Genomic DNA, 288358 nt, shown 5'->3' on the forward strand with positions numbered 1-288358 from the left:
CGGCAGGAAGCCATACATTAGCGGCTGCTCAGAGCTGAGAGAAAGAACACCCCACTTTTCTGAGTCATGCATTAACATATTAATTGATTGAACTGTTTGGTTTTTATAGAACATCTCTGTTAACATTGTCCCCTTCTTAAATAATTGTTCACTATATCAACCATAGTATTGTTCAGGCCAGTGTTATGTGTGAAGATCACGCGAAGTTTTACTCTGTCTTTGTGAATGCATACTTCATCCAAAAAACGTTGTTTTGGAATATAGCTTCATAGGAATAGTTACTCTCCACACCCCAGTGTTTGTCATTACTCATCACCACTTGCAACAGTTTGAATATGTGTATGGAAACAAATGTTACTTAACCGCTGCCTGCTTGCTGGTTGCTGTTGCGCTTGCGAGAAATATGCAACAATATTGTTAAGAAGCAAGATAGATGAAAATTTTGATTGGAGTGAGATAGTTGTTTCACTTCAGTTGCCTGTTTAAAATAAAGACAAGTTGCATTCACATCAGTTACAGTTCAACTCAAATTAGGTTCTGTTTAGTCAAAAATTTGCATACGAGTTTAAGTTGAATGACAGTTTGTGGGGACATGATTTTGTTAACACGTAGACTTTTATAGAATGGGGGATAAAGTTGAGCTACATTTCATATAGAAACAAATATAATGAGGAGTTTACAGCCTTTAAAATGTGTCCATGCAGCCTTCCAATCCACCTGATTCTTCTAATTTATTATTTCCATCCCCTGTGCGTAGCGATATAAATTGACAATTAGGTATGTAAATTTTTGCTTTCTTTCTCTTTCCTCCAGCGTAAAGAAAAATAATAAATGATCATGAGAATTAATGGCACGAATTATAACAGAATTTATTGCTAAATGCATCACCTTGAAGTTCATTTTCAGGGAATTTGACTAATCCTTTATTTCCAGTAGTCTCAAAGATTGCATTCATTCTTACTATATGATTGACTTCTTAGGATGATCAGTAGCATTTCCTCTTCATATCTTTTTATTTTGTTCCATATGTAGTAAGGTAAATATTCTTCAACATATCTATCTGTGTAAAATTAAAAGGAGTTATGTCTATCATTTGCTTTGTTTTCAGAGACAATTTCGGGTTATAAAATGGACCTGTTGTGTGAAATGCTGTTTTTTTTTTAACAGACCAAAACGTGTTTCAGCTCCTTCAGTGGGTTATTTTTATAGATCAGTTATTGCAGAATGAGATTTTCACTTTGCAGCAGAGCGTGCGCTGATATGAAACTTCCTGGTAGATTAAAACTGTGTGCCAGACCGAGACTCAAACTCGGGACCTTTGCCTTTTGCAGGCAAGTGCTCTACCAACTGAGCTACCCAAGCATGAGTCACGCCACGTCCTCACAGCATTACTTCTGTCAGTACTAAGTTCAAGTCTCAGTCTGGCACACAGTTTTAATCTGCCAGGAAGTTTCAAATCAGTTAAGGCTTAAAAGATGTTCACAATTTACAGATTTGAATAAAGAAATCCCACTGGAGATGGCACAAAGGTGCTGAAACAAGTTTGGGTCTATATGAAAAAATAGTGTTTTGCATAACAGTGTTTTTACATATTAGTATCATTAGAAGCAAATAGTATATTTTCTTCATAAGATGTTTGGGCTACCATATGACACGTACAAGACAAGAGTGAATGCTTCTAGGAGCAAAAGCAACATTATTTCATTGTTTTTTGTGATCATATTATTGGAAGGGATAAAGGCAAAGACTTTTCAATAAATTTCACACAACTCATATTCATTTTTCATGTTTTTAATATTAAACTGTGTGATAATTTCATACAATTATATACAGGTCTCAGTAATTGTTGTATTACTGTTGAACAGATTATCATATTTGTATGTAAAGCACTTGTAACAAACAGTATTTACACATACAAACATTCTAACATACAATGATTACCTATATGTGACTATTCCTAATGTTCTGGATATTTACACCAAAATATTGACTATGGTCATTCATTAGAGCTCTGACAATGAGGCTCATTGTGACCCAGTAATCAAGGAGGATACAATTTGCTCCTCCCGATCAAATAAATGACTACGGCACACTCATACAACAATTTTAAATACAAGATACCGAGATAATTCTCACCAACTGCCACAACTTTTTTTTTTAAATTTTCTTTCCAGTAAGTCTGCATATATAATAGTATACACATATATTCACAATAGCAGATCATTATATGCTGATTATTTTTGTCATCTTATAATTTAGACACAATCTATCTAACAATAATAAATTCCTTTGCAGCACACAGCCATCAGTACAAATGATGGGTTTGCAAAACATTCATCCTCTAGCAACACTAAACCTAAATGCTTTTCATGAAACAAGCTCTCACATTTAAACATCTTTTGCTCACAGCCTTAATTCTAAAATTATCTGATGCTCTCAGCATTAATTTATTCAACAGTAATAAGATACTCAGCACTTCAGAAGCACATTTTGCATGAAGTGGATTTTCCTGTTAATCAAGGGAAACATTCTCTTTATATTCACAGAGCAATTTGTAATATACTTTGGACCTAGATGTAATATCAGATTATAATACCAGAACGGTACCCTGACACATCTGCTGCCACTTTTCTGTGGCAAATAACAGTTCTCTTTGGATATAATGCCCATGTATTTCACTAATATAATTTACAACATATTTAAACAGTCAGCTTGTCTTTTATTACAGTAGATTTACAGACACATAAATTGTGTTAGTAATATTTTTTTATTGTTACTAAGAAAATTTTCTCTCATAACTATCTTTGGCAACAGGCAGGCATTTTAATCTATAACTAACACGTAATATTATGGTGCATATTCACACAGATGGGTTAACTACTTAACTTAAACAAAGACATAAATAAAGGAACTGCACTGCATATAATCAAACTGTGAGATCATAGTGTGTCCAACCGAATCTCTGATGAAGAATAAAATGCCATACAGATATAATATAGTTACTGGTCCAAGATTTTTGAGCCACTAAAATAGTGGGTGGTTTACAAACATGAACACATAAAAAATAGTTAAAAGTGTGTAAAACTCTCAACGCAAACAATTGATGGCAATTCCTGTAGTGGAATAGTGCTGCAGTGTTTACCACACTGATGCACTGCTAACGTTTCTTGGGGTTGGTCCCATTATCGGTGGGATTTTCCCAATCCAACACATTTAAGAAAGCAATATATTTCAGTCTAGGACTAGAAAATAAACATAAATACAAATAAAAAAGTTGACAGCACATATAAAATTGATTAATAAATTACAGTCTCTCATATGACACCAAGGATACTGAACTCTAGAGTTGAACTGATTGGGAAAGTGTTTGATCAAAAACAATATGATGGAGAAATCTTTGTAATGTATCTCCATATTAAATTACTGGAGTACTGCAGAAAGATACAAGATGAGTATATTTGAAACGAATAATATTCTAATATTCACAGAATAAAAGAAATTTCTGGTTTCCACTCCTGTTCAGTAATTGAAGATGTGGGTGTGTGACTGTGACTGTTGAAGAATCTGCAGAGTAGCTTTTGATAAAAGGAATGGGCACATTGCAACATGTATCTGTTGTTTACAATGAAAACATAAGTTTCAGTTGTTTAGATTTATGTCCATTCTGTGCAGAAACTCTTTCTTTGGTAAATATGTGCAGACTGCACACGTGGCAATATAAGAGTAAACTTCAGAAATATACACTGTACAAATGTCGTTAAGGTCTACTTGACTATCAGTATTCCACCAGCACACAGAGATGATGACAAAATGTCTGTGCACTGTCCACTCTCACCCCCCCCCCCCCTCCTCTACCCAAACACACAAAAACACATGAAGAAGCATACAACAGACTGAATGACTCTCTGGCAATGGCAGACACTATGTGGGATTTCATTCAAAATTATTGGGAACGTCAGTCGACTTCCATTCCAAGTATTCGTCATTTTGTCTTTCAGGACAGCTGTCATCTGAAACCACGTAAAAGGAAACCAGTTTTAGCTTCAAAAGGTACGGCATCTTAGTGGTCAATCAGGGCACCAACACTTGCAGCCTCTCATTCTCCTTCAAGACATCGGTGCTGAGCTCGCTGCTGTGACTCGCGTCGTCTCGGGAAGGCTATAACGGTGAGATACATTAGGATCGGGTTTCGCTAACGACTCCTCCGAGGGTAAGTGTGGGGTATACCGTAGGCGCACATCCATACATGAAGAGAGAGCAGTCACTTGTCGCTTGCTCAGCCCGCCAGTGGCTGTTCGCCAGTGCCCCTCGGGATCACGCAGCAGCAGCGGTCGGTGGTGGCGACTGCGAGTCGCCTCCCGCGTCGTCCTCCAAGGCCAGAGGCACTGCGGTGGCGTCTACGTCTGCGCCTGCGTGGCATCCCTCCCTGGTGCGGACGCGCATCTCGGACCAGGCGACGGCGATCCACTCGTTGCGGCTCGCGTCGAACCACGTGAGGCCGAGGTTGTAGCGGCCGTTGAGGTTGGCGTGCTGGCAGTGCGAGAACCACCAGCCGCCCTCGTAGTTGGCGGCGCAGTGCGTGTTGCTGATGTCGAGGTCGCGGTCGATGGCGGAGAACTGCATGCGCTGCTGGTACTCGAGCGCGTCGCTGGCGTTGCCGCGGTAGTTGGCCACGTGCAGGCGGTAGCCGTCCGATGCCGGCCCCACGTGGAACTCGCCGTACTCGGCGTGCCAGCGCTTGCCGTAGATGTCGCGCAGATCGACGCGCAGGCTGGAGCAGTTGGCCGCCGTCAGCCGGTGCAGCGCCTCGTTGCCCAGCCAGAACTCGCCTGTAACACACACAGCGCACTGTCAGACTCTCTCTCTCTCTCTCTCTCTCTCTCTCTCTCTCTCTCTCTCTCTCTCTCTCACACACACACGCACACGCACACGCACACGCACACGCACACGCACACGCACTCTACACTCGCCAAGTCCCTCCACGCTTCTTTCACTGTAATTCAAACAGCAAAGGAAGCCAATTCGAACTAAGCACATAATAACGACTTTTAAGAGACCGCTACCATTTGCAAAATTTAATGACTTGCACGAAATATTAAATGAAGCAACCTGTTTCGGAAGCGAGGTGTAACAAAGCTAATGTAGTGAGCGCTCAGCTACGATCGACACATCAATAGTTAGACCGAAACAAGTTTTGTGTTTTTGACGACTATCTTGTTTCCACCCTACAGTAGAACTGATGTGATGTCGTGCCTGCAGTGTCCCTTGCAAGTTTATGAAAGTGATAACCAAGATCCAAGAAGCCATAGCAATGGAGGTAACCTTTTAGGAGCAGAATGGCTACAAGACATGTCAAGAGCGTACATAAAAATACAATGGACTGCAGGCACAGCTCTGGCTGACATGTCCAACATAATCATCAGCACAGGTGCTACCTGCTCATTTATCATGCCGCAGGGAATTCACAGTCTCAATAAAGTTCTTGTGCTAAGAGTGAATTCAGTGCGAAATTTACGCCGAACAGTTGTTGCAGAGATGGTTTCATGAAATCTAAACGTAGCGAGCACACTCCGCATCAGAGAAGGTAGCCATTTTAACCGATAGGTTAGTTGTGTTTAAGTAGTTCTTAGTCTTAGGGGGCTGATGACGTCAGATGTTCAGTTCCTTAGTGCTTTGAACCATTTTTTGATATGTAACATACCATTGGAGATCTAATAATGGTATATCCTATAAATTATGACTTGCTTTGAATAAAATGTGGAGTAGTGAACTTACGATGGTTTTGTAGCAACGTGACGTTCCTGCCCCCCCCCCCTTCCCAATTCCATTTTAGTTTCTTGGATTAAGAAATTAAAATGCTAATCATTCTATAAAAAGCAGTTTATTTATCACACTCTCCTTGTTTGTGACATCCACTTAATCTTTGCACTCCTAGTACACGAAAGACATAGCTAATATTATTCACATACTCTGTCTCTACAATTTCTCTCTCGATTGTTCACCTCACTGCCGTACTAAGTGCTGGATGTCATAGACTACACCCCCACTACCGATTCATACTTTGGTGAGCACTTTTCCGTAGACGTAGTACAGTATCGGATGCTTGTAATTTTCTCTGAACTCCTCTTTCACCCCCTCCTTCGTCTCCATTTCACCGACGCAGAATTCTATGTTCCAGACAGTCCATTTCCCCAAGAGTTCATTAAATTCTACGATTGCCTCCACTTAACAAGTGCTTTTGCTCACGTATGACTGCATTTTGCCTGCTGAAATAGAGGTGCCTCGATTCATATTTCCAAAATGTGAATGACAGCTTCCCTAAATAGTAACACATTCACAGACACAGGAAGGTCAGTGCGAGAAACGTAATTTTCGCCGCTTGTGTGTGTAGATGGCGTTGGTTCGCGACTGAAAAGGCGACAAAAACGGCCGCGGACGCTAGGCGCTGGCGCTGTCCACTATCCGCGATTGCAGCCGGCAGCGGCGCAAGCACAGACGAGGGCTGCGGCGCGCGCCATTGAGTGGCCTGAAAGCGGCGGCGGGGCGGCTGCTGCTGCCGCTGGTGTGGAGACACAAAAGAGAGCCGCCGGCGGCAACAGTGGCAGTCCTAATTATGCGAGCGCACACACACCACCCACGCTTGCGGACGTTTCACCTGCCAACTGTTCAGATAAGCGAGCGCACACAGCTGCTGCGCGCATCCGTTTCGTCTTCATTGTGTTGGCCACGAGGCTATAACGCGGACTACTACTTTTTCACTTGTTTTTGGGTGGTCGTACCTGTCTGCACATACATCCTCAGCGCTTTCAGCATTATGTGTATGAACTGAACTCCATCCGAACAGGCTATGGAAGGTCCAACGGTACCGATCGACCCCCATTACATCCTAAGCCGATAGTCGTCACTGGAAGCGGATATGGAAGGGCACGTGGTCAGCACACCGCTCTCCGTGCCGTTGTCAGTTTTCATTGACCAGAGCCACTACTTTTTAAACTATTAGCTCCTCCGGTGGCCTCACAAGGACTGAGTGCACCCCACTTGCCAACAGCCGACCCGGACGGTCACACATCCAGCTGCTATGAAAGTCTGACAGCGATTAACTTCGATGATCTGACGGGGACAGATGTTACTACTGCGGCAAGGCAGTTGGCCCTTACGTACATGTGCCATCAAAACTGTAGGATTCCATAACGCTAACGAAATAATAGGAGAAACATTGCGAAAATATAAAAACCCGCCAGGTTAGCCGAGAGCGCTAAAGCGCTGCTTCCTGGACTCGGGTAGGCGCGCCGCTCCCGGATCGAATCCCCCCGGCGGCTTAACGACGGAGGCCGGTGTGCCGGCCAGCCTGGATGTGGTTCTTAGGCGGTTTTCCACATCCCACTAGGTGAATATCGGACTGGTTCCCACGTCTCGCCTCAGTTACACGGCCCGCAGACATCTGAACACATTCACACTATTCCATGGATTACACGGGACACAGACAGTTCGGGTACACTTATTCGGTCCCGAGGGGTGGGGGGGGTGGGGGGGGGGGGGGTGGGGGGGGGGTACGAGGTGGCGGTAGGAAGGGCATCTGGCTACCCCTTAAATTAACCTTCCCAAATCCGATTAACCATGCCGACCCTGCGTCATTGTGGGAAAAAGCACAAGCAGAAGAAAGAAAGATTGCGAAAATGTAAAAGAAGCTGACGTAGAAGTTGAGTGTGATAATAACGTCGTTGCAGGACAATTACTGTTCTCAATATACACCGTCCGTCCAAAACGTTCATAGAGTGATTTCATTCCTGGCGTATGAGCATCGTCAGCGCAGTATTTACTGTGACACCTTGAACTAACGATTGTAAACAATAGACATGCAGTCATTGTGAGCGGGCGCTGTTAAGTTGTGGACGTGCGGCTATAGTGTGTCGACGTTTCATAAATCGCTGTGCAGCAACATCCCTAAATGAAGTGCTCAAGGCCATATCTATAATGTTTCGAAGAAGGGATAAGTCTGCACAAAGTTTGTTATGAACCCCGAAAGAAGACAAAGACGCGTGGACAGCTGCAGCATCTTGATTGAATTGCAAAACAACGACATTTTTTTCTGGAAAGAAATCATCAGCTGTGACGAGGCTTGGTGATATCAATACGAGCCAATCATAAAACGACATAATGCAGAAATTCTGTGAAGGGTCAGCACTTTGACGAAATACTCCACATTTACGCCAACGTGACGCGTGAGTTGAAGTTCACTCAATTATACTAACTTTCTATGCGTTGAATTCAAGTAAGGAGAGGGGATGGGAGGGGGGGGGGGGTGAAGAGGGCTATATACACCGCCTGAAGCACTCAAACCCCCACCTTAACTTCAGAAAGAAAGTTTCACATATTATCCCACATTAAAACCACTGTGCAAAAAAAGTGGTGCATTCTCAGAACAGACTGTATGTTCCGGGTTTCCCGCACAGTTCGTTATACAGTTATTCGACAGTTTTGTAGCTATGATGTCATGTGTTTACAAAAACAAACACTGTTATGCAAATGACCTTTATATTATGTGGTTGAGCCACGATCGCTATAAACATATAGTACTGTGAACATATAGCAACCATAGATATACTCACGGCCAACTGTATAACAGTTCTTATACTTCGTAAACATATGACATTGCAGCAACAGAATTGTCAAATTACTGTCATAACAAACTAATTAACACCGTAATTCAGCAAATATAGAACGACAGTTAAAATATATTTGCCGACAATGTAATATGAATCTCAGACCATATAGACATTTATACATAAGTAGCAATCCCAGCTCTATGTTCTACTATAACTTAAAAAAGTATAATGAAAATAATTCCTCACACACTGTACTGCAGGTCGTTCGATAATGCCTGTTTAGTCGAAACGTATCTGTAGTGGAAGTGAAAGTAATAAAAATTAAAAACACACAGCAGCAAGTTTCGACACCCCTTGCAAGTCTCGACACCCCTTATACATGCGTCACTTGCTGACTTACACTATGTTGGAGGCCCTATGGAACACTATCTACTGTCAAATTTAACACATAGAAGACGAAAAAGTGGAAAGTAATAGTTATATAAGTAAAAATAAGTTTTCAATTTGGCACGTTTTTAAAAAGTGCCAAAAAGGGCGAAATAATTTCTGCTAGCCCCATATACTAAAAACGTGTGGCACATAGATAGGATGTCAGCTACTTTTGCATGTACGTGTTTTTCGTTATAAATCTTCCAAATGTTGTCAAAGCTACTAAAAATTCACAAGCACAAATTTCCCGGACTGTCTTTGTGGGATGAGGGATCTGCATGGGGCTAACAGAAATTATGGTATACTTTTTAGCCCGATTGAACAACGCGTTATATTAAAAATTTATTTTCATTCTTCTGCTTCACTTCCTATATTTGGCCAATTGCCTGTTATCTTCTAGTGCGCCGCGTGGTCTACAGCGTCTTGTCACCCCCGCCCCCCCCCCCCCCGTCGGATGTTCGAGTCCTCCCTCGGGCATGGGTGTGTGTGTCGTCGTCCTTAGTGTAAGTTGTAAGCCAATTTAAGTTAGATTAAACAGTGTGTAAGCTTAGGGAGGTCCCGTAAGACCTTACCACAAATCTCCAAAATTTCTTCTAGAGCATTTATAATTTAGAGCGTTTATCGGAAATCTTTCACCACCCATCATTTTGTCCTGTTTTCCTTCATGTATTACTAAATGGTGATTTCTGTATCGATCTTCCCTTTACATTCTACCACTCTCCCATAAATCCTCTCAATTAATCAACCTTTCACTCTTGTTAGAAATCTCATTTTTTGTCGCCTTGTTGTTGTCCACCATTCACTTCCATAAGTAAGGCTTGGCACTGTTATTATTTTATAAAACTTCAGCTGCGTTTATTTCCTGGCTTTATTTTCTATCGAATTAATTATTTAGAACTTAAAAGCAGTGTTTATGTCTTGGTATTAAAAAAAAGTTCAAATGTGTGTGAAGTCTTAGGGGACTTAAGTGTTGAGTTCATCAGTCCCTAAGCTTACACACTACTTAACCAAAATTATCCTAAGGACTAACACAGACACCCAAGCCCGATGGAGGGATGTCTTGGTATCGAGGAAGCTAATTTGGGAGAGTGAACGAAGCATCTGCACCAGTGCAGACTCTTAGATCCCACACTTTACGAGCTGCTAGGCTACGTCGTGGCAGAGGGAGTGGACTACTGACCGGCGGGCGAGCCGAAGCCGGCGGCGTACTCGTGCCAGCGTCGGTTGAAGTCCTCGGAGCCGTCGACGCGTCGCTGCACGACGGTCCAGCCGCGGTCGCACCACGCCAGCAGCGGCCGCGACAGCCCGTCCGGGCTCAGCAGCTGCAGGCCCGAGGCGTCTCCCGCCGCCGCTGCCGAGCAGTCTGCCAACACAGAGCGCACCGCGCCGTCAGCGAAACAGACGGACAACCAGCTGTGGCTTGCAAGTACAGCGACACCGACACACACTCTCAATGTAAGCAGTGGCCGAGGTAGTAGGGAGGCGGGGTTGTACACAGGCATCCCCGGCACCCCAGCTCCACGTGTTGTTCAGCCAGCACACAGCGCATGCAGTAAAGGTAATTTTGAAACAAGAGTTAAAGGTCAGAGAGGAAAAATTAAATGCTCTAAGGTTGCCTATGACGAAGAAGAACTTTGAAGATTGTAAGTAGGCGGTTTAGGTGTTTATGTTGGTAACGCCACGTAGCGCTCTATATGAAAATCACTGACTGCGCTGTGTGCAGTCTGTGTCTGGTTCGCATTGTTGGAATTTGCTATTGTAGTGTTGGGCAGTTGGCTGATAACAGCGCGTAGCGTTGCGCAGTTGGAGGTGAGCCGCCAGCAGAGGTGGATGTGGGGAGAGAGATGGCAGAATTTTAAGAGCGGACGATCTGGACGTGTGTGCGCCAGAAAGAGTAAATTTGTAATACTGGATATCATGAACTGATATATACATATATATACAACTTTTGAACACTATTAACGTGAATACTTGTTTATTCTTTATCAAAATCTTTCATTTGCTAACTATGCCTATCAGTAGTTAGAATCTTTTATTCAGCTGGCAGTATTGGCACACACTGTATTGCAGTAGTTGGAGTAACGAAGATTTTTGTGAGGTAAGTCATTCATGATAGGTATAGATTATTGTTAGTAAGGGCCATTCTTTTGTAGGGATTTTTGAAAATCAGATTGCGTTGCGCTAAAAATATTGTGTATCAGTTTAATCAGTCATTTGTAATTTTTCTGACGGGACGTTTCAAGATCAATCGAATGATACGGATAGTGTCTAGAAAGTGAATTATAAGATGATCATCAACGAAAGTAAAGTGAATTATAACATGAGCATGAACGAAAGTAAAAGAGTTAGCAGTAGAATTAAATAAGGGAATTGTACTAAGAAATGAGGCACTTATATAGTATACGAGTTTTGTTATTTGCGTAGCAACGTAACTGACGATGGTTGAAGTAGAGAGGATATAAAATGCCGACTCGTTATAGTACGAAAAGCCTTCCTTTAAAAGAAGAATTTGTTAACAACTGTATATGGGAATGTCCAGACTGACTAACTCATAATCGCCTAGTCCAAACCGCTCGTGATAAAATTTTGGAAATTTCATGAAGGTTTGATCTTATACTGTAGGTGTCGTTTAAGTCCAAATTCCAAGTGTGTGAAATAGGGGATGAAAATTTTCAACAAAATTTCACTTCTCGATTAGACACAAAGAAATACGTATTAGGGGATTAAAGTAGCTACAGAAATATCACCAAAAGAACGTAAAAGACATAAATTTAAAAAAAAAAGTTGACTGCAACTACAAGAATCGCTTTCTGATCAGAATCACATTCGCAAAACACCATGCTTCTATGGTCTTAATTGGCGTGAAAAGTTTGGAAAGAGTTGCAATTTGTAAACAACATAAAAATTCCATTAAAAGAAAACAAAAAAATCTTTGCACGCCATTAAGTCAGGAAGGCCATTTGCAACAATGGCCGAAGAAGTTGACAATTTCATATGACAAGGCGCTTCAAACCCTCAGAATTTTATTGAAAATGATGATATAGTTTTGGTCTTGCTGGGAAACAAGCCGATCCAATTCTTGTGTTGTTGTTGTTGTGTTTGACTCAGCTCTCCGTGTTAGTTTATTGTGCGCTATGTATCATCATCCCTTGACAAACAAACAAGCTGTTCAGTCTCTTATCAAAAACAAATCTGGCCAGGCAAATATCTACGTTTATTGTGTAAGAGCGTAAGGAGGTCAAAGACTTTTACTGTCTCTCCCAGAACACCTCTCCCCCCTCCCCCTAAATGTAACATACCTCACCCACACTCAGCATGATACAGATGCCCATGATTTTAATTATAATATCAATACAAGAAGTAAAATATATTAGTATAATCACAATACTTTTTTACATCAGTGTTTCGTGCCTTCGACCTTGTCATACCTTCTGGATCCACACCTTAACTGAAACATCTTCTTGGAAGGAGAACATTTTTATTCACTGTAATGATAGATGCCACGTCAAGATCGCGAATGAATAAGCTTCTATTTCTAATACACCACAGTGTTTTCCGGAGTTAGCTACCATCATGAACGTTGAGCCTAAAGACCAAACAAACGAAAATATTCAACACAATTTTAAAAGACTTTCTGTTTAAGTACCTATCAAACCTAATGAGTTAAATTAAAGGTTACCAACTACTAATAATAATATATCAATCGATCTCATTATGAGTCTTATGAAAACTGAAAGTGTCTTTTTATTAATGATACCACAGTCCTTCAGTTCAGTGCAATGTTTCCGCAAAGCAAACGCAGGAATTCCGCTTGCAAAGTTCTTGCGCGATGTCTCAGTGGTAACGGCGCACTCAGGTGAATCCCACTCTCAACGCACAGCTACGGGCGGCACGCCGCTCCCATCTTGCGGTAATGTTTGGAGGACGTTATTTACGGCGGCAAGTGCTCGCTCCTCTTAAATCAAATAAACGCCACCGTAACTATGGCAACATTCAGGGGGAGAACTCGCCCGTCTCAGCACCGGCAGCCCATTTACATAGAGAACGGAACTCTGCACTGCAAATAGTATAAAACTCACTCCGGCGTTTTGGAGCGCAATTCAGGGTGGCAGTAACACTGTGATGGAATCCCGTTTGCTTTGGCAGAATCCACGCCGCTTCGAAACGAGTTCCAGGCAACTAACTATTCATGCAGTTTGTTAACAAAAGGAATAGAGCCGAATGGAATTGTGAGTAGTTTTGTCAGTTGTCACATTTACTTTATTACAGCGCGCATTATGAATTTCTGAGTAGGTGTAACATTAAAATTCATCATTTATTTAGGAATTATAATGTTGATGTGAGCGGCAAAATAACATGCAGTTCCCTCTCATAGAGATGAAACTGAGTATCTTCTGACTAATACGCTATTAACTACTATATAAAATTTTCTTAAGTTGGAAAATACATTTCGTTTCCTTCAGTAGTTTTTTGTTATAGTCAACACGCAACTGCGTTTTTTTAAGCGATTCGGAGTAATGACAATGCGTTAAATTTTTTCGGTAAGTATCGATAGAACATCAGTATTATCGAAAGGGAACCTTCTCGGTTGCGAAAGAGGCATGCCTTTGGCTGCCGTGTTTAAAATGTATCTGTCAGCTACGTTTACCTAAGAAACTGTGTGCGCAGTACAGTAATTTCTCAATGTGAAAGCTGTAAGCCACAACTCTAAAAGTAAAAAATGAAAGGCACAATCCAAAACTGGCGCACGTTTCACTTTTCCCTTCACGTGTAAGTACTCATCCGCCTGTCGACCAGATGAACACATTGATGACTACTACAAGTAGTCTGGTATGACGCTAAAGTAACCTGCGTCTAATTAGATAAAACAAAAATAATACTTCACCAAAAACAGAAATAAATTATGATTTGCGGTTTTGCAGACTAAGTTTCAAGTTTATAATACTACTTGGTACAGCTTGCTATTCGGCTAGGCAGACGCTGGCAGGAAATGCTCATAACATCCCTCGAAGTGTTTCCAACGGTAAAGCTACAGCGGTATGATTTGTAGAGTGGACAAGTGAAATCCAACCAGTAATGTAGCATTTTTCCTGTAATCTGTCGTCGGACGCCAAATGCTATAATATTCTATTACAGCCTGTTTTCATTAACAACTTCCGGCGATATATATATATATGTGTGTGTGTGGAGTCAGACAATGTCCGAAACGCTGTAGGGATGTTGCAGGGCAAAAAAATTCTATACGTGACGCCGTTCCCGAGTTATTTAGTGCTGAAAGTAGACAATCTAAAGCCCCGCGCGCTCACATTCAAGCGGCCAGCCAGTGGGGGTGTTGCCCAACGAACATATTACTTCCTCCCACATACATCTCACGCAATGACCAAGACGAGAAAGATCGAGAACGACAAACATTCCTCCCACGCGGCATCCGCGAGTTGAACAGGGAAGAGGAGATCATTTAGTGGTGCCTGAAGTACACCCCGCCACACACCTAGGTGGCATGCGGAACGTGACGTAGATGTAGATGATCTACAGTGGCCCTTACCTGAAATAATTTAGAAAATCCACGGTAAGCCTTAACCACGATGGCCGGAAAGAGCAAATTCTACATTCCCGAATACTTGGTCAATGGCTCCACAACTGCACTGCCCCATTCGGTTGGACCTTATCGTACAATGTTCTTGGATATATACGCAATTTGCTCCAGATACTTACAAACTAAGTTATATTAGGCATATAACGATAGAACGAGAACAGGCGACGGAAGAGATCTTGTGTAACGGGGGAAATTAAATGTCGTGTGACGAGAGCCTCCCGTCGGGTAGACCGTTCGCCTGGTGCAAGTTTCTCGATTTGACGCCACTTCGACGACTTGCCCGTCAATGGGGATGAAATGATGATGATTAGGACAACACAACACCCAGGAATCGAACCCGGCCCCTTAGGATTGATAGTCTGTTACGCTGACCACTCAGCTACCGGGGCGGACCTGTAACGGGGGAAAGACAGTGGGACTAAAAGAACCTACTGGCACACTCCGTAAGGTGTCTTGCAATGATCTGGTCTATATGTAGACCTACAGGTGTGTAGAACGAGAACAGGAGGTGAATGTGATCTCTGTGACAGATTAATATGGATGGCGGTATATCTGGCCAGAGGAGACACGGCAGAGAAGAGACGGCAATATCGTCTGTCGGTGGGTGGTGGGGATCTGTGGGGTAGCAGTGGTGTTTGTGGGGTTGATGCTGGTGTTTGTGAGGGTGGTGTGGGCGGAGGAGCGCCAGAAGGCCGCCTCCGGCTGCCGGCGGGGCCTCCACATCGGGCCGTGTTTTCGGCGACCGCACTTGCGGCAAAATTGTTTGTCTTTCCGGAGCTGGCGGGGAACTCGCTCCGTCGCCACGGCCGAGAAACGCGTTTCCAGAAGTGGGCACGTATGCGTGGCGTCCGCCGTTTGGTGGCGAGATGAGCTTCTGCGAACCTCCCGTCAACACGGCAGCACGCTCACTCTAGAAGGTGGAAAGCCCGAAGTTGGCGACAGGTCAATATGCGTTCATTAGATGCCGAGCACTCGCATCAACAAAGGGAGTGTTTTAACAATGCACCTATCTTGTTCAGTGCCGTTCAGATCACATTTTTACCATCATTAAGGGGGGTAGGACGTCAAACGGGCCGACTTGGAGCAGGAGAGGCACCACACGACATTTCAATTTCCACTGTTTATAATTTTACAAATAAATTTACAAAACTTTGTCAGCATAACCAGGAAGGATTCAGAATTCACACTCTTACCAGTGGAAGTTGTAAAACATAACGAAATAATTTTTTTACGTGTGAAATTTCATCATTTTTTTCACTTACTAATGGTAGCATTCGTTGCTATAGGTACACTTTTCTTCATAAATAAGAGAGATTCTGCGATGAATTTTGCACAGCATACAAACCATACGTAGGGTGTATGAAACTCTAGAATTTTCCAAATCTATTAAAAACTGTGGTGAAAATTGAGGTAAGTAACTACAAAATTTGTGTTTTTTCTAAACATGAAGTTTAAAATACAACAGCTCATTCATTTTTTCATAAATTAAATAAATTCTAGAGTTTCATACACCTGTGAGTATGGTATGTATGATGTGCAAAATTTATCGAAGAATCTCTCTAACTTATGAAGCAAAGTGTACCTATAGCAATAAATGCAGCTATTTGTAAGAGAAAAACTGATGAAATTTCACACGTAAAAAAAAATATTTTGTTATGTTTTCGAACTTCCACTGCAATGAGTGTGAATCCTGAATCCCTTCTGGCGATGCTGACAAAGTTTTATGAATTTTATTGTAACAAATAAGCCCTTGGTCACAAATATTAAGTCAAAAATTGACCTGGTTTCGACGCTACTATGAGCGTAGTCTTCAGAATTAGACTAACTGTACTAAAACATTAGGTATATAGTGCATTAATAAAATTAAAGTTTGTACTATCTCGAAAAGATGCAGTACTTACAAGTCACAGTAGTCTTGTTGCAGCCCTTGTCCACAGTCCGAGCAGCCCTTAGCGGCTCGCCATCTGACAAGTGTTCATGAATTCGCCTTTCCGGCTGAGATCTTTTTTAATATGTGACTTGTAAGTACTGCATCTTTTCGAGTCAGTACAAACTTTAATTTTATTAATGTACCATATACCTAATGTTTTAGTACAGTTAGTCTAATTCTGAAGACGACGCTCATAGTAGCGTCGAAACCAGGTCAATTTTTGACTTAATATTTGTGACCGAGAGCTTATTTGTTACAATATAATTCTGACACGGTCACTGAACCTTAGCAGCTATGTACAAAGTTTTATGAATTTATTTGTAAAAGTAGAGACACTGGAAATTAAAATGTCCTGTGATGCCTCTCCTGCTCCAAGTCGGCCCGTTTGACGTACTACCCCCGTGAAGAAAGAGAGGAAACTCATAAATGATGTTTTCGTAGAGGGAACATCTTTTCCAGTCCTGTTCAAAAGAAACGTGACGAAAAATCTGAAACACTTCGCGGATGTGGCAATATGTCGAAATTGATACTTTTGGTTAACTGCCGGTAACTCTACAGTAACGTAGGCGAGAATTTGGAAATTGTCGCGCAGGTCGGCAAGCCTTAAGGGCGGCTGCAGCTCGTAGCGAGTGTGTGCTGACCTTTGGGCAGGCCGGCCACGATGCGGCGGTAGTCCCTCTGCACAGCCGTCAGCTGCTGCACCAGCTGCACCACGCCGCTGTCGTTGCCGCTTCCGCTGCCGCTGGCTCCCAGCACGTAGTTGGCCGTCGCGTTCTCCACCTGCAACAACATAAAACCCGACACTCAACCTCACTGTCCATACAACTCTATTAACAGCAGATGATTCGTGATAAGATACAGCTTTGTGCCCAACAGAAATTCGAAGCCCTATCTATCTTTCACAAAACCACTGCCCTACCAGCTACACTACCCGGATATGGGTAACGGAGCTACTCAAAGCTTAAATTTGCCTTTGATACCCATTTTGTAGTGACAGACGGAAAGTCATCGAGTAGAACAGAAGTACACTGGCTCCAGGAACACTCTTCTGAGTTTAAACACTTCCGCTGGCCACCAAACTCACTAGACATGAACATTATTGAGGGTATCAGGGATGCTGTTCAGAAGACGTCTCCACCTCCTCGTACTCTTCCGGATTTATGGACAGCCCTGCAGGATTCACGGTGGCAGTTCCCTCCAGCACTGCCGGCCGGTGTGGCCGAGCGGTTCTAGGCGCTTCAGTCTGGAACCGCACGACCGCTAAGGTCGCAGGTTCGAATCCTGCCTCGGGCATGGATGTGTGTGATGTCCTTAGGTTAGTTAGGTTTAAGTAGTTCTAAGTTCTAGGGGACTGATGACCTCAGACGTTAAGTCCCATAGTGCTCACAGCCAGCTCTCCAGCACCATCTCAGACATTATTCGAGTCCATGCCACGTTGTGCTGCGGCACTTTGGGTGCTCGCGGGCGCCCTACACGATATTAGGCCGGTGCACCAGTTTTCTTGGCTATTCGGTGTATATACAGGGTGTTACAAAAAGGTACGGCCAATCTTTCAGGAAACATTCCTCATACACAACAAAAGAAAATATGTGTTCGGAAACGCTTACTTTCCATGTTAGAGCTCATTTTATTACTTCTCTTCAAATCACATTAATCATGGAATGGAAACTTACAGCAACAGAACGTACCAGCGTGACTTCAAACACTTTGTTACAGGAAATGTTCAAAATGTCCACCGTTAGCGAGGATACATGCATCCACCCTCCATCGCTGATGCAGCCCTAGAGAATGGCGTATTGTATGACAGCCGTCCCCATACGAGCACGAAGAGTCTCTACATTTGGTACCGGGGTTGCGTAGACAAGAGCTTTCAAATGCCCCCATAAATGAAAGAGGGATCAGGTCAGGAGAGCGTGGAGGCCATGGAATTGGTCCGCCTCTACCAATCCATCGTCACCGATTCAGTTGTTGAGAAGCGTACGAACACTTCGACGGAAAAGTGCAAGAACTCCATAGTGCATGAACCACATGTTGTGTTGTACTTGCAAAGGCACATGTCCAACTTTACATTCCTACAGTTGGGCCAACTGGCGGTGAATCGAGGAAGTACAGTACATACTGACGAAACTAAAATGAGCTCTGACATGGAAATTAAGCGTTTCCGGACACATGTCCACATAACATCTTTTCTTTATTTGTGTGTGAGGAATGTTTCCTGAAAGTTTGGCCGTAACTTTTTGTAACACCCTTTATATCACAGATGTTTGAAACTTGAAAAGGTCTCTTGGATCCTGTAGTTTCATCTGATTAAAAGCATTAGAAGGATTGAAATGTCTCTGATGGTTCGTTACCCACGTGACAGCCAACGACTACTTCACGTTGGATGTCACTGAGCTGACGTGAACGACCCATTCCACTGTTACTGCTTTACCTACAGCCCCCTGCTTCCCACCTCTTTCTGTACTGGAGGGTCCGCCTCTGGTGAGTGCCGCATTACATAGAGACGTCCGGATACTTTTGATCATATGGTATACATCATATATGTGTAAGATATTGCGCTGTTTCTCTCAGGTCGATCTGAAAAGTGGGATGAAAAGGTTTTAACGCTGCCAATACACCGGCACTTCAATTCCATTTGCGCTGCGCAGATAGCCACTGTCCCAGTGCGATGCTACTCTGGCGGGATCGGCGCAGGTTTGCCTAAGGTAAAGGCGTGGCGCGTCCGTGGTGGATGTGGCTGCGGTGGCAGCGGCGGCGCGCTCCGGAATGCAATCTCGCGCCCAGAATAAGGGAGGCCGCCTTCCGCAGCAGGCGCATTCCTCTGCCGGGCCGCCGAGTAATTCCGCCGGAATATTCGCCGCGAAATCCGCAGCCATACAGTAGCGGCCCACCCGGGGCGGGAATTCGCCGGCGAATCAGGCGTGCGCGCCGCTTCCTGAGAATTGACGCCCGTTTTCCGCGTGGAAGCAATTTCTCTGGCGACGGGACGACGCGAACCGCCCTGTCGGCGGCGCGTTCTCCGCTGGCGCCAGTCGCCGGACTAGCTCGACGCTCCGAGTGGCAGGTGTTTTTCTGGCGACAGTGACGCACGCGGTCGCATTAGGGGCGCGTCGCCGCGACGCTGAGCGATGCCGCCCGCTATTTTATCCGGCAGCCGCTCTTCCCAGAGTCGCTCCCAAAGAAACTCTGCACTGGCGAGACTGATACTCGTAGGTGACTAGCCACGTATATTCTTCACGTCCTTTCACATGAAACGGAGCAATCTGGGATTGGCTATTATGTCGCCCGTAGCATAGTTTACGGCCGCACCCAATAGTTCCTCTTTCTTATGACTGTGGACACAAAAGCCTGTTTTCGGTGTCTTGAGCATGGAGGCTACGTTCATCCTTTTTTTTTTTTTTCTTAGTAAGAGGTGAAGCAGATCTACGCCCACACGGGCATGATGGCCAACTCAACAGGTCTACTGCCACCTCTGCATAAGGGTTAGTATTCACTAAAGTGAGGTGTCGCAGGATGTGGGTACTGCGATGTTTGCGTACGTATGGTTAAGGTTAACCATTAATACGCGCTCATCTGGACATAGATTGGGTCGAAGTCGAACGAAGGGTAGCGCTTTGAAAGGCGGAGGAAAAAAAGTGCTAAGGCAAGAGCCAAGGGAAAAAATCCTCTGTGATAGTTAGGTCGGGTGGTAAGAGTACTAGCGGGTGTCTTACTGCCTGCGATAGGTCGCGCAGGGGTAGGCTTTGTTAGTAGAGGGTATCATGCATGTCGATACCTTTGACGTTGCGCGGTGGTAATGCTCGTCCGTTCATCGTGGACATCGAGGGCCGACCTTCCCGAAATCTTTCTAAATGGGCTTTCAAAAAGAAGTCGATATTCCCGTTGGTAGTCACAAAATTTCGAAATTTAATTGACTTTCTGAATTGTACCGTCTGGCCATACGGAATGTCTTTCCCTAATTGTAGGAGGACTGGAATGCGCCTCAGTTTTTCAGCGACAGATATCACGACTGAGGCCAGACTTTTATCCCGCGCAGACCCTGGTTTCGCGATGTTCGCCTATCCACATGGCTGATATCCACTGTACGCCGTATGAACCTCAACGATGGAAGTTTTCCGATGCACTTTCATCTCACCGGAATTACTTCAGCTCAATTCTGTAACTGCACTAATACTACATAGTTGACATTAGTCGTATGCTGTTTGTATGTGCGAAATGGGAGAGGCACACACAATCGTACTTGCAACAACTGCATATTCTGAATACAGAGCTTCTTACTAGTGCCGCCATTCTAGTTTCTTTAAGTGATCCCGCATACAATTAAAAGCTTTTTAACAGTTTGTAGTAAGAACGCAGCACTGCGAATTATATTAACCGCCGATTCATGTTAGCACAACAGCATATATACAGTTATTTGAAATTATTCATTGAACATATGTATCTATGTTGTTCCTATTGTTTTCTTTCTATTTCTTAAATTTGAGGCGCCAGAATAATTAACTGTGTTACATCGTCCTGTAAAATTCTACACAGATTATCAAATACCTTTGTTAAATATTTACTTCTATTCTTCTATTTGCACCTTCACCATTTTGCGGCGCAATGACTGCACCTTGAAATTTGGTCGTGTGTAAATTCCACTTCTTTAACATTTCGGCCGAATACCGTTCGGACATCTTCAGAGTGAGCCGAGATTTGTCGGGGCATGCTTTATTAAATGGAAGAATTAACTCTGTCAGATGCAACTCAGCAGCTGACTTATACAAGTGAATCGGAGAGTGTGCCAACAAATCTGTGGAGGCGAAAACGGCTGTGCAGTCAACCAGAGAAAAGCTGAGAATCGATTAATTCCACCTGTTTAGGACACTCAATGCGATTCGTATAAAAAGACACTACAGAAACCTTCGTGGAATTTTTCAGTCAGACCATATATATGTGCACGGAATCTGCATTTGTTTGAGGACGACAGTACTGCAGACAATTTTATGACGATAGCCAATCTCTTTGACTGATAAGAACCGCGAGGGGTAGCGGCGCGGTCATGGGCGCCTTGGTCACGGTTCACGCAGCTCCCCCCGTCGGAGGTTCGAGTCCTCCCTCTGGCGTGGGTGTGTATGTTGTCCTTAGAATAAGTTATTTTAAGTTAGATTAAGTAGTATGTAAGTATAGGGACCGATGACCTCAGCAGTTTCCTCCCATAGAACCTTACCACAAATTTCCAAATGATACGTGAACTCTTAATCACGACTGAGAGTTTACTTTGCAGAGCCCCTTAACACATTTACTTTGTAGAGCTCTTTAACACAAAGAATGCATACTTGTGGTCTGCATCGCCCGCCTCGACACAAAACGTTTTATTAAAGCAATATTCGGCTCGCCGACAGTTGCGCACGAAGTTCCCTGAGAGCTACAAGGGTTTCCGAGAGCACCTCACGAGGCGCGTTAGAAGGGCGGAGCGCTGCGAACTTGTTCATTCGTGAAATGTGCCGCCGCCGACAATAACGCGCTGCCATAACCGTTAGGCCCTCACGCAGCCCGTGGGCCTGCCGAGGACCGCGCCCACCGTCTCGGGCACGGCTCCAAAGCGGACGCCGTAGAGCTGTTAGCCGCGTTCGCGCATGGCCGAGCCGCCCAAAGATAGCACCTCCTGCACCCAGCACGGACTCTGGGGGAGGGAGGCCGAAGGGGATACGAAAAGCTCCTAACCATCTACCGCATATACACTGTGCTTTAGAAAGCTCGGTCAGAGGTACTTCTGATCAGTTAACTGCCGTTTTGCTTCGGATAACGTGGGCGTACTTCGATTAATCAGAACAAGTAGATGAACGAATGAAGAGGAAATGATTGCAAAAATCTTCACATCGTCTTTTTTTTTTGCAGAAAATCCGCAATCAACGACTGTACAAAAAATTTCATAGTACGCCTGGACTACATGTATTTCTAAAGTGATCGTCAACTTCGGATTCTCGAACAGCCTTCAGATTTGATTACACCTGCTACAAGAGTAAGCAGACAATTCTGTAAAAAAAACACGCGTTCTGTATCATCGAACAGTATAGAAACATATTTTTTAAAAGTAATTTTCATTCTCTAGGTACAGTGGTTTCTTGGAGTAATGACCGATGCAGAATCAGAGGACAGAGCGAGTCTCAGTTCGATACCAACATTTGCTTTACAACCACGGCAAACCTCCCGAAAACATTAGACAGAAATTATGGATGGGCACTATATTTTATTTGCACACTCTCTGGCCGAAATTATCCGGACATCCATTGGTGGATATTAATATGACGAGCGTCAGCCTTTCACCTTTATGACGGTCCGCCCCCGGTAACTGAGTGGTCAGCGTGACAGACTGTCAATCCTAAGGGGCCGGGTTCGATCCCCGGCTGGGTCGGAGATTTTCTCCACTCAGGGACTGGGTGTTGTGTTGTCCTAATCATCATCATTTCATTCCCATCGACGAGGAAGTCGCCGAAGTGGCGTCAAATCGGAAGACCTGCACCAGGCGAGCGGTCTACCCGACGGGCGGCCCTCGTCACACGCCATTATTACCTTTTTGACAGCTTGAACTCTACTGGGGACACCTTCAGTGATGTGTCTGAGTGTAGCTGGAGGAATGGCCGACTGATCTTCCTGAAGAGTCGAAACTAAGATACACATTGACGTTGGTCGCTGGGGTCTGTCGACGTTCTACCTCATCCCAAAGATGTTCCACGGCGTTCACATCGAGATTCTGCGCAGGCCAACCCATTTCAGTAATGTTACTGTCCACGAACCACTGCCTAACAGAAACTGCTTTATGATAGGCTGCAGTGTCTTACTGTTACAAATAATCATCCTCCCGGACCTGTTTCTCTACTGTGTGCAGCGCACAATCCTATAAAATATGTTCATATCCTTCCGCACTTAGCCGTTTCTACTACACTGGAGACAACATGCAATCTCTTAGATTTGCCGGGTGATTCGTTGTCATCTCGCTGAGATAGGGTGTTCCGCCGGTTGTAGCTTCTTCCCAACACGGCGATAAAATATCCCCGTACTGGACACCGCCTCCTACGTACTTCACTGTTGGCCTTACATACGACAGCAGGTAACGTCCTCTGTGAGTTCGCCACGCACTATACCTTCTATTGTCACACGGTGTTGCCTTTGTCATGGCTGTATAAATCACCCGTTTCTAGTTATCCACTGTCCATTGGTTTCTCTTAGCATTCAGCACAGAAATGTGTGGCTTCAGAGGAGCTGCTCGACCATTATACCTCTTTTTTTTTTTTTTTTTTTTTTTTTTTTTTTTTTTTTTTTTTTACTGTGATAGTAGCTATTGGTAGCTTTTTGGAACTCATGAGTGATTCCTTCTGCTGCTCTGATGCGATCTTTACAACAATCTTCCACAGTTCTCGACTGTCCCTTTCCGTCAGTACGCCAGGTCTGCTTGGACTTGGTTTAGCTGTGCTTGCTCCCTCAAGAGTCTACTTCACAATCCCAACACCAACAGTTGGCTTACGCACCTTTAGAAGGTCGGAATGTCCCTGGCGAATTTGTTACTCCGGTAACATGACGTGACTAGTCCACGTTCATGACCGACGCACAGTTCTGTTACCAGCTCTCTCGTGACATCTACTGGTGAAGTAGTGTATGTGTTTCCGAATACTTTTGATCAGATAGTCAACCACTGGAAGTCTAGTATACGTCAAAGTCTATTTGTTTCTGTGTACAGGGAATAAGGTGAATGAAGTGCTCGGTAAGTGCAGTGCACGTGTGTCGCTACCAATCGGAGATCCATGCGTGCATTCTGTAAGTCTGCAACTTATTACACCGAAGCTCGAGATGAGCGACTGCAAGTGGTCGAGTACAGGGATCTGTTGTAAGCGCGGCAGGCGCCCAGGTGGCGGCCGGCGCCGGGACATAAATCTGAACCCCTCCCACCCCCACCCCCACCCGCTGATCCTCCTCTCCGACCCAGAAGAGCAGCTCTGGCGCGGTGGCGGTGGCGGCGTTTAATCGCAGACGGACAGCGTGTGATTTACGGCCCGCGGCCAATCGATGCGCATCACCCCGGCCACTCTGCGGGCTGCAAATTAATTTACGGCTCCGGGCTGGCTCGCACAGCCTGGCACCCTGCAGCCTAACCCCCTGAGCCCAGGTGCAGCTGCCTACACCACAAGCTGTTTGGGACGGCCCTGGTCTGATCTCACTGGCGACGTCGGCAGCAGGTACACCCCAAGAGACATCATGCTGACAACACGTAACACCGCCCCCAGCCTTCATGGAAGCCTCAGCTCGACGAGGAAAAGTTCATCGATTTTTTCAGACATGGCATATTCAGTTGAAGCCATGTATCGTTGATTAGATCCCGTAGAGCACCCAAATTGCGGCGACATTTATTCCTATACGACGCGTTCAGTAATTAATGCAACACTTTTATTTCGCCGATTTCGATTGAAACAATACGATTTTTGTTTTGGGACTTTCCTGCTTCAGCCCCTACAGTGAGTGTCATGAAGTTCCGACAGGTGGCGCTCTATGAGTAGCCTTCAAAATGGCAGGCAGAGACCTGTCACTGAGTTCCTTTTGGTGGAAAACCAGAGCATCACAGACATTCACAGGCCCTTGCAGTATGTCTGCGGAGACTTGGCAGTGATCAAAAGTACGGTGAGTCGCTGGCTGAGGCGTCAGTCGCCGTCGCAACAAGGTCGCCCAAACGTATTTGTCTCCCGGTACCACCCGACCGCACACATCTGTGACTCATGCAATGTTGGAACGTGCGGACACTCTCACTCGAGGAGATCGACGGATCAAAATCAAATGCCTCGCTGTTCAATTGGAAGTCTCTGTTGGTAGTACTAACTCACTTGTCCATCAGTTGGGATACCCAAAAATGTATGAGCGCTGGGTTCCTCGCAGCCTAAAAGCAGACCATAAAGAGCAACGGAGGACTATCTGTGCAGAATTGCTTGTACGTTACAAGACTGATCGTAATAATCTTTTATCGAATATAGTCACAGGTGATGAGACCCGGGTTCATCCCTTCGCACCGGAGACAGAACTTCATTCCATGGGCCGCGCGTGATTAGCCGAGCGATTTAAGGCGCTGCAGTCATGGACTGTGCGGCTGGTCCCGGCGGAGGTTCGGCTCCTCCATCGGGCATGGGTGTGTGTGTTTGTCGTTAGGATAACTTATGTTAAATAGTGTGTAAACTTAGCAGTTAGGTCCCATAAGATTTCACACACATTTGAACTTTTTTTTTCATTCCATGGAGTGGCGCCACACCACCACTCCTTCGAAAAAAAACTTCAAAGCTGCACATTCAGCCAGTAAACTAATGGCGACGATCTTCTGGCACGCTGAAAGGGTTATTCTTTTTCTGTCCCCCATCTGGTGGGCAGCGTGTTCTGCCACCCTCAGGAAATTGAAGAAACGACTTCAGCGTTTTCGTCACCATAGAAATACAAATGAACTTGCCCTTGTCCATGACAACGCAAGACCTCACACAAGTCTGCGCATCCGAGAGCAGCTCACAAAACTTCAGTGGACTGTTCTTCCTTATCTACCCTACAGCCCTGATACCGCATCTTTCGAATTCCACCTGTTTGACCCAATGAAGAACGCACTCCGCGGGAAGCAGTACTTGGTTGGGGGTGGAGGGGGGAGGAGGTTCTTGATACAGTATTACAATGGCTCCAATGTCGACCAGAAGAGTAGTACAATACGGGCATAAGACCCTCCTGTAGTGAAGCCTGTTCCATTGAGCGTTCAGTAGCCAGAAGTGTCAGCAATAATATGGTGTATCGTAATCCTGAATAAAATCAAACTGCTTGAACGCCCCTCGTTACTTAGACCGTAGATACGCAGGACGGGCACCGTTCGTGACGTGACAAACTTCAATACATGCGTGGGCTTCGTTGACACGAATTATCCGGGAGGCAGCCCGCTACGCAGATCTATTCCTTTGGGTGCCTACCTGCAGGCGCGTACAAGTTGGAAGCGACAGTACGGAGCAGAGGTTGTACAACGAACTTTGAAGGCAACCCAGTCAGAAGTTTGCCTGTAATCTCAAGAATTCTGAAAACCATTAGCAGGCCTTCCTCTGCCTGTGGGACACTGATACATAGCAATAAATACATAGCAATAACATTCAGCAAATTGCCACTGATAACCGATCGTGGGACAAATACGTCCGAATGGTAGTGAAATGATTAACTCAAGCTGTGCTGGACAATAGTCTTTGACTCAAAGAAGTCACTTCTTGCTGAATGCTTTTGATAACGTCCTCCTGTATTACCTGACTGAATTTGTATATTTTAACAAAGCTATGGAACACCTATAAGGGAAAATGTTTTATGAGACACTCTTTGTTCGGTCTCTCTTCGCTGGGGTTGGGCTTAAGAAAGAAACAGAGACTTCTACATAATAGCCTATCTCGTGCACTTAAGGTAAAGATGGAATAAATATAAATACTTAGCGGCCATTTTGACATACATGTTTGATAACCCATTCCAGAGGAGACGCATATTGTTACTGTGTCGTGCAACACGGCTGCTGCTCGCAGCGGACTACGGTACTTCCAAACGTCGCATTATCAGTCTCTATTAAATATCAATCCATTTGCAATTTAAAAAAACTTTATTTAAATTCTCGAGCACGGTTGTCCTAATAAGTTAAAGTGCTGCAGGAGACGCGATGAGAAAGAAACCAAATGGCAGTTCTGTCAAACCAATTTCACACGCTGTTTGCCGGTTGTTAATTTCTAGAACTGTAGCTCCTTTCCAGCGGAGAAACGGGATGGGAGCAGAGGAAATGATGAAGTAGAGACAAAAATGCGGCACCGAAAAAGGAAACCGGGAAAGTAATTGCGGACGGTCTTTACGTGCGGCAGGAATACCGAGCTGTGGGGTGGGGAGGCAGCTGTCGCCAGGATGAGCTGCGGAATTATTCATGGCGCGGGAGGGCGGTCCGCGGCGGCAAATTGGCGGCGGAGGCGGTCTGCGCGCGCCGGGGGCGGAAGCCCATCGGTGCGTCTCGCAGTAGCGGCTTACTTGCCCTTCCGGAGAAACATCGCGCCTCAATTATACCTTTTCTTTCAACAGCGGTTGTACGACAAATTACCGTAAATAATCCGACTACCCACTAGACTGTTCTCCAGTCGCCCCTTACGTCAGTTCAGGTGTGGCTACTTTACGAGGTATCGCGCAGACATTGTGTACACTAGTAAAGTAAACTTGGCCAGGTCGGGTAGAACCCGAACACTGAAGGTTCCGCACATCTGAGATAGTTTACCCAGAATATCCAGTTTATCGAGAATATTTGCGATTTTTGCCAGTTATCGCCATCGACACTTGCGAGATATTCGTCCCAAGGATTCCAAGGCTTTCGAGAATATTTTAATTTCAAGTCTGAAATTAGATATCAAATGGCAAAACAGGTATTTTTTGTGTGGTATAATTATGTATTAACGATTTCGGGTTTTTCCCTTTACTTTCACTGTGAAACCTTGCTTCTTGCCTTATTTCATGATTTGATGTCAACGGGAAGTATCCTATAGTATTTGATGAGCTAGTTTTAGCGTATCGAAATATGTGGCGTAAATGACCGTATTTTTTGTTTGCATTGACTCAGAAGGTTAAAATTTTCGCACCGCCGAGGAATCATCAGCTTTAGTATGTGAAACGAATGTGAACTTGATACGACTACTCGGTTCCTGAGAAAAATGGTTCTTATCAGCCGGATAGACAGACAGATAACAAACCGACGACAGTGGAGTTCTATAAGCGTTGCGTTTACAATTTTCTTCGCATTTTGGAAATGACTTCATTATCCTGGTCCACCACGTGACTCGTATTATCCTTCCAGGAACAGGAATTAAAAATAATACTACGTTAACAGCTGACGAGGCGACAAAAAAAAAACCGCTCCTTCGCGACTGATCTTCACCTCTGGTGTATCATATCCAGCTTCGAACTGCTTTGGCTATTTTCACTTTAAAAAGTATCAATTAAGGGACGCAAACTGCTGGGGCGTTTAGTAGTATTGACCTCTTGTAACGGTGTCTTTCCGTTTAATTCCATCCTAGTCTAAATCTCGCGAGCTGGTGGAAGCTAAGTAATTTACCATGATGTGGCGCTCCCAGAATCACCTTATTTAGTTAACGGAACAGTTTCTTCAACGCAATAGTATATTTATCAAACTCATCCTCGAATTTCATTGAACACCCTTCTTCATTTTAAACTGGAGAATTTGTATATATCTTTTAAAGTAATAATCTGTTTTCTATTTCATTTCATTACCAGTTGAAATGAATTATGACCATCTTTGGATTGTTGTGTTTTAATGACGTGTTTTGAAAAATAGTAACTGTTACGAAAAATTTTAAGGAGGTGTAGAAGAGTCAGAAAACTTCAAACTTGATGAAACTGGAAGAGAAACAATAATACGTGGGCCGTGTGGTGGGCCACGTGAGTTTCGAAAAAAGGATGTGTTTTTATAAGCTGGTGAATATTATCTGGAAAGAAGTATAAAATTTAAAGTCTTATTTGTTGCAAAAACCAAGGTTCAAAATGATTCAAATGGCACTAAGCACTATGGGACTCAACATCTGAGGTCATCAGTCCCCTAGAACTTAGAACTACTTAAACCTAACTAACATAAGGACATCACACACATCCATGCCCGAGGCAGGATTCGAACCTGCGACCGTAGCAGTCACGCGGTTCCGGACAGAAGTGCCCAGAACCGCACGGCCACCGCGGCCGGCGCAAAAACCAAGGAAAAATTTTGCGTTTCATATGACAAATATCTCTATAACACGTGAAAGAATCTGTTCTTAATTTTGGTTAGAGTAAGAGATTTTTTTTTAAACAAGTAAAATTTTAATGCCTGAAAACTGAAAGGCGAAATTCTTTGCACACAGGGAATGGCAACACAGTGGGAATCGATTGTGCCACGTTCCACTTGGTATACTGTTCGAGGGAAAAGCCTAGCCCACTCGCTGTCAAATGTCAACTAGTTTTAGGGCCGATTCACTCTAGAAGTCAATGGAACGTCTGTCGCGTCACCGTCACCTCACCGTGACGTCAGGGTGTATTCATGATGGACGTCACGTCACGTAAGTTCGCTTAAGTCCAGCACCTAACGGTGAAAGTGTGGTTATGGCATACCATCCGTGATACGAAAGGTAGGAGTGCACTACAGGAATTCAGGAACAAATAGCGATGAAGTTTACTGACGGCCGAAGTAAACTTCACAACGAATGTTTTTGATAATTCATGTGTGATAAAATGATTTGAAGTGGAACAAAATTTCAAAACCTTGACATTTATATGCTAGCGAAAATATACAGATGCAAACACATGAAACAATGTCTATAAGGGAATGAACAGAGCCTTTTTATCTTAACCATTAAGATTCCTTACGCAACTTATAACATCATAAACTTCTAGATCTTTCTATCCCATTAGATGGGAGTTTGTTACTTGATGAAAACTGCTTCAGCAACTTGTGTTAATATTCATAAAGCTCTGTTCCATTATGTAAAACCTCAACCATTTTTCTACTTCAAATAGGTGGCCTCGCTTGTGGAGGAATACTTAATGTCACCTCCCGACGTTAGTAGATGACAACACCGTCAAAACATCATTCTCGCGAAATGTAGACGGTGGCGTGACGTAACGTGACTGTCTGTTGACAGCCCGTGTGATTACTGCCATTTGAAATGCATTGTGGAATGTTTGACGTGACGTTACGATACGCGTAAACTGGCTTTACCTCGGACTACGTAAGCCGCATGTGCGCGGCAGTAAGACAGGAGGGCGAGCGGAAGCTTACCTGCAGGCGGGCCTCCACTACGTCGAGGCGCGCGTCCTGCAGATCGTCACGGTCGCTGGCGCATGCGCAGCTGCCGCCGCCGCCGCCGCTGCTGCTGTTGCCGTTGGCGCCGGCAGCCGCCGCGGCCGCTGCCGTGTTGTTGACGAGGGCGGCGACGCTGAGCAGCTGCGCCTGCAGAGAGCCGGCGCGCAGCTCCAGCTTGTCTTGCAGCGCCGCCAAGCCGCCCGCCACCGCCTTCACAGACGCGCGCTGGTTCTCCTGCGAAATGAAGGCAAGCATCCCTTACCAAAAGCTCAGGGGGTACTAGCGTCACAGCAGGTGGGTAATGAGTGAAGAGAAAGGAAGAGAAAAGAGAGAGAGAGAGAGAGAGAGAGAGAGAGAGAGAGAGAGAGAGAGAGAGAGAGAGAGAGAGAGAGAGAGAGAGAGAGAGAGAGGGAGAGAGTGAGCGAGGGAGAGAGGGAGAGAGAGAGGGAGGAAGGGAGAGAGTGAGCGAGGGAGAGAGAGAGGGGGGGAGGGAGAGGGAGAGAGAGGGGGGGAGGGTCGTCGCCAGGTAAAGGAATAACAGCTTCATCCAGCCACTGGAGACCCACTACCTTTTAGTGTCCGAAATACGAAGTACGAGCAAGAAGTATTGGGTTGGCCCATAACTCTTTACTTTTTTTAAGTGCAATTTTGAGTGAAAAATAAAATGTTCTGGCTATGCGTTTTGTGTTATTCGATGTGCTCAACAGAACAGTGTGTTTTGCTTTTTTTATGCTGTCATACTCTCTGGCCTTATGTCATTAAAATGTGGTGACACGAAAGAGCCTTTTCGACCCATTTTGCTTTTTGCGTCTAATCGCAATGCCAAAGCCACTGGAGACATTTGTGAAGTGTGGAGAAGAAACGAAGCCTCTTATGACAGCTCAGAATTTGTTTAAGCGATTCAAAAACGGTAATTTCGACCTCAAAAGCGCGCATGATCCACCACGATCCACTTGATCGGAACCAAACACTGTATGCGGAACTTTACGTCCAACTAAAGTGACACCGAGAGAGGTGGCGCAGTGGTTAGACACTGGACTCGCATTCGGGAGGACGACGGTTCAATCCCGCGTCCGACCATCCTGATTTAGGTTTTCTGTGATTTCCCTAAATCGCTCCAGGCAAATGCCGGGATGGTTCCTTTCAAAGGGCACGGCCGACTTCCTTCCCCCTCCTTCGCTAATCCGATGAGACCGATGACCTCGCTGTCTGGTCTCCTTCCCCAAAACAACCAACCAACTAAAGCGACGACTCGACAACGCCATCCATCAAAACAGACCTTACCGGCGTCATGGCGTTCCGTAGCAGCACAACACTAACCCTCACATCGCGAAGGAAGCAATTCAAACGCTTGGCTAGGATGTGCTGTCCCATACTCTATAATATCCCTCTGTTCCGTTCCTCCTCGAATGCACTGTGTGGCGTTTCCCTGAACAACAGTGTGAAATTGAAGGCTTGGAGTGATTTCTACCGTCGAGATACTGAACGGGTTGTTAACCGTTAAGAAGAATTTTAGAAAAACAACGTTACTGATCTATTTGTTGTCCGTTTCCTGTTTATTTCTGTGAAAACCTAAACTAATATTTGCAATAATGATAATAATAATAATAATAACGCCAGAACTTACAGGTCAACCGAGTATTAATCCCACGGCACATCATTTCACGCTTTGTGTTTGAAGTAAGTATAATTACTTGTTTTATGCTCGAAAGAAACTGGTATGCGCAGTGACCACATGTTTTACCACACGAAAACGTTCAGTCTCTCGAATTTATTATTCCGTTCGTGTGGCAAAATATAAACTCTGTCCTGTAAGTGGCTACGAAACCGATTCTGGTCTCTTTTTTTCCGTCTTACCTGTATTTAACTATCATTGAAACATTTTGCAGCACGAAATCAAGAACGAAAGTAGTTGCAAAACTGTCGGTAATGTACCATAAATCCGATGGTGCGACCGTTTTTGCAGTGCACCTTTTCAGGATGACTGCACTGTATGGTCGTCTGAACATTACGACTGCAAAATCAGTCGAAACACCGACTTCATAGCTATTTTATTTTCATAATTTTCATTATTTTCAATATTAAAAAAAAAGTTACATATTTATAACTAGTCGTCAAGTCGTCCGTAAGTTAAACAGTTCCTACTATTCCTGTGGACAAAACCAGATACCATCACCTAAAAATATTATTTTCCCTATATTCTACATCTACATCTACAGATTCTCTTATTAACTGACTTATTTAGACAGCGAATTATCTTCTCGTGCCCTAGCGCAATGAGTTAACAAATGTATAAACGTTGTAATTGTATGAAGCACGGGAGCACCCTGCTGTTAGGCAGCCTGCCTTTGGAGGGAGCCATGCGGGTTGCCTGCTTTGGATTTTAGGGTGAACTTGAGAACTGAGTTTGATCTTGTGTGTCTCTGTCTTCTTCTCACCATTACCTCGCATCTGTGCTTGCATTCCGCCGAGTAATCACTTACACTATACTGTATTTGAAGATCGGCTTCGAGTTTTCCAAATTTTTGCTTACGATTTACCGGAAGAAGGAACAGCAACTGCAGACAATGCAGAATTTTTATTGTTAAACTTTTTATACAATAACATTGTGTGCGACTTATGCAACTGTTTTACATTTTCTACCTGAGAACGATTACGAGATTTTTTCGTTACAAACATTTTTTTTCTGAATTTAATTGTAGACACACACAACGAAAGACTACGGAAGTAATGGAAACAAGTCGTGCTGAAGTGTCAGCTTCCTCAGGCAGGATAATGTCGTTTGTGTTTGTCCAAGAATTCTCTAGACGACCGAGAGCGTATAGTCATTAGAATTTCACGGCCAACAACACGCATACCTCTTCGAAAAACTACTAAGTCTCATATTCCTAATCTTTCGGTGACAAAAGTAATATCTGTTTTAAATTGAAACATTGAAGTTAGCAACTAGCGTACACATCCGAAACAAAATACGTTTTCACGAAGGAAAATAAACAATATCAAAATTTTTATTAATGCCCCAAAAACTATATTCATATCAATCCATTTAGAAGTCACATTCCTTCAGCTTCGTGTATGTAATATATGAATCGATGTTACGCCGCTCTGCAGGCATACCATCCAAAAATGAGGCAGCATCCATCCATCAGCCACCAACATAATCTCAACAATCTAGTTACGTTGATTTTTATGACAGGATTAAGTTCTCCGTGGGTCTTTAAACGTTTTATCTGTTGCAGCACTGTTACTTGCTCCTCTCACTCGTTAGTTAAGTTTTCTTCGTGATATTAAGAGACAGTTTTAGTACTGCTCGTATCTGTATCCGTAAATGTGGAAGCATTTTAAATGATACATGAATAGTAATGCCTTATTTGTAACACAACTCCTTGAAATTCTGAGAGCTTTCTGCTTGGGAAATCAGAAGTGAGGGCGCGAGCGTTCACAAGGGAATAAGTAGGGCATTTGTGCCTCACTGCTTGCTCGTTTCGCACGCGCCGACCGGAGCCATTGCGGGACATTACACTGCAGGATGGCTGCATCTGCGCGACTGCCGCATGTTCCACAGTAAAGGCGGACTGCCAATTTGCAGTAAAGACGCCTCTAGGACTCTCGGCCGCCGTTCAGAAAATAGCTAATCTGCCGAACTCGCGTCGGGAAAGGCCACACACAGAGGGGCTGGACAACTATCGTGAGCGAAATGTCCTTAACAACACTTCTGGACGAACAGTACCATCCAACGAAAACAACAACAAAACGCGTTTAACATGATAGCCACTTTGTAAAACGGCACGGAGCGTCATCAGCTCGAATCAACATACGAGAAAGACTACATGTCGAGCTAAGGAAATAGCTGCACACTCGTCACGTAAACTACACAAATATTAGGATCAAATAAAAAATTAACGAGGTAGTTGTTGACTAAACGGGTTTAAATTCCGTTAACGTAACAAGAAAAAAGTTGTTGTCAGAAAACAGTTGTACCTGTTTTAGAGCTATTACTCTCAGGGTGTAACGTTGGATTTGCTTTGGCTTGAAAATGAAACGAGTATTAGAAATAAAAGTCAACACAAACTATAAACGTCAAGAATAGAAAACATTTAGCAGAGCAATGCGATCTTCACTATCTTAGCTACCCTGACGATGAATTTTAATACCAGATTGTGTTAAATCTGATTCGTGATAGTTCGATTGGTTGTACATGAACGGAAAGTGTAATTGATGCTAATCTATAGTTGTAATTTAACATTTTAATCCACAGTAACGAGGCTACAATAGTTTCAAAAATAGATAAACATAAAGGTAGTAGAGGCTTTTTTTGTTTTTATTGCATATAGAAAGTTGCCCTTTTTAAGCAGCGTTTCAAACGTCTTCGAATGACAAATACCGTGATATATATCGCTCCCTACACTTGAAGGAAAACTATTCGCAGAAACATCTGGCAAATAATCAGAGTACTACCACATATCAATACCGGAGGCAGAGTACTTTTGCAGAAAATTTCAAGTATTAATAGACGCTATATCACTGTACTCCACTTCCGAAGAACTTGCGAAGATATTGCTCTGTGACGCAGCATGTACCAACAAACAATTCAGAAATCCGGCTGCCGGGAGGTCTCCTTGCCAGTTACAGGCAAGTTTTCCCTTTAGTTATACGTTACGTTCATCTTTCTAACAGCTCTCTGAACACTTCCAGAGGCTTTTACCACAGAAAAATCGCCAAACAGCCGCATGTTTTCAGAAGTTATTTTATTTAGACTACAGTTTCGGCATCTCTTCAGTGCGGTCTTCAGGCCACTGTGCACACCATGATTAGACAAAGAGATGTTTCGATACTTACACAACTGGAGGCATCAGTATCTGGATTCAGTGAATTCTAAAACGTTTCTGAAGCGTTTACCTCGTAGACTTCACAACAACTAAGCACATCTACAGACTTTCTCGGACTGCAGAAGTGCTCAGTTGTTGTCACGTCTTCGAGGTAAACGCTTCGAAAACGTTTTAGAATTCAGGGAGTCCAGATATTGATGGGTCCAGTTATACAAGTATCGATAATCTGTTTGTCTAGACATGGAGTGCGTAGGGGTCTGAAAGTGGCATTAAAGAGACGCCGAGACTGATTTTTTATGGATAAAATAACTTCCCCCCCTCCCCCTCAATGAACCATGGACCTTGCCGTTGGTGGGGAGGCTTGCGTGCCTCAGCGATACAGATAGCCGTACCGTAGGTGCAACCACAACGGAGGGGTATCTGTTGAGAGGCCAGACAAACGTGTGGTTCCTGAAAAGGGGCAGCAGCCTTTTCAGTAGTTGCAGGGGCAACAGTCTGGATGATTGACTGGTCTGGCCTTGTAACATTAACCAAAACTGCCTTGCTGTGCTGCTGGTACTGCGAGCAGCTGAAAGCAAGGGGAAACTACGGCCGTAATTTTTCCCGAGGGCATGCAGCTTTACTCGATAGAGTAGGATGGAGAGCTGCATCAAACCAGTCTTTGGACTGAAGACCACAACAACAGCAACAAAATAACTTCCGAAAACATGAGGATATTTGGCGATTTGTCTTTGGTAAATATTTAACAGGCCGCTATCCCGTGTCCTTGATGGATGCAAAGAGATCCAAAGACTTTTGTCCTTGCTCTCGGCAATGTGACATTCATATCAACATAATCTGAACTGATCTGTACAAGACAGCCCCCTGTACTGATGCCCGCATCACTCACAAGTTTTTTCAAGTTATTGTTGTTGTGGTCCTCAGTCCTGAGACTGGTTTCATGCAGCTCTCCATGCTACTCTATCCTGTGCAAGTTTCTTCATTTCCCAGTACCTACTGCAACCTACATCCTTCTGAATCTGCTTGGTATATTCATCTCTTGGTCTCCCTCTACGATTTTTACCATCCCCCCTACCCACCAGTACTAAATGGGTGATCCCTTGATGGCTCAGAACATGTCCTACCAACCGATCCCTTCTTCTGGTCAAGTTGTACCACAAACTTCTCCTCTCCCCAATTCTATTCAGTACTTCATCATTAGTTCTGTGACCTACGCATCTAATCTTCAGCATTCTTCTGTAGCACCACATATAGAAAGCTTCTATTCTCTTCTTGTCTAAACTATTTATCGTCCATGTTTCACTTCCATACATGGCTACACTCCATACAAATACTTTCAGAAGTGACTTCCTGAGACTTAAATCTATACTCGATGTTAACAAATTTCTTTTCTTCAAAAACGCTTTCCTTGCCATTGCCAAACTACATTTTATATCCTCTCTACTTCGACCATCATCATTTATTTTGTTCCCCAAATAGCAAAACTCCTTTACTACTTTACGTGCCTCAATTCCTAATCTGATTCCCTCCGCATCACCCGACTTAATTCGACTACATTCCATTATCATCGTTTTGCTTTCGTTCATGTTCATCTTATACTCTAATTTCAAGACACTGTCATTCCGTTCAACTGCTCTTCCAAGTCCTTTGCTGTCTCTGACAGAATTACAATGTCATTGGCGAACCTCAAAGTTTTTATTTCTTCTCCATGGATTTTAATACTTACTCCGAGCTTTTCTTTTGTTTCCTTTACTGCTTGCTCAATATACAGATTGAATAACATCGAGGAGAGGCTACAACCCTTTCTCACTCCCTTCCCAACCACTGCTTCCCTTTCATGTCCCTCGACTCTTATAACTGCCATCTGTTTTCTGTATAAATTGTAAACAGCCTTTCGCTCCCTGTAATTTACCCTTTCCACCTTCAGAATTTGAAAGAGAGTATTCCACTGAACATTGTCAAAAGCTTTCTCTAAGTCTAAGCAATATCTACTAAAGTACCATATTTCAAAAAGTGACAGGAGAATCGTAGAAGGCGAGAAGTTGGTCGCCACTGCCGCTGGACCCACCTGGTGCTCCCTGATGAGGGCGACGGAGGAGGCGAGCTGCGCGTGCGCCAGCTCGGCCTTGGAGATCTCGCGCTGGAGATCGGGCAGCGCGTGGTCCACCTTGTCCTGCAGCGCCTCGACCGCCTCCAGCAGCTCCAGCAGCGAGCGCCGCAGCTGGTCGGCGGCGGCCGCGTGCGTCCTGGAGTCGTTGGCGCGGGCGCGCTCCAGGCGACGCTCCAGGCCGGACACGCGCGACTTGAGCGCGCGCTGCGCAGCCTCCAGCGTCGCCACCTGGTGGCGCAGGGCGCGCTGGTGGCGGGTCGCGTGCTCCTCCTTTTCCTTGCCGTAGGTGTGGCCGGCGGGCGGCGCACGAGGCAGCACTTCGTTGTCGCTGCCGTCCTCGTGCTCCACCTGGAAAGGAGGACGGAAGGATATTCGACGTCATATGCCACGAAGACTTTAGAGGAAGAACACCAGCTCGCGTGGAAGAGGGCCATCGTAGAAGAGGTATCGCAGTGCACAGCCCAATCCCGGATTCTCAGACAACAGTCTGAACCTCGCAACTTTTAACTTTTACGCACAAGACGCAATGTGGGAGATAAATGTCTATCTCGACGTGATAAATATTAGTCGAGGACAGAAAACCATCTTGATATGGGTAGCTCAAAAAGTGGCTCTGAGCACTATGGGATTTAACAGCTGAGCACATCATTCCCCAATAATTTAGAGCTACTTAAACCTAACTAACCTAAGGACATCACACACATCAGTGCCCGAGGCAGGATTCGAACCAGCGACCGTAACGGTCATGCGGTTCCAGTCTGAAGCGCCTAGAACCGCTCGGCCACACCGGTCGGCCCATATAAGTAGCTGAAGAGACAATATTATTGACCGAATGTTATCACGGACTGAGTTGGTTCCTTAATGAACTAAATCGTGTTCTAGCTGACCACTGTAATATCCAGAAAGAAAAGAGACGTAAAAGGAAATTTCAAGAAAGACGTAGTTGCAAGCATTGCACTAGGGAAAAGCGAATTCTGTAACAAGAAAAGACTGTTAATAAAAAAAAAACTTTCAGACAGAAAAGAAAAATGAAAAGGAGTGAGGGGAGCATCATTCAGCATGACTGAAAAACATGAACATTGGGCAACATCGAAGTGAAATGATTATAAAGTTTTGCAATCACATGTTACGGCAGACAGTTTAGGGTCAGATGAATTGATCGAATAAGCAATGAAGGCGTCCTAAAAACGTTAACGACAGAAAATTAATGAAACTCTATCATTTACCCCATTGTTTTGTGTTTTAGATTTGATTCACGGATCCAGTTATATGTCTGCTTTTGTGAAAAGCGATTTTACGACTATGACGTGTGGAGCGTGAATATGGCATCAATGTAATGCCGAAACTGGTAGCACATAAGTTTATAAAATAAATTTCTAGAATACATACGACGTTTGTAAATTATTGCATCAAGAAATACACTCCAGCTGTTGTCCCACGGTCCACAATGGATCAACGAAGATTAAAGAAGAAAATTAATGAAGACTGTAACTAAACCAACAGATAGATTTGTTTGCTACATATTACATACGGCATTGCCTTCAACTGTGGTGGAAAGAGTGAATGAAAGAAACAATCACAGAGGCAAGACTAAGTATGAATATCTCATTGACGATGTGGGATGGAGTAATTATTCAGGAATGAAAAGACTAGCTGACGAGACACAGAAACGGATAACTGCACGAAACCAACCTTAGGGTTGATGAAATGACAGATGAGGGTGAGACTTAACCTCATTCGGTCGAATAACAAAAAGGGACCACAAGGCTTATCGTTCCAATACGATACACCCATCTTCGTCCTCAGGCAAGTGTCGACAAAACGGAACAGAAATAGTTCAGATTTAGTCGAGAACAATGGTAGATGGCAAACATTGCGTTCCTCTGTAACGTTACACCATCATTTCTCGCCGATCCCTCCATTCTTATCAGATAACACATTTTGAGTTCTCTCTCTCTTTTCCAAAGCTAATCAACACTCGAGGGTGTAGGCAAGCGAACTGTATCCTTTCTCCCCCTCGTCCAAGTCCCGCTGCAAGGTGACAAAGTCGAAGAGGACGAGGTAGTAGAAGGACAGAATCTAGTGGTGGCCTAAAGTTATAAGTTGGTCTTCGAGGAGTGTCTGTATGGTTTAAATGTAACAATACAGCCCGCAAGTGACATAACGGTCCGCCCCGATAGCTGAGTTGTCAGCGCAAAGGAGTGTCATGCCAAGAGGCCCGGGTTCGATTCTCTACTGCGTCGGAGATTTTCTCCGCTCGGGGACTGGATATTGTGTTGTCCTAATCATCGTCGTCGTCATCATCATCATCATCATCATCCCCATCGACACGTGAGTCGCCGAAGTGGCACCAACTCAAAAAACCTGCACCAGGCGACCTTCCTACCCGACGGAAGGCCCTAGCCACACGACATTTCATTTCATTTCAAGGGCAAAACGCAGTTCTGATTTACAATACAGAGCGCTTCAGCGGTCGTGTGAAAAATGAAATGTTATTACGCAAAAATGACAGTGGAAACAGTTATCAGAATTCAACTAAGAGAATTAATCATAGAACAACATTACGTGATTTCACAATCGAGATAGCAGTAGGAAGAAAAAATGAAAGGCTTCCTGTATGCACAGGAATGTTGTGGACATTTAGTACTGTAAACGTGCTCATCTCGAGAAGCTGATACGGTACAAAAAGAAAACAGACAACACATCAGTCAACTCCGATGCCTTCATAACTCCAAGAAAACCTTTCAGTACCTTTTTCTTGGTCTTACCATAAAATATTTGCTTGGGGTACGGCCAATTACTAAGTTACGAGAAGTCAAAGACAGGTTTGGGTTTCTTAATACCTTATTAGTAAGCCTATATGCTTACTGAGATATTTAAATACCTGAAACTGTACATCATTCTGTTCAAGGCAAATTAAGCAGGGTATATTAAAAAGTAAGTGAATGTACCATGAAATGAATGCTTTGGTTGTAGGAGTAGTTAGTTACCGTATAGTTTGAATAGACTAAGTCGATGAACAACCACTACTACCTCTTGCTTTCATAGTTCGCTACCCCTCAGCTATTACGTTTAAGTTAATGTAGTAGCAGTGCTTTACTCGGGCACTGAAAACCGATGTCATCAACATATAATTCTAAATATGACATTAAAGTGAATTCAGTGCTGTGAAAATACAGTAAATGGCTTTGAAACCATCAGAAGTAACAGATCCAAGTAAAACAAAGGGCTGTGCAAACTTATATGTGTATTTCAGATCAATAATGAATTGCGTTGCGAAGTATTATGACTTTCAGACTGATGGCCTCTCGTATTATACTGGGAACGTATCAGCCCGGCTTGAGTAACAAATTTAATGCAGGGTTATCTCGCGCATCGGAGCTGTAAATAATAAACTGTCAGCTTAAAAAATGCAAACAACACTATTTTTCTTTCACTTATTGTCGCTACAATTGCGGTTGGAGCCATTTCGCTCTCGGAACAGAACGATCAGCAAATTGTCAGCGCTAACCCTCCTCGCTTAGCTCTGTGAAACTAATGCGCCTCTGTGGTCCATAAATTTCGCTACAGCGACATTTATGATGAACTGGGACCTGACTAATGTTATAAATTACTCGCTAAATACAATTACCAAATGAAATTGCTCCGGGGGAAGAATAAATCTTTGGACGGCGGGGAATGCAGATATATCAGGTACAAACCAAATTGGCACTGTTCAGTGTCACAGGCAATCTGCGCGGGCAACTGGTTTACACTTGCGACGTGCGCTGGCTACATGTAACATCCATACTCGTACACGGGAAGAAATAAAACAGTTTTTGGTTTCAAGCGGCAATCGATCGGCCTGTTGGTAGACTCGCTTGATTTACGGGGGCGGATATCATCAGCTAATGCGGCCGTACATCTCAAATGGTCGTGCGGGAGGGGGAGGAGGGGTGTAGTACGAAAGCTGAGTTTACTCACCTTCGTCGTGTGCCTCGATACGTGCGTCTTCTTCAGAGTCTTGATAGTCGCACTCCAGTCCGCTTGCGCCAACAGCAGCTGCAACACACGAAACATCACAGCTATAACACAATTTATTTCATCTCATATAGGTGAACAAAGCGGCGTCAACTTATCAAAACAGAAGGAAAAGAAGATTTGAATATGGGGAGAAAACCAACATTTTTTGATTGGAAATTGTTGTCAGACTTGATCGTAATTTTTTAATAAAAATTAAAAAAAACATATGTCAGTGGTAACCAGCTTCGGTTATATCTAGACCATCATTCCGTGGTGAGCAGAGACGACAAGCAGAGTACTGTCGGAAGGCAACTCCGGCAACTGCCAGCCGTCTCTGCTCACCACCAAATGAGACATGATATGATGGTGATGTAGATACGATCGAAACAGGTTACCACTGACAAGTGCTTTTTAATTTTTAATAAAAGGATCAGCAATCAAGACAAATTACTATTTCAAATTACCTATCAGCTCGCTGCTTAACAATGATCACTGAGCTTAGAAATTTATTGGGACTTTGCGTGACTCTCTCTTCACATGATATTATTTCTGCTACGTTAGTGCCACACTGCATTAACTTGAATTTAGGTGAAATAATTTTAAATAGTGGCCAGCCAGACTTGGTAAGACACTGGACTCGCTTTCGGGAGAGCAACACTTCAAATTTCCTTCCAGACACCCAGATTTAGGACTCCATTTATGTGTGTCAATTCAGGCAAATGCAGTGATGGTTCTTTTGAAAGGGAAACGACCAATGTACTTCCTCGCCCTTCCTTCAACCCAGCTTACACTGAGGTCCTGTACTTCACGGGACGCTAAACACGACTTTTTTATTGGCTTTCGGTCCATGTACATTCGGCCAGCTTAATAGGAATGTCAATTATGATGATATGAAAGTAAGGACAGCATAACACCCACTCTCCGAACGAAGAAAATCTCCGACCCGTCCAGGAAACGAACCCGGACCCCTTCGCTCAGCATTCTGCCGCGCTGGCCGCGCAGCTACAGAGGTCGGTATTAAACCGTAATTCTCCTTCAACATCTACATACGTTTTCCTCACGGCACTTAGAGTGGATGGCAGAGAGTATGTCGTACCAATTTTTGCTTGCTATTTCAAATGGCTCTGAGCACTATAGGACTTAACTTCTGAGGTCATCAGTCCCTTAGAACTTAGAACTAGGTAAACCTAACTAACCCAAGGACATCACACACAATCATGTCCGAGGCAGGATTTGAACCTACGACCGTAGCGGTCGCGCGGTTCCAGACTGTAGCGCCTAGAACCGCCCGAATCCTAGCAGTGCGCGTGTAAATTTATTCGATGTGTATCACCATGTCTCCTCAAAGACGGTTTTTAAGTAACATTATAATTTCACTGATTGCTGTTGTCCCATAAGACATTATGTCTGTTTTTGCAAAGACCAAAGAAGATTTTTTTTAGTCGTCGATATTAGCTTTCGGAGTACGTGGGAGCTAAGGAATACTCAAAACGGATCTGGTTAAAATTAACGAGTACAGAAATACCACTATATCAACTAACTGGTGATGCCAATCTTCAGCTCGTAATCGAGGCCAGAAATGCGCGCTACTCCATCGTGAAATAGATAGTGCGACGGCCGCTGGTAGTAGCTTTTCCCAGTACCCAAACTGTGTGTAACTGAATTTATTGCCCACAAGAAGAGATTTCTCGACGAGGCGCCTGTGGTAGTTAGAGGACAGGCACAGTTCGAGATTTCCGGTCTCTCCTCGTTCGAGCCTGTTCCAGAGCGCTGTTGGCGTTCGCCTTTGGTTACGGACGCACCGGCGCGAGAAGGCGGGCCTGCGTGCGGCGCGCGGCTGGCTGCCGTATGGTGCAGCGCCACAGGCCGCGGTAGGGCGTAATTACGCGCGTATCGCGCCGCGGACGCTGACCGCGCCTAATTAATAACACGGCCTCAGCTCTGCAAGCTGCGTCGGCAGCGGACGCTTTAATTAGGCATGCCGGCAGGGAGGCGGCTGCAGAGGGAGGGCCAGGGGGCGTCAGAGCGTCTGGATCACTGCGGTGCGGGGGTGGCGGGGGCGGGAACTCTGCGGAACAAAAGCTTCCCCACTTACCGCCGCTCACACTTTTCTGTACTAGTCCTCAGTCACCGACGACCACGTACTTCCACGTGAAACCGGGCATTCGTAGCAACATGCACTATCTCATCTGAAGTGTCCGGACACCTATTAGAGCACTGTCATATGGACGTGTAAACTTTGTCTGTCGAATAATGGCCACCAGTTCTTCCTCGGGAGAAGAAACCAGAGAAGCTACGGTTTGGAACGAAGTCGACGTTCTAACTCATCCTAAAGGTGCTCCACTGGTTTGAGGTCGGGACTCTGGACAGGCCAGAGCTTTTCATATCAAGAACGTTAGTATTCACAAACCGTTGCCCACAATAGGGTGCTGTATCACAGGATCCAATGTCACGCTGATACAGACAACCATCGTCTCCGATTATGATGATGAAGATGTTTGGTTTGTGGGGCGTTCAACTGCGCAGCCATCAGAGCCTGTACAAAGTCTCAATTTTTACATAGTCCATTTCTTTCCCAATCCAGTCTAGTCACTGTACAAATGATGATGATGATGGAACGATGAGGACAACACAAACACCCAGTCCCCAGGTAGAGAAAAACCCCCAACCAGGCCGGGAATCTAACCTGGGACCCCGTGATCCAGAGGCAGCAACGCTAGGCACTGGACCACGAGCTGTGGACATCACCGTCTCCGAACTGTTCTGCCTTACGTACTACACGACGCTGTAAAATGTAATCATATGCTTTCGCATTTAGCATTTTTTAAAGCGCAGTAAGAGATAAACACTCCTACCACGAGGATCGTCACTCTCCGTAGTTCACCGTTGGCACCGTACATGATTGCACGTAGCATTCTCCAGACATTCGCTACACCCAAGTTTTCCCACTGGACTGCTACAGGATGTAGAGTGATTAACCACTCCAAACTGGACTTTTCTAGTCATCCACCTTCCAGTAGCATCACTCTTTCCACCAACTCAAGCAATGGGTGGCTCACATAGGGTTGCTCAACCACTGCCCCATTCATTTTAATTACTTACACACAGACATTGTCCTGTTAGAAACTCGGAGGTCACGAGTGATTTTCTCCGCTGAATTGATGTTATTTGTTATAGGCACCCTCCTCAGCTCTCGACGGTCCCTGTTCGTTGATTTGTTTGATCTTGGTTTGCTTGTGGTTGTTCCCTCGAGTTTCCACTTCAGAATCATATTACCAACAGCCGAGTTGTACGATTTTCGATGAGCTGAAATGTCCCTGAAGGATTCGTTACTTAGCTGGTATCCAATAACTAGCACTGACCGACCTATCGTGCCGTTACTGTTCCCCTGCTAAGGAACAATGTTTCCCGCTTCCTTTCATAATGGTGCGCCGGTCTTCAGTGACATCTAGTGGTCAGTCTCGTATTACATAGGCATGTCCTTTTACTTTTGACCGGATAGTGTATTATCCGATTTGTATTTTTAACATTTGGGGCTGATTTGCATTACATCGAGGACGATGTAACGAGACGCAGTGGCGGTGTCGTATTCACTAGTCACTGAGAGCGCAAATGAATGGTGAGCACTACAAGTTTGTGAATCATGGGCACCAAGCGAAGTTGTCTAGCGAGATTTCGCGCACATGAAGCTTCCCTGAAAGCGTGTTGATGTCTTACAAACCGGCATCTCCGCATCTCAACTGCATTACAAAACAGTTTTTTGTAGTACTGGTCGTAAGCGCCATCTGCAACTGAGTGTGGCAGCTAGTGCCTGAGGTAACAGAGCGATGTGACAAAAATGAAAAGGCCTGACCTAGCTCATTCTCCCACAGCCTGTTTCTATGGTACCTGCTTTAAACAACTACCTGTCATTTACTTTGTTGTTCTAATCCGTGTTTAATGCTGTCTTTCGCAACAGTCTAGAGAAAAAAGGAACAGCAATGCTTCTCATCTGTATGGATCTATGTCTTAGAGCAGTTGGACATTCCAGTGACGTGCTTCTTACCATCCCTTTTGATGAGAACTACAACCTCACTGAAACATCTTACTTCTTAAGTATGACAGATTGATGAAAAGTGATATTTAGACACTCCATGCTATTAGAACATAGGTCAAATCGCGTCTGGCTGACCTCCTTCATCTACATCTACATGGATACTCTGCATATCACATTTAGGTGCCTGGCACAGGGTTCATCGAACCACCTTGTTTCGCAAGCTATCGATCTACGCATTATGCTTTCGTAAATTAGCGTCTCCTTGCCCAGTCCTTATCCAAAAGGCTTGTGGTTTTCTTTAATTGTTCGTCGTTGTTATTTGGCCCCGCATGACGTATGTCAGCAGATATAGTATATTGTTCCAGGGTACACAATAATTTGTTACCAATGCTGTTAACGTATTGTCATTCGTTTTGAGGGTGTAAACAGATACAGATCGTGTCACTACAGAAACTTACACTTTTTCCCTCTAAACCGCAGAATGAGTATTAAATGAAATAATTACCTATACGGATTAGCTTTCATAAGAATTCTTGATTCCAGAATCATTTTTGAGGCTTGATTGTGTGTTAGTTGCAACATTTATATTTGTGATGTTTATTATTGGTGTTAAATGCGATCGAGACCTGACCACAACAGATGTTAGCCGAGGCTGGTAATCTTAGGTGAAAAGATGGAAGAGTTAGCACGGCCTCGTTATTCGGCACCAGAGCGTGCTGCACTGGAAACATACAATTACAGGCGAAAGCTGGCGGCACCCTCTAATTGCGAGGTCAGTAATTGGAGATGATAGGTTGTCTAGAGAAGGGACAGCTTAAGCGCTTTCGGGGCGCCTCGCCGGAGGTCCCCTACGGCCGACCGGCTCAAGGGCACGCCGGGTTGCCGTGGCGGCCACGGGCTAGGGTACTTCCCTCGCTCGGTTGGCCGGCGCTGCGGAACTTGGCACCCGACTTCCGGACACGCCGCCACGGCAGGCGGCAGGCGGAAGGCCGTGTCAGCGGCGCAAGTATATACATACATACATACATACGTAAGCGGCCGGAGTGGCTCCCTAGCGTGTCCTGTCGTCGTCTTCCCAGACGTAAGTGGGAGGGGAGAGGAGGGAAGGTGTGAGTTACCATTCTGTGAGCTCATTCACGGAGTCCCATTTGTGCTTGGGTCGTATATCGACCTCTACTAGCCCATTTATCGTTCAAATGCTTCTGGGTTTTACTACGTCACCTATCACAGTCTTCGCCGTGAGGAAGGCTTCTGAAGCACGGCCAGAACCTCGGGTATGGTAGCACTTTACGAGATGACGTGGCAATACGCACGGAAGGATTTTAATGACAATGACACCACCTCCGGAAGCCTACATATTCATAACAAATCGTCCTGTGTCAGAAGACCTGGTTCTGTTTATATTGGCCGATGTGTAAAATCATTGACTGAGTTTCGTCGACGCCCTTGTGGGTTATCCTCAGAGACAGCAGTGTAGGAAGTTGAAGAGGTCCCGAATTTATAGGGGCACCGCGACGCTCCATGTGATGCTGAATGGATGTGACTGCTTCTGACAGCTGATATCATGTCCGTGTTATTACATTTCTTCCTTTGAACACAGCCGCCAGTCACATTGAATTTGAACTTCCTCTCCCGTTCCGTTCAAATTATTGTGTTGTTTACAAACTTCCGTAGAGGCACGGACGACACGTTAGTGATTTGTTCTATGCTTCTACCACGATCTCTCAGCTTGTAAGTTTTTACAGCGGTGAATGTCGACATCAAATTATTACACTGTCTCCAAGTCTTGATTACGCGGGTAGACACGCTATGCACTGCAGTGATGGAAGATCTCATGTGTACACAGAAGCAAAAAACCAAACGCCCGTTGCCACAAACTTGTTTTACCAGAATGCCACACAAATGCCGAACGAACTGAAATGACAAGTCACTCGGAGAAAGCCTAATTACAAATGATCGAGTTTTCTGTTGCGGAGGTTCAAAAATGGCTCTGAGCACTATGGGACTTAACATCTGAGGTCATCAGTCCCCTAGAACTTATAACTACTTAAACCTAACTCACCTAAGGACATCACACACATCCATACCCGAGGCATTCGAACATGCGACCGTTGCAGTCGCGCGGTTCCGGACTGTAGCGCCTAGAACCGCTCGGCCACCAGTGGCCGGCTGTTGCGGAGGAATCTGGTAATATCATTTATTTCTACACTGCAGAACATGGATAGAAGACGATAAAGGTAATCAGGAGTAACACTTACAGGCTTAAGGAGACACATAAGCAGTCGGTATTGCTCCTGGCCACATGTGGTTCGACGAAGGAGACGTCTTATAATGAAAAATGAAATTCCCCATCAACCCGAAGACCGATCTGAACAGTACACCACTCTACTACAGTACGAAACAATGACCGTATGGAATTATTGACCAGGAGACGTGACTGGAGTTATTGGGCTACCTGGTGCAAGTCTGTGTATTTGACACCACTTCGGTGACTTGTGTGACGATGGAGATGAAATGAAATGGTTACAACAACACAAACACCCAATGAAGCATGTCTCCAAGTACGGCCGGGAATCGATTCCGTACCTCGCGATCTTCAAATAGCGATGTTGACAACCAGGCCACGAAGTGCGGACGCTGAAGGGCTGCTGCTTTATTTGAAGAGAGGAGGAATCTGGAAATGTGATAAAATCAGCCGATATAGTTTCGAACACAGAGTCGGCATTATCACCCCTGAGGGAAGCAGCAGAAAATGAATCAATATAGTGCAGACTACTGGCGAAGGTAGTTGTACGGATACCGCCAGGGAAGCGTCCTGTTTCTGTTCGCACTGTAAATGGGCAAGTCATTCAGCGGTGAGAAGAGACGTGTACCGTGTGGCTACTTGTAAGAAAACTGGAATGTTCAGTGTTCCTGTCTCCCCTTCCTTCTACTCGTGTGTACACACGATGGAGATGCCACAGAGGTGGCAACAAGTTCGCTTTGCCGAATAATGTATCTACCACAGTAAACAAATGCGTAGTAACCTTTTCAGAGGCACGACAGAGAAACTGATTGTTGATTCAGCAATACACAGAACACTATTATTCTCTGTAGTTCTATTTTGTAGTAGCCAGCATTTTACGGTATCAGAATAGATGTTTCGCTCTGTAGCGGAGTGTGCAGTTAAGAAGACAGGTGGTGAGGCGATGCAAAGTGGCAAGAAGCAGTGTACCGTGTGAAGATCCAGCCAATAGCGCCACTCTGCGGCGACGGTCTGCAGCATGCCTTTCAGGATGTGTACAGTACATCTAACGTTGATTGTTATGTTAGTTCAGGTACGCTGAACGTACTCAGCCATTGCAGTTTTCATTATAGGTGATGTAAAGAAAACACAAGTATAGCGTTACGAAGCATCAGCGGTTGTTTCCCGAGCACATAAATTGTTCTAATAGCAGAGACAGAGCCCCAACGTGGTGCTTGCCCCAACGGTTGTTAACTGGGTGAGCAACGAATGCAACGTGGAGCGTGGGACTGACGCAGAGAGCAGCAAACTGTTGACGCCGCCAAGTAATCTTCGTACACCTCTGCGACAAACACACGACGCACTCAGCTACTTCCTTGCGCACTGCTGTAGACACGGTCTTTAAGGAGACAGTCAATCCTGGCTGTTTTAAGGTGATCTACATTTTAACTCCTGATCCGATAGAATGTACCGTTATGCCACGCAGCTTGTGACTAGCGGAGTTGATGTGCGCACAGAAACGTGCGACGGTAGGTAGCTTCTCTCTTTGTGGCGCCGAGTGGCTGAGCGGATCGCGCGGCCTGAATAAGAGGCGAGAAGGATAAGGCGCGGCTGGTGGCTGGCAGGGAATTCTTCGCTTTGTGGCGGCGCGGGCCGCGGGCTTTGTGGCTGCGGCTTTGTGCGGCCGTGTGGGAAGCGCGGCCAGGCGCGTTCCCTTGGGCCGCGCCTCGCCTAGCCTGCGGTCCTCCGGGTTCCCACAGCACACACCATACCGCACCACACCACAGCGCGACGGTCGCCAGCCCTCAGGTCGACCAAGGAATGGCGGCCGAGAGCGTTACCTGCTGCCTGCAGCTCCTCAGGTGCAGTCACGTGATCTCACGAGCACACACGAGTCAACGTGAACAGTGATTTCCGGCTGTCCCGGGGAACAGTACTTCGTCGGTGCTCCTCATCGAGAAAAACTTTTGTAAAGGGTGAAAACCCCGACTCGATCAAAATTTTGGAGGTTGTTCTGGGATATTTTCAACACTATGTATGTCCATTTTTGCAGAGATGTTTGCGGGACTCGGCTGTTCGATACAGGATGTAAAATCAAACACCTTTCAGCCTTCTAGTTTCCAAATTTATTTTATTTGGCTACCAGTTTCGCCGATTTACTACGCCATCTTCAGGCCCCTGACTGATGTGTAGGAAGATTCCACCTCAGTTCCTATCAGAACAGGGCCAGCAATACTGGTATGAGTAGATTTCTGCTTGCTGTAGCAAGCCATTGTTTTGAACAGAGTGAGGTGGAATTTTCCTATACGTCAGTCAGGGGCCTGAAGATGGTGTAGTAAATCGCCGAAACTGGTAGCCAAATAAAATAAGTTTGGAGACTAGACGGACGAAAGGTGTTTGATTTGACATTTTCTACACTGTCTAATCAAAAGTATTTCTACATCTATTAGTGGAAATTAATTATGGTACGTCCACCCATCGCCTCTATGATGGCTTAAGGTCTGCTGGAAACACTTTCCTCAAGTGCCTCACTGTCTGGTAACTCATTCGTCCTCAGGAGCCGGCACCAGAGAAGACAGCGACGTTGGACGCTGGGTCTGGAGCGAAATTGACGTTCTAACTCATCCCATAGATGTTCCATTGGGTTCAGGTCGGAACTCTGCGTAGGCTAATCCCTTTCAGGAAAGTTACAGTCCACAAACCATTGCCCCACACTTGTTACTTTATGACAGAGTCCACTGTTATGCTCATACAAACAGTCATCGTCTACGAATTTTCCGTCTACCTTATGCAGCACACAACAGTGTAGAAATATGTTCATATCGTTCCTCATCTAGTGTTTTCTTAATCGCATCATAATGACGAAAAACGCCACCACACCGTAACACCACTTCCTACATACTTCACTATTGACGCTACACATAATGGCTGGTAACGTTCTCGAGGAATTTGCCAACCTAAACTGTTCCATCGGAATGACACAGCATACAGCTACGGTTGCAGGTTCGAATCCTGCCTCGGGCATGGATGTGTGTGATGTTCTTAGGTTAGTTAGGTTTAAGTAGTTCTAAGTTTTAGGGGACTGATGACCTCAGCAGCTAAGTCCCATAGAGCTCAGAGTCATGTGAACCATTTTTGGAATGTATGTGGCTTTCTTGTGCTGAGTATCCTGTTCTCAAAATTCACGAGTAATTTTACTACACTACTTGGCTCCTACAGAATTGTGTTTCCGAAATGTGGGAATGTATGTCTACATCTATGGTATCCAAAGGCTATTTTATAAATAAAAAAGTAAAAAACTACTAAAGATCTCGGGCTTGGCGACAAGTTGCATCGTTGAAATTTTTCAGTACTCCCACAGAATATTTCAGTTCAGCCGTCATCCTGAAGTGATGAGATGGATCTTTGTGGATGAATGTATGAGGAGCCTTCCTCTCTCGTGGCCCAACATGCATGTAGCAACCGCCAACCGAAGCGTTGTGAGGTGGACTTGTGGGTGACACGAAAATAGTAACCGCCAACCGTAGCAGGCTTCTAGTTGTGGAAACAGTGGCGCAACAGTACACATTTTCTTTAGACTTTCATATGAATCAGTAGATTTCTTGACCAGTGCATGTATAGCTTAGTACAAATCGATTGCTCACTCGTGCGCCTGTCGCGTGGTTTGGTCGTAATACTGTGCTGAGCAAGGCCTACTAGCGACGTATGACTCGAGGTGCACCGAAGCAGGGAAATGCGAGCCTGCGCCCGGACGTCCGCGCGCGGCGGATGTGTGCGGAGGCGGCGGCAGGCAATTAAGTAAGAAAACTGCCGCGGGCTGAGCTCGGCGCCCGCATGGAAGCGAGGCGAGCAGGCGCAAACACGGGCAGAGCGCAAAGTGGCGAACCTTGTCACCCGCCGCTCTGTTCCGCCCCGGGATCCCAGTGTCGGCGGCGCTGCGGGGCAGTCAGCGCGTGAAAGACGAGACACCCCACTCTCGCATTATCCCTTCTGCGTTCCTCGGAGGCTTATAAAGCCCTGGACCTGTGCCCTCCTTGTCGCTTATAACGTGGGAACCGGTCTGATGTCTTCTTTAGGTTTGACGTTTGGTCACGTGCTCTTGCTGTAGTCTCTCTCTCCCCTCTCCCCTACAAACTTAGACACACACACAAGCGCTAGCTCACATGCACGAACACACGAACGCGCTTGCCAGATCGGAAAGACATAATTACTACTCTGAGTAGCCGAAAATGCTGCAGAATACTATCCTGAACATCAGTGTGAATAACTCACTTGTAAAGATTTCTTGTATAAATAGAGTAGACGATAGTACATCATATTCAGGTCGTAAACAGGAACTAATGCACGTAGACGTATGGCTAAGGATAAAACAAATAGAAATAAAATAATTTTATTTTCCGTCCCAATCGCCTTCATTAATCTTGTAAATCGTAAGCTAACAAACATCTATGTGCTCAGGTGCATAAACCTGGCGGGCTAGCGCAGTGATTAGCGTAATGGACTCGCATTCGGGAAGACGATGGTTCAAACCCAAGTCCGGCCATCCTGATTTACGTTTCCGTGATTTCCCTAAATCGTTTCAGGCAAATGTATGGATAGTTTCTTCGAAAGAGCACTGCAGCTTTTTTCCTTTTCCATCTTTCCCTAATCGGAGCTTGTGCTCCGTCTCTTAATGAACTCGTTGTCGATCAGAGGTTAAACGCTAGTCCCCTCCTTCTCCTCCTCAGCTGCATTCGATTAGTGAAGCCGACGTCTCCAAAGACATCTGGAGCCACAGTATTATCGGTTCTCTGATGATAATTTAGATGCTGAAACCGGTGATAACTATAAAAAACTACGATTGGAATTGAAAATAAAATTGCTTCCTAATAACTAACAATCTGTGGTGCTCCGGCATCTTATGGGTAATCTAAACAAACAATTCAAAGTCTAAAGTTTACGAAAACACACATGAAATACACACAACATCCAGTAAAATAGTGACTCAGAAAAATACACAGAAAAACGGTTAACTCACTTTTGACGACTTTTTGAGCAAAAGGAATGAACAGCATATAATGTTTTGCTGAAGACATTGTCTTCTCGTCGAAACCTTATAGAGATGACCAAAGTTTGCGAGACAGCAGAAGTACGAGTAGATGGCTGGAGTTACAAATAGCATCTCACAATAAGTTCTCTATTGGGATTGAATAATGACAAGTGGTTGGCGAAGAATAGGGGAAACGGAAGAGAGTAACTATTGACGTGGTTGTTGGAACACACATTCTGATAAGACAAAAAAAGAAATAGGTCTTAAAGGAAGATGAAACTGCCCAGGAATTCGGGATAAACGATTTCGGAGGAACCACAGAGAAGTTAAATTTGGATACATTGCGGGGGTTTAAAGCTCACAGCTCCCAAAATTGCGTCCATTGTATTAAGCTCCAATTCAAATGGCTGCAAGCACTACAAGGACTTAACATCTGAAGTCATCAGTCCCCTACACTTAGAACTACTTAAACCTAACTGACATAAGGTCTGCACAAACAGCCATGCCCGAGGCAGGATTCGAATCTGCGACCGTAGCAGCTGCACGGTTCCGGACTGAAGCGCGTAGAACCGCTCGTCCACAGCTGCCGGCTTGTGTTAAGCACTGCGCCACCTCGTTAGGCTAGAGTTACTGAAACTGTTTCTCGTGAGCTGAACTGTACGGCAGTGAGACGTATCGCACGGAAAGTAGAATAGAAGTACTAGTGGTGCAGTAGAATGTTAAAAATGAACTAGATATCTCAAGTAGGAAGAAATCGGCGGGAAGGATAGTCCAAGAAAAAATCCATTACTAGAAAACTTTCGGACATTAAGGAGTAATATGGGCTCTAAAACATCACTGGATAGGACACCGTGAAGGGGAAGAACAGACTGGATTGTTAGATTATAGAGGACTTTAGGTGTTATAGAGAAGTCCAGCTGAAGCAAATAGCGGAAGATTGGAAGCCACAAAGGCGAACATAACAAAGTCGGTAAGTTGGTGATGCAGATCAGATGGTTCAAATGGCTCTGAGCACTATGGGAGTTAACATCTGAAGTCATCAGTCCCCTATAACTTAGAACTACTTAAACCTAACTAACCTAAGGACATCACACAACACCCAGCCATCAGGAGGCAGAGAAAATCTCTGACCCCACTGGGAATCGAACCCGGGAACCCGGGCGCGGGAAGCGAGAACGCTACCGCACGACCACGAGATGCGGGCCGGTGATGCAGAGAAAAAGAAGGAAAATAAAAGATTTTTCCGATATCACGGCGCTGTGCTTTGCAAGTCTCGTGTAGTAGAATTGTTCCTGTCACGTGGTCAATAATTCTGTGTGCAAAACACTATTCGGCAACACATACTGCGGTTCCTCCGAAATCGTTTATCCAGAATTCCTGGATAGTTTCACCTTCCTTTAAGACCTATTTTTTTTTTTTCTTTTTGTCTTATCGTATCAGAATTTGTGCGCATACGATGCTTTCGACTGGCTGTTGGGTATGTGTCACGCACAGGTCATAGGGACAATAATAAAACACGGGCGAACGGCGCATACGGTGCGTGTTTAGCGACGTGTGGTCGTAGCGCTGCTGGCACTGGAGTGGGTCAGTAAACAGGCCGTGGCTGGGCTAGGCGCGCCTCCGGAAGGCACCGGGCGCCGGGCAGTGCGGCTGACCGCTCCGTCTGGGAGCCGGCAGCTGCCGAGGCAGAAGCGGAGGGCAAGGCCTCCGGGCTTGGGCCGCGCCGTGCGTGGCTCTGCCGCAGCGACCTTCACAACACAACAGCCGGCTGCCGAACCGCGCCTACTCGCCGTTCAGAACACATCCGCCCCGCCCCGCGCAGGTCCAGCCGACTACCGCAACTCACGCCGTGTGGGAGGATGAAACAGGCGCGCCGCGGGGTACAGAAGATGTGCAGACAGAAGAAGGGAGAACCGATAGAGGTACTCAAAGCACCCTCCGCCACACACCGTCAGGTGGATTGCGGAGTATGGATGTAGATGTAGACATGCTTCAGGCGCTTGACATTGCACTACTCACCAGCGATTTCGAAAATGCAAGGGTAATCATTAAGTTGCAATTATAAATTCGAAAAAATAAAAGTTACATAGCGTTTTATATACATGCCTGTAGTCCTGATACACACTGAAATCTCCACACCACAGTACTACTCGACCAAAATATTGTTGCACCTGGAAGTGAGAGCGATTCGGTCCGCTTATCCTGAGTCGGCGTGAAGTACACAACTGACATGAAAGCGGTGAGAGTGCAATACGTTCGCTTCAGTTACCATTGTACTTGTTTATTCGAACGCCACAACGCGTTCCCGGACAAGGAAGAGTGCGATAGTACTATGGTTGAGTTGCATCTTAGCACAATCGCTAAAAGAGCAAAAATAAATTAGTGTACATCTACGTACATCCCATTCGGTGGATGACGGAACGTACCGTCTACTGTTACTTGTCATTTCCCTTCTTGTTCCACTCGTAAATCGAGCGAGGGAAAAGTGATTGTCTATATGTCTCCCTACCAGCCCTAATTTCGTGGCAGCAGTATTATCGCTCTGCAGTGAGCTGCAAATGTCGCTTCTCTAAATTTTCTCAGTAGTTTTTGGAAATTTGTGGTAAGTTCCTATGGAACCAAACTTCTGATGTCATCGGCCCCTAGGCTTACAAACTACTTAATTTAACTTAAATTAACTTTCGCTAAGGACAACACATACACATTCATGCCCGAGGGAGGACTCGAACCTCCGACGTGGGGATCGGCGCGAACCGTGGTAAGGGGCCCTCAGACGGCGCAGCTTTCTCAATAGTGTTTCATGCAAAGTACGTCGTCTTTCCTCCAGGGGTTCGCATTTCACTTCACGAGGACTCTCGGTAATACAATCTTGTTGATCGAATATATCGGTAACAAATCTATCAGCACGCCTTTTAGTTGCTTGGGTGTCTTCCTTCAACCTAGGAATGGGCAAAAATTACAGATGTATACACTCACTCAATGACTACACTGTACCGTACACTGCCTCGCTATTGGCAGCCACCGATTTCTGCAAACTGTATCCATCAGTGTACTGCGTCTCCACTTTATCAATTTTCTTGGCAAAGTAACCAAGTAGCGCGAGCGCTACCACAAGTGCGTCTCTTGTATTTCCCCAACATCAGGTAACACTGCACACATCAGCACCATATGAGTGACCTTCACGGCATGCAGTGATTGAAACGTACATGTCGCTTCCACAACTCTTTATTTTCAAAAGAACTCTGCATGAAGGGTAGGACTCAGTGCTGTTGCCAATATGACGGATGAGAATATAACTAATTTATGAAAAATTGGGGGAACATCGCAGAAACGTTCTACTCTTAACGCACAAAACGCAACTTAACAAATAGGTTGAGACTGGGAAGAAGCTGTGTCGCATTGATCGGTTGGCTTCTTCGCGCCAAGCACAGTGGTGGAACAACTCAGATCCATTGGGTAGAACAAATTTTGGAACAAAAATGACGGACCTTCCCGCACTGGCTGGACAGAGTCTCAATGTCTCTCGTCGTTTGATGTCAGAACAGAAGAGGCAGAAATGTCGTGATCAGTTATTCTCTTGGGGTGGTGGTACGACGCCTTCGCCGGCCAGAATGGCCGAGCGGTTCTAGATACTTCAGTCTGGAACAGCGTGACCGCTACGGTCACAGGCTCGAATCCTGCCTCGAGCAAGAGTGTGTGTTATGTTCTTAGGTTATTTAGGTTTAAGTAGTTCTAAGTTCTAGGGGACCGATGGCCTCAGATGTTAAGTCCTATAGTGCTCAGAGCCATTTGAACGACGCCTTCCTCTCATAGCTATATTCGAGATGGCGTAAGATGATCCCTGACAGCTCGCAGCCCTGCTGCCAGTTTTCGACTGCGAAGCGCTAACGGCTGCAGGCTGATGCGTTCCCATAGGGACGTTCACAAAATCGTGATTTGTGACTGGCTGAGTTAGGGGCTCGTAGCAGCCGCACCTAGCGCACACCTAAGAGGGATCAGCTTACGCTCGACTATAGCATAGGTGACGGCTCTGCCGACAAAAGCACATAACAGGCCGCAGCCTTACTTCCGCGAAAACTGCCCCGCTCCGAAGGGACCTCCGTCCTTCCTAATGAGATTAAGCTGACCGCCTTCTGCCAACAAAGAGACCCAGAGACTTCATAGGGAGAACACCTTCCCAGTGAGAAAAATGCAAAGCTTTCCTCCTAGTGCCACGCGGAGTAGCCGAGCGGTCTAAGGCGCCTTGTCACAACCCGCGCGGCTTACCCCGTCGGAGATCCGAGTCCTTCCTCGGGCATCGGTACACAGACTGTGACAATGCGCCCTAGACCTCTCGGCTACCCCGCGCGGCAGTAGGAGGAAAGCTTTGCATTTTTCTCACTGGGAAGGTGTTCTCCTTATGACGCCTCTGGGTCTCTTTGTTGGCAGAAGGCGGTCAGCTGATCTCATTAGGAAGGACGAACGTCCCTTGGAAGCGCGGTAGTTTCTGCGGAAGTAATGCTGCGGCCTGTTTTGTGCTTTTGTCGGCAGAGCCGGCACCTCTCCTGTAGTTGAGTCGGCTTCAGCTGATCCCTCGGAGCTGTGAGCTAGGCGCGGCTGCTATGAGCGTAAATTAGTTTAAGTTAGATTAAGTAGTGTGTAAGCTTAGGGACTGATGACCTCAACAGTTTGGTACCACAAGGACCTTACCCCAAATTTAAAACTTAATTTTCGTCCTAGCAAACGTGCCCAGTAAGCTCTGAATGAAATCAACCACGAACTGGTGACAAAAATGATTCACTGTAGCGTAGCGATATGTGGCAGTACGTCGCAAGCTTTTTGTAGTGGCCACCGTGGGAGTCTGTGCGTGGAGGGGCTCCGCTTCCTATGAGGTCGGTAACACTCGAGAGCGGGTCACAGGGGCCGCCTTTGCAAGAGCGCTGCGCCTTCCCGGAATCACAAACGAAAGCACGCAGAAAGCCGTTTGCGTTCGCGCCGCGAGTCAGAGGCGGTCGGCCACCCAGCTGTGGAGGCTGCTATTGAGGGCCGGGTCGGGTTTTTGTGGCGCTGGCGCGCTTTGTGGCGGCAGAAGAGGACGAGGAGCAGAGAGCCCGGAGTACGCAGGCAGGCGGGCCCCGTTAATCTCGGCCGGCCGCGGCTATTGACAGAGGATGCGCTGCGCTATCGCCGCCCATCTTCCCACGTAGTGCCGCCTCCGACCGGCCGCCCGGGCCGCGTTTATCCGTCGGCAAACAGTGCCGCGGTATCCGGGCCGCGATGTGCGCACAGCGACGGCAAATACCGGAGATCTATCGACGCGCGGGTCAACAACCCGCTCTCGGCATCCACGGATACACTGGGCGCCCCCCTTGCAACCATCCCCTACTGCGGCGGTAAATTCTCACGATTCCAATCCGATGGCCGAAAGGCGCCGCTAGAGCAAAGGAATTCCCGTCTGTATTAGCTCCAAAATCCTAGAATACTACAGTAAGACTCACATTCCGTGAGTAGTTATTTTGTGTGCCTGAACAAAATAAAAATAACACAATAGATGGTTCAAACGGCTCTGAGCACTATGGGACTATGACTACTGAGGTCATTAGTCCCCTAGAACTTAGAACTACTTAACCTAACTAACCTAAGGACATCACACACATCCATGCCCGTGGCAGGATTCGAACCTGCCACCGTAATGGTCGCGCGGTTCCAGACTGTAGCGCCTAGAACCGCTCGGCCACAAAGGCCGGCTAACAAAATAGAAAACGCTTCTAATTTCGTTAATGTTGTTGTTGTTGTCTTCAGTCCTGAGACTGGTTTGATGCAGCTCTCCATGCTACTCTATCCTGCGCAAGCTGCTTCATCTCCCAGTACCTACTGCAACCTACATCCTTCTGAATCTGCTTAGTGTACTCATCTCTCGGTCTCCCTCTACGATTTTTACCCTCCACGCTGCCCTCCAATGCTAAATTTGTGATCCCTTGATGCCTCAAAACATGTCCTACCAACCGATCCCTTCTTCTAGTCAAGTTGTGCCACAAACTTCTCTTCTCCCCAATCCTATTCAATACCTCCTCATTAGATACGTGATCTATCCACCTTATCTTCAGTATTCTTCTGTAGCACCACATTTCGAAAGCTTCTATTCTCTTCTTGTCCAAACTAGTTATCGTCCATGTTTCACTTCCATACATGGCTACACTCCAAACAAATACTTTCAGAAACGACTTCCTGATACATAAATCTATATTCGATGTTAACAAATTTCTCTTCTTCAGAAACGCTTTCCTTGCCATTGCCAGTCTACATTTTATATCCTCTCTACTTCGACCATCATCAGTTATTTTACTTCCTAAATAGCAAAACTCCTTTACTACTTTAAGTGTCTCATTTCCTAATCTAATTCCCTCAGCATCACCCGATTTAATTTGACTACATTCCATTATCCTCGTTTTGCTTTTGTTAATGTTCATCTTATATCCTCCTTTCAAGACACTGTCCATTCCGTTCAACTGCTCTTCCAAGTCCTTTGCCGTCTCTGACAGAATTACAATGTCATCGGCGAAACTCAAAGTTTTTACTTCGTCTCCATGAATTTTAATACCTACTCCAAATTTTTCTTTTGTTTCCTTTACTGCTTGCTCAATATACAGATTGAATAACATCGGGGAGAGGCTACAACCCTGTCTCACTCCTTTCCCAACCACTGCTTCCCTTTCATGCCCCTCGACTCTTATTACTGCCATCTGGTTTCTGTACAAATTATAAATAGCCTTCCGCTCCCTGTATTTTACCCCTGCCACCTTTAGAATTTGAAAAAGAGTATTCCAGTCAACATTGTCAAAAGCTTTCTCTAAGTCTACAAATGCTAGAAACGTAGGTTTGCCTTTTCTTAATCTTTCTTCTAAGATAAGTTGTAAGGTCAGTATTGCCTCACGTGTTCCAACATTTCGACGGAATCCAAACTGATCCTCCCCGAGGTCTGCATCTACCAGTTTTTCCATTCGTCTGTAAAGAATTCGCGTTAGTATTTTGCAGCCGTGGCTTATTAAACTGATAGTTCGGTAATTTTCACATCTGTCAGCACCTGCTTTCTTTGGGATTGGAATTATTATATTCTTCTTGAAGTCTGAGGGTATTTCGCCTGTCTCATACATCTTGCTCACCAGCTGGTAGAGTTTTGTCATGACTGGCTCTCCCAAGGCCGTCAGTAGTTCTAATGGAATGTTGTCTACTCCGGGGGCCTTGTTTCGACTCAGGTCTTTCAGTGCTCTGTCAAACTCTTCACGCAGTATCGTATCTCCCATTTCGTCTTCATCTACATCCTCTTCTATTTCCATAATATTGTCCTCAAGTACATCGCCCTTGTATAAACCTTCTATATACTCCTTCCACCTTTCTGCCTTCCCTTCTTTGCTTCGAACTGGGCTGCCATCTGAGCTCTTGATATTCATACACGTGGTTCTCTTCTCTCCAAAGGTCTCTTTAATTTTCCTGTAGGCAGTATCTATCTTACCCCTAGTGAGATAAGCTTCTACATCCTTACATTTGTCCTCTAGCCATCCCTGTTTAGCCATTTTGCACTTCCTGTCGATCTCATTTTTGAGACGTTTGTATTCCTTTTTGCCTGTTTCATTTACTGCATTTTTATATTTTCTCCTTTCATCAATTAAATTCAATATTTCTTCTGTTACCCAATTTCGTTAATATGCGTATTTAATTTAACCGTGTGTTAGCTGAATGCCGCAGAAGGGAAGAAAATTTAATATGTCTTCTGTCAACGGCAACAATAGCTTTCCCGAAAAAGCAAAAGTATTTTTTTGGTGTGTAAACTTACGGAAAATAGGGTCCTGTGCGATACAGGACGACGCAACAAAGATTAGGGTTTAACCTACTGACGACAGAGAGGTCGTTAGACATGGGCATGAGCTCGAAAATTTGGAAATATGTAGAAGGGAACCGGCCACGACCGCGCTGCTGCTGCGGTCGCAGTTTCGAACCCTGCCTCGGGCATGGATGTGTGTGATGTCCTTAGGTTAGTTAGGTTTAATCAGTTCTAAGTTCTAGGCGACTGATGACTTCCCATAGTGCTCAGAGCCATTTGAACCGGCCACGTCCTTTTCAAAGAAAGTGTCCTGGCATTTACCCTAAGCGGTCTAGAGAAACCACTAAAAACGTAAATCTTGATGACCGGACGGATGCTTTATCTGCCTTCTTCCATAGTGCGAGCCCAACGTATTATCGCTGTGGCGCCTCGCTTGATGCGACGATAAACAGTAGGGACTGAAGCTTTTGAAATATGGCACTACACAAGACTAGATGGGTGCATCGTATAAGAAATGAACTGCTGAATGGAACTGCAGAGAAAGTGCTCTGCGGCTCAATGCGAGTAAAAAAAAAAAAAAATGTTGGTATGACACATCCTGAGGCATCAAGGAACGGTTGATTTGGTAATGGAGGAAGTGTGGACACGGGAGAAGTAATATGTGGAGAGTGAGACCAACGCTTGGATACACTAGGGAGCTTGAAGTGGATGTAGGGTGCAATAGGTATGCCTAACCTGTACCTCCACCTTTCGCAAGCAGTCCACTGTTAACGCCGTCTCGCATTCTAGGGCCACATACCTTTCGCTGTGGCTTAGTCTGCCACTAAATTTTCTCTAATATCTATGAGTACATCACCTGTCGGTGTATGAAGTCTGATGCACTTCCTTCGCCTATATAGCACCATCGCTATTACACCGTGGTATGTGCCATAGATCACGTATTTGCAATGCAGGTAGCTCAAAGGCCCCTTACACTATAACACGCTAATGAAAGGACTAAGAAAAAAAGAAAACTAGGTTAGTGTCCCGTTGTCGATGACGTCACCACAGGGTTGGTAAAGAATAGGGAGTAAAACGGTCATTCTCTTTTTCAAAAGGAAACATTTCAGCTTCTTTCGTAACCGATTTAGAAAAAAAACGCAAAGAGTCTGACACTGAATGTCCGAACTGGAATTCCAATTGTCGAATTGTCGTCCTCTCGGACGTGAGTCTTAATCACTGTGCTATCTTGCACCCTTTGACGCAATAGGAAACCTTCAAACTGTGCTGTCTGTATGCTATACAGCCAAACACATAAGTTGTAACGGGTGTAAATGCAGATATTTCTATTGGTGACTGAGGACAGTGCACTGAACGACATTTCGTCAATATTTACGTCATTTGTAAACTAATAATTATATCTATTAGGAGTAGAATGCTTTTAGGTTGGTTAACACCGCCAAGTACATGTGGTGAGAGGAAGCCATTAACGCGTTTTTTCTCCTGGCCTGCAGGTCAAGTGTTGAAGCGTGGATGTGTGGACGCAAAACTGTTCGTCTATACTGACGGGTGTAGTCCACATAGTGGTGCAGTTACGACCGTGCAGAAACCATCAGGTAGTAAATTAGGTGACGTGTTTGTGGGAAGACCATTATATGCAGAAAAAAAAACAAGTAACACTCTGATGTGTGTACTTATGGTACGACTTGTAAAAATATCTCCATTTTTACTCATTACATACTTTTGTTTTTAATTTAATTTACTATCTAGGCTGAAGAAGCAGCTACGTTACGCAAGTTGTGAGAGGGAGAAGCGCTTTATGTAAGCGCTATATTTCTTGTCATCCCACGAGCGTAGCGCGGTACCTGACCATTTCATGGAATTTTCGTGAATTCACCGGGGACGACAATGGAAACAGCTTGTAGTAGCTTTGTGCTCATCCATTCGCAGTCCAGGTCCGACAATAGGGTCACAAGCAGATGCATGCCTCTCCTCGTGCACCGGATATGGCAGCGGAGGCTGGGACCCGTGTTCTCCGGGGAGGGCAACGGACGGAGGATGGAGCCTGCGCATACACACACACACACACACACACACACACACACACACACACACGTGCTTTGACGGCAAAGGCCGCCGCTGCTTCTGCCGCTGGTCTGGTGCAGGTAGTCTCTAGTGACCCACGGCCGGAAATTACAGCCATCTGTCTGCTCGCCAGCACACGGACAACAAAATGAGGGGAGAAGAGCACCCGCACTGGATGAAAGTAGCGCGCATGCAGAGGGAGAAACCCACAGTGCCGGCTGTTCAAGGGTAATAACGGGCTTGGGTCAGTGAGAGGACACGAGCGAACTTTCCATATTTTAAGAGTTAGATTTCACCACACAAAGCTCTCTGGTGTATTACTGAGGTAGAAAAGTCCTTTACGCTATGTAAAGCCTCTGAACAGCATGCCGCAGATGTTATTATGTACTTGGCTGTACTTGTTTTTTCGCTGCCGCCTTCTTCTGTACAGCTTTACATGTGTGCAACTCAAAAATTAGGTGCTGTTCTGCGGTGCGCTTTATTTCACTTCGTAAACACTATCTTAACGAAACGTACTTCCCATTGCATCAGTAATAAATAACTGGAAAGCGCAGTATGGTTCAAAGCCCCGAGTCAGAACACTTCATGCACACTGGTTTCTTTACTATTGGTGCGCAGTTTCTATCCCTTACAGATATCTTCTTTGCCGCGGAAGATCTTCTCCGAGTATCTTTGCGCCCATGGCACCATTCAGTTCGCAGCTGAACGTTGCTTAAAATCTGAAGACCTTGATACGGCATTTGAACCCAAGAACTGTTGTTTTCCAACCGACTTTAAGCCACCAAGCAGCTGCAAATCGTCATAGGGCAACTTACTTCGTTTTGATAAACTGGTGGGTAAATAAAACATAAAAAAACTCGAGCCGTGACGGGCTCCGTCGGAAATATAGAACAATAATAAAATTGTACGCTAACGAGAGCGAATGATCCGTATCGTAGGGTCAGTGTCAGCCTCCAGTGCTTGCGTCGTAGGTCTCCCTTCTTCTCATGATGGTATGTCACTGACTTATTTCCTAACTTTTTTTTTGCCTATTCTGAATTTCATGGATTATCTGTCCATGACACTTTAACATCGTTTGGTAGCAGCACATTTCAAACACTTCCAGCTTCTTAGGTATCGACATCAGGTCACTGAATGTATCTTATAAAGCCCTAGTGGAACCCCCTCCACGCCTTTAAAGCACAGAAAAGTCTGTGGCAGATACTGGGAATCGATGACGAGGCTTTGTCAGCTATGGCGTAAAACTGAAACCTGGGACCTTGCCCTTCGTAGACAATGCTCTCACACGCTGAGCTATCTAGGCACGACGCAGGACCTGGGGCCGGGCGGTTTGAGGCGTCATGTCACGGACTGCGCGGCCCCTCCCGCTGGAGATTCGAGTCCTCCTTCGGGCATGAGTGTGTGTGTTGTTCTTAGCATAAGTTAGTTAAATTTAGTTTAAGTAGTGTGTGAGTCTGGGGACCTCAGGAATTCACACACATTAGAATATTTTGAGCAGTAACTCTTTCTTATGTTGAAAACTTTGCAGAACTTCTCCTGCATACGTTGTGGGTTTAGCATTCCCAAAGGTTTGAAATAATGGGACCAAACTAGAAAGCTCTACTAAAGACCGCGTAATTGAAAACAGTGCTTAGTCTCTTAGTCAAGACCCGTAAAAACAGGATATAACTTTACGAAAATATGGGTCATAACGCTCTTTTTTCTTACAGGAGTGTCAGTCCCGTGAGGTATCCAGAAGAAATTGCAAGCGCTCCCAGTGTATTTTACTTCTTGGTTTTCGGCAATAGAACTATTCATTTGACAATCGGATGAGAAGAATGAGACAGCAATTACATCTAGCTATGTAGACGGCTGTCCAATTCTATCGTGTGCCTGAACCGACCTATACATTGCTTCCTATACTTACAAGGATGTATGTTTAACGATATTAATGGCACGATAAAAAGTCACTCAGTTGAAACACAGTTTATCAGTCCTTGAAACAACTAAATGGTCTCTTGCCTCGCACAGTCTGACAACACTTACTCCATCTAGTCACAACGACAGGATTCATCTTGAAATTACACTCAGAAAAAATTAACTCTCTCACTAGCTCACAATATAACTTCCTCCGGTAGCCAAATATGTTGACCGACACATTTATAACACTAAAACTTCCACGTTGCATCAATGACAGGGCAGTCACTCATGTAATATTCCGAGATCCTCTCTTCATTTGTAACTTTCGATACTTATCTAATACTTTGATAAAACTTCTTCCACGTTTATAGATACACTTTCCTTATTCACTACCGGCCGCGGTGGTCTCACGGTTAAAGCGCTCAGTCCGAAACCGCGCGATGCTACGGTCGTAGGTTCGAATCCTGCCTCGGGCAAGGATGTGTGTGATCTCCTTAAGTTAGTTAGGTTTAAGTAGTTCTAAGTTCTAGGGGACTGATGACCACAGATGTTAAGTCCCATAGTCCTCAGAGCCATTTGAACCATTTCTGAACCTTATTCACTGCGAACCTCTAAATCTTGCAAATATTTCTGTGCATGGTCTAAATTTTCTCCAACACAGGGACTGCACCCGACTGACACCGTCGGCTACTCGTTCTACACCGAACTAAATGTCCCACATCGTGTGTGCAAGCGTCCGTAATCAAATAAGGGTGTTTCCTCCCAGCCTGTTGGCGCGAAACTGTTCCTTCTGGAACCTTCCTGAAGGCCAACGAGATATTATTCACCGGAAATACGCGGCTGTGATCGATTATAATTAACTGTAGCGATAACAGCATTTTTAAAAACTTCTGTGACGTTTGGAAAGTGAGAGAGGTAGTGGCGGTAGTAAAGCTGTGAGCGCGGGTAGTTCACTCGTGCCTGGACATCTCAGCCGGGAAGAGCACCGTCCACGAAAAGCGAAGTACCGGGTTCGAGTCTCATTCCAAAAAGCGCACACGCCGCTGCAGACCGAAAGCTTAAGTGTGACAGGGTACTGTGATAGCTACTGTATTACGGAGGTACGGAGAATAGCAATGTGCTACACACTGCTAAAGCAACAATCTGTTTCTCTGTCGTGCCTCTGAAAAGCTTACTATGCCTTTGTTTGATGTGCTAGATTTATCAGAGTAGCCTCGGGTGCCGTGCGGATGAAGCTGTGTACAGGAACCTGTGAAATCACCGTGTGGCCCGGAACGCAGGCACGCCGGTTGGCGGACGGTCCTCTGGCAGCGCGGTGGAGTGGCTGTTGACAGGAGGGCCCGCGTGTGTGGAGAGCGGGCGGGCGTACGGCCGTGTTAACCCGGCCCAAACAGCCAGAGTAATTGCGCGGCCTTTCCCAGCCCGCCACGGCGCACGGATTACCAAACAAACGGGCGGCAGCGCCGAGGCGGCGCGGCGCGTCTTTCCCTCCGGCCGCCTGCAGCTCTGATGAGCCTGTTTAGAGGCAGGACGCTTGCGCCGGCCGTGTTCGAGGGGAATCCCCCTCACCGAGGCAGCGCGAGTGAGTTGTCAGGAACGTGGGCCACCGCCGTGAACATTGCCGCGTTTTCGTGTGGTGCATACTGATTGGAAAGCTTCGAGGGGGATCTGTGGAACACACAAGGAAAGACTGAGCGTTTCGTAAAGGCGCTTAGTAATGAACATCGGCAAGTGTTTCGTTGTACAGTACTGTCCACGTACTACTTCGCTTGGTCCGCAACTCGTGGTCTAGTGGTTAGGCCGTCGGCACACGGACCGTGCTGTCTTACGTTAACGTTGAGCGTGCCAAGGTCAACGTGCTGCTGAACGCTCAGAAACGAAGCGACTTGTGCATATGGTACATGGGCCCCAACGTGGTTTAAGCGATCGCAACGCACTCCAGCGGCAGTTGCGGGATGTTTCTAGTTCGTTGGTTGGTTGGTTGGTTTGGGGAAGGAGACCAGACAGCGAGGTCATCGGTCTCATCGGATTAGGGAAGGACGGGGAAGGAAGACGGCCGTGCCCTTTGAAAGGAACCATCCCGGCATTTGCCTGGAGCGATTTAGGGAAATCACGGGAAACCTAAATCAGGATGGCTGGACGCGGGATTGAACCGTCGTCCTCCCGAATGCGAGTCCAGTGTCTAACCACTGCGCCACCTCGCTCGGTTTCTAGTTCGTAAATCACACTGTTTACTCAATGGACGCGCGTAAAATTCCCACATTAGCTCTATTAAAACGCACAATTCCTCCAGCCTCTACGAAATAGAACACAGGCTTATAAAAGTTCCATAATAAACAGTGTGATAGAAATTTGGAATACTTCTCCGCATAAAATAAGCATTATTTCATCATTCCCACATTTTAGTAAAACCCCAAGGTCAGTCTTACTTTATCGCTGTCCCTACCCAGTAGCAGAATCTTTACAACATGTTAATTACGAAGAGTCAAAGAAAAGGGAGCAAAATATCTTTATACAAGTAGCGCAAGCTGTCCTGTAGATTAAGCCAATCGAACAAAATAAAAATGCTAGTGTTAGGAAAACAAAATGGGAGTGTCAAAGCGCGAACCACCGCCTCAACAAACATCAACTCAATACAGAACAGCGACGCTACTCATTACACTAAACGAAAAATACAGCATTGCTCTCTAAACATAGTATCTTACCCTTGCTAAAAACCTTAATCGTAGATATGTTACTAACTGAAATTTAATTATAACAAATTGTACCAAGAGCAATGCGTTTTGGGTGGATCTGCAGTGTGTTGCTGCCTTCAAATAGCCTACTCTCTTAATACACAAGTTACAATAATTTTTTTGCCTCGAATATGATGTTTCTCATTATTTTATTGGAACGAATGACACAGTTAACAACGGGTTTTCCAGTGATTCTCAATTTGATGGTGCTCAGAAGCGGCATATATACATATAGGCTTGAAATGAATGCCGATATGGCGCCTCACAACACTGTACTGAAGGGAGACGGCGTGCGTGTGACGTAGGTGACGTTGTGCCATCTCACTGGTCAACGCCCAGACGCACGGTCAGAATATCTGACATGCCAGATATTGCTCTGCACGTTCGGAAAGACTTTAGGGTTGCTGCCTCTGGATCACGAGGTCCCAGATTCGATTACATTTTTCAATAGACATTCGTACTGAGCACATGACTTCTTCGTAGTTACACAGTTTGAGCTGCGTATCGAAGATGGACACGTGGATGGAACTATTTTATCACGTCTTTCCACGCAAAACAGTCGACGCTGACGTGCGAAACCGCGTATTCGCCTGGATAGAGTGAGTTATCGACACATATTATTTCCACAACTGTTGAAGATACCGAAACGACCTAGTCGTATAGCGTAACGCACTGTGCACTAGCTTTCGAGACATGGAGATGAGCCAGGCCCCGATCGGATCTGCGCGGCGGTTAGCAGCCGTGGGGTGATACACTGGTCAACCTGACTTGTTTTAAGTTTCTCACGGTCGTTGGGAGCATGAAGAGGAGATGGAGATGTTTAACGTTCTCTGCTTAAACGCGGTAGCTTACCTACAAATTTTCGCTGCCATACGCTAATTACACTCCGTACTGCTCCTTTGAGAGTGCCTGCATTTTAATTGCCACCACCCTGTACCTGGAATCATTTGCCATCCTGAAAAAATCGCACGCCCTTGAGGCATCCTTTTGAATCTCTTCCACAACCCATTTAGAAGGATTAGGGAAACAGCGGCGAAAGAGCTCCAGGATGAAGAGGGCCTCCTTCATCCACAAACAGATAATGTCGTATATAATAGTGGTCACAGAAAGTGCACATAGGTGAGGACCGGACACGGCACAGTACAGCATGAAATCAATACAAATTATATTATACAACCGTTGGAGGCTTTGTGACAGCGTCTGAAACGTTTATAATAGAAAGTACAATGAGACGACTATGTGAGTACGTGGCGAAAGAGTCGCAACATCACTTTTTCGCTTGCTCGCCGCAGCAAAGAACCCGCAGGGCACAAACCCAAGCGCCGGCGAGTTGCTGCCACAGCCAGCAGGTGCTGCCATCTGTTCCGGCTGCTGCAGGCGCTGTTGTTTTGTTTCACCTTGACCCCTCTCCTCATGCTGCGCTTTCTCCCCCAACTCCATTATTAACTAACGGCCATCAAGGAGCCGCCGCATTCTTTATGTTGGATGGGACGGCGACGTGTCCACGTACAGGATTTCCACGACCGTAAGATGCATGAGACATTCTGAGGAAGGGATTTCAGTTCCACTACAGGAGCTATAATTGGAAATGCGTCGATTACGAAACATAGAAATTGTTTATCATCAGCGCCTTTACCGTAGAAAGTAGGCAAGGTAGCGCAGTGCTAAGGCACTGGATTCTGATTCCGAAGGATCGTGGTTCAAATCCAGTACGGCAAATGCTGAAAAGGTTTTTGTACAAAGGACACGGCCAGCTCTATTTCTCGTCCTACTTCTGATCTTGGGTTTATCACTAATTACATCGTCGATGACGTGACGCTAAACTCTGATGTTCTTTTTCTAGGAAAAACGTCATGTAATCAGTTGCAGTCTTTTAGTCATATCTATACTCATAAAACTAATGTAAAGCTTAACAAGGTCTTTGTCACATCAACTTTCAGACCCAGTTCCACCTTCAGCCACTTGCATCATCTGTTCAAACGAAGAATGCTACTTATTTATGCTACTTATTTAAATGGTTGAAATGGCTCTGAGCACTATGGGACTCAACTGCTGAGGTCATTAGCCCCTAGAAATTAGAACTAGTTAAACCTAACTAACCTAAGGACATCACACACATCCATGCCCGCGGCAGGATTCGAACCTGCGACCGTAGCGGTCTCGCGGTTCCAGACTGCAGCGCCTAGAACCGCACGGCCATTTCGGCCGGCGCTACTTATTTATGCTACTTTTTTTATACAAATAGCGACGTTTCGATCCAACAGGTTTATCTTCAGACGGTTGCTTAGCTTTATATTTCAGTTTATGGCGTTCACATTACTTGATGGCTGTTTTTTCCTCCTTGAGGGGAAATCTCCTTGGGGTGATGGTACCATACGGCAAAAAAATGAAATGTTTATTATCTTTGTATTGACGTTGTGTGCCTCAAAAGACGATTGAGCTAGGTTTTTAAGCCACTAGACTCTCATACTCGAGAAGTACTGAGTCCTAAGTCACAGGTATATTCCAAATTCATTCAACGCCAATTCCGACACACATTTTAAGCCAACGCACGAAGCATTTCCTTCTTCTCGTCTCTGTCGATTAGGGCAACCGCCGGCCGGAGTGGCCGAGCAGTTCTAGGCGCTTCAGTCTGGAACCGCGCGACCGCTCTGGTCGCAGGTTCGAATCCTGCCTCGGGCATGGATGTGTGTGATGTCCCTAGGTTAGTTAGGATTAATTAGTTCTAAGTTCTAGGGGCTGGTGACCTCAGATGTAAAGTCCCATAGTGCTCAGAGCCATTTGAACCATTTTGAATTCACCAGGCCACGGTTGTTTGCTATTTGTTTGAAGAACATTCTTGACAACACGAACGAACGATTTAGTCACCAACATTGCCCGACATAAATCCCATCGAACATTTATGTGACATAATCGAGATGTCGGTTCGTGCACAAAACCCTGCACCGGGAACAGTTTCGCAATTGTGGACGCCTATAGAGGAAGCATGGCTGAACATCTCTGCAGGGGACTTCCAACGAATTGCTGAGTCCATGCCACTTCGAGTTGCTGCTCTACGCCGGACAAAAGTAGGTCCGACACGATTCTGGGAGGTATCTGATCTCAATGTATTATCGACAGGGAACAGAGGCACTTGTTCGATTGTGCAACCAGACACAACAAGCTTCCAGCTCTACAACTCGCTGCAGGTGGCACACCATCCGGTCAGTTAAGCGCCAGGTGTCTGGAGGTGTGGACTGGTAAGATGCGGCAGTGTAGTGGCAGCTGCAGGCGCGGCTTTGCGAGTCGGCACACGCGCCCGGCGAGCGCACGCGCCATTTGCCGCGGGTGCTTCTGGGCGGACGTGCCTCGGCGACACCCCATCTGCAGCGCGCTGCAGCGCCACAAGAAAAGCGAGCCGCAGCTGCGTCTGGTCGGGCTGCCGCGCTCCAAAGGGGGATCTCGTCCGAGGGGCAATGCCTTACGGCGCGCGTGCGGCGTCACTGATATCTCCGTAAGGGCTGCCCGAGGTCACTCTGGCACGCTGGCGAGGTGTTTGTCCCAACATTCAGCAGCTGAGGCGTTAATGTCTTTTCATGCCACCCTGCAACTGTTTAAAGGTAATAATACACGCGCCGGCCCCGGATCGAATCCGCCCAACGGATTAACGACGAGGGTCGATGTGCCGGCCAGCCTGGATGTGGTTTTTAGGCGGTTTTCCACATCCCGCTAGGTGAATGCCGGGCTGGTCCCCATGTTCTGCCTCAGTTTCACGTCTTGCAGACATCTGAACACTTTCGCACTATTCCATGGACTATACTCGATGCAGACAGTTGGGATACACTAACTCCGTCCCAGTGGGTACGGAGTGGCGGCAGGAAGGGCATCCAGCCACCCTCTTAACCATTAACATTCCACATCCGATTAACGATGGCTGACCCTGCTTAACTGAGGGACAAGGCTCAAGCGATAAGATAAGGAAGAGGAAATAATTCAGAACCGTGGTACTAGTTTTGTAAACGGACCGTTCATTCAGTATGACAATTATACAGGGAAATTAAGGGGTCTCACTTGGAATTTTTTGGAAGGAAGATACCATTCTTTTCGTGAAAAGTCTGCTGCTCAAGTTTATAAGAAGTGACTAGTGAGACTGTGGAAGCATATTGCTGCCCCCATAGTACATTTAGTATATTTCGAGTTAGGTCCATAACATCGAGATAAGTAAGGGTATGGGGCGTTCAGAGGCCCACTGTTATTTTACCCGTACTCTGCTCACCAGTGGAGCGGGATAAAGGTAGGAAACTCCCTCAGCTGTACATATGATAATGGGGTGGGATGATTGATTACTTAGATACGAGGCCAAACGTGATGCAACTACGGAGTAAACTGGCTTATCCATTCAGAACAAACACTTCCAATGGAACACTGAGGACATATTTGTACTTCATTTAAGCTAAAGCTGTGTCAGACATCAGATGTTGTATCAACCTTTGAGGATGTGCTGTTTATAAAGTATTACCAGAGCACTTTCTCTTCGCATCTCTGTCCGACAGAACCGAATCGACAGCAGCGGAATTTTATCAGAGCGTAGCGTCATTTTCTTTTACGGCTACGGAACTGCGGACCAGGACTGCAAATACAGGGTGACAATTTTTGAACTACAAGAAATAAAATCGTCGTAACTTCTCAACGGTTTGCGTTAGGACGCTCTAACTGCGCGATTGGCCGCAGGGCATGATGGAAATTAGTATGCAATACTTTGATGCAAATATGGTTTGGTTTAGCGAAGCCCACTTTTATTTGGATGGGTTAGTCAATAAGCAAAATTGGCGGATTTGGGGGACCGATAATCCGCATTTCGCGGTCGAGAATTCTCTTCACCCTCAACAGGTGACTGTGTGGTGTGCAAAGTGGTCCCAGAATAATCGATGCGATATTCCTTGATGGCACGGTGACTACCGAAGGGTACGTCAAGCTTTAAGAAGATGGTTCCATCCCCATTATCCAAAGTGACCCTGATTTCGACAAGATGTGGTTCATGCAAGACGGAGCTCGACCCCATCGAAGCAGGAGAGTGTTTGATGTCCTGGAGGAGAACTTTGAGCACCGCATTCTGGCTCTGGGCTATCCAGAGGCCGCTGACATGGGCCTGGGTTGGCCGCCATTTTCTCGGGATCTGAGCACAGGCTACTCCTTTTGGTGGGGCAAACCATTGCTGAGCAGAAAACAGTCACTCAGGAGATCATCGACATCATCGACGTTCCGATATTCAGCGGATCATGCAGCATTTCGACATCGTCTGCGCCAAATCAACGCCAATGATGGCAGGCATATCGAACATGTCATAACCTAAATCCGAATATCTGTAGTGACGTTTATATGTTGAATAAAGTGTGTGCACGTCCCAGTTTGTAACTAATTTACGTTTCTTTCTTATAGCTCAATAATTGTCGCCCTGCATATACCTGCAAACAAACAAACTACCATGTAATTTCATTTTTTTCGAGGTCACAAATTACAGTCTTATGACTGCCCTCGAAACTAGTTCTTCATCTCGAAAAAAAATGTGCACTCTAAAACCTATCGGTGTTATTTGGTAACATAATACCTAATGTGTTTGTTGCAATCGGCCCAGCAAAATACCCTCACCGTATAGAAACTAACATGTACGTGTATCCCGAAGTGCACGCTGCAGAATGATCCAGGAAATTGACACTACTGGCTGGTGAATCACGTGGTACACTGCTCATCGCTGCTACCGATGAAGAGCATAATACGGATATGTCGGGGGGGTGGTGTATTGCCTTAGATCCGAAGCAGAAACACTTCACGCAATGCTTCGGACTCTCCATAAAGCGGAAATATGCAGGTCCTCAGGTCCGTGTATCAGTCAGTGAGTTGACGTCGTATATACTTACAGCGAAAAATAATTTTTGAACGCCACCATATTTTCATTTTTGCACGCTTCCGTAATTCGGACCCCTACGGACTAAACGAGATTAGGAATCAATTACGCAACTGTGGCACAAGTCAGAGGGGCTCAGTGCCGAGGCGGTGATTGGCTGTTCAGTGTAGCGCGAGTCCCCCGGGCAGCAGCGAGGTGTTAGCACACACACACACACACACACACACACACACACACACACACGCATGCATGCATGCACGTGTTCAAGCGGCCGGAAGGCGGATAGCGTATCAGCGCGCACCTCCAGATGGCTGCCACGCCTCGGAAATGGAGTTTACGCAGCGGCAGCGGCAGCGGCAGCGGCTGGGTTATCGCATTACGGCCTCTGCTGCCGGCTGCCCTGGGGGCCTACGGCCGCTGTGCTGTGCCTACGTCTCCGGCGACACCAGCGCCGCACGCTGCCTGCGCGCCCCTACCAAGCACATCCGCCGCTTTTTATTGCATTTTTTCCCCGTTACCGGGCCTGCGAGGGGGCGGAGGTAATCGTGTGCACGTGCTATATTTATCGCATGCGCGTTTACCTCTTTTTTCCGGGCCCTCGATGAAATAGCCATTTTCCAGTCGAGCGGTCCGCGCGTAGTTTGTTGCATCTGGCCTAAAGCGGAAGGCTTGTTACCGTTTTTTATAACAGCGGTACATATTATACTTCGTACTAGTCACTGTTAGTTCCTGCAGCTGGAAACGGCGAAACATTACGATAAGACTGACTCAAAATAATAAATAGATCCGAGAAAAACTACCTGTTGATAAAGTCGGATCAGGTTATCAGACATCAGATCGAGGAAAATCTCGCTTTCGTGGAGTTACGTTCGTTGACGACTAAGATGTGTGATTTTCTGTGCAGCAAGAAGACCTTAGACAGTGCTAGATTCGAGGGCGATGCTCCACATGTCATGTGTAAAACAAATGAAACGTCACTCATATGCCGAAGTAACAGCAACAAAACACAGAAAATATGTCGGAAATAACGGGAAAACATGTAGAAACCATGCTGTGACAAAGTAAATAACGTATTATAGAATTATTCATAAAAATCTATATTTTAAACCAAACAGCACACATGTAATAATCTTTTGCAATGTTTATAACGATACTGGTTTTGCATGTTTTAGAATAAAGAGAAACTGCTGATGGCGATATTGTCCCTGAAACTAGAAAGAAAATAAACAAAAGTGTTTTGCATCAAGACGGACCCATAATCCCATACTGTTGTCACTCTTATGTCATTTTGTCCCGTTGAACGTCACTCAGTACCTTTTACTTGGTAAATCCTGGTGATGAACGAGATTCCTCGTTGCATCTCTCAAATGTAAGTAAACTCACAAAAACTAGTAAAAACAAAGCACAGCTACATATGGACTGAGAGTACGTCTTTAACAGCACTGATTTTGCAGAAACAAACTGTACTCACGCAGTATGAGGATATTTACTACATAGCACAACTATGTTATGCTCAAATGACATCTGGAGAAAAATGATTACGTCACTCATTTGCCAATATTTCTTTTATACTCCATTTCTACTTAAGATGTAAACCTTCTAAGCCCATCTTTATACAGAACGGCGAGTGACCTCGGCTGTTCGCCGGCCGCGGTGGTCTCGCGGTTCTAGGCGCGCAGTCCGGAACCGTGCGACTGCTACGGTCGCAGGTTCGAATCCTGCCTCGGGCATGTATGTGTGTGATGTCCTTAGGTTAGTTAGGTTTAAGTAGTTCTAAGTTCTAGGGGGCTGATGACCACAGCAGTTGAGTCCCATAGTGCTCAGAGCCATTAAAACCTCGGCTGTTCAGTACAAAATTACAACTCAGAAACAAATTCAGCTGCCTGTATTCCCATTTTTATTCTATTTTGCTACGATTTCGGTGTTACATTACGACATCTTCAGGCCCCCAGACGACGTCTAGGAAGAATCACATCTCTTATACAATCGAAATAGCGGCCACCATACAATCACAGGCGACTGTAGACTTCTTTTTAACAAAGCGATCTATTCGATCATTACTTCCACGCTGTATGCTGACCTCTATTTTGACTGTACAAGAGGTGATATTCTTTGTAGAAGTCGGTCAGGGGGTCTGAAGACGGCGTAACGTAACGTCGAAACTGGTAGCAAAATAAAATTGGAAATATAGACGGATGAAGGTCTTCTCGATCTGACGTTTTCAGATGGTAATAGTGTACAAAAATACACGATCACAATCGGCTTCCGAAGCAATCTGTTATGCGTTTCTTGTACGTAACACAAAAAGCAACATTTGTCACCAAAATATTCGGAAGGAAAAATAAGAATACCACGAAAGAACAGAAGGGATAATCTAGCAGGGAAATACAGAGTAGTAAAAAACATTGCAAACGAGAAATAATGAAATGACAACTGGTGTATAGGTGATGAGGCTGAAGTAGCAATAGTGGACTTAAGGAACGAGGGGTTGGGCTAGGGTTGTTTGGGGAAGGAGACCAGACAGCGAGGTCATCGGTCTCATCGGATTAGGGAAGGACGGGGAAGGAAGTCGGCCGTGCACTTTGACAGGAACCATCCTGGCATTTGCCTGGAGCAATTTAGGAAAATCACGGAAAACCTAAATCAGGATGGCTGGACGCGGGATTGAACCGTCGTCCTCCCGAATGCGAGTCCAGTGTCTAACCACTACGCCACCTCGCTCGGTAAGGAACGAGAACGGGAGAGATTATAACAAATGAGTAAGAATTAGCATCCACTGGTGAGGAGGAATAAACTAAAATACTGCTGCAACATGAACAGAAAAACATTCATTTCTTTGAGGCTTGAAGGTTACGGAGAAAGCTAGGCAGGTGGGACCAGCACGGACATGCTGTCCTGTTTGCCTTGGACCACTGCCCATGCTTCATTCCTCCAACGATATTTATAAATCATGTTTACGCCTCAAGTTTTCTCTGGATCGTGTCAGCACCCCAACGTCTTTATTAGATGGTGATATCACAGAATTGTTCCTTGCTTTAACGACAAAACAACTATGCAGTACACACGTTTAGTATAGTACCGAGTAATCATTTCTCATTTCAGTACATAATAGCAATGCAAGCACACATTGATTAATCAGATCGCAAGATGGCTGAACTGGGAAACCACCGTTCACGACAGAACGAGTGTTCGAATCTCGCTCCTCCTAAATAAGACTCCGTACTCGTTGGTAACCTTGTTGTAGAAACTTCGTTTTTGTCTGCACTGATCACAGAAGTGCAAATCACTGTTGTTGTAAAAGTTCTGATTCCCTGTATCATGTGACATTTACTTAACAGAGGGTGCCTCATTCAATTAATTATGGAGGGTAGTGAGAAACAGTCCGAAAAGCTTGTAAGCTTGACGCAGGATAGGTTGCGCTGAGAAATAATTCTTAGGAAAAAAACTGACGCTGCGCAGTTTCCGATTTAATTAGTACTGAAAGTATCAAATCAGGTCCTTACGCGCCCAAGTTCAAACAGCCTGCCAGAGACCGCGTAGCCAAACGTGTTTCGTTTGGTTTCCTCGAACCGAAAAACCTAGTTTTTGCCCACCTAGAGTAAATGTATAACTTCAGGAAAAGGTACGTTTTAACTGCTGATGAGCATTTAAAGATGTAATAACTCACGGATCCAGAGATGTTTGTGTATTGCCCCGCTTTTTAGTGCGTACAAGTGCTTGAATTTGCGCGTACAACGACCTGACTGGCTAACGTCAATGCTACATAACTCAGAAACGGCTAAACGCATGAGATATTTTTCTTAACAGTTATTTCTCAGCAAAACCTACCCTGAAAAATCCTTCTAAGCTTTTCTGACTGTTTTTGACCATCCTGTATATCACATGGCAGCCTTCTCCATAGCAGAAGTCGCTCACTTAATTATGCAATTAACGCAGAGCCGCACTCCTACACAGCCTTTAAGAAGCGTGATTTATTGCCACTGTTCCGAGAAGGAGCTATAAGCACTTGGTTGTTTCGTGTGATGCAGAGCACAAATGTTTCGGATTAAATTTTAGACATTTCTGTACGGTCTCATGAGGTGAAGGCATGCGTTTATCCGTCGGATGGAGATTTTCATACGACTGACCAGTCCTCTATGTTACGTTTCGGGACTGGGTTTCAACCTCTCCCTTCCTTTGTATCCTTTCTTTATCTTTAACATAGCACAACACTACGCACCACAATCATTCAAGACAGCATGCACAATACATTTAACACAAAACGCCGAATAAACTTTTTGCTATGTCACATGAATAACTTTCAAAACGCTTCATTAACATTGGACTGGAACAGACTGGGTATATATATTCCATTATGGGAAATGATGTACACTTCTGGACACTTGATATTCAGTGCACAAAAGGAATCTGTGATGCTGCGGCAGTTAGATGTGCACAAAGTTACAAAGGTACGCTCGTAGAATATAATACCACGAATCAGATACAGTTCTACTCATCTGATCTGCGTGCAACGCTTTTCAGGACTTCTCACGGAGAGAGAACTACAGAAGCACGATGTATGGCGTACTCTGAGCCAATCCTTGCCTCCTCTGCGGAAACGACGAAGTCACAGTGACTCTTCGCATCTCATATCTGCCGCTTGACACCGGACCGAACTTGGTTTCTGCTGGCGTCACAAATTACATTTCCATAACAGGGAAAGTGAAATTGCCTCCAGCAACCGACGAGAAAGGAGCAGGAGGGGAGATGTGACGCAATCAGTGCTGGAAATTTTGTCAACGGACTAACGAAAACTCGGGATGGCCCGCAGGCGCTGTTTGAGGGGGCCACGCCTAATCCGCTACTCCCAGAATCTGGCAGCCCTGCCCAGAGAGGATATTCTGCAACCCTCTCATTTTCCGTAAGTCTACATGTTAAATAGTCCCACACCTAACCGGGCTGCACAATATTGTCTCGACTTTTAATTAGAATTTTTTTCTTCAGCTGTACGCTTCAACATAACTGACGCTGGTTTTTTCCACCTTCCTTGGCGTATCACATCTACATGTGGTGCACTTTTCTCCCTCTCAGATTCATTTCTGTGCTGGAAACCATACAATGTATGCCAGGTTAGATATTCGATCGCTGCTGTTTTTATTTTGCTTTGCAGAAATAGAGATGCAAGGTGAAATTTTTAGTAATGGTTCAAATGCTCTGAGCACTATGGGACTTAACATCTATGGTCATCAGTCCCCTAGAACTTAGAACTACTTAAACCTACCTAACACCCAGCCATCACGAGGCAGAGAAAATCCCTGACCCGGCCGGGAATCGAACCCGGGAACCCGGCGTGGGAAGCGAGAACGCTACCGCACGACCACGAGATGCGGGCTGAAATTTTTACCTTGACATAAATCAAACTCTAAATGGTTAATTAACTGGCAGCGACTACCGCCTGGTACAGAAATTGCGTCCTTCATGCTTCTCGCATGCTGCTACTTAGGCAAGGTTATCTTTCCAGCCAAGCAACTTTTTTGTGTTGGAGTACATGCGATCAGGCTGTCTGCACTTCGTATGTTCAGTTTGGTATACGTACCGGTCTACACATATGCACTTTCACTTCGAAGACCAGATTAGCCCCGGTGTTCAAGACGTTGGGCATATATTTAATATGTGCACCTCCGCAAGCACGGAGCCGGTCTGACAAAAATCGTTTCAGACTGCTATTTCCCGAGTGCTTCCAAGAGACGAACCCTGGTTAAGCTGCCTAAGGATTCAGAAATGACAACGAAAATGAGAGTGACCCTTCATTGCATCTTCGTTGCTTACTTTGTCTCTTCTTATTTGAAGCATAACGGACTGGAGGAAATGCATTTCCAAGGCCTAGAGAGCGATTTTTTTTTCTTTCGTTTCTACAAATAATCTATCGTTTAGCATAAATTGCTGCCGACATAAAAAAATTTAGAACTGTTAGTCAGTTATTTAGTCACATGTTACAAAGATCATTTCAACAATTTTTGTATTGAAATGAAATGAAACGAGTCAGTTTACACGATATATCCAATATTAGTATTAACATTAATGAACATTATTTTTTAGTGCTATTCGTGCATTCACGCAACTACACTTAGAAACTAGGTTCTCTTCATCTTTTCGTCGTATATTAGGATACTGTTCCAATAAATATTTTGATAGGTTTCTCGATTTTTTGCTCAGTATCCAAAATGGTGAAATTACACAAAACAGAAAGTTAAACTGCCACCCTGTTTAGTTATGAGTGCGATATGTAAAATTTTTTCTATAAATTTCAATGGTATTAACATAAAATCTAAAAATATAGCTTCGAAATCCTTCTATGTAAGATCCGTTTATTGGCCATCACTTTTTCTGACATCTCTTCTGCCGTATTTAATAATCTGTCCTTTAGAAGCAGAAAATTTTCATTCCTTGGTATTTAAGACATCGACATTTCGTAACGTTCTTAGCACTGTACCAGTCATATGCTGAATTTCTAGTGCTCCCACGCCTCCATTGACTGATATCTGGTGTAATATTCCAAATACCAGAGCTATTCATAAGATTTCAAAGAGTGGTTATACCGTAAGATAGCAATTTTGATCATATGTGACTATACTGATTTTATCTTTGTGTACCTTTTGCCGTATTTTAAGCTTCGGAGTTGACCTTTTCAGGGTGTGGTAAATTTTATTTCATCATTTAACTCTGTGGCCGGATGACCTTCCTGACTTCATAGTCGTCGAGGTAACGTAAGAGACAGAAGTGATGTGCACCATCAGTCCGTGAACCGCGTATAACTTTGTTCTGTGTGTCGTCTCATTTTATCTATTAGTGCATCATATGTTTGAGGTAGAATTTGGCGACAAGAGCAGCATTTGTCTAAACGAAAGTGGAAAACTGCCTAAAAACGACATTCGGGATGGCAAGTGCACTAACCCACGGTCGTGAGTCCACCACGCGGATTCGAGCTGGGGCCGGTCTACCTCCCCGTTTCGCAAGCTAGCACTCTTCGCGCTACTATACGAGTATTTCACCATACTGATAACATTTTGTGAGATAATATAAGTTGGAAGCCACTATTTAAAACAGTGACTAAGCGATAACATGTTTCCGGCCTGCTTGCCATCAGACGGCTGCAAACACATATTTGGCATTGCGTGTTGGTTCTGCTGTTTCAACGTATTTCGGTTTTCGATGCTGCAGAAGAATGCTTAAGACTGCATGGGTAGATGGAGTAACTAATAAGGAGTCATGGGCAAACTGAAAAATAATAAGGAATTACGTGATACGATAGGTCATAAGGCCTGAAAAAATAGTAGATTTGAAAGGTCCAAGATCGTGCGTAATTGTTGTAGACGGCGACGTGGGTACTAACAAAGCAATCAAGTTCACTTTCATTAGTTAATCAGAAATGACGCTGCTTGCACTGGATAGGTTGCGGTGTACAGGTGCATAAAAGTAGCCTCTGTGGCCGAGCGGTTCTAGGCGCTTCAGTCTGGAACCGCGCTGCTGCTAGGGTCGCAAGTTCGAATGCTGCCTCAGGCATGGATGTGTGTGATTTTCTTAGGTTAGGTAGAGAGAATATAAAATGTTGACTGGCAATGGCAAGGAAAGCTTTTCTGAAGAAGAAAAAATTGTTAACATCGAGTATGGATTGAAATGTCAGGAATGTGTTTCTGAAAGTATTTGTATGGAATGTAGCCATGTTTGGAAGTGAAACATGGTCGATAAATAGTTTGGACAAGAAGAGAATAGAAGCTCTCGAAATGTGGTGCTACAGAAGAATGCTGAAAATTAGATGGGTAGATAACATAACTAATGAGGAGGTATTGAATAGAATTGGGGAGAAGAGGTGCTTGTGGCACAACTTGACTAGAAGAAGGGGATCGGTTGGTAGGACATGTTCTGAGGCATCAAGGGATCACCAATTTAGTACTGGAGGGCAGCGTGGAGGGTAAAAATCGTAGAGGGAGACCAAGAGATGAATACGCTAAGCAGATTCAGAAGGATGTAGGTTGCAATAGGTACTGGGAGATAAAGAAGCTTGCACAGGATAGAGTAGCATCGAGAGCTGCATCAAACCAGTGTCAGGACTCAAGACCACAACAACAACAACAGTTAGGTTTAAGTAGTTCTAAGTACAGGGGACTGATGACCTCAGATGTTAAGTCCCATAGTGCGTAGAGCCATTTGAACTATTTTTTGAACCAAAAGAGAACAACAAAACAACAACAGCTCGAGTATATTATCGCATTGCACGATATATGACACGAAGAATTGCTTGGCCATCAAATATCGCACAACTATTCGTTCCACGTACACTGTTGGCATATTTCAAATGAAACCACTTGCTAATTACTTACTCACAGTTCTGAGGCACATTAGCGTAGGGAGAGTGCTTCACAAGAGGTATAACGATTGTAACAGTCCGTAGAGGGCGAAGCACTGCGTGTGGCGTCAGCTGCAGACGTAGTGGGCAGGAGGCGCTGTGCGCCGCCAGAGAAGCATTAGATGTGAGCGCGGGCGGAGGCGGAGGGACGGGAAACCAGAGCCCGCCCCTGCCTGCAGAGATTGGGAGCGTCTCATTAGTCGCGGGGCCTCCGCCGGCCATGCCGGCGACACGCAGCACGCACGGCGCTGCGGCAGCTGCAGCTGCCGCCGCGAGCGCCGTTGCCACAGCTCGCCTCGCCTCACGTCAGGCTGGTGCTTGCGGGCACGGCAAACGACTAAGCCGTTCCAAAACGCGTGGCCACTGCCGCAGGCACAGAAGGCTGAAGAAGACACCCCAGCACTCATCTTAAGCTGCCCTCACAAGTTCCATAATACCGCCAAACTGTCAGCGTATTGACTGCTGAGGGCGCATATTCGCTCACTGTTGGTTGGTTCTTTCGAGGGAGGGGAGCAAACAGCGAGGCCATCGATCCCATAAGATCAGGGTAGGACGGGAAAGGAAATCGGCCGTGCCCTTTCAGAGGAACCATCCCGGCATTTACCTGAAGCGATTTGGGAAAACCTCAATCAGGATCGCCGGACGCGGGTTTGAACCGTCTTCCTCCAGAATGCGAGTCCAGTGTTTGATGATGATGATGATGATGATGATGTTTGGTTTGTGGGGCACTCCACTGCGCGGTCATCAGCGCCCGTACAAAGTCCCCATTTTCACACAGTCCAATTTTTTCACATTCCAATCTAACCGGCGTCACGAATGATGATGATGATGGTGGTGGTGGTGGTGGTGAGGACAACATAAACACCCGCTTCCCAGGCAGAGAAAATCAGCCATCCGGCCGGAAATCGAACCCGGGACCACGTGATGCAGAGGCAGCAATGCTAGCACTAGAGCACGAGCTGCGGACGGAGTCCAGTGTCCTAATCACTGCGCCACCTATCTCGGTCCACTCACTTTCAAGGCCGATGATATTCACGAGTGGTACTGATGTCTTCTATGTATTGTTAATATGTACTGAATGAGGGAGCGGAGGGTTGGCGGTTTGGCAGTATTCGTTATTGATTTGTGTGTGTGTGTGTGTGTGTGTGTGTGTGTAGTGGGAGAAGTGTTATGAAACAATGTGCGAATAGTGTGCACTGATAGTGAGATATGAGTGAACAGTATGGCATTACATTATTTAATAAGTTATTTGTAAAAAAAAGTAAATCTAATGATTGTCTAGAAGTCTGTAAATATATTCGTATACGAATTAGCTTATTTTAAATTGGTCTAAACTTGTAAATATTTTGGCATCTCCGATACCCTTGTAAAAAGAGATCTACGGATGAAAAAAGATACTACTATTACTACTAGAAAATTATTCACCTGCCACACGGCGTTAGTGTCCTCTGTTTATGTTTTCATTTCGCTTGTTTCTTTTACTAGATGTTCACGGTCCATTTTTCTATGGAAGAAATACCTGAAATTATCGAGCGCTGAAAAGATCGCTTTAGAATCAATCTTTAATAGAACTTATGGAAGAAAACAAAATCTAATTTCGCCACCTGTTTTATCCACGATTGAGGCTTAGACATAGTTCTGATTAATATTTGAACTGTTCAATGAGTTAAAACTTCTGGTCAATGGTGGCCGAGCAACTGCCTCGTCACAATACGCCAGTTACTACTCTTGATGAACTGTGGTATCGTGGTGAAGCTGCGTCGGCAGCTGTACCTGTACACGCCATCCAAGCTCTGTTTGACTGAATGCCCAGGCGTATCAAGGCCGTTATTACTGCCAGAGGTTGTTGTTCTGAGTACTGATTTCTCAGGATCTATGCACCCAAATCAGTTGTAGTGTAATATATTCCTCCAATGAATATCCGTTTATCATCTGCATTTCTTCTTGGAGTAGCAATTTTAATAGCCAGTAGTGTAGTTTCGACGAAGTATTGAAGCAATGTTTGATATATTTTTGTTATGCTTTTATGAATTTTATCTTTTTGTTGCGTTTTCTAGCCCTACAAGGTAAATTTGCATTGTTCTCTTTGTTTACAATATCACTCTGGTTCACTTTAGGAATTAATACTGTTTACTTGTAAGTAACAAGCAGAGGATAACTATGTAGAACAAAAATGTTTCGTAGGTTACCTGGCCCTTTACACATTCACACTCAGTTTCTAGACGGTTCATCGCTTCTGGAATCTTTTAAGACACTGGTCGTTATAAAGTAATATCGGATTCGTATTTAGCACACCCAACGTACAGGTAACGATGGTACGACCTTATGTAACCAAAGCTACTAGTGAAACTACCATACTCTACGCTCATTTACAGTAGTCTTCGATAGTTTTACTACTCTACAGCTCCGTGTATCACTCTATAAGCCACTTAACAACTCGCGTGACTGCGAAATACTAGGTCCTCACATAAGTCGGTTCATCGGTTCACAGCAACAACTGGGGGATAAGCTTAGCGTGACAATGTGCGCCAAGTGCTGGAGGTCTGCGCCGCCTTTTTTGTACGACTGCGGCTGTCCGTCGGGTCTCGATGAAGACGCATTGTCGCGCGGCGTTAAGCTGTCAAGGCCGCCGGGCGACAGGGAAGAAGAGATGCGGCAGCGGCAGCCGACAGGGCACAGCCCGGCGGACAATGGCAGCCCATCCGTCACGGCTCGCCGCTGGAATTCCAGCCGGCGGCTCTGGAGGCGGCAGGCGCCCAGAAACGCTTTCCGTGTCATATCAGCGCCGTCTGGGGAGCCCCGGGCAGAATAAAATGCGGTTCGCTTTGCAACTGACAGTCCTAGGGGGAGGCGACGTCTCCGAGAGCTGGGCAGCAGCAGGGGAACCGGGGTCGCCGCTGCATCGAGAAAACTCTGATACAGCGGCAGACGGGCTTCCTTCTCCAGACGGCCTGCTACTTCCACTTACATATGAGCTGCTCCTGAGAGATTAGTTACGATGAAATGCTACTTCATCCGTTATGGACAGTGTCATGAGGTGACTGTTAAACGGAAAACAATTGGTTGAATACCTCTTGGCCACTTCGGAGCCGGCTGTAACAAATCGCTAGAGCTGTTTACTAACAATAATGTAATTCGAACGTAGCCATGTTGAAGGAGGAGTAGATAAAACGCAGGAACTGTATTAGGAAAGAACTTCCAGATTTAAAGTAATGGAAACGTTTACCTCACGATGCTGCATATCTCTCCCCCTCCGCACCAAATCTGTATCCGGGCAACAAGTGGTTCTAGCACCCTCTATGTTGCCGGCGTTTTAAATTATAAACCTACCCTTCCCTTAGTGTTCGCTTTATACTAACATGGCAGACTTTATTTTTCAGTGTCTACCTACAGGACAGCCCAAATAAAACTGGCCCAGAAAATCACTCATGTGCTTTAAGGTAGGCAACTCCGGTTGCAGATCATGTATACTGGATTGCCTATCTCAAAGTGTAGGAAACATGTCCCATGACAGTTTTAGTTTGTCAATCCGGTACGATGGAACTGAAGTAGCTACATCATACTAAGTTAACTGCGACTCGCCTGTATTATATGATAGATTTCGGTATTACACAATCCTATCTTCAGATGACCATACAATTGTTCTGATTAACCGAAAAATGAAGAAGGAAGGAATATTACGTTTAACGCCCCGTCGGTGATCAATCAAAATCAGCATAGGTCATCCAAAGCAAAACAGCATTTCCACATTTCAAAATAGATCGTGTGTGTGGTCTTCTGCTGTGTTCCAAGCATTAAGCCGAGTTATTCTATCCACTCCGTGTACAATGCACCGACGACCCACTAGGCCATCTGTATCATGGGCTGCGAGTTGTTCTGTTATGCGCACTTGTTGCCTGGACTTCAACCAGTTTGTGATCTATTGTTGGTCTCCCGTCGCTATGCCGAGATCAATTTCGGGCACCGACTACGCCATATGATGACTTCTTGTTATTTCACAGCCCACTCCGTAGAAGGCACGAGTAACAAACTACCGGTGAAAATACCACCAGATAGGTCTGGAAAAGGTGGAGTCTAAAAAACTGCTAATAACTCTAGGGAACATTTGTGACAGCTACGTGTGAATCAAAACTAATATGTGACACAAAGTAAATATATATGTCGTAAATATTTTTATCCTACAAAATTTATCAAATTTATGTGCTGTAATTAAACACCAAATTTCTATATTCCTCTGATTTTGATTATACAGTAATGTAAAAAAAGAATAGCACGTAATAATATACTAACAATTTATAGAATTATGTATTTATGTTTTATGCTATACACTAGATCATGATCTGTCAACCGCCACAATGCCATCTGGTGGATGTATGTGGTGGTCGTTGTGTTTACATCACTTCCCTGTCAGTCGTCAGGCAGTAGTGAACATGAACACTTGTAATCGGCGCAAAACGGTTATGTTTATGTTTGTAAATAATAATTTTACGTTTGACATGCACATCTGTAGTGACACGGGGAAGCGTATACGCAATGTGAAATGACCTGCAACACAGATGTTCAATATGTCGTAATATTTTGAAGCGTAAGGTATATTATAATTCAATGGGTTGTGTTACAGCACAGTTTATCGAGTTCTGATATGAATATAAAATATTTTTCCTATCAATTTTGGTTCCTCCTCTTGCAATTCTGATGATGACAGCATAGCTCTTTCTAAACCAGTCATAAAATAAAATGCTTTTTTTAGTGATCTTGACTGGTGAACTTTTCTTCAATTACCAAAACAGAAATCTTCATCGTAAATCTGCGACCTGCAATAGAATCGTAGTAGTGTTCTCCTGTAATTCTTTAGCTTATCCCGGCGCACATGAAAGAACGGCTACGAATGAACTGTTGGTAATCGTTGACCAACGAGTGCAGTATTTCACTGAAGCACCATCATGTGCGCTGACACAGTGCTGACCCTACAACTGTGGACTGGTTTGACAACTGTTATCCTTGCTTAACCTGTAGAAATAAAAAATAAGTAGAAAAAGTCAAAAAGTAAGTGATAGTACAGTAGTGTCAGTTACGAACCGTATGACGGAGAACGTACTCTGTGCTACGCGCCGGAGGGAGGGTAGGCAGCAGCAGAGAGTGGCTATAGGGCCTACGGAAAACCGCAGACCAAGGAGGCAACGCTCGCAGCGTGTAGGGCTTCGCCGCAGAACTCCGGGACGTCCGAAGCTGCAGAGGTGCGCCATATGGGAGATGCCGGCTGGGCGGTCGTCTGTGACCTCACACCAGTCCCTCGATAGGCCTTATTGTCCCTTGTCTTAATTCCCAGTTAACGTGAGTTATAGCTCTGTTAGCTTTCTTGTGTGTGTGAAAAATGCGCATCTGCATCGCGGTTTCAATTGTAATATGGCCGTATTTAGTAATGTACTGTTGCACTGACACAGCCACGTACATGATAACGTAACTGCAGCTGTGCTGAAATCACTCTGTTACTCTCAGGTAACTCACAGATCTTTGACCGGTTCTGATACGAAACAAAAGACTATGTCACTGTGTCACTAACCATCCTGTTTCTTTACAAAAGGCATCCCACGACATTTCTGTTTGAATTCTTATGAACAGCAAAACCTCAACGAAATCCGACAGCGTGCACGTTAATAGTTTTTGCCCCTTTGCCCTTCCTTGTTGCTGGCAGGAAATACGGAGTATATTTTCTTTAACTTTCATAACGTCAAATCGGTACTTGAGAAAAATACCAAAGATCTTTCTATCGATAACTCCGTGAGAAGCTGAGAGCAGTTTAGTCACGACGGCCAGGAGCAAAAACCTTTTCTGTTCCGTCCATGAACTCTGTGAGGTCGCCGCCCTGCGATCAGGGTCGGAACACCTGTCGCCATCAAGTGAACGGTCTCCAGATTTTAGCCCTGACTTTTTACGCATGTTATAAAACCGTTATTGCCTCCCGGTATTCGTTCAACCACTTCTCTAGATTTTCTTCCTTAAGTACATAATAAAAATTTATGGCGGCTCAGAAAGACCCCTTGGGATATTTGCCGGATGCAGCTGTCGAAATGGTTCGATATTTCAGCATCAGAAGGAGATGCCATCAGCGTCTATTATTTGACGCCGAAACGTGCAGCAGTTTCAACGTTTAACTTCAGGCGAGGTATTTGGTAACTCTTTCCTAACGCTACCCGCGGGGAATAGGAAACAATCTCACCGTTTTGATAATCTATCCGAACGGAATGATAGCTTATCTGCAATGACGTTTTATCGAAAGAAAGATATCTCTGAAAATAGATTGGTACCGCAAAGGTTTGGTTAAAATTACTGTACAAGCCGCGATATTAACTGGTTGCGGAAGGGCGGAACGGTGTTTAAATTTTGGCATAGTTTAGTCCAGCGCCTCGTGCGAAATACTGCGTACTGGACCTAATGTTCACTATAATTCCGTAGCTACTAGACACGGAATTAGTTTTATAAGCTCCTGAAACAGAAACATTGTTCTGTTTCAATATGATCCGAAATACTAGGTGTTTATTGAATATACTGTTAGCATTTCAGATGCATGGCGGTCAGCAGCTTACACACGTTGATAAACATTTGTTTAAAGCTACATATTTAAGTAGCGCACAAAATGGCTCTGAGCACTATGGGACTTAACATCTGTGGTCATCAGTCCCCTAGAACTTAGAACTACTTAAAATGAACTGACCTAAGGACATCACACACAGCCATGCCCGAGGCAGGATTCGAACGTGCGACGGTAGCAATGGCGCGGTTCCGGACTGAGCGCCTAGAACCGCGAGACCACCGCGGCCGGCAAGTTGCGCACAAATTATTTACTTTCGACCCATGTTGACGCTATCAAGTCATCAGGAATTTCATGTAGCTGCTTAAGGGTCTTTTTATCAAGTACAATTTTAGTATCACACCCTATGCTCATGTTTTATATGACTGCATCTTATTACGTGTCATAGGGCACTTGACGCAAGAAGCGGTCTGGGCGTTCAAATGAATTGCAAATGACCGACAAGAGTCACATTTCAGCATCAACTGTTGACGTACCTAGTAGTCAAAGAATAAAACACTATGAGACCTACTTCAGTATTTGGATTTTTTGTTTCACTCGAGATCGTAAGGGGATATGTGTAGGAGAAAAATAATGTTGTGTAAAGATTAAAGCTATAACGTCCGTTCCTCATCCGAGAACATCGACTGCTTGAAGAGTCGCGAAAATTGGAAAGGTGCATTTTCAGTTGACTCAAGAATCATCAAAGATAACCTCGCCTCGCACAGCAGCCTGTTTCTGCCTTCGAGGAAACAGTTCAGTTTATTTTGCTGCGGGCGGAGCTTCGCAGTGGGTGATTCATCTTAACCTTGCTCTTACTGAAGCAGTATCCTCTTCAGCTATAATGGCAGGCACTACGGTATCATAGTGATAGGACCATCGAATAATGGGAACGAATTATCAAGTGATATAAATTTCTCCTCCTGCTACATTATGTCGAGGACCGCGTCATGAAAGGACATACAGCGTCAGAGCGCCAATGAACGAGTTGCTACAAACTTATAAAGGAATACAAACAATCCTGTCGCAGGACCATCGACAACTGAGCATTATACCAGAGGTTGAAAATACCGCCTTTTATTTAGAACACAACCGGTTTCAGGCTCTTATACGTCCATCTTCAGATGTTGTGTGTCTGCAGCTCGTGGCCTAGTGGCTACCGTTGCTACATCTGGATCATGCGGTCCAGACTTCGATTCCCGGCCGGGCTGTGGATTTTCTCTGCCCGGGGACTGGGTGTTTGTGCTGTCATCATCATCATCATCATCATCATCATCATTCGTGACTCGATGGACTGTTTAAACATTGGAGTGTGGAAAAAATTGGGGCTTTATACGGACGCTGATGACCGCGCAGTTGAGCGCCCCACAAACCAAACATCATCATCATCATCATCATCATCATCAGATGTCGTAACTTGGTGCTCTGTCCTCGAGCACCGCGGTGGACGAGTACAAGACGGGATGTGCTACCACAGAGAGCAGGACACGGAATGCTCTGCTCTTTCTGGTAGCACATCGCGTCTTGTAGTCGTCCACCGCGGCGCTCGGGGTCACAGCTCTAAGTTACGACACCTGAAGATAGGCATATAAGAGCCCGAAACCGGTCGTGTTCTAAATAAAAAGACCTTACAACTGTAGTGGTATTTTCAACCTCTGGTATAAGGGAATAAACTCATCAAGCCGAACTCGTGCATGACGTCAGGATGGCAGCGGTGATGAACGGAGGGAGGATAAAATAGCGTAAGTCTGAAAACATTTCTCGTGGAAAAAATCTGTGTTCTACGTAAGATACTTTAAAATTGGTTAAAAACAGACTTGAGCGCAATAAAATATTTATTTTCAGTGATGACTGGTTTCTGTCAGAATGTGGTTATCTTCAGACAATTTGTACCCCGGTGGTAGGCGGTGGCGGTCAATGAACTGCTCGACAGCAGTAGGTGGAGCTACAATACCTGTTCCTTTCACCGCCACCGCCTAGCATCATGGTATAAATGGTCTGAAAATGGTCACATTCTAACCGAAAAAAGTTACCACTGCAAGTAAATATTTTATTGTGGTCAAGAGCGTTTTCAACCCATTTTAAAAGTAGCGTTCTTTCGAGAGGGTTGAGTGTTAGTGGTATTCCGATACAAGGAATTAACGCAGGACATGAAATCGTGGCGCACCGCTTCAAAACCAGTCTAACGAGCGGTGGAAAAAGTCAAATAGGTAAAAAGCTCTACAGACATTTAGGATCGTTTTTAAAGGCATTGCTGTGCAGAAGAAGCGAATGAGACGGTACGCCGAAACGTACAAGTGCTAAATTTGCTGAAAACAGCCTCACCTTAATCCGTCGTGTTGCTGGGGGCGACCATTGAGCGCCTTTCTGTCGACCCTCAGTAGGGAGGTAAGGGGTGTGGCGGTGCGATGCGACGCGCGGCGCCGCCCATCCAATAACAATAGCAACCTGGGCGCGCGCTCTCGCCGCGAAGAAGGGCCTAATTACGGCGATTGCGGCTTGTTAATGAATAATAAAGCTCGTTAGCGCGAGATTGCAATCCGGCGCGCGCCGCCGTCGCCACCTAATAGCGCGCTGCTCGCCTTCCGCTCACAGAGGACGGATGAGAGTCTCCGCTCTCTGCCTCACAGGCGGGCACTACATTGCGCTTTCCGTGAGAGTATATTTCACTCACGGAAACTTCCATTTATGTAGTTTATTTTGAATACAATGAGGCTGAATGCGATTTCCCGCTGAAGTAAAGTGTGCGCCTAACCACGAGATAATATATTCCAAAAAAGCGTGGATTTATTTATTTATTTATTTATTGCAGTGTATGCCGGCCGCGGTGATCTCGCGGTTCTAGGCGTGCAGTCCGGAACCGTGCGACTGCTACGGTCGCAGGTTCGAATCCTGCCTCGGGCATGGATGTGTGTGTTGTCCTTAGGTTAGTTAGGTTTAAGTAGTTCTAAGTTCCAGGGGACTGATTACCTCAGCAGTTAAGTCCCATAGTGCTCAGAGTCATTTTCTTATGGGACTTAACTGCTAAGGTCATTAGTTCCTAAGTTTACACACTACTTAACCTAAATTATCCTAAGGACAAACACACACGCTCATGCCTGAGGGAGGACTCGAACCTCCGCCAGGACCAGCGCACAGTCCGTGACTGCAGCGCCTTATCAGTGGAATACAAATAAAAGAAACGCGCTTTCTGCAAGTGACCACGAGTAAGATGAGGAAAAATAAGAAGCTGAGGAATATGAAACACGCTTCGTATGAATCTTCCAAAATAACTGTGGGATGGAATAGGTTACATAGGTTGGCCTTGTAAAAAGAGTGTCGAAAGAAGGACTACCAAAAGTAGCAGTGGAATGGATAGAATATGGAAGAAGATAAATTAAAGGACTACTAACAAGATGGGAGACTAGGTCAGGGACATTGAACATCAAAGAGAAAGAAATGTTGAAGTTGTAGTTCTAAGTTCTAGGGGCTGATGACCATAGATGTTAAGTCCCATAGTGCTCAGAGCCATTTTTCATTTAGGGAAATCACGGAAAACCTAAATCAGGATGGCCGGGTACCCTTGGGCAATCATGGTCCGTTCTAGCGGAGTTTACTTTAGACTGCGTTATTAAGCGAAACCTTCACTGTACTTATCAACGGGGCTTCTCCGCATGATTGGAGACTGTAGAATCGCCGCAAGAACAGCTTGAAGTAGACACTATCACCCGCAGAACTCGTTTAATTAAGAAAACCAGTTTCTTGAAACTTCATTTTTCCAAGACGTACTTCGGGCTAAACTTATTTACAAAGCAAATTTGGAAAATGTGACGGGTTTTAAAATTTTTTCAAGTAGTTTAATCCACAGCTGCGGTGCTCATACGCTATTTTCGAGGGTCTAATAATCAACAGAATTCACATAAAAGTATCAAACAGCAACCCTATCCGGCCGCTAGTGGCCGAGCAGTTCTAGGCGCCTCAGTCTGGAACCGTGTGACCGCTACGGTCGCAGTTTCGAATCCTGTCTCGGGCATGGATGTGTGTGATGTCCTTAGGTTAGTTAGGTTTATGTAGTTCTAAGTTCTAGGGGACTGATGACCTTAGATGTTAAGTCCCATAGTGCTCAGAGCCATTTGAACCAACCAGCAGCCATAAAATTTTGTTCATACATATAAGGGATAGTGTGAAGGCTGCAGGCTGACATTCTGTCATAGGTGGGTGCGAGACGCAGGTTCTTAAGCTTCTCTCAGGAACAAAAAGGGCAGAAGCGGCAGCGCTGCCTTCCACAGTCCGTAAAATCTGCTGTGATGTGAAGTCGGGAGCTGTGTGTCAGGGTGCAAGCGCCAGTAAGATTTTGCTTCCCACGCACGTATAAGACCCTCACCAGAGAGCAGTAGGAGAAGCAGCGGAAAGATCTGCACGTGTCACCGACTTCAGAAGAGAAGCTGCTCTTTCTCCTGGTAAAGCAAGTCAGACTCTGCGGATGATGGTAATGGGTCTCTAATAACTCGTAGGAGAACTTTATCCCGGCAAGAAGTGAATATTCTTTATACCACATGCAGTGGCTGCCTTCTAATCCCTAGAAGCAAATTGCAGCAGTTGAAAAGCTTTTATTTCGATAAGAACGCTCTGCGACAACCCTCCAGCTATCAGGACGGAAATTTGAAACTCATTTCCTATGTGATCAGATTTATTCTGATGTCGTCCGTGCGTTCTCAGATACCACAGTGCAGCGCAGTATGAATATTTACCGTAGGATGTAAGAGTTTCCTCGCTCGTTTAATAAACTAAAGCATTCAGTTTCACTGACCCGGGGAGAACGCTGCTTTGCGTGCAGTAAATGGGCTATAGCATGTAATAGTTTTTAATAACCGTCGGAGTTTGTTCCAAAGCGGCCGACAAGCACGCCATTCGTGTACAGATCGCATCTAGTTCAGGCTGAGGACATGTCGGCTCAGGAACTCTTTGCGGGGTACAAAAACTTCCGCTAAATATTTGAAGTAACCATGCAAGCATATAACAAAGCAGAACTTGATTTACACCATTCTCGCTGGACATATAGCAAGCAACGCTACTTGGGTTTACTAATTTCTGTTGTAGAATCGAATGTATTCACCAGGGACTTGATCAATCCTGAAACTCGTGATAAGAATGTGAAACTAAAGTCGATTGATCTGCAACTGCGACAAATGACGCAACAGATTACTACTAAATCAGTAATAAGCACAATAAGTGACTTTGAATAACTTTGTGGATGCAGATGCTAAAGAAGAAATTTTAACACAGAGGCTGGATAATACAGCTCATCCTGGTCCTACGGCTTTTCTTTCTGGCATTCAGCACAACTGTCACCCCTGAATACGTGAATAATGGCTGTTAGGACAATGGTTTCCACTGAGCGGCAACTTATGTCGCCGTCTTTTTCCCTTCTTGGGTGGAGCAGATGACAGATAGGAGAAAGACAAGGGTACACTAGCCGCAGTGACAATTCCTTAAAAAGCGCACTGACGTTTTCAACCAAAGAGCTGGTAGAGGCTTTGCCAACGGCCTTGCCGAAGTGATGACACCGGTTCCCGTCAGATCACCGAGGTTAGGCGCTGCCAGGATTGGCTAATGCTTCGATGGGTGACCCTCCGAGTCTGCCGAGCGCTGTTTGGCAAATGTAGTGCATTCAACTTGTGAGGCCAATTGAGGAGTTACTTGATCCAGAAGTAATTGCTCCCGTGACGAAAACACAACGGCCAGGAAAGGGGTGTGCTGACGACATGACCTTCTATATCCGCACACAGTGACGCCTATCGACAGAGGACGACACGGCGGTTGGTCGGTACCGTTTGGCTTTTCGAGGCCTCTTCGGATGAAGTTAGTTAGTGGTAGAGGATTGCAATATTTTTACTTAAATGTATTGAACAGGTTCCATGGGGTCACACACACACACAATGCACTGTTTACTGTTGCAGCAGAACATCACGAGGAGAGGAAAGCTGGAATGAAGGTTAAAGTTTCACGTCCTGTCGACGAAGAGACTATTAGAAAATGATCAAATCCTGGAACGGATAAAGATGGCGAAATAAATCGGCCACGTTCCTTGAAGGGATCTCTGTGTTCACAGCACGTGATTTTCGTAATCTATGAAAAACATAAATCTGGACTGCAAAGCGAGGATTTGGACCCCGAATCTCCCGAATGTGAGTTCAGTGTCTTAACCACGTGGCGCCACATCGATCGTGAAACTTCTGCTGAGAAAGTGAATTCAACTGCGATAGTAGGTCGAGGTTTAACGGCGCTCAAGTCTTCTGCAGCTGAGCCTTCGTCCAGTGTAAGAAGCAAGAACTTCATGAAATAATGCGATAACCAAATATTGCGAGAAGATTTCTATCAGGAGGCTCGTATGTCAGAGGAAACAGACCCGCTCATTATCCACCGAAAGGCATGGAAAGGTAAAGTAAGTAAACTGAAAAAAGTTCGCGTTCGAAGACGAATAAAGCTCAAGAAAGGAGCCACCAGGACGGGAGACTGAGCTATGTTCAAAGTCGAAAGTCACTGAAAACTCGTCGGAAGTCTTTCTGAGAAGAACAGAGCACAGTGGCATCCCATTACTACCACAACTCAAACTATTTAAGACTGAGGTCGAAGCCTTGTAGTTTTTCCGTCCAATCTGTGTGTTTTTTTGCTCACTTCTCGTTAGCTTAGGGCTAGTCTGTAATTCACGTCATGTGCCTCATGTTGTTATCCTTTAAAAATGTTGTCCATTTGTACACAATTTAGGTCCGAATCGAGAAGCGCTATACCTTAAAATTGGCAGGCAATGACTAAATCGACAGTTGGTCAATCAGTTGCTTGAGTAGATAGCCGATAGCCTTCCGTACAGCCAGCCTCCACATACATGTTGATCTTGAATGATCCAATACCGTTCAGAAAAGTTCAATAAGTTGTCACGCAACAGCTGAAATACGGCAGTATAGAGGGAAGTCCACCCACAGAAATCAGCACTTTAGTCATCCTCAAGAGAATCACTGCAAAGACGGTCGAAACGTTGATTGTAATAATGGTTTTAGTTTCGAAATCACGCGGCCTACTGCCCAAAGGGGTTATATTCAATTTTTTTTGACACTGGCCGTGGAAGCTTTCGCACCTGTAGCAGCCTGTAGGTTATCATTTCCCAGTGACGTTCCTGTCGGGCTTGACATAGCATGCCACAACTGTCAGCCTCCTACGCAGGAACAGCGCTATTTACGTGCACGTCTGGACGGCAAGTCTTCCGCGGAAGTCACGTCTGCCCAGCAGACAGGGCAGCCGGCAAACAGGTGGCGGTCGCCCACGCAGAGCGAGGACACGCATCTGTCCGAGCGCGCGCGATACATATTCACGAGGCGTGTAATTAAAACCAACTCAATTACCTCAAAGCTCATAATGAAACCTAATCCCTGCCTTGTTTTGTGAGCGCCCAGGGAGTAATTCGGACGCTTCGTGCTCGCACCTCGGCGTTTGTGTATCCCAGGATGTTAAGCCATTTCTGGTGACGTCAAGCACAAATCTCCCAACGGCCTGTTCCTCTCATTTTATCTTTCCTTACGGATCTACTTTAGTGAGGTAATTAATTACTTGTTAGTGTTACATGTGCGTCAGGGACGAGGATATTAAATATGAAACTCGTTTCTTGCTAATTAAACCTGCCAATACGAGTTTACTAAGGGCTTACGTGCACAACGTCTCTCTACAGTTTTGAGCACTTACTTCTAATACGTTAATTCGCCGCTGAGGATTTCATTCGGGCGTTGCTTTCCGGCAATTGGAATTGCACAAACGCTAACGTAGGAGAAGAGGAGGGGGCGGCTGATGAAAGCACTTCGCGGCCAGCCCACACCACATAAATTGGAAGACAGACGACCATCGGTCATCTGGCGCCAAGCTTGGGCCAATATCAACCATCGAGCACTCCCCACGGAAGTTTCGGCACTGTGGTACCGCGTGGTAAATAATTTAATACCCACTAATCATCGCCCGGCGGCCATCCGCCTGCAGACCTCGGCTGCTTGCGGCCGACGTCGTGACTTAGACACCAGAAAGCATCGTCTCTTATGCCCTCATGTCACAGAGTTGTGGAACCTTGCGTGTGTGCTGTTAGAGCTGATCGGTGGGACTACACCGGACAATGTGTCAATCGACTGGTCCCTCACCCCTGACATTCAGACCAACCCCCAAACACGACGTAGCGCAATGGTGTGGCTCTTGGGCCACACCGTTTTCACGATTTACGACCTTCGCCTAACTACTGCTGTCTCTTTCATGGACTACCTTTGGAAACAGAATCGTCTGTCGGAAACCAACCGGCAATATACCACTCCCTTTGTAAGGTTTCTGAAAGCGGCAATGGTTCACGGCTATCAAAAGGTGTGCCGGGTAGGCTGAGGCACCTCGTACGAGGATTGCCTGAGTGTGGCCCAGGATCTCTGTAACTCGGACTTTCAAATTACACTTGATTTCACTTTACCCTTGATTTGGCATTGCCCTTCTGGGCGTCACTGGAGTATACTGTCTTATGCTACTGATAATATGAAAATTGTGTGAACATTGTGTGAAAAATTGTTGGAAAATTAGAAAACCCGTAATCTATCTTAGAAGCTTATAACTTGGTTCATTCTTATAGGCGATGGGATTATCGTTCCATTTGAGTGAGCTGCCGTCCCTGTTCTTTTTTTTGCCTTCATTTCTGTCTTTATTTACTTTCTTCTTCTTAGTTCCTAAGATCATCACTTGCTTCACGCCTGCAGAGGGAGGTGTGTTTCCGAATAGTCGAATAGTGTGTCGTCGCCCCTTGAGGCAAAGCAGAGTTCGCGTGTTGCGTCGACACTAGAGGATGGCGGCATTTTTTGGAGAGGAAAAGGTAGGGCTATATTATATTAAAAAAAAGGCAATTGTGACAGATTCTTCGATTACGGTGGCAAGGTACGGGTTTCGTGTTCGGTAGGAAGGAGTTTCAAACCTCCCTTCCTGCCATCCAGCTTAAAGCTTTTCGTAAATTCCCGAAATCGCATAAGCTAAATGTTTGGATGCTTCTATGTAAGAGCACTGCCGATTTCCTTCCCCAATGCTGACACGTTCTCCGTTGGTAGCTACGTTATGCACACGCGGTCTGCAGCTGTCAGCTGACACCGGCCGGCGAGACACGGTGAGTCCACCGGGAGGCCGTTGCGGGTCTGCCAGCGAGTTCCATCTGGCGCCTGTCGTGCCTCCCCTGGGAGGGCAGCTGGTGGCGCTGCTCGAGCTGACCCCTCTGGGCGGGGAGCCACCCGTCTGTGCTTTACTCCCACGCCGCTTGGGGACAACCCACTCTGGCACTCTCTGTGCTGCGCCAGAAACCAACATCTGCACAGCTCGTACGCACATGACACGAATGCACACCCTCAAACTTTGGCCTTCTCGTCTTTTAACAACCGCAGACCACACAAAATGCTGTTCCGTATCATGATAACTCTGAAGGTATCAGGAGTAAAGTGCAATGAACGAAAGGCTATTTGCAACTTGCACAGTAAAAAATGGTTCAAATGCCTCTAACCACTATGGAACTTAACTTCTGAAGTCATCAGTCCCCTAGAACTTAGAACTACTTAAACCTAACTAACCAAATGACATCACACACATCCATGCCGGAGGCAGGATTCGAACCTGCGACGACAGCGGTCGCGCGGTTCCAGACTGTAGCCCCTAGAACCACTCGGACACTGCGGCTGGCATTTGCTCTGTAACTGGACGACAATTATAAGAGTCGGGGGGCATGAAAGGGAAGCACTGGTTGAAAAGGGAGTGATACTAGATTGTAGCCTATCACCAGTATTATTCAGCTTGCACCTTGGTGAAGCAGTAAAGGAAAATAAAGAAAAATTTAGTGTAGGGATTAAATTTGATTTCCAGTATTTCATATAATTACTGAGCAAATTTAGAAGTTTAAAATGCTATCGTAACATACCCATTAAGGGGCACAATCTTATAAGTTGAACGTAGTTTTAAGTTGAACGTAGCAAAGTACATGTCTTAAGGAAGCTTAACTCACGCCGAGCGAATACCGTACCTAGATGACGTCCATACAGCATTTAAGAATGAGGGTACGAACTTACATGTAATTTGAACCTTCAAGAAACTTTTTCTCGCTGACACCCCTCAAAAAATGACGAGAGAGAAAAAGATAGTCCGTCATTATCCTTTCTCTGCTCTTGCAGTAAAAGTTCGGCATCAGGCAGAAAGTTTTAATTTATTCCTTCTTTACTACTAACGCTATACACTTTAGCCGCGCGGGATTAGCCGAGCGGTCTATGCGCTGCAATCATGGAGTGTGCGGCTGGTCCGGCGGAGGTTCGAGTCTTCCCTCGGGCATGTGTGTGTGTGTGTTTGTCCTTAGGATAATTTTTAAGTTAAGTAGTGCGCAAGCTTATGGACTGATGACCTTAGCAGTTAACTCCCATTAGATTTGACACACATTTGAACATTTTCTGAATACACTTTGCAGACGGTATCCACATATACCAGCGAATGTACCTGCAAAATTATGTCATTGTACGACACAGAGTTCAAGTGATAAGACGTTATAAACAATGAGATGCGTGGAAAAAACTAGGTTTTGCTTAAAACAAAGTGCAAATTATTCTGAGTATTCTCATGCAGTGTTTGATAATGCGAAACTTCCAACAAACCTTAAACATAATTGGAAACTTTTTTCTTGTTTGCATGTTCAGCGTCAACCATTTAAGATTAAAACCTATTTGTGAAGTAATAGGAGATCTGAAGCTGCTTTATACATGTGAGCTCGATTCTTTAAGGAATCGGAGTTACTGATATACTGTGTTTGGTAACTAAGTGCAAGAAACCAGCTGCGTGCTGAAAAGACCAAACAGTGAAGTTTTTCTTGGCCCTTAGCAGGCCACTGTAATTGCAAGCTCTGTCGCCAACACGACGACAACCTCAGTGGCGCTCCGGAAGAACCGAAACAACAAACGGACGGCGCCGTGTGCTGGGACCGGCCGCCAGCCGGATTCTGGCGAGCGGCGCGGGGGCTGGGGCGGCTTTAAGGGCAGTTTATTGCGGCGCTCCCGACGCCCTGATTGCCGCCATTACCGTAACGCGACGAGATACGCGGCCGACGCGTCGCTCTTCATTCCGCCGGAACGGCGCTCGGTCTCTCAAACTGCGGCGACGTGGCGACGGCTAATAGCTCGCGCCGTGGACCGCGCCCGCCGCGGAGAGAGAGGACGGTTACAACGAGCCCGTGACACGTAAACGGTCGCAGCCCGAAGCTGCTGCGTCGAGGAATTACTCGGGCTCAGCATGAGGGATGCTAACGGATGCGCGATGAGATGTTCCTATCACCGCCATGCGAACCTGATACGGGAAATGTTATGGGACAGTGTGTCTGACTAATGTAGGTGCAATTCAAAGGGGCTAGAAAATAATTCTAACGCTCCGCAGGGGTAGTACTAAGAACCTGTGGCCGGACGACTTGTTTACAACACGTAGCAAGAAGTGAGATAATGCATGACGCTTTCTTTCTTCTTTTGCTTGAGCCTTTTTCCCGCATTGACGCAGGGTCGGTACGGTTAATCGGATTTGGCAAGGTTAATTTAAGTGGAGGCAGGATGCCCTTCCTGCCGCCATTCCGTACTACCCGGGACGGAATTAGTGTACACCTAACTGTTTGCGGTTAGTGTAACCCATGGAATAGTGTGAATGTGTTCAGATGTCTGCGAGCCGTGGAACTGTGGCGGGACGTGGGGACGAGCCCGGTACTAACCTAGTGGGATGTGGAGAACCGCCTAAAAACCACATCCAGGCTGGCCGGCACTCCGGCCTCCGTCGTTAATCTGCCGCGCGGACTCTGTTCGGGGCCGGCGCGCTCACCCGAGTCCGGGAAGCAGCGCGTTAGCGCTCTCGGCTAACCTGGCCGGTAGATAATGCATGACGTTCTCGGTGAGAATTACGTCGCGGCTTGCTTTCGGAAGGAGTTTCCAAAGAGCGACTTAAAGCCTGATGTGATTTGGTGGTTTTTTTCTGGTGACCGTTGACACTGGTCTGATAGTAAAGGATATTGTGTGCAACAGTAGCATTCTTTTTTTCAAATAGTGCAGTTCATGTCGTAAGTTTACGGCTTGTAGAAAATAAGCTAAAGCTCAACCACAGCAAGACTCAGTTTTTATAGTTTATAACGTACAATTCAGTGAGACTGAGCAGTTCAAACTTCTATGTCTTCAGATAGACAGTAAACTGACGTGGAAAGCCCATGTTCAGGATCTTGCTCAAAGACGTGATGCTACTAGTTTTACTATTAGAACATTATCTGAAATAAGTGATAGTTCGACTGTCTCCTTCGCTTATTTTTATTCGGTTATGACCTATAGTATTGCATTTTGGGGTAACAGTTCCCACTATCAAAGCGTATTTTTGGTTCAGAAATAATTCAGGCAATAAGCCGCGCTGTTTGAGGCGTCATGTCACGAACTGCGTGGCCACTCCCGCCGGAGGTTCGAGTCCTCCCTCTGGTGTGTGCTTGTATGTATTGTTCTTAGCACATGTTAGTTTAAGTAGTGTGTAAGTCTAGGGGCCGATAACCTAAGCAGTTTGGTCCCTTCGGAATTTACACACATTTGAACAACTTAACAATGCGAAGTATTAGCAGCTTTCTCTCAATTAATACCTGGCAGAAATGCAGTCTGCATTTGGATCGCACCTCCTTCACTCTTGTGCATGAAGGAGTGCAGTATTCTGCTGCATCCATTTTCAGTAAGCTATCACAAGAACTCAAATTTCTTAGCAGCAATCCACGTGCTTTCAAGTACAAACTGAAGAATTTACTGTCCATTCTGTCGAGTTGCACCTTGAAAAATTAAGCTAATTCCTGTCTCATACAGCTGACTGCGTCTTTATAAACTTATAGCTTATCTTCTTAGTTGTCATAAACACTTTTTTTCATCTATTACTATTTGTCAGTTGCATGACCACGACGTACTGCGTCCGACGGTCAATAAATTTCACTACAGCGAACGTTTCATTGAAGGATGCTGGAAAAAGTTCAGAACGTCGCTAAGTATTGCGGAACTCTCTTGGAGCATAATTTTATGCACTGAAAGATTTCCGTACAAGAAATCAATGTTTACAGAATTTAGACTCAAGGTACAAAAATATGTCTAGGAACCAAAAGGGGAACCAGAGGGCAAACACCATAATACATACTCTTTAATTATCTTTAATTCTCCAGAGACGATAATCGTGTCTGACACCTGCTTATCTTTTGATATAAGCAAAAGCTAGCAGCGACGCATTTGCTTAAGTGTGATAAATGTCTCATGACTCAGTGTAATGATTTCAACAATTTCACTATGGACCAACTACTAAGAGTTTTGTTGGAAAGAACGCCGTTTCGGCATTCACAAATTAAGCTCTCAACTCTTTCCACTGACTCTCACTTTACACTCACGGCCAAAGCTATCGTTGCTAGATGTCCTCTTACTCGGGTCAGCTACATAAATGCGAGTCCGAATTAACTGAGGTCTTTATAAAGTTAAGGTTTGTTTTATCGTTCTGACGGAATGAAAATCATGCTTCCTTACGTCGAAACAAAATGAAATATGGTTCGCCGGGGGCACATAATTATTCCCTGCTAGCAGAGAGCGAAGATGAGGCAAATTAAAACCGGAATTAATCTGCGATTTTTCAGGGCAGCGTTATTAGCCGCTTCAAAGTGACACTTTGAATCACGGGCGGAAGCGGCTGCCCATCGGTTTTCAAACGTTTGCGACGCTCCATCTCTTCCGACCGCGGGGTTAATTACCAGCGGAAAATATTTAAGAGTCTCACAAGCACCCGCCTAGAACATTTATGCCCCTCAGTTCAACAGGGGAGGAAGTATGCAGATGGCCACAAGTTATTTAATATACGTCAAAAGTATGATTAAAGAATTTTCATTACTTAGCTCAAAAAAACTTGCTTTGTGGCTCTGAAGAGCTACGTGGAAATCAGTTTTAATTAATCTCGCACGAAAGCGAGTGGGTAGAACTTTGGCGCAGAACTGGGTCGATACGTGTTCAAATCCTGTCCGTTTACGGACCGATGTTGTGAGGATCCAGTTCTTTAGTCCACTAGAAGAAGAGTACCTAATAAGTCTGAAGTAATGTCGTGAACAAACCACTCTTTTACTCTCCTTCAGCCTGCGGACAGGAGGTAACAGTACATGTAAATTTAAATTTTGGCCAAGAAAAACTGAATATCAGTTTACGCTACAAGGAAGCCAGTTTGGTAACAGCAGGTACAAAAATGATCAGTTTATCCCCCTTATTTCTGTTGTCTTTACATCACGCCAGAAAAATGTACTAGGTTTCACAGAAGCAGATGTCTATGAATTGAAGGCAAATTGTGAGGTATCTGCCAGTGAACTACAATGACGAGTCGCTTTCAGTTTCCAAATATGTACGTCCGCTGAAACTTCAGTTGACTTCTCCAAAAAAGATTTAAATGGAGTTGATCACTACATGATGGAAAACTTTTGACATGACATTACAGTGGCGGATTGTATTTGAATACCACTGCTTTAGCAGGAGTGTCAAACATATACAACCTCACTAGCCTGAATGAGGCTCTTCCTAAACAACGCATCACAAAAAATATTGAAAGAGTCACTGAATCGAGCACAAAACTTGCACGTTATTAACGAATGATGCCAGCCACTGATCAATCTAATGATCTACTTCATTGTTTAGCACCGAAGTCTCACCTTCCAAGTTAGAAATTAAGAAATTGTTGTTTTTCTCATACTAAAATGAGGCGCCTTGTCACGGTCCATGCGGCTCCCCTGGTCGTAGCTTCGAGTTCTCCCTAGGACATGGGTGTGTGTGTTGTCCTTAGTGTAAGTTAGTTTAAGTTATATTAAGTAGTGCGTAGGCTTAGGGACCGATGACCTCTGCAGTTTAGTCCCATAAGACTTTACCACAAATGTTCAGTTTTCCATACTAAAATGAGTTTCCTGTGACGGGTAATTTCATAGCTTTCGATTCTGCGCTGTCGTATTCTGTTCTGCCGGAACTGTCTCCTGCTGCCGGCTGCCGCTTTGCTTCATAAAATGCCTCGCCTTCGCGTATTACAGCAAAATCTAATTCTACACAGAGATATCAAAGAATTTTATTACGTTAATTTGATAAACCGGTGAAACCCGTGCTGTTCTGAATGTGTAAGTAACGTACTGAAGAGCGGTAATGGAAAATTTCAGGAGAATCAAGGAAGTCTTGTACGCCTTCTGCATAAATGATTTGTATACAAAAATTTTAGGATGTTTTCTGATATCACAGAATTATCCTGCGCGATGAATCATCGCGAAAAATAATTAGGCAAATTAGAAAATAAATACATCATCAAGAACAAGTGCCAGACCAAGAATCTGACTGGTTGTAGGTGCCACTAATAAAGTTTTCCTAAGGCAATCCTTGCAAACAAGAAAACAGCAACCAGCCCCTGTTAATGATGTTATTTAGTTAGAAAAGCGGCTTCACCCGTTTCATATCGACAGCTTTATCTTCAGTTGGCCGTTCTCGTTTGTATTATATTTGCTGTTGAACAAAATACAACCATCAACTAATGGAAACAGCAACAAAGTAATATGAAAGAGAACGCCCATCTGGAGATGAAGCTGTCGGTTCAAAACTGGTAACGATGCTCATTGTGTAAGTTTATAACATAACTAGCAGTGGCTGGTTGCCGTTTTCTTCTTTGCGAGAATGAGCTTTTATTTTGTACACAGCCAGGGTCTCAAAAACGTCAAAAACGTTCAAATATATGTGAAATATTATGGGACTAAACTGCTAAGGTCATCAGTCCCTAAGCCCACACACTACTTAACGTAAATTATCCTAAGGACAAACACACACGCCCGTGCCCAAGGGAGGACTCGAAACTCCGCCGGGACCAGCAGCCGCACATTCCATGACTGAAGCGCCTTAGACCGCCCGGCTAATCCTGCGCGGCTGAAAATGTCAGTTTTCTACAAAATAGCAGTAAGAAAGAAATTGTTGTAAGTGACTTTATTAATGGGGCACTATCTTTTACTTGGGATAACACAAGAACAGAAATACACCATTAGGTTTTTGACTAGTAGACCTGTAGTCAACGAAAACCACCCCTCATATGTTTTAAGTCTGGAAAACCAGAAGGAAGCACAGCTTAGCACAAAGCACCATCTTCTAACGGTTCTTTGAAGGACTTTCTCCGTGATCTGGCACCTGGATCAAGACCAGGGACATGTAAAATGGTGCCGAATGCCCAGTAGCGCTGAAACCGTTTCTGAAATAATGACGCCTATAACGTTTTCCATTTCCAGTCTTCATTTAAATACGAGACAGCGGTACCTACTTTCGTATAGTGTTACTCTGATCAAACTATAACTGCAGTTATGAAGACTGTCGATATGAGGTGACGGTATAAGGCCAAGAGTTACATGGCTCGATTGATCATGAAAAAGAAAGTATTAGCCATGATGACTATATGTTAGCGTGAGCTAAACGCTCCACTAAACTATACTTCAAAATTTCAGTACATGCTACTCGCTGGACTGACACTGCAGGTAGAGTGCTATGGCGTGACTGAAAATTCGTTCGTTGTGAAAAACGCCTGTTTGGAAAAGGACGAATAGGAAAAAAAGTTAAACCAAATTCATTTAATGCACCGTCTGCCAAATCTGAATAACTCATACGGTAGATAACATTTGCGATAGTGAATACGCGCAACGACATGTACGCACTCGCACTTCTCACTCTCCTGTTAACTGGTGCCAAGGACACAGTTATCAACCGCAAGCACATAATTAGGCGTTACACGAACACCAAAGTCAGATATTAAAATGTCAGTTCAGTTCCCTTTCCCTGTCACCATCGAAAAAGGGAAAAAAAATTAAAAAGGGGACGTCGCTCATCAAAAATATTCCTCGCTTCCCCACTGTGCTTTCGGCTTTTCTCTCTCTCTTGCCACTGAGTTTGGCTGACGGGAAACCGATAGCTGGCAGACGAGGCTGCCGGCGTCGAATCGATTCTGCAATTCAGAAATTCCTCGCGGCTAATATTCGGCTCGGCTGGTTCCAGCTATTGGCGAGGCGCCCCGCTGTTCAGTAGTCAGGTGCGAACGGCGGCGGCAGCGGCTGGAGCCGGCGAGCGGGCGCTGTCGGCAGCCACGTCCAGGATCGTGTTCGGATATAGAAAGCGCTAACTGTGTAATTTTAACTGCGCCTTGTTTGTTGGAAATGTTTCCCTTATCGACGTTAACTATGGCGAAATATCGTTGTTGGACGATCATAAGGAACAGGTACTGGCAGAAGTAAAGCTTTGAGGACGCGGCGTGAGTCGTGCTTGGGTAGCTCAGTTGGTAGAGCACTTGCCCGCGAAAGGCAAAGGTTACGAGTTCGAGTCTCGGCCCGCCACACAGTTTTAATCCGCCAGGAAGTTTCATATCAGCGCACACTCCGCTGCAGAGTGAAACTCCCATTCTGGAAAACTCCCCTAGGCTGTGGCTAAGCCATGTCTCCGCAATATCCTTTCTTTCAGGAGTGCTAATTCTACAAGGTTCGCAGGAGAGCGTCTGTAAAGTTTGGAAGGTAGGAGACGAGGTACTGGCAAAAGTAAAGCTGTGAGGACGGGGCGTGAGTCGTGCTTGGGTAGGTAAGTTGGTAGAGCACTGGCCCGCGAAAGGCAAAGGTCTCGAGTTCGAGTCTCGGCCCGGCACACAGTTTCAATCTTCCAGGAAGTTTCAGAACTGCAGAAACATTTGAACAACATTTCCGCTTCGGGTAGTGAATGGTCGCTCTTTTTAAACGGCGCCAAATTTAAGAGAATACCTCTAACAATGAGACAGAATATTAATGATAATATTCGCTGATGACGTCACTGTCCTCAGTGTTCAAAACATTCAAATGTGTGTGAAATCTTATGGGACTTAACTGCTAAGGTTATCAGTCCCTAAGCTTACACACTACTTAACCTAAATTATCCTAAGGACAAACACACACGCCCATGCCCGAGGGAGGACTCGTACCTCCGCCGGGAACAACCGCACAGTGTCCTTAGTGGGTGAAGAACTATTGCAGCACCTGTTGAACAGAATCAATAGTCTATTGTGCAGAGTGTATCATACCTAAACAAAAGAAATACATAAGTTACGAAGCTGAAATGAGATAGGCGACAAACTTAAAATTGGAGTCCATGTAGTAAGCGAAATGAAGGAATTCTGCAGCCTTGGAAGCAAAGTAAGGCATGTAATAGAAAGCAGCGAGGAGACCCGACTGAAACCAGTCAGGAAACTGATGGAAAAATAAATTTAAAAAAGCATGCATCGATTTAGACTACGGAAGCGAGAGCCAACTGCGGTCTTGCGAGAACGTTCACTCGTCCGTTCTTCGTATAATACAGGTCTTAAATGCTGACTGCTCCGGGCTTACGTAGCCGACACAAACTAAAATTTGAATCCGGGCAGCGAAATGCAAATCAGCCGGCGTGCACAGCAGATCCGCAACAGGAGTGGAATCCTTAGGGCGCTCATAAATATTTGAGTGAGGGGCGCGCCTCCGGAAGCCGGCTGGCCGCCGGCTGAGCACGTTCTGTTCACAGGGCTCGGCCTGGCAGGCGAGAGGGCGGCAGAGGTGGCAATTAGCCGAGATAAGCCGGGGCTTACCGGCTGCGAGGCTCCTCCGCGATAAAACGCGCCGCAGATCAATAAGGCGGCCGCCAGGAGTAATGACCTGTAATTGGGCGGTTCCCGGCACACAGCGGCGACGCGGTCATTCGTCCACACACGGGGCGCGTGCCGTAGTGGTGTCCTGAGCCGAGGAGGATGCGCGCGCCACCATTGCAGCAGCTCACACACTTCACAGCACTATAGCACGCTTGGCACGGGATGTCAGAATCCCGAAACGAAGTTACGTTCAGTAGGTCGGCTTGAGTAATGTTGGGACTACTGCGTCCCGGTCTTAGAATTTAGAATTTCAGATCCAACCTGGGCAATCATTTGCGAGCCGCGTGCCGGGGTAATTAGGTTAGAAAAGTACTGCTCGTTCGGGTGAAATATTTTTGCTCATCGAAATCAAACCGAAATTTTTTAAACTGAGACTGTTCCAGGGAATGTGTACTTCTTTACAAAAAATTCATTACTTCAGCATTGATTAACGATTGTTTTTGTTTTCTTTTACACACCTGCTGTTCTGGGAAAATAATATCCCACTAGCAAAAATGCTAGTGGCCATTGTAGCCTACTTTTTACAACACGTCATTCAAATGATGTTTTGGTAACGCGAGCAAACTGGACATTTGGAACCAAACAGTATTCTGTGTGACATTTCGATATGTACAGAAAGTCAAAAGTCATGTAAATAATGCTAAAACGAAGAGAAAAGTTTTTCATTCAAATCAACATTCACGGAACTATCGTCAGAAATGACAAACCAGGTGAATATTAAAGCAGCTCCGTATAGCTGTTTTGTCTAAACGAAGCACGTCGGTCGCGTAATAAGCGATAAGTTCCAGTCGTAAACGAGTCGAAAGAATGCAGTAACTTAGGGATCACCGCCTTTGAGGATATAGTACTTACTCTGCGCTTGACTGACAGCGCTAAAATTTTTCTTACTGACGGGTGAGCTACGCCCACCTGAACGTGATGAGCTTTCCTAGCCGCAGACTGTTGTCTCTATAAAGAAGTAACTTCGACTTTAATTTTAGAGGAATAAATGGAAAAAAGAAAAAAGAACACACCCAGATTTCTCGTCTATAAAATGTCTGTGCTTTATCTGCAGGTTATCTGCGCGGAAAAGTGATCCCGAATTCTCAAATATTAATGACTTGTAAACTGACTTTGTGACCGAAATTGGCGAGCGGGTGAGACTCATACAGTCTTGACTAATTACTTCAGCCAAATAAAACAACAGCGACAGCGACAGTATGCAGACTACAGTTTGAAGGAAGAAAATGGCTGTGAGCACTATGACACTTAACTTCTAAGGTCATCAGTCCCCTAGAACTTAGAACTACTTAAACCTAACATCTAAGGACATCACACACATCCATGCCCGAGGCAGGATTCGAACATGCGACCGTAGAGGTCGCGCGGTTCCAGCCTGTAGCGTCTAGAACCACTCGGCCACCCCGGCCGGCTGTTTTTAAAGAAACTGTTGAAATAAATAACTGGTGGCACAGCAGCCTCAATAGAACTTCTCAGTGCATGTGACCCGCGCCTTCATGTCATTTTGTAGACCAATTCAAATGGTTCAAATGGCTCTGGGCACTATGGGACTTAACATCTATGGTCATCAGTCCCCTAGAACTTAGAACTACTTAAACCTAACTAACCTAAGGACATCACACACATCCAATCCCGAGGCAGGATTCGAACCTGCGACCGTAGCAGTCACGCGGTTCCGGACTGAGCGCCGAGAACCGCTAGACCACCGCGGCCGGCTGTAGACCAATTGTTTCGGTTACTAATGCCAGTGGCCCTCATCAGGGTTCTGTATTGTTGACGCTTTATTATAGATGACAGGTGCGGAACCTTACGTTGGTGGATAGGCTACGGAATCTGAATACAAGATGAAGACGAAAAACTGAACCGAAAAACCGTATTCACTTCTGTCAATTGAGAAGGATGTCAGCAGCTGCAGATTGTGGCCAGTGACAGCCTCTTACCTTCGTCGACGACTTTCGCTCTCCTCTGCTGACGAAACTGATACAGACGTCACGATTCCTTATCAGAAAGACAGACAGACCGCCTCCCACCGATGACAATGCTCTGCTACTATCGACCGGAGTGGCATGGTCCAAGTCGACAGTCTGGGATGGCGTCGTTTGGGAAAAGAAAGATTAAAAAGCAACGCTACATTTCGCAGACGCGCGTGTGCCTGATAAATTCCACGCCGTCCCCCGGCAGCGGCCGCTGCGCAGAGCACACAATCGATATACAGGGGCCACAAGGTATGCGGCGGGCTGATCAAACGGCAGCGGGCGCCGCGCTGCACGTCAAACCGCACCGGCGCACATTTAATAGCCGTCAGGTCCCGTCAGCGGCCCTCAGACCGTGTCAGGCACACGCCTCGTCCATCCCGCTGTGCCGCTGAACGTCGCTCAGAGAATGCCTTCCAGAGAGACGCCATGTGGCGATTGAACTGCTAATAACTTTTTGACGAGAGCTGGAAGTTCGTGGAAGGACAACTGCTGTATCGTAGCATTCTACCACTTTTGCTTTCTGCTTTTCGAGAGCACGAACTAGCTTCCGTCTGCAGAGCAGAAATGTGAATTTGTCCATTTCACGAAGCAAAACAAAAAAAGTAATGTAATATGAATATGCTGTCAGTGAGTCACAAATGGAATAAGTCTATATACACAAATATCTGGATGTAAAAATTTATGGGTAATAAATGAGAAGCACTAGTTTCCTTTTGTTCTACAGTATTACTTTTATTGTGTTATCCTTTTTTCGGCTTAAAAGGCCATCTTTAGACATTTTCTTAGTAATGTCACCAAAGGAGTTACAATGTTTGTTAACAACGTTGGAAGAGACGTTACACTTCTAGACTGAAGCAGAAACATACAGTAACATTTTTGACAATGTGGAAGTAATGCAACAAAAAAGTAAAAAATTGAGCATTAAATAAATAAAAATGGAGTGGACAGAAAAAAAAATTTGACACAAAATAGGACCAGCATGCCTACACAACAGTTTCTATTAATAATCAAAACTAAAAAATTTAATGCTCATTTTTTTACTTTTTCGGTGCATTACCACCACATTGTCAAAGATGTTACTTACTGTATGTTTCTGCTTCAATATAGACGTGTAACTTCTCTGCCAACATTGTTTACAAACATTGTAACTCCTTTGGTGACAATACTCAGTAAATGCGTAAAGATGGATGACATTTTAAGCCGAAAACCGGTTATCACAATAAAAGTAACACTGTAGAACAAAAGCAAACTAGTGCTTCTCATTTATTGCCAACCGATGTGGCCGAGTGGTTCTAGGCGCTTCAGTCTGGAACCGTGCGACCGCTACGGTCGCAGGTTCGAATAGTTAGTTAGGTTTAAGTAGTTCTACGTTCTAGGTGACTGATGACCTCAGATGTTAAGTTCCATAGTGCTCAGAGCCATTTCAACCGTTTCTCATTTATTATAATGTCTTTTTACCAAGAACCGACGGGAGATTTAGTTAACAATTTATGGGTGTAAGAAGTTCAATAACCACGAAAGCTCAATAAACGTTACAGCAAGTAGCAGTGTTCATCTGATTGGCATGATATTGAGAAAACGCAGTCAGTATACAAAGGACCTACCAGGGTAAAAGTAGTCGGGGATTATTGTGTTCTCAGTTGAGAAACTCCAAGAGCAGAATGGATCTGTCAGGAGAACATAGCGTATTCGAACGTGGTCTCATTAATGTATGTCACCTGAATAACAAATCTATCGGAAAAAATTCATCACTTCAAATACTTTCCGCGTCGCCTGCGGATGATGTGATTCTGAAGTGTAAACGCGAAGCAACAACCACAAGTAAACTAAGATCAGGCAGACCTCATATAATGATGGACTGCGCCCATCTGCCACTGTGGAGCGTGGTGAAAAAAAAAAATCGCATAAAATTAGCGTAAGGAATCATTCGTGAGTTCCAAGGTGCGGAAGGCAGTCCAGCTAGCGTAGAAAGGTACAGAGAATGGGCTATAATGATCGAGCAGCTCCTCATAAGCTACACATTTCTACAGTCAGTGCTAAGTGACGCATGAGGTAGGTGTAAATAGCCACGCCACTGATAGTGGATGATTGGGAACGTGCCATCTGGAGTGATAGCTATAGCATGCAGCATTCTGAGGGAACTATTTGGGTTTGAGGAATGCCTGGAGAAGGTTATGTGCCATCAGGTAAAGTAGGGAGAAAGTAACATAACAGTATGGAGGTGTTTTTCGTGGCAAGGGTGTGTTTCCCTTATTGAGCTTAATAAACACATTTTAGAGCGTTGTACCTTCCGTGTGGTAGAGGAACGGTCCAGTCTCGATTCGTTGTATCGGCACGACAATGTACCCTATCATAAAACAGCATGGGTGCCGACCTGAAACATTTGGAACATCTTTGGGATGAATTACAAGATGGCTTTCGTTCCAGCGTTCAACCGTACCTTCTCTGAATTTCGCCCCTTGTGGAATAATGGACTGCTATTCAGACACATTATTGAAACTATCCCCAGCAGAGCTGAACCTGTCATAAAGGCGAAGGGTCTACACACTCCATATTAACGTCGACTAATTGGTACTCGAATGCTTTTGATCACATAGTACAGTTCACAAGTATTGTCCAAATGCCTGCGGCCCATACCAAACAGGACCATCAGGGAATATTGCACGCATACAAAGAAGAGTAGCACCCATGCTCACCGTTTTGATTGACTTATGGAAGAGCATTACTGTAATTCTGAAAAACCAGAACTAGCAACCGCATCAATGTAGGCGCCAGGTATTCTCTGAAAGCCTGCTTGTCGAGTATCAATAACCAGAAATGAGTGAGTAATCTAGGACTAGACCACAAAGACAAAATTTGACAAATAATAGCCCAAGCATAGGCATTTTACCAACAATTTCTGGCGCGATTCATATGTGTGAATACGTGAATGGAGGGGGAAGAAGAGCTAATAAGTGGTACAGTTCCAAGTACTCTCTGTTACGCACTTCGTAGAGGTAGATGCAGACATGACAATCCTGTCTTTCGCCTTTTATCTTCCGGGGTTCCTGGGAGTATGTAAACAAACTTAGCATTTTTATTTATTTATTCATTCTCTATAAGAGAAGTAATTCACTTGGTCTCCGTAGCACTTGATCACTTGATCTCTCTCTCTTTCTCTGTCTGTACGTCTCTCTCTCTCTCTCTCTCTCTCTCTCTCTCTCTCTCTCTCTCTCACACACACACACACACACACACACACACACAAAAGCGCGCGGATGCATTCACGCACACACAAAGAAAGGAATGTATCTTGTAGACAAGTAACTTACGTGTGCGCCCATTTTTAATGAATAGCTGTTTACAGGAGAGGAAGGACGAAAAGAGTTCATCATGTTAACGAACGAAGCATATTAATATCCAGTGTTAAAAGAAATATTTTGTGCATTTTTGTAAAGTGAGAGCTAGAAAGGAAGAAATTAAACGAATTTATCCTGTCGGCATCAGCGCGAAATTTATGCACGGAGCCTTTCTTAAATAATGAAATTTTTTCAGTTGCGAAATGCCGAGAGCGACCATCAAAAATATTTCTCGTATACAGCAGCGTAATAAAAATGCCATCCCGCCGTCCCAAGCTTACGGCTAATAAAAGGGTTTTCGTGGAATGACATCGGGCGTGAAAGCTCCAGGGAATGTATTTCACCTCTGCGATGCAGGCCGCTCCCCCAAAATGCCATCTGTTGCGTCAAGGGAAAATGAAAAACGCCTTCCAAGGTGCTTACTTGGGAAGACAGTGGCAGTTTCATCATTGCTGCTGCAGTCGATCTGGCCTCGTACGCAAACAGAAAATGAAAATTATCGAGGCGCCAATACAAAAATATACCCGGGGAACCTCTCCATTTAAGACCATTCGTAAAAGGAATTTGTCCTGTAGAGACTCAAGCAAGTCTCCTTGTCTTTCCAGTTTGTAGTATCCTTAATGTTCTCATTTCTCGTCCGTATTATTCCTGTGACGTTCGTTTTACTATACTTTTTAACACTTTCACCTATTCGTCACCGCTACTTGCAATAGTCTGTTTTCGATCTATATTTTCCTCTCTGCCATTCGATTTTATCTAGTATTGTTTACCATACTGTATACCCAATAACTTTCTCCAGTTTACATTTTTTGCGTTCTTCCTTTGTCGTCGACCATGTTTAAGTGTTCCACACCTCATAATCCATATATTGACCTATTTCCATTAGTGTTTCTACTCCCTAGGCTTTACATTTTAATGATGACACTATTTGAGCACTCTGACGTGTCAGTGGGTCTTTCCCTGCTCGTTTAATCGTTTGAAAAAAATGCATTCGCGAACAGCAGAACGCTTCGGATGTTCTTTAAAATTTCTGGGACACTATCAGAGCTTTGTGACGATCTGCAAGTTATTTACGCCGTAATAGCCTGGATTTTTTGCTATTTGATGATTAGTCCGCTTAATTCTTATAATCAAAGTGTATGTAACTATTCTACGCAAAGAAGTGGGACAGTTTGCTGTAGATAACAGCCACAAGTTGAAAACTAGAGCACTGTTTTTTTCTATTTCAGATGGATATTTGAAGCTTGTGTTTCGCTATTTTTATGATTTGAAACTGCATTTTGTGGTCGAAGTAATTATATTAATTGTTACTAACATGTGTTTAACGGTACTACTGCGGCTTTTATTGCAAACCCAAGACAGTCAGGTACATAAGGATTACATGAGAAATTATGTTAACAGAGTATTTTACTCGCCACTGTACAGTGACGAACACATATCAGTCTTGACAGCTTGACAGATGGAACATCAGTTGGCTGCGAGGCTAGATATCAGATTACGATTGCGAGGTTTGGTGTCCAATTAGTAATTGATCACTGAATTGTAGCCCGTCTTTCGTCTCTGGACAAGCTTTGCTTATATGAAAAAATAGTATTCTGCTTTAAACTGAGTTCTCACAGCATTGACTACATGAGTTGGTTCATATATAGCTGGTACCAAACAGATGCTACCTCCAGCAGAATCATTTACACTTGAAGCCAGATTATGTAGCCTATACGAGAACACTGGCAATCGTTACGGAAGGGCAGAGGCTCAGCTCGTGGGACACGCTGGCGCGGAGCGGCCCGCCCTCCAGCAGGGAGTTCGCGCCTTATCGGCCCAGGCGGCTGTGTCACCCGCGCGGATTGCGCAACCTCTGGGGCTGGCTGGGACTCGGTGGGCCGGCTCGGCTCGCCCCTGCTCTGTTCCCCGTTGGCTGTTCCCGTGGGACTCGCAACCCCGCAACCCGCTTCCCACGGGAGCGCCTCGGCGCGCGACCAAAATCACTGCTATTACTGTCTGTCTGCCAGTCACCTTGGCCGGCGGCCGCGCCACCGCCACCGCCGCTGCTGCTGCCCTCTGGCGGTCCTCCAGGGAACTGTCACTGCAGCGGGGACGGCCGACAACGAGCTATCTGTCATGTTAATCGCAACATTCCGAACAGTCTATCCAGATGTAAATATCACGTGCCGTGTTTGAACATCAGAGCTGCTCCACGATTATATTATTTATCTGCTGCGTAGCCATCGTACAACTGTATCACGAATCGGTACTGAGAATATTCCGTACCAGTTGCCGCAACTGTGTGATTTATTTACCACAAAGAATAAATAAGTAGATCGCGCATTTTTGACAAGTGGTGCGGAATATTCGCAGTACTGCTTGTGTTAATCTCGCGATGTGGCTGTGGTACCCGGTCACGCAGCGATTTCTAGGACGTGAGCAAATGTGTGGCTCGACATTCAGAGGGTTGATTTCAGGCGTGAGAAGAATGAAAATTACAAGAAGGGTTCCACACGCCTTACTATATCGTGCAGTAAACAACAATTTGCACGCTATCTTGGACACGAATCGTTTGCATGAAGCCACAAGTGCCTGTGAACTCAACACTTGAATTCTTAATGTAAGTTAATTCTTACAAAGAAGAAAACAGCGACCAGCCACTATTAATACTGCTGTTTATTTAGGTAAACAGCGACGTTACCGGTTTCGAATTGACAAGTTTATCATCAGACGGCTGTTCACATGATTTTCAAGTTACATTTAAACGTTATCGTACGTTTTCAATTTTTATTATTCCACTGTGGCGAAGTATTTTTGGCGTGTTGTTGCCCTACGGTAGAAGACGGTGTGAGAAGCACCATATTTGAAAATAACTAACCTCCAAACGGTGAAATACAGTGTAAATAAATATGTAAGGTTTAGTGGTTATGGTACTTATGTCGCGCGGAATTTTCGACGGTCGCAGGTTCGAATCCAGCCTCGGGCATGGATGTGTGTGATGTCCTTAGGTTAGTTATATTTAATTAATTCTAAGTTCTAGGCGACTGATGACCTCCGAAGTTAATTCGCATTGTGCTCAGAGCCATTTGAACCATTTTTTGCATTGCCTCTAAGCGTGGGTGCAGACGAAAAAATGTGCTTAGTATCTGCCGTAACTCGCATCACAGTAGCTCTCAGTGTGCATTTAAAAGCACAGTGGGCTGTGCATGATGGAGTGCAGGCTGTAGTACCAAGGATGTTCTTGCTACTCACACTGTGCAGCCACATACGGAGGATTGTGAGACGTTTCTCAGGCTTGCCCGTCTTCAGGGAGGGATGATGGTTGTTCGGAACGATGTCTTTTCCGCCAACGCGTGCCTGGAATATAGAGCGACGGGACGACGCAGCGATAAGGGACGAAGTTGCGCAACAGCAGTGGAAGCGAAGCAAAGTGCGGGAGTCGACCCACAGTGGGATCCGGAACGTGCCCGATCTTCCCACGAGATAGCGGCGCCAAGCACTTCTCTGTACGTACTCAAGGACGCTCGCACATCTTCCTCTTTTAATTTGACTTCCCGCTAGTCGCGAGGCTGGCATTAGCCCTTCATTTCTTACCACTTCACACACACACACACACACACACACACACACACACACACACACACACGAGCGCGCGCACAGACACCGCCCATGTCGCGAGCCACGAGTCTATCAGTCGTTAGCTCTAAACACCTTTCGCCTTCTAGCTGAACACTCCAAAGGCAGAACTAACTGGAATAGCGCTTGGCGCACCGTTTCGCATGAACAATCAAATTAGTACTGTTACAGCAGGGAACGTCTTCTGGAGACGTGTTTTTAGATCCCTAAGCTAGGAGACTGATCGACCGTATCTAAGCTTGGGTTCGCTATCGTTTACGACATAAATGGTGGGAATTCCCATTTCTGAGAAAAATAGAAAGAAAAAGATATTTCCAGAACTCGACGGGTGAGGTAAAGTATGTAGAATTAGCGATATGCACATCTCGTTGAAAAGATAGTGCTACAACACGCACAGATACCGCATAAAGAGGAAGCATGCATCGCTATGAAGAGAACTCTCTCCCCTCCCGTAGTTGCAATTGAAAGGCATAGGTTGTTTTCCAACACAAAATTACACCGAATAACTAGTCTATGTTGATAAAAACATAATACCGTAATTAAGAAGCACTCTTTGAAACATCTAAATTTTACAATATAAAACTATATATTAGGTTTCTTTACACGCTATATTCTGCGTGTTCACTAGTATTAACCTGGTTTTACTATCACCAGTGCTAATTGTATCAGATACCTGCATCATCGTCCGCCCCGATAGCTGAGTGGTCAGAGCGCCGGTCTGTCACCCCTTGGGGCCCTGGTTCGATTACCGGCTGGGTCGGAGATTTTTCTCCGCTTAAGAACTGGGTGTTGTGTTGTCCCCATTATCATTTCATCATCATCAGTGGAAGACAACGGTAAACTCCCACTCGAATCACTTCCCTAGATGCTCATGCGTTGGATCTCTCTGACGAGGCTTCCCCCATGGCAAGACCTGCCTTAAGGCAGAACACAAAGAAAGTCCGCATCATCCTTTTTCCGGACTCCAGGAGTTTCTGTCTTGGTATGCAAGTGAATGCAACTGCACGGAAATTAGCAATCAACTTGACATCTGACCCAATGAATTAAAAAATTCTGTGCTCTTCGGAAAAAGATTGCTTTTCCTTTTTAACCATTGTTTGTTACGAAATCCTAGTAAGTCAGACAGGTACTCAGTTACCCAGCATCGAGTGCAAACCGAGAATTCGGCATGAGGTCTAGGACTACATTGTGCAAGAGATGTTTTGTCGTTGGCTTCCTTCGAAATGTTGTGAAGTGTCGAACATGTGTCTGTATTACTTGGAATTTGTATAATTCGAACACAGTTGCGTTTCCTTTCTTGCTGTCCAAATACAGGAAACGAAAATTTATTCTGTCAGAGGGATTCATAATTCTGCCTTCGGTCAAAACCCACAGCATTAGTAACTCGGATAGGAAATGCGTATGGTATACACATAATTTTGTCTCGATATAACCTTCGAAAGTAAATAGAGCTGTAAAAGTAATTGTTAAATTTTGTACCATTTGTGTTCGGTAATGTCAGACTCATACCCGCTGCAAAGTACTCGTTACTCGTGGTAGGAGGAGGATAGTAGTGTTTAACTTCCCATCGCCAACGATCGTTACTCGTTACTGGATGTCGTTACGTACAAGAGACTTTTTTTCTGTTTCTTGTGGATCCTCCTCTAACGGAGTATGAATGTTTACGCAAATCACACTTTGATTTAGTTCTTGCCTCTGAAAAATATCACAGCGTTTGCTTCTTTTCTGCTACATGATTACTGAACGACAGCAAAATAAGTAATGTATTATCGTTAATGTGAACTTACATGAATAGTGTAACGAGTCGTTGGAAACTGATATCGGAGACACACAGTTTCCGCGAAAGTCATTCATGCCATGTATTGTTCCTGTACGGCGTTTTAATTCAGAGAAGCGAGCGAAACGTATCGGTTGAAATGAATTGGAGGCTTACGAACATTGCTGACTCGGCGAACGACAAAATAAATTCAGTGTTCAGGCTCATTGCAGAGTACACCCACCAGAACAAGAAATGAAAGGAATTCTAAAACTGCCGAGTCCGCACAAACTGCATGCGGGAAAGAAAACGTGCGAATAACGGAACGTGTTAGGCTGTAACGCAACAATACTTTGTGTCACGTGACCTGTTCGTTATTGAGTAGGGAATTGATATCGAACAGCCGTAGATAGCATTGTCCCAGTTCAGAGCACGCGAAACGACCAATATCAGTGTACGAATAAAACGGCTCTAGTTTTGCTGACGAGACAGTTGACTTAAGGTCTTTTCGCGTTTCGGCGAAACTTGAAAAGTGCAATATCGCCAAGAGGAAAAGGCAAACAGCGTTGCCTTGTGCAGACGCCAGATTTCAATGCGGAGCCCCCCCCCCCCCCCCCCCCCCCCCTGCGACGAGAAAAGTTGTCGCAGCAGGTCGGCCGCTATACTCTGAGATTCCTCTGCGCAGCAGGCAAGACGGTCCCGGCGGAGTGTTTTGCATCTACACCGGGATCAAAGCGAGCCAGCGGAAGAGCGCAGATGGAGGAGAGAGGCGACGCCGGCAAGATGGCGCCTTTATGAGTATTAGCGAAAATATTAATACTCCCCGCGGTCGTATAAGGGCTGGCGCAGCGCGAGGGGTATTCGCCGCCGTAAACTTTTACTGGCCCACCGTGAGCGACCCCGCGGCCATCTCACGGCTCGCGTTTTGTGTTTGCCGTTGCGTGTGACCTCGTCACCTTGCGAGGCTCAGGTTGCACGTACAGCGTCTTTCATTTTTGCCATCTCTCTTCTTTGAGCAGAGTTCGTTTCCTTTCTCTCCGTCCGCAGTTTTTACCGCAAGAGCTCAACAAAGTAATGCTCACCGGGTTACTCACCGGATACTGTCCATCAACACACGGTAGCAATTGTGTGACACATATCCCAAAATTTTGTGGTCCGGTCTCCTACCTAAAGCTCTTAGTGGATGCCTAATACACTATGTAATGACGGGAAAAAATGGTTCGAATGGCTCTGAGCACTATGCGACTTAACGTCCGTGGTCATGTGATGACGGAAATTGGGCTTAAGGTCCCGCGGGTGATACTGTAGTATACAGAGAGGTTGCAGCATTAAAAAATTGCAGCGAAATGCAGGAAGATCGCAGCGGATAGCCACTTGGTGCAGGGAGTGGCAACTGACCCTTAGCATAGACAAATGTAATGTGTTGCGAATATATAGAAAGAAGGATCCTTTATTGTATGATTATATGATAGCGAAACAAACACTGGTAGCAGTTACTTCTGCAAAATATCTGGGAGTATGCGTACGGAACGACTTGAAGTGCAATGATCATATAAAATTTATTGTTGATAAGGTGGGAGCCCGGTTGACATTCATTGGGAGAGTCCTTAGAAAATGTAGTCCATCAACAAAGGAGGTGGCTTACGAAACACTCGTTCGATCTACACATGAGTATTGCTCATCAATGTGGGATCCGTACCATGTCGGGTTGACAGAGGAGATAGAGAAGATCGAAAGAAGAGCGACGCGTTTCGTCACAGGGTTATTTGGTAAGCGTGATAGCGTTACGGAGATGTTTAGCAAACTCTGCAAGAGAGGCGCTCTGCATCGCGGCGTACCTTGCAGTCCAAGTTTCGAGAGGGTGCCTTTCTGGATGAGGTGTCGAATATATTGCTTCCCCCTACTTATACCTCCCGAGGAGGTCACGAATGTAAAATTAGAGAGATTCGAGCGCGCAAGGAGGCTTTCCGGCAGTCGTTCTACCCGCGAACCATGCGCGACTGGAACAGGAAAGGGAGGTAATGACACTGGCACGTAAAGTGCCTTCCGCCACACACCGTTGGGTGGCTTGCTGAGTATAAATGTAGATGTGGATGTCGACATCGAGGCTAGAGGCGGAGCAGAAACTCGGATTTTGTCAGTGATGGAGAAGGAAATCTGCCGTGCCCTTTCGAAGGAACCATCCCGGAATTTGTCTGGAGCGATTTAGGGAATCCACGAAAAACTTAAACCTGGATGGCCGGACGTTTTCAGTGTCATCTGCTGACGTTCATTTGAGACGAAACCGTTCGTGGAGCAATTAACGTAACTGAAATACCGTTCTGATAGTTTTTACTAACGCATCCATTATTCAGCTGTTGGGTAGAAGGTGATCGAGCAAAACTGATGCACAACCAAAGGAAGGAGACCGTTCTTCGGTCTGCGAGGGCGCGCTGCAAACCGAACGCTGACGCCTGAGCGGCCGGCGCGACTCTGCGGTTCGTCGCCGCTGACGCCCTGTGGGAAGACGGGGCGATCCGGTGCGCTTGATTACGCCGCTTCGCCCCGCTCTGTGGCTGGCCGCAGTCTGTTCTGCTCTGCGCTGCGCCATATTTCACGCCCGCCGCCTCGCGGGAACGAATAAACTGCAGGAAATTACTTCCCCATTTACGAGTCGAACGTGGCCCATAAAAGAGCACGCCGGCCCGGTCACGACCGTTCCGTCTGAAATTTTGTTAATTAAAAGTTCTTACAATGAAACCAGTGCGAGCGCCGCAAAGAACGCGACGTCGAGTCCTTTTGTCTGCGTTATCTTCGCTTTACGAATGTTCGTATCTAATTTTGCATAACTCTTTGTCCTTGATGCAGAATCTTTGGCTGCGACTTTAACGACCTACGCCCGCGAATAAGAGGAGTGTCGGGGAAGGCAGTAAACGGGTGAATCGCTTTTTAGTAATTGTGTAACAGTTCAAAGGCGTGGCGAAGGACGAAATATATAAAAAAAGCTTGTTAGTCGCTCTTTCGGGTCGTGTATTCCTTCAGAAATAGATGCTGTTCTTTGTAGAGGAAGTATCTCCAATCAGTTTTCGGCAAATGTTTTATCCGAGTGCCCGCATCTCGTGGTCGTGCGGTAGCGTTCTCGCTTCCCACGCCCGGGTTCCCGGGTTCGATTCCCGGCGGGGTCAGGGATTTTCTCTGCCTCGTGATGGCTGGGTGTTGTGTGATGTCCTTAGGTTAGTTAGGTTTAAGTAGTTCTAAGTTCTAGGGGACTGATGACCATAGATGTTAAGTCCCATAGTGCTCAGAGTCATTTGAACCATTTTTATCGGAGTGGTTAAATAAACACGGATAAAACAAGGGCTAACTGCCGTGCACTGTGTTAATACCTTTGAGTTTCCTTACTACAAGAAACTGAAGGATATGTGGAGACTGCTGAAAAGTTCCTCTCGTCAACCACCAACGAATTTTGCTTTGTTACCGCATTATTGGCGTTGCTAATTTTCTTGAGAGTATTAAGAAGCAAAAGAAAAAGTAACAGCGTAACAAACTGATATTTCATGGTAAAATAAAAGGCAATTTGGCTAAGAACTTTTGTCAGAAGCAATAGCTGGTGAGTTTGACTCTAAACTATATGTTATCTCCCTGTCTTCAATTTATACCACATTGGTAACATAATCAGCACTCTGGCTAGTATGAACATTGAAGTGAGGGAAAAAAAAGTAGAAACGAAGGTTTCTCATAACAACGTCTTGTAAGACTACTAAGACTGACCGCTTTCTTCTTTTACGATGTTCTTAGATAAAAAGAAATTTGTGACAGCGCTCTCAGCACTCTGTAAAGATAGCGGCTTCCAGTTAAGCACTGCTCGAGATCTGCCGTTGTAAGGCTGAAGAGGCGGGGCACGCAACGGAAACATTATCTCACGTGATGCCGCACCTGGTACCAGTGACGTCACGGACGGTAGCACGACTGTATAAGGGCGGAAGCAGCCGATAGTGACTAAGTTACATCGAACATGTCGAAGAAGTCATTGAATTTCTCCGGTATAATAGTAAACAAATACATTTTCACATCCACTATCTATGAGACTTATTGTGCCAGAACTAATACTTGATTGGAAATCCCCTCCCAAATATTCCCAATTGTGCGTCCCTCCGTCCAAATGTCTGCTCGACAGGTGTTTTGGCTGGAACTTCCCCGACTCTACAATGAATCATTAAGCCGTGATCTACGTAGAGGATGAAAAGTGTACATTTATAAAAAATGAAACAATATTCCTTGTTTGGCTTTTGAAAAAATGGCTCTGAGGACTATGGGACTCAACATCTGAAGTCATCAGTCCTCTAGAACTTAGAACTACTTGAACCTAACTAACCTAAGGACATCACACACTTCCACGCCCAAGGCAGGATTCGAACCTGCAACCGTAGCGGTCGCGTGCTTCCAGACTGTAGCGCCTAGAACCGCACGGCCACCCCGGCCGGCTTTGGCTTTTGAAAGCGATGTCGATACACTAGGGCTTGCTTGCTAGGCCTATCGAGACAACATCGTCAGTTTTTCTGGACGTCAGCGTAGCAGGTGACATGAAAACCGTAACGTATGCGGACAATGTGGTCATATTGATAGACAATGAGCAGGAATTGTAAGAACTATTAATTATCTCGCACAAGATACCTGAAGAAGCAGGCGTGGAGATAAAGTTAGTAAAAAGTCACTTAGTGAAAATCAGCAAGGAAAACTGTAATGGAAAAATAATTAAAGAAGTAGACGCGCTCTAGTACTTAGTAAGCAAGCTAACCAGGCAAGTAAACATGATGGAAGAAATTGCGGGGAGGATAACAAACGTTATTCTTGTGTATTATACGTAGATATGAATTAGAAAAAACCTGCGAAAGCGAGCGAAGATCGTGATGTACAACTCATATTATGTGCCAGTTTTGAGCTGAGGATCGGAATGTTGGACCGGGACAAAGAAAGATCTGAGTAGAATATGTTCAAATGTGTGTGAAATCATATGGGACTAGCCGGCCGGGGAGGCCGAGCGGTTCTATGTGTTACAGTCTGGAACCGTGCGACCGCTACGGTCGCAGGTTCGAATCCTGCCTCGAGCATGGATGTGCGTGATGTCCTTAGGTTAGTTAGGTTTAAGTAGTTCTAAGTTCCAGGGGACTGATTACCTCAGCAGTTAAGTCCCATAGTGCTCAGAGTCATTTTCTTATGGAACTTAACTGCTAAGGTCATCAGTCCCTAAGCTTACACACTACTTAACCTAAATTATCCTAAGGACATACACACACGCCCATGCCTGAGGGAGGACTCGAACCTCCGCCGGGACCAGCCGCACAGTCCATAACTGTAGCGCCTTATCAGTGGAATACAAATAAAAGAAACGCGCTTTCTGCAAGTGACCACGAGTAAGATGAGGAAAAATAAGAAGCGGAGGAATATGAAACACGCTTCGTATGAATCTTCTAAAATAACTGTGGGATGGAATAGGTTACATAGGTTGGCCTTGTAAAAAGAGTGTCGAAAGAAGGACTACCAAAAGTAGCAGTGGAATGGATAGAATATGGAAGAAGATAAATTAAAGGACTACTAACAAGATGGGAGACTAGGTCAGGGACATTGAACATCAAAGAGAAAGAAATGTTGAACGATAGATGGTAGGAAGAAAAAGAGCAGATAAGAAGACCCTCTGTGAACGACATGCATATGCAGAACAGTTTCTGGAAAAAGAAGAAGAAGAGAGGCTGAGGTTGGTGACGTTCAGGGTAATGTACGTGAAAACCAACGGTGTGGATTGGGAAGAAAGGGAGGTGTAGTGATGCAGAGCGCGGTAGGCTGTGCGGGCTGCAGATGGCGACGGCGCGGCGCGACCCACTGTTGACAGGGCAAACAGCGCAGAGCGGCCGGGCTACCCGGTAACCCGGCAACCCGCAGGCGCAGCCGCGCTGCAGCGCCGCGCGAGCTAACAGCCAGCTCCCACGCGCCGTGGGAACCACGCCCGCCGCTTCACGGCCGGCGCCCTACATGGCGTGTCCCACGTCTGACTAGGTCGAACCCTGATCACTGTGCCTGTCTCGTGTCTCTTCGAGCGGTTTCGGAGTCATAACTTTCATTGTTGACGTCTTCAGACACCGGGTTGACCGAGCTCTCCTCGGTAGTCTATCGAGTGTAAGCGTCTTCATCTCTGACTATGATCAAAAGGTAACAGGAATTATCGTTTTTCTTAAAAAATCTTTATTTGTTCATTAGAAACAACTTTTTCCCCTTCACAGTAATTACCCTCAGATATAATACAGCTGTACCAGAGCTTTCCCTAAAATTGGAAGCATTTCTGAAACTCACTTTTCGTTATGACGTTCAGCTCTTTCAGCGGTTCTGTTTTTCTCTGATCCATGGTGGTAAAACAACGTCCTTTCATGGTTCTCTTCAACATTGAGAATAGAAAGGACTCTAATGCGGCCATGTCCGGCGAATACGATGGCTGGAGCAACACATAAAGAGTTCGTTTCTTGTCGAGAAATCATGAAGAAGCTTTGAAGTGTGAGCGGGAACATTACCGTCACGCAGTTTCCACGAGTGGTTTTGCCACAATTCTGGTCGTTTTCTTGGGATTGCATCACGCAAACTAGTCTTAATTTCCAGGCAGTACTCCTTATTGACTGCTCTTTATTCTTCGCATTTTACTGTCCTTGTTAAAGAACGTCGATAAAAATAATGTCAGGACAAGATTGATCTGGAAACGCTCTATCGAATGGGAACTAAATACCCCGATTTAAAAATAGGTTAATTGTATTGAAAAACTAACTGACGCTTACAGTTAACACTGGGCGTGACGAGCAGTATTTGAGCTGACTCCAACTGCACAAAACGAAAGGAAAATTGTTAATATCTGCTGATACACTAGAGAAAATGCTCCTGGCGACTCTTAGGAGGGAGACCATGGTTCAAATGGCTCTGAGCACTATGGGACTTAACATCTATGGTCATCAGTCCCCTGGAACTTAGAACTACTTAAACCTAACTAACCTAAGGATATCACACAATACCCAGTCATCACGAGGCAGAGAAAATCCCTGACCCCACCGGGAATCGAACCTGGGAAGGTGACCATTTATAGTAGCATTTTACCTGTGGCTCTGTCAATGCACATGTATCCCACATATACTGCAAATATCTTCTCCTCCCCCCTCCCTATCTCTCCGTTTGCTTTTCCCCCTCTCTCTACTCAGCCGTGTCGGACCCCTCGCAACCCCCTAGAATCCAGCCCGATACTACCTGCACAACACGCATGTCCTGCAGAGCAACCGAAGTCTCAGGCATTACCAGACTTATTCAATCCCCCTGCACAACACACATGTCCTGCAGAGCAACCGAAGTGTCAGGCATTACCAGACTTATTCAATCCCACCATCACATAGCAGACGAACAAGACAGCGAGTTAATAATGAATCGTCATTCAATTCTGAGCTGTATTTAAAATCTGTAGCTGATCGGGAAGCTACATCAAGATCACTTGCAAAATACGTACTGAACAGACAGACAGACAAGAAAGCGACCTAATAAAAAGGCATTAAAATACGGGTTAGTGATCTCCACGAGGGCTACACGCGACTCATCTGCCATGCGTAGCGAGGGTAGAGGGTAGCGGGACACACGCAGCGACGCGACCGTGACGGCGGTTTGACGGCGATGGCGGCAGCCCATCAGAATGCAAGCCGTCAATCAGGCTGGCCACCGGCTGCTCTGACAGGCGCGCGCCGCACAGAATAACAAACCGCAGCCCTGATGCCCGTCCCAGCGACGAGCCCCCACCGATACATCCGCGTCACACTGTGCAACTGTCACTCATTTGCTTCCGTCTCTAACTCGATTTCGGAAAATGCTCTGGTTAATATTCCTTTTGCGAATGTTGTGGACGGTACGGGTGTCAGCTGCCCTCCACCACAAACAGTCTTTCAACTATGCGAACGTCTATAGAGGCACACAGAACCCCTGACAATAGAAGAGTACTTTATCCGGCTTGCGCGTTACCTGTGCTCAGTTCTGTAAATTTGGAAAAAATAAACGAATCTTGAATTGTATTTTATAGTTACAACGAATATTTTCGCTTAGATTAGAAATTTCTCATCGAGAAGACAAGACACAAAGAAAAAAACTGTGGTTAACACTTAGAATAAAACATTCCTCTGGCAAGCGTGTATCTTTCACATTTATTCCGCCAGAGGCGCGAAAGTCGCCCTACGGTTCCAACCAGCAACGAGACTCTCATCTCGTCATGTGCCTCGTCGTGCCAGTTTACCCAACAAAACTTACTTCAACTCCAGATCCACACTGCCTCACAGGCAGATGTTCCAGGTAAGAGCAAACATGTACCCGGCACACAAACTGATTTTCCTGAACTAGCAATATCGTGCCTCACGGGCGGATAATCAACTTTTATTCTGCAAGTTCTTTTACATGCCACTTTCAGTTAACTGACTATGTTACAACTTAATTTATGTTTTACTGAGTTTGCTTAGAGGAATTTTTACAGAATAACTTTACCCATAAAATCACAACTAACAAAATAACTATTTTCAAGCGGGGTCCAGTTTCAGTGTTTTTCTCTTTCTTTATAAACTAAAATTTTATTCGTTCGAAATACTTTATGTATATAGGTATGTTCTTTACGCAGGATAAATTTTGATTTGATTTATTATGCCTCGCTCATTTTACCATTGTTCGCTAGGTAGCTACTCCTCTCACAACATTCGACGAGGAAGTCCTCGCATATTTTGGTTGAAGTAGACGAATTATGCAGAAGAAGGAGGAAATGTTTCTGAAGACTCTGACTCTGAATTTACTTTTGTGTTTCATATGTTTCTGACGAAAATGATCTGACAATGGTAGAACACGACACAGGCTCAGACATAACCAAAAATGAACTGGATCAGAATATTTTGTATGAAGAGAGTGAAAGTATTACCACTGAAGACGTTCAGCATCACCCAACTGAAAAAAAAAGTAAGCAATCACAATTGTGATGATAATGTGTCGCATACAGTTAACATGTAATGTGACCAGCCAGATGCACCAAGTGTTACAAATTCGTCTTTTAATAGTTCAAATGGCTATGGCCACTATGGCACTTAACTTCTGAGATCATCAGTCACCTAGAACTTAGAACTACTTAAACCTAACCAACCTAAGGATATCACACACATCCATGCCCGAGGCACGATTCGAACCTGCGACCGTAGCAGTTGCGCGGTTCCAGACTGTAGTGCCTAGAACCGCTCGGCCACTCTGGCCGGCCAAGTTTCTTACTTTCCACTTTCAGGCGAAGTATTTACTTCAAATTTTTCTGCAGTGCATCCTGTGGAGTACATCATTCAGTAACGTGCATACGAACCAAAACAATGCTGTTATACAGGACAAACCTTGATCAGTTTTTGTTAACTGTCCCACGTAAGCGTAATCCCACAGAAAAGCTTAATTCCGCAGTGTGCTGAACAAATTTATCTTTTTCCCGTTCTGAGTATTTCTTTGCTTTTCTCTTCCCGTTTCCGTTTTCCTTTCCTCACCTGCTCTGTTGATTTATCGCCATTGCGCTAATTATGCCTTCAGTTTATTTCTGCCACAGTTTTCACTCTCTGGCAGCACTACTGCTAATAATGTCACTGCCATCGTGTCCTGAGAAATAAAGTTTGTCTATGATTCTGTGCATAACATTATTACACCAGCTCTTACCCTTATCATAATTATTTAATAGAAACTTTATTGGTAAGTGCCTCCTAATCCTTATTATAAGTTTTACGTATACACGAACTATATCACCGCGAAAAGTTGTGAAAGTAATTGTTTTTATTCGCACAGTGAATTGCAGATATCGCGAGACGAAGTTCAAGTCCTAGATTACTTTGTATAAGATACGAGTCTCTTTCCCGTCGCGCCCTTTTTCTCTTTGCCTGAAAAAAAGGGATGTGTTTTACTGGCAGTGCTTCTCGTTTTACGTTCACAGGCCATTCCGTTCCCCGCGGACCTGCATTCTGCAGCGACGGAGTTATGACGAGCCTCGGTTCGTGGAACAAAAACCGCCCGAAACTTCTGTCGCATCGCTCTATGTTACTTTGGGCGCCATGCAACGGTATTTCTCGTAACGGGGGCTCTAAGCGTGAAAAATACGTCGCGTCTGTCCTCGCTAGTTGGTGTGCTCCACCGTGCACGACCTACCTTGTGACATTCATAACGCTTCTTTCCCTCGCTCTCCTATTTTTGTCAGGCAGCTGGCACAATCTGTGTTCCTACAAACTTCCAGTCAACACCAATATAATACAGTGTCTATCCCTGTGCTATCGCAGCACGCAATGTCATAGAATTTACTTGGCCAAGAGCGAAGGTTCCTAGGTTCATTTAGTTGGGGAACAGAATTGTAAAGGCGGAGTATTTTCAGGTTGCTAGTTGTGTTTACGATTGTGAGCTTGTGGAAAATATTTGTTCAATGTTAAACTACTCTCGATCATTTTCCTTTTAACTGCAGTCTTTTGATGTATCGCGTTTCTGTATTAGGCTATTAACGTTATTTTCATAGGCACTGATATACAACTTTTAAATTGTTCTAAAAGGTCCCATTCTATCATAGTATCTGTCCTGTGACTTCTTCTTTGAATCACTGCCAGATTCAGTCCGGTAGGATAACAGACTGTCCCCACGCCTCATAAATTGAGTGTGACATTAATTGCAAGTCATGAGCCAAAATACGGCCATTCCTACCGAAACAAACGTTATAAATTTTCTGCATCAAGAATCTAAAATGTAGAAAAGCTACAGAACTCCACATAAGGCAGTACCTTGTCAGAGCAAAGTACAAGCCACACTCGATCACTTTAAAGGGTTGGTCAAACGATACTCGCGCTTGAACGGCCTCGAGATTTCCCGATACCCCACAGCTTTCGATACAGTATCGAGCTTGTTCGGACTATCACTTGACATGTGACTCGGACGGCGCGAATCCAAGGGATACGCGTGAAACTACGAACTATCCACAACAACATGCTTTGGCTATGTTTAAACTTTCAAAATCTCTTGCAACATTGGAGGAAACAGTATTAAATCCTACCATTGCACAAACTTCCGCTGTGTCTGATCAAATTTACGATATCTCATACAGTACCGGTACGTACTGATATGAGCTTATACAGACATTTATGTGATTTTCTAGTAAAGGTACGAAGAGGAAAATGATGTCCTCCATGAAATATTACTTGACTGACACCATAATAATACTTTACTTGTTGATGAAAGACGGTAATTATTTACGAAGTAGTTGCAAGTGAGCAGTTTAATCCCTGTTCACACATCAGTATTACAGATAAAACCGTTACCAGATTTAAACAGTTTGAAAACAATACGGTGGCATTCAGATGAAACAGTCAAGACAGTAAATCAAGCTTTAAATGCCGTACAAACGAAATAAAATGACTAATTTTAATCGCGAGAATGAATTACAGTGGCAAGTTCCGTCTTGGAGGTAATACCAGCAGATGTCACTAGATCATGGGACAAAGAAAAACTTGAGTATTGGGCAGAGTCGTGACGGCAATCTTTTATTTATTTATTTATTGGTTGCAGTTCTTAAGCATGAGCTGCACCCTGGAAGATATTTAAGACCGTGATTGACAGTTGTTATTATTAAAATCCATAGTGCATGGTTCATCTGTGTTCAGTTTTTGACGGGCTTTGACTGTACCATCTTACCACTAAATCTGAGGGGGAAGTTGGGGGGGGGGGGGGAGGGGCGTGCAATGGGGAGTTTCTTTTGTAAGACAGGTCATTCTGATCGTATCAACAAAAGCCGCTAGATCGCAGGTTGATCAAATGATCGAACAGAACTCGAGATTTCCCGAACCGTAATGTTAACCGTTTGAACAGTTCGAGTCGTATTCAAACACAGCCCAATGGCACATTGTCTTCTCATATAAACACTGTCAAAGAATGTACAAAACAGCTTTAAGCACTATGCGATTTGACAACTGAGTTCATCAGTCCTCTAGACTACTTAAACCTAGCTAACCTAAGGACATCACACACATCCATGCCCGAGGCAGGATTCGAACCTACGACCGTAGCGGTCCCGGAGCCGAAAACCTTTCGGCCACAGCAGCTGGCAAGGAATGTACAAATCAATACAAAGACAGTTGCCATGTGTAAGTTGATACTCATGCAATGTGTATCTCTGGTATTAAAAATAACGGAAAATGTATATTTCTATACTTTTTTGCATTAAAAAAGGGCAACAAATACAGTTATTATGCAAAATTAAGAGTTTTTAAAACAAATAAATGTCAGTAATCGGAGTTTATTAGTGCATTGTTTGAAGTTCTGCATACGCATGCAAATATTTAAGTATATAAAATATTTAAGCACAGAAACCTAAATTCTATTCGTTAATTTCAAGTATCAAATGCGGTTTTGTTATTCACAGAAATTATCAGTCATTACTCCAGACTTCGCCCCGGGGCGCCTAGCGCGTCACGCAAATGGGTGGTGCTCAATTTTCCGCCGCGGTACGAAAGCCTGTGTAGGGTCATTAATAGCTAGGCACAGTAGGAGAAGTTACCGCAGTTACGGATGGCCATCCAGCGCGGCCTATAAACCACGCGGTGACACTCATTATTTCACGGTGACGCTAGCGGCCACTGCGTACGTCGCCACAGCCGCAGACGCGAGAGGAGAGACAAATGAGTGTGCAGAGAAGGAGCTATGGGCCTTGCCTACTGCCCCTATGTATTTCAGCAAGCACATACGCAACGCGCACGCACGCCGCTATTGTCGCCGCAGCGGCAGCCGTAATTATCAGTTCTATATGTAAATCAGCGCGGCGAAAAATATTTCCGGACTGTACGGGTGGTATAACGCTCGCAAAACGATCGCCCCTTTTGTGTGACAACTTGCTGCATTATGTAGCGGAGCAATTATTGTTCAATGAACGCGGAAACGGGCGGTGAACAATACAAAAAGGGAAAAGTAAAAAATGAGACTGGCGCGAGCGAGAATAGATTTATGTGCGCGCGCGGCCGCGGTCGGGCTGGGATTGTGATGGTAATGGATCTAGTCCGGCATCCGCTGTGTGGTCGGATCGGGAAACAGCCGAGGCGCACTTGCATAGGGATTACGCCAGCGCTGGCTGACGAAAAAGTGCCGTGTCTTGTTTTCTCCCTCTCCACATTCACTCAATCCAATCCGCTTCCCTATCTCCACTCCAGCCTGTTACTGAGTGGGGTTCACAAACGTGCTGCACAGCGGGAAGATCTTATACTGTCTTACATTAAGTTTCGCAAATTTTTAACGATATCTTCAGTTGTTTACAGCCGTGCAGCTTCTTTCATTTGCTGTATAACCGGCTATCGCATAACTAAATCCAGACACACGTCATACAACATAATCATCATCCATTTGCAGGATGTAAGCATCTTCCAGACTTCTCCATACATTACGACCTTCAGCTCTACCCCTGCACATCCGTCCTGTTTGTTTCCTTGTGTCGTCATTAGGCCATCATTACGTCTCCTAACATACTGTTTTAGTTTCGTAACACCCACTTTCACGCCATCATGTCCTTCCTCTTACCCATTTGTGTGCTTTTCTCTCCCTTGTATTTATACCATCTTCCTTTGCCTTTTCCCAATACGGGTGAAGGTTCTTTTGTTTACACTGCGTACCCGAAGCACCTTCCTCGGCCCGATTCTGTCATGTGCCTCTTCTTGAAGTACGAGAGTGATGTTAACGGCGCGCAATACTATCCAGTTCGCTCCAGTAGCCGGGAAAGGCAAGTAAGTACGAACTGGGCAGAAGTATTGGATACACTGCTTGACAGTTGTTAAGGAACAAATACCAATCGCTAGGAAACAAGTGACAGTTGCTACGGAAAACCCTACCAATGACGTGTGAACTACAGCGAAGCCTGTGCACAAGCGATCTGTATGCGTTCGACAGTCCATGCAATACGGTGTCTGTTGTGGAAACGATTAGTGTGGCATTTTGTCTGATACTGCAACATGTCTACAACAGATCAATTGAATGTTTACGATTTGGGACCAGCAGTCTGACGGCACAAAGCTGGTCAAAGTGTTGCTACCGTGGCCACAATAAAAGGTTCGTAGAGCACTTGACCACGAAAGGCAAACGTCCCCAGTTCGAGGTTCAGTCCGGCACACAGTTTTAATCTGTCAGGGAGTTTCATATCAGGGCACACTCCGCTGCAGAGTGAAACCCTCATTCTGAAAACATCCCCTAGGCTGTGGCTAAGAGATGTCTCCGCAATATCCTTTCTTCCAGGAGCGCTAGTTCTACAAGGTTCGCAGAAGAGCTTCTGTGGAGTTTGGAAGGCAGCAGACGAGGTACTGGCAGAATTGGAGCTGTGAAGACGGGTCGTGAGTCGTGCTTGGATAGCTCAGTTGATAGAGCACTTTCCCGCGAAAGGCAAAGGTCCCGAGTTCGAGTCTGCACTCATGCATTCGCCTTCATAGCTAAGTATCTGACTCCTGTGTGGAGAATCTGGTTTCGATGACCGGTGCTGCCAAGGAGTTTTCCTTGGTGGGAGAACTGGAACAAGAGAGCTCATTCTCGGGATGCGTATTGAGTAGCCGCATGAGCCCAGGTCTGCTAACCTGACAAAGGATGTGCCATGTGTTGACCCCGCAACGCTCCATGCCACATCACAAGAAACCTCGATGACGCCATTGGCTGAAGATGACGGGAATGTCGGCCACACCAGTTGGCGCGTCTGAGGCAAGAATGGCTGTCTTTCACACTTCTATCCAGCATCGAACTGCCTTTCTCGAAGTATAATACTGATCTGGCGTCGGCATGTCCTGTAGAAGCGAAAATTACCGCACGGATACTTCCCAGATGGGACGCGCAGCTGATATGATGTTTTCACATAATTCATAGGATTAAAAGATACAGTGATAGCAAAAGTGAAAGAAAACCTGCTTTTTCATCTGACAACAAAAATGATAGCAGAGGTGATCTAAATCACCACTAAGTGTGTTGTAGGATTATAGTATAATTATTTAGTGATGTCGTTCGTTATGGTCGAAGGCCGTGTCCCATCACCATCAGAACCATCGCTGCGCCGGAAATCCGCTTCGGCTTCCTTGAAGCTAAGTTTTGTGTTGGCAAAAAGCAAGAATTCCTTTGTGTTGATACCAATGAGTATAAAACGAAATGCAGGGAGGCTCTTCAACGACGTGAAGCACCAAAAGACACCCGCACGTAATACCTTCATTCACGGCAGTCAGTACCACGGAGAATGTTCCATACCTCATGCTGTAAGACACGGCATGGAGGTTCGAAATTCAACCCGAGACTCCAGTGAATTATGCTGTGATTATAAATAATACATAACCGGAATTCCAGCCCATTCCGCATTTAAAGTGAGCGTGAGGTAATTATCTCAGCTGCCGAGCTGGATATTTACGGTACATATATCGGAAATATTTGAAAAATATATCGTACAAAGCAAATTATAGAACAACAAAAGGTACACGCAGAAGTGGCGTATCGCATGTTAATTTTCCGCATTTGCGAATACCACAGCACACCTCTCTGCGTGCACAGTTTTATCTCTGGTTATGACAACAGTAAAACTAAAATGTTGTTCACAGTTCACACCGCTGACGTGTATAGCTGCTCGCAACGCCGAATAACTGCAGTTTCGTACATGACCTTTCAGACAATTCGTAATGGCCTGCGGACTGCTGTTTTTAGACTTGTTTTGTCTTATTTGCTCCTAGTGTTACTCCTCTGCTCTCTTTCACCGGTGTGTGTGTGTGTGTGTGTGTGTGTGTGTGTGTGTGTGTGTGCGTGTGTGTCAGAAAGCGCAGCCTTTGCATATGCAAAGAGATGTCCGGAATGGATGGAGAGCTAACGTGATTGCATGGGACGGCGGCCGTAAGCTCGTTGATCACCGTAATTAGCAGTTAATGGGCAATTCGGCAGAGTCACCGGCCGGCGGACTTTGTGTGTGCTCGCGCCATGGCGACTGAAAATAGCCGCCCGAGGGCAACGCGTGTCGAGCGGGGCCAACATTTCTCACATTCTGCGTTGTTAGTGCTTTAGTTACGGGTAGCGGCGGATTTTGCAAACATGTGCGTTTCGCTTGGAGAAGACTCCGCATAAACCTTGAATGGCAAAGTTAAGAAATAGTAACGAAGAAACAAAGAGGCGCAAACAAAACACTAACGAGAGCGTTTTTTTTTTTTTTTTAAGTTGTTCCACCTGAAAAATCTAATAACTTTATAATTTTGTGGCTACACATTCTCATCCAGTTTTCATCTGAAAACGTCATTTTAACTCTCTCATTAAAAATGCAAGCTGATTAGAAATTTGTTAACAAATGAATTCTACTCTATTTTGTAAAGTCGGAGGATGCTAATATACGTGGCTTGGAGGAAGCAACTACCCCAGTTCTGGTTCCGTCTTAGTCAAGAATGCGATAGAATTTTTTTTCTAACAAGGCCACAGATTGCGCACAGGTTGATTCAGTATTACCGATTTCGCTCGTCAGGGGGGAGAATTATCAGATCTGTGGATATTATAGGATTTTACATCAACGTCAGATAAAGTGAGTCACTACAATTCGACTTATGACGTAGTATCTTTCTCTGGTGGAAGTGCGTGAGAGGGTTAAGAGCACCGCTCCGTACCACAGTCAAACATGAAGTGATGTGAGTTGGACCTGTAATGTTTATTCTAAGCCTATCGATCGGATGTATGGTCAAAACACAACTAAGAAAGTCTCATCTCATTTGGAACGTAAATCATATCGATATGTGCAGGCCACATACTAGCATTACAAGTAATACTTCATAGGGCACGCTGTAAGGTTCATTCACTGTATTCATCGAGCACATAGTTGCCTACTTGGTTGTCGACACAGGAAAAGCACCACGAATCACTTTCATAAGAATACCGTGGCCACTGCTGCCAGTGGAAGGGAAACGGAAAGGGAACGGCGTTTTTCTGTCATTTTTCACATGTCATAATCCGTGTAATATTTACTACCCTGGTTACCCGTCAGGGTTGTACCTCAATTATCCACGTGGCAGACACCAGTTGCTTATTTGAATTTACACTTATCGCTTCGTGTAATTATCCTCTCTCACTAAACACTGTGTAACTAAAATTGAGAAGTTGCGTCATTATTACCTGGCCTTTTATATAGCCTCACCCAGTTCCTGGACTGTTCACCCCTTCCCGTTTTTAGGGGTACTTATTAATATACTGACCGCATACGTAAAGAAAGCGAACGTTAATGTGGTAACGCCTAACATGTATGCAAAATACTCAACCTAAAGCGACCAGAGCTACTATGAAAATTACGGTAGTCTGCGTTCACTTCGAAGAGAGTACGGTAACCATCAGCAGTTTCACAACTGTGATTATTTCTGTGCCATGGAATGCGATGGAAAGACTGCCATAAGAGAAAATGGGTCACATTTATGTAAGCAACAATGCTGTATCGACTGTTTATAAATTAATATAGTTTGAAGAGAAGATGCTCCTGTTGCTGACTGACTGCTGAAAGGGAATGGAGCTGTCAGCTGCTAAATATCTTAACATGGGTAGTAAAAACTGTTTATGCTCTTCTTATTCCATTTGCAATCAATTGTGTTTAATGATCTTTTCCCTTCTTTTTTCTGTTTTCGTTCGATTTCGAACTTATGATGCTTCACCTTTAGACACATCAGTTCGTTAGCGGATGTCGTATATATATATATATATATATATATATATATATATATATATATATATATATATATATGTGTGTGTGTGTGTGTGTGTGTGTGTGTGCGAGAATCATATGGTGTACTTACAACGCGAGCTAAGGTTACGTAAGCAAGAACAAGTACAGGTGAAGCTATTTTAATGGACCCGAATATAAACACCGAATCGTCAATGCTGAAGTGATGTTATTTTTTTATTTTTCAAGAACGCTTAATAGGCGAGCCTGGACACGACATCAAACATGTAAATAAGCGCCGTGTAGCGGCAGCAAAGCCTACAGGCGGTCCCCCCGCCACCGGTCTACATCATTCAGGGCCGCCTGGCGGCTGGCCCTTGGGAAAGGGCGCGCGCCCATTGACGGCGCCGGGCGGCGCTTTTGTCCACAGAGGGCGCGCCGCGTGTGTGAAAGCCGGCCACTGCGTATATCACAGAGAATTACTTACTGCCAGCTTTTGTGCCGGCAAGCGAGCCGCTGGCTGCTAAAGAATTCTATCAGCAGCCGCACTCACGGCATGCCGCCTGTCCGCTGGAGGCCGCGTTCTCTGCTTCCTCCAGAGCTGGCGCCAGTACAAGGGGGAAGTACAGCAGCCGCCAACGCCGTACCGGCCGAATAGGCGAAGCCCCATCACGTGTCTTAACACCAGCTACTGTAATACTTTTTAGGCAACACGGCTGTTTTTTCCTGTCAGAAAAGTCGCAGTTTGTAGCAAATGAAGAAAAGTCATCGAGTGAAACAGAAGGGATATCTAGCACTTCCCTAGTAAGTATTGTAGGCCCTCTGCCGTTCTTAATTTATACAAATGATTTAAGAGACACTCTTAGCAGCCATCTTTGTTTGCAGACGATGCTGCCGTTTACCATCTAGTCAAGTCATAAAAGGATCAATACGGCTACAAAATTATTTTCGTACATCTATAGTTGAAATGGACGACAGTAGGACGTCAGCTGGTATAAATTTATATAAACAATGAAGAAATTTCTCCAGCTGTATTTAAGGTGTCGATTTTATTTTGGGAACAAGTATCAACGTTGTAACCCACCTTCTACACGGAGCACGTCCATATCTCACCACTGACTTCAAGTATGAGCCACACGCAGTTGACGTCAACAAGTGTATGCGCCTGAAGATGTCGTTGATACAACGTTGAAACTAGTTGCCAAAATAAAATAAGACACCTTAAATACAGCTGGAGGAATTTCTTCATTTTTAATACAAAATTATTAAATCGCGATGTTTATTCGGTGCTACCCTACGGGTATTATCGCAGTGCGTTCCAGGCGGTATCCCAGCGGACAGGAACGGCTGACCAGAGAAAGACAGGGCTACGGTAGGGGCAGGCGGGGGGGGGGGGGGGGGGGACAGAGAGAGGAGGAGGAGGAGATGTTTACTATACATGTGATATACGCGTACACAGGCGAAGCTGCGAGTAAGAAGCTAGTATATACACGGTATTAGGCATGTGAGTACAGATACTATGATCACTGGCACCTTAATATGTACTCACTTCAGTGTGTTAGCTGTTTGCCGGCCGCGGTGGTGTCGCGGCTCTAGGCGCGCAGTCCGGAACCGTGCGACTGCTACGGTGGCAGGTTCGAATCCTGCCTCGGGCATGGATGTGTGTGATGGCCTTAGGTTAGTTAGGTTTAAGTAGTTCTAAGTTCTAGGGGACTAATGACCTCAGCAGTTGAGTTTGATAGTGCTCAGAGCCATTTGAACCATTTGTTAGCTGTTTTCTCTCTGCGTCTAACAGTCTCCCGCACACACATATTTTACCACCTGATGCTTTCTGCACAGATATGACTGCATCACTAAGTGGGCTACGCCTGTCAGTATAGACTAACCGTATTGTGTTCACGGGTCCACATTTCAATACAGGACTTGCTGCGTAGGAGAAAATAAAAGTTAATGGCTTGCTTGTGCCAGGAGTGCTTGAAATTACCAACCAACCTAAATAACAACTAAAAACTTAACTCCTCCCGAACAGGCCACAAAGGTCCAACGGTACCGACGGGCCGCCGTGTCATCCTCAGCCCACATGCGTCACTGGATGCGGACATGGAGGAGCATGTGGTCAGCACATAGATCTCCCGGCCCAATGCCAGTTTCCGAGCCGGAGCCGGTGCTTCTCAATCAAGTAGCTCCTCAGTTTGCCTCACAAGAGCTGAGGGCACCCCGCTTACCAACAGCGCTCGGCAGACCGGATGGTCACCCATCCAAGTGCTAGGCCAGTCCGACAGCGCGTACCTTCGGTGATCTGACGGGAACCGGTGTTACCATTGCTGCAAGGCCGTTAGCAACCAACCTAGCTACCTACTCATAAAGCGTCAGTAAAGCGCATGCCAGACTGAGATTCAATGGAAGGAAATGCAATCCGAAAACAAAGGAAGTACGTTACAGTACACTTGTTCGCCCACTGCTTGAACATTGCTCACCAGTGTGGGATCCGTACCAGATAGGGTTGATAGAAGAGATAGAGAAGATCCAACGGAGAGCAATGAGCGTTGTTACAGGATCATTTAGTAATCGCGAAAGCGTTACGGAGATGATAGATAAACTCCAGTGGAAGACTCTACAGGGGAGACGCTCAGTAGCTCGGTACGGGCTTTTGTTGAAGTTTCGAGAACATACCTTCACCGAGGAGTCAAGCAGTATATTGCATCCTCCTACGTATATCTCACGAAAAGACGATGAGGATAAAATCAGAGAGATTAGAGCCCACACAGAGGCATGCCGACAATCTTTCTTTCCACGAACTATACGAGACTGGAACAGAAGGGATAACCGATAGAGGTACTCAAAGTACCCTCCGCCACACACCGTCAGGTGGCTTGCGCAGTATGGAAGTAGATGTAGATAATAGAGATTACTCTGCAAATGAAGTAAATACTGACGTAATGTTGATCAGTAGTCAGTTATCAGTATACATTAATTCATCAAATGTTTAAAATCCGTTGCGAAATTTCGCAGGCGCAATATTAAAAACCAGAAAATAATTATTTAAATAAATATTTTTAGGATAGCAAGTTTTTAAATCGGACTGAAAACTGTATAATATTTTCTCCTAGCTCTATAGATGTTCCTCGTTTTGTGGAGAGACTCCTAAAACCTTGTTCTTGCTTATTTTTAATAGCTACAGCAGTACTTGCAAGATTTATAATGGAAACTGTGGGGCACATGCAACAGTTAGGAACTATTTATCCAACACTTATGTACTGGATGCGCCCCAAGTTTTACGTTATAAAACTCACAAGTATTCTCATAGCTATTTAAAATTGAGAAGCAGAAATTTTCAGAACTATCGTTATGGGTTAAAGGTTTCATATGGGGGTAGGAGATTTTTTTTTATATTTATTGATCCAATCATAAAAAATATTTCAGTATTTGGAATTCAATATCGACACCTTAGGCGTAAATATATCCCGAGACACACAACGTCTCAGCGTTCTACACGAGGATTAGGACTCCTTGCAACCTCCGACAGCAGGGCACGTGGCGACTGGCGACGTGCCGGGCGGCGTTTAGCGTGGGTCGCTGAGAGGAGGGCACACACAGCCTCGCGGCGTCGAGAGCCCTCCAGCTGATGGCCTAACTGTTGCCATGGCAACCCTCCGCGCCGGCGGCTGCGCTCTCCGACCGCCCTCGTGCGCGGCTCGTCCCGCTGGGGCGCTCTCGCTGCCAAGTACTGCGACGGGCTCCAGCCAGCGAGGGCCTCAAAGTGAAGAACCCCTCGGTGTGGCTGCTCGTTATAACGCCGCTGTGCATTCCCCTACTCACGGAAACTGACACATACAGCCAGTTATAAAGGAGCGGGTAGTTTAACGTACAGCCAGACGACTGTTTTGAAAACGCCGCTACAGACGATAATCGCGTAAAGCGGGCTGTTCGAGTAATACAGAGCGAGCAAGTAGTGGAGCAGGGGTAAACCAACAGGAAATATTTAAGTTGGCGTTTCCAGTTGCGGGATTTGTCCTACAACCGAGGGTAACCTCACGAAGCATTTTCCGGAACCGAGGCATTGAATAAATTTTTTATCTATTTCTGGGACATAATCGAGTGTTTAATACTTGTTTTAGTATCCCTTTACGTATTTAAGATACTAAACTCGACGACTTCTTCAGCATGAACAGTGTTCCTGCGACCATGTTGTGTATGACTCACGATAAAATACCGGAAATCTAAATTTGAGTTCTGACACCTAAATAGCTTTACATCGCGAACCAGGGTCTCAAGGAGGCAACAGATGGCTTCATTCGATCACGGACGTAGCGTTTCTCTGACTAGCTAATGGGAAGCGTGCGGCTAGTATTCCTACAGCACGCGTCCAGGACTGCCATTTCGATGAAAAATTTTTTAACCAAACTGACACCGGCGTGCCCTATTCAAATATTATAAGTAAGTAATTTACGAATTTACAGCATCACAGCATGAAAAACCACATCTTGCCAACCATTTTCTGATCTGTGTTGATATCTCACATGAGGTCAGTGACCTGTAGTTCGCACAGAAAATGTTGCTGCTGTGATGAAAATTGCGTCAATGTCACCTGTATGCAATTCTGAACAATTATCTATAATTGGACGAAAAAAACGCAGTTTAAATTTTTTGTAGCCTTTTGAAGTGATTTACAGTAGTATTAATTTGAGTGATGGTTCCTTTTAACGGTAGTTTGTGAGTGCATTTACCATTTGGAATTTTGTGTTAGTGGCAACCAGCGATTACCCTTCACTTGAATGCCCTCTTTTTACTGTCTGTTGGGTTTCACACATATTATATAGGAAACGGGTGCTTATTTAGTACCATAACATCAAGTATATCAGCATGATTTCCTGTTTCCATTACAACATAAGAGAACGGAACCGAGATATTGAAACTATTGGTCGCTTTGCACTGCTGTTAGCAGCTAATCGGCTTACGTCGGTTTGTATATTTACAGGCGTTACGTTCATGTAAAGCCATTGCTTGCAAAACTCAAGATTTTCAGTGTATCACTACCTCTAAGTGTGTACAGGGACATTCCGGCACTGTACTGTCGCCGTAATCAGACGATGTCCATTACAAATATGTACTATAGTTTATGTATGCAAAACCTGTGTACGATATGACTAAATGGTAACTAGTACGTGTCACTTCAAAAAGGGGCCCTGATCCGAAAGCTCTTAACCACTTGATGCGGCTAGAAATCCAAGAAAATTTTATGCAATGATGTCGCATTTTACGAAGGCGACATCGTGAACACCACAGAGCAGCGGAGACCTTCCATCTCTCGGTTCAGCGTCCTCTTTATTCGAAGAGATAATTATGATGGTCAGCGTCGTCTATCATGCCTCGATGACATCAAATCCCTTGTCTTAATGCTTTCCCAAATGGTGAACTCTTGAACTTAGTCTTTGGAGGGGAAATCCTTTTTGCTGTGCAAGAAGGGCTACCGAAAAACTCTCGTTTTTCTCTCAACATTATTTGCAGATCCAAACCAGTCTGCGAATAAAGTTCAAAGGGGGAAAAAACATAGCTCTTCGGTGGACCTTCTTCTCCCGTGACTGACATATCTTGTCTTTAACAGTAAAAAGCCCGCTTCGTTGGACGAGGTAGCTAACGGGCTCCATCGCGATGATGCCAGTTTGAATCCTGGACCTGGAATAAATGTTCACTGACGGTATTCGGAAAGTAAGCGGAAGACGAGTTGGCGATGTAAGGTTCTTGTTCACCATAAGTTGCGACTACATCCTGGATTAAATTCCTAACATCAGCGTAGCGTCTCACTAGGAGACGACAGGGGACTCACTATAGGTAGTGATCCTTCCTTCAAATGGGGATGTTAAACCCGTCTTGGTGCTATGCAAGAGGAGAAGGCTCTGCAGATACGTAAGACACTTCTTTTCACTAGTGCTACTTCTCATTAGGCAGCTGAGAATACCCCTCGCTGTCATGCCACACGAATTCACGTCGTTAGCAGTATTATGGCTAGTTTAAAAAAGATAAATAATGAAATTTTCTTATGAGCTTTTCTTGGGGATGTTACATACTCGTAGTCCTCTTTCATTCAATCTCATTCATCAATGTAACTTTCGCTGCAGGTGTATTTCCGTTCGTGCTGTTGTTCGTAGTTCGTTATCGTTATCGTTGGCTGTAACTGATCGGCGAACTATAGGGTATATGGTAGCCAATAAGAATCATGCAATCCCATAATTTTGGTTTACTGACGTCAGAAATATTTGGCTGCTTTTTTCCGAATTTGTCACAATTTCCGAGGTAGTAATTAGCAGGAAGTTTCAGTTGCTGCGAGTGAAACAAAATATCACTTTATTAAATAGCTTTTAGTGAAAGAAATGTCATTACTCGTCAGGGTAGTCAAGAGCGCTAACGCGCTGCTTCCTGCACTCGGGTAGGCGCGCCGGCACCGGACCGAATCCACCCGGCGGGTTAACGACGAGGGCCCGTGTGCCGGGCAGCCTGGATGCGATTTTTAGGTGGTTTTCCACATTCCGCTAGGTGAATACCTGGCTGGTCCCCACATTCCGCCGCAGTTACACGCGTTGCAGACATTTGAAACACGTCCGCACTAATTCACGATTTCTACTAGACGGAGACAGTTGGAGTACACTAATTCCGTCCTGGGAGGAACGGAGTGGCGGCAGGAAGGTCACCCGGCCATCCCTCAAACTAACATTGCCAATTCCGTGGTAACCACGGCGACCCTGCGATCGCTGCGGGACTCTGTCGTAAGTGAAAAAAAGAAAGTGAAAGAAAAGTCATCCGCAGTCTCCGTCCGTGTTGTCCATGCTCGACACTTTGAAACTCCCACAGGAGGTGGAACGTAATTGTGCATCCTTATTGAAATGAAATGATCGTATGGCATTGTTGGCCGGGAGGCCCAATGAGGGGAACTTCGCCCGCCGTATTGCAAGTCCTTCTTAGTTGACGCCACTTCGGCGACTTGCGAATCAATAATGATGATGAAGAACACACAACATCGAGTCATCACGAGGTAGAGAAAATCCCTGACCCCGCCGGGAATCGAACCCGGGACCAGTGCGCATGAAGCAAGAACGCTACCGCAAGAGCACGAGCTGCGGACTGGGTTTGAAGATGCTGGATTCAGGCCCATCGAGACACATCAGTTACATGAATGCGTAGTGTCTGCTCTATCGGACATGTCCGCGCAGTTGTGATAAACCCGAGTCCGGGTGGCAAAGTGGTTAACAGAGCCGCCTAGTAAACAGAGGATCCCACGTTCGAATCCCGATCCGGCACACATTTTCGAGCGTCGCCGCTGATTCCCTATCAAGTCCCTGTGCGGCTGCGATCAATAATTCCTTCACTTCCTTTTCCTTTCTTCCCTTCCAACCTCAATTTGCATAGCGACTTCACTTGCGAAACAAAGAAAATTGTGAATGTGGGTCGGGTTAGCTATCTACATATTATTCCTCATTTGCTGTGTTTACTTCCCATCATTCATCACGCGTACTATTAGCAACATCCTTTGTTTTTTTAAAAAAATCTCATTTTGCTCATTTTCGTTCGTTTCATATGCTCGGTGCGGACGTCGCGAGACACCCGTTTATGTTCGTTATTGCTCGATTAACTCCGTTTTTTTTTTTTTTTTTTTTTTTTTTTTTTTTTTTTTTTTTTTTTTGTTACAGAGGGCAGCTAACCCTCTGACCGAACACGGTGAGTTAACATGCCGGCTACGGATCCACACCGGACATCGGAACGCAACGGAAAATCCTCCGACAGCTTAAGTGCACTTTCAGCGAAATATGTGTCTCCGAGTACTACGTTTAGTGTCTGGAACTAGACACGAGGTGGCGGTGCGAGGCCCCTACCTGCTGGCGGACGGCGGCGCACTTGGCGCTGGCGGCGTGCGCGTCGACGGCGGCCTGCTTGGCGTCGTCGGCGGCGCCGTCGGCCCTGGCCAGGGCGCGCGCCGCGTCGGCGCGCACCGCCGCCATGTGGGCGCGCGCCTCGGCAGCGTCAGCGCGCAGCGCGTCGGCGCTGGCGAGAGCCTGCACGGCCTGCCGCAGCTGGCCGCTAGCGTTGCGCTCGCGCTCCGACACGTCGGACAGCTCGGCGCGCAGCTCAGACACCGCGCTAGACAGCCACTGCACGCGCAGGTGGTCGTTCCGTTGCCGGTTGCCGCGCAGCGACTCCACCTCCTGCCTGCGAAGCACAAAACACACACACGCTAACAGGTGAGGTCCACCTCCTCAACGAGAAGGTCAATGTATGACAGACACAACTAATGGGAAAACAGTGAAACGGCCTGGAGATTCCACTAGTTTTATCCGAACATCTAGCCCTTGCCCACCAAAATCTCCAGCGTGACCATGCTACATTACTCAACAGCATACGGGTCGTGTTCAGATGGTTCAAATGGCTCTGAGCACCATGGGATTCACATCTGAGGTCATCAGTCCCCTAGAACTTAGAACTACTTAAACCTACCTAACCTAAGGACGTCACACACATTCATGCTCGAGGCAGGATTCGAACCTGTGACCGTAGCGGTCACGCGGTTCCAGACTGAAGCGCCTAGAACCGCTCGGCCACACCGGCCGGCGGCTCGTGTTCAGTTTATGAGTTGAGCTACATAATCAATAGGATAGGGCACGATGCACTGAAGAGTCAAAGGAACTTGTGCACCTGGCTAATACCGAGTATGGTCCCTGCGAACACGCAGAGGGGCCGCAACACGAAATGGCATGGACTAGACTAATTTCCGAAGTAGTGCTGGAGGGAACTGACACCATGAATCCTGCAGGGCTGTCCATAAATCCGTAAGGGAACGAGGGGTTGGAAGTATCTTCTGAACAGCACGTTTCAATACATCCTAGATGTGCTCAATAATGTTAATGTCTGGAGACTTGGTGACCAGTGGAAATGTTTAAACTAAGAAGAGTGTTCCTAGAGCCACTCTGTAGCAATTCTAGACATGTGGCTTGTTGTATTGTAGTGCTGGAATTGCCGAAGTCCGGAATAACACAGGACATGAATGGATACAGGTGATCAGGTAGGGTGCAGTCGTACGTGTCGCCTGTGAGAATCGTATCCTGACGTAACAGGGGCCCCATATCACTCCAAGTGCACATACCCCAGACCATTACAGAGCCTCCACCAGCTTGAACAGTTCCTGCTGACATGCAGCGTTCATGGATTCGTGAGGTTGTCTCCATACCTGTACCCGTTCATCCGCTCGACCAGGCAACATGTTTCTAGGCATCAGCAGTCCAAACAGTCCAATGTCGGTGCTGACGGGGCCAGGCGAGGCGTAAGGCCTTGTGCCGTGCAGTCATCAAGGGTACACGAGTGGGCCTTCGAATCTGAAAGCCCATGTCGATGATGCACCGTTGAATGGTTCGCACACTGACATTTTCTGATGGCCCAGCGTTTAAATCTGCAGCAATTAGCGAAATGGTTGAACTTCTGTCACTTTGAACAATTCTATTCAGTTGTCGTTGGTCCGGTTCTTGCAGGAGCCTTTTGTGGCCGCAGCGATGTTGGAGATTTGATGTTTTAATGGATTCCTGATGTTCACGGTACACCCGTGAATATCGTCTCTACCGCGGAGGTAGTGAGTCCAATTGCTTGTGCACTCACTATAACACTACGTTCAAAATCACTTAAGTCTTGATAAACTGCCATTGTAGCAGCAGTAATCGATCTAACAACTGTGCCAGATACTTGTTACCTTATATAGGCGTTGCCGACCACAGCGCCGTTTTCTGCCTATTTACATATCTCTGTATTTGAATACGCATGCCTACATCAATTTCTTTGGCGCTTCAATTTATCTGTCAGTGACAGGCTACTGAAACATCCGACCACACACTTAGGCCTCTTATTTACAATCACGTTTGAAATCCCATTACTGTTAAATTTTATCTGAGTTGTGTTCACTGCAATTTTTAAATCATTACTTTTATAATTTTAGTGAATATTTACATAAACATATATATTTTCTCATTACTATTATTATTATTATTATTATTATTATTATTATTATTACTATTGGTCTTCCTATGTTGAAACAACTTTATAATCAATTGCTGCATGTAACAGGCTTAAAAAAATTGGAAAAAGTCCAGTAGAATGTTTTGTAGCATAAGAGCTTTCGAATGATTCTCCAAATTACGTACCGAATGAATTTTTAAAAAAATGGTTCAAATGGCTCTGAGCACTATGGGACTTAAAAACTACTTAAACCTAACTAACCTAAGGACGTCACACACACCCATGCCCGAGGCAGGATTCGAACCTGCGACCGTAGCAGTCCCGCGGTTTCGGACTGCAGCGCCAGAACCGCACGGCCAATTCGGCCGGCAATGAGATTTTAAATTCAGTTCTTGATTTAGAATTTTGAAAATTAGTAGAGGATATATACGTCTGGTCAAGAAGGTAGACTGTGCAGTCTGCTGCTGTGTGGTCTTAAGACACTAATGCTATGTGAAGTTAAGGCATGTCCAATGTTTTTCTACACTGATTAATTTTTTGCATTTAGACAAATCATTTTCGAACACATTATCCTAAAACTTTTTTAATTTTATTTTCAAATTTTGTTCAGGAAGCATAAAATATAATACATGTAAACAGCGTTCGCTGTTGCATTGCTATTAGAATTATATAGATCAAGAGAAAGCTGAGAGAATTCAATTTGTGTTATGGTTTCAAAATTATTTTATTTTTTCAACATGGATTAAGGAAAGGATTCATCTGCCCAAGTCGACCACAGACGAACCCATTTTTGTTTTTTTAAAAAAAGATTTAGATTGTTCAAAAACCGGACCTCACGATAGTGAATTCGAGACCCCATTTGTATGGATACGAGAATAAGTTGTTTTTAGATACAGCGAACATTAAAGACATTTAAAGACCTGTTGGTTTGTCGCGATTTTTTTTTTACAATAAAATAGACGCAAACGGTATGTCGGTGGTTAAAATTACTACCATAGATCTACCTGCAAAGGTATGAGTGGGAAACTAAATTTCTTCAGACCTAATCAATTTGTGTGTGTGTGTGTGTGTGTGTGTGTGTGTGTGTGTGTGTGTTTGTTTGTGCATATATAAGAAAAACTTTTGTTTGACATGAATTTGGAAGTTACGGAAGGCAAGCCAGATAAAAAATACCAACATTTAGAACATCCGTGAAACGGATCACTAAATTATTTGGTACGATGGAGCTTGAAGGATCTTCTCGTCCGCTGTCGAGCTGGACTACCGCAAGCTCCTACTAAGGCGGACTGCCGAATGTCTCTGTGCTCTCAGCTCATCTCACGTAGTAGTTGGATTTAAAAACGTACCCCGCACTGCGCTGCGATAAGCCGGGAATCTGCCGTGTCGAGCCGAGATCCACCGTGCGTGGCCGTGCGGAAGTTGGTGGGTCTTAGGTGGGCGCAGCATCTCTATTCATGAGGGGGTGCGTCCGCCTGGCCCCCTATTTACGTTTCCGCTAATGGAAACTTTCCCGGCGCTCGTAAAACGGGAAGCGGCGATAAAGAAGCCGGTTGCAGACGCCCCCGTCAACGAAGTTCATTCGAAACGAGAATTACGACAACTATTTTTCCTTGGCTTTCGTGACGAAAATGGCACGAATAGAATCGGGTTGTCGGAAAGAATAATGCCATTCGGTGAATTGAATGCAACGACCTGTTGACATTAAAGCCACCTTTCCGCCTTGCAGTTAATCCCCAGGCTTCTTGACTCAATTCTTTCTCCCGCTCTCTTTCTTCCATCAATGGTGAGCGTTAATTCGAGTGGAAGACACTCTTCGAGAGCAAACTACTGAAGTTTTTAAAAAGACTCTTCTGCACTTTTTGTGTGATACCTGTTGCTAATAGAAAAATGCCTTTGCTAACAGCTCAGATCAATATATAACTTCTTTAATTACATTACAGTTTTTCAGGAACCTATCTACCGAGTAGCTTCAACTATATTTACGCATCACTAATAGCTTACTCTGACCACTTCTTATCAACAATTGTTACTTTCATACGCTTATTTTTGAGTCCTCTACGCCTCCATTGATCGAGACAATATTTACGAAATCTTCGCTCGAAACCAAGGATCCTCCTGAGATTTTTATTATTTCGAATGCACTTTCCCTCTGATAAAACTCCAGAAATATGAAGAGTGACTTGCGCACATATGGAACTGATGACTGATGACCCTCTTCTCGCCCTCTCGCCGTCTATTACTAACTCGTTATCGACTTTACAAAGAGAACCAGCATCAAAAGCCGGCCGCGGTGGTCTCGCGGTTCTAGGCGCGCAGTCCGGAACCGTGCGACTGCTACGGTCGCAGGTTCGAATCCTGCCTCGGGCATGGATGTGTGTGATGTCCTTAGGTTAGTTCGGTTTAAGTAGTTCTAAGTTCTAGGGGACTGATGACCACTGCAGTTGAGTCCCATAGTGCTCAGAGCCATTTTTGAACCAGCATCAAAAATAGTCTCAGACAAGATCACGCCTCCTACTGTAGCACATATGTTACAATTACTACAGCTTTAAAGCACTTAGCGTCACTTACTAACGGAGTTTTGTGATCCGTTGTTTTCAGACCAATGTCCTTTATTCTCCTTTTTCTTGTATAACAGTCAAATCGTCAACTTGTAAATAACCTGTTGGGCCGTCTAAATACTCCGCTTACCTAAATTATGTACACGCAGTGAAGTGGGAACGGCTATACTTCGTGCTATGGAATTACAACAAACAAATCAATGATGTTCCGCGCTAAGGAAACTAGCGGGTTTCTCAGAATAGAGCCCAACGTCAGAATGCTTTGTTTGATGACGGTGTCGTTACATAACCAATCTCGGATAGCTTTCCCTTAGATTGAAGTATTACGAAATCCAGCCTCTTCCATCCTACCTTCTAGTTCATCTTTTGCTGAAAACTTCAACATCCCCCCCTCCCTCCTTCCCTCCCTCCCCCCCCCCCCCCCTCTCTCTCTCTCTCTCTCTCTCTCTCTCTCTCTCTCTCTCTCTCACACACACACACACACACACACACACACACACACACACACACAAATTAACTCTCAAAATACAAAGTCACATACCCATTTCACTGGAATTTCTAAGCGAGACGATTAATTCCTTTAGAAGTTCATCGGAATGAAGTACGAAACGAAAATTCACTTGAAGCTTTCGAGAGCCACACAAATTCGGGAATATAACTTTATGTTAATCCTGTGTCGTATCATCTAAACGTGTAAACGAGCATTGGTACGCCTGCTTGTTGCACAAAGGCACAGGTAACGACCGCCAGTATGGAATTTAATCTGTGCCGGAAATTCGTTACACGGAAATTAATTACTCCTGTGAATCAGACACCTATTCGAGAAGTGAGATCACTTTGCGCACAAGCAGCATGATTTCTTTGAACCTCGATCCGTTCCATTGTTTCATGCATGAATTCGCTCTCGACACAAGAACCACTCTTAGTAATCACTCCGTTCGTGATTGTACTCTCAAGTTCCAAGGCGGCAGGTGCTCCCTCTACAAGCTTGCAACGGCGTTCAAAATTCAAATACCTGCGAGCTAACGACATGATGTCGAAACTGGTTGCTGAAAAATGAAGATTTTAGCAGCTTTATGGTGGTTATTCGCGCTGTCATTTATAAAAACTGTGCAGCAAAGTGAAAGATGGCTTACTCCTTTAAAGAAGGAGTGATGCTCTTTACTATTTTCATTCCGTTTGGAATGAGGTGTGCGTGCGTGCGTCTGTGTGTGTGTGTGTGTGTGTGTGTGTGTGTGTGTGTGTGTGTGTGTGTGAATTCTTAAGGTACCAAACTCCTGAGGTCATCGCTCCCTAAACTTACACACTACTGAAACTAATTTATGCTAAGAACAACACACCGCCGGCCGGTGTGGCCGAGCGGTTCTAGACGCTTCACTCTGGAACCGCGTGACCGCTACGGTCGCAGGTTCGAATCCTGCCTCCGGCATGGATGTGTGTGATGTCCTTAGGTTAGTGAGGTTTAAGTAGTTCTAAGTTCTAGGGGACTGATGACCTCAGATGTTAAGTCCCATAGTGCTCAGAGCCATTTGAACCATTTCTTCGAACAACACACCCACCCATGCCCGAGAGAGGACTCGAATCTCCGGCGCGAGGAGCCGCGCAATCGTGTCATTGCGCCTGACGACCACTCCACGCGGCATGAGGGGACTTACGAAAGCAAATTACACATTATTGTGGTAGGCCATGTAACTATTATTTAGTGCTGCGCTGCACTTGAAAATGACATAATACATGACTTTTTTATCACAGTCTGAACGTTTTACCAGTGGTTCGATCCTAGACGACAGAAATCCGCTCCTTTGTCACAAGCCACTGGAGAACAGCTGCGTGAATGCTCTCGTCGTTGGAAAATCTCTTTCTCTTTCAGCTTGCCGAAAAGATGGAAATCGCACGGTGCAAGATCGCGCAAGCCAGCGCGAGTACAATATCCGATACTGCGGACAATGGAGTCAGCACTCACCATTGATATGCGCATTTGATCCACAGTGTCCGCGTTAGTCACACAGCAACTGCTGGGATTCACTTCCTCGATTGCCTATCCACTGTCTGCGACCGGTGTCGATGACCTTCCGTTCCAGGGTTTTAATGACCTTAGCCGCATTTGGGCACTGGAATGAATCAATGGTAACAGGTGAAGATTTGTGTCGAGCGGGGACTCGAACCCATACTTCCCGCGTAACGCGAACAGTTGCTTTAGCCGCATCGGCCATCCGAGCACGCTTCTCTCCCTACCTACAGTGCAAGCCTTTTACACACAGTAGGCGTAGCGTCATCTACCCACGCACCCCTTCCAGTTTCACACTGCCGTATTAGATCGGGCATGGTGTGTATCCGCACTCAAAGAAGGATCTTTTGTCGTCGTCAAAAAATAAAAGAAAAAATAAAAAATAAACCGTTCAATTGGCTCTGAGCACTATGGAACTTAACTTCCGAGGTCATCAGTCCCCTAGACTTATACTTAAACCTAACTAAGGACGTCACACACGTCCACGCCCGAGGCAGGATTCGAATCTGCGACCCTAGCAGTCGCGCGGTTCCAGACTGAAGCGCCTATAGCCGCTCGGCCACAGCGGCCGGCTAATAAAATGTTCCCTGACACTTCAAGCTGACTTCAGAGACCACATATTTCTTATCAAAATATATTTTTTTGATGTTCGTTACCCTCCCGCATTGATTTCAACGAACAGTTTCGGAACGCTGTGAGTACAGGTATTATTTGCTAGCGAACGGTTCAAAGGACACCGGTATCCAGTTTAAATCAAAGTTGTGTGGATATTTTCCTCCCATGGAACCAGCCCATTTCGTCAACAGGTACATCTATTTCTTTACATTAAGTAGTTAACTTTGTAAGGGAAGTTGTTGTCCAGCTTTCAGTTGTAAGTTTCTGAGTAGGTCATTTTCCTCTGTAATCTGCCCAGCTCGAACCTGGTTTGTTTTTTTAATTAATTTTGTTTTTTAATTTACCTAACGAACTTATCTTTGTACTTCACGCTCTTGTTATTGTTCTGTTTCGAAAATTTGGAAATTACGTTAACATAACACTTTTGTAACTACTGTCGCCCGAAGCCAAAAATAACTGAATAAATAAATGGGGATGTAGTAGCACGGTAACTGCGGTGAGCTGCGCTAGGACATATTTGGCTGCCGATGGCTGCCTGAGGCGCCCTAAAGCTTAACGGGTCTCCTCGTGTTCCGCTGCCATGCTTCCAGAGCGAGGCGCGGCTCAGCTGTTGTCACTCCCAGCGGCCTCTGGATTATTCAGCGCGCCCTGCCCGGCTGCCTCAACGTTTTAGCAGCTCTGGGGGCACGACCTCCAGTACACCCGCCGTGTTGTGGCACTTCTCTGCTGTCGACACCCTCCTCCTCCTCCTCCTCCTCCCCCTCTCAAGGGAAACCAAAACACACACACACACACGCGATAATCCTCTGCTTGGATGCCCATCTTTAGTGCTAAGGTACCCGAAACAAAATCTTTTTCATATATTGTTTACCCTTCTCCATAAACTGTCTTATGTAGGAAAAAAGAAGCAAACGAAAATGGAGTCCAAAAATAATATTTCGGCATAATTCTTCCGCAGTAGCAGAAGTTACATAATATCGAAGTTAATCGGATCAAAAGTATATGAAAGGAAATCTACCTTGTCCTTTTCAAAGTTAGGGAAACCAGGGAAAACAGAAATGTGCATGGCAGGACGGGCTTTTAAAACGACGTCCTTCCGATAGTAGTTAGAAGGCGCATCGAGTTGTGCATCAGGAGGATGGGCATTCATTTGAACACCTCACAAAGAACAACATTCCTAGACCAAAACACCATCTTAACAGAACCAATTATGTGCAACACGATGCATCGTCTCCTAAAACTTACAACGTTTCTATCTCCATAACTAAAATTTATAGAGGTTTGATTTAAATCGATTTGTACACGAAGTCGGTTTGTACGCATCAGCAGTACGACAGAAAAATATTGTTCCATTTGACAAATTATAAATCGTTTTGCAAAGCTCTGCAAAATAATTACAAACAAAAAGTGAAGCAGCCAGAGGACATGGTCGGGTGTCAATATCGCTTCCTACAAGTGCGCACCTTCAGCGAGGATAAGAGTTCAGAGCTGCAGTTCTCTCTGCTAGAACGACTACCAGAGCGCATTCGTGTTCTTTGTGATTAGCGTTGTTACCAGGCCTGGTAGAGCATATAAGGGGCCTGAACAGTTGAGTGATCACTGTGAAGGAGACGAAAATGCCAGGTGCTTGTTTGATACAGTACTGTCAGCACCTGACAGCTTTTCAAAGTGGCTCCATTGTGGGTCTCCATTTGGCCAGATAGTCGAATCGCGCAACGTACAGATCTGTGGGACATTCGGATGTGACAGAGGTCCGATAATGGATTGCAAGGGACTGTGAGGGGAGACACACTCCTTGTTAATGTACATCACACGACCACGAGGAATTATGCACCAAGCATATCGTGACGACTTCACATCGGCACCTGGTATTCGAGAAGAAATAATGAAGTAGCTGCAATACTCGAAGTCATCCCACACCACCCGTCAGGGGACCAGCAGCAGCTAGACTAGCGAATAACCTTGCCGCGTGTAAGATGCTGCTAACACCGCAACACAAACGGCTGTGTTTGGAGTGCTGCCATGACCAGGGAGTATGGACTGGGGACTAATGGCATCGCGCTTCAGCGATTAATCGCGCTCCTGAAGTAGGACGGATGACCTCCATCGGCGAGTACGACGCCAAACTAGGGAGACGTCCGATTCTCCCAGTGTATCGGAGAGGCACAGCGATGTTATTGCAAGTGTCGTGGCACGGGGAGTCATTGCGTACGATCTCAGGTCGCGCCTGATAGCGATTCAGGGAGTCCTGACGGCACAACAGAGCATCACAGACATCGTGCCGCCTCGTGTGTTAAGTTTCATGCGACAGTGTCGTGGTATCATTTTTCAACAAGACAATGCTCGTTCACGCACGGCACGCAGCGCTATGAACTGCCTGAGTGGCAACAGTGACTCTACATCTTATCTTATAAGATAGGTTATGGCATTTGTAGACTGAGGGAAAGGTTTTGATGATGTTGACTGGAATACTCCCTTTGGCAACGGCCTTAATGCAGTGGATACATCGGTTCCCGTGAGATCACCGAAGTTAAGCGCTGTCGGGCTTGGCTGGCACTTGTATGGGTGACCATCCAGGCGGACTTGCGCTGTTGCCATTTTTCGGGGTTCACTCAGCCTCGTGATGCCAATTGCTACTCGACCGAATGGTAGCGGCTTCGGTCAAGAATACCATCATTACGACCGGGAGAACGGTGTGCTGACCCCACGCCGCTCCTATCCGCATCCTCCTCTGAGGATGACACGGCGGTCGGATGGTCCCAATGGGCCACTTGAGGCCTGTAGACGGAGTGGAATACTCTCTTTAAATTATGAAGGTGGCAAGGGTAAAATACAAGAGCCAAAGGCTATTCGTAATTAGTACAGAAACGAGATGGCAGTCATGAGACTCGAGGGGCATGAAAGGGAAGCAGTGATTGAGAAGGGACTGAGACAGGCCTGTAGCCTATCACCGATGTTATTAAATCTGTACATCGAACCAACAGTAAAGGAAACTAAAGAAAAATTTGGAGTAGGAAATAAAGTTCAGGGATAAGAAATAAGAACTTTCAGGTTTACTCGTAACATTGTAATTCTGTCAGACAACAAAGCATTAGGAAGAGCAGTTGAACGGAATAGACAGTGTCCTGAAAGGAGGATATAAGATCGAAATCAACAAATGCAAGATGAGGATAATGGAATTTAGTCACTTTATATCAGGTGACGCTACAGGAATTAGATTAGGAAAAGAGACACTTAAGGTAGTAGATGAGTTTTGCTATTTGGGCAGCAAAATAACTTAAGATGGCCGAAGTAGAGGACTGGCAATGAGAAGAAAAGTATTTCTGAAGAAGAGAAATTTTTTAATATCGAATAAAGATTTAAGTGCTAGGAAATCTTTTCTGAAGGTATTTGTTTGGAGCGTACCCACCTGTGGAAGTGAAACATGCACGGTAAACGGTGTAGAGAAAAAGAGAATAGAAGCTTTTGAAATGTGGTGCTACTTAGTAATGCTGAAGATTAGATGAGTAGATCGCTTAATGATGAAGAGATACTGAATAGAACTGGAGAGACAAGAAATTTATGGCGCAACGTGACCAAAGGAAGGGAGCAGATGATGAGACACGTTCAGAAACATTAACGGATCACCAGTTTAGTATTGGGGGAGGGGGGGAGGTAGGGGAGGTAAAAGTCGCTGAAGGGGGCCAAGAGGTGTATACAGTAAGCAGATTCTCCGCAGGGACCAGACGCACAGTCCAGGACTGCAGCGCCTAAGACCGCAAGGCTAATCCCGCGCGGCTGAAGAGCACAACAGCAACAACAAGAATATACCAGCTTCAGCATTCGAAGAGACGAATAGTCAGTACCCGTTTAGTTTATTCTAACTGTTGGTTCAAATGGCTCTGAGCACTATGGGAGTTAACATCTGAGGTCATCAGTCCCCTAGAACTTAGAACTACTTAAAGCCGGCCAGAGTGGCCGAGCGGTTCTAGGCGCTGCAGTCTGGAACCGCGCGACCGCTACGGTCGCTGGTTCGAATCCTGCCTCGGGCATGGATGTGCGTGATGTCCTTAGATTAGTTAGGTTTAAGTAGTTCTAAGTTCTAGGGGACTGATGACCTTAGAAGTAAAGTCCCATAGTGCTCAGAGCCATTTGAACCATTTGAACTACTTAAACCTAATTAACCTAAGGACATCACACACATCCATGCCCAAGGCAGGATTCGAACCTGCGACCGTAGCAGCCGCGCGGTTCCGGATTGAAGCGGCTAGAAATTCTAACTGTAATTAACGCTGTGGCGCATAGTCTCCACTACAGTGGACAGCTGTTAATGGTCGCTTCTTTGGCATTTTCAATCAGTCCTGAGACTGCAAATGAACGCAGTTCACTGCAGTGGGCACTGCCTACTGGTGTCCTGCATGCATTTGCAGCCTCGTGACTGATTGAAACTGCCAGAGAATTGACCATTTAAAGTTGTCCACTGCAGTGAAATTCATGCACCACAGTGAATCCGTGTAGTTGAATTGCCCATACGGCTCGAGGAAATAAAGCGTATACAGATGTGTTTAAACCGCGCGGACCGTTTCGTGAAATTATGGCCATGGGTCGGGCGCGCCGTGCAGAAAGGAGCGTGTCGCGGCGAGGGCGGGATTGGGCCCACAGTGTGGTATCGGGTTGCGGCTGGGAGCGCGGCAGCTGGCGGGCGCTCGCGCCCCACAAAGAAGGTCAGCCGGGGTCAGCCGCCACAGTCCACACGCGCCGCTCTCTCCTCTCTCGCTACCCTCCGCCGCGTCGTCTCGCTCGTAAACTCCGGCACCGTAAAGCCGTCGGCACAAGAACCGTGCTGTTGGACGTCAATATTGTGAGTGCCGAGTTCAACGAGCTGGTCTACGCTCAGAAACGACGCGACTTACACGTACGGTACGTGTGCCTTAAAGTGGTATATGCGATCGCAGCGATCTCCGGCGGCAGTGTCGACCGTATCTTCTTCACACATTACACTCTTTATGAGGTAGACGGACGTAAAATTTCTACATTAGCTCTATTAAGACACACACTTTCTACCTTATCCATAGGCTAGATATAATGTCGTGTGACTAGGGCCTCCCTTAGTGAAGACCGTTTGCCGGGTGCAAGTGTTTCGATTTGACGCCACTTCAGCGCGTCGATGGGGATGAAATGATGGTTATCAGGACAACACAACACTCATTCCCTGAGCGGAGAAAATCTCCGATCCAGCCGGGAATCGAACCAGGGCCCTTAGGATTGACATTCCCTCGCGCTGACCATTTTTCCATATTTCCAATGTCGCCCTAATGTCCTCAGTCTAGCTTTTGAAAGTTATTATGTGATTTTCTAAATCTCTGTCGCGTGGTACTTTAAGATTCCTCATCAGAATCTTGCAAATATTTTGTCTTTAATGGATATGTTGTCGATGGAATGTACAGTTTAACGTTCGATTTTCGCGTAGAAATATCTAAAAAGCTAGAATGAGATTTTCACTCTGCAGCGGAGTGTGCGCTGATATGAAACTTCATGACAGATTAAAACTGTGTGCCAGACCGAGACTCCAACTCGGGACCTTTGCCTTTCGCGGACAAGTGGTCCACCAACTGAGATACCCCACCACGATTCACGCCCTGTTCTCACAGCTTTACTTGTGCCAGTATCTCGTCTCCTACCTTCAGAACTTTACAGAAGATCCAAAAACCTACTGTTTTACCCCCAGTGCTAACAATATCTGATGATAACTTTTCCATTTGTGAGTGTAAGCTGCTTATTACTATGACTCTGGTAGTACATAGTCTAGCCGGTAGAGCACTAGATTACGGCGCTGGGGATAGTGGCTTTAATCCAGCGTGGGGAAGGAGATTCTTCCTCGTTCCAATCCTTCCAGGACTATCCTAGGTCCACTCTAGCTGCTGTCGAAATGAATATTGCGGATCTTTGGCTGGAGGTAACACGACCTGGGACGAGGGACTTCCCAGACGCCGTCCACCTGCTAGTGGATAGGGAGCCACAAGGAATGCAGTCTACCACCATCCTATCACTGTTTTCACTGCTCCCGCATACTTTGGACGTCGGGGAGCAATGATTACAACAAGCTTTGATAAATGTGTCAGCAGAAATAAATGTATATTGAAAATGGGGAAAGATACAGTAATTTGCAAAACCACCTACAAATGAAACGGCGGTTAAGTATACCCCGCTTCCACTATCACTGGGTCTAAACACTCAGTTTGTATAAAGGACATTACGATAGCTCGAGCAGCATATCGCATGTTGCACTGAACACGAAAGAGCAGTGTATGAAAATTAACTAAAAGAAAACAAATCGTCAATACTTCATCAGTTATGTAAAGTGCAACATCAGAACTTAATTCCGCCGATTATTTCTTGATAATACCGTCTACATCTACATCTACATGACTACTCTGCAATTCACATTTAAGTGCTTGGCAGAGGGTTCATCAAACCACAATCATACTATCTCTCTACTATTCCACTCCCGAACAGCGAGCGGGAAAAACGAACACCTAAACCTTTCTGTTCGAGCTCTGATTTCTCTTATTTTATTTTGATGATCATTCCTACCTATGTAGGTTGGGCTCAACAAAATATTTTCGCATTCGGAAGAGAAAGTTGGTGACTGAAATTTCGTAAAAAGGTCTCGCCGCGACGAAAAACGTCTATGCTGTAATGACTTCCATCCCAACTCGTGTATCATATCTGCCACACTCTCTCCCCTATAACGTGATAATACAAAACGAGTTGCCCTTTTTTGCACCCTTTCGATGTCCTCCCTCAATCCCACCTAGTAAGGATCCCACACCGCGCAGCAATATTCTCACAGAGGACGAACGAGTGTAGTGTAAGCTGTCTCTTTAGTGGACTTGTTGCATCTTCTAAGTGTCCTGCCAATGAAACGCAACCTTTGGCTCGCCTTCCCGACAATATTATCTATGTGGTCCTTCCAACCGAAGTTCTTCGTAATTTTAACACCCAGGTACTTAGTTGAATTGACAGCCTTGAGAATTGTACTATTTATCGAGTAATCGAATTCCAATGGATTTCTTTTGGAACTCATGTGGATCATCTCACACTTTTCGTTATTTAGCGTCAACTGCAACCTGACACACCATACAGCAATCTTTTCTAAATCGCTTTGCAACTGATACTGGTCTTCGGATGACCTTACTAGACGGTAAATTACAGCATCATCTGCGAACAGTCTAAGAGAACTGCTCAGATTGTCACCCAGGTCATTTATATAGATCAGGAACAGTAGAGGTCCCAGGACGCTTCCCTGGGGAACACCTGATATTACTTCAGTTTTACTCGATTATTTGCCGTCTATTACTACAAACTGCAACCTTCCTGATAGGAAATCACGAATCCAGTCGCACAACTGAGACGATACCCCATAGCTCCGCAGCTTGATTAGAAGTCGCTTATGAGGAACGGTGTCAAAAGCTTTCCGGAAATCTAGAACTACGGAATCAACTTGAGATCCCCTGTCGATAGCGGCCATTACTTCGTGCGAATAAAGAGCTAGCTGCGTTGCACAAGAGCGATGTTTTCTGAAGCCATGGTGATTACGTGTCAATAACACTCAGTTACTTTTAACACAATATCGAAATTTCCTCTTTTCATTAGTTCGGCTTTCGCAGCTAATAAAAATGGGTGATTTCAGTACTTTACAGTCTTTTGTTTGAACGTGTAGAAATGTGAACAGTTTTTTGGAACTTTTCGCGGTCCTGTGGCCAACAGACAGTAAGGAAGATAGACCGAAGATAACTCCCTCGGCCGTAAAGGAAGAGGCAGGCTCCAGGCCAGACGGCAGAGTGTGCCGGCGGCTGAATAGGGAGCGGGACTGGGCGGAAGCGGACTGCGACGCTGTTTGTTTGCGCACCCAGGGAAGGAAAAGGGAAAGGGGCAGGGAAAGGGAGACAGGGAGAGCTGCGAGGGAGGACGGGATCCGGCCGGGTATTCAGAGCAGCTTCTGCCGCCGGCCGCCGGCCGCCGGGGGCAGCACCGGCGCCATTGTGCGACATGGGGCGCTGTCACCGCCCCTTTGTGCGCACCCCCTCTAAATGTGTCCCCCCGCTTCCGCTATCAAAACAGGCTTTTTATTATTTAAAAAAAAAAAAGCAGCCGTCGGTGCTCCCAAGCCAGCGTGAGCCTCGCATCGGCCAGGGCGCAGGCTTCCAGATCTCAGCAAGCGGCCGGAAACGGCGAGGCGTCTGCACCCCTCATTGCCAGCCAACAACTTGCCGCATCGTGGCGCGTTACGTAATGCCGTCATAAGAGCAACGACCATAGGATAATGGTGTCATATCAAAAATGGTTCAAATGGCTCTGAACACTTGGGACTTAACATCTGAGGTCATCAGTCCTCTAGAACTTAGAACTACTTAAACCTAACTAACGTAAGAACATCACACACATCCATGCCCGAGGCAGGATTCGAACCTGCGACCGTAGCGGTGCTCGGTTCCAGACTGAAGCGCCTAGAACCGCTCGGCCACACCGGCCGGCAGGTGTAATATCATTCTCCAGGCTGTTAGGTATACTAATTCGTCATCAGTATGAGCCGTAATTGCTATAGACTGTGAACACTGGAAGTAGAGGGCCAGTTCCAAATTGAATGTTAGAGCCAATCAGTGAGGTGCACTTTGACAACCCAATTCGAACCACTGTCCCAGAAAACTAGCGGTACGGGCTACAATTCCTGTGTGTCACACGCACACACGTCTAACGTTCCTGAAGCGTTCAGTATTGATTTGATCAAAATACAGTTATGTGCCAAACTGGTGTAGTTCTGATACTGGAGCGTCATTTGTTGGCTTACATTCACAGTGAGATTCCAGCTCTACACCTGTACAGGGCGTTTATGTAAGAGGGTGCAAAAGCTTAGCACGACAAAGAGAATGCACCACTGTGCAATCTGAGGTACCGAACCTGAGGTTGGAGAAGACAGCTTAAGGAGTTAGCAGGAATAAAATCACTTTACTGTGTCCTTTATTTACATTAGTTAACTGTAAATACTATCACTGACACAACGAACGGACCATTTGCATTGTATCTTACAAAATGTACCGATACTAATGGCCATCAACCTCAACGCAACCGTGACAAAATGGCTCATTTGGCTCTAAGCACTATGGGCTTAACATCTGAGGTCATCAGTCCCCTAGACTTAGAACTACTTAAACCTAACTAACCTAAGGACACCACACACATCCATGCCCGAGGCAGGATTCGAACCTGCGACCGTAGCAGCAGAGCGGTTCCGGACTCAAGCGCCTAGAACCGTTCGGTCACACGGGCCGGCGGAACCACGACACCGGCGTACAAGATTCTCATGCACCCTGGCAAATATCCCTGTTGTGTTTCGAATCACAACACAAGCAGCTACAATTTTGGCAACTAATTCCACCTCCTTATCACTGGGGTATCATACATAAGTGACAATGTAAATACGAAACAACTGAGCCAACTTATGGACAAGTACACAAAACCTGCATCGTGACTTCCTGACAATCAGGCTTATTCTTCTTGCTTCCTGGCAGTAAGTAAAGAATGTACATCTAAATACTTAAAACTTGTACCCATCTTAGCTAGGCCGGCCTTTATGGCCGAGCGGTTCTAGGCGCTACAGTCTCGAAACCACGCGACCGCTACGGTCGCAGGTTCGAATCCTGCCTCGGGCATGGACGTGTGTGATGTCTTTAGGTTAGTTAGGTTCAAGTAGTTCTAAGTTCTAGGGGACTGATGACTTCAGAAGTTAAGTCCCATAGTGCTCAGAGCCATTTTTTATGACACTGCTGGCCCAGAAGAACTAAAAGCAAATAAACACGTTTTACGCTAAAGGGCACCCATGTTACTGCTGAAAACACTCTCCCAAGTGAGGCTATGAAAAATAAGTGTAGCTAACATCACTGGAAGTACGTGTCTGTGACCATGATACTGGTGTCAAGTTACAACAGCGACGACTCATTCGCTAACGAAATACTGGGAACTTACAAGGAGACGGTACGACCGTGGCGTCCAGGATTTGTCCGAAATTTTGTGTGGTGAAAGAGGACCCCTAACACCTCACGTGGTTAAAATATTAGGACGCACTACTCGGTAAATACCGAGAAAAATAGAGCCAAAGTATCTTAGGTGCCGTATGACTATAAAACGTTAGTCCAATGCCGAGCCGCCGTCTGGCGTACATGGTTAGCGGACGGATCTTTACGCTAGAGGTCTCGGGTTCGCTTCCTCCTCCGGCACTTTTATTCCCTTTTGTTGCTTGAAAAATTGCAGCGAATTGTTACAGGAGAATCGAGAAATTAATTCCCGGGAAGACTGTATAAAAATTCATTCTATAATTCAGCGTCAGTTATCGTCATCAATATTCCGAGACATGGTTCAATATTCCTGGTTTGCCACAAAATTATCAGAAACTCAAAACATTTTTGCAAATGTTAATAGGGCATATTTTTGTACAGATTTATTGCAAACGCCCTGTCATTGTAAAAAATCCGCTTATATATGTTGCGCAAGATGTCACAAAAATTATTGCTCTGTTTGTTTTTAAGATAATTATCACTGCGGTTCTTGTTATTATATGTATAAAAATTGAATGTTTCCCAATCAAATTTGTTATTCTGATTAAAAACCCAATGATTCTTCATATATACTTTATAATGAAAAATGGAAAACCCACCGCCATGAAGTGTGTTGTTTGACAAAAAGAAAATAATTTTTATTCCATAATGTAACTAATTTGTTAAAGATAATGTAGGTTTGGGAAACTTTCTGAATAATTGGTGGAATAACAAAAGAAAATGAAACAGTAGAAAAAATATGGCCAGAGGAGGAATTGAACCCGAGATCTCTGGTGTATGAGTCCGAGCCCCAAACATCTACGCCAGGCAGCGCCTCAGCAGTGGCATAGCATTTTCTAGAAATAAGACAACTAAGAAACTTTGGATCGATTTTTCCCGGGATTTTCCGGGTAGTGCGTCCTAATATTTGAACCACGTGAGGTGTTACAGGTCCTCTTTCGCCACACAAAATTTCGGTCTAATCCCCGACCCCACGCTCGTGATGTCTCCTTGTTAGATACGAGCTGAGAACGCTTTATTCACAGATCTTGCACATGTTGTCACCCGGGGCACTGTTTGCTAGCCACTCTGCAGCGAACACGTGCGCTGGCAGGAAGTGAAGCGGCGGGTTTGTAGGTGGGCAGAGAGAGGGGGGGGGGGGGGGGGTTGCTTGTCAACAGCGGTGGCTCGCCCCACCACCGCTCGATAGCCAATTTATCGCGAGTGGGGTGGCCGGCGGTGGCATGCGACGCGCGGCGAGGAAATGAAGTTAGGCCAGCAATCTGCGGCCTCTTAGTAGCCTGCAGGGCAGCCGGCGCCTCTAGGAAACAGCACTCAGCCGCTCTGCGCGCCGCTGCATACGCCCGCTCCCGGAACGTCAATATTGGCCCGTCTGCCTGCCGGCTGTTGCTGCTTCACACAATCACACTGCGAGTGCGGTCATCGAATTAGTCTGAAACACTCGTCTTGCGCTAAGCAACAGAAACACGGCGTAATTAGCCGCCAAAGCTAACGATCTTTAATAACGCTGTGTTTCGTACTCACAAACTATTTTTGAGGTAACAGTCTTGTGTTTGAGTTCGTCAGCATAGTTTTCATGAACTGAACACCATTAGGTGTTCTCTAGTTCGGTCCCCTTTGCGCAGGATCTTCTTCTACTGCCACAACAACAAAACTTTCCTATTACACATTTAATCATTAAACTAAGGTGACCAGACGACCTCATTTTCTGGGGACAGTACTCAGCTGTCATGCTTTGTCCTCAGTTCCTTTAAAACTGATTGAGAGCAAAAATGTCCTCAATTTCATAGTTATTGTCCTAAATTTTTGAAATTTCACGAACTAATTGGAGTAGGAAGGATAAGCTAAACACTTTAAACTAGAACTCAGCTGAATATACCAGGGCAACCAAGTTTGGCATCAACAACTTATTACATGTAATTTCAAGAAAGTGGACTAACAAAGGCGTAAAAGTATTTTCTGGTAACGATAAAGTTTTCCTTGCATTCAGAATAATGGGAGACATCCCGAGGCATCAAACTAGGTCTTTGGATAATCATGAAGTTGAAATATTTTTAAAATGAGGAAGAAGTGGGTGTGAAATCTTATGGGACGTAGCTGTTAAGGTCATCAGTCCCTAAGCTTGTTGTTGTTGTGGTCTTCAGTCCTGAGACTGGTTTGATGCAGCTCTCGTAAAGCTGCATGCCCTCGGGAAAAATTACGGCCGTAGTTTCCCCTTGCTTTCAGCCGTTCGCAGTACCAGCACAGCAAGGCCGTTTTGGTTTGTGTTACAAGACCAGATCAGTCAATCATCCAGACTGTTGCCCCTGCAACTACTGAAAAGTCTGCTGCCCCTCTTCAGGAACCACACGTTTGTCTGGCGTCTCAACAGATACCCCTCCGTTATGGTTGCACCTACGGTACGGCCATCTGTATCGCTGCGGCACGCAAGCCTCCCCACCAACGACAAGGTCCATGGTTCGTAGGGAAGCTAAGCTTACACACTACATAACCTAAATTATCCTAAGGACAAACACACACACCCATGCCCGAGGGAGGACTCGAACCTCCCCCGGAACCATCCGCACAGTCCATTACTGCAGCTCCTCAGACCGCTTGGCTAATCCCGCGCGGCGGAAAGAAGTCTCATCTATTTCTGCGTGTACTTTCTTGTTACTAAATGAATAAATGACGCCTTGTTTGCACTTTCTATTGAGAGTCCTACGACTTATATTAAGCGTTCCGTGGCGCAGTAGTCTAAGCGATTTCCGTTTCTTACTCAGTAGCGGATGCTTCAGTACTGAGATAGGCAATGTGCTTACTTTCGTCAAAGGCAGTCAAGATTCACTAAGCAATTCTTCCGTATAATTTTGGAAAAAAATTAGGTTATTCAGTTTTTCGTCTTTCCCATTTTTTCTCCTTATTAGCTCAATTTTTCGTGTGTTTGATTTGAAGTTAATTTTTTCCGCTCTTTTCCTCACTTAAAATTTCGTATGCGGCCGCACAGTTTTGCTTAATGATAGGAACGGCCCTGCCACTTCACTCGGAGCGTTGCTGTAAAGAAAAAGCGAAGTGTAATACATCACTAGTGCCGGAGAGAGCGTCGTTAATAGTGATAACGGCCCCATCAGCTCATTGTAAGATGCCGCAGTGAATCTCAGCGGAGTGATCTGTACAAGTTTTGGAACAGCTTGTCTTCCATGGCGTGTCGCTGTCACGAGCCTGGTGAAAAAAGCTGGAAAGAAAGTGTGTGCCGGCGGACGGGAATTAATGCTGCGACGCGAGATGCAATGAATATAAAGCAGAGACAGGCGCTCGAAGGGAATATTTGAGAAGTCGGCGGAAAAACAAACGAGAGAGGCAGGTCGGGGCGCCGACGACTCGTCCGTCTGGGGAGTGTCCTCGAGGAGGAGGAGGCGGCGGCGGAGGCGCTGGCCGCCCAAAAAAGACCTCGCGAATCCGGACGGAATTGAAAATTAATGTAGCGGCAGCGGGGTGGAGGAGTTAGCGTCATCCATCAGGAAGTGGGAAGGCGAGAGTGGGCCGCCGAACAAGGAGGCAGGCGCGGGAGGGCGTAATTTGAGAAAATGTAGAGCGGAGACCGAAGGGCGTGCCCGGCGGCGCAAGAAGCCGCGCGCTGGTAATGTGCTGCACCATTAGCGGGCCAGCTGAGGGCGCTCCGCGGAAAGAAGTGGGAGGGGGTGGGGGAGGAGGGGGGCGGTGGCGGGGGTGGGGGGGGACACGCGACACGGCGGGGTGGCGCGAGACACTGGGGCGCTCTGCCCGCGCCGCAGACGCACGCTTCTTTCCTTCAGATCTGTGCCCGCCGGCGGTCTAGAGGCCGCCACTGCTTGCGAAAAATACCTTTGTTACACCCGACACAGTCAGTTGAGGGGACAGGCGATCTGTAAAAGCTCGCCATAAAATTATTTTTCTTGATCGCACCATAAGAAATGTGACGTTACTGGAGGACGAAAATATTCTCTACGAAAAGGAATATGGCTTCTGTAAACAGAAATTTTACGGCAAGAAAGGAAGAATGAATTGATTGTTGGTGTTAACCCTAGGACGCCTAAAGGGGGGGGGGGGGGGGTTCGTTGAACCCATAATTTTTTATGTCCCAGCTTTTGCCCAAGTAACTTTCATACTACATATTCCCTTTGAGTTATTGTTTGTTGGCTATTTTATGAAACGTTAGTGTCATTACATTTCCTGCTTTGAAAGAAAAAATAAATAAACTTGTTATGGGTCCAACAAACCCCTCCCCCCGCCCCCTTAGGCTTCCATGCTATAAAAAATTTCTCTTAGTAGGATTTCACATTTCTCATCTCTGCTACAATGCAAGTTAGTTTCTTGTTGGTTGGTATACTTGATATTCACAACAATCGGTTTACTTTCAGAGGAAGTGATTGTTGATGTTAGTCAGCTGTTATTTATCTTGTAAACTTGCACTGAGTTAGTGCACTTCCCAACACGTAGGCCTCCAGTAACTTTGGTGTCCTATACAGCAAAAATGAAACCAAGTAAAAACTTACTGATGTTGTCAACAATGCACCAAGATAAAGGTACTGTTGGAGGAGAGAAGAAAAAACCGAGATAAATGCATATTATAATTCCACTAAAGGTGGAATTGATAACATTGATCAAATGGCGCGTATGTACACCCGTAAGAGGGGAACAGAGAGATGGCCTCTATCTGTATTTTCTCTCTCATCGACATTTGTACTATCAATGCAACCACCATATTCATCCAGCGACATCCAAGATGGAATGAGAAGAAACACAACAAACAGAAACTTTATCTTCTGCAAGCTGGGATGGAACTAGTGAAATTGCAGGTAGAAGAAAGAAGTGCCAATGCAAGAGGGTTATCTAACCAAATTGTTCAATCAATGGAGACTATTCTACAAAAGAAAATCAAAGAAGTGACAACAGAAGCATGTCAGCCTCCTGCAGGGAAAGGTCGGTGACATATTTTTGTAAGAGTAACTAAAATAAAGACGCAAAGTAGAACAATCTAAGTAAACCAAAACAGTATTGTGGACAGTGTCATAAGCATGTGTGTAACACACATACAGAAAAAATTGTAAAGTGTGTCTCTTGGCTTGAAGTTGAGGACTCAGAGTAGTCTATTGTATATTAACACATCTGTATTTTGTATTGTAATGTGTCAATTTGTTATTCACTCAATCCAGTATTTATAACAATTAACAACATTATTAAACCGGTGCCTTAGTTAAAATACATAAACCATTTTGAAAGTTGTAATGTTTCGTCAGTAAACTTATTTAATACCTGTGGGCTCGCCGAACCCTCCCCCCCCCCCCCCCCCCTCCCATTAGGCATCCAAGTTAGAGAAAAAGGCTTGGGCGTCGTATACCTCCTCTGCATTACTGCAGATGACGTGTCACTGAGCACATTTGCTCTGTGCATGCAGTACACGTGAGGCGCCTGGTTGTTTCCACTGCACTGTGTGGAATACGAAGGTTCTGTTCCCAGTTCAGGAAACAGCACGCAGCTCGTAGGTTCTTTATCTTGAGGCTGAAACTGACTTTTAGCGAGGTTCTGTTCTGAAATAATGTATCACTTCTTTGGGATGGCACTCGCGTATTTTAATATAGCCACACGAGAAGACAACATGATCTTAATACAACACCTTCTGATACAGCAAAGTACATGATCAAACACAATGTTTACGAAAATGTATCTTTACACTATTTGTGGCACGTGTCTGTGAGAGAGAGCTGTGCCATTCGTTAATATCTGCAGTTATTTGCGATCGTCCATTGACGATAGTCTATTGTACGCAACAGCATCATGAGCGACGAATCTTATAGTGCGGTTGGTCCTGCCCGACAAAATGTTTATGTATACTGAAAACGTTAGAGGTCATATTACGCTTCTTCGATTTACATCCTAAGTTACTCTCCTTTGGAACATTCGCCGTCTTGTGTGGCGTGCTAGGTTCATTAGCGAAATATTCCTCAACCGATCACATATTTACAAATACACTCTGTACGACCATGTCTTGGTTACTAGTACTTCGTTATTCGTACAGCGGCGTACAACCTTCGGAAGTCTAGACATACGGAATCGGCCTGTTCACGTGCATCTGTTGTTTGCAAGATATTGTGTACGAATATATATATATATATATATATATATATATATATATATATATATATATATATATATATATATATATTCCGTGCTTGTTTCCTTCCAGGAGCTTCAGCAACCTTTGAGCATAGAATATGTTCTGATATTTTGCGAAAGACAGATATCAGTGATATTAGTCTATAATTATATTCTTTCGACCTGTAAAATGGAGTGACCTGCACGTTTCTCCAGCTGAGACCAATGATTGCGCAAGACGTTTTCTATAAATACTAGCTAGGAAAGCAGCTACAGGCAAGATAAAATATCATAGCTCCTAATACGACTAGTATCGTCGTAACGTCTTTTATGTTAGCATTTGCGTTACTAAGTGTGGTATACTGCATTAATATTTAATTTTGTATATTATGTGTTGTATATTGAGCTTTTATGAAAGTGATAAGTAAAGAGAAAATTTTAACGTGCAGTGGTGAACGGTGCCAGTAGTCATGGAACACTGAGTCCAAAAAAATGGTTCAAATGGCTCTGAGCACTATGGGACTCAACTGCTGTGGTCATTAGTCCCCTAGAACTTAGAACTACTTAAACCTAACTAACCTAAGGACTATGAAAAATTTTATTTAAATAACCGCTACCAGTCACAAAATTTGATACTACTGTATTATTTATTGAGCAACATGTTTCGGGGAATACCCCATCTTCAGGCTCAAAGGCCTTACAAAAACATATTTTAACATTAAAGGCCTTTGAGCCTGAAGATGGGGTATTCCCCGAAACATGTTGCTCAATAAATAATACAGTAGTATCAAATTTTGTGACTGGTAGCGGTTATTTAAATAAACTTTTTCATATTTTTTGATACAGTCACGGTCGAAATATAGTCATAATGGCTTTAAATTGTTAACCTAAGGACATCACACACATCCATGCCCGAGGCAGGATTCGAACCTGCGACCGTAGCAGTCGCTCGGTTCCGGACTGCGCGCCTAGAACCGCGAGACCACCGCGCCCGGCTAACATTGAGTCTAATAAGAATATTCAAGAAATCAGACTTTGCATCGTTGAGGGAACAGACATTGTAAGTAATACATGGAAACCACTGAATAAAACAATGAATCGTTTTTTGATGAGGCTAATAATGTAGAAGTGCAGGCAACGTACACGAAAGTGTGCGAGCGAACTATGCCGAGAAAGTAAATTTGATGGGTGAGAGAGTAACGGCAGGACATGAAGAGAAGTGGTGTGGGCAGTTGAGCGGCAGTTGTGCATGAGCGCCTGGGGAGAGCATTGATTGCCCCCTCACCTCCTGTGTGTGTCCGTTAGGCGCGTGGCGGTGTCCAGGTGGGCTAATGATGGCCGACTCGGAATCACGCCATCTCTTCGTTAGCCGCCCGCAGCCGCATTCCTGGCTCACAAAAACCTGCCGCTGACAGTCTGGCGGGACAACTCCTCTTACCGCCTTATCACGCCGCCACACCGCATACCTGCCATCCGTTGCTGGGGAATTCCGATACAGCGCCTACATATAGATGAACTGGCTATTCGGATGGATCATCCAGATAAGACTGACTACCCCCAAACGGGAGGTTCGATGGCAACATATCGGTCTTGAATTTCAGTTCTTGAATTATATATCCATAGCGCAGAAATCACTGATCAAATACAATTAGTCAAACAACTTACGGGAATTCAGCCTTGACAATGGCGGGGTGTGCTCCCGCTGACGTATCGGCGATCGCTGTTAATATTACTTGGCTGAATTCTAGTAAGTTGTTTGAAAATTGTATACGCCAGGAGAAACTCAGGTCTCAAATAGAATTTCTGTTCATATAGCTAGGAACAATAAGTCAAAAAGCTAGGCACTTGACGAATACTTGCCCATTTCTTCTTGTTATGTTTTCTGGGAGTTTAAACACTATAACACCCAATATAAACCAGTTTAGTCAGAAGAAGTACGGCCGATTACTTCTCCCAGCAGCGAGCGAGGTGGCGCAGTGGTTTAACGCTGGACTCGCATGCGGAAGGACGACGGTTCAATCCCGCGTCCGGCCATCCTGATTTAGGTTTTCCGTGATTTCCCTAAATCGCTCCAGGCAAATGCCCGGATGGTTCCCTTCAAAGGGCACGGCCGACTTCCTTCCCCGTCCTTCCCTAATCCGATGAGACCGATGACCTCGCTGTCTGGTCTCCTTCCCCAAAACAACCCCAACTTCTCCCAGCCTTATTGTGCAGAACCGTTGTCGATGTCGACGCAACGTGGAAGGATATTTAATAATCTGATGTAGCACGTGAAAGCTTACGAACAAGTTAATCATCCAACAGGTAAACGCTGCACAACACTTAGAAATGTAATGTAGTTCTATGCTACACTTACACCAACTATTCTAAAACACTGCTGGCGATATGCATTCCTTACCACACAAAATTATTGAAAGAGGGCATCTAAACATTTCAATTAGATGTAGCTTATTCTGTATAATCAAGAAATGAGGGAGTGCGTATCACGAATACGACAATTGAGTTGGGTGACAATCTTTAAAACAAAGGTGGTACTCTTTGCGGCAAGGTTTATTTACGAAATTTCTGCCAACAACTTTTTCCTCCGAAAAACAATGTATAAGAGGCGATCAAAACACTTGCCGTTTGAGTGAGTTGCTCCAGCGTATATGAAACCCAGCGCGCGAGCGGTCTAAGGCGCTGCAGTCATGGACTGTGCGGCTGATCCCGGCGGAGGTTCGAGTCCTCCCTCGGGCATGGGTGTGTGCGAGTGTCCTTAGGATAATTTAGGTTAAGTAGTGTGTAAGCTTAGGGACTGATTACCTTAGAAGTTAAGTCCCATAAGATTTCACACACATTTGAACATTGAAACCCAGCACAACTCCGATGTAGGTGTATAAGCACTGAATGTAGGCAATGAGTCAATGTGACCCTTCGAACAGAAATTTTCTGACCGTCCCTTTTTTTACCGCCGCCTGCATAGGGAAAAATAATCATCACGATAAAAGAAACGATACCACAGCACGCTTGGAAAAATTTAGCTGCTCATTTTTCCCACGTTCTAGTCGAGAGTGAAACGATATAGAAATAGTTTTAAAGTGATCCTATGCTCCCTCCGTCGGATGCGTAAATGATAGTTGTATACTAATTATGTGGATTAGAGACACGAAAATGACGCCGATGACTGTAATTCATCAGTCTCCACAGACGAAACTCTTACAAGTTCTTTGAAGACGTCTTATTGTTATATACAGAAATTTGTTGATGTCATACGAAATATTCACTGTACTGAACAATCCAAAAATACGGTTTACAAAGTGTTACTGAGAAATCTTGAAACATAAAGTTTCACCAAAGGTGTAAAAGTTTGTAATTTTACTGCCCGAGAAGGTCCCCTAGACGAGTTGAACACTGCAGCCTATCATTTCCTCTGCTCTCGTGAAGAGAAAACCGTATTCAAGTGAAGGTCGTAGCACTGTTGTGAATTATCGTTTTTAGAAAAATAAGTTGTGATCTTCAACCAGTTTATGCAGACCAGTGAGGCTATTTTCGGTACATGGTGGTGCTTCGTTCACGTTCGGTTAGCGTTTTATTAACCCTCTTTACACTGGTCGTGTATAAATCGCAGCACGACGACACGCGATGTTGTCAAACATAGTACTGTGAGGTAAAAGAATGTTTCAGAGAAAACTTCAGTATCCTCCCCTTTTCTGCTTAATTTCGTGAAAAATTATGGCTGCACGACAATCGCAAATCAGGAAGTAACAATAAAGTAATTGGGATATTCAAGTTATACGTAGCGTCGTAAGTAAGCGTCATATCTCCTGTGTTACATGTTTCAGAAACGAAAGGTATTAACTGTCTCTTGGCTCCGTCTCGCCAGCTGGAGGCAAGACAACGTTTGTACTGAATCTGCGAGGACCGATGTAGCAGGCACGCAGCATCTCGATCCGAGCTCGTGAGGTCGATCCGTGGGAGGCGGCAGGTTTGACGGGACGTGGACGTGGTTCTCGGTATAAGTAAATCTGCCCCCTGCCGAGAGCCCGGCTGTATTATTAAGGCAACGGCACAATGCGGGAAATGGAAGGCGCGATTAAATTACCAGAGACGGCGCGGCGGCAGGCAGAGAACAGCGGTTCCACGAGTGGGAGGGGGGGGGGGAGGGGGGATGAGAAGAGGTGGGGGTGATGCAGTGTGAGGCGCGTGGCTCCTCAGCGGAAACCTCGCGAGTGGCAACCAGCGCTTTGTTTCTCTTCAGCTCTGTGCGAGCGCTTCATTTGAAAGGAACCACTTAAGCACTGATACTGAAGTAGTTACCGCAGGCCGAAAGACGTGTTAAGGGGAGGGACCGTGTTTTCCTTCCGGCTGACAACTTTTGAGTGGTCTCGCCTTCCGCAATTCTGTAATTGGAAATTCAACATTATTAGGAGGTCTCTTTTCAGTGGTTGTTACCATCGTAAGCTTACGGCGAAACTTTCTTCTCTCTTTATCTCCCGCTTCCTTTCTCTGTTTTCAGATCTCTTCCTAACACTCCAAGAACTTAGCCACGTTTACACTTCACGGTTTGTGGCGGAAGATTACTTCGTATATCATTACCTTTTCTCAACATATCTGTTCCAGTCGTGAAATGTGTGCTGCGGGAGTAATGACTGTTGACAACTCTCGTACGAGCACCAATCTCACTTTTGTTTCGAAGACATTTCTTAGGACATGTGTAGGAAGAAGCCCTATGGTGCTTGTCTCTTCTAGGATAGTGCGCTGTCGGAATTCTAGCTCTAGACCACGATGATGCACAATGCCACTACGGTAGCAGATTCCACTGGAGTTTGATGAACGTGTTCGTGACGCTTTCACGTTTGTTGATCGAGCCAGTAAAGGAATACATTGTTCTTTGAAACTTTTACATTTCCTCTATCAATAATGTCTGGCGTATGAGTCCCAGAGTGATGAGCAGTTTTCAAGTATCGGTCAAAATATTGGGACGATAAGTAACAGTTGCTACTCTTCCACGACGGTAACGTAAGAGTGAAAAAATTATGACATCATTTAACAAGCTGATAAACGTATGATTAAGATGGGGACAGGAGCAAAATAAAAGCATATATCGCTTCAGAGTTTCTATTTTTTGTATATTCATTCAATAGAAAAGGACTGTAATATGGTGTTGAAATCTTTCGGTAATCACTTTCACTGGCCTATGTTTTACGACTGTATTAAATAGAAACAGTCCGTCCGTTCGTTTCGAGAAACGGAAATTACTTAATGTTGTTCCCTCCTTACAGAAGTAATTTTGGACAAAGATAATTTTAAGGCAACTGTAATTATTGGTCGTTACCAATCTTTTTCACTGCCACCACTATCGAACACACAGACAGGAAAGCGAGAAATTATCGCATTGTCATCTAATTCTGATCTATGTTTAAATTTTCAGATCCCTAGCTCATCGACAATTTAGTGCAAAGTTTGTACTGAACTGACAGGCAGACAGAAAGCAACCTAATAAAAACGTGTTAAAATGGCGGTGAATATTTGGACGCTACTTTAGCGTTACAAATAAACAGAGTGACTCCGGTGACGTCGCTGTTTGTTCAGATGTGAGAGCAGCCACACACAGAATGTCCCGTAAAACTTGTCCTCGGCTGAAGTGTTTGAAGCCAGAGCTGTTGGCCGTCCAGCGGTGACGAGCTGAGAACGCAAGGTTCCCTGGTCGCCATTAGGGCGGCGCTGAATGCTGCTGAATGGCGCAGTCGAGACTGCGGCCGGCGCTCGTTAGCCAAAGTTGCGTCGCCAGGGCCAGTGTGTGTGTGTGTGTGTGTGTGTGTGTGTGTGTGTGTGTGTGTGTATGTGTGTGTGTGCACTTACTGTGCTGGCCAGGGGCGTTTCCTGCTCTCACAGAAGGTAAAAGCTAGCCACGAGAGTGTGTGGCAGCTGATGCAGCACCAAGCACCTCTGTCTGCCACAATTGTACCTCAGCGTCTACTGGAGGATAATCGGACCACGTCTCATCGTTTAAATATTTAATATCAGTATCAGAAAGCGACAAGTTTTTCTTGAACATTCCTCCAATGTCTGGAGTCCTTATCAACTGGGCATGAGAACTGACTTCTAATAAGTTCGGAAACAGCATAAAAAAAAGCTGTTGCGTTTGATGAAAGTCTTATCTCCACCATAACTCTACTGGGAAGCTATCATAAGTAGAGTTTTAAAACTACCGTAGGCTGCTATCGACTGTCATGTGTACGGGTAGACTACGGCAATTTTGGTCAGTTAAGGTCGTACCTGAATTACTTATGTGTTAGACGTGTTGCATACCCATCGGGCGTTTATCTCATCGCGATCACTTTCTTTACGTATACGATCAGTGTCTAGAATCCGCTAGAAACAGGAACCAGTGAATAGTTTAAAACCTGAGTGAGGAAATAGAAAGGGCTGGCTAACTTACAAAACATTTTTATTCTACATAGTTATCCTCCTGCGTATTACTTAAAAGTAAACAGCATTTGTGGCAAAATTGAAACTGCCGATGTTTAATTCAGAGTTTATTCGAAAATTGTTGATAGGGATGTGGTAGTAAAGTCAAAGAAAACAACACAAATTTATCATTCTGCGTCAGAAAACGCAGTTTCCTCAACAAAAGGGTAAAATAAAAAAAAACACAGCAAAGCAAAAATGTATCAAACATTGCCTCAATAGTTTGTTGCATTTGTAGAAAACCTGTTTCTGTTACTCACAAACAACTTTCGCATTTATCAATAATGACAGGAAACTCTTGCCTTTGATCATGATGAAGAACATTCTGTTGAGTACAAAATAACAACAATTATATACTTTCTGCATGCAAACTGTACTTTCATGATAAGTAATCGCTTTGATTGCATAAAAGCGCAGCAGTTACGAGATCAACTAATTATTATTACTTATAAATTGCTATTATGTTCTGTAAAGATAGAAAATACACAACGGACTAACACTGAATGATGTGCGGTTCTGATTATGTGCAAAACAAACAACCAGAAAAAGTCCAATTTCTTTTTTACATATTCGTCTATGTTTCTTTCCCAAACAAATTCTATCAATACTACCGGTAATCCTACCATTTACTAGGTCATTTATGTAGAATAAAAAATTACCGAACCGTAGTGTTGGTAGAGCGCAACTCTAGTCATAAATGACCCTTTGAGATAGGAAAGTGTAACTACATTTTCAACCGCGACAGGGCCACTGTTTTAAAGGTGTATATAAACGAGCGATCGACTGTGAAAGGCCACTGGGAAATAGGCTCAGCTACCGTTCACGCAGGCCAATGTTCGTTGATGTGAAAAACGTCGGGATGCAATATAGTTCGGGGTCACTTTAAACTTTAGATACTACGCCTCCCTTCTACCCTAACTCTCCAGCTGCGTAAGTCAGTTCAAAGTCGGAGAAAGGCATCGGTATAAACTTGCTTAGAAAAACACTGTTGTGTATTCCCGTTATTTATTTACTACCTATCGGAGTCCGCATAGCTACTGATGTTCCTTATTCACAGACATCGCCATAACTTGTGGTAGCTCTTGGAAGCCCCGTCACTTCCTAGCGTCTCCAAATGTCTCTGAGCACTATGGGACTTAACATCTATGGTCATCAGTCCCCCAGAACTTAGAACTACTTAAACCTAACTAACCTAAGGACATCACACAACACCCAGCCATCACGAGGCAGAGAAAATCCCTGACCCCGCCGGGAATCGAACCCGGGAACCCGGGCATGGGAAGCGAGAACGCTACAGCACGACCACGAGATGCGGGCCCTAGCGTCTCCACTACGCAATTCAGTCTAACAGTGGAAATCGTTGAAAGGATGAGTGTACAAACAAATCTGAAGCTACGAGAAAACGGAGAAATGTTTATCCTGAATGTCGCCGTGAAAAACTACGTCGTCATATTACGATATGTTACTCGTCACTGGTCGTAATGCTTTATTTTACTTGCATTCGTGTAAACAGAAGATAGTGTCTTATGTACATTGGTTTTCGGCTTCGGCAAACACGTACGAAACTGAAACAATCTCCTGTTTGTGAAAAAGTTTACAGCTTACCTCCCCGCCTAAACACCTGACGTACTTAAAAATGGGCTGTCCGAACGTTAACGCCCGCATGCATTTGATGCCAGCCTCTGTATTAAGTGCTCCATATAAATAGTCCCAAAGCCCACTTTTTTGTGAAAAGCACTTTCAGTAATTAGTAGCCATTAAGATGCCTGGCGTCCTTACAGTTTTTCTTGTACCTAGCCTTCGAAGAGCGGGCAGTTACTGTCGTACAAGTGGAACATTTTTCTGCATCACAGGCAGTAGGTATACCATGGACGCCGAGTTTCAATAAAAACCAAGGACAGAGAGAAAGAGAGAGAGAGAGAGAGAGAGAGAGAGAGAGAGAGAGAGACCTTGACACTACTGGGACATTGCATCTTAAGTTTGTTCGAAACGTTTTCTCACATGTAACAGACAATGTTCGGTGTTACACAAGCGATATCACGTACACAGCAACCGTAGAAAACGGCTTTACTAGTAGAAGTAATGTATGGGGAAGGTACGATCTAGACGATGACACAAAGTAGGCAGTCTGTTATCATTACATTATCTTACTATCATAATGGACGGGCACAGTACAGAAAGCTGACGTGGAATAATTTGTTGTTCAATGTGAACTGAAGGGTCTATTTCACGATTTGAAAAATTATTTTACGATTGAAAATACGCCACACTATTAGTTAAAAGCAAACAAATTCTTATCGATTGCCACGTATGTGAATGTCCTGCAAGCTCAATTTGTATTGAAGCTGTTACAAGTCAAACTATACGCAGAACACGGAGTGTGCAGTGCGACATTGCACAAAAAGGGACTACCGCGAAAACGTGCTGTGTGCAATGTGTTTACCATCACGATGAGAATAGACCTCTCGGGGAATCACGCTCATACATATGGCATAATAGACTGGCTTAAATCTTTCAAGTGGCAGTTCTGTTTCAGGCCAGGCGTACCAGACAAGACACGGGAAACCTAAAAAGTGAAATGTATTCAAGGATGATTGTTTATGAATATTAAAGAAATAAAAATGAATTCGCGAAGACTGGTACGGAACTTGTGCTCAGAAGGTCCGATGTCGAAGAATCCGTACGCGAGTAGGAACGCAAAGTGTTAACAGAGAGTCCGATACAATACGCTCATCAGTGGCCTTCAGAGTGACAATCTCGTTAGCACAGCCTGTGAAACTAGTCCACGAGTTCGGCGCGAGACCGCTGGAGACGTGAGTCTAACTCATAGTCATCAGCCAACGCCGTAAATCTTAGCAGCTAATTACTCAGCCTAGGAACTTCGAGAGGAAATGGCGCTTCTGGACTCACAACTTTACATGACGTTAACTAATGCTCTTTTCTTGCTTGATACATTGCCTCGCATCTTTCTCCTTTCCTGTTGAGTTTAGTAACCGTTTTATGAGCCAACAATATACAAACACTTATGAAGACCATTGTTGATCAATAGAAGCACCTCCATGATGCTGTTACTCAGTCCGTGCGGAAATAAAACCAGTTTTGCGCTTCTCGAAAAGAAACACGTTGAGCATAGAACAAGGGCCTATTTGGCGTTTTCTATGTTTATCGCTATGTGAGTAGTCAAAGATGCAGATAAAATGTGCAACATTCATGACATGCAAAGCTTAGCTTTGCAGTAGTAATGAAGAACTGGACAAGAATCCAGTTCCATATTTTCAAGCCTGCACAGGACGTTTATTTTTGGGAATCAGATGTTAATTTCTCGGCATACTCTTCAAAATGCCATGCGATAGCAAATTGTGTAGTATAAAACCATCAGAGGGACGATTATTTTTGGTGTGCGGTGGATAGGTTAGGTTAGGTTAGTGTTGTTTAACGTCCCGTCGACAACGAGGTCATTAGAGACGGAGCACAAGCTCGGGTTAGGGAAGGATGGGGAAGGAAATCGGCCGTGCCCTTTCAAAGGAACCATCCCAGAATTTGCCTGAAATGATTGAGGGAAATCACGGAAAACCTAAATCAGGATGGCCGGAGACGGGATTGAACCGTCGTCCTCCCGAATGCGAGTCCAGTGCTAACCACTGCACCACCGCGCTCGGTGTGCGGTGGATAGTGAGGCGTGAAAACAGAAAAGGAAACATGCAGCACTAAGACAAACGTAAGTAGCTTTACTTGTGCTATCAATTTTAAGCACCAATTTGTGACAACTTTACAGCAAATGTTAGGATTCTTGTAAATACCTGTGTGGAGTTTGAGGAAGAAATCAATCGCAGTCAAGTGTTCATGTAGCATCGCCAACAGATCTACATAGCGTACACTAATGTTGGCATCCCGATAATACTTGTATTTCAGTAAGTATGAGAAACGAAAGCTACATTTCATCTTAGCCACCCAAGTTGCAGGTATCGAGGTGGACGTCAACGATTATGCTGTTATGTTCAGTCAAGAATACCCCAAACTAGTACTATTTGCTTATTTTCAAAGTTTTTCTCCATCGTGTAATCTTTTAGTATTTCTCCCGTTTCACTTAACGATCACCACACGAATTTCATGCAGTTCATGTAATACTTTTATCTCTGTCAATCTTCCCAATGGTCACAAGTCTCAAACATTACACTTAAAAATATAGATTTCCGAGTATCCGATAAATGTCTTTTACAATTTTCCTTCGTGTTTGAAAAAACGATAATCATCTATGAAAAATTATTTTGTTTTCCTTCCATTCCTGTTTAGAGCTCTGAATTCAACACTTTATTTATACGATAGAGTTTTTTGATGGGCCGTGTTGACCTTTCTGCCGCCTACTTTGCGAAGTATCAGTTCCGTGCAGATAGCTATGATTCATCGGATCAAGTTGACAATGGACGTATGCTATTGTGCAGCAACCACGAAGTACGGTTCGCCAATATTTCATTATATTGTAATTTTCAATGTAATACCGACTTTCACTTACTTTCTGGCGGAAAGATCTAGCCTCTCACTTCAGGATCAAATGGCTCTGAGCACTATGGGACTTAACTTCTTGGGTCATCAGTCCCCTAGAACCACTTAAGCCTAACCAAATGAAGGACATCACAGACATCTATGTCCGAGGCAGGATTCGAACCTGCGACCGTAGCGGTCGCTCTGTTCCAGACTGTAGCGCCTAGAAACGCTCTGCCACTCCGGCCGGCTCTCACTTTAGGTCTTGGTAGCATTTCGCGAGATCTTCACAATAATACCCGCCACACCGTCCCAGGTAAACCCGTTTCCACGCTACACCACTTTAAATGTACTCAAAGGTAATTCGTAGCAAACACGCGCATGCGCCTACACGGGTTCGATGATGTCACGGACAAAAAGTACTGCGCGACATACCCGTACAGACAATATCTATCTGTTGTGGGCTCAACCATTGTTTATGCGTTATTAGTCTCGAGTATTAGCGATTCATATTTAACGACACTGTCACGCAAGAAAGTTTGACAGACGATCGAATAGACGTTTCCACGTCTGAAAATGAAGGGTATTACATAAAAAAGACGTACTGACATTCACTTCTCTGTAGGGAATGAAATCGCAAGAAAGTCAGTCATAACTGGATAATGTCCCCCTGGTAGCTTCGGACATTTTTTGTTTTGCTTCTGGGCAAGACGATATTCGGGGTGATCGAGATAATGGACCAGACTATATGTTTGCTTTCATTTCTCTCCAAGTAAATCCCAACATTATCTTCTATTTTTTAGCCAAAGAAGCTACTGTGATGAGATATACCATCTGGACTGCAATCCCAAGTACGAGATACCATTGTGTCCTGAGACGCGTGGTACTAAATTATAAGAATGCAGTGTTTTTGTTTTGCATATTGGTATCCCGGTTGCTGTGGATTCATTTAACGAATCCCAATTTTTATTTGTAGATCATTGTACCTACTTGAGTTTACATGTTGTCATTTTGTAATTTGCAGATAGTGAGCGAAGCTGAGGACGGTAGAAAATTGGAGTCCAAATGCAGAAACCGGAACATTTTCGACGTATTCTTCTGTTTGAGGTCGACAGAAGGATGACAGCAATGGGGCTAGCCAGAAGTATATGCGGCGTGTACGGGGATAATGCCATCGTGCAGAGCACGGCAAGAAAATAGTTTCCTTGTTTTAAGGAGCATCGTTTTGACATTTTTTGTCCCTCCGCGTGCAGGAAGAACTTCGGGGTTTAATGAAGATCGTTTGATCGCATTAATGGTTATGAACTGTGATCATTCCACCATCGTGGGACATTTTCATACAATAGGAAAGGGTGAAAATCGGGTATATGGGTACCTCACGCAAAACTAGCGGGTGACCATATGTGCAGCTCTCCTTGTTCGTCATCAACTGGCTCCTGAATAATACCGACCACTACCATCGTGTATCGTTACTAGTTAGGGGTAGTGGTGTCTCTAAGCTAACGTAAGGAACAGAAAGGAATGGTTGAGTGCAAAACAAAGCAACTATTCCCATTGTCAGCTACTACCATAACTGATGACATCCACTGTCAAAAACGGAGACGTCTTGCAGACGCAATGCAAGAACAACGTCCGGGAAGACAGCGTGACGTGATACTAGTCGACGATAACGCCGGCCCTCATTCTGCTAGACTGACACAAAATACTTTACAGGAGTCGGGTTGGGAAGTCATTCCACACCCACCTCAATAATCTGATCTTGCACTCTCAGATTTTCACCTTTTCCACTCTATAGAGCAAGCAAGTTCCTTTCTGGGAGAAAATGCACTTCGAATGTTTCCGAAGAACCATCTCGTGTGTGTGTGTGTGTGTGTAAACGAACAACAATATTGTAACACTAATTTTCTAAGAGTACCTGTGTATTTTTCAAAGGTACGACCTGAAGCTGAATGTTGCGTCTGCTATTTTGCAGAAAGACTTGGCAGATACGTAGCCACTGTATGTGACTGATGTCTGCACTGGGTGGTCACGAGATTGTACAGTCTCAAGATCTTGCACCGGACGGCAACCTCGCGTTACCCAATGGAAAGGCCACACTGTTCGACGTGTGGTTCTGGCGCATCGTAATGCATCAGAAGCAGCAACCTGAGTAGCAGTTGGCACCACAGTGATACAATCTCCACGCAAGAAGCCCTGTGGCGTGCTTTCCACTGACCCCAAACCACTGCCGTTTGCGACTTCAGCGGCATCAAGCGAGAGCACATTTGAGGGTAGGGTGGAGGTCTGGTGGTTTCTAATGAAAGTGGGATCTATCTGTGGTCTGTGTGCCGGTGGTAGTCGCGTGTTGAGGCCAAGTGAGCGCCTGATATGAACCTGTCTCCAAAACTCGACACACCGGACCTAGACGTGGTTGTCCTACGAATCCTCACTGCAATTTTTTTACATACATCAATGTGGTGATACGACCTGTTGTGCTGCCATTCGTGTACAGCGTTCCAGTCCGCAAGTCGTGGTCTAGTGGCTAGCATTGCTGCTTCTAGATCACGATATCCCGGCCGGGTTGGGGATTTCGTCAGCCCAGGGACTGGGTGTTTGCGTTGTCCTCATCATTTCATCATTATTATCATCATTCGTGACAGTGGCTAGATTGGACCGTGCAAAGAAAATTGACTGTGTAAAAATTAGGACGTGTACAGGCGCTGCTGACCACCCCACAAACCAAACATCATCACAGCGTTCCAGGCTGTGTTTTCCAACAGGATTTAGCTCGCACATATGCGGCTGTTGTAACCCAACATGCCCTACAGAGTGCCGAGATGTTCCCTTGGCCCGCTTGATCACCAGATCTGTCCCCAGTCTAGCACGTATGGGACATCAGACGAAACTCCGGTTCTAGGCGCTTCAGTCTGGAACCGCGCCACTGATACGGTCGCAGGGTCGAATCCTGCCTCGGGCATGGATGTTTGTGATGTCCTTAGGTTAGTAAGGTTTCAGTAGTTATAAGTTCTAGGGGCCTGATGAAGTCCCGTAATGCTCAGAGCCATTTGAACCACAGCCAGCATTAACTGTCTCTGTACTGACCGACTAATTGCAACAGGTATGGAACTCCATTGCACAAACAAACATCCAGCACCTGGATAAAACAATGCAAGCACGTCTGCATACGTTCATTCAACCTTCTGCTGGTTAATGCACCAGCAGTCCACATTTGCAATGGCTTATCTCTTGCTTAAATTGATGTGTGATCTTGCAGTGTTAATAAAACAAATATCTTACGTGGACAAATGTATTCCCGAAAATTTCATTAATCTACATTAACTACTTTTCGGTGCTGCGATTTTCTATCCGTCAGTGTATTTTTATGTTCTGATATGTGACGTCCATTAAATATGGCCATTAATGTGGAGAGTGCATTGCTGGGCCTCGACGCCACTCCGTGCTGAGTGTTTTCCGGCGCCCGGTGTGGTGTGCGTTGCGTGCCTGGACAAGGCCAGCGGCGGCTGGCCCCCGCGGCATTCCTCGGCGGCGGCGGCAGCAGCTGCCGCGACAGGTGGTCGGCCAGCAGCCGGCGCCGAACAAAACAGCCGGCGGGCCGCGCTGCGTGCCGCACAACAACCCGAGGCTGCAGGAGCTGCAGCGGCGCCTCTGCGAGGGGCGCGCGTAGCAACAAAAAGGCGCTTTCCGTGGCGCGCGACAGCCAAATTGTGCGCACATTTTCTCGCTGGCTGCGTCCGCAGTGTCCCCTCCACCCGGTGTGCGAACCCGCCGAGCGTGGAGAATGTTCACCGTGTGTGGCGTGCGAAACGTGCGCGCAGGAAGGAAGAGAGAGGCATGTCAGTGCACCGAGTACAAAACTGCCTAGTGCAACGACTGTTGCAGCAGATTCGAGAAAGATGTGGGCGAACAGCGTGAAGAGCGTCCCTCTCTAAATTTACCACGACATAAACCGAGACAACAGTTGCCTTAAGGGGACACTCCACCCTAAAACTTCAGTCTTTTCAGAAAAAAATATTAATTGCTATTTCACATACTTGGAACGTTTACTCTTAGGTTACAAACGATTTGGTTGCATTCGAATTATAAGTTCAGTTGGTTCAAATGGCTCTGAGCACTATGCGACTTAACTTCTGAGGTCATCAGTCGCCTAGAACTTAGAACTAATTAAGCCTAAGTAACCTAAGGACATCACACACATCCATGCCAGAGGCAAGATTCGAACCTGCGTCCGTAGCGGTCGGACGGTTCCAGACTGAAGCGCTTAGAACCGCTCCGCCACCAGCGGACGGCATTTCTACTCATTAATATGATCAAAAATGTAGTTTCTTTACATTATTATCACATTTATGTACCGATAATTAGAGAAAATTTAAGTTTGAAACTTGAAACAAAAACAGAAAGTAAATTAATAACATTTCTCGTGAAATAAATGCATAGAACTATTAACTACGTCTTGCGAATGCACCTAAAAAACCTAGAATGTGAAAGTTGGGCTCTCAGTACCAAAAGTTGGTTTTCAAAAATACTATCACACCTTAGAAACCAATGCTGTTCTAGACTTCGGGGTAGGGTATTGCTACATATTTACACAATAAATATATTAAAATCCGGCTGAAATTTGTAACTTAGACGAAAAGCTAAATTTTTGGGTGGCGTCTCCCCTTAAAATGCGGGCAAATTATAAATTTGTTTCACTGTATGGTCTTTTTCTCAGAAACAAGAAATCCAATGTTAATTGTGGTTTTTATTAGTGTGGTATTAATCTGACAATAGCTTTTTCGTTTAAAAATTTCCTCCGGTCGATATATATTCATAATGTCTTACTTATACCATGTCTGTCAAGCTTCTGGGTCAACTCTACATTCACAAAAACTTTTACACAACTGTCAAGTGAAGAATTGAATGATCTGTACCTTTAATAACAGAACATCTCCGTTAAAAGTGATATGGTAATTTTGAAACACGCACCACAACGTAACCAACATATAAAGTAGCAAACACATTGCTTTTCCTGAACACTGTAACAAAGAAAAAGAAAAAAAAAAAAAAACGGAAAACATCCAATAGAAGAAGTTGTATCACGCTCATATCACAAAAGTGACAGAGTTCTTCTGCGCATTATAAATCAATGGAATGAATTCTCATTAGGCGGTCTTAGAAAACACGACGGGTTAACAAGAATTAGACAGTTGGGTTACTGCAAGCAGCTTTGCAGTCCCATTCTGTTTCAAGTCCTATAGTGCCTGTTTAAGGTCTTTACAGGCTTGAGCATAAATAATTCCCCTAGTAGCAAGTTACGTATGCAGTATCGATCGGGACCGAATGTAATTAAACATCCACAAAATTCAGGACTTCCAGCAGTAACCATGTCAGCAATTCGGAATCTTGATATTCTACTCGTGATTTCCGAACTTGGCTTTTACCTAGCCATCCCCAACGCTTGACATATGGCGGCGTAAATGGCATTTTTCACAGAGATGTTAGACACTGAAATGGTTACACACGTTCTTCAATGATTTCATGTCACTTCCATACTAAAATCAAGGTCACTTGTTTTGTAATGCAAAGAATGCGATCAATTCATGCGAGACTCTTACTTCCATCAACCGTCGCAGATTTAATGACACGCTTATTTTTTTCTGAAGGATATTAGAGAGTAAATGAAACATTTCATTAATTGGGAAACCTTGGAGCGACAGAAGATGTTTACTGATAATCCGTTGAAATTGCCAGGGCTTGCAAGGAAAGACTAAAGAACCATGTTACGAATATGTTTTTATTCCGATTTCTGTCTGAATGCTCTCCTCAGTTGACAGAGAACGTTGTGCGGCGTGTTTCTAAATCACAATATTACTTTTAACGGAGACGTTATGTTCTTTAAAGGAAAAAAAAAACCTTCAAATATTCACTTGGCGGTTGTGTAAGTTTCTTTAAATGTAGAGTATAATTATTTCGTGATTTCCTCAATCAGAGTGGATACGAAATAGTTACTTACTGAAAGTATGTTATCAAATCCGTATTTTATTGCACAGAACAAAACATTTCATTCCGAACGTCCGTGCGTTGTCCACCGTGCACCTGCTCGATTGCACATTGTTCTGCGGGAGGGTATAGACGGCAAGGCGCCCTCTGTTTAAAGAGACACCGGCTGCCTAACGGCATAGGAGTTGAGTAGGTCACTGGGAGTAGAAAATACAACTGAACAGTATCATCAGAGCACTATTGTTGTCCATGCTGAGAATTCAGCTGCTGACACCGTATTGATTACTCGGTCTAGAAATATTTAGCGCAACTCATTTGCTAGACATCGTCTCTGTGCCCTATCTTCCCATCTCCAGCCCTCTTTCCATCTAATCAGCAGGAACGACATTCCGGTATCGTTTCTTTACCAGCAATTACGAAGTGTAAATCCAATTACTATCTGTATTTCGTTGTCTATAAAGATCTGCTGTAAGTTACGCATTAAACACCTCAGAGGCAAACAACAATAAACTATCTTTCATCATTGAAGGGACTTACCTCTTTGTAAGTGCTGATATAATACAGAGCATAGAGAGAATCCTACTGCTATACCACAATAAAAAATTAATATCGTCGGGTGATCAATGAAATTTCAAAAGCAATAATAAATCAGAAAGACAAAAAGTTAACGGCTATAAAACAGTTATATACCATAACTGAGTAATCTAGAGCAGGAATAGTCAATCTTTTCTTCCCACCGCCAACTTTTGTGTCTCTACTAGAAGTAAAATGTTCTAATCGTCCAACATTTTCACAGTAATAGTGATCTACAAAGTAGGGAAGTAACTTAATAGCATTTATAAAGTAGAGTTACAATGAGTTAAAGCACATAATAATAATTACATACCAAATACTTTGTCGAAATGTTTGAAATTGTAATGAACTGTTTTAAAACTCCTACAGCCTACCTCCCACATTTGAAAGGCGGAACGCCCAGCAGTGGGCAGTAGGGACCATGTTGGCTACAACTGATTTAGAGTATCGTGTTGTAGACATTAGTTTTAATTAAATGAATTCTTTTTTATTTGTGACCATAATGCAAATAACTATTTTACCATAACCGCTCGGTTTCATTAGAAACATAGAAAGTGGTAGAATTTTTGTCTCACTTCTGCTTGAATCTCGAAATATCGGCAATCACATTTTCCACAAGTCCTGCATAGATGTTTTTGGTCTAATTTCGTTTTATTTTGCAGTACTGTGCATTTGACATAATCACGACAAAACATTGAATCGCTAATATTTATTTGTATTGTTGCAATCGGAAGTGACGTAATGCAACAAAACAGTGCCAAATGCAGGAATATCTGGAAGATGTGCACGTAGACGATACCTTCAGACGTAACCGAAAATCAGACAAAAATGCAGCCATAACAATGTTTCAGAAATGTCACGCATATAGTACGTGTTTCTTTGTAGTTGGAAAGACGAATTTGCAGATTTAATTAAGCGTCTTATCCAAAGTGATTTTATAAAATTCTTTCCTTTTTAAATAAGCAGGCTTCAGATCTTTTCTATAGGAGTTACATCCGTAACGTATCAATTTGCTGCTGTTGACTACATGTGAGATGCGAGCGGCCAACAATCACAGACTGGTAAAAAAAATTTAACTACTATAAAAAAGATTAGAAGATGGTTCAAACGCCGAGTTACTTATGAAACAACTTGTTATCTAGAGGCTCAGAGCATATTAGTATCATAGCAACAAGTAAGACAGACGGGATAAGAGCGACGAAAAAAACATTACCGCCATTACGAATGATTTTTCTTCAGTGTTCGTAGCTTACCTGAGTTCTTGGACTTCCTGACGAAGCGCAGCGACCTCCGACTGCCCGCCCCCCAGTTCGGTTCGGAGGCTCTGGAACTCCTCTTGCTTGCCCTCCAACAGTGCGTTCATCTGCTTCTGCAACAACTTCACCTGCTGCTCGAGGTCGGCAGCGCCCGTGCTGCACACGAGGACCGCCACGAACAGCCACCAACACGACCACGCATAGCGACTACAGCGCATCACTCCCACAACCATTCCTGCGGACGGCTCGCGCCACACTGGAGCCGGCGGCGGACGCGGCGCCTGTTTTAAACAACGGCCCGCGCATGCGCGTAGGGGCAGCCAGGCGGCAGGTGTGCGGCCCGGCGGCTGCCGAGGCGTGTGCCGTGCGCGTGCTGGCTGGCTTGGTCTGTAGCGGGGAGGGGGGAGGCGTAACAGCTCCAGCGAAGGCCAAGAGCAACACCTGCCACTGCACGACGGGCAGCTGCTCGCCTGTCCGAGAAATACGACGCGCACTTCTTCAGCTTCCCGCTGCTCCTGTTGCTGCTGTCGCCATTTGTCACTGCCATACTAGTTTCGACCGAGATGCACTAGCCTCGGCATTTTTGAACATTTATGGTATGCTCTGGAGACTACGTGGTACACATTTCCTGCAGAACGCCAACGGGCTCTCCGTGTATGGTTAGCTGGCTACCGTGACAGATCGTCCACGTCTCGGAAAGCAGCATTACTGCTCCCTGAGGTAGCGGGCTGTGGAAAGAGGCAACGCCCTGTATAAAATGTTCTCGGTTTTCTTCTGCCCGCGCAGACCAAGTTGACAATTGACGCGGTACGGTAGCTGATGGGAAATACCGTAAATGTGAAATGCCTTTAAGGTCGCTCCCATCTACCATTGCGTCAAGTCTCAGTTCGGGTTGCGCGCGTAATAAACCTCAAGCGATCGATATCGGCTTGTGTTTGATTAGTTAGGAGCAAGCAACTTTTAGGCGAAGCTAGAAATAATGTAACTGTTGAGGTTTTATCTGATTGAGACAGATAAATGCTACCCGCTGTGAAATTAAAGAACTAATTGGAGGGAAGAGTAGCAGCTTTACGATCATGAACAGTATTAAACAAGAAAGGTAAAGCTGTAGGGTACAACGTTCACACATAGGACTACACAAAGAAAATAAACTTAAAATTGTATTATGGAAAGGGAAATGGAAGTACGGAAGGATGAAATGGGCTGGTAGTCTGCTAGAAGGATTTGATAGAATACTGAAAGACCTAAGTCGAAACAATGCACAATGAATATGAGACCTTCCCTAAGAATTATTGAATTCCAGATGTGAACCTACCATCAAAATCTATTACACCCGGTATGTAATATACATGTGATAGAAATACTCTCAGACTTTGGGAAAAATGACATGCTGCATTGGAGAATGATACACTGATTATGGTTTCTTTTATTTTTCACAACACTTTCACATGAGCATTTAACAATGCAGTAACGGCAAAGCACTTAAATGAATTATTTACAGAAGGATGCAAAGACTGGTAGAAGATAACCTCGCGGAAAGTCAGTTTGAGTTCCGTAGAAACGTAGGGATACGCGATGCATACTCACCCTACGCCTTATCTTAGAACAAAAACTGAAAAAAAGACAATCTTTCTTCTACAGCATTTTTAGATTTGAAGAAAAAATGGCTCTAAGCACTATGCAACTTAATATCTGAGGTCATCAGTCCCCTAGACTTAGAACTACTTAAACCTAACTAACCTATGGACATCACACACATCTATGCCCTAGGCAGGATTCGAACCTGCGACCGCAACAGCAGCGCGGTTCCGGACTGAAGCGACTAGAACCGCTCGGCCACAGTGGACGGCAATTTGGAGAAAGTGTTTGACAATATTGACCGGAATACAGTCATTGAAATTCTGAAGATTGAAAAGGTAAATTATTTGGAGCGAAAAGATGTCTGTAGCGTGTACAGAAACCAGACTGCAGTTATTAAAGGCACCAGCTGAAGGAACCAATTGAAGGAATGCAACAGGGCTGTACCCTATTCCCGATGTTACACAGAGTCCATATTTTACAAGCAGTAAACCAACACATTAAGTAATTTGAATTATACTTCAGAGAGACGAAATTAAAACTTTGAAGTTTGCCGATGTCATTCCGCCAGGCAACGTACTCGAAAGATCAATTGAACGGAATGGATAGAGTATTGAAAACAGATTGTCATAGAAACATCATATGTAAAACCAGGGTAACGAACTGTACATGAATTAAATCAGGCGATTATGAGGGAGTTAAATTAGAAAATGAGCCACTAGAAGTCACAGCTGAGTTCTGCTATTAGGACAGAAAGGCAAATGATAATTGACGAATTGGAGTGAATACAATTGTTGACCGACAATAGCAACAGAGCTATATTGAGAAATAGATATGTGGATATGAAGTCTAAAGATGAAGAATGTTAATAACGTTTGTTTCATTTGAAAAGTTGTAAGAATTTTAAAGTAAATTTTAGAAGCTTTACTTTTCAGCATATCCTCGTATACTTCCTCAGTTTTCCAGAACCTTAGGATAAGAGTTTATAGGTCCCACTGTACAATTCTATTTCGGTAAGTTTACTAAATAAAGAAAAGTAAGCACCTTCCTGCATAATAACGTTCCAGAAATGACGATTAGTCATATTTTCCCGCAGCTGATAGCATTACGAACAGATCAATAAAGAAAACAGTTGATTCAAATAAAATGGCGTCAGCTGAAAAGCTGCTAGATATATTCCTTCTATGGTGGAGCATATTCGGCTGCTGCAGTTTGGCTTACAGGAGTGCTAAGGGTGTGCCGCATCAAACCTGAAAAGACTGCTGCAAACTGGGATTCTCTGTCCGGCACATTTTAACTGACTGCATTTTGTACCGTGATGCACGGGCAGAAGCACAAGTTGATGGGGATCTGACTTCTGTTTTAGCTAATGATGAGACGTGTGTGTCTAGGGTATTTAAGTTTTGTGATGTGTCTGGACTCTGGCCTAAACGTTTAGGCTGGAGGTTTTAGTGTATTGCAGAGTGGCTGGCTCCTCCCATATTCCTTGCGGTCAGCCAGCCACTTCCATCTGCTACATTGTTTTAGCTCCCTCTATAATTTTCTTCCTATATTTTACTGCTGACGCTCTGCTTCATCCCGCGCTTTGGTGTGGGTGAGCACATGTTTTTCAACGATTGTTACCCATGTTTTCTGTTTCGTTTTATATTCCTGTTTTGGGATTTTTCTTGACACCCGTCTCACTAAGTTACTGAACGGGCGCTGAAGACCTTGCTGTCGCGCGCCCAAAACCCCTCTACTACTACTACAAACTGGGAAGCTAAGGATTTTTATCACCATCTGAAACCAGCACAGAACCGACAATTACTTGGGGCGTTCAATAATGATTGGCTCTATACGTTTTTTGTGCTCACAGGAACGATCTTCTGAACAAACGAATACAGATTATCTGTGCACTTTCACCACCTTCTGGTAGCTACCGTATCTGAGCAGCAAAACCATTCTTTGGGGGGTATCCCGGCGCCACTGGAGGACAACTGCAAGAAGTTGGTCATTGGTGGTGAACTTTTGACCCCACATTACCTCTTTCACTGCGTCGAATAGCGCACTGTTGCTAGGAGCACTATCCGGCGAATATGGAGGCTTCGGCACCGCTGTTAACCCCATTTCAGAAGCGTGGCAATGGTCTGACGACTAGCATGTGGCCGTGCATTGTCATGCTGGAACAGAAAGCCATGGCCTCATTCTCCGTGGTAGCGTTGGTGAATGCGCAGGCGGGGAATGTGCCGTGAGCGGCAGTGCCGATTACTTTTGAGAGTGATATTAGGGGGGAACCAGTCCACCCTCGGTACCCCTTCCTGATCACAGAACACAGTCACCAATTGTTTTGCGCGAATAATACCGGTCGCAACTTTTCTGGAGTCTCGTGGGAGAACCATGACTCGTCGACGATGACGAAACGCTCCGAGAACTCGTCCGATCTGTTCAATCAACTATTGGCATAACTGCTGACGCTTCAGTTTCTGTGCAAATGCGAAGGAATGGGACAAATCCTCTTGGGTGGTGGTGAGGAGGCTTCCCCGCAATAGACCTGTTGCTTTCTCTTGCTCATCAAACGTGATTCGCCTGTGCCCCATTATCAAGGCGCTACCACGCAGGAAATGTTTAATTTGCGTGCACTTTCTGGACGCCAAGTACTTTTGCGTTTTTCTGCACAGTTCCCGCCGCATGTGAAATTTAATACCCAACGAAACATGGGCCTGCAACTCGATTCTACACTCCTGGAAATTGAAATAAGAACACCGTGAATTCATTGTCCCAGGAAGGGAAAACTTTATTGACACATTCCTGGGGTCAGATACATCACATGAGCACACTGACAGAATCACAGGCACACAGACACAGGCAACAGAGCATGCACAATGTCGGCACTAGTACAGTGTATATCCACCTTTCGCAGCAATGCAGGCTGCTATTCTCCCATGGAGACGGTCGTAGAGATGCTGGATGTAGTCTTGTGGAACGGCTTGCCATGCCATTTCCACCTGGCGCCTCAGTTGGACCAGCGTTCGTGCTGGACATGCAGACCGCGTGAGACGACGCTTCATCCAGTCCCAAACATGCTCAATGGGGGACAGATCCGGAGATCTTGCTGGCCAGGGTAATTGACTTACACCTTCTAGAGCACGTTGGGTGGCACGGGATACATGCGGACGTGCATTGTCCTGTTGGAACAGCAAGTTCCCTTGCCGGTCTAGGAATGGTAGAACGATGGGTTCGATGACGGTTTGGATGTACCGTGCACTATTCAGTGTCCCCTCGACGATCACCAGAGGTGTACGGCCAGTATAGGAGATCGCTCCCCACACCATGATGCCGGGTGTTGGCCCTGTGTGCCTCGGTCGTATGCAGTCCTGATTGTGGCGCTCACCTGCACGGCGCCAAACACGCATACGACCATCATTGGCACCAAGGCAGAAGCGACTCTCATCGCTGAAGACGACACGTCTCCATTCGTCCCTCCATTCACGCCTGTCGCGACACCACTGGAGGCGGGCTGCACGATGTTGGGGCGTGAGAGGAAGACGGCCCAACGGTGTGCGGGACCGTAGCCCAGCTTCATGGAGACGGTTGCGAATGGTCCTCGCCGATACCCCAGGAGCAACAGTGTCCCTAATTTGCTGGGAAGTGGCGGTGCGGTCCCCTACGGCACTGCGTAGGATCCTACGGTCTTGGCGTGCATCCGTGCGTCGCTGCGGTCTGGTCCCAGGTCGACGGGCACGTGCACCTTCAGCCGACCACTGGCGACAACATCGATGTACTGTGGAGACCTCACGCCCCACGTGTTGAGCAATTCGGCGGTACGTCCACCCGGCCTCCCGCATGCCCACTATACGCCCTCCCTCAAAGTCCATCAACTGCACATACGGTTCACGTCCACGCTGTCGCGGCATGCTACCAGTGTTAAAGGCTGCGATGGAGCTCCGTATGCCACGGCAAACTGGCTGACACTGACGGAGGCGGTGCACAAATGCTGCGCAGCTAGCGCCATTCGACGGCCAACACCGCGGTTCCTGGTGTGTCCGCTGTGCCGTGCGTGTGATAATTGCTTGTACAGCCCTCTCGCAGTGTCCGGAGCAAGTATGGTGGGTCTGACACACCGGTGTCAATGTGTTCTTTTTTCCATTTCCAGGAGTGTATTTCCGGTGGCTACAAAACTCTTTTGGATATCTGAAGCAGTCGCTCCTTCCCTACAGGGAAACTATACTGTCCACCATTGCCCATGCTTATCTGCTTCCATGTTGTCTTATCGATGTCCACCAGTGTACCCGCAAGCAGGAAAAAGTGCTGTTGCAGTGCGTCATCTGTGGAAAGCAGAAACACCATCTGATAGCGGCAGACAGTACTTTCAGAAAAAAAAATGGTTCAAATGGCTCTTAGCATATGGGACTTAACTTCTGAGGTCATCAGTCCCCTATAACCTAGAACTACTTAAACCTAACTAACCTACGGACATCACACACATGCATGCCCGAGGCAGTATTCGAACCTGCGACCGTAGCGGTCGCGCGGTTCCAGACTGAAGCGCCTAGAACCGCTCGGCCACTCCGGCCGGCTGACAGCACTCTCCTCTATCTTCACGCATACATCGACATATATTTCAAACTGATATTTTGCTGAAGTTATAGGGGAAGTCTCGATTGATACTGAACGTACCAAATAAGAGGTGGCGTAAAGTTTTTTATTTAGTGAGCGTCACTAATTACTATAAAAATGTCCACATTTCCTGTTTCGGTACGTCATTACCATCGACAGACATATCAGTATTTCTGCACACTGCCGCAAGGTGGAGAGTTCCAGAGCTGGGTCTTCGCCTGCTGTTGTGGTGTTGCGGGTGCGGCGGGGGTGCCGGAACACAGGCGCCAGATGGCCGTCTCTGATACTGGCTGGCGTCTGTTGGAGGCTCGGCGTGGCGCCACGGGACCGGCCGTCCGTGTGTGGCAGGTGGCCGGCTGCGGCAACACGATAACAGGGCACACGGGGGCAGCCACAGGCCGCGGGCGGCGTCTTTGAATCTAGCCATCACCCACCCCTTCTTCAGGGCGGAAACCGCGCTGTGCCAACCAAAACCCTCGTTTTCTGACTACACCAATTCGTTCAAATTAATTTAGTAGATAGAGAATATCAAAAGAAATATATTTAGTTATGGTATATAAGGTCTCAGACAGCAATTTCTGATGCTAGGGACGATGTACACAGAAGGTAGTTTAGCATGCTAATTACAGCAGTGGCATTCACAGAAATGCGCGACCATTGGCCCGCATGCACGCAATACAAGGTTTACCACTGACTGTCGCATCCGTTCCTGGCATGTTCGTAATGGTACCAGAGCCGACAGGAATTCTGGGGAAGAGGTGTTCTTCTCTTTCTACAGCGGTTTCATACTCCAGCTGCTTCATACGCCCCGAAAGAAATAAATCTAGACACTTGAGGTCAGGTGACCTGACTGTCCACGACACAGAACCACCTCGGACGATGCATAAACTCACGAAAATCGGTTCTCGAGTGATTCCACACAGTTATGCTGAAATGTCCATGTGCACCATTGTACTGAAGTACGTCCTTCGTCTCGCCGGGTGATACGTCAATATGGCAATGACGAATACACGCTTTCAATGTGCGTTCACTGTGATGTCGCCAAACACGAATGCGACCATCATGATGCTGTAAACAGAACCTGGATTCATCCGAAAAGATGACGTTTTGCCATTCGTGCACCCAGGTTCGTCACTGAGTACACCATCGCAGACGCTCGTGTCTGTGAGGCAGCGTCAAGGGTAACCGAAGCAATGGTCTCCGAGCTGATAGTCCATGCTACTGCAAACGTCGTCGAACTGTTTGTGGATATGGTTGTTTTCTTGCAAACGTCCCCATCTATTGACTCAGGTATCGAGACGTGGCTGCACGATCCATTACAGCCATGCGAATACGATGCCTGTCATCTCGACTGCTAGTGATACGAGGCCATTGGGATCCAGTACTGCGTTCCATATTACCGTCCCGAACCCAGCGATTCGATATTCTGCTAACTACCACTGGACCTCGACCAACGCTAGCAGTGTTGCGATACGATAAACTGCAATCGCGATAGGCTACAATCCGACCTTTATCAAAGTCGGGAACGTGATGGTACGCATTTCTCCTCCTTACACGAGGCATCATAACAACGTTTCACCAGGCAACACCGTTCAACTGCTGTTTGTGTATGAGAAATCGGTTGGAAACTTTCCTAATACCAGTACGTTTTAGGTGTCACCACCGGCGCCAACCTTGTGTGAATGCTCCGAGAAGTTAATCATTTGCATATCACAGCATCTTCTTTTTGCCGGTTAAATTGCGGGTCTGTAGCACGTCCTCTTCGTGGTGTAGTAATTTTAATAGCCAGTAGTGTACATTTCCCAACGTTGAGATGATCGTGTAAAATCAAGTAGACCTCAGTTGTGTAAATTGCTTATTCTCCTATGTTTACCTGTCTCACACAACGAATTACACCAATATTGCGTGCTGCTAGCCATCTGTAAACGAGCCACAGCTATGCTTGTAAGCCGAATGAATAATGGCGCTCGGATGGCGGCGACACTTCAAGGGCCTGTTAGCTATGTGATGGGCTGCGCGATTCTGCAATAAGAGTCGCTTTAATTAAACTGCCTAGGAGTGTGAGTGCGATTATGTCGCGTTCAATTAATAACTGCCTTTGCGCTGTAAAGTGGCTTTCGTTGGCAACTTGGGTAGCAACGGTTGGATTAAACCAATATTTTTCGTCTAAAACGAATCATTCAATGGAAGTTTCTCTTTTACGGGCATAGTGAAAAGCCACTGTTTTAAAAAGTGGCTGACGTAAAGAACCTCGACGCCATTCTTGACGTATCACAAGCTTGGATTTGGTAAGGATGCCCGGTTTCCCGGGTTCGATTGCCGGCGGGGTCAGGGATTTTCTCTGCCTCGTGATGACTTTGTGTTGTGTGATGCCCTTAGGTTAGTTAGGTTTAAGTAGTTCTAAGTTCTAGGGGACTGATGACCATAGATGTTAAGTCCCATACTGCTCACAGCCATTTGAACCATTTTTGATAAGGATGATAGAGTAAATTTACCTTGGAGGCGTAGTATAGGAACAACCCCAGTACTTGCACAAAGTGATTTTAAATAATCACGACGAACACCAGTCAGGAGGCTGGGCCGTAACGTGAGCCCCACTGCTCCCGTATATTAGTCAATTGTCGAAACATTGCACCAACAAACTCCTTAAAGCAGTATAAGAGACTTGCACGTGCTTCTTACTAGACACTGTTAGTGTACTAAATAGAGGAACATTTTTTACACATAAAATCCGTTGACATAGAAGAAGTAGTATAAAATTAAATAAAATAAAATTTCTTATTGTATTCACCAGATATAAGTTACTTGTTTTCCAGTAGAAATCGGTGGTAGCAAAATAATTTCTTACCAGCGAAACTAGATGCTCTTATGATGGTGGTGGAGAAACGGCCCCTTAGAAAAATTGTACATGACTGTGCTTAAACTGACACACAATATTTTTAGCGCAACGCAATCTGACTTACAAAAATCCCTACAAAAGAATGGCCCTGACTAACATTAACCTATAAATTTCACAAATCACTTACCTCACAAAAATCTTGGTTACTCCAACTACTGCAATACAGCGAACGCCACTACTGCCAGCTAAATAAAAGATTCAAACTACGGAAGGCACTAACTACTGATAGGGACAGTTAGCAAATGAAAGATTTTGATAGAGAACAAACAATGTATTTACCTTAATAGTCATAATATATATAGCAGTTCATGACATCCAGTCTTACAAATTTCAAAACTCCGCCATCTCTCTCCCCACATCCACCACTGCTGGCGGCTCACCTCCAACTGCGCAACGCTACGCGCTGTTCACATCCAGTTGCCGCTGCCCAACACTACAATGGCAGACAACAATGCAAACCAGCCACAGACTGCACACAGCACAGCCAGCGATTTTCATACAGAGCGCTACGTGGCGTTACCAATAAGAAAACCTAAACAGCCTACTTATATAGCCCCCATGCTCCCCACAAAAAAATTTACAAATTGTTTTGGGCAGTGGCCAATACAGATTTAAAAAATTTTTTCATAATTACAATAACAAAGAAATGAAATGCACACACTTATCGATACAATGTTGGTCAAAAGCTAAAATTTCCTCACAGTCCATAAAGATAGTCCTGATCATTCCTCAAAGTAAAATTGCAGTGTTTTTCTCAAAGTCTGAGTAGTAAAAGAAAATGCACACGGAAGTAGTGGATTTCCATGCAGTCTTGAAGAAGTAGTGTTGTCCTTCCAACGGAAAGACAGTGCTGACTCTAGACATGCGACAGGTAATGGACCACAACAGAGGAAACCCACAGCAGAGTCAGTCGAAGTTTTGAAGAAAATTGGTAGCTAGGTCGACACAGAGTACACCCATTGTAGTCCTGGTAGAGATTACGGTATTGGTGGGCCACCAGAAGGGCAGACCCACTGCAGTCCTTGTAGAAATAATGGTATTGTTGAGTCATCAAAGGTGTAGACCCACTTCAGTCTTTGTAGAGATATCCAGCAGCCATCTGTTGCGACTTTGCAGGTGCACAATCACCATCAAAGAGTCTTGCGGAGAATATAGCAAGTCCATCAACCACCACTTGCGCACCCACAAAGTTTTTGGAATTGTCCTTAGAACCAGCAATGCTGTTAACCAGTCCCTTTCTGAATTATCAACACATGTGCAAAACACTAACAGTCCCTACTTCTCACATATTATCCATATACTATGACCAACAGAAATGTGTGCAGTGAAATGATACTTAATTTGAAGAACTGGTGTCTATACAATTATAAATTTAAAACATAAAAATACAATTACAAAGGCATAAAATACATCATTAAAGAACATAACAATGCAGATAACATTTGTAGTAAAACGGGCTTTACAAAAGAATAGAAATAAACATATACATCAATGTTACAGGAATTATGACATAAGTAAATACATAAAAGATCGGAATAATTATTGAAACATCAACTTCACACATGAGCATTAAAACAGAACAGAATAAATAATGTCTAAACATCTTTACAAAGAAAGTAACATATTATCAGAAAAATTCTACAACGGCAATCTTATTATCTAAACACATAAAGACAGGACAAACACAGATTCACATAGCGTAATAACACAAAATACAGGACAGGGTTTGTTTTCAGTGTGACATTTGGTACTGCAGTCCAACCCAAAACGTCATTCTGTAGATCTTTCGTCTTATCTCAACATTTGTTTCCACCAAAAATGTCCTATCCAAGCATGCTTTCTGTATTTTGTTCACGTCATCTTTCAAAAATAGTTTTCCTCCACTGTACACAACTTTTTTTGGCCAAATCATTTTCTTATAGCTTCTCAATGCATTTCTTCCAATTCATCACACTTCGTTCTCTTATATAGCCTACCCCATCTTAAGCTAACTTAAATCTACTGAGCTCAGATGCTAAACTAAGGGACGAGGCAATGCAGCAGCACAAAACAATTAATACAAACTTCGATGAAAAAAATGGAAGTTGTCAAAGCAACCAGCAATATTACAACTAATATAAGGCAATGCACAGCAAACAAGAAAAATAAATCCGTAGTAAAACTGTCTTAACAGAGTAATACAAAGTCAAATTCAGTAACATTATGCCTGGCAAACAGCAGCAGCAAATGCAATAACTTATATCTAAACTTGACAAAGCTGAAGCAGAAAAAATATTACAGTAAAAATGTTAAATACCTATGTCACATCTTAACACTAGAGTGATGCATCACGAGAACATACGCTAGCAGATAAGTTACCAAATCGTAAAAAAATTATTTTTGCAATTCCTGTGAAGGGAAATGTCTATTTGTGCTCTCTTTTCTAAGAAAGTACATCATAAAATGATTCTTTACTGGGTCTGTAGACAGAAAATAGTGATATTAGTACATTTATTAAATTTTATTTTAACCAACGCTGGAGTGCAGATAGAAACTGGATATTAAACAAAATGAGCAATCTCTCAGCTAGAAAGACAACAGATATTTCATTTCAGTAAATATCATAAATTAAGAGCTTCACAGTGTAATCATATGTTTTCAAGTTTGGGCGTGTCGTATATGCGATGCTTTCTACAAAGGAATGTCAATAGCGAGACTAATGGCTTTTTTTCTTTTATTTTTTTTTAGTTGTGCCTCTGAAAGGCACACACTAACGACTTTTTCTCAAGGCACATCTGGACGCTCACAACGCATTACGTCACGGTCACTTACCTTTCATACCGAAATATTTACGACAGCAGTTTCCGCTACAGTGACAGTCTCATATAAAAATATTTTCACAGGTTGAGAATTTGCGTTACAAATATGTAGAAACAAAATCCTGTAAATATAAGTGACCAAAAAATTTTCGTCGACATTGTAATACATTAACGCATTTACATACATTTCATAACTCTTAAAGTACGATTCTTGGTTTCCAATAACCTTTTTCACTAACCAGAGTCCCTAACCACTACTCATTATTCCTTACCTTATTCGTCGACACTTCTTCAATATTTCATCATAACAGATACGTAGCATAATCAAATAACTCATATAGCATCAGCTTATTGAACATAAACATACCGCAACAGCATAATACACATAGTCATCGTAATAATAACATCATAACACCTCAGTCAAATTCTCATAATCGTCGTAGCTGTCTCCAATAATTTCAAAAGTTAAAAAAATTCTCTGCTCATGTCTAAAGTGTCATCTACCTCAAACGTACTTTAAAAATCATGATCCCATACCAAATACATCATTCAAAGCTCTCATAGTATCACAACGGATCCGAAAAAATATGAACATTCCATAAGTAAAGACGAAATACAATTTAATAAGTCTGAAGTTATCCAACTGTGTAATTACGTAAACATCTGTCACTGATGTAGTAAAATAAATATTTGTCTCTCTCAGTTAAATGATCACATAGCTGTGTAATTCTGTGTTAGAGAAATATGGTAACAATGTGTAAAGTTGTATAAGCAAATACCATATTACCTAGGACTCCTTGTGCTTGCCACACACATGGTACACAAAGTAAGCGTGTACCCCCTTGAGGATTAATGTAATTATATCCTCAGGTGTTACAGATTACAGCAATGGAATGAAATGTGTCACGGAAAACCTTTGTATCATTTTACTTTAAATATCTTTAAAAATAAATGTTTTAAGTGCAAAACTAATCACTCAAATACGTGTACTGTAGCGCTAAACTGTGCGTCTTGTTGTAAGATAATCTTTGTGGAAGTGTCGTAGTTATCGTCCTCCGAAAGCTAAGTTCTGCAGAAGTCAATGTACTTACCTCATGATAAACAAAAGTGAATTGCTTTGCGTATAGATATCGTAGTTACTACGCTTATTGCTGTGATGAAGTAAGTACTGTACTGTAACGTATTGTTGTGCTACAGAAAAGGCTGTCTCATTGTAGCTATACCACAAAGTACTACTAAAACATGTTTTCCTTTCCAGAACAATTAAGAAAAACTGTGCAGATATAAAACAGATACACCGCAAAAGCACAATGTAAATTGTGTCACACATTAGTAGCGTCGTGATATAATCGTGTAGCTATCAAAGAAACCAAATGCTAAGTCATCTTTAATCTCACAGAAGGTACTATAAATAAAGAATGTCTTTTCAACTAAACCAAAATGTTGCCTTAAAACCTCATTAACAGTATATGTTCTAAGTATGTAAGCCTTATAGTCGTTACGTAATCGTCCAACTAACAAACAAGAATGTACAAATAACAACACTGTGTCGTATGTTCACTATAACAATGCATTCGTAATTTCTGTTTAAAAATGTTCCCTAGGTTCTAGACTGGATAGTTAACTTCAAAACATTGTTGCATGTTAACAGTTTCTCAGTGTGACAAAGCATACTAGAAATGTGAAGTGAAATGTTTTATGGCAAAGACAAAGTTAAAAAGCAGATTATATTTCAATAAACGGTTTTACATGTGAAATGCGGTGTAAACCTTTACTCTTCCTAGTACGCACAGAGTTTCAACTTCAACGAAATTATCATGTGGTATACGTCGGATTCTGTAAGGTCCATTGTAAACTAGAAAGAATTTGTGACTCAAGTGTTTCTTCTTATGTGACAATGAATGAGCTTTAATGAGAACTATCGACCAATATATAATTTCTTTGCATTTGCTTTACCGTGTAATTTTCTCCTTTTGTCTGCAGCAGAATTTATATTTTTAATAGCCAAATCAATTATGTCTTTGTGTCGAAGATTACGTGTATTTGGAAAAGGTACAAGCTCTCTGATTCTGTTCGGTGGTTCTTTATTCTTCAGTGCAAGAACAGGTAGTGAAGCAGTGGAGTCATGAGGCATTTCATTCAGCACGTTTTGAAGTAAATGTAAATATCTGTTCCAATGCTGATGTTTTCTATGACAATAAAGTCTGCAAAACTTATTGATTTCTTTCATAATCCGTTTAGACGGGTTACAATGTGGTTGGTACAGTGAAATAAAAACAGGTTTTATGGTTCCGCAGCATGCGTGACGAAACAGCATATCTGAATTGCGGTCCGTTATCTGAAATGACTTTACTAACGTGTCCAACTTCACGTAAGAAATTTTTAACAAAGGCGTTGGATACAGACCGTCCAGTGGCTTTACGTAACGGAGTGAAAGAAACAAATTTTGAAGTAAGTTCAAAAGCGACTAGAACGTACGCAAATCCATTAGATGTTCTAACAAGCGGTCCCAAGAGATCAACAGCAGCAAATTCTTTTAATTTAGAAGGAATGATAGGAAATAATGGAGCACGATGCGAGACAGTAGATGGTTTCGCCTTTTGACAAAGTTTACAAATAGACAAGACTCTTCGAATTCTCTTTTCCATATTGTTAAAATAACAAGTCGTTCGAAGAATATGATAACATTTTCGTGGACCAAAATGTGCATAGCTGAAATGAATGTACCAAATGAGCTTATTAACGAAATCGTCTGGAATGCAAAGTACCCATAGCTTGTCATCAACAGTACAGCGTTTGAACAGTATGTTGTTCGTAACCAGATAATAATGCCGATTCTGTATGTGTGTCTTTTCATGCCATTTCCAAATCGGATCTTTATCTTGTTCATGAGCAATGTCCTTTAAAGATGTGGTGATGAAGTATTCAAAGGCGACTTTCTGAATGTAAAGAATACTGAAATTTTTATCGAGGTTGCTTTCTGTCTTACTTTTCTCGAGCCCAGCCGGTGCGCTTGACAGTGCATTCGCAACAATGTTCTCCTTGCCGGGAATGTAGACTATTGTGAAGTGGAATTCTTGCAGAAACAATGCCCAACGTTTTAACCTGTCATGATTTAATTTTGAAGACATAAGAAATTGTAATGCACGATGATGACTGTATACTTCTACGTCCTTAACATACAGAAAGAAACGGAATTTGTTAAATGCCCAAACGATAGCTAAAGCTTCTAATCCAGTAACGGAATAATTTTTTTCAGATTTTGTTAGCACTCGGCTAGCAAAAGCAATGGTTTTCTGAACAGTAATGTCACTTTCTGTTGCTTCTTGAAATAAATGGGCACCAAGACCGGCTTTAGAAGAATCTGTGCTAAGGCAAAAATCTTGTAAGAGATCTGGATGAGCTAGTATTGGCGCGTTACGTGGCGATTCTTTCAAAGAATTTAATTCCAAGTGTGCTTGTTCGTCCCAGTTCCAAACAGTATTTTTTTCCAGTGAGAGAACAAAGTTTTGGTGTAACTAGAATTTGCATATTCAGAAAACGACGGTAAAAATTTACGAGACCTAGAAAACTGCGGACTTTTTTTTTGTGGATGGAACTGGAATGGCTCTGATTGCTTCTAACTTTTCAGGATCCGGCTGAATGCCTTCAGAAGAAATAATATGTCCCAAAAACCTCACCTTTGACCTACCGAATTCAGACTTTTCCAAGTTAACTGTAATTCCAGATTCTGCAAAAATACGTAACAAACTGTTGAGGATGCGATTATGTTGTTCCCATGAGGCTTCTGCTATTAGAATATCATCCACATATAAGGTGATGTGACGTTTTAAGAAATCAGGTAATATTGAATTTAGCCTACGAATGAATGATGCCGAAGAAATATTCAAACCAGAAGGATGTTTCCGAAACTGATAACAAACGCCGAAACAAAGGAAAGCTGTGTATTTTCTACAATCTGGATGAAGTTCGATTTGATAAAAGCTGGATCTGAGATCAATGGAGGACAACACTTTTACACCATTAAAATTTTGAAGAAGATCTTCCAACGTTTGCGGCCTGTCTGTTTCAGGAATAATGATAGTTTTGATTTGTCTCGAATCTAAGACAAGCCTGATCGATCCATTTTTCTTCTCAACAACATGTAATGGATTGTTGTATGAGCTTACTGCAGGCTCAATAATGCCCTCGTCAAGCATAGATTGTATTTCTGTTCTAACACGGTCCCTATAATGTGCTGGAATTACGTATGGTCTAACACAAAATTTAGTATGCCCACGAACACGAAATTGGTACTGAAATCCCTTGATTGTTCCTGTTTTGTGAGTAAAAACTGTGGAATGTGCTTGTAAAATCTCAAAAAGGTCCTGCCTATCAGTGTCATTACAATTATCAATTGTTTGAATTTTATTCTGAATTAACTCATTAGTTTCAAATATGCCGTCGATATCATCCCTGTCAGTACTTGCAGAGTGATTGTTAGTGTCTAGTTCCGTAGAAAATTCCGAACTGTTGTCTAACAGAAGGTAAAGCCGATTGATTACCTCGTCATGGTTTGAGAGCCAATCTTCAAATTTCAAAGCTATTGGCTTACCTTCTTTCTCTAAACTTATTTGAGCATTGTGAAAGTTTAAGATTGCTTTGTATTCATTGAAAAAGTCTACTCCCAATATAATTTCCGTCGACAACAATGGAACAATAAGAAAGTTCATAGAGAAGCTGTGGCTCTGACAAGAGAATTCTAAGTTGGTTTGTTGGCGTACATCTACACTTTTCACAAAGATTGCACCTTGTAATTTAATCTTACGTAACGGAAGTGTGGGGCAATCGTTCGATTTGTTGCATTTGCTAAAGGCTGTTTCACTAATTACTGAAATGGGACTGCCAGAGTCAAGTACTGACGTAAAGTTTACGTCATTTACTGTAATGTGAATCACAGGATATGCAATGTTGTTATGTTTTACGTCGTGTTCCTGGAGTAAGATGTCCCTAATGTCGTCCATTTTTACGTAATTGCATCTTAAGTTATTCTGTCTCCCTTGATAATAATTATTTTGGTTTCCATATTGCCTGTTTCTCTGATTGTCTCTGTGATAGTCATTACCGCGGAGAGGTGATCTTTCCCTGTAATTATTACTACTCTGCCAACGGTTGTCATACGGTTGGTGTCTGTTTTGGTCACGATTTACGTTGTACGAATAGCCTTGTCGTGTATTATTTCTGTCATCGCGGAATTGTGACAGGTGTGACCTGTAATTGTTGTGCTCCTGTTTTCGCGTTCCGCGATTGCCAATGTCAATTTCCAGTTCTGGTAACAGTCCCTGAAAAGCCTCAATGTCGTCTTTGCATCGTCCTGCTAAAATAATATGTCGTAAATATTCAGGATGTGTTTTGAGGGGCTGTACGGGTTTGAAAGATACTGATTCTTATGTCTTCAAAATATTACACAAGACTGGAAAATTCACATTGTTCGAAGTGTTTCATCATAATGATGCTATGTTTTACTCGGTCTTGTGTAGCTTGAGACCAGTATGCTGAGAGGAAGGCATGATAAAATTCTCCTTCACTGTGACAATCGTGAATGACCGATCGCATTCTTACAGCTGGTTCATGCTCTAAGTAGCCACACATAAATTCTAATCTGTGCTCTAATAACCAGTTGGGGGGGAAACAATGAGAGAATTGATGAAGTCATGCATGTGGATGAATGTCGTTGTCAGAATTCTTAAATGTTTTGAATTTACGTGTAGCAATGAACAGGTTAGACTGGCAATGGCAAGGAAAGCGTTTCTGAAGAAGAGAAATTTGTTAACATCGAGTATAGATTTAAGTGTCAGGAAGTCATTTCTGAAAGTATTTGTGTGGGGTGTAGCCATGTATGGAAGTGAAACATGGACGATAACTAGTTTGGACAAGAAGAGAATAGAAGCTTTCGAAATGTGGTGCTACAGAAGAATGCTGAAGATTAGATGGGTAGATCACATAACTAATGAGGAAGTATTGAATAGGATTGGGGAGAAGAGAAGTTTGTGGCACAACTTGACCAGAAGAAGGGATCGGTTGGTAGGACATGTTCTGAGGCATCAAGGGATCACCAATTTAGTATTAGAGGGCAGGGTGGAGGGTAAAAATGGTAAAGGGAGACCAAGAGATGACTACACTAAGCAGATTCAGAAGGATGTAGGTTGCAGTAGGTACTGGGAGATGAAGAAGCTTGCACAAGATAGAGTAGCATGGAGAGCTGCATCAAACCAGTCTCAGGACTGAAGACCATAACAACAACAATGAACAGCTTATAGTCAAAATCATCATGTCGGCGAGTCGCATGTCGGTCATTGTTACGTCGTTTCGGCGGTTCCATCTCAAAATTCGGTGTACCTTGCCAATTTCTTTCATAATTTACGAAGTGCCCTGTGCTATTATTTTGTGGCTGTTCCGTATTTCTATGTCCCTCTTCCCGTGTTGGAGCGCGAGTGTCCTCTGTAGTATGTAATTCATGTATTTCCTGTGTCAACTGATCTTGTACTTCCAGGATTTCTCTTTTGTACTGTGTGTTGATTTGATTTTGATTCTGTTTGAATTTTCTAATTTGTTCATACTGTTCAGTGTCAGTGAAGGCTACAGGTTTTGTGTCATTCAGATCATCATCTACCTTTGTAGATAAGTTAGTGAACTGATCTGAAAGTTCGGCTACTTTATCCGATAGTGAAATTATTTCCTCTATGTGTTTTTCTGAACCAAGTTTCAGAGTGTCCATTTGTGTTGAAATCGTATCTACTGTGTCCTCTAAGTTTTCCTGAGTTTTGCAAGTTGTGTAACCGAATCGATAGATGCAACTGAGTCCATTTTAGCTTGCAAGGTCTCATGATTTTCATGAACAATAGTTTGTAGTTCTTTTATGGCTGCTTCGTGATTCTGTAATGCATTTTCATGCCGCGAAAAAATAGGTTGAAAATGCTCACAAATTTGTGTTTTTACATCATTACAGACTTTTTGGTATTTCGATTCAATGTTATGTAACTCATTAGTTAAATCTTCATGTGTTTGTTCAAGCGTGGTGTCTAACTTTTGAAGCTTTTGTCCCATTTGTTGCATTAATTGTAATAACAATGCATTGGTGTCTGAAACATGTTCCTCAGTGCTATTCGGCAGTGCATTTTAACCGGCAATATTCGCATTTTGAAAAGCAGAAAATGTGTCTTGACTTATTTGAGAAAACGGTGAGGACGCAAAACCTGAATGTACAGTATTTCCAAGATTGTGTCCTGTCGTTTCGGATTCCTGACGCGAGTTGTTGCCGACCATTCGATCGATAATGCTTCCCTGTTCACTAATTGTTTCACTGCCTACACCATTATTTGCAACCCGCTCCATTTCCCTATGCACAGTTACCAAATTACTACTCTGAACATTAGTTAATTCAGTACATCGTGGCACTAACACACTGCTTTCGTCTTCACTGTCATTTCTCAGTTTACTTTGGAGCCTAGTATTACGTTTTTCACGCGCCATAATTGTCACAATATTTCGCACGATAACACAGAAAAGCACAATTTGAAGATCAAAAATAAGAAAACACATTAACATAGCACTGAAAATAATATCTAGTTAATTGCAAGCACAGCTGCGAAATACTTCGTGCAAAACTACAAGCATGCCACAACTGTTTTACTGTACAACAATGAAAGACTGCAACTACAGAGGAAATTCTCTCTACAATTACGCGCTAGCAATAAACAAAAGCTACATAATTACATAAACTACAAGAAAAAATCAGAAGATTCCCGTGAGGTATTCTCGGCTAAGGCTCGTCATATGAAACGTGCCCTTAGAAAAATTAATGAATTACTGTGCTGATAAGTTACAAGAAGCCCATTATAATTATCCTGGCTGTTATGCCTTGGTCGGTTGGTGAATTCTGTGGTGAGTCCCAACGTTTCGTCTCCGACTGCGGGAGACATCTTCAAGGGGGTCCGTAGCACGATGGAAGGTCCAACACACCCATTGGCTCGCTCAGCCAGCGGGTGTGTTGAACCTTCCATCGAGCTACGGACCTCCTTGAAGATGTCTCCCGCAGTCGGAGACGAAACGTTGGGAATCACCACAGAATTCATCAACCGACCACGGCATAACAGTCAGGATAATTATAATGGACATGATATTTCCGGCCGTGAAAGTCTACATTTTAGTATCGTTACAAGAAGGTCAAGATCGATACAGAGCCCTAGAAGAGTTAGATGTATTGCCTTTGAAAAAATTAAAAAAAAACCACTTGAACACAAGTAGATCAAAATATTTTACAAGTCTTCCTAAACAGTTTAAGAGAGTAAATGCCCCGCATCAAAACAACTAGGTCGCGGTGAAGGCAGTCAGGATTACAACAAATGTAAAAACAGTTACAGCAATCAGGCGATTAAGGGCTTAAATGTTTGGTTGCTTGAAAACAGTATATATAGCGAGTCTGTATGTGTGTCTATTGTAAATTAAACTTGCAATATAATTTATCTTGGTAAAATTTAGTAACCGTCTGATGGCTTGTAACCTTCCTACTTGCACAATTTTGAGGTTTGATTTCGGAAGGGGGGGGGGGGCAGGCAAGAGCAAATTTAACGAGGAAAGACATTAAGAAGATCCCGGGGACATAGGGTCACAATAAGCAAAGTAACTTAAGTGACTGATAATCCGCAACCGTAACTCGGCATGGAATAGCGGTCCCAATGAGCCTCCAGTACCGGCCTCCGCCCTGAACCGCGCAGTCGGCCGCCTGCTGAGGCACACCGCAACAGCTTGTCGGCCGGTCGGACAACCAGGAGCTGGGCCAGCACACAATATGGATAACTAGCCCAGTCTGCAAACTTGTAACCTGGTATTAGTGCTACTTCTACATATACAGTAACCACATAAAACACAAGAATAATTCACCACTTGAACCTTTTACAAATTTGTTACCTCTTTTTATTACATACGCTGAAATAAGATTATAACACTGAAGTCAAAGAAATAATCAGAGATAACTGTAATAAAATCGTTATTCGTCTCCAGAACTCTAAAAATATATCTGTGTATATATGTACTGACAAACATTTAAACAAGAGTAAAAGAAGTCTTCACGGGTTGTCAGCCGAATAGCGTCGACTCGTTGCAACGTTTCGATGGAATGTGACTCCATCATTTTCAGGCGAAGTGTCGGGATATCGTCGGTCGCGGACTGATATCTCTGCTGGACCGCTGTCCGCTTCTCGACGCTCGCCAATTACACTCCCGCGGAATCGCCCGATGCCCCTGGAGCGGCCGGTGGTGGTGGTGTATGTGTGTGTGGGAAGGGGGGGGGGGGTATGTGTAGGGTTCGAGTCCCGGCGTCCGTCTCTGTCTGCTCCGTCCGTGGCCCTTGGTGGAAAGGAACGTTCTTCTCTGATTTTCCTGATTGCAGGCTCCCAGGCTGTGCTGTCGCGGTTGAAAAATGTTCAAATGTGTGTGAAATCTTATGGGACTTAAATGCAAAGGTCATCAGTCACTAAGCTTACACACTACTTAAACTAAATTATCCTAAGGGCAACCACACACACCCATGCCCGAGGGAGGACTCGAACCTCTGCAGGGATCAGCCGCACAGTCGATGACTGCAGCGCCTCAGACCGCGCGGCTAATCCCGCGCGGCTGTCGCGGTTGATGTAACCGTATTTCTAATGACTCTTTGATTACTGAGTCCCAAAACCCGTTTGTACTGCATATTTTCTTTGTGTTCTCGAAATCGTAGGTGTGCTTCTCGTCAATACTATCTTCCGCCACAGCAGATTTGTTGGTCTGACCCCAGCGTACTTGCCTGATGTGTTCATTGCGGCGCTGTGAGATGCAACGCTGCGTCTGCTCTTTGTATTGCATGCCACATTCGCATCCGATCTTGTATACATCTTGTGCAGTCAGACCTAGTGGATCCTTGGTTGAACCGAGAAGGTCTTTGATTTTTCTCGCTTCGCGGAAAACGGTCTTCACTTTAAGTTTCTTGAGAATTCTCGCGATCTTGGCCATCGGAGGACCCGCGTGTGGCTAGAACGCATAGTCCATTGCTTCGTCTTCATCCGGTCTCTCTTCTCTCTTCTTGTGGTCGATCTTCAGAGCTCTTCTTATTTGGGTCTCACTGTATTCATTTTTCTTGAAGGTGTCCTTGAGGTATTGCAATCCTCCTGGCAACTTGTCTTATCGCAGATGGACCTGGCCCTGTGCATTATGGTGTTGAGTACAGAATTCTGTACAAGGTAGTGGCGGCTGTTGGCATTAAGAAAGAGGTCCGTGTGTGTTTTTTTCTGTACACTGCGTGTCCTAGCGGGCCGTCCATGTTTCTTGTGATCAGGATATTCAGAAAGGGTAAGCTTCTGTTCTCTTCTATCTCCAATGTAAATTTGATAGTTCCATGTATATCATTGGTGTTGACTGCTCATTAAAAAATTTCACTAGATATGATACTGCACCCAACATAGGGAATTCTTCAACCGTCCACAGTGTCGTCACATTACAGCCGTCTCTCTGTGTAGTTAGGGCTAACCTGCACCCCACTCGATGACTAATGTAGTTCTAAAACAAAAACAAATAACTCGGCGCGATAATTGCTCTGCCTGTCCCAGTAGGTCTCCTGTTACTTGGACCCTTTCACAGACCCACCAGAAAACAATACCACAAGCAACTCAAGCAACACTAAAACCGGTTACTGTTCAGCTACAAGGACGCATTGCAAGTAATCAGGGGCGCACAGAACCCAGAAGCGTCCAAAAGATACAGTACACTGGAAAGGTCTTGTCGGGGTAAAAAATTCAAGCAGGTGGCAAATTGCGAAGACTCAGGTTGTTACAGGAACGCAATATGTGAAATTAGTTTCCTACACAGTAAAATCTGGACATTTCGCTTCCTTACGGTGCAACTGGATAATGCTAAGAGAACTGGTCAAATTATTAGTAATGTAGATTAAAGCAACAGCAAAATAATCGGAGTTGTTTTCCCTTATTACTTACGAAAGAAAGACGTGTTACAGCTTGGACCAGAAACATTAGTATTACTGCCTCCTTTGAACGGGAGGAGGGGGTTTCTTCTCTCACTACAGGAGGTTTGGGCGTGTGCCCCACGCACATCCATAAGGGTCCGGGGCACATGGATCCTACTTTTGTTCCTGCGGCCCCGCTCGTGATCCCAAGAAGTATATAAATCTAAGGAAGAGATTATAAGGTGACGATACCCTCAGAGATAACAGACGTCACTTCACATATTATTTATATACAGATAATTAAAGTTTCTTATCTGTAAATGAATATTTAAATTCGCCCTTGGACTCATCATCCGTTTGGTAAAGCTGTTTGATTGTAAAAGTATTGAAAAATAGGAATTATCCAAAATAGCACTGCCTGCCTCTCACGACCACATTTTATTTGCTATCAACCCCCGTGGATTTGCTTACTTAAGCATTGCGTGCGGCGCACTTGCGCCCAGGCAGAATGGACGCCAGAGCTGTGTCGCAGAGCGAGGTGGACAGTAGCGATGAAAGCAACGGTGACTGCCGTGAGAAAGAGTGCAAAAATAATAATAGAGTTTACGTTTGGTATTGGATGTAGAGGGTGCAAGAAACACGCGAGTGTCGCAAGTGAAATAGTGGAACGTGTTTTAATAATGATTAATCAATGTTACGCAATCTGTATTTACACCTACAACATATCCCAAAAGTCACCTAAGGATGTAAGGTGTAGGGTACTTCTGGCAACACTAACTGCTCCCCCATTCCCTTTTCTACTCGCGATTGGGGCGTGGGAAGATTGATTGTCGGTAATCCTCTGTATTAGCTTTAATTTTTCCAGTTTTCTCGTCGTGGGCATTTCGTGAGTTGTGTGTGCGAGGAAGTAAAATGTTTTCCGACTCTTTCCGGAGAGTCCTCACTCGAAATTTCGGTAGTAAACCTTCCCCATGATGCACAACGTCTCTCTTGTAACGTCTACCACCGGATTTTGTTGAGCACCCCGGTGACGCTCTCGCTACAATCAAACGAACCCGTGACGAAACGGGTCTTGTCTTCTATCAGTCATATCTCGTACGGGTCCCAGACTTATGAACAGTACTCAAGAATCGGTCGAACAAGTGCCTTGTAAGCCACTTCTTCATGGATGAATTACGTTTCCTTAAGGTTCTTCCTATGAATTTCAATCTGGCACTTGCTTTTGTTTATGTGGTCATTCCATTTAAGGTCGCTCTGGATAGTTGCAGCTAAATATTTTACCGTAGGTACTGTTTTCAGCACTTTGTGATCAACAATGTAACTGTACAGTAGTGGATTTCTTTTCCCACGTATCCTCAATCTTTTACTTTTACTTACTTTTAAGATCAACACCCACAGGCTGCATTATTCATCAGTCATCTTCAGGTTATTCTGGCGTCGCTACTTTCTTATACTCAACCGCATCATCTGCAAACAGTTTTCAAGAGCTTCCTACGCTTTCCACAAGATCGGCTTACATGCGTTGTAAAGAGTAACGTTCTATCACACTTTCTTGGGGCACCCCGGAAATCATCTTTACATCTGTCGATATTTTCACTTAAGAGCGAAGTGTTGAGTTTTGCCTGCAAGGAAGTCTTAAATCCAATCGCAATTCTAGTCCAATACTCGCTAAACTCCTGTTTTCATTAAACGGCAGTGCGCGACAATGTCAAATGCCTTACTGACGGCCGGCCGCTGTGGCTGAGCGGTTCTAGACGCTACAGCGTGCAACCGCGCGACCGCTACGGTCGCAGGTTCTAATCCTGCCTCGGGCATGGATGTGTGTGATGTCCTTAGGTTAGTTAGGTTTAAGTAGTTCTAAATTCTAGGGGACTGATGACCTCAGAAATTAAGTCACATAGTGCTCAGAGCCATCTGAACATTACTGACGTCAAGGAACACGGCATCAGCCTGAGCGCCAATGTTTGCAGCGATATGAATCTAATGGAGGAACAGACCGAACTGGAATTCCTAATATTTCTGTTTGTGGACTCCATGTTGCCTTTTACAGGGGAGGTTCTCGAAAAGCATCATAACTCTTGAGCGTAAAATATCTTCCATAATTCTGCAGCAGATTGACGTAAACGATGTAGGCCTATAATTACTTGCATCTGGCATATGATCCTTCTTGGAAACAGGAATGACTTGTGCTTTTTCCAGACACTACGTACGCTAAGTTGTTGCAGCGATCTAAAACAAATTCCTGCTACGAGACGAGCAAGTACTAACTTTGTTTTTCACAGTTGGTGGCGACAAATAAAGTGAAAATAGCGACCTGCAACATGAAAGAATGATTGTGGGCCTCTTCGTTCATTTAACAATTTTTCTAAACATCATCAACGATAAAGAAGTGACGCACTCAGCCAGTGGCTCATCACATTACTGCTGGTAAAACACAGCAAATTATTGACATGGGATAGAATATACTTCTTCATATGTAAGGGACACATCATGACATTCCTTGAATACAGAACTATGGAATTCAGTTCTCTGGAATAAAGATTGCACGTCGCGGACTCTGCCACTAACACGTTACTTCGTAGTCAGACTACATATTAGAATTGTTGTGCCAATAAAGAGTGAAACATTAAAAGTACAGTTGTGTCATAAGATGAAAAGATGACGCGAAGAGCAGATGCTTACAAGTGTTGTACAGATTAGTTACGTTGGAGTATTTTACTTCAGACCTCATCCAGTGTCCCCATACCTTTGTATGTGGAGGACATAAAATGCATAACTTTCCTTGCTTTAAGGGAAAACTAAATTCTTCGCCGAATTGTATCACACTAGAGTTGAAAAGCTAGACATAATCAAGAAATGAGAGCGTGTGTCCTGAGCGAGCTATTGGAAGGATTACAGCACGAAGTGGATTTCCGTCACCAGCCAGTTATTATACGTATTTAAACCGTGTAGTATTACGAAAGTTTTCGAACCGAAATAAAGAAAAGAAGACTGAAAATAAAAAGTGTGGCAAACCAAAACTTCTCTTCCAGGACAACAACGCAGGCAGTAGGGGACATATTTCCCCCAGAGAAAGAAATATTCGGAGGTCAAGACTAAATACTCATACATAGTGAGACATATGTACTTTTCAGTTAATAGGAGGGATCTTCAATGGTATAGAGCATGTAACAAAAATGAAAGTACTTATCACTTGCTAATGTTCTTTCCACAGATCCCAAGTGCAATGGTCCTGAAGGATGTGCAAATAGTAAACAATCTGAAACATATTTTGGTGTGACAGTTAATGCCGTACCTCTGACAAACATGTGAATTGATACACATTCGAAAGTATTTCGAGAGTTTAAAGTAATTATTACTGTCTTGTTCCTACGCAACCTGCAAAAACCACTCTGCGACAAGGTTATTTTTTGGGCTTTCGCCTAGGGCGATCTGTAAAATTCGATAAAAGTCAGTGTATTTGATTAGCGAGAAGGTGCAGGCGTACAAGTCGTGGTGGTGTTCGGGAGAAATATTGTATCAAATACCAATACAGTTTCCAATTTTTGGCTGTTATCATGTTTTCATATTTATTGAAATTTTTGACCCCTTATTTATGTAGGGTAAATGATATTGTTATAATTTGAAAACAACACGCTAATGGCACGATTCACTATTCGACTTCGTGTACTGGACGATACATGCTGACAGACCATCAATATTCAGTTCATCCTTTTATAGTAAATGCGTGTAGCTCACGTATCATAGCCGCGTGGGATTAGCCGAGCGGTCGGCGATCAGTTTTCGGGCGCTACTGTAACACAACCGGGCCAACATACAAAATCACATACTACGCTCGCTGAATGTGTGCCAGAGAGTCACCTTCGTCAGTACCCATCTGGCAGCCCGGATACCCCATATAGCGCAGATTCTGCCCATCACTGCGACAATGGCGGCCAGATTACAGGCGGCTTTCGGCTATTTTATTTGTTCTGGACACATCTTCAAAGTCCAGTATGAAGCTCTCACCTTACCGAAGCGGGACGGTGTCCTCGATCTGGTTAATGTGAGAGCCAGGACTACGGCACTTTGCACCAATACTATGCCCCGGTTATGGAAAAGCCAAAATGCTACTTTTACTGGAATGTTGACCACTGAGCTCGCACCTGTTTCGAGACGCCCACCGACCTCTCTGGCACACATCCCACCTCCGATGTGACATATCGGCCTTTTCTTTTTGGAGTACAGCTACATATGCACCGAGCTCCCCAGGACCAGGCATACGACCACCCGCCACATCTACTGCCTTGTCCGAAAGTCTCCATCCCGCAACCCCGTCGAAACACGTCACCCCCAGGTTTCATGGCCTACAGTTTGGAAAGCTATCCACCAACCATATCACACCACTGACACCACCTCTATGTGGCACCTTCTCGTTAACGGCAAGTATACTACAAGACAGAAACTGCATCGCACCGCACTGGTGGACTCACCCCTGTGCCTCAAGTGCAATGTCGAAGATACAGATTTACATCGTTTTGAGTGTGGGACAGCAGCAGCTGTCTGGACCCTCGCACAGAAGATTGTGGCTTTCTACCTCCGAGTACCACCACATCACGTTTCTTCTACCATGATGATATATCCCGACTCGACCTACTTTCCATCGACTAAGTGGCACGCCATCAAATGGATCAGTGGCATGGCTGTCAACTACCTCTTCCGGGACGACATCGTCGATCCGGCGGACTTCTGGACACGCCTCCAAGTACGTCACCACACCCTTTGCCGACATCGACACTTTCGCGAACGATTTACAGAGTATTTTCACCGACCCGCCTCAAAGCTGGAATCTCAACGAACTGTGCCAGCCAAGATTGGACGATCCCACGTTCCCCTTTAATGGTCAATGACAGAATGCATTTTGTTCTGATGACGCACCAAAGAGGAGCATGGCGCGTAAAGTATTCCTATTTTATTTCACTTCTCTTTTCTCCTCCTCTTCTAAGTTTTTTTCCTTACACATGCAACAAAAAATAAACAAATAAATAAATAAATTTAAAAAAAGAAGGACGTTGCGGAAATATAGTTACCTTCAAGGGATATTGCGTTATTTTATGAAGAATATCGTCTTTTATTTTCATACACAAGAGGTTTTTATTTGTTTTCTCCTTACTTGCAACTTAAAAAATGAAAAAAGACAAAAACGTTGGTAGAAAAAAATAAAAAAGAAAAAAGAATGTAAGTAGGCTGTTTAGGTTTTCTTATTGGTAACGCCACATAGCGCTCGGTATGAAAAAATCACTGGCTGTGTCGTGTGCAGTCTGTGTTTAGTCTGCATTGTTGTCTGCCATTGTAGTGTTGGGCAGCGGCAGCTGGATGCTAACAGCGCGTAGCGTTGCGCAGTTGGAGGTGAGCCGCCAGCAGTGGTGGACGTGGGGAGAGAGATGGCGGAGTTTAGAAATTTGTAAGAATTGGTGTCATGAACTGCTATATATATTATGACTATTAAGGTAAATACATTGTCTGTTCTGTATTAAAATCTTTCATTTGCTAACTATACCTATCAGTAGTTAGTGCCTTCAGTAGTTTGAATCTTTTATTTAGCTGGCAGTAGTGGCGCTCGCTGTATTGCAGTAGCTTGAGTAACGAAGATTTTTGTTAGGTAAGTGATTTGTGAAACGTATAGGTTAATGCTAGTCAGGGCCATTCTCTTGTAGGGATTATTGAAAGTCAGATTGCGTTGCGCTAAAAACTATTGTGTGTCAGTTTAAGCACAGTCGTGTATAAATCTTTCTAAGGGGACGTTTCAAGAAAAAAGTTGGTAGAAAAAAACAAAAACAATTAAAAAGCCACGTAACCATTGGGTCGCTGGATCGAGTCCCGTGGGTAACTTTTTTTTTATTTTCAACAGTCGTTTTCTTTGCTATTTAAAATAAAGTCCGGAACCGAGGGAATTTCTACAAAAAAAGTTGTTAAGGCGAAAATGTAATAATATATTAAAATAAAATAAAAAAGCGGTCTAACGCGCTGTGAAAAAGAAAGAAAAAAACAAAAAAAAAACGGTCTAGGGCGCTGCAGGACTGGACTGCGTCATGGACTTTGTGGCTGGTCCCGGCGGTTGGAGTCCTCCCTCGGGCATGGGTGTGTGTTTGTCCTTAGGATAATTTAGGTTAAGTAATGTGTAAGCTTAGGGACTGATGACCTTAGCAGTTAAGTCCCATAACATTTCACACACACATTTTTTTCGTGTATCATATTTCCTTCCAGCATCGTTATTCGTTTTCTCTTTATTTATGGGAGTTTCCTATATTAATGATGATCGAATTACCAGGTGACTAAAAGGGGAGCGAGGTATAGAGATAGAGCGAGAGAGAGAGAGAGAGAGAGAGAGAGAGAGAGAGAGAGAGAGAGAGATTTATTATCCTGATTTCCTGATCATGACTGTTCCCATAATACTGTTTATTCTTACATATAATAATGTAAAATGCAGTAGGAGAGATAGAGTTCCACTTACTTTACCGCTTAGCTGGGACCATCGGCCTAAGAGCGTCTCCACTAGCACGGCGACTCCAGCAGCGTTCGCCACTCCTGGTATATGTTAGCACACGTCTGACTGAGGGAAGGTTTTACACGACCATGAAAAGCGTCGGAGCAGTATAACTGGTCTCTTTTCATTCCGTGGAACGCTAATACGCAAACTAACTACACTTTTGATATTCAAATTAGACAGAGGTTGGCATACAAAGTAATTACATTTGAACTAAAGCCAATCGAAGGGACTGAGAAAATGCATGTTTATTTGCACAACAGTGACTGCGTATGTAATTTCTTCCTTTTATTTCATAGCTGCAATTGTAGATATACACTGAAGAGTCAAAGAAACTGGTACACCTAGCTAATATCGTGTAGCCGCCCAGTCCCCGCCCCCCATCCCTCCCCCCTCCTCCCCCCTCCCCCCCCCCTCCCCGAGCACGCATAAGTGCCGCAACACGAAGTGGTATGTACTCGATAATGTCTGAAGTAGTGCTGGAGGGAACTGATACCGTAAATCCTGCAGCGCTCTCCATAAAGCCGTAAGAGTACGATGGTGCGGAAACGTCTCCTGAACAGCACGTTGCAGATATGCCCAATAACGTTCATGTCTGGGGAGTTTGGTAGCCAGCAGAAGTGTTTAAAACCAGAAGAGTGCTCCTATAGCCAGTCTATAGCAATTCTGGGGATGTAGGGTGTTGCATTGTCCTGCTGGAATTTCCCAAGTCCGTCGGAATGCGCAGTGGATATGAATGGCTGCAGGTGATCAGACAGGATGCTTACGTAACTGTCACCGTTCACATACCACTACAGAGCCCCCACCAGCTTGAACAGTCCCCTGCTGACATGCACGGTCCAACCATTCATGAGGTTGTCTCCATGCCCGTTCTCGTCCGTCTGCTCGATACAATTTGAAACGAGACTCGTCCGATAAGGCAACATGTTTGCACTCATCAACAGTCCAATGTCGGTGATGAGGGTCCCCGGCGAGACGTAAAGCTTTGTGTCGTGAAGTCATCAAGGGTAAATGAGTGAGCCTTCGTCTCCGAAAGCCCATATCGATGATCTTTCTTTGAATGGTTGGCACGCTGACATTTGTTGATGGCCCAGCATTGAAATATGCAGCAAGTTGTGGAAGGGTTGCACTTTTGTTACCTTGAACGATTATCTTCTGACGTTGTTGGTCCCATTCTTGCAGGATCTTTTTTGTGGCAGCAGCGATGTCGGAGATTTTTTTTTTTTTTACCGGATTCCTGACATTCACGGTACTCTCGTGAAATGGCAGTATGACAAAATACGCACTTCATCGCTACCTCGGAGATGCTGTGTCCCTTCGCTCGTGTGCCGACTTTAACAACACATTCGATCTCACTTAAATCTTGATAACCTGCCCTTGCACGAGCTGCAGCAGTAACCGGTCTAACAACTGCGCCAGACACTTGTTATCTTATATAAACGTTGCCAACCGCAGCGCGGTATTCTGCCTGTTAACGTATCCCTGTACTTAAATACGTATGCCGATACCAATTTCTTTGGCGCTTCAGTGCAGATATACGTGTCATGTGTACCGGGTACAGTTTAAGATTGCGTCAGTGGGCTGTATCGGTACAGTCCAGATACATTTCTGATTAGAATACGTTCCAAACTCCCATTCAGCTTAGAAAGAGGAGAAAGCTCCTGTCTGCAGGTATGGCGCAGTGCTGTTGGGCCCAGAGCCAACTCCTGTCTGCCGCTCACTTGCTAGTGACACAATGGCGGTCAGCACCCCCACTCCCTCCCCCTCCCAAGCTAAGAGTCTTAGAACACGTGTACATAAAAATCCTGTTTACTGGTTTCGTCATCTCATTACCTAGCAATTTTCAGATCAATCTCAAATGTTGTTCAGTGTGTGACAGTCATCACACACCGTTGTATTTTCTAGACCTAAGTAGCTCTAGTTAAATAAAAACTCCTGAAGTTAAAATCTTAGATGAATACTTAACTTCACAACATTGATCACTAATCAACGTTAACAGTTTACATAAGCAACTAAGATTTTCACTTAAGGATTTCTTATTTAACTAGGGCGACTTAGCTCTAAAAAAATACGATTATGTGAAATTACTGTCACACGTCTAACAACATTTTACACTGATCTTGAGATTGTGCGGTAATGAGCCGAAAATTTGCTATTTTGACATAGGATTTTTATCCACTAGTGTTTTAAATCAACAGATCACATATTTCTCACCAATGACAATGTCAAAGAATAACATAAAAGTTTTACTGCTATAGGTGTACACAAAACGTTTCTCTGGGGTGGAAGGATGATTCTAAACAGCAGGGGCAGTTTTCTGGACCATTTTTAAGAGGGATATTCTAGGGGAGGCGCGAACAACGTTCACAGAACAAATGCGCTCTGTGATCTTTGAACTATTTGGATTCCGCTCTCAGTTGAGACAAACTTCTGTCAGGACGCTTCAGGCGGAGTATTCGCCCAGCAGACTTCTAATCCAGAACTCGCCTGAGCACTATGCAGCAGCTGTGAGCGTACAGGCCCACATAGCGAGCCACTGGCACCGCCCACTGCCAGCACATTCACACTCCAATGGTGGCGAGATGTAGGGCAGCACCGGAACTATTACTTTAAATGACAACATTTTAGGTTAGGCTTTACCGTGACTGTTATTCACATTCAATGAAACAACAAGTAGCCGGCCGTGGTGGCCGAGAGGTTCTAGGCGCTTCACTCTGGAACCGCGCGACCGATACGGTCGCAGGTTCGAATCTTGCCTCGGGCATGAATGTGTGTGATGTCTTTAGGTTAGTTGGGTTTAAGTAGTTCTAAGTTCTAGGGGACTGGTGACCTCAGAAGTTACGTCCTTTAGTGCTCAGAGCCATTTGAACCACTTTTTATTTTTTGTACTCGAAAATAGCCTTGATTGGCTGACTGGGCAGATTAGCTTTAAATACGAACATCTTAAGTTAAGCTTTACCGTGACTCTGCTGATATTAAATGAAACAACAAGTTTACTGTTACCCGTCACCATTCGCATTTAAACTTAATCTGCCCAGGCAGGCAATCAAGGCTACTTTTCAGTGCAAAAAATAAAACGGTGACTGGTAACTGTAAACTTGTTGATTCATTTATCCGGCAGTATAGTTCGCGATGACTTCAGTAGCTGTCCATAATTGACGGTTTGGTTCAACTAGGCCACAGGTATAGGCACACTTGCACAACTTCACTTCTATTCGGAGCATTAGAAGCAATCACTCTTATCGAGTCGCGGATTTTGGTCAGTTATCTTTTAGTATCATAAAGACCTCAACTTACCATCACGTACTCACCTTTCCTAAACTTTACCAACTATAGGTAATTCCACAGTTAGTTTTCTTCGTTTGTTATTAGTCTTCGTTACATCTAGAGTAATTTTTTTAATTGAATTATTTCACAATATTTAAAGAAAATCATTTATTTTTAATGAACTAAGGGATTTATTTTACCTTTGAATTTAATTTCAAAGTTAGTTATCCCTTTACACAATTAGTGAAAATTTGTGATTATGCGTCACCCATTGAGCCACCGCTGGACCGAAAATTAGAGCTTATTAATTCCGTTATACCCAGTATAATTAGGAAGGTTCTTTGGACTGAGATCTAGGTAGGAAACTAGGCAGCTCTTTAACAGCGCAGGAGGGGGAGGCAGGTTGTAAGGTGGCTATAATTTCGCGCCTTAGAAGCACTCATCTACATTCTTTGCAGTGATTTACAACCGGAATTAAGTATCATTTGATAGATTATATATCGTATATATGAATATTTAAAGAAGACTGACAGTGTCACGCACACTTTGTAAATACACTCCTGGAAATGGAAAAAAGAACACATTGACACCGGTGTGTCAGACCCATCATACTTGCTCCGGACACTGCGAGAGGGCTGTACAAGCAATGATCACACGCACGGCACAGCGGACACACCAGGAACCGCGGTGTTGGCCGTCGAATGGCGCTAGTTGCGCAGCATTTGTGCACCGGCGCCGTCAGTGTCAGCCAGTTTGCCGTGGCATACGGAGCTCCATCGCAGTCTTTAACACTGGTAGCATGCCGCGACAGCGTGGACGTGGACCGTATGTGCAGTTGACGGACTTTGAGCGAGGGCGTATAGTGGGCATGCGGGAGGCCGGGTGGACGTACCGCCGAATTGCTCAACACGTGGGGCGTGAGGTCTCCACAGTACATCGATGTTGTCGCCAGTGGTCGGCGGAAGGTGCACGTGCCCGTCGACCTGGGACCGGACCGGAGCGACGCACGGATGCACGCCAAGACCTTAGGATCCTACGCAGTGCCGTAGGGGACCGCACCGCCACTTCCCAGCAAATTAGGGACACTGTTGCCCCTGGGGTATCGGCGAGGACCATTCGCAACCGTCTCCATGAAGCTGGGCGACGGTCCCGCACACCGTTAGGCCGTCTTCCGCTCACGCCCCAACATCGTGCAGCCCGCCTCGAGTGGTGTCGCGACAGGCGTGAATGGAGGGACGAATGGAGACGTGTCGTCTTCAGCGATGAGAGTCGCTTCTGCCTTGGTGCCAATGATGGTCGTATCCGTGTTTGGCGCCTTGCAGGTGAGCGCCACAATCAGGACTGCATACGACCGAGGCACACAGGGCCAACACCCGGCATCATGGCGTGGGGAGCGATCTCCTACACTGGCCGTACACCTCTGGTGATCGTCGAGGGGACACTGAATAGTGCACGGTACATCCAAACCGTCATCGAACCCATCGTTCTACCATTCCTAGACCGGCAAGGGAACTTGCTGTTCCAACAGGACAATGCACGTCCGCATGTATCCCGTGCCACCCAACGTGCTCTAGAAGATGTAAGTCAACTACCCTGGCCAGCAAGATCTCCGGATCTGTCCCCCATTGAGCATGTTTGGGACTGGATGAAGCGTCGTCTCAGGCGGTCTGCACGTCCAGCACGAACGCTGGTCCAACTGAGGCGCCAGGTGGAAATGGCATGGCAAGCCGTTCCACAGGACTACATCCAGCATCTCTACGATCGTCTCCATGGGAGAATAGCAGCCTGCATTGCTGCGAAAGGTGGATATACACTGTACTAGTGCCGACATTGTGCATGCTCTGTTGCCTGTGTCTGTGTGCCTGTGGTTCTGTCAGTGTGATCATGTGATGTATCTGACCCCAGGAATGTGTCAATAAAGTTTCCCCTTCCTGGGACAATGAATTCACGGTGTTCTTATTTCAATTTCCAGGAGTGTAGTTGTTCACTCTCTTTGCATGAAAGGTGACAGAGTGTCTTTATTATCAAATGAATGATTGCCTGTGCTAGTAGAGGTTGGAACGATAGTGGAAATGAAAAGGCAAGTGTAACTCAAGCCCAGGGTGGAAAAGCCCACACAGGTGTGTTGGTCCTGCTTGACACAGGAAGTAGGCAAGACGGGAGGTCGAGGCACCTGAACACTGAAGCACAATACAGCTATGACCGACCGGTTTTGTAGCGGGGCCGGAAGGATAACAGGATAATACTACGGAAAGTTTAAAATTCTGGGACGCAGCAGAGAGCAACGAGGAAACGATACCTAGGAAATCACGCAGGCTGGGTTATTTTGGAGGATTTTTACTCTGAGAAGCGTACCATTGTATGTATTATCAATCAGCGGGGATAGGTATTTCCTCGCAAACTTTCCGCGCTGGACGACAAAAGACTATAATATGGTTGGCCGGCGTTCGGAAGAATTTGCAGAGAGGGAGAATATTCCGTGGTTTCGAAAATATGATTCGCAGTTCCTGGGGAGGGGAGCCGAGCTTTGCTGGGAAGCCAGCAGTGGAGAGAAAGTAGTCTTCCGATTTGAGCGCCAGTGTCTGACGGTCGCTCAGAATCAGCTTTTGTTGCTACAGACGGACTTGCTGTGTTTGCTCTCAGGAGATTTTATAGTCAGAATGGTTGAGCGCTGTACTCTTGCGAACTTATACGATTCTGGACTTCGCCTCTGGGTAGGCAGTCGTCGTTGAGGACACAGCAATCACTGATTGAGAGCGCTTCTTCTGCCTATACTCACGTTGAGATGTTATCTGAACTCCGTCCTTGTGTTGAGTTCGCGTTTCTCGTCTCTAGAACACAGAGAAGAGAAGACAGTATTAGCTTATACTAGTCAGAGGACCGTCTTCCGCCGTCCTAGTGTTTGAATGAGTTTCTTTTTATAGTTTGTGGCTGGAGTTCTTCCGACGTGAACGAGAACCATCACTCTGACGCACTGGACGCAGTACACACAGTGATATTGCTAACTGCTTCAGCTTATTAGGGCTATAAAGCTAACAGCTGTGATCACGTAATTTTTATTTCTACTGAGATTGCGCACCACTGTAGCTCATCTTTGAAAGTAGTGTCTTCTAGTGTTTGGTACTTAGGTAATGTCAGTCAATGTGCCTTATTTATATTAGATCGCGTAGCTTTAAAAAGAGGCAGATTTGGGCAATTGATAAGTCGTATTAGTTAGGAAATTCATTTGTATCTCTTTATGTCCATTTTACATTGATGTATTAACATTTGTAACACATAAAGGGGTTTTAATCTACAATAAATGTATAAGCAGAAACAGAATTTATCATTTTGTAGTTACTAGTTCCCTTAATCATTCATTTATGTTTATGTTGTAATTTAGATGTCGAAGAGCAAGAAGGAGGAGATAATGTCACCATCAAGAGGTCCTAAGATGTGCTTCAATGTGTAGTCAGACAGGGGCAGATCTTCATTTTCGCTTTCAGTATTTTCTGTTGTGCACATTCATTTTACACCCGCCTGGAGTAGCATCTCGAAAGGTTTCGCATTTCACAGGCTGCAGGTGGGGCCTCGTTTGTGTTCTTGTCTCTTTACGCTAACATCTTGAACATTTCTGCCCATCTTATACTATTTCGAGCTATGCTGTTATTTAGGGTTATGATTCCGACCTTCGTAAATGCTTCATTTGTTCTACATCTACGTACATACTCCGAAGTCACCGTTTAGTGCGCGGTGGCGAGCACCTTTGACACTACTACTCACTTTCTGTACCGCTCCACATGCAAATAGAGCGAGGAGGAAAAGACTCACTACAGGATGCGAATCCTAATTTCTCGTATCTACGCTTATGTGGTCCTTACACGACATCTACGTTGGCAGCAGTAGAATAGTCCTGCAAACAGCCTCAAATGCCGGTTCTCTAAATTTTCTTAACAGTGGTCTGCGAAAAGAACGTCATCTTTTCTACAGGGATTCCCCCTTGTGTTCTCGAAGCATCTCCGTAATACCCGCTTGTTGATCGAATCTACAAGCAATAAACGTTGCAGCCAGCCTCTGAACTGCTTCGATGTCTTCCTTTAATCCGACCTGGCGGGGACCGCAAACATTCAGAATCGCACTAGTGTTTTTATACCCGATCTCCTTTACAGATGATCCACTCTTTCCCAAAACTGTCCCAATAAATCAAAATCGACAATACGCTTTCCCTGCTGCCGTTCTTACGTGCTCGTTCCATTCCATGTCGGTTTGCAACGCTACAGACAGGTATTTAATCGATTTGACTGTGTCAACCAGCACGCTACTAGTGCTGTATTCGAACATTTCGTGATTGTTTTTCTTACCCACATGCTTTAACTTACGTTTTTCTACATTTGGAGCAAGCTACCGTTCTTCATACTAACTATAAATTTTGTGTAAGTCATTTTGTATCATCCTACAGTCACTCAACGACAAACAGCTGTGGATTGCTGCTTACCCGATAGTGAGGTCACTTATATATACAGAGGATAACAGCGGTCCCATCCTACTTCTCTTGGGTACTCCTGACTACACCGTTGTCGCTGTTGGACACTCACCGTTGAGGATAACTTTGTGGGTTCTGTTACTAAAGAAGTCTTCGAGCCACTCACATATCTGCGAATCTATTACACACGCACGTGCCTTCAACACTCGTCTGCAGTGCGGCACCGTGTCAAACGCTTTCCTGAATACGAACACCAACGACTGCTAACAGAAGAAATTCTCGCTCTGCAGTAGACTGTGCACCGATTTGAAACTTGCTGGCAGATTAAAACTGTGTATTTTTTAAATTTATTTACACGTCAAGTTTCTTGGAACCAAATTAAGGAGCAAATCTCCAAGGTCATGGAACGAGTCAGTACATGAAATTACAACATAAAAGTAATAACAGATGAACGTAAATGTTTATGAACCCGAAAAAAGTCAGTCTATAAGTTTAAGTAAACGCAATCAACAATACAACAAGAATCAGCTTAATTTTTCAAGGAACTCCTCGACAGAACAGAAGGAGTGATCCACGAGGAAACTCTTCAATTTCGATTTGATAGCACGTGGATTACTGCTAAGATTTTTGAATTCAAGTGGTAGCTTACTGAAAATGGATGCAGCGGTATACTGCACACCTTTCTGCACAAGAGTTAAGGAAGTCCGATCCAAATGGAGGTTTCGTCTGTGCCGAGAATTAACCGAGTGAAAGATGCTTATTCTTGGGATTGAGCTAATATTATTAACAAGAAATGACAGTAAGGAATACATAAATTGAGAGCCCAATGTCAAAATGCCCAGTCTCGTCAAGAGGGGTCGACAAGAGGTTCGTGAACGTACACCACTTATTGCCCGAACCGCCCGTTTCTGAGCCAAAAATATGATTTAGAATGAGAAGAGTTACCCCAAAATAGAGTACCATAAGACATAAGCGAACGAAAATAAACAAAGTAGACTAATTTTCGTGTCGAACGATCACTCACTTCAGATACATTTGCACTACAGCTTAATATCTATCTGAACACCTAGAAATTTGAACTATTCAGTTTCACTAATCCTATGTCCGTTCTGCGAAATTAAAACGTCTGGTTTAGTTGTATTGTGTGTTAGAAACTGTAAAAACTGAGTCTTGCTGTTACTTAGCGTTAGTTTATTTTCTAAAAGTCATGAACTTAGGTCATGTACTGCACTATTTGAAAACGAGCCAGTGTTGCACACAACATCCTTTACTACCAAGCTAGTGTCATCAGCAAACAGAAATATTTTAGAGTTACCCGTAATATTAGAGGGCATATCATTTATATAAATAGAGGAACAGGAGTGGCCCCAACACTGATCCCTGGGGCACCTCCCACTTGACGGTAATCCACCCAGACCGCACTTCACAGCCGTTATCAACATTGCGAATAATGACCTTTTGCTGCCTGTTGCTAAAGTACTGGATCAAGACTCGAACCCAGAACCTTCGCGGTCCCCAAGCAAATGCTCCACCGACTGAGTTATCCAGAAACGTCTGAAGACTCGTTTTCGCAGTTACACGAGTACGTCCGCCAATACTTCTCTTCTAGTTCCACAGTTTCGCAGTAGTTCTCCTTCATAGCATACTAGATTAGCGTTCCTGGAAGAAAAAATACCGCGAAGAAATGGCTTAGCCGCAGCCTTAGGAAACGTTTCCAGAATAAGTACTCACTCTGTACAGGACCGAAAGGACAGAAGGTTTCAAATTATTGCGCAGTTCGGTGACAGAAAGTTTCTAACGACTGGTAAGTTCTCTACGCCGAACCTTCAGCTCTGTCGGAATTACGACGTGTTAGTCGTTCCTGACGAGTGAAGGAAGATTTGGGTTTAACGTCCCGTCGACGTCGAGGTCATTAGAGACGAGGCTCATGCTCGGATTGTTTCAAGGATGGGGAACGAAATCGGCCATGGCCTTTCAAAGGAACCATTGCGACACTTGCCTGGAGTGATTTAAGGAACACACGGAAAATCTAAATCTGGATGGCCGGACGGAGATTTGAACGTCGCCCTCTCCAGTGTGCTAACCACTGCACCACCTCGCACGGTCCTTCCGGTCTATTCTGGTTTTATGATCTTAACAGCTGACAAACCAGCCATTGCACAGGTATTAATTCTGCGACGTTTCTATTAGAAACGTACTGCTTCTGTATGCTGGGCATAGGTGCTTTATGTGTCTATAACGCGATTTTGTAAACGTCTCTACGTCTCTTCACAGCTCTGTAGAGGGACAAAGTTTCCTTCTACAGTCGTTTGCGCTTCGCGATTGAAAGCTGTTAAAAGCACCGACAGGTGTCGCGATTTTCCTTAACTTGACTTGACTGTCAGAGTGTCTTGGTCGTAGATAAGAAATGTATTAAAACTTCATAAATAAATCAGCATTTTTTCATGCTTCTCAGTGTTCGTGACGTCATATCAATTGAACTATTTGTCATACAATGATGTATTTGTGTAGGTATATTTAGCAGTATATGTGGATACTGTCTGCGGAATATATTGCGAATAGAGTTATTAGCAAAAAAGCAATTTATTTAAACCTCATGCGTGATGCGGCAGTTTTTCACACACAATGTTTATGACTTCGCACTCCTGAACTATGATAGACAGGTGGCTCTTACCATACAGCAATTATTACCTGACAGTATATATACGAAGTTTGCTTGTAATCGATCCAGTGGTTTAGGAGATGTGAAACATAAAGGCACAGATGCACATACACGTACATTTTTGCAATATGTATGGAATCGGCTTGTACATCGTAATTGCGTCTTCTACGTTGTTTGTCATCGTATAGAAAAATTTATTCGGCAGTATCAATTTATATGCAGAAACAGTATCTTTCTGACATTACGTTACAAATTACTTCTCCAAAAAGCTGTAACCGGCTCACAGCGGATGGCCAAACACATCTGAGGCATTACAGGTGTAATCTTTGGCTCATGTCATTATTCAAGCTGCGAGTTCTGCTTTACTAAACGGACTTCACAATTTTGGTTTGGTCGGAAAGCATGGTGGCCATTTACCGTGTTGTAAGACTTTTCCTCTTTGAATTTTTCTCTTTGATGGATAATGGTACACCTTTGGACAATGACGTAGTTGAACATAGAACTAACACAATTTCACTGACGCAGATTTTCTTGCATCGAAACATTATCACCATAGTGGACAGCTGGTCTGTTTTGCAAAAATGCTTATGCTCTTTATTTATAATGTCAGCTATCACTTCGTTACGAGAAACTGAAGGACGAGTGGGCACAGTGGTCTTTAGAACTGCCGCGTAGCAGTTCTGTTTTGTTTTGTTCTCGGCCTGTAAACAAAGGAATCAGCACTTCTGAGAAGCGAAAAGCTTTGTTTCCCTTCTTTTGAATATGATGGCGCAGCTCCTTCCCTCCGATGAAATTCTCGAGGTCTTTAGGTAAGGCAATCGAAGTGAAATGGCCGCCGTTTCACGAAGTGCTCCGTTCTTGTTGTGTTGGCATTACGCGTTATTTTCCTGTTTATTCAGTTTTATTCTTTGTATATCGAAGGTAATTGATGTAAAAACATATTTTTGTTAGTCTGATTACGTCAGCGACTAATGAAAGTGCCAATGTAATCAGAAAATCGTTCCATAGCGATCGCACGGTGCCAGCGGAATGCCTCTAACACGCACCAGAAGCGCCGACGGAAGCACAGAGATCTGTAGCGTCAAAGGCAAAGGGGAATCGTGAAGTGATTTTCTTTCATCGACAAGGTTCGAATGGTTCAAATGGCTCGGAGCACTATGGGACTTAACTTCTGAGGTCGTCAGTCCCCTAGAACTTAGAACTACTCAAACCTAGCTAACCTAAGGACATGACAGACATCCATGCCCGAGGCAGGATTCGAACCTCCGACCGTAGCGGTCGCGCGGTTCCGGACCGAAGCGCCTAGAACCGCTCGGGCACTCCCGCTGGCTCATCGACAAGAACTAATAACGTAGTGCTCGGCAGCGCAACAAAAGTGATAAAACCATAATGTCAATATCCCACGATGATTTGATCTGGAACGTTCCAAGGCCATTTTTTTCTGAAATATTATATGTACCTGGGTCCATAATCGGGGTAGCGGTGCTCGATTCCGAAGTTTGTGCTTAAAATGATAGTGATGGTGGAATCCATCGTTAAGGAAAAATGTAGGACGCCTATCAGAGCGCATTGCAAAATTGAGGTACAGCCTGAAAGTTAAAATTCGGACTCACCCACTTACAGCTGAAAAACACATATTACCTTGTCGCGTTAAAGGAAAGGAGAGGTTGATACTCCTTCTTGTACATAGCCTACAATTGTTGGGATGTTACTATAATTCTCTTAAGAACGCATGTGGCACTGAAACTCGCAAAAATTACTGCCTTTGGATTGTGAGTGACTGAGCCTACTTTTAGGTTTCAGAATTAAAAATACATGACCTCTCTTGCATCATGGATCAAAGCTGATGTGCAGTTCCTATTAACTACACTGTATACCAATGACTTGAGGTAAATTACAGAAATTTTGGCAGTGTCTTGCGAACTGAAGTATTTTACTGTTGAACCAGTCCATCAAACGAGAAATTTGAGGTCGGTCGCCCTCTATGACGACATCCAAGGGATTTAGGCTATGTACCAGAATAGGTTTCAACTTGTCCTTTGTTCCATAGTCCCTATAACAACGTTAACACAACACAAGTTTGCTGGATGTCTTATTGTTGAGGTACAAATAGGCAACCCAAACATAGACACACACACACACACACACACACACACACACACACACACACACACACACACCATCTGGTCCAAAGTGTCCAAGCGTCCCAAGCGTCCCTAAGCATTGTGGAATTGCCCATTAGTTGTCACGAAAGGCAGAGTCGCCCGTATAAAAGGAAGCATGGTTTATTGTTTCAGTAGATATGTAGCGTGCGTTCTGGCGCAGTTTAGATCTCCAATGGCGTTATCAGTGACATACTTTGCGACAGAATGCTCACTGCAAATTTATTTGAAAGTAGAGCCGTCCGCTGTGGCCAAGCGGTTCTAGGTACTTCAGTCCGGAACCGCGCTGCTGCTACGGTTGCAAGTTCGAATCCTGCTTCGGTCATGGATGTGTGTGATGTCCTTAGGTTAGTTAGGTATAAGTAGTTCTAAGTCTAGGGGACTGATGACCTCCCATTGTGCTTGGAGCCATTTGAATTTTTGTCAGCAGAGAAGCAGTTACACAGAAGGGCGCGGTCAGAAGAAGAAGAAGAAGAAGATGATGATGAAGGTGATGATGTTTGGTTTTTGGGGTGCTCAACTGCGCGGTTATCAGCTTCCGTACAATTTCCCAACCTTTGCTCAGTCCAATCTCGCCACTTTCATGAATGATGATGAAATGATGAGAACGACAGAAAGATCCATTCATCTCGAGGCAGGTGAAAATCCTTCGTTCAGAAGAGCTCAGTGAGTTCGAACGTCGATTCGCCGTTGGATTCCACCTGAATAACAGATCGACCAGGGGCATTTCAACCCTTGTAACGCTCCACTGCTAGTGATGTGACAGTAAAATGTAAACACTAGGCAACAGCCGTAGCTAAACCAAGACTAGGCTAGACTTCACGTTATGACGGATAGGGACTGCCGACAATTGCAGAGAATGGTCGCTAGTTCTGCTTGCCGGCGGAATGGCGTCTTCTGTACATTATGCTTATGCATATCCTGATGATTTTGGCGCTGGAAAAGACAGGTCTTTGCTGACGTCTTCTATTATTTTCTTTCGGCGATGTGTCTTGAGAGCGCATTTACTTCTGCCTCCGAGTAGCCGTTTTTATTGTATAAGAGATCTCGAGAACAATTCATGACCAATGAAATTATCATTTATAGATAGAAATATTCATACACATAACGCCACGAAGTAATACCTAGCCGTAACTTCTTTGAATGACGTACCCTGCATTTGTGATACATGTGCGAATATGTCGATCTAGGCGCGCAGTCCTGAACCGTGCGACTGCTACGGTCGCAGGTTCGAATCCTGCCTCGGGCATGGATGTGTGTGATGTCCTTAGGTTAGTTAGGTTTAATTAGTTCTATGTTCTAGGCGACTGATGACCTCAGAAGTTAAGTCGCATAGTGCTCAGAGCCATTTGAACTATTTTTGATGGCAAGTTAGGGAAAAAGAATGGAAATTAAGTATCCTTTAATTTCGTATGTGGAGACCATCCTTCTACACGTGTGACTTTCTGACCACAATCGAGTACTCGTGGCAAACGAATTTACTGAAGCGCCTCTGCCGTTTATTCCTGTATGTCACGAGTGGTAATTTTCGTTTACGAGGCAGTTCCAAAATTGCGTTTCTTTTCAGAGCTTTTTGCTGTAGTGTTTAGCACCTGCACCGTGAAAGTGAGGTTATGAGAGTCTATTCCTTTCACGAAAAAATCGAATGTAGCAGCAGAGCGAAGAAACAAGAATATCAATAGAGTTTACTAATGACGAAAGTAAAAGTGATAGTGGATATTCTTGAGAAAGTTGGTATGGTCGATACTCCACACTTCTGAGAACTGAACTGAAAGGAAAAGTGTCGTCCAGGCATCTCAAAATATCCCATTTTATTTGCTTGAGAAAATATGTACTTATAAACACATCAAACAGTACTTAGAAGGCAGAAAATAGCACTTTCTTTACTTTACTCTTTCTATCTTGTGTTGTTTTCAAATGTCAAAAAACATCGTTTAATACATCTTTTACACTACTTAATTATTTTCGCCAAAAATGTATATCCCTTTACGTTCACAAGAGACGAAGTATTTGAAAGTAAAAAGGTATTTGCGTTTTACAGTACATGGCCAAAGAAAAATTCTTCACTATGTTTAAATAAGAATAATGTAGGCTTTTTTCTTGTTCCAGATATTGTAAAACGAGAATACCTTTCCGTTTTCAAATATTTCGTCTTTTGTGAAATTACATTATTAAGGAAAATATCAAGCTTTCGCAATGTGTCACAAAAATGAAGCAGACATCGAAATAAAGACAGTAAGACACAAAATCCCTTACTAGTGTATGACAGGAGCGTATACGGCTAGAACTGTAGTTTAATGCGTACAGTAGCAGATGAAGCCAGACCACCTCTATTTCTGCGCTTCCGGTGTCTGCATCGTACTCGTAATTTTGGAACTCCACACTCGCCACTGTCGATTAGTCATTGACGTCACTAATCTACTCACAACGTGGTTCGTCACTGAAAATGAAATGGCATGTCGTGTGGCTAGAGCCTCCCGTCGAGTAAACCGGTCACCTGGTGCAAGTCCTTTGACTTGACGCCACTTCGGGCAATTGCTCGTCGATGGGGTTGAGATGATGATGATGAAGACAACACAACACCCTGGGCATGACAGTCGGTCGCACTGATTAGCTGTCGGTCGAACGATGGCAGCTGATTTACACCCAAGCTCTGTCGCGCACCCACAACAAGTAGTCGATTTTGGTCAGGAAGTCACTGGCCTAAAACGGGCTTGAAAACAGGTTGTGTTGCAGCCACTGCTTAACACCTAGCGATCTCGTATGCTATTCAACAGGTTCGTAAAACTCTGAAGCTTGGTTTGACGAAAACACCTGAAACGTGCATCGTAGTACTGTAGCACTTTTTATTGCCATGCATGCGACAACATTTCCAAAATGCAGCTGATAAAAACGGTATTTTTTGGTGTTCGTACCTCAAGTTCCATTGATGATAAAATGCTATGGGTAACCCTCGGACTGGGTACCATTTGTATACCCAATACAGGAATCATCTCAGTTTCACTATCCTACAGTACAGAATACAGGTATGAATACTACAAACTTCTTCCTCTTTAAACAAATGGGTTGGTTCTTTTTGCATTTGGTGTGGTCTACGGTGGACTTACGGAGGCACCATTAGTCCCCATGAAACCGAAAAAAATTGTTTTTTACTTTTTTTTTCGCAGCGGACCGGCACCCACCCGAGGTTCCCAAGAGGCAATTTTTACGATATATTCCTAAGATTCCGATCACGAACAACATCAAAATTTGTTTTCGAGTCTTTATGGTTTCCGAGATATAGAGGTACGAATTTACCCTGCTTATGCATATAAAATCCGATATAAGGTGATAACATAGTTTATAAAGTGACGTAGCTCGGAGAAATATGCTGTAAAGTGTCTCCGTTATTATGCTGTAGTACTGAAGCACATGCAACATTTTTTGTAAGTAAAATCCGGTCTGAAGCGTAAGATTAGTTTTGCGTTATTTCAATTTCACATAAGTAAACTATCTAAATATCACTGACGAATACATTCATTTCACATGAGTTAAATCCCTGCTGCAGCAGGAAATAAAAGGTATCAGCGGAAAAATGCTCCTATCGGAAAATAAAAATGCATACCTCATTGTATCTTCCTCAACATCTCTTAAATTTTCCCAAAAATTTTGACTTGCGAACATATTCGCCCTTTCTTGTGCTGAGGGACAAGAACACAGTAGCACTGGCAAAGAGACGGAAAAGTAATGAATGGTGGAAGATAGCAGACAGTGGTTGTGTTACAGAAAGAGAGGAGGCCACAATGACACTGTGAGAGACAGAGGGGGATACAGTGGCAGTGGAACATACTTCACAGTTATATGGACATGTGGTGACTGTAGCTTTGGGCATGTCCGAAAGGGCAGACATCACTCGAAATGAGCAGGTGATACATATTAATCCGCAATCTACAATGCGGGAACACATTTACGTTCAACCTCTAGTGGGAATCTAAAAATAAGACATGAACGGGAACTGCAGATAGGTGGTACTAGATACGAATGTGAGTCGATAGGGTGATGCGCCAAGATTCTCCGCACATTTACGATCAACACTGTGTCCGTGTGGCGCAGTGATTGACGCAACTGCCACAAGCTGGAGTTCCTGGGTTGAAGTCCCGGTCTGGGCACATTTTCACTCGTCGCCGCTGATTCTGCATGAAAGTCCCTATGCAACTGATGACATTACTTCCTTCCCTATCCTTTCCTTCCCCAGTCCACGTTCAATTTACGTAATAGTTGACAGTGACAGAACAGTGCTAGGAAAATAGTGAAGGAGACAGTGGGGGATGGGGGCGAGAGGGGGAGGAATAAAGAGATAGAGAAAGTTGGTCAGAGCCAGTGATAATGAGAGACAGAGTATATGACGACGACAAAGAGGAAAAGAGAGATAGTGACTGTGAGAAGACACAGACGTAGCAGGAATGAAGGAAGAGATATTAGCAGTAAGAGACAGCAAGAGTAAGTTAGTGACAGTGGCAGGAGACGGTCGTAGTAAAGCAGAGCGAAGCAAAGTGTGACTGTGACACAGGACACAATGAGAGTGAAACAGAAAGAGGTAATGACAATGAACTGGGCTGAATGGGTGTGTGAGAAAGGGTCAGTGGTAATGGATGGATATGAGCGACTTACAGCAATGCGTGAATTACACTTACTGGAGCTTGTCAGAGTTTGAGGTGAGTTGCATGTTGAGAAAGCGCAAGCCAAAATTTCTGGGAAAGTTTTTAAAGGTGCTGAGGAAGTAGAATGAGGCAGTCTTTTCAGTCAGAGTCTTATAAACAAACAGGAACACATTCGTATTTCTGGTGCCCCGATAGGAGCATTTCTCCGTTTGTATCTAAGTATGTACAACAGTTGTGCGAAAGACGAACAAAATCGGTGACCCGTCCAGTGTATGCTTCCTTTGTCAGCAGCAGCGGCCGCACATTCATTAGAGAAACGCTTTGTTCTAGAAGTTGTCGGGCAGATCCAGGAAAGGAAGTGTGGGCGCTACCAGTGGCCTGTGTGTGTGTGTGTGCAGGTAGCGGCATGTGCAGACAATGCGGGCCCCCGCGGCGCCAGGTGGCGCTGCCGGCAGATGCTGCGGCCTGCAGCTGCGGTCCGCCTGCGGTCTCCCCCCTCCACCGCTCGCGCCTTCTTAACTACGCCGGCCTCTGAAACACCGCGCCTAGCCGCCTGCTGCTACCGCCTGCTGCCCACTGACCGCTCCAAGTGGACTGGCCGACCACAGTGATAAATGATGTACGGCCTACCGCTGCAGCCGTCCTGGCTACCGTCCGTAACTGTTGTTTACCTCTTCCAAGAGCGCGTGCAGTCTTCGGGAAAGGTAACAGTTTATTACTGCCCGCCACTCTCTCTCCTCAAAAACTGTTGCCATAACCGACTCCTTTAACGTGTCACAAGCGCCACCTAAAAGAAAGGTGGCGAAAGTGACCCACAAAACTACCGTCTAGTAACAATAGCATTCTTCTGTTGTAGAATACTCGGTCAGTCCAAAAAGTTTCGAGGCTCGATTGATAAAAAACATGGAGAAAAATTAAGATGGAGTAAATTTCCTTTATTTCACGTCCATGCTCACAAATCTTTTGTCATCAGACTACCGGTCTCGGTCTATAATGACCATCTTCAGATCCGTTTTATAAAAACATGTCCATATATACCGGAACCATGGTGTCATCGTCAAAAGTCACTATGGCTCCAATATATAAGAATATGTTTTTATAAATCAGATCTAAAGATCGTCATTATAGATCGAGACTGGTAGTCTGATGACAAATGGTTTAAATGGCTCTGAGCACTATGGGACTTAACATCTGAGGTCATCAGTCCCCTAGAAGTTAGAACTACTGAAACCTTATTAACCTAAGGACATCACACACATCCATGCCCGAGGCAGGATTCGAACCTGTGACCGTAGTGGTCGTGCGGTTCCAGATTGAAGCGCCTAGAACCTCTCGGCCACCCGGAGCCGGCAGTCTGATGAAAAAAACTTTGTAACCATAGACGTGAAGTAAAGGAAATTTACTTTACATTCGGGTCACTGTTCAATTTGCGACCATGTCGCAGCTTGTGAATCAAGATGGAGGTTTTAATCCTTCAGGTGTTCTACTTAATCTACCCTCGCAGGCGCCCTCGTCCCTTACACCATTCCCCACCCACACCAAAAACTTGAATACAACTCACGGAACGCTACTAAAACAAAGTGAAATTGTCAGAAAATTCCTTCTTTGGAATGTTGTTCAACTCCCAAGTCATACTTGCTTGACTGTCCGTTATGTCACCAAAGCGTTGACCATATACGTAAATTTCTGCACTTTGCCATTTAGTGGGAGGTTCGTATTGGTAACACCATGTCTACTCACCATATTTTCCGGAAAACAGCTACCCGCGTTTTGCATGTCATTCAAATCACAGCGCCAGCCGGTGTGGCCGAGCGGTTCTAGGCGCTTCCTTCTGGAACCGCGCGACCGCTACAGTCGCAGGTTCGAATCCTGCCTCGGGCATGGCTGTGTGTGATGTCCTTAGGTTAGTTAGGTTCAAGCAGTTGTAAGTTCTAGGGGACTGATGACCTTAGATGTTAAGTCCCATAGTGCTCAGACCCATTTGAACGTTTTTTTTTTTCAAATCACGGCATGCGTTCACGCGACGCTGTTTTTGTTCGTGAGTCAGGATGTCCGGCACAAACTTTGTACACACTTTTCTCTTCTTCGAAATACTCTCGAGTATGTCATGACCACCTGATTTGCAAGTGTTGCTTCATTGCGATTAGTGACAAAACAACGCTGACACACTACGGGCACACCCGACTGATTAACAATATTTGCTCGTAACTGACCGGCCGAATGGACGTCTGTTGTTTACAGTCGTTAGTTCAAGTTGCTATCGTTACTGCACTGACCTTGCATATATACCAGGAATAAAATCAGTATCCGAACTTTTTGGACGGAAGGTGTCCATTCCGAGCTCAAAAGTAATGAGCTATCTCGAACAGAATTCTCCCCTCGATGTCAACCAACTGGGATTTCGAAAATATCGTTCGTTACGAACGGAATTAGCGCTTTATTTACACGACATCCTGAGAGTTGCCGATGAAGGGAATGAGTTAGATGCAGTATTTTTGTCTTCTGAAAAGCATGTCTCATTACCGCACATATGCATAATATCGAAAGTACGATCTTTTGAAGCGTCAAGTGAAATTTGTGACTGTTTCTTGGCAGGGAGGACGCAGCACGTTTTATTGGTTGGAGAATCATTAACAAATGTAACAGTAACTTCTCGCACGCTCCAGGGAAGTGTGTTGGTACCTTTCCTGTCCATGCTGTTTACCGCTGTCCCTATATTGTTAATAACTGCAGACTGTACGCAGGTAATGCACTCAACTACAATCAAGGGCCAAAGAACCTGGAACAACTGCCCAATACCGAATAAGCCCCTGCGAGTACGCTTTCTGCCGCAACACGACGTGGCATAGACTCGAATATTGTCTGAAATAGTGCTGGAGGGAACTGACACTATGACTCTTGCAGGACTGTCCATAAAATCCTAAGAGTACATGGGGGTGGAGGTCTCTCCCGAACAGCACGTCGCAAGGCATGCCAGATATGCTCAATACTGCCTTGCGAGTTTGGTGGCCAGCGAAAGTGTTTAAACTCAGAAGAGTGTTCCTGGAGTCAGTCTGTAGCAATTCTCGACGTGTGGGGTGTCGCCTTGTCCTGCTGGAATTGCCCAAACCCGTCGGAATGCACAATGGGCATGAATGGATGCAGGTGATGGTTGAAATGACTATGAACACTATGGGACTTAACATCTGAGGTCATCAGATCCCCTAGAACTTAGAACTGCTTAAACCTAACTAGCCTAAGTACATCACACACATCCATGCCCGAGGCAGGATTCGAACTTCCGACCGTAGTGGTTGCGCGGTTCCGGACTGAAGCGCCTAGAACCACTCGGCCACTTCGGCCGGCGATGCAGGTGATCAAACAGGTCCAATTGCACACGCCCCACACCATTACAGAGCCTCCACCAGCTTGAACAGTCCCCTGTTGGCATGCAACGTTCATGGATTCGTGAGGTTGCCTCAATACCTGTATGCGTTCATGTGCTCCAAACAATTTGAAACAAGACTCGTCCGGCCAGGCAATGTGTTTCTAGGCATCGGCAGTCCAACGTCGGTATTGACGGGCCCAGGCGACGCGTAAGTTTTGTGTTGTGCAGTCATCAAGGGTACACAAGTGGGCCTTCGGCCCCGAAAGCCCATATCGATAATATTTCGTTTAATATTTCGAACTCTGACACTTACTGGTGACCCAGCACTGAAATCGGCAACAATTTGCTGAAGCTGTCGCAGTATTGTCACGTTGAACGACTCTTCAGTCGTCGTTGGTTCCGTTTTTGCAGGATCTTTTTAGAGCCTCAACGATGTTGGAGAGTTGATGTTTTACCGGATTCCTGATATTCACTGTATACTCGTGAAATCGTCGTACGGGAAAATCTCCACTTCATCGCTGCCTCGGAGATTCTGTCTCCCATCGCTCGTGCTCCGACTATAACACCACGTTCAAACTCAGTTAAATCTTGATAAGCTGCCATTGTAGGAGCAGTAACCGATCTAACAACTGCGCCAAATACTTTTCATCTTATATAGGCGGTGCCGACTGCCTGTTTACACAAATCTCTTTATTTGAATACGCATGCCTATACCAGCTTCTTTGGCGCTTTAGGGTATAATGAAGTACTAGCCGAAAAACTTCCCACCAGACACATATTGATAGGATTTCAAAATGGTGCTGAGCCATGTGGTGAGGTATAGCTCATTGGGTGTCTGAGAGTTAGCGCTCTCTGGAGGAGAAGCTGTGGTGGCCAGAGCCGGGCCGACGATTGGGGGAGTCTTGGAGACGAACAGCACGTCGCAAGGCATGTCAGATATGCCTAATAATGCCTTGCGAGTTTGGTGGCCAGCGAAAGTTTTTGAACTCAGAGGAGTGTTCCTGGAGCCAGTCTGTAGCAATTCTTGACGTGTGGGGTGTCGCCTTGTCCTGCTGGAATTGCCCAAACGCGCCTGAATGCACAATGGACATGAATGGATGCAGGTGATGGTTCAAATAGCTATGAGAACTATGGGACTTAACATCTGAGGTCATCAGTCGCCTAGACTTAGAACTACTTAAACCGAACTAACCTAAGGACATCACACATCCATGCTCGAGGTAGGATTCGAACCTGCGACCGTAGGGTCGGGCAGTTCCACACTGAAGCGCCGAGAATCGCTCGGTCAAAGCTGCCGGCAACTGTTGTGCTGAAGCACCAGGAATATGCGGTTCTTATCAGGGTTTAATTACTAGTTGCGTGAGTAATACTTCGGACGTACTGAAGTGCTTTTTATTTGTTGGCGTGGTTAACTAAAATTGTCTATTAAAAAAAATAGATTAAAACTTGTGTTTTGATGCTGTTAAATTTCGCATGCCCGCTTCTGCTCAGCCTGGAGTACAGTTCCTTTTGAGATGGATTGGTGTTTTCTTGCTGCTTTATTTAAGAGAGATTTTCTGTATATTCTAGTTGAGATAGTAACTTCACGCCTTGTCGACTCGGATCGTGTGCTCGAGATCTACTTCGGAGTGTACTGTACTGTCTGTGGGCTTGCTACTTGATCTCACATCGGGCTGGTTTCTAATAATGTATTTCTCTTTGATTAAATTGTTTTAGCTGACATTTTTGAAGCAGAAGGAGTATATATTTTGCTCTGTTTTAATGAAAAAAATGTTTAATACCTCAAGCTAGTAAACTGCTTTTTTAATCCTTTTGGCACATAAAGCAAAATTTGGATTCCAGTCTGGATGAACTTTTCCTAGTGTTTCACTGTTTTAGTAGGAAAAATAGAATTCTTACAGTTAGTAAATGGATTATTGCCAAAATAAGGAAACTTAAGAATATATGTAATTTGTTACTGAAATGGGTAATAAAATTTGTCGCGATATTAGTTAACAGAAACAAAAGACAGGCGAATTAGTTTCAGCCAAGGCGAATGATCCAGTTCAAGTTCCAACCAGAATGCTGAATCTCACAAAAATCAGTGGGACTGTGAGGCTCTAATTCCGATGTGATGCGCTCCCCGCCATCCACCGACTAAAAAGCAACCTCCAGGTCGTTGATCCATCACTCGGAGGACGCCGTAGCACTTCCCTCGCTTCCAGTCCACAACTAGCACGTGCCCGGCCCTAGGTACACGGCTTCCTCCGCCCTCTGTCATTCAATACAACAACAGTCCATCCAGGCTCGCCCGGAGCGGGCTTAAAACTGATATCCACGCCTGGCATCTCTGACCACAGAAAAATTTATCTTTTCGCAATACCACCCTGACGCCAGAAATCGATATGTTCCCATGTATGCATCGTAGAAGTACGAACCGAAAATCATACGAGCGTATCAGTTTATGTCCACAAACCATATCCTCACAGATGCTGCTCTACGACAGAGTACATTGCAATGCTATACAGTCGTTTCACCTACCTGTTCCTCTACTCTACGCAATACACAATGTTGTAAAATGTGTTGATTGAATTATCTACGCTAGCAGAATAGGAATGCGGAAAACACAAGTTCAAAAACAATTTATTGAATTCACCAAAACGAAACAACAATAGAATCTCCAAAAGAACAACAGACTACATCTCAACTGCGGATCGTCACAAATACAAAATAACAAATAATAATAGAAAAGACGCGACTCTTCACGGGGAAAGATCACAATCAAAGAATTCTACAATGTCAAGATGTTCGTCTACCATACCAAGTTCATCTGCAAGAGATCGACCAGCTAGAAGAGGCATCTGGCCGTGGCTGCCGCGGTGGCAGCTCTGTATACTTCCAAGCGGTGCATCGAACTGTTCTTTGCCGGCTGTGCGCCTCCCTATAAGGCCCACTTGGCGGATGCATCTGCCGGAACTATTTGCCATCACGTGCCTGGCGTATCAAAGTAGTTCCAGGGCTAGCTGCGACCTCCGGTGAAGCTATTCTGCAGGCTCCGCGACCGGGTAGCAATCCCTGGCGGCCGTTGGTGGGGATCTGGTGTTGTGCTGTGTTGTGGCCACCGGTAAACACACTCCTGGAAATTGAAATAAGAACACCGTGAATTCATTGTCCCAGGAAGGGGAAACTTTATTGACACATTCCTGGGGTCAGATAGATCACATGATCACACTGACAGAACCACAGGCACATAGACACAGGCAACACAGCATACACAATGTCGGCACTAGTACATTGTATATCCACCTTTCGCAGCAATGCAGGCTGCTATTCTCCCATGGAGACGATCGTAGAGATGCTGGATGTAGTCCTGTGGAACGGCTTGGCATGCCATTTCCACCTGGCGCCTCAGTTGGACCAGCGTTCGTGCTGGACGTGCAGACCGCCTGAGACGACGCTTCATCCAGTCCCAAACATGCTCAATGGGGGACAGATCCGGAGATCTTGCTGGCCAGGGTAGTTGACTTACACCTTCTAGAGCACGTTGGGTGGCACGGGATACATGCGGACGTGCATTGTCCTGTTGGAACAGCAAGTTCCCTTGCCGGTCTAGGAATGGTAGAACGATGGGTTCGATGACGGTTTGGATGTACCGTGCACTATTCAGTGTCCCCTCGACGATCACCAGAGGTGTACGGCCAGTGTAGGAGATCGCTCCCCACACCATGATGCCGGGTGTTGGCCCTGTGTGCCTCGGTCGTATGCAGTCCTGATTGTGGCGCTCACCTGCACGGCGCCAAACACGCATACGACCATCATTGGCACCAAGGCAGAAGCGAATCTCATCGCTGAAGACGACACGTCTCCATTCGTCCCTCCATTCACGCCTGTCGCGACACCACTGGAGGCGGGCTGCACGATGTTGGGGCGTGAGCGGAAGACGGCCTAACGGTGTGCGGGACCGTAGCCCAGCTTCATGGAGACGGTTGCGAATGGTCCTCGCCGATACCCCAGGAGCAACAGTGTCCCTAATTTGCTGGGAAGTGGCGGTGCGGTCCCCTACGGCACTGGGTAGGATCCTACAGTCTTGGCGTGCATCCGTGCGTCGCTGCGGTCCGGTCCCAGGTGGACGGGCACGTGCACCTTCCGCCGACCACTGGCGACAACATCGATGTACTGTGGAGACCTCACGCCCCACGTGTTGAGCAATTCGGCGGTACGTCCACCCGGCCTCCCGCATGCAGACTATACGCCCTCGTTCAAAGTCCGTCAACTGCACATACGGTTCACGTCCACGCTGTCGCGGCATGCTACCAGTGTTAAAGACTGCGATGGAGCTCCGTATGCCACGGCAAACTGGCTGACACTGACGGCGACGGTGCACAAATGCTGCGCAGCTAGCGCCATTCGACGGCCAACACCGCGGTTCCTGGTGTGTCCGCTGTGCCGTGCGTGTGATCATTGCTTGTACAGCCCTCTGGGAGTGTGCGGAGCAAGTATGGTGGGTCTGACACACCGGTGTCAATGTGTTCTTTTTTCCATTTCCACGAGTGTATTTGTGGTGGCAACACAGACGACGTAAGTTTTCCTGGTGAATATACGTCCTGTAATTCAGGCATCCCGTCTCGGTTGGACGTGAAGTGGGATGCCGATGTAGTAGGCGCTACGATACCTTAAGTGGGCGGTCACAGCATTGATATCTTCCGCATTTAACTTCTTGTTAAGGGCAATAAGGGGACATCATTTTAAACCACTCCTTACCGTAAAAGCACCTCATCCGTCCTGCTGGCACTTAACATGATGGCAGGCAACGTTCTGAAGGAATTTGCCAAAGCCAAACACTTCCAAGTGATTGCCACAGGATATGGCGTGATTCATGACTCCAGATCATTTCAGTCGTACACTGTGCAGTGGCATCGCACTTCACGCCACCTCAAGCGTCAATTGGCATTGACGACAGAGATGAGTGTCTTTATGAAGAGCTCTTCGAGCACTGGAGTCCAATCCTTAAGTCTCTACTTACAGTGGTTGTGTTAGCCGTGAAACGTCCCCTTAGAAAAATTTATACAAGACTGTGCTTAAACTGACACACAATATTTTTAGCGCAACGCAATCTGACTTTCAAAAATCCCTACAAAAGAATGGCCCTGACTAACATTAACCTATACGTTTCACAAATCACTTACCTCACAAAAATCTTCGTTACTCAAGCTACTGCAATACCGCGAGCGCCACTACTGCCAGCTAAATAAAAGATTCAAACTAAGGAACGCACGAACTACTGATGGGTATAGATAGGAAATGAAAGATTTTAATAGAGAACAAACAATGTATTTACCTTAGTAGTCATAATATATATATATCACTTCATGACACCAATTCTTACAAATTTCAAAACTCCGCCATCTCTCAACCCACGTCCACCACTGCTGGCGGCTCACATCCAACTGCGCAACGCTACGCGCTGTTAACATCCAGCTGCCGCTGCCCAACACTACAATGGCAGACAACAATGCAAACCAGCCACAGACTGCACACAGCACAGCCAGTGATTTTCTTTCAGAGCGCTACGTGGCGTTGGCGTTACCAATAAAAAAACCTAAACATCCTACTTACAACCGGACTGTTGTTAGAACTTTGGAACTCACGCTTCCATTGATTTCTTGACAATTTTTACAGCCATGCTACACAATGTCCGACAGTCCCTGTCTATCAGTACATGATGTCTGCCTAGTCTTGGTTGTTCCTTCACACTTCCACTTCACGGTCACCCTGCCTGCCAGCAGTCAACTTGGGCGCATTTAGAAGGATTGAAATGTCCTGACAGATTTGTTACACAGGAGATATCCAATGACTAGTCCATGTTCGAAGTCAGTGAGCTGTCCTGACCGACTCTTTCTGCTTCTACTGCTACTCTGTTGACAGCACATTTCTCACCGCCTCCTTTTATACTAGCAGAGCCGTCTCACGTGATAGTTACGGGTGTCGAGATGTTTTTGATCTGATAGTGTACAAAGGGGAAGGAGCAAATGAGTTCACTTCTCTGCAGGGTGTCTCAAAACTTTTAGGACAAACTGAAACAGATGGTAGTCGGTCTACAAACGATTATAGTGAGACAGGGAACCAACGGTCGTAAATGCATATTTACTGTGTCATTGATATATACAGTGTACGTCACATAACAACAATGTAGCTCATAGCAGTTGTTCACAGCGACGATCGCCAGTCTCAGCGCTTGTATTGCAACGGCGCATGCAGTTCTGTCGTACTCTTGCAAAGATCCCGGGCGTCTGTTGTGCACTAGAGCAGGCAGCGGGTACTATCATACACTGATCACCAAACAGACATACTGTACACAACTTAGCTCACAGCGTGTGTGTGATGTGACAAGCGCATGCGTGGCACCGTCACATTAACCTGTGTCTCAAGCACACCACTATCCGTGGTGTCAGTTACCCGTTGCACAGGGTAGTTTATGATGAGCCCGAGGTGGAGTGTACCACTGTATACGGTGCACTATATGTAGGCACAAGAAAAACGTTACGAGTGTTGGCAGACATGCATTTAATGTATGGTGAGGCAAGGTGTAGCGCCCTTAAAGTAGCACGAATGTACAAAGAACGCTTTCCGTACAGGCGTCATCCTAACTGAAAGAAGTTTATCTACGTGGATACGAACTTACGACGGACAAGGTCATCCATGCGCAGAGAGCCGGCCGAAGTTCCTGCCGAATGCATTCCCGAACATCAGACTTTGAGTAGATCGTGTAGCCGATCTCCTAGCAATAAGCACTCGTTAACTTGTCCGTGAAACGCACTATTCGAAGGGCACAATGTGGTAAGAACTGGTGGAACACGTATCACCGCTCTCACAAAGAAAGCATGCTGAAACATACCCTTGTGAAAATTTATCAATTACTGTGCTTGGATACCCCTTACGTTATTTGATTTTGAAAGAGCTGAGCAGAACTGAATGTACTAAGACATTTCGCTCTTTACTTATCCTGATCAACACTAAAATGACACACACAATATTTTTAGCACAACGCAATCTGACTTTCAATAATCCCTAAAAAAGAATTGCCCTCACTAACAATAACCTATACCTTTCACAAATCACTTACCTCACAAAAATCTTCGTTACTCGAACTACTGCAATACAGCGAGCGCCAATACTGCCAGCTAAATAAAAGATTCTAACTACTGAAGGCACTAACTACTGATAGGCATACTTAGCAAATGAAAGATTTTGATAGAGAACAAGTTTATTTACCTTAATAGAGTTCAAAAGCCATAATATATATATGTATATCAGTTCATGACATCCAGTCTTACAAATTTACTGTCTCTGATGGACACACGTCCAGCTCATCCGCTCCCAAACTCACCTCGAACTGTGCAACGCTACGCGCTGTTCACATCCAACTGCACCACACCACAATAGCGAATATTCCAACTATGCCAACCAGCTACAGACTGCACACACTACAGCCAGTGATTTTCATACAGAGCACTACGTGCCGTTACCAACATAAAAACCTAAACAGCGTACTTACAATGCAAACACCCTGCGTCACTTCCATCAATAGATTATCCATCGCAGGCCGGTAGTGCCGAACTTTTTACACTTTGTATTGTTCACGGATGAAGACTCATTCATCCATGATGGTATTTTCAACTGGGTGTCTGGGTTGAGGACAATCCCCGTGCCATCCACGTCGGTGGCCACCAGCAACAATTCTCTGTTAACGTGTGGGGGGCACTATCCAAGGTGACATAACAGGCCCATATTTGCTGCTTCTCCGCTTGACTGGTGCACGTTACAAGGTGTTCGTGCCACAGTTCTTGGTGACTACCCCCCTTGTTGTCTGCGGAAGGATGTCGTTGAAACAGGCTTTACACCACACTACTTCTATGTTAACGTCTGTGAGCACCTGGACAACACGTACTCCGTTGGATTGGAAGGGGAGAACCTGTCCCATGTCCACTGCTATCAGCAGATCTCACACATCCGGAGTTTTCCCCTAGGGCTTCGTCAAGAAGTTGTTGTACGAAACACCCGTATAAACGAGTGAAGATCTCCTTTCTTGGGTCCAAGCTCTCTGTCTCCTGGTACAGCAGATACCAGAGACGTTTGAGAGAATGCGCCGTTGCCATGCATGCATACAGACGGGCGGCTGTCACTTTGACCAGTTAATACGAACCACGTTGTTGTTATGTGCTGTTCGCGGTGTATGTCCGTAACACAATAAATAAGTCTTTCCGACCATCGGTTCTGTTTCTCAGTATAATCGGTTGAAGACCCACCATCACCTTTCGAGTTTGATCCATATTGGTTCGAGACACCGAGTACACTCTGTGATTGTACGACTTGTGAGGTGTCGTCGGTGGTGGGCGCGGTGCCGGAGCAGAGGCAGGTGAGACAGGAAGCGGCTGCAAACAGACGACGGCCGCTCCGCCATCGATCGTCCCCCACCGCCCACCGCTCCCGACTGCTGGCTGCGCTGGCCCGGCCCTGCCCGGCTAACGAACTGGGGGCGACGAGCAGCAGCAGTCCTCGGCACGCTGGCAGCCAGCCACTCGTGAAATCGTCTTCCGCCTCCCATTTCATTTCTCTCGAGCTAATGAACCCTCTGTCCTCGCAGCTCTACGCAACGTTTTGACGACGTGTTACCGGTAAGTCAGTTAAGAGTGGAAAACCCAGCAAACACGTGCATACTGTAATCACAGAGTCATTAAATACGAGGTACAATGAAATATAGAATTAAACAAAGAGTATAGGAGATTCAAGAGGATTAAGTAATACTCTTTTGCCACAATACAGATTCAGAAACAATAATGAAGCTGCTGGAAGGAATTGAAGTACTATTAACATCTATATTTACAGCTACATTACCTGGCATAAAAAGTGAAACGACCAGACCAGAAGACATGGTCAGACAATAATACACTACTGACCATTAAAATTGCTACACCAAGAAGAAATGCACATGATAAACGGGTATTCGTTGGACAAATATATTATACTAGAACTGACATGCATTTACATTTTCACGCAATTTGGGTGCATAGTTCCTGAGAAATCAGTACCCAGAACAACCACCTCTGGCCGTAATAATGCCCTTGATACCCCTGGACATTGAATCAAACAGAGCTTGGATGGCGTGTACAGGTACAGCTATCCATGTAGCTTCAACACGATACCACAGTTCATCAAGAGTATTGACTGGCGTATTGTCACGAGCCAGTTGGACGGCCACCATTGACCAGACGTTTTCAATTGGTGGGAGATGTGCAGAATGTGCTGGCTAGGGCAGCAGTCGAACATTTTCTGTATCCAGAAAGGCCCGTACAGGACCTGCATAACGCGGTCGTGCGTTATCCTGCTGAAATGTAGGGTTTCGCAGGGATCGAATGAAGGGTAGAGCCACGGGTTGTAACATATCTGAAATGTAACCTCTACTGTTCAAAGTGCCGTGAATGCGATCAAGAGGTGACCGAGACGCGTAACCAATGGCACCCCATACAATCACGTCAGTATGGCGATGACGAATACACGCTTCCAATGTGTGTTCACCGCAATGTCACCAAACACGGATGCGACAATCATGATGCTGTAGAGAGAACCTGGATTCGTCCGAAAAAATGACATTTTGCCATTCGTGCATCAAGTTTCGTCGTTGAGTACACCATCGCCGGCCGTCGTGTCTGTGATGCAGCGTCAAGGGTAACCGCAGCCATGGTCTCCGAGCTGATAGTCCACGCTCCTGCAAACGTCGTCGAACTGTTCGTGCAGATGGTTGTTGTCTTGCAAACGTCCCCATCTGTTGACTAAGGGATGGAGACGCGGCTGCACGATCCGTTACAGCCATGCGGAGAACATGTCTGTCATCTCTGAACTATGCTAACAACCAGGGCAGAAAATACCGCTGTTGCATTTCACTAATAAGTTACAATCATTCCAACATTTAAACCCCATGCAGGAAGACAGCTGTAAAATTTGCCATTCTAGCACACCATACGTTTGTGCATGTGGGAACGGCCCAGGAAGCAACAACCGGCAATGAGCGAAGAGTTAAGGTTTAGTAACAGGTTAACTGATTACTCACCTCCAGTATCCAGGTTCGGTGGGTGATGCACTTTGCAGCCGTCGCAGCTGGTGCCTCACAACTCTGACCGCACGTGCACGCTGCCAGGAACCTTGTCCAGACCACACGCCGCGGAGACGTCGTCGCTGCTCTCTCGCAAACGACCGACTACTCACACACACCAGCACACGGAAAATATAGCGGTCACACCAAAGATGGTACAGCAGTACTAGTATCGATAAACACTGCTGCTGCCACTGACAGAGGCAAGTGAGCAACTCGTTCAGGGAGCAACTGAGAGAGCAATAAGGAAAAAACGGCATCAGCGCGAGCAGGCCACGGCTCATAAGGGTCAGCGCTGTACATACCGATTTCCCGTGGTCAAAACACAATTGAGAAAGAGGTTTTCGGAAACAAAGAAAAAGTAATGAAAAAGGAACCACAAAAACTCATGAGCCCACCACTATGCATTTTGAACTGCTCATTTCGTATTGAATACAGAATCTGTTATAGACGGATAGCGTTTACATTGCTTCATAGTACCATTCACCGATTGTTCTACTGAACCGTGAAAATTTACTTTCAAATTCTTTTCTTAAAGAATTTACTTTATTTACTAGCAGTTCATCAAGAACAAATGGTTCAAATGGTTCTGAGCACTATGGGACTCAACTGCTGTGGTCATCAGTCCCCTAGAACTTAGAACTACTTAAACCTAACTAACCTAAGGACATCACACACATCAATGCCCGAGGCAGGATTCGAACCTGCGACCGTAGCAGTCGCACGGTTCCGGACTGCGCGCCTAGAACCGCGAGACCACCGCGGCCGGCTCATCAAGAACATTAACACACTATGTGAGCGTGGAAATAGTTGCCAAGGAGTAACTGATGGAAACAAATTAAATTTCAACCAATAGAAATTTTATTCATAAAAGCATTTTAAAAACAGATTTAAAATTTATAAGCAGAAAAGCACCCTCGAAATATCAAGTTACAGTTTAACAAATGTGAATTATATTCCTAAAAGCTTTTTCAAAACAGTTTTAAAATTATAAGCAGAAAAGCACCCTCGAAATATCAAGTTACAATTATTCAGAGGCAGAACATTTTTATTTATTTATGTATTTTGTGCCAGTAGGAGCCTTCGGGCTGAGAAGCTTCCGCTCCGTTTCAACACGACCGTAGTCACGACCGCTCACAATGAGCTCTGAGAAACTACACTGGTGCAAATCTGTAACACACCAAATTAATTAAAACTAAAATTTTTAGCAACTCACACGAACACATAAACTATGCACCCCGTAAGAGGGATGGAAATGGTACAAACACTCACACTAAGAACTTATTTTCCACCAAAGGTGGAAAATAGGGTTCTTATGGTGGAAGGATGACATCTTTATAAAAATGACTATTTCAATAAAACCCATGAAGTTCAGACTTACATAAAGTGTACAACATGCTCTACATTACACATATACTGCCTCGCAAGTTGCTAGGCAAGATGACAACATATTTCAGCAATTCGGCCTTACCTTAATTCTATAAATTCGTTAACACCCAATCTGACAAATATTAACGTCTGGAAGATTGACAGGGGCCGGGGGCGTTACTAAACAATCCGAACCGCAGATTGCTCTAATCCTCCCCAGTTCCACAAGGGAAGAACGGATCACCCAATTCACAATAACCACCTTCCCGCGGGTGGGCAAACGGAGGGGAATGGTGGGACGACCCCAAAACAAAGCGGCTGGTGACCTCACCAAGAAAACAAGTAGAATTTAAGAAGTAAATGAAACAACGTATCTCCAGTCACTTAACTTCTAATAAACTGCGATTGCTGGCGAAGACCTGGAGCAGCACTACGAACGCTCTTCCGAACCGTCCGCTGCCAGCCGCTTCAACGGACGCAGGGAGGCGCGCCGATCTCCCGTCGCACGGCTTCGCAGCTCGCCCCGGCCAGCTCGATGTCGTGGTTCCGCTCCTTTGCTCTCTTGTGAACCGCGAAGCCACTACCCCTTTCTATACGGCGCTACCCACTGGACTCACGTGGCGACGTCACATGCGCCGACGCTCAAGGCGGACAAGTCATCTCGGGTCTCAGTGCGCGACCGACCGACCGACCAACCCAAACGCCAATGATCGTTGCCCCAGCAACTCGAGCAGACTGGCAGCCTAACGCGCAGACTGAGATGCAGGAACTCAGCCCTGACCGGGCGACTACTAGCTGAGTTCTGTTACTGGCGGAGTGGCAAGACTATCATTTTCTGGCTTAAAGTTTGATCCAAACGACAGACATACTCGCACTGCGACGACAGACAGACACTCACTGCCCCACACTGAGCCATCTGACCAACTGACTAGACTCGCCTTGACTGATCGACGCCCCCTTAAAGAGCTCATTGTTGTTGTTGTGGTCTTCAGTCCTGATACTGGTTTGATGCAGCTCTCCGTGCTACCCTATCCTGTGCAAGCTTCTTCGTCTCCCAGAACCTATTGCAACCTACATCCTTCTGAATCTGCAAACTGTATTCATCTCTTGGTGTCCCTCTACGATTTTTACCCTCCGCGCTGCCCTCCAATGCTAAATTTGTGATCCCTTGACGCCTCAGAACATGTCCTACTAACCGGTCCCTTCTTTTTTTCAAGTTGTGCCACAAACCCCTCTTCTCCCCAAATCTGTTCAATACTTCATCATTAGTTATGTGATCTACCCATCTAATCTTCAGCATTCTTCTGTAGCACCACATTCCGAAAGCTTCTATTCTCTTCTTGTTTAAACTATTTATCGTCCATGTTTCACTTCCATACACTCCATACAAATACCTTCAGAAACGACTTCCTGACACTTAAATCTATATTCGATGTTAACAAATTCCTCCCTCTTCTCCAGAAACGCTTTCCTTGCCATTGCCAGTCTACATTTTATATCCTCTCTACTTCCATCATCATTAGTTATTTTGCTCCCCAAATAGCAAAACTCCTTTACTACTTTAAGTGTCTCATTTCCTAATCTAATTCCCTCAGCATTACCCGACATAATTCGACTACATTCCATTATTGTCGTTTTGCTTTTGTTGATGTTCATCTTATATCCTCCTTTCAAGACACTGTCCATTCCGTTCAGCTGCTCTTCCAAATCCTTTGCTGTCTCTGATAGAATGACAATGTCATCGAAAAAACTCAAAGTTTTTATTTCTTCTCCGTGGATTTTAATACCTACTCTGTATTTTCCTTTTGTTTCGTTTACTGTGTAATTATGTAATAGGCGTATTTAAACTGTTTTAGCATGTAATTATCTGAACTGTTTCTTATTTAAATTGTTTTGTTAATTAAATTGCATTGTGTATTATTGAGAAAGAGCGGGAAACCGCGCATAGATACATTTTGAGAAAGAGCGGGAAACAGCGCGCAGTAATACATCTGTAATGGTAGCAGGGATTGTCTGCACCAAAAACCATTGTTGGCGGCGAGACCGCACTTTTGTAGCATTGAGCGTTGGAAGCGAGCAGTTGCGAGTAAGATGTGAGACGAGGCAGTTGTAGCTAGCGAGACATGAGAGGAGGTCGCTGTAAGCGAGGTATGAATTAACACTTTGAAAGAAGCGGTGTGCTCGCCAGCCACTCGCTATATGTAGCGCAATGCTAGTTTTTAAGAATTTTTGTAAAGAACTATGCCCCTTGTAATTGTTTGTCAAGATCGTTCTCAGAATATAGTTATGTAATTTTGATGGAAAATTAGGTATGTAGCGCAACGCTACTTTTTAAGAATTTTTGTAAAGAACTATACCCCTTGTAATTGTTTGTCAAGATCGTTCTCAGAATATAGTTAACTTCTACCAGATTAAATGCATTAAGACTTTTCTATCCCAAAATCATTCACGTAAATGCTTTACGGAATTTATTGTTATCTTAAAAGAAAAGTCTAAACTGAGCTTCAGCTTTTATCAAATCTAAATTAACTTCAACTTAAAGAATTCCAGTCACAAAGTATTATGAAACTCCACCAGCAGCTTATAATTATGTTAAAGAGAAGTAAGTATATTCATTCCACAGTTTGCTGTAGCAGTCAGATGGCGATCCAGTATAAATAATTAAAGGTAAGAATCAGTCTTAATAATTTCAGGTAACGACTGAGGGTCACGGCGACAACACATTTTATGTTTCGTCGTAATAATCAGCAGGTAGTCTTGACAGAGCAGCAGTTAAAAGATTTTAAGAGACGCAGCGTTCAGTCAGCAAGCAAACGTTCATCCAATATTAGACGGGAAGGTTTCAACTGCTTGCTCAAGAGCTCATAGCGCCCCTTAAATGCACGTGAACAGGCAACCTCTCCGCTTTCCCATCAGAGGGAGACACCAAAGCTGCGATTACCAAAGCGCCGCCACCGAGGAGGGCGACTGCTATACACAAAGCGCTGCTTCAAAACAGCAATTTTATTATACCACGGCTCATGTACTTTAAATATGCTTTCGTGTTGTATAGCATATAGGGCAAACAAGTTAGGGTCTGTTGTTGGTCCACACGAACGGAGGAGAGGTGAGTGCAGAGTAGTGTTACGTATTCCGTGGGAACAGCGTCAGTTTGCGGGTAATGGCGGTGGCTGCGCCCGCCGCTCGGTTGGCTGCCTGAGTCGGCACTCGTTAGGCGTAGGGGCCGTGCGCGAGGCGGAAGGCGGACGGGACACGCCGGTGGCTGGTAATGAGGCCGAGACGCCGCTGTCGCCGCGCCGTCATACGGCCCCCGCCTTCTGTCTGCGCGTCTGCCGTCTGGCTGCGGATCGCAGAAGACAGCGTGCCCCGCGCCCGCCGCCCATAAATATTTAAACATGCAGATCGTCGCCGTGATCGATTCCTTCCCCACGCCCCCTCCTCGTGCGGGAGCAGACCTGTTCCGCGCACCGCATCGTATCACACATGCTACCGTCGTCGGCTTGTGCATGCTGAGACACAGACGGACGAGACGTGTCCCCGGCCACAGACACGGCGGCGAGTGCGCGCTCCCTGTCTCTGCGCCACGCACCCAAGCTTTTCTCTGTATCAGCATCTGCAGGGCGCGGACAAAAACAGAGAGACATAGAAAACGCAACGAATTGTTATGCCTAATGCGGCGTAGGAAAACTATTAGCATTCGAATCACCTTCGAGTCTTCTTAGAATGGATAAATATGAACCCTGTATGGATTTCAGGGGAATGTTATACCATTCTTCGTGCAAAACAGTGGCAAGTTCAGGCGGCGATGATGGAGGTGGTAGTGATCATACACCATTCTCTCCAAAGTAAAATACAAAGAGTTCTAAACATGGCTGCTTGGTTCAGTGACCGTTTATAAAGTAAAGTTGAACTAAATAAGCACTCGGTCACAATTTTTAGTCTTTTTGACCAAGTTTCAACACTTACGTGCCTTCATCAGAAATTAAATATTCAAAGTGGCCTACAACAGAAGTACACATTCACGAGAAAATTTTCTTTTATATAAAATTGTAAGTACTGACAAACAGTATAAGAAAGAGACAGTACTCTTGATTTAATGTCCACCTACCCACACTTGCTACCGTGGATGCGTCTGTTGCAACCTGTGACTTTATAGGTATGAACAGCCCACAGTGGCTCGCCTTTCATGTATTCTTTTTAAAATTTGTGTGACTAAGGCCTTTCTGGCTTGATAAAGTACGGTCTCTATCTTGTACTATTAGTCAGCACTTACAATTTTATGTAAAAGAAAATTTCCCATAAATTGGTAATTATGTTGTAGGCCACTTTAAATATTTAATTTCTGAAGAAGGCACTCATAGAAGTGTTGAAACCCCAATCAAAAAGACTAACAATTGTGACCGAGGGCTTATTGAGTTCAACTTTTGTCAAATTGAAAGGCTGAATAACTTTGAGATCTTGTGCCTGTGGTGGCGAGAGGGGATGTGACGGTTCATCCTCGTGTTCAGCAAACCAGTCGTGGACGATGAGAGCTGTGTGAACACGGGCCCTTGGAAAACAGCGGTACCACTGGGGAATAAACACTGTACTATGGGATGGACCCGATGAACCAAAATGATCACATAATCTTTGACACTAATGCGATCTTGCAGAGTAACTATGCGGCCCACGAAATACCACGGTATGGTTGCCGAAATCAACAAACTTCCAACAAGTTTCCCACTTGGGACAAAAATGCGGCTACAAGTTGGAAACACTGTGAACGAAGACTTATTTGACCAAATGATTTTCTTCCATTTTTGCATAGTCCAGGTTTAGTGCTTCGGCACCACGCTCTCCTGCTATGGTGGTTAGGATCACAGGAATTTCAGATAGCCCTGCGATTCCCTGCAAATGGGGCTCCCTTCGAGTTCTTTTGGTGCTGAAACAGTTCGCGAATGCGATATTCACCTGTGCAGTGACTTTTGCAGCTGTCGTCCGCTTACTTTTCGTCACAATCCTCTTCAATAGCCTTCTGCCACGATCACTCAACAAACACTGTCGTCCGTTTTGCGACTTAAAATGTTTTCCGCTTGCCCTATATGCGCTATAAATTTTCGGTACGTTGCCTCTTGAAACATCAAACCCTCGTACTCTTACGGATTTATCGACAGCCCTGCAGGATTCGTAATAGTTACCTCCAGCCCTACTGCAGACATTAGTCGAGTTGATGATTCGTCGTGTTTCGGCATGTCTGCGTGCTCGCAGGAGCCATATACGGTTGTAGGTATGTGTACCAGTATCTTTGGCTCTTCAGTATATAAAGGGCGAAGGAAAATGCCACTGTCGGAGGTCGATATGCTATTTCTCATCCAGATTCAAGACAAAAGTTTATCTAGCAAAATCAGATAAGATGCATTTTGAAAAAACAAATGTATGAAAAAGAGGAGTTGGAAACACTGTCATATTGTGTAGAGCATCAAGGTGAACAGAGGAATGTTTTATCACCACACACTACCGTACTAGCCATCGTAGCTCACTGAGTAGACTGCTGGAACGTCAAACCAACCCCCGTGGTGCTATGGTTTGAATCAATTTCGAGTTCCAGTTTTATTTTTCAGCCGTGTGATCTCTAGTTCTCGTCCTTTATGAGCACGGCATCGTTTTGTCATTTGACAGTAGCCTATCACGTGACAGTGGGGTCCGTCTGCATGCATGTCTGTAGCAACCGTGCAGACTAACTGGTCTTATTAAGTACGCAAACGAGCAATACGTCGAGACGCTTTCGGTGCTGGGTGTAACCGATGGAACAGCTGCTGCTGATGCTCGCGCGTATACTGCACGGTACCGTTAAAGGCACCATCCCGATAAGACTGTTTTTCGTTGACTGGAGCAAAATCTAAGGGAAACAGATAATGTTCGAGCACAAAGAATGAACAGAGGTCGTGCAAGGACTAAACCCCACAAACAGAGGACATCATTCGTGAAACCGTTCACCAGTCATCTTGGCGAAGTACATGTGAAGTTGCAAGTCTCGTATACGCGTGTCAGAGGCTGGTGTTGAAGTTTTGCTCGATGAAGAAGTGAATCGATATCATTATATGTTAACACCAGACCTCACTCGACAAGAACAGTTTTGTGAACGACGTTCGCACAAAGTGGAAGATAAAGAAGTTTTATAAAAAAACGTGACATGGTTTTAAAAATCTTGCTTCACTCGTGAAGGCATTTTCAACCTCCAGAACGGCCTTTCGTGTTCGAACACAACCACATGTCACCCATGAACCTGGCTTTCAGGCACACTTTGGTGTAAACTTTTGGGCTGGAATCGTGGGAGGGGTGCTTTTCGGCCTTTACCGAATGCTGGACAAGATGAATGCGCCCCCGTATCATGTGTTTCTTTGCTAAACCGTAACACATTAGAAAACGTCCCACTTGGTGTTCGCCGGTTGCTATGGTTCGACATGATGGTGCACCGACACATTTTGGAATGAATGTGTGTAACTTTTTAAATGAAGCATTTCTACGGAAATGAATCAATCATGGAGGTCCAATGTTCTGGCATTCAGGTTCCCTCGACCTTAATCGACTCGATTTTTCCTTGTGGGGACACTTCAAGGAAAAAGTTTACAGTATTCCATCCATGAATGCACACGACCTGATAGCTCGCGTGCACGCCGCTTCGGCAGTGATGGATGCAGGTGTGTTGCGTAGAGTCCAGTGAGTGCCGATTTGTTCGCAAACGTAAGGCAGTCACTTTGATCGTCTCCTCTAAAATAAGCGTTTCTTGTATATGTAAATGTTTGCTCTGTGAATATAAGCCTGGACATCAAACGTGCAGAATTAAATTACTGAGTGTAGCATAAGGTACATTCTGTGTAGCATACATAGTGGGTTTTTTGTACCCCGTTGTTTACAGATGACGTTACTGTATCCACTGTTATTTTACATTGGCTTTATTTTTGTCAGGGACGAAACAAATTTTCTTTTATGTCTGTAAGAAGTTCATGCTATGTCTCAACGGTAACAGTAACAGAAAGAACCACAATGTGGTGTTCTAAACTGGATATAATTTGATGCTTTCAACATAAAAAAGGAAATATGTGGTGGAAACGATACTCAAACATCAGCGAGTCTGCATATTCGTTCACGGCGGCACTGCCTCATCTCACTGGGGTAATGGGGCAACCCCAGCACAGCACAATACTCCCTGTTCTTGGCTCTGTTGCCGGTAGTTACAGTGTTCCCAGAGTCTCGTTTCTTAAATCTAATTTCTATTAAACCTATTGGCGCACTAGTTTTTGTTAGATATGCCTTTGGTTTGAACTGCGAGGAGAAATTACTTGCCGACTGCCAAGTGCGCTATTTTTTCTTCGCCCTGTGAAACAGGTTCCTGTGGTACAGTGGCCAACAATAACCGTTGCTTGGATTACATTAATGGACGCCTTTGTATGGTTTGTCGTAGATTTACATCAAGGCATAAGGACACTTTTTAAAACAAACTAAATTCCTAGCGAGACCAATGCTGAACCTCATTGTCGGCTCACATTGTGAAAATGAGCGTATGGCGTCGTCCGGGAGGCCCCATCGGGGGATTTTCGGCCATCGAAACACACAGAGTGGGCAAGGCCTAACAGACAGCATAACAAGTAAACAGCTGAAAAAATTAGTTCAAAAAACCGAAAGTGGGCAGTTATATGGATTTTGTATACTCACCCGGTGAGCTGTCTTATCAGTGAGGCCAATGACAATAAAGCATTAGGTACACATATAGACAGAATTAAATACTATTCGATAATCGTAAAATAAGTTTAACAAGCATTGAAATTAGTGACACAACTCAACAGATACTATTTTCATAAAATGCAAGACACTAGATAATATGTGGGGCAGATAAATGATAGGTGATCTCAACAGCAGGTGCCTAACAAAGTACTAGACGTCTTGACAACACTGGCAAACATGAGACAAAAGAATGGAGTAGGTAATCTACTAAATAACATAGCAGAAAGCTTGTCTTACCCAACTTGCAAGACAGCCACGCTGTTCAGTGACGATGGTCGAAGTAGAGAGTATATAAAATGTAGACTGGCAATAGCAAGGAAAGCGTTTCTGAAGAAGAGAAATTTGTTAACATCGAGTATAGATTTAAGTGCCGGGAAGTCGTTTCTGAAAGTATTTGATATGGAGTGTAGCCATGTATGGAAGTGAAACATGGACGATAAATAGTTTGGACAAGAAGAGAATAGAAGCTTTCGAAATGTAGTGCTACAGAAGAATGCTGAAGATTAGATGTGTAGATCACATAACTAATAAGAAGGTACGGAATAGAATTGAGGAGAAGAGAAATTTGTGGCACAACTTGACTAGAAGAAGGGATCGATTAGTAGGACATATTCTGAGGCGTCAAGGGATCACCAATTTAGTATTGGAGGGCAGCGTGGAGGGTAAAAATCGTAGAGGGAGACCAAGAGATGAATACACTAAACAGATTCAGAAGGATGTAAGTTGCAGTAGGTTCTGGGAGACGAAGAAGCTTGCACAGGATAGAGTAGCATGGAGAGCTGCATCAGACCAGTCTCAGGACTGAAGACGACAACAACATAACATAAGTACAAATTTATGGGAATTTTTTTTATATGAAAGTGTAACTACTGACTAACACTACAAGAAAGAGAGAGTACTCTTGGTGTAATGTTCACCTGCTCGCACTTGCTACGGCGGACGCCTCAGTCTGTTGCTACTTGTGGGTTTATAGGTATGAGCAGCCCACGGTGGCCCTCATTTCATGTATTCTTTTTAAAATGTTTGTGACTAAAGCCTTTCTGGCTTGATAAAGTACTGTCTCTCTCTTGTACTGTTAGTCAGTACTTACACTTTTACATAAAAAAATACAGAATACATAAGAAACTAAAGCAATATCAATAAGTAAACAGAAATAAATAAATGCAGGAAAATGGAGGTGTTTGAGGGAACCCACAGTTTGAGAGTGTGGTGCTACTGCATTTTAACATTAACATCTGGAGGTTGCAGAATTCAGGCTCCAGCTGCGTTCAGGTTGCAGAATTCAGACTCTTCATTTGCTGAGCATGTACTGAGCGAGGGTCACAACTACCAGCCAGTGTCCCATGTACTTCACTTAGCAAACAAAGGCCATAAACTCAACCTGCTGGAAGCCCTGGAGATTAACAAACATCTTACTCATAGTCCAGATCTCATCCTAAATGACCATACGCAGCTCAACACTTCCCCCGTCCTACACTTCATCTTTGTTGTTCATTACTTCCCACAGTCTCTCTTCCTACATATTCCCATTTTCCTGTATTCATTAAGTTGTTTTGTTTTGTTGAAGTTGTCTTTGTATTCCACATAGACTGTTGTTTCAATAGTCAAGGCTTTCTTTTAACTGGTACTTGTATTACTATCTATGTTTAACTCCCCTTGTAGTTGTCTCATCAAATACTGTTCATATTTTACTTTGCCCATTTATTTAATGAAAACTGTTACACAGCCACTAAATTGATTATAATGTTAATGTTAAAATGCAATACCACCACACTCTCAAACTGTAGGTTCCCTCAAACACCTCCATTTTCCAGGATTTGTTTATTTCTGTTTATCTTATTGATATTGTTTAAGTTCCTTATGTATTCTGTTTTTACATTGATAACTGTCTCTTCTTTTAATTGGTTATGTATCACTCTCCATGTTTCATACCTCCTGATGCAGCCTTGTCTAGTACTGATTTTATTTTATTAGCTTTGTTTATTAATAGAAACTGTTATGTAGGCATGCTATTTCTATTTTGTGCTAAAGGTTTTACTGTCTACTCCATTGTTATTTATGTGCTGTTCAGTTTTTACATTTTCATTGCAAACATGTTACTTACTGTATGTTTCTACTTCAGTCTAGATGTGTTACTTCTCTTCCAATGTTGTTTGCTAACATTTAACTTCTTTGGCGATAATACTCAGTAAATGTCTGAAGATGGCCTTGTAATCCGAAAACCGGTTAACAATAAAAGTAATATTGTAGAACAGAAGCAAACTGGGACTTTTCATTTATTATAACTGATTCCATGTTTATTGATACTAAATACGTTGTGTCTACTGTTTCTAGACCAATGAAACTGAAGTTTCAGAACTCACGAATTCCGAATCACGCTGCCGTCATTTTATCGTTTCAGTAAATTCACCCGTGAAGGGCGAGCGGCAGCAGCTTTCGTAACAGCGTAAGTTTAGCATGGAAGTCGTTGACGGTCATTAGCAACCGAAGCATCTGGAGTGCATCCTGTGAGGAGCCAGGCGACGGGCTCTCGCCGTCCTTGCTGCGCGTTCTCGCGGAAGGCGAGTCTGCGCTCTTAGAAAGTTTGTGAGAGGTGTTTGAATTTGCAAGCAGCGACGGGAGCGCCAATGGGAGCAAACTAAGGAGTGAGGAGAGCGATGAGCGGAGGAGGGTACTTTAGAGGGAAATTTCTGAAGGGAAAAATCTGGTCCGCAGTAGCTGTCACCACTTCACCTCGATTAAAAAAAAAAAAAAAAAAAGAAGAAAGTTACTAGAACCCCTCCCTCGCTGTTATCCCGAACCGGAAAGTTACTTCGACGTTTCGAAAATAACAGCTGCTGTGCGCAAGCTGAGCTGCCACGACAAGAAAGGAATCATTTACATCATTACGGACAAGTGAATCGGGGTTGAAAGTGTCTTTCAAAACAACTAACTTTATTTACTAACACGCTTCAGTTAAAATACGGCTTGTCTATGTAAGGGGCCTCCACTGCAATAGATCTGCGACTAATATCAGGCAAGGTATATTGAACTGATGACAGCAGAGGACGGTATTTGTTGTGAAAAGTGACGATATCTGCGGAAACCTTCGTTATCACCTTCCACTGAATTGAACTATGTACATGTAAACTAACATGTGTTTTATCCACGAACTAATATCCCAGAGTATGTAGCAATTTGAGCAGAATAAAACATCACTCAGAAAACGATGTTATTGAAAGAGTATATTGTAATTGTTGAACCACGTGAGGAGGTACGTTGCAATAAGTGGAAATAATCTCATATGGCTTAAGGCCGCTATCCACAGGACATGAATAGTGGACAGATGAGTGCTACACGTCATGTGTCATCATTAGCCAGTGATGTCGGATTATGTGAAGAACTGGTGCGATAGCTAGTAGTTTTGACACAGTAAAGTGAGGGACGAAGATAATGCTGAATACTGAACATAAAAGTATGCGAACAAGTTTATATTTAACAGAGTCCAAAATAGTGAAAACAAATCGTGCAGTAAGAAATAACAGTATACGCCAACAGTTGTTGACGTAAAATAATAATGAAAAATATAAGTGACAATCCAACAGAACTGATGGTTTCGCTCCCGTATTTTAATAAATCGCCTCAAGAAAATTAAGTTAACAAAGATCTGCTTTGTTTTGCAGTAGTGAAGCTCAGTTCCTCAGACAAAGAAATGGCTTGGGAATGAAGTGCTGTTTGCATGTCACAGAATCGATAAATAACATTACTTGCAGTCAGACTGTATTTATAAACCCAGTAACTTCAATAATACGGGCAAACACAAAGATTCTTTTGCACTAAGACATTAACAGGTCACAGTAGGCCTACCGCACTAGATTAAACAGTTATAAGAGAAGGGTATGTTATGCATGGCTTAGTCTGCCAGGATATGGTATAGCACCCTGATTATAGATGGGTAGGTTGCGATCTGGATACATGATGTATTTTTATATCAAAATGTGACGTAAAAGACGAAGGCAACCAAATATTCCAAACAAGTTCTGAAAATATTGATAATATTAAAATGCATTAATAGAATTAATATTAGCAATTTTGCTTCTGATAGCAGTGTTTGTGACACAGAATTGTTTTCTTTATTTTTTGACGCCACTGTAAAAATGATGCCATAGAGGCTGATGCAAATAATTTTTTTACCTGATGATGTTTTATCGAAATACGTGGTGAATAACGGTTCTTTTCATCAGCAGCTCTTAGTAGATCTTATGCGTTTCTTCAAGTATTTGAAAGTTGCGGGAAATCAGCTGCACTGAACAGTTGACTGCACCTGGTTTTGAACATCCGTCCAGCTAGCTACTCTTTACTTCGTATGACTTTCTTACAGCCTTCTAGCAGAATGACTTAATTATTAGTCCCTTCGTTACTCCTTCGTTCCTTTTCTTCTTGAGCCAGCTTCTTGTGTAACATTAACTGTGCACAAGCATGTAACACCAAGTACAGCACACTAATGCAGCCTTTCAGCTGAGTTGTCTACCTGAAGAAATAGCATACGATCAAAAAGAGGATTATACTAAAACTCGTAGCCATTTATTATTATTCACGTATGGACCCAATAGGATCTCGCGAGGTACAATTAATCAATGTGGCACCGTTAGCTAGGTGAGCCCATACAGCACGGCACGGTTGTGCTACATCAAATGGGAAGAATCAGTTTTTAACTGTCCTGGTACCAAAAAACGCATAAAAAGAAACATGACATCGGTTTCCAATTGTCGTGAGACTGGTGCAAGACATGTTCAATTCACTGTTCACCGTTTGCTGCCACAAACAGAAATCGAGAATCAGCACCGTCCACAATAGACTTTTGCGTCTCGGGCTTGACGTTCAGAATGCTTCGCACCCTGCGTGCCTTTAGTTTAGTTACTTTCGTAATTGGAGCACTGCATACCATATCTTTCAGATAACCCCTTAGCCAGAAGTCACACGGATTAGGGTCAGGTGATTTGAATGGCCACGCTGTAGGAAAATGGCGGGTGATGATTCTATAAGTTACGAAATGCCTCTGCAGCAGCCGCTTCACCGGCTATGCAATGTGCAGAGGGGCGCCATCTGGCATAAAAATGATCCTATCTACACGTCCACGCTGTTGAAGGCTTGAAAGGACGTTGGTGCGCAAAAAATGGCTCTGAGAGCTATGGGACTTAACATCTGAGGTCCTCAGTCCCCTAGAACTTAGAACTACTTAAACCTAACTAGCCTAAGGACATCACACACATCCATGCCCGATGCAGGATTCGAACCTTATCGGTCACGCGGTTCGCGTCTGAAGTGCTTAGAACCGCACGGGTGCCCAAAAGCCTCTCATAGCGTTACCCAGTGACGGTACTGTGACCAGATCTTCGACTGATGTTGGATCAACTGCTTTCCTCCCTTTGCTTCATTACAGTTAAAAAAGAAAAAAAGAAAACAGTCTCTTCGAATTCTGTAACAGTTTTCTCTAGACTCTTTGCGGACCAAAGCCTTTTAACATACCTTTGCGTGTCCGGATCTTCTGCAATGCTACTGACACAGAGACACCGTTCTTGTAAAAGAGCTTTACCAACAGCGCGCATTTCTTTATGGAGACAGTGGTACTTGGCATCGCAGATGCAAACTTAAAAGCAACAGTGTGCCGTACCTCTGTTGGTGTACATATTCTGACGCCTACCGCGCCATCAATTGGTCATTTTTATTTATTTATTTTATTCCGTGAAGTTTCTCTCTGTGTCAAAAATATGCTGTTCAAATTTGACGTCATTGTGAGCAGTGGTTCTCTTTCTACACCGTTTTGAAACTGAAACTTTAATTATGGACACGCTGTATATCAACTCATGAAGACTGCTGGTTGGAGGCTGACATGAATGTACACCTCTTCCCTTCACATCGGAGACATGGTCTGTGAATGCAACGTGAGTGGACTGTCCAGACCAGTCAAGGGTCCGCACATTCGTCACGATGTTTGTGGTGTGAAATGTAGTGTGGGGTAGCACACAATTCTGATGGAGAATCCTGTTTGGTACCCTGCTCATGACGGATACGACAACAAGGTTTACCATTCTTGCCACAAATTGCTTTCAGCCTCCGTTCAACAGTTACCAAATCAGCTCTGTTGTCAGAATCGAATTACTGCTTCTGTGGTTTTTCACCAGGTCACGTGTGCGTGCCTTGGCGCCGATTTGACTGTTACAAGCACAATAGAATCTTTCAACACCACAGCATGACGGAGAAAGTTTCAGTTGTCTCTGGCTATTCAGCACGCTAGCTTCTGTATCGTCGACACTTCAGCCGCCACTGTGATGCGAAAGCAACGACCGGTTCCCGCACTGCTCCACGCGTTGTACCTGCGTCCCTGCACTTCTACCATCCCGGAACTGCTGATCGTAAAGGTGTCCCTACGGTGACGCCCCGAGCAGCGTGTTGCTCCCCACACAGTGCCAAGACAAACAGTTCTCAAGATTACTTTATACACTCCTGGAAATGGAAAAAAGAACACATTGACACCGGTGTGTCAGACCCACCATACTTGCTCCGGACACTGCGAGAGGGCTGTACAAGCAATTATCACACGCACGGCACAGCGGACACACCAGGAACCGCGGTGTTGGCCGTCGAATGGCGCTAGCTGCGCAGCATTTGTGCACCGCCGCCGTCAGTGTCAGCCAGTTTGCCGTGGCATACGGAGCTCCATCGCAGTCTTTAACACTGGTAGCATGCCGCGACAGCGTGGACGTGAACCGTATGTGCAGTTGACGGACTTTGAGAGAGGGCGTATAGTGGGCATGCGGGAGGCCGGGTGGACGTACCGCCGAATTGCTCAACACGTGGGGCGTGAGGTCTCCACAGTACATCGATGTTGTCGCCAGTGGTCGGCGGCAGGTGCACGTGCCCGTCGGCCTGGGACCGGACCGCAGCGACGCACGGATGCACGCCAAGACCGTAGGGGACCGCACCGCCACTTCCCAGCAAATTAGGGACACTGTTGCTCCTGGGGTATCGGCGAGGACCATTCGCAACCGTCTCCATGAAGCTGGGCAACGGTCCCGCACACCGTTAGGCCGTCTTCCGCTCACGCCTCCAGTGGTGTCGCGACAGACGTGAATGGAGGGACGAATGGAGACGTGTCGTCTTCAGCGATGAGAGTCGCTTCTGCCTTGGTGCCAATGATGGTCGTATGCGTGTTTGGCGCCGTGCAGGTGAGCGCCACAATCAGGACTGCATACGACCGAGGCACACAGGGCCAACACCCGGCATCATGGTGTGGGGAGCGATCTCCTACACTGGCCGTACACCTCTGGTGATCGTCGAGGGGACACTGAATATTGCACGGTACATCCAAACCGTCATCGAACCCATCGTTCTACCATTCCTAGACCGGCAAGGGAACTTGCTGTTCCAACAGGACAATGCACGTCCGCATGTATCCCGTGCCACCCAACGTGCTCTAGAAGGTGTAAGTCAACTACCCTGGCCAGCAAGATCTCCGGATCTGTCCCCCATTGAGCATTTTTGGGACTGGATGAAGCGTCGTCTGACGCGGTCTGCACGTCCAGCACGAACGCTGGTCCAACTGAGGCGCCAGGTGGAAATGGCATGGCAAGCCGTTCCACAGGACTACATCCAGCATCTCTACGACCGTCTCCATGGGAGAATAGCAGCCTGCATTGCTGCGAAAGGTGGATATACACTGTACTAGTGCCGCCATTGTGCATGCTCTGTTGCCTTTGTCTATGTACCTGTGGTTCTGTCAATGTGATCATGTGATGTATCTGACCCCAGGAATGTGTCAATAAAGTTTCGCCTTCCTGGGACAATGAATTCACGGTGTTCTTATTTCAATTTCCAGGAGTGTAGAAAGAAAGTCACGTCACCTGTAGTTACCCAAAGCAGCATCAAGCCGAAGCAAGCAATACACAATCACTGACGACTAAATTCATCAAATTTCATACTGTCCTACTGGTTCTCTATTAAGATAATAGTGAATTCAATACGTACATTCTCATGACTGAATTAATTAAAAATGGAAGGAGTTAAGCCTTCATAGCTTGCCATTTCCCAGCGTGGTGTCAGCGGTAATCGACCCATCTTCCCCCATTTCAGCTGTTGTTATCCATTGGTCAGAATAAGGCGAGCTGTCCTTTTGTCATATATAGGTCTTTCTGAAAGGATAACTAGATATCCCTCTTGTATTGTATTGTATGTCAAGTGGGGGCCTAGAAACGACGGAGAGGCACCGTCCCCGCCGCAGCCGCAGTGGTCCACAACCCTACGACGGCTACCGCAGTCCACTTCGCCCCTCCGCCACCCCACACGGAACCACTCTTTCAGCGTTACTGGGCGGCTTGGCCCCCGGTGACCCCCTCCCCTCCCCAAAGGGAACGTCTCACACTAGACGGGTGTAACGCCTATGTTTGCGTGGTAGCGTTGTGGTGCTGAACGCACACGTGGAGAACTTGTTTGCCCAGCAATCGCCGTCATAGTGTAGCTGAGGCGGAATGAGGGGAACCAGCTCACATTCGCCGAGCTACATTGAAAACCGTCTAAAAACGATCCACAGACTGGCCGGCTCACCGGACCTCGACACAAGTCCGCCGGGCGGATTTGTGCCGGGGACCGCACGGCTAACAGGGCGGGCAGATACTCTTCTTGCTATACTTTTATCCTGAATTAATCTCAAAAACACCCGTTCTGCAACCTGAAAGTTACACATGCACGCTCTATAGGCGTGCAGTGTTACGATATGGACATGTAAAGACTGTACAGTTAGGCACACCCAATAGCCAGTCACGCAGCTGTCATTCTGTAGGAATGGCTTTTTTCTATGCTGAAAATAAGTTCAAATACGGATGAAATTTTAATCAAAATATCCCACAGGCGCCGAAATACTGCGGTACTGGTAGCGCTCGCTCAAGATGTTTCATGCTGTAGAACTTTCCTTTTTCGTCAGTGTATTTTCTGGAGTTTGTACCTCAGAAAGGTTACGTCCCTACTGGATCTCTCATAATTAAACCATAATCCCAGACGTCCCATTCATCACAGTATTAGGTCTGATTATTTTTCTAATAAACGTTGGGCTCATTCTTTCATTAAAAGATATATCTACAAAGCAAATGTAAACGGTTTTTCCTGATGAATTACTCCTACTGTGCCCTAATAACATTTTTAATTTATCATTTTATGAATCGAATGCCATTTGAACGTCGAGCCCCTTCGTCTCGCCAGTGACTGTTTTATGAGAACTACAATACCATGTCACCAACTGCAGAAACTATTAGGTCTGCAATGCCCTTTGTGTTCCGAATAGCCACTAAATGGCCGCCAGTATGTTTCCCGCAACCATGTGGTGCGAGCAATTCTGTTCGAGTAGCGAAGGAAATGGAGGTACTTGTATGGGTTGCTGCCAATTCCGACCAATGGCTGCGGAGAGTGGCCCTCGCCTGTAACTATCGGCAGCCAGCCGTACACCGCTGTGAGCCGGGCTGCGAACACCTCTGTGACATGCGTCCGCTCTGATGGCGAGTCTCCGCAGACATGTAAAGGCTCATACACACTAGACGACAACAGAATGGAACGGAACTACATGCGGCGTCACTGTCAATTACAGTAACCGTGTGTTCACAGTATGCGGACCGCCATCTAAACGTCACTACTCATGGTTCCGCATCTAATGGTGAAAGTGAGGTTATAAGACACCGTACAAGATATAAAATGACGGAATATAGCATTAAAATAGCAACGATAAAGTTTATTAATGGCTAAAAAAACTTCGGAGTGGATATTCATGATATGGTTTGCATGCTCAGAAGCGAAATAACACGAAAAATTTTGTCCAAAAATTTAAAAATAGAGTCATTTCTTTGCCAGAGAAAATATAACAATGTGTTTTGACTATTTTGTTGGAAATAATATCACTCTGTCGTTAGTATCCACTATCTTAAGGGAACTGTTGGATATATACTATCCCATAAATAAGTACAATAGCCGAATTATTATGTATGTTGCATATGTTTGCTTACTTCAGCGTATGTCACCCAGGTGGAAATTAAGTGAAATAACTGAATCAATATGTAACATCTCCGATTGCCAAAACATTCTCACAACAACAAGTTTTTACATGTTTGTCATCTCGTGTGCATATTGCAATGATATGTGCAAATATACTATTGTGCATTTTCAACTTCTCGCGGCTTAATGAATAGTCCATTAAATTTCAGGCATGCAGCCGAGAAAATAAAATTTTATTTGCGCTGCCCAATAACCCCACATCACCAAACTCACTGACATGATGGCACGCCTTTTGGCAACAAGTGCACCATACCTTTCTTTTATGTTATCCTATAGGATAAAATTAGCAGTTGTGTAGGTAATAGTATTAGAAGCGTAACTGACATTTAAATGATTCTTATGCCTTAATGGCTGACGATTCCCACCAGTGCCTCGAAACGCGTTACTAGCGAATTAATTAATAATATAAGTAATCCATATACATTGTGGCTGGTTGCAGTGCATACATGGACCAAACACCTTTCCGATAGAGGATGTCTACTTCACTATTTTTTACGATTGGCCACCGGGTCCTACACACTCTTTTATTAGCTATTTCGTTTCTAGTGCAAGTAGATACACCGATGTCTGTTAAAAAGTAACAAATAGGCGAACAAAATAAGCTGGATTCTTTATAAAATGATTCGAAAATTAATTTTTAACATAATTTTCGTGGAAGTACAACGACTTCTGTGTCTTTACTATAAAACAATCTTAATCGGGTTTATTTACACGTAATGTTAATGATGTTAGCGTTTTCGAACAATAGACCATCATCAGAGGACGTTTAAAGTGGACTTCAGATCATATAAGGTGGCTTCAAGTTAATACAGATTGGTATCAGTCACATGCTGAACAACGTCTAACAACCTACAGAGGTGAACCTCTGTCGGAAGGTGACTGATACTTTTATACATTAACGTCAAGTCCATCTTAAGTGTTCTCCGACTGTGGTCTGTGACCGAAACCTCCAACAACAGTAACATTCAAAATACCGGATTCACACTTTTTTATAATTAACATTCGAAAATTAATGACAAATTTCTTTATCCATTTATTTTAAGTCAGCATTCGAGAAATGTGTAACACGACTCACTAACAATTTACTCATAGTTGATTCTTCATATAAAATGTGCCGTACTTTTGTGTCTGATATATTTTACATCTTCAACAATTCCACTACCTTGCACTGACGATTGTCCAGTAGCATACAGAGCGCGTCTTCGGTGTTCTGATCATAGGTTGTTGTTTTGGCACATCATTCAGATGTATGATCTTCAAGAGATGCAGGCCCTCGTATGAATTCAGCCGCTGTGTTGTTATGATTTCCGAGTGTGAAACATCCTGGCAGACTAAAATAATGTGCCCGGGAGGGACTGAAACCTGGGACTAACGCGGGCATGTGCTCTAGCGAATGAGCTATCAAGCACGACTCAAGACGCATTATCAGAGCTTTATCGCAACCAGTAGCTCTCCCTTACTAAAACTCACAATTCTCCTGCATACCTTGCGTGAGTGGTACTGCTGGTATTAAAAATACAAAGGAGAAAGGGCTTAGCCACAATATTGAGGATTGTTTCCAGAATCAGTTTTCACTCTGCAATGGTGTACTTGCGGATATGAAACTTCCTGACAGATTGAAACTGTGTTCAGTTTCGGGTCTGAACCTGGGGTGCTTTGATCTTGCTACTTCCTCGTAGAATCTGTCATTTACTTTTAGTCTCTGTGACGCAACGAGCTGAATAGGAAGAAAGGTCCTAAAAACAGAAGGCATTTTAACTAATTACCTATTACGTGTTGGCTCCAGTCTCTGTTTCGATGTAATATTAACAGATATCAACGAGGAGGTCGGACTCATCAAAGAGGTAGAAAACAAGTGCACTATTTCATTTGTGAAGTGTTTCAGGTTGGCTTGGGCTGCGTGATGATTTGTTATATTTCACCTCAAGCACGCAACACTTAAATAAGTTGACACCTGAACGCTTCTTTAATACTTAATAAGTATTCGATCGCCGTTAATATTTATTAATCAGAGTTCAGCTGGTCTATCCCAGAATCCGTGTGCCTTCTTCTTCCATCTTCACTCGGCTTACAAGCTGCAGATGAAGCTGCTGAAAATTAACTTCTCGTTGTCATTCACTCCACCACATACATAAGAAGTGAGATTCAATTCGTCTTCTTATATTTTTTTCAAAATTACAACTCAGTACATGATAGATAAGGACAGCTACCTACTCATATACTGCTGGTCTGATATTCAATATGATGATTAACAATTGCAATACATTTATTATCTTTGACATTTCGCTTTCTTAGATTTTATGGAGATCTTTGTTCTGTGTCGCTCACTCCTCGAACTCCTATCCCCACCTCATCGGGTGGGGTTGTCTGAAGCCTACCCTCTTTCGTACTGTCACTGAACCGTTAGCTCTAGTATTAGCAACTACGATTTAAAACACCTCTCAACAGTGGGGTGTTCATATTTATCGACTACTCTCAGTCACGAACGTCTCTTCTCTGACATGCGTATTTAGGAACGTGATATCTCCCATGCAAGAAATGAGATGTATCACTACACTTACGGTTTTATGTGCCGGCTTCATGACATGATTTCCATCCCTCCACGAATGAAACAAACACGGGTATCAATCAAATTTAGTTATACCACGTCTACGAAGAACTGATGCAGTAATTACTGTTACTGCAGCTATAGGCGTTGAGCTACCAATCACACCTGTAATCGAAGCCCAGTCCAAACGATTAGTATAAAAAGCCACAACTAAACCTGCAAATCCAAGAAAAGGAGCGATTTACGTTACATCGCAACGTTTACCAACGAAAAAGGAAAATGTACTCCAACAGCCACAACCTACTTGATCGTTGTGGTGTGTATTCATTCCTAAGACTTGTTTGATGCAGCTCTCCATGCTGGTGTATCCTGTGCAAACTAGTTCATTACTACTTCAACTTACATCTATTTGAACTTAGTGATTGTCGTTAAGCCTTGGTGCGCCTTTGCAACCCCCTCCCCCCTTTCCATCCCCATCACTTCCCTCCACTGGCAAATGAGCTGTAACTTGATGTCTCAGTAAGTGTCCTACAACCTATTCCTTTTTTTAGTCAAGTTACACGACGTATTCCCTTTTTTCCGAATTTGATACACTACCTCTTCACTATTCATCGGATCTACTTGAATAATCTCCTGCACTCTTCTGTAGCGCCATATTTCAAAAACTTCTGTTATCTCCTTGTCTGATCTGTTTATGGTTCATATTTCATTTCCACATTTCAGTAAGTGTCCTACAACCCATTCCTTCTTTTAGTCAATTTACGCGACGTATTCCCTTTTTTTCCGAATTTGATACACTACCTCTTCACTATTCATCGGATCTACTTGAATAATCTCCTGCACTCTTCTGTAGCGCCATATTTCAAAAACTTCTGTTATCTCCTTGTCTGATCTGTTTATGGTTCATATTTCATTTCCACATTTCAGTAAGTGTCCTACAACCCATTCCTTCTTTTAGTCAATTTACGCGACGTATTCCCTTTTTTCCGAATTTGATACACTACCTCTTCACTATTCATCGGATCTACTTGAATAATCTCCTGCACTCTTCTGTAGCGCCATATTTCAAAAACTTCTGTTATCTCCTTGTCTGATCTGTTTATGGTTCATATTTCATTTCCACATTTCAGTAAGTGTCCTACAACCCATTCCTTCTTTTAGTCAATTTACGCGACGTATTCCCTTTTTTTCCGAATTTGATACACTACCTCTTCACTATTCATCGGATCTACTTGAATAATCTCCTGCACTCTTCTGTAGCGCCATATTTCAAAAACTTCTGTTATCTCCTTGTCTGATCTGTTTATGGTTCATATTTTATTTCCACAGAAGATGCAGTTAACAGCGTCAAAGAGTTTAATGCACAGCCGGACTTCTGTTTTTCTCTCCGTACTCATGTACTTTTAAACTGAGTACAGTGTCATATAAGGGTTACTTGTTCACACTTGCTTACGACAGTTTATCATATCGCGTTTCGAGACTTTAGCTCATATCTGTAGTACTTGCGTGGCACGACATGTTTAGCTCAGTCAAACATTGGGTTTTGGAATTTATACTCATTTATTTAGCATTCAGTAGTTCATTACGTAATATTTCCTATTTTTTACCCATGTCAGATTGAAGCATTGAAATTTTTTACTTTTTTCTTCAAATCGTCTCATATCATTGGAAATATATTTCTGTATAGAGCTAAAAACTGACCCTGATGTCGTGTGAATTGTGTGTTTAGTCTTAAATTGTCTAGTGATAGCCTAAAATATCGGAAACAGGTCCGCTACAATATATAAAATTAATATTATTGGAGAACGATCATAGTATCACTTCTAGTTTTTAATATGCCTAACTTCCTCCAAGTGTCAACGGAATATTCCATAAATGTTTTTATGTTTTTTTGCCTGAATTTTTAATTTCCCCACAAAATTTGTTCTTTGTTTCCTATATTGCTTGCCTAATGTACAGACTGAATAACATGAGGGAGTAAAGGTACATTTCCCTTTCATCAGTCAATGATCTAAGATAATTTGTGGGATCTGCACTGCCTTATGAGTACGCATATTTCTCCGAAACCCAAACTGTTCTTCTCCGATATTGGCTTCTTCCAGTTCTGCCATAGTTTTGTAAATAATTCGTCCAGGTATTGCGTAACAACAGTTGGTAGAAATGAGTCGGAGTCTGCTTTGAACTGAATCGGAATTAATACATGTCTAGCACCTTCCTTGTTTGGAACAAGACTGAATACAAGATGTAATAACATTTCATATAGGAGGTAATGTCGTCGCTTACTTGGTTAAAGTGAACAGCGAGCGTGTCTTAGCTGAGTGGGGTGCCAGTGCAGCAGCAGTCGGGCTTAAAGCCCACAGACAGCTGCCGAACGCCGGATGTCGCCCGCCGCAGCGGCCGGAAGGCGACCAGCGTGCTTCCGCCGGATTAGCAGGCGGCCAATCCCCCGAGTTCGTTAAGAAAACAGGCCCGTCATTGGGGGAGCGTGGAGCGGATGCATTCGGAAGAAAATTACTTCTCACAGCGCCGACAGCCGCTGATTAACTTGTGGTGTTAACATCCCGCCCCGTCGTACCCGCCACCTTGAGTGGTTACTCAGGAACGTCCAGTTGTTTCCGCATCCGCTGCTTTTATGAGCCTCACTGTGCACTGCTCGCTGCAGTTCTACGTAAACTACGAGGGGCGTTCAATAAGAAATGCAACACACAGTTTTAAACATGGCTGATTCTCAGCAAACGTATACACACTGGCGGCCGAGGAAACTGGTGTAGTCATACATATTTAAATACAGAGATATGTAAAAAGGCAGAATACGACGCTGCGGTTGGCAACGTCTGCATAAGACACCATGTGTCTGATGCAGTTGTTAGGCCGGTTACTGCTGCTACAACGGCAGGTCATCGATATGGGCTTTCTGAGGGGAAGGCCCACACATGTACCCTTAATGAGCGCACGACACAAACCTTTGCGCCTGGCCTGGGCCCGTCAACACCGACAAAGGACTGTTGATGACTGGAAAAGTGTTTGACTGGTCGGACGAGTCTCGTTTAAAATTGTACCGATGGACGTGAACGGGTATTGAGACAACCTCATGAATCCATGGGCCGTGTCTGTCGGCAGGGGACTGTACAAGCTGGTGGAAGCTTTGTAATGGTGAGTGGCGTGTACTGTTGGAGTGATATGGGACCACTGGCAACCTTTGCAGAAGTCACAGCTGTGTGCAGCTGGCTGGTACGCGTGAGAATAGGTTACACGACCTTGTTGCGGTACTCAAAGACGACTCGCCCAACGTCTTACCGTGCTTTTGTTCACTGCCAGGTCTCCTTAAATACCCTGCAAGCGCCTACGAATGTCTGTGATGTTCTGGTTTTCCGCCAAAAGAAATTTAGCGACAGTTCTCTGCTTGGAATGAATCTCCGTTAAGGATGCCATTTTGAAGGCTACTTATGGGGCCGCCACCTATAGAAACTTTATGGAATTATAGGGTCTGAAGCGGGAATATTTCAGGATGTCCCATAATGTATTATGCATTTTACCAATCGAACCTGGCTAAAATTGAAGAATGTGTTGCATTGCTTATTGGACGCCCCTCTTAGTAAAGAGTACTGGCCGTCATACAAACGACTGACCCGTGACTTTCAACAGTCATAAAGATTTCTGCGCTTTTCTTAGACACTCTGATGTTTTACAAGAGTTTTGGTTATCATCCGAGTTCTCATGAGAAATCAGATGTAATTCAAATAGACAGGGGATATTCATAAATTTTTAACAATCAACCAATCTGCGATTATGGAACCTGATGTTGGTCATTCTCTAGACGCCCACCAGTCGATGCGGCACAGTTTTTCAGTGATGGATGACTTGTCTGAGTCCTTGGCTGCAGAAATTTACATTTTGACTGTTCAGGAAACGTTATACCTCTGAACTTACGTCGCCGTCGTTCTGGAAATGGTTTCTCTGTCCGAAAAAAGAGGAAGAAGCCACTGGGTGCCTTGTCAGGAAGTCATGAGTGGTGGTGGTGGTGGTGGTGGGGGGGGGGGGGGGGGGATGGAGGTAAGAGACAGAGGTTTAAGTAGAATTTGAGAGCTCAAAAGAACAGAATGTGTGACTGTCTGCTGAGCAGATGAGCTGTGGCTTTTCGTGGTGGAAAACCATCCCTTTGAACAATCTCCCGCGACTCTTCAACTTGACGACCTCCCGTAACCTCGTCAAAAGATTTCGGTAGTGTGTTCCTGTGACACTGCGCCCCTTACGATGAAATCTGTTAAGATAAAAGTTTAGTTTCTACTGAACATAGTACTGATAACACTTTACCGTTTTGGGACGTTTTGGTCACATTGAACGGGGATTCTTTTAGATTTGGTATTGATCGGATACCTGCCACGTTGTACTTAGCGATATACAGTTCATCTAGTCATTCTTTTCATTACAACATTGTGCTCTTGAGGTTACGTAACACCACACAGATGGCGGTAGCTTTCACTCGGGAATAAAGGATGATCCGGTCTGTATCATTTTGTAATTGACACCACAATGACTTTGTACGGAAAATTAAGAGAAACGTTCTTATGAAACTTAAAGGTTCCTCGGCTCCACCCTTAGACCGGCGAGAGGACTTAAGTACAGTGACGTCCGTAAGTCCTGTCACCCCCTATTTTTGGACCATGATATATGTTTATACTCTATATATCATTTCTTTCTTGTCAGATGGCGGATACAAATAGCTACAGTGTGGAAAACCCAGTTACGGCAAGTGCATGGGCTCATGAAAGTGCACCCACCGGGGAAAGCATTAGAGATGTGCAACAGGATTTTTCGGCACAATTCCTTAAAGAAGCTGCGGTGGCAACAGAAACTCTTCAGAACAGAACTCGACAGCAAATATGTGCGGGAGTGGCGGATTCTGCGATCAGATCTCCCATAAAATCATTGCGGAAAAGATCTACCGAAAATGGAATTCCAAAAATGGCCATGCTATCACCGCTGAAAAAAGATCTTGAATTAAAATCTTTTAGGCGAAAGTTTATAAAAGAGTTGAATGATGAGGACGTGCTGCGATGGCATGAAGCTTGCTCAAGGTTGCTCGATGTGTTCTTAACGTTCCCACAGACGGGCAACGTTTTCTTCTCAGACGAATGTGAAATTTATCGATGTTGTCGTAATACGTGTTCTTTTTCTGACGCAAGGAAAACCCATATTATTAAAAAGAATTATACAGTAATACCCCACATGTTATGATCTGGGCTGCGATGTCCGGTACGCACCTCGTAGGGCCGTATTTCTTTGGCGGTGCAGTGAATCAACATTCTTACTTGAAATGTTATGTGAATGGTTTATTCCAAAGCTCCAGAGACTAAACATTCTTGGTGACAGTTGGCTTCAACAAGATGGATCTCCTGCCCACTACGCTCTCCGTGTGCAAGAATTCTTAGATGATGTGTTACCGCAGAAGTGGATAGGGAGAGGACCAGTGCATCTGCAGCTCCTATGGAGTTCCCTCAGAGAAGTCCAGATCGAACATCATGCGACAGTTCCTTGTGAGGAATAATTCAGCATGTCACGAAACAACGATACCAGACAATTGACGAACTGAAGCAAGATGTATAACACTACCGTCTGCTACCGCTGTACCATAACCTTAAAGCTGGAAGCAGGTTGTGTGATAAAACTATTTTATTAAAGCAATTATACACTCCTGGAAATGGAAAAAAGAACACATTGACACCGGTGTGTCAGACCCACCATACTTGCTCCGGACACTGCGAGAGGGCTGTACAAGCAATGATCACACGCACGGCACAGCGGACACACCAGGAATCGCGGTGTTGGCCGTCGAATGGCGCTAGCTGCGCAGCATTTGTGCACCGCCGCCGTCAGTGTCAGCCAGTTTGCCGTGGCATACGGAGCTCCATCGCAGTCTTTAACACTGGTAGCATGCCGCGACAGCGTGGACGTGAACCGTATGTGCAGTTGACGGACTTTTTGCGAGGGCGTATAGTGGGCATGCGGGAGGCCGGGTGGACGTGCCGCCGGATTGCTCAACACGTGGGGCGTGAGGTCTCCACAGTACATCGATGTTGTCACCAGTGGTCAGCGGAAGGTGCACGTGCCCGTCGACCTGGGAGCGGACCGCAGCGACGCACGGATACACGCCAAGACCGTAGGATCCTACGCAGTGCTGTAGGGGACCGCACCGCCACTTCCCAGCAAATTAGGGACACTGTTGCTCCTGGGGTATCGGAAGGACCATTCGCAACCGTCTCCATGAAGCTGGGCTACGGTCCCGCACACCGTTAGGCCGTCTTCCGCTCACGCCCCAACATCGTGCGGCCCGCCTCCAGTGGTGTCGCGACAGGCGTGAATGGAAGGACGAATGGAGACGTGTCGTCTTCAGCGATGAGAGTCGCTTCTGCCTTGGTGCCAATGATGGTCGTATGAGTGTTTGGCGCCGTGCAGGTGAGCGCCACAATCAGGACTGCATACGACCGAGGCACACAGGGCCAACACCCGGCATCATGGTGTGGGGAGCGATCTCCTACACTGGCCGTACACCACTGGTGATCGTCGAGGGGACACTGAATAGTGCACGGTACGTCCAAACCGTCATCGAACCCATCGTTCTACCATTCCTAGACCGGCAAGGGAACTTGCTGTTCCAACAGGACAATGCACGTCCGCATGTATCCCGTGCCACCCAACGTGCTCTAGAAGGTGTAAGTCAACTACCCTGGCCAGCAAGATCTCCGGATCTGTCCCCCATTGAGCATGTTTGGGACTGGATGAAGCGTCGTCTCACGCGGTCTGCACGTCCAGCACGAACGCTGGTCCAACTGAGGCGCCAGGTGGAAATGGCATGGCAAGCCGTTCCACAGGACTACATTCAGCATCTCTACGATCGTCTCCATGGGAGAATAGCAGCCTGCATTGCTGCGAAAGGTGGATATACACTGTACTAGTGCCGACATTGTGCATGCTGTGTTGCCTGTGTCTATGTGCCTGTGGTTCTGTCAGTGTGATCATGTGATGTATCTGACCCCAGGACTGTGTCAATAAAGTTTCCCCTTCCTGGGACAATGAATTCACGGTGTTCTTATTTCAATTTCCAGGAGTGTAGTACAACGCAACAGAGCAGTGTTACTCTCTGGGAGGAATTTTGTTATGTTGACCGCGTTGTACCTAACGGAGGTGGCTTATCGTAAATGAAAGTCAGAGTTACGTAAATATTTGAGCAGTAACAAACAAACTTTTTGCCTATCTGCACTGTTTAACGGATAAAGGAAACGGTCGACAGCCTAACTAGGCAACAAAATGATTAACATTCTCGTTCAAGAATATACACTCCTTACTTGTTTCCTAGCATTAACACAATCGGCAAACTGTGGATCCTGTTGTATTATTAATATGCACTTCCAATACACAAGAGAGACAAACACTTAGCAAACATGAGTATATAACTTTTCACACTGCAGTTTTCCACTTTTACTACATTGAGAGACAAAATTAACATACATGTAAGACACTGACTCACCTTCTGAGATTTACAACAGGCAGTAATGTGATCATTTACTAAGCAAAACTTTATAAGCCTCAGTCTTACGAACTCTTAATTTGAAGTTGGCAACAATACATTAATAAGCAGTTTTATTAGGAAAATTACTTTCATTAAGCATAATTAACTTTAACTTTATTTTTACTATGTTCAAGAGGCATAAATTAGCAAAACACTGGGCTTTAATGCTGTTTCAGTAAGGACACTCGGAAGTCACTTCAGTTCAAACGGAGGGGAACCTGAGAGGTGTTCCCGAGGGGAACCACTACACCTTTTATGTAAGGAGAAAAATCAAGGCAGGTACATAAATTCAGTTGTAAATTACCTTATATTTGAGCACACTAACACACCCATTGAGCTGATCCTTCACTGTACATTGCTATAGTGCTCCATTATAGTGCTTGCGCAATGTGGTAGCGATTGCAAGTTGGTAGGTGGAATTGCAGGTAGAATTGCTGAACTCTGTCATTTCTTGGTGTCGATGATCGATACAAATTCCAGAATAATTCCAGCTATTTATCCATCTATCCGAGGCATTGGAAATTAGCAGAAAAAGCCTCTCTCGGAACCAGGACAATGTGCAACTATTACATGGCAGTGCACAGTTTGGTAGCTCATCCCCGACGCGTAGCTCGTCCCCGACTGGTGGTTCGTCCCCGACACTTAGCTAGTCCCCGACTGACTCTTGTTCCACCTTTTCTACCTATGCCAACCACAATTTGCGCGCGCTACACAGTTCCGTTCCCGAGGGGAACCACTACACCTTTTATATACTAAAGAACTAAGAACCCTAAGTGAGGATCAGCAGTTTACATAACAATAATCAGATACATTAAATAAAACATATTGACATTTCTACCAAAAATTATTCACACGAAATTACAATTATATACAGTAAGTTTTGTTCCCTCCAAATGGGACAAAGAATTTAAATGACAGATACACTACATTGCATAGAGTCATATCATGACATCGAAGTTCTTACAATGAAAGGAGTATACAATTTTATGTTATCGATTCAAACAAAGACATTTACAGAAGCTCAATGATGTAACATTAAATAAAACAAAAGCAAACTGAATCAGTAAAGCACTAGAGTTATGGTGTTACACATGGAAGGGAGGCATTTAAGGAAACCACACTGCCTATGGTTCGGAAAATATCACAGCGTACATGGCGTCCATCATTTTGTGTCGCGACAATGATGGTACCTATACTGATTTTCTGGATCACTAAACAAGCAGGGATGTAAAATACCAACGTTTGTCACACATCTGCTACGACATGTTCGAAATAAATAAATAAATACAAGGAGGCGGGTGACAAGAACTTCGGACCAGACTGTACATTAGTTCAAAATGGTTCAAATGGCTCTGAGCCCTATGGGACTCAACAGCTGAGGTCATAAGTCCCCTAGAACTTAGAACTACTTAAACCTAACTAACCTAAGGACATCACACACATCCATGCCCGAGGCAGGATTCGAATCTGCGACCGTAGCAGTCGCGCGGTTTTGGACTGAAGCGCCTAGAACCGCTCGGTCACCGTGGCCGGCTGTACATTAGTTTCGGTAGATATATGTACTCATAGGAAGGTTTTGCATCATAGAGTTTTGTACTATGGTAGCATTTCGTGCCTTGTTGGCAAATAACTTTCGACTCTCAAGATTATCCCGACATATTTCATTCCCAGCAATAACGGGGTGAAGTTCAGACATAGTGAAAAAATTAAGGATATTTCCTTCAAATCTCCAAGTGTTTACAGAATTACGTGCAGTGACCACCTGTACAAATATAACACCAGACAATTGGAAATCCGAGGTAAAGTTTAGGAAATATTCATATGGCTAGGGTTTTAACTCGACTTTGGGTACCCATTTTTCTGATACAGGTAACTTTGTTACTGGTATTTCATAGAACCTTTCAGTATTGCATAGGGAACTCAAGGGCAACGTTCTTAATGCTCTAAAATAACTAGAAATTTACCGTGCCTTTAAGCAATCTCTTAGTTATACTCTCAACAACCAATTTGAATTGACATCAACACCCAAGTTGATGGAAACCTAAATCGATTTTAGCTAGTTTTGATTTTCTCACTGGATAATCTTGTCCATTTATCTGCTTGTGTATTACGTCCTTTTACCTCCCACACCTCTCTCCGCTATATTTGATTATTTTTATGGTTTGGCATTTTATGGTTCCCTGTCCTTTTAGTTTTCAAAGAGTTTTAACATATTAGTAATTTTCCACAGTACACCAATGAGGCCCTCTTAGTATCGAATTTATATCTTCTATTGTAGTATTTGACATTGTATTCTAGTGTGCACCCAGTTCCTAATTAATTTTATCACACCCAGTTCGCCTAGGCTTCCGCGCATGCGCTATCTGCCTATTGGTCCATCAATGTTCCAGTGTTAGTCTGGCAGTCATTCGTGATGCTGCCCTGTACGCCGCGTGCTGGAACGACTAGAACATGGCATGGCTATGTCTGGTTTCTTCTCTTATCTGTTTCCTTCCATTCTCCCCTCTCATCGTATTTTAACGACTTATTTATATTCATTTGTAGGTTCCAACTATTGGCGCGCTTCTACATTAGTTTACCATGGGGGTAACATGATTTTTAGAATGGAGTAAAATTCTAGGAATCGAGGGAAAGGTGTAATATCAAATGTACTCCAGCATCACACTGCAACTGCAAGTATTGGTCACAGCCATATTTCATATTACTTGCACAGCCACTTTTGGTGAAAGGCTTGACCTTCTTTGCATCCAGTTTTGAGAACTACACCTGATGATATAACTAAAGTTAAGAAAGTGGTGGTCCTTTTGTAATAAAGTAATCATACAACGACAGCGGTGTTTTTATTCGACATAAATCATTTAACACCACCCACTGGCAGTCACGAAAATCTCATCTTGCTCGATGATGGCTTGCGTCTTTTCCGGCAGTTACAAATCTACATATTATTGTCTGCTTTGTTCCTCGGGGGAAAAAAAAATGGTTCAAATGGCTCTGAGCTCTATGGAACTTAACATCTGTGGTCATCAGTCCCCTAGAACTTAGAACTACTCAAACCTAACTAACCTAAGGACATCACACACAGCCATGGCCAAGGCATGATTCGAACCTGCGACCGTAGCAGTCGCGCGGTTCCGGACTAAGCGCCAAGAACCGCAAGACCACCGCAGCCGGCAATATATACGCCGCTTCCATGGTTTGGCGGACTTTCTGAGTAGGGAGTGGGTGTGAGCAGTCGGGGAATAGAGTGAGTGGCTCCTTTTGCAATGTTCAATATATCTTTGCGATATTGAAGCCTACCTTCTCCCACTATCACCGAAAAGCATTCCATTTCTCGTGTGTTTCTAGGTTCTTCGGAGAGATATGGTCTCTACGATGGTACTGGGCCTCTACGCGCTGTTGATTGAATAGTTTGGCTCGAGCCCCCACGTACTAAGGTGCGAAAATATATATTTGTTACACACAACACTCAGCTTAATTAAGCGGCCCAGAGATGTGGCCAGTCTCAATGTTTGGCTACGTTTTTAGTCATAGTGTGCCAGCTCACACCTGTCTTAAACTCAGTTTTCATGCTTAAATAAGAAAGATAAAATAAAAACATGCAGGAAGATAAGGCTGTGAAATTTAAAAAACATTGAGACACTCACGTTGATTTATAATTTGAAGGGCGGCCGTTAATAACTGATTCTACAACACTTTAGTATAAAATTCATATGTGATCACGGCTCTCGACAGTTTGTTCACAAAATTCACTATTGTCTGCTGTCCTAAACCACTATATTGCGCTCAGCTTGATCGTTTTCGAAAGTCGCTACTTACATACTTGTCCCCGAATGTGGCTACCAACTCACTACTAACCCCAGCTCAACTCTTCTCTCGTCAAAGACGGGCGCCCTATGCACCCTCGAAATGACTGCCTAACTCAAAACAATGTTTGACAAAAAATTAGGAATATTCGAAAACTAAACACCAAAACACATACGATACATTGAAAAATATGGAAATTTTCCAGGCAATAGCAATCTAAAGTCCAATATCTCGTATGTACCACCATTTTTCACAAATAATGTTGTTCTGACGTGATTTTGTTTTCACGGATTTTTTATATTAAACATAAATAACAAAATAAAAGTACCCACTTAATTACTCATCTACCTCCTTCAAGTTTAAAATTCTGTCGCTAGTTTCGTCTCTTTAAATTTATTTATTACGAAAAACACAGTTTCTCTCAGTCGAATCCCATATTCCAAGCTCTCATTCAAAAATTCATTCAGCTAAATCGCCTATGACTGCTCGATGCACCTCTACTAGCCGCATCCGTAAACACTTCGTTCATGTTAATCGGCCAAAGCACTGCCGAGATATTAGTTTGTAAACTTTCATAAATTTACAACTTTTAAGACAACGATAACTTTTAATCTATTATATATATTTTTGGTGCGTCTAGATAATTTATCTATATATATTTTTCTGTCCATGAGTGCCAACTCGCAACTCCGTGTCACTCTTAGTTCTGTTTTTATCAATTTTTCTCTGGCATATAAATTTCTCCAAGCGCGAAAACACGGCCATACACGCCCCTGCCTAGCTAACACCCGGGTTTTTCCAAGGCCGCGTAAACACTAGCCACTCGCCACGGCCCTGTAGCAACCGCCAGCCACATGCTCTGCGGCGGAAGAGTGCCCTTCTAATCTCCCCCCACATCTTGTACGCTGATATCTCAAGGTTCTGTGGGGCGGTAGACAAAAATATGGGAACACCAAAAACATTTGAATTCCAAATACGGTTAGGAAAACCGTTGGCATTCAAAACAGCTTAAAGGCGTTTCGGAATGGATAGATACAGGTCCTTCAAGTTTTGCAGCGCAGTCTTGTGCCTTTCCTTCAGCAAAACTGTGGCAAGTTCATATATTTCTGTTACGACTTCGACTGACATTTGCAACTGACTGAGAACACTGCACGGGTGCCGTTCGTGGTCAAATACGCATCCTTCTCTCCAAAGTAGACCACCAAGGCTCATTAATATTAAGGCCTCATGACCGTGGTGACAAGGTGAGATGCAGAAATCCATTCTCGTGATCACAGAGCCAGTCCTGGACGACGCGAGCTCTGTGAACAGGGGCACCATGATACTGGAACACCGCGTCACCGTTGGTGAACAAACATTGTACCGTACGACAGACCTCATCACCTAAAATTGTCACATATTTCTTAGCAGTAATGCGACATTGCAGAGTAACGCAGGTCCCATGGAATACCACGATACGACTGTCCAAATTATCATCGAACCCCCGCCATATTTCACTCTCGGGACGTAAACTCGATAAGAAGTCGAAAACAGTGTAGAACAAGACATATTCGACCAAAAGACTTTCTACTATTAGTCCATGTCCAAATTTTAGGGTTTTCACACCGCGTTCTCCGGTTACGGGCATTCTCAGCACCTATGAGTGGTTTTTCACTTTCAGTTGGGCCTGCTTATGGTGCTCTCTTCTATTGTTTTGGAGGTGACATGGTTCATGAGCCCGACATTTAGTTCCGCAGTGACATTTGGAGCTGTCGTCCTCTGTCACTGTCACGCAACACACATCAGCGTCCGCATTTCGACTTAGCGATTGGTTTTTTTTTTCCTTTTTCCGTGTTTGCAGTACTAAACATGGATGCTGTGCCTCTTCAAACACCAAACACTCCGGCGTGGTAGGCTATGGAAGCACCCACCATACGAGAACCAGCAATTTGCCCACGTCCGAATTCATTTAGCTCCGACATAACGCACTCACAACTGCATAGAACACTGTTCTGACCACGACGGGCACTAACAAAACACTGAAGACGTCGCACAGGTGCCGTTCCTGGTCAAACCCAACAGAGCAACTTGCAGACTTGGCTAGTGAGTGTGTGAAATCTTATGGGACTTAACTGCTAAGGTCATCAGTCCCTAAGCTTATACACTACTTAACCTAAATTATCCTAAGGGAAAACACACACACCAATCCCCGAGTGAGGACTCGAACCTCCGCCCGGACCAGCCGCACAGCCCATGACAGACTTGGCTAGTACCTATATTTATACTCAAGTACGCATTTCTTGCGGTTACCCTTATTTTTGTCCAACCCCTGTGTCATTTAGTCTTTTCCTCTGGATAGTAATTTGTTTGATCACGGTTAATTTGAAATAAAATTTTTTGGAATCTCGGTTTGTGTCTATTCAAGGTGTCAAAAGTAAATATTGCTGCAGGTAACCTTAAAATAATTGTGCGTCGAAACTGTCAATCAAAAGTAATTATTAGACATATTAAAAAAGAAAACCTCTGTAAATCGAAAAGCTGTGATTTTTGGAAAGTGCAGTCATGTGTTATAAGCATGAAATGTCGATCATCATTAGGCACAGATAAAGAGAGATCGCTCGGCAGCAGCTTAGCAATCCGGACTAGAGGCAGCGCTCCTGAACTAGGGTGAAACGTTTGCTACTAAACGTTGAGATGGGCTAATTGTTGAAGGTGTCTCTCTTCTCAAGTGATTCGGCACGATAAGAGACAGCTCTATTTTCAAAGACAATGAATTTAGAATTACTTTGCTCAAGGTATCAATCGCTGCTGCTGCATCAGTGCTTCGGATGCGGTAATGATCATGCCGTGATGTGAACACAAGATTAGGGTTTAATTGACTATTGTAAACTTCAGCCATTCACTTAAAGTTCTAGAAGAAATAAGAGTGACTGACTTAAAATATAATACTGTGACATTTTTGTCACTTTCCTCCTGATTCAAATTCCTCTTGATCTGCTCTGACTGATGCTAATTGAAACACCTGGAAGAGTAATTCAGGTTGGAGTTGATTGATCGATAATAATAGTTACTTTTATCAAGTTTAAGTGCACGCTGAAATAAAATAAATTTAATTTATTAATGCATTTCAATATTAGTATCTAAGGGTACGCGCCAACCTGCACGTATGTAGTTGGTATACTATTTAAACAATGACATGTCATAATAAGTTTAATAGTTATTGTGAATGAGTGCGTTGTACAAGCAATGTGAAGCTGTTGACATGACTAAGGTCAAGAATGGCGTTTTTTTATACAGTACTTAGCAAAGCGTTGAATTCCTGATGCGAGCTTCGGTGACGAGCTTTGCCAGAAATATGTGTTATTTTTTATAGTGTGTATGTTATCGCGAAAATGTGTAATCTGGCGTTCTATGGACTGCCTAGACAGTGTATTCACTGAAGCCCTAAAGAAACTGTTATAGGCATGACTATTCAAATACAGAGGTATGTAAACAGGCAGAATATGACGCTGCGGTCGGCAACGCCTATATAAGACAAGGTTACCAAGATTTAAGTGAGTCTGAACGTGGTGTTATAGTCGCCGCAAGGGCGATGGGACAAAGAATCTCCGAGATAGAGATGAAGTTGAGATTCTTACGTACGACCATTTCACGAGTGCACCGCGAATATCAGAAATCCAGTAAAACATCAAATCTCGGACATCGGTGCGGCAGGAAAAAGATCCTGAAAGAACAGGACTAACGACGACTGAAGAGAAGCGTTCAACGTGACAGAAATGCAAACCTTCTGCAGATTGCTGCAGATTTCAATGGTGAGCCATCGACATATATAAGAGGCTCTGTAATGGTGTGAGGCGTTTGCAGTTGGAGTGATATGGGACGCCTGATACGTCTAGGTATGATTCTGACATGTATCACGTACGTAAGCATTCTGTCTGATCACCTGAATCCATTCATGTCCATTGTGCATTCCAATGGTTTTGGGCAATTCCAGGAGAACAGTGCAACACCCCACACGTGCAGAACTGCTACAGAGTGGATCCATGAATACTCTTTTGAGTTTAAACACTTCCGGTTGCCACCAAACCCCACACACTTGAACATTGTTGAACATATCTGGGATGCCTTGTAGCGTGCTGTCCAGAAGAGATTTCCACCTCCTCATACTCTTACGGATTTATGGACAGCCCTGCAGGATGCATGGTATCAGTTCCCTCCAGCACTACTTCAGACATTAGTCGAGTCCATGCCACGTCGTGTTGCGGCACTTCTGCGTGCTCGCGAGGACTTTACACGATATTATGCAGGTGTACCAGTCTCTTTGGATCTTCAGTGTATAACCCCAAAAATCATTAGTAAGGGTGTTAAATGCATCTTTTCTGCATCTTGCTTAGTCATCCAGTAGAATGTCGGTTACACAAGTGTAGCCCAAGAATTTTGGTTCACGTGGGTGAGGAGCGCACCAAACCACAGAAACTGCAGCCTGCAGGAGAGAATTTGGTCTACCACGGTCAACTACAGCAGCAAATGACCATTAAAATGTGGATCAAACAAGAAGAGATCCGCGTGTAACAGCTGGTGCAATTGAAACCACATTTAACAGGACTGCAAGGCACACAATCTCACGATTGACTGTGACACGGCGTATGTGTGGTCTCTTTTCCCGACGACCAGTACGTTGTATTTCGTTGACAACCGCACATCGGCGGTACCGTTTGAAATGCTGCCGATAGTGTAGGGACTGCACCGGCGAGATGTGGGGTCACGTGCTCTTCTTGGGTGGGACCAGTGATACTGAGTAGTGATACTGGACGGAGCCTCATAAGGCTAAAAGTAGTAACACGTAATAGATCCAGGAATATTGTCGAACATGAAAGTTTTCGTGTTCCAGGTATTACGGTGCCGGGAGGCATAATGTTGCACGGGCGTCCTGATGTCCAGACGTTTGAACCTAGCACACTGACCGAACAACGTTATAGTGACGCTGTATTCTTTCCAAACGTGCGTCATTTCGGTGCATTCGACCTTGACTTCATTGTTATGGATGATAATACGCGACTGAATTGAACAGCGCAGTTGGATGAACTCTTGGAACGTTAGGATATTCGATACCTGGCAAATGGACTGTCGTGCCCGTCCTCCCGATTTAAATCCCGTCGATCACGTGTGGGATGCTTTATGGAGATGTACTGCCTGACGTTCCCGCGCATCAACGACCATCCAGCAATTTTTACATCCTATGACGAAACGAGTCCTCCCCGTTGTGGAGAACCGGAACGCCCTACTACAAAACCCCGTACTGATCTTGTGACCAGCGTGGGAGCACGCTGCAGAGCATGAGTTGCCGTCTGTGGTGATCCTACTGAGAAACATGCCCTGCTTTTGTAATGACCACGGGACCGTCATAAATCGCTGTTACTACAGTGTAATTATTGTCTCTGAATAAAAGTGTCATTTCTATTCGTATCACGGCGTACTTCTTCCAGATACTTTCAGTACTGTATCAGTTCTTCATTTGTATGGTAAGGTCAATAATGCACTTTATTTTGCAGCGAAATTTGTAGGCTTATCAGCGTAGTGTGAGACCCTGCAGCAAGCTGAACATGCAGAGATGTGTAACTACGTTACTTCGCAGTGACAAACGATGTGAAGGTTACTTTAGCTCTTGTGTTTCGCACGCCAGTGTACTTTAGAAACGAGTGGAACGCTTTTGTGATTCGATAATTAAACGTGAAGATGGTGTTCGCAGTGCTGATGCCATGAGTGTAACTTACTTGTCTTGAAGTGAAGCTCTGTTTTTTTGCCTTGTCAAAATAAGATACACATCTGTTGTCCACTGTGTACTCCATTTAAGGCAATAGTATTTGATTGCTAAAATCACATGGCCCACAAAGCTCTCGTCTTGCCTCTGATTTATGACGGAACACTATAGGTAGAAGAAATCTGTTGGTATAGTCCTTTCATTCGGATTCTTCTCCTTGAGAGTAACGCCTTAAGCCTCTTTTATGTTCAATGTGTTATTGAATACCACGACAATTTTCAGTATAATGTGTCACATGCTGAATAATTTGCGCACACAAAAGCATTGTCTTTCAATCCCGATTATGCCTCTCTTTGGGTTTGAAGACTCACATAACGTCCCAGTTTTTCTAAGTTATAATACGCTTCTGTCTTAAGCCAAAGTTGCAGGCATGGCATATCAGCATAACGTTAGGCCCTATAACAAATTGAATGTGTAGAGCAATGTCAAAATGACGAAAATAATATAGTATTTTTTTACTAGTTGTTACAACCAGTTTTTTTTTCAGGAATCACCCTAGCATATATTCCAGAAATCCACAAAAACAGATATTCATTGCCCTAATACTGTGGGTATGTTAGAGAAACCGAAATGGTTACAACCATGCATTCATTTTATCGATCAATTATTTTCGTGTAGTACATTGTTTACCAGTCAAAACTGTTTAAATATCATCAAATAAACTGGTATTTGGATTCCAAAACGGAACCAGGAGTATATTATTTACAATATGGCGTTTTTCCACTCCCTATGGTTATGTATATTTCCTGGGAGCTAATGTATTATTATTAGTATTATTATTATAATATTCTGGTTACATATACTCATGTGTGATTTTGTGAATATGCATAACAGATTACTATGTATAACACTGAACTACTCATGCTTCCTGTATTACAGGCATAATTATCTTTAGCGTGTGCTTTCCGCAGTTCCTTACTCTGAATCACCAAGATAAACATCTCAACAAAGGGCTCAGACACTGACCATAGGATGCATTAGAATCTACTTAAGTTACTTCTAGGAGACAGCAATATAACAGGACCGCAGTAAAATGGTTCAGATAATATCTCTATGACGGGAAACAAATGTGGTCCTACATTAGGCTATAAGCCATTTAAGTGGAAACTAATTACTCGTATATGCGGTGTCTCAAAAGTTTTCTTACTAGGGCCCTTATTTTTGGTTCTGTATATTAATGACCTTTCTTCTGTAACATTACAAGATACCAATTTTGTTTTGTTTGTATATGATACAAAAATTGACATTAATATCAAGTATTGTACCAGAAAGATTAGTTGTAAAATTTTCAATGTTCGTAGCCAACTCTTAGTCAATAAATTTTGGGTGTCTGCACTATACGTTCAGAGAAGGTAAGAAGTTTCCTACCACTTTATGTCTAAAAATAAGACGACAGACAGATAAAGAAGATTGAAAACTTTAAATTCTTGTAATTATAACAAGATAAAAAATTCGATTTGAAGGAGTACACCAACAACTACTATAACGTCTAAATAAATCTTTTTAGCAATGCGGATATTTACAGTCAGGCTTGATGAAAAAATAAAAGAACTAGCATAATTTGCTTACTCTTATTTCTTGCTGTCATACAAGATCATTTTTCGGAGGAAGGCGGTGTGGTAGCTTATCAAGTAATCTGAAGTTTTCAGAGCACAGAAGCGTGTAGCACGAAAACTTTATGGTGTGAACTAAAATTTTCTGCCAGAGGGCTATTCAATAACGAGCACCAAAACCGATTCCGGCGATCAGTGAACACAGAGTTGTCGTAGCGAGACTGAATATTGTAATCACAAAATCTTCCAAAAATAAGCGAAAAATATACCTATTCAGAAAGCAGATAAAAATTCACTTGACGTCTTCCTGAGAGACAATCTCCACTCGTTCCAAATCAACAATAATGTGTAGACCAGACGTGGCTTGCATTCAAAGAAATTGAGAGATTTATACCAGATAAATTAATAAACGACGGAGCTGATTCTCCTTGGTACACAAAACAGATTAAAACACTGTTGCAGAAACAACGAAACAAACATGCCAAATTTAAACAGACGCAAAATCCCCAAGATTGGCGATCTTTTACATAAACTCGAAATTTAGCGCGGACTTCAATGCGAGATGCTTATAACAGTTTCCACAAAGAAATTGTGTCTCGAAACCTGTCAGAAAATCCAAAGAGATTCTGGTCGTATGTTAAGTATGTTACCGGCAAGAAACAATCAGTTGCGTGATAGCAATGGAGATACTATCGAAGACAGTGCTGCCAAAGCAGAGTTACTAAACGCAGCCTTCCGAAATGCCTTCACAAAAGAGGACGAAGTAAATATTTCAGAATTCGAATCGAGTACAGCTGCCAGCATGAGTAACGTAGACGTAAATGTCCTTGGAGTAGTGAAGCAACATAAATCAATTAATAAAATCAAGTCTTCTGGTGCAGACTGTATACCAATTAGGTTTCTTTCGGAGTATGCTGATGCATTAGCTCCATACTTAACAGTCATATACAACCGTTCGCTCTATGAAAGATGCGTACCCAAAGACTGGAAAGTGGCACGGGTCACACCATTAATCAAGAAAGGTAGTAGGAGTAATCCACTAAATTACAGGCCCATATCGTTAACGTCGATGTGCAGCAGGACTTTGGAATATATATTGTGTTCAAACATTCTGAATTACCTCGAAGAAAATGGTCTATTGACACACAGTCAACAAGGGTTTAGATAACGTCGTTCCTGTGAAACACAACTAGCTCTTTATTGACATGAAGTGTTGAGTGCCATTGACATGGGATTTCAGATCGATTCCGTATTTCTGGATTTCCGGAAGGCTTTTGACACTGTACCACACAAGCAGCTCGTAGTGAAATTGTGTGCTAATGGAATATCGTCTGAGTTATTTGACTGGATTTGTGACTTCCTGTCAGAGACGTCACAATTCGTAGTAACTGACGGAAAGTCGAGTAAACCAGAAGCGATATCTGGCGTTCCCCAAGGTAGTTGCTGTTCCTTATCTGTATAAACGATTTGGGAGACAATCTGAGCCGCCATCTTAGGTTTTTTTGCAGATTACGCTGTCGTTTATCGACTAATAAAGTCATCAGACGATCAAAACAAATTGCAAAACGATTTACAAATGATATCTCAATGGTGCGAGAATTGGCAGTTGACCCTAAATAAAGAAAAAGTGCGAGGTCATCCACATGAGTGCTGAAGGACTTCGTTACACTTCGGTTACACGATAAATCAGCTTAATCTAAAAGCCGTAAATTCAACTAAATATCTAGGTATTACAATTACGAACTACTTAAATTGGAAGAAACACATAGAAAATGTTGTAGGGAAGGCTAACCAAGGGCAACTTAGAAAATATAACGAACCTACTAAGGAGACTGCCTACACTATGCTTGGCCGTCCTCTTTTAGAATACTGCTGCGCGATGTGGGATCTTTACCAGATAGGACTGACGGAGTACATCGAAAAACATCAAAGAAAGGCAGCACGTTTTGTATTATCGTGAAATATGGGAGAACGTTCTCCTCTGAATGCGAAAATATTTTGTTGACACCGACCTACATAGGGAAGAACATTCACCTAGGTATAATAAGGGAGATTAGAGCTCCTACGGAAAGATATAGGTGTTCATTCTTTCCGCGCGCTATACGAGATTGGAATAACAGAGGATTGTGAATGTGGTTCGATGAGCCCTCTGCCAGGCACTTAAATGTGATTTGCAGAGTATCCTTGTAGATGTATATTTAGATGTAGATGATGATGATGTTTGGTTTGTTGGGTGCTCAACTGCGCAGTCATCAGCGTCCGCTTTCTCTCCACTAAAGGCGAATACCCAAAGACTGGAAAGTTGTATGTGTCACACCAATATTCAAGAAAGGCAATGGGAGTAATCCACTAAATTACAGGTCAATATCATTAACGTCGATTTGCAGTAGTATTTTGGAACATACGTGTTCTAATATTATTAGTTACCTCGAAGGGAACTGCCTCTTGGCATGTTCTCAAAGCGGATTTAGAAAACGTCGTTCTTGTTTGTTTGTTTTGTTTTAGGGCACAAAAACAATTAAGGTTATACGCCCCCTTGTCAGAACTGTATAACACGAGAACGATAAATGAGTTAAAAGCG

At 44.5% G+C, this 288358-nt stretch overlaps 1 protein-coding gene across 1 annotated transcript; it reads right to left on the minus strand.

Moving 5' to 3' along the window:
• Window positions 1-1775: 1775 nt before the first annotated feature.
• Window positions 1776-185522, minus strand: LOC126268712 (protein scabrous). The gene is made up of 8 exons (XM_049973932.1): window positions 185230-185522; window positions 142979-143312; window positions 41313-41390; window positions 37308-37697; window positions 30387-30644; window positions 17203-17341; window positions 10216-10398; window positions 1776-4829 (listed from the first exon to the last, which is right to left on the minus strand). Exons 1-8 carry the CDS (start codon window positions 185463-185465, stop codon window positions 4315-4317), a joined length of 2133 nt encoding a protein of 710 aa, XP_049829889.1. The 5' UTR covers window positions 185466-185522; the 3' UTR covers window positions 1776-4314.
• Window positions 185523-288358: the final 102836 nt, after the last annotated feature.

This window comes from Schistocerca gregaria, chromosome 1 (genome assembly GCF_023897955.1).
Source record: "Schistocerca gregaria isolate iqSchGreg1 chromosome 1, iqSchGreg1.2, whole genome shotgun sequence".
Taxonomy (NCBI): Eukaryota; Metazoa; Arthropoda; class Insecta; order Orthoptera; family Acrididae; genus Schistocerca; species Schistocerca gregaria.

Coding starts and splice junctions, on each gene's coding strand:
- LOC126268712 (XM_049973932.1), bottom strand. CDS start 185,465: ATGGTTGTGGGAGTGATGCGCTGTAGTCGCTATGCGTGGTCGTGTTGG. Junction 143,313..185,229: donor CAGGAAGTCCAAGAACTCAG/GTAAGCTACGAA, acceptor TGTGCTTCGCAG/GCAGGAGGTGGAGTCGCTGC. Junction 10,399..17,202: donor CGTGGCCGGCCTGCCCAAAG/GTCAGCACACAC, acceptor CTGTGTTGGCAG/ACTGCTCGGCAGCGGCGGCG.